Genomic DNA, 255,862 nt, shown 5'->3' with positions numbered 1-255,862 from the left:
CGTTTGAATACAACATAAGTAGTTGTGAGACTCAGTAGAGACAGCGTACTCTTCTCTTTCCTTCATTCATTCATTCACACCGGCTTGCTAGTTAGCCGCTAGCAAATGAATGGGACACACGGCTTTCTTCAGCTGACTTCAGCTACGTATGGGGTACCCACGTGGACGGTAGTCAGAAAAACGAATGTAGTTGTTTACCAAACGCCAACATATAATTGGCCAACTGACACACAGCTTTCAAAACGAAGCTAGTGTTGTGGAGACTAGCGGGTTAACTGCCGCAGTAAATGACGAAGTCGCAACTTGAGCACCTGCGACAAAGCCTTTAAAAAAAGGCAATTCTTCAATAGTATTATTATTATTATCATTATTATTGTTGACGAGCTTGGCATGAAAAATACGGACACACATACACGTTACCTTCCTGTGATGTTTATAAGTCCCGCTGATCCGCGTGCGACGTGAAGGCGAGGAGCGAAACTAACGGCACAATAAATAAGTGAGCACGCACCCATGTATGGTGTGTTCAGGGACACTCGGAAACCTCTCAACTGTGTGAAATTAGCTCAGTTTAACATCATATCACAATATTCCATCACGATGAGGCAATAACAACATTAATGTTGAATTTTCAGAGAAGTTCAAAGTGTTTGTGATGATGATATGGAATGAAACACGGTTCACAATAAAAGAAACATGTAGGATGCAAATTGAAATAAAAAATTATTAAACATAGACTGCTTGGAACTGTAACAAAAACACTATGCTCTTAAATATATACATTTCATTTTAAATATCATATACATTTAGTATTAAACGTATTAGTATTAGTATAAGTATAAACATATTGCTGACTGATCATGGCAATAAGCTAACAATTATATTTAGTGCCTAAGCACAAACACCAGTACACATTTGTGCAATATTTTTTTCCTTCAGATCATTATTATTATTATTGTTGTTGTTGTTCTGTGGCTTTCCGGTCATTTCTGAGGGGGGTACATAAAAACTATAGAAACTTGGCATGGAGGTCATGTGTGGCGAAAATAGTGCTTGCACCCATGTGTCGCAGCAGGGCTCTATAGCGTCCCCTAAAGTGAAACGTGGATGGAGCAAGCCTTTAGTTGCACCAAATTTCACGAAACAAATCAATTGTATGTTTTATAAGCAATGAAATTGGGCTTTCATACATTTGAGAAAGTTATTGTAAGCATTTTTAACCTTGTTTTGTGTGTGTGGCTCAGAAGCAGTGCCAGGGCCCAGTAGTGAGTAAGAGTATTGAGACTAAATGACCTGTGGAGTTGGGCAAAAAGAAAGACGTAGATATATCGGTATCATATATATCAGCAAAAAGTCCTATGTCATGTAAACTCAAGCATTTTCTGACCATCTGTACTACAATACATTAGACAGCAGTGAAGAGACAAATAACAGATTAATGCAGGAAACATTTTAAGCAGAAATTCAAGTCAAGTCTCATGGTGTTAATGTAAAAAAAAAATCCAAAATATTTCTTGAAGGTAAAGGGTAAAACTTGGCCTTCTTCCTTTCTTTCCTTTCTTTCTTTTTCGTCCTTTCTTCCTTTCTTCCTTTCTTCTTTTCTTCCCTTTTTTCCTTCTTCCTTTCTATTAAAAATACTGCCCTTGATTAATTTGGTATAATCAGTCACAAGACATGAACTGAAACTACTCACACAATTAATCATTTATTTGTCACACTCAGATAAATCCGTCAAACGCCGCTGTGTCACACCTGCGGGCTCCGCCTCCACGCGGAATAAAGCTCTACGCCCATTGGCTCTGCTTGTTGTCCTTCCACGGAGAATGCCGGCGTTCTGGCAAGCCATTGGTTAGTGACATGTCAATCACGTTTGCTTCTGCGATGTGATTGGCTCGCCCCACCTCGTGCTCAGCAGCAGCTAGGCACAGAACGACAGCCATTCCGTGTCATCTCCTTCTCCTCCTGACTGATGCTGCCGCTGTCTAAACCCTGTTGAACCGCAGGCTCCGTCGCGCGGCTGTCATGGTGATTTTTGCGGACATCTGCGGAAACCTTGTCCTCCTCTAAGTCACTCTCTCGAGCCTCCACGGGCAGAGGCTCGGGAGCAACGGTGGTGGTGGTGCGGCGCTGCCTCCCGTTTGAACAGCGGCAGGAGGATGGCATTGCCTCTGTGTGTGTGTGTGTGGTTGTGCTCGGTCTATGGAGATTTTAATTAGCCGCTAACACACGCTTTGACATTTACGACTGGCAAAACCGTGACGACCGAAGCACCGCGACGATTATGTAAAAGGATACAAGTAAGTCTTTTACTTATGGTTTCATTTGTCGATGTCCAGTGTTTGTTTTTGTTTTTTCAAATGTGATATCAATGTCCCTGCCTGGAGTCTGTCTACTGACGGACCCGCGAGCTTATTACTTAATAACAATTAAAAATATAAACAGGCCTCTCGAAGCCCGATTTATGTGAGTGTAATTACAGCGGAGACACGGTCAACTCATCAGCTTGTAGACTGTATTTATTGCTGTGAAACAGCAATGCTGCTGCTGCTCCTGCTGCTTCTGCTGAAGATGATGATGATGACGATGATGATGATAATTGCCATGTTTCCTTAGCGTCCTCCTCCCGTTTATAATTTTGTTACACAACCGTATTGTTATGGCAGGCATGTTATGCATTTGGAGACATGAAAACTAGTCAAATAAAATCATTATAGAACCGGAGGGGGGATGGTGTGTCATTTTGGCCACAGATGTTGAGCCATGAGTCGACTGCAGAGCATGGAGGCCTGCTGTTGAGGCATCGTCCTCAGGCCGGCTCTGACTGAGCACCATAATGACCTGTCACGTCTTCACATTTAAGTCAGTAGATATTTTTTTTCTTAAAAAAAAAAGGCCCTTCAGGTATGAGAACCGGGTCAGACATTACAATAGTCACAGTCCCATCATTGACACTATAGCTGTTTTTTTAGCAGCTGTTGATGGATGGCTGTGTGAGTTCTTGTATGGGTATCTTTTTGAGGATGGCAAAACACTTAAAAACCTAAGGAGTAAGGACATTTTGAGAAAGTGAGTATATTTTGGCTGGTCCTCGTGTTCTGTCACCCCTTAAAATGGCCTTTTGGGATGTTAAGGCTTGGATTTAGGGTTAGGGTTAGGCACTTAGTTGTGATAATTAAGGTTAGGGTAAGGGGCTAAGGAATGCAAAATCCTTAATATCCTAATCCTAATCGTTTTAGTCAGAATAACACACCTGGATGATGTGATTCATAGTCCGATTACTCCTGCATGTATAAACTTGATCAGACTGGAGTTGGACTTGGCGTTGTGCACATGCACCAAAATTTCCTCCCTGGACCCGGAAGTAGAAGGAGAAACTGCAGTATTGTTCTAATTCTTTGGACAACACAGCAACCGTAATCTAATTTGTGTCATGATTAACATGTACAGCAGGTACGAAATATACAGAACATACACGGCCAGTAAATCGATTTTCTCCTCGGTACACCCGGTCTCTCCAAGTTGTCCGATTGCCTGACCCGGTCGAGCTATGGCCTCAGTTAGACTAAGCTGTGCATGTAAATGTACTGCATTAGTGTCCTCACTATGAATGTCGGAAAAACAGGTGCAAATACAGACACATGTCCAGCTGAATATCCACATTTGTGCACTGGGGTGGGTCAGAATATCGGCGCTCTAAAGTAAATGGTCTCTGCCAGTTTCACTTGCTGGACGGCACTACTTCATGTCTCATCTTGGTGGCACTGCTCAAATGAATGAGGGACACTTGGGTGGAGGTTACCTGGCAGAAGAAGAGGGAGTTTACAGCGAAGTAATGACCCGTAATGCCTCATCCACGTTCAATACATAGACCTTATGCACTTTGTTCTCTATGTTGTGAATGAATAGAGAACTCCTGCACTTTTAACTTATCGTGGACGTTTGGTTTTCTTCAGATAGACAGATATCATGATGTATAGCGATATGATTGTCTTGCAATATATTGATTATCACAGAATCGCGGTGATATTAATTGTACCGTGAACCATGTATCATATCGTATCGTGAGGTACCCTGTGATTCCCACCACTATTGTGCATATTTTCTAAAAGCTTTACAGATATACATATACAGATGAACTACAGTTACTAATTAGGGATGAGCTGATATGCTACTTGTTATTGGTATCCGTCCGAAACTGGCTAAAATCAGTGGCTCCGCTTTTGGAAAAAGAAAAACAGAAAATCTAATATGGGCCACATCACGCAAATGTTTCTGGAAGCATAGGCGACGAGAGAGACACCCTCCACTACTGTCATGTGACGATGATGTGAGTGAATGAGGACAGCAAATGTGTCCATATCGGTACATATTCAAGGCTGTGATGTCTGTTTAGGTACCGGGCAAAATAAGTAGTTTCTGTTACTAATTATATGAATAATAATAAGTATTCAGAATATTATTACTGTTAAAGTAAAAAATTGTCCCAAGTAATGGTCTGTCACAAACAATAACTTCACTTACTGACACTTCAGCACCTCCTCCAGACTTTTGTTTATGGTCTTGGGGAAAATATGGCTGGTGACAGGAGACAGTGACCAATCACTACGATTATGCAGCATACAGCTCTCCGCGGTAGAGGGTTCGCTAGTTCATCATTGACAGTGACCTCCTACTTAGCAAAGGAACATTTTTTTAAAAAGGGGTCTAAAAGAGATATCAAATGCAAGAAAATATTTGTTTATTTCAGCGGAGAATTTCAGAGATTGAGAGATTGCCTCAGACAATCTGGCGTGTAAGAAACTATTGCATCAGTCCATGCACATCTGACAAGTAGTATTTTAATAACCTTCCTCATTGGTGTTTTAACGCAGATGGAATCTGTAATTTTGCTTCACTATCTACTTTAATCATCCTTGACTGTAACCTGTAAATGAAACTCATCAAAACACTATTTTTCTAGTAACCTACCCCCTATTGCTTTAACTAAGCAGTATTTTATTTATCCCATTGTTTTTGTTAAATCCATTCAAGGAGAGTGCAATTTTCAAAATGCTTGACCACTTCTTAAGATCAAAAAATGTACTGCTCTAAACCTTGGAGACCAATACTGAAAAACACTGATGTAACTGTGTCTGTGCTTTAAATGTAGGCCAGGCACATGTCATTTTTTTACCTCCCGAGTGGATAAAACATGGACAACAGACATAGTTTTCTGTGCTATGACGTTAAAGGATTAAAGATCCCACTGACTACTTATGAAATAAAAAAAGCCCCTACAGGAGCGGGAATTCATGTGTTTCATTGTCTTACTCTGTTGATTGTAGGTAAGGCTTAAATACCATCTGACTAAGGACATGTACTACTGAATACTGGTTTCATCTGATCTTTGTGCGAGTTACAATGAGAGTGCCTTTGGGCTTATCTCTGAAAACCGCACACCATCTCACACACTTCACTTTCAAGGAAACAAGTATCTGATTCTCGCTTCCTGCAGGTGACCTTGTTTCCAGGTGCTTCAGCCTTGGAACTTTCTTTATCCAATCCCGCAATCTCGCTCACAAACACAAAAGACTGCACACTTAATCTGTGATGTGTGAGAACAGCCCAGCTCATTCTTGCTAACCTCTTCTCCTGCTCTCACTTTTCCATGTTGTTCATCTGTGGGACACAGTAAGCTTAGCAGGTTCTGGACAGTGTCATCGGGATAAGCAGTCTGTGTGTGTGTGTGTGTGTGTGTGTATGTAGTAGTAGTATTGTAGTAGTAGTGTGTGTGTGTGTGTGTGTGTGTGTGTGTGTGTGTGTGTGTGTGTGTGTGTGTGTGTGTGTGTGTGTGTGTGTGTGTGAGCATTTTCATATGTGCATGTGTGTGCAGCCTTCCTCCTGCAAGGACAGGAGAACGGAAGAAGGGATATTATCGTAGAGCCTCTTCTTCCTGGTCTGCTGCAGTCCAGATTTATTAAAGTCTGCCATAGCATCATCGGTGTCAAACTGCAGCCACGTGTTCGTTTCACCGCAGTGGTGGACTGACTTATTTCCCTCACACCTACTAAAAGTTAGAAGTTGTCTGAATAAATGTGATACTGATTGCATTTCCTTTGCTATCTACGTGTGGCTTTTTGTCTGCATGGTGATATGTGTTGTTAGTAAATACACCTTCAACACAGTGTTGCCTGTGGTGCTGGACATCAGATTATTTGGAATATTAATGCATCTGGTATTTTGCAATTTTATCATAATGAGGGTGATTTCCTGGAGCACAGGGTGGCAATTAAGTTAAATTTACACACATTTTACACAAGTTATTGAACCTGTCGGTGTAGCTTTCACACCAGCAAGGAAATTATACTGAGCACTAGTGCCAGGTACGCATCAATCAGGAAGAGTTTGGTGACGACATGACATTGAAAATAAGCAAATATGCACAGGACCTTCCCTAAATCCTGCACATTGTCTGAAGACATCCTGAAATCTGGCCTGAAGTGGTTAATTCAATGGTAACAGTCGAAGCTCCTGAACCAAGCAAGCTCCCGTCTGTTGTTCAGTGTTTTCATTTTACCGATGAAACAGAATGACTGAGCAGCAGCTTGTCGTCTGGAGATCAGGAGGTCAGGTCATGATATTTTATGTGCTTAATTGCATTGTAATTAATGTGAATAATAAGGGTGCATCAAAATTAACCTCCGAGTTATTTGCAGTTTCACGCCACTGATGTGCAAAGGTTGTAGCGGTGTAAAACACAGTATTAATTTCACTATTATGGAAGACCGTCACAACCAGGAAATGTGCATGTTTGAGGAGGAAGAATTACTACTAAAAATGTTTAAGCCCCTGTCAAATGAGTTCCCTGTTAATTTCCTGTCCGACATCTAATCTGTTAATCAACCTGAACCAAGTCCTCAGAAGCTTTTCCTGTTCTGTGCATAACTCAAAGCTTTATCAAGTGATATGGTTGATGTTGACATTTTCCCTCAAATTGGCTTACTGTTTCACTCTATTACTAATCTGCAGATTAATTTGCCAGTTAATTATTTTGTTGTCTGGTAAACAATAATGCAAAAAGAAAAAGAAAATGGTGAATTAAGCATCATCACCATCATCCAGTGGCAGTTGCTGGTGTTTGAAACAGGGGAAGCTCATTTCAGGCCCAGTTATTTATACAAAATTCTGCAAAGGAACATCTAGAACAAGGGAATGCAATCATTTTGCAAAATGTGTATACTGTGTGTACAAACAAAAATATCACAGAGACTTCCCTCGCAAAATCCAAACATGAGGGAGAAAATGCTCCGATGTCGTTCTTTGACTAAATGACTAAAGTAGCAACATCATCCACATAAAAGGTGGACTGGACTTTTTTGAGTGGGCATGGTCTGTGCATTGCATCCCACTGCACTTCGTCTTCTTTGCTGACGCATGGAAACAGGGAGCAGCTTGATGACCTGGCTGTCGCGGTTCAAGCTCTCTGCACAGACAGCTCTCCTTCCACTCTCTTCTCTATTGTTCCTGTGTGCTGCAGATTTGTAACTGGATCCGTGTACACCACGTAGTTTTTACACTCAGTACGTTTATGTTTAGGAGAGAACAAAGTATTGTGTGTCGTGACTAAACCAGGCTTTTAAAATACTCCGGTAATATAACATTACTACTACAGTATGTGTATCCAACTTGTTCCTATGGCCCATGAGGGAACCTGTCACCTGTCACACCTAAAAAGAGATGTTATGCTAATTCCTTGTCGTCTTCTAGTAACACTAAAATTGCGCTTTTCCACTAGCGAGTTCTAGCACAGCACAGCTCGGCCTGAATATACTGTTTTTTGCTTTTCCATTAGCGATAATACCTGGTGGGGTTTTTTTTTAGTACTTGTTCTGACGAGGTTCCAAGCAAGCTGCGCTGCTACTAAAATGTGACGTCTACAGACCAGGGCTGAATAATTAATCAAAATTTTATCAAAATCTCAATACAGCCTAGTGCAATTTTCAAATCGCAGGAGGTGCAATATTTGTGAAAGGCAAAATGTGTGTCAAAATATAATTTTACGCTAATTATTGGTTTGATCTATACACATCTTATTCTACAGACTGAAGAGATAATCTCTGTTGCTCACATGTCTGCACAAATATCACACAGTAATCATGTTAAATATGTTTTTCAAATGAAAATGAGAATAATGATGTAAATGATATTACCATTCCCTCTGATATTGCAAATATTATTCCTGACAAATTGATCGCAATTACATTTTGTTTTCCAATGCTTAGCAAAGGAAATTTGTTCATTTGTTCTTTGTCATTACAAACTGCTTCTGCTTTCAGTTACTAGGATTTGTGTGATTTGTGTTACATACTTGCTGCTTTTCCGTGCTATCGGATCATTTCATCAGCAAAACCCACGCTCCAGTTACTGTTTAAAATGAAAAGAGGGAATGATTTACTGCATGGTGAAACTATGGACTTATGATCAACAACAATGACGTGTCACACAGGCATGTTATGTTGATGATGAATACTTCACACAGTTAATCTGTAGAAGTTTGTTATGTGAGCTACTGAGCCATGTACTGTGCTCTTTCTTTGTGTGTACATTATACATTATATTACAAAAGGTTTAAGCAGCACTCAAATGTGTTCGGCTTAATTCATTTACAAATGAAGTTTACTCTCTTCTTCATAGATGCCAGAATAAATAAGAGCCGCAAATCATGTTTTATATCTTGTGATTTTTCCGGTTTAAAATTGAAACTGATCCAAGCTACCACAGTTCTCTCTCTGCTAACATCCATTTCCCCTGCAGGCTTGAGGTAGTTATTAAGCCAAGCCTGAAAATAAAATGTTCTTTGTGGCCATTTCCTCTCACAGTCCTTTCTAAAGCAAACATATGTTAATAACCAGAGCAGGAGATTAACTGGCAGCTCAGCTACTATTTGTGACAGCACTGCTGATAGCATATGAAATTAAAAGATGATATAATGAGAGTAGCAGGGAAATATATGTCCATCCCAGCTTTAGCATCACATTAAACAGAGGCTGCGTTCGGATTAACAGCCACGGTGTTCAAATCCAATTCCAATCTGTTAGATTACAGTTTAGATTTGGTGGTTCATCATTATAACTAGTGTTGTGCATCTTAACCCGACTGCCCTCTCGAACGTTACCCATGCGCACATATACCTTTTTGCATTTGTCTTCAGCAATAATGGAAAGCGTCATATTTGTGAGAGCACTTGGTGCTGAAGTGGGATATGTGTAAGATGATTTGTACTTTTGTTGAGCCACCTTAGGGGAAATCCAGAAATAGTGGCTATCGCAGCAAATTTGTGAGTGTGCTTTAGCTCTAGAGGTTGACATTGTCTTTCATAGTTGTTTGGTTTTGCTGTGGTTCTGTGGAGCAGCTCGATGACAATTTAATGCTCAGCCCATTTGTACTTATGGTGGGTGCTGGTTGAAGACACCAGGTATCACAGTGGTTAGTACTGTTGCCTCACAACAAGAGGGTGCTGGGTTCCATTCCCAGTTCTGTGTGCAGACATGGGTTTCCTCCGGACTCTCCCACCATCAAAACATGAATGGTAGTGCAATTTTGGTTGTATAATGACAATAATGATGATTTCCTTTTTCTTTCCTCAGCACATGCGTGCAGGCAAAAAACTGCAAGGATTCTGCTATGACTGTTCTCATTCATGTTGCATGGCCACCTATCAGATACACAACTATCAGATACACATATACAGATTTGCTGTGTGTCCTCACACATCCCAGGCTGCTACCTGTAGCTTAGCTGGACTAACCAATCGCACAACAGCAAACTTTTTTGTGAACTTAACAGCGGACAAACGTATGAAACGTGTGGCGTCAGTCACTGGTTGTGGAATATAAAGTGCTTCTGAGTGTTGGTGGAATATTCGGCGTACATACTATGTACCAGTTAGCCGTTTAGACGCTCGCTCGAGTGTGTGTGCGTAGAGAAATCATGTTTTTCAGTCAAACTGGACAACATTTTCATTGTTATATTGATGCCGAACAGATCAGATACGTGTGAATGTTAAGATAAAGACTCGTTTTTTGTTGCATATTCTCCGTGTAGTTGTCTATGACGCGAGTGATATGGAGTCCCGTGTGATTAGCCGCTAACGCGTTTGCCGGAAGAGAAAAATAAGATGTATATATTCTGATTTAACAAATGTTTATGATTTTAATATATGCCGAATTAAGGGATTTTTGTTATCGCATTAGATGAATTGTTTAGTTTCGTCGAACAACTTACTATTCGATTGTTTGGCGATGAACGTACACGCAATATACCGGTTCGCCATTGTTGATGAGTTTGGTCGCTCGCTCAAGTCACCGAAGGCACATGACGTTTCTACCAAAGCTGCGAAAATGTTTTACTTAAAACTGAATACCGAATCGAAGTTACACGTATTACTGTTGTTCTATGTTGGACTTGTATTAGTGTTCTGATTGATTAGCCGCTAACTCGATCATAAAAACACACACTTATTTCATGAGTGCTTGAATGACTGTTCGCCGAGTAGAGGGCGTTTGAATACGTCACAGGAACACGCGTGTATTTTTCTCGTTAACACTATAGTCTCTTTGCATTAACAGCCGCAAACTTTTAAAACGTAAATGTGTCAATGGGATTCGTTTACGGTCGAGGGCGGAGTCGAGCCTAGGCTAGGCTAGGCTAGCTGCTCCCACAGTCAGGTGACCCACACACTCTTAAATCGTTGGTTTGAACTTTAACAAGTAGTTTTCTCCAAGTGTGCAGTGGTTCTTATTTTAATAATAGTGTTCTCTACAGTAAAGCACAATATTAATTAGATATTTTATATGAGAATAAACATTAAGGCAGCACAATGGAAGAGTGTTGAGGAATTTGTACACAATTCTTGGCTTTCATAACTGTGCAGTATCGTTGTGCATGTTCTGTGGCGCCTCCTGGAGGACGGAGGTGACAACAGGGAGGCGTCCGGGGTCGAGGTAACATGAGCTCACCAAGTCAAGTCTGGATTAGTTGAACTGCGGAGAGAGAGAGTGGGCTTAATCCTGAGGGAGAGGTTGTGAGTTGTGAGAAGTACGGACTTAAGTAAGCCAAACCATAAAGAGCTAGTTATAAGTGCGATGTACAAATAACTCTTTATTTTATTGTTGTCTTAGTTGAGGTAGAGTTGAAAGAGAGGTGTTTTTCGCAGGCGTTAATAACGCCTGCCGTGTCTGTGAGCCACAGACAGACAGACAGATAGACAGACAGCGTGCTGTTGTGTGAACACGGCGTATCGTCTTCCTACAGTTGGTGTCAGCTCCACCTGTGAGCTCTGTCTTCCCTCAGGCTCAGGTGTGTTTGTGTGGATTAGTCGGTTTGTTGTTGCTGCTGCAAACACCAGCAGGCTCCACCCCCTCCTTGTGTTGGTGTTACTGCAGCTCTGGGATCACTGTGAGGATCGTTACAGAGCTGGATTTGTTGATTTCTCCTCTTGTCGCTCTCTGAAGGGAAGTCTGTGATGTTTCCTGGGTCGACAGTGACTGTATTTGATTGAAAGACGTTGGTTCCTTACATCTCCTCGTCCTCAGACTCTCTGCTGGTGTCTGTGGCGGCCATGGCCGTGTACACGGGTTACGTCTTCATGCCTCAGCACATCATGGCCATCCTGCACTACTTCGAGGTCGTCCAGTGACACCATGACTCCGCCCCCGTCCGCCCAGGGTCCATCGCTGTCTTCCTGTCTGTCTGTTCCTCCTCCTCTGTTCTAACGCTGATGTGACGCCACGATGGACGGACGTTTGTCCTTTCAGGTTCGATGTCACTGGTCCGGTTTAGGTTTAAAGAGTTTTATTCAGACGCTGACGGAGGAAGTGTTTTTGTTGCCTTTTTTTGATTGTTTTCTTAAAGTGACAGTAAGCGGAACATTTCCACTCTTCATCACCACCCTCCGACCTTTCTGCAGCTCGTCTGTTAAACACACGGACGCAGAAGAATCCGTCCAACGTCCCAGGAGCTGAGACCTGCTGCAGCAACGTCACCACACAACAGAAGCAGCAGCTGCTTTAAAGGGACCTCTTTCTTTTCTGTAACGAGACTCAGTGTAAGTCTACCATGTCCACGTCTTTGTCTCGCTGTGAGACAGAATCTGAAGTTTGGAAACCACTCACTCACTCTCCCACACCAAAGTCCATAGAGAAAATCAGTGATTTTAACATCACAACAAACTTCAGTTTCCTGTTGGAAAAGTCTGTCTCACAGTGAGACAAGACGTGGACATGGTCTTAAGACGGCGTAGACTTTATTAGCAGAGTCTGTTGTCCCTGGTTACAGCCATGTCTGTAACACACTGACTCTGTCCAAGAACCTCGTTCCCTTTAATATGAGGACTTGAGCTCCTGTTGTTTTGCATTCATTCGTTCATTCATAACGTCATATTCATGTTAGCACCAGGCCTGCAATTTCCGATGACTTCCATCATTGATTGTTAATCAGTTATTTGTTGTTTTTGGAAATGTTGATCGTTGTTTTCAAACTCTGAAAATGATGTTTGTCAAAAAAGATTTCAAAGAATCTGTAAAATATTCACATTTAAGAAGCTGAAAGTGACAGAGAGTACATGTGATTATTGATGAGTGGGTTATCAGAATAATCCAGACACAAACAAGACCACTCTCACCTCTGGGTGCTGTGACCTTTGATGACCACAGGGGGCGCTCTCCTAACAGAACTGGAGGTGTTTACATGTCTAAGCTGTAGAAAATGATAACATGAGATCATGAAGTGTCACAACAGCAGCAGCAGCAGCTTTCATCATCATCATTATTATTATTGTTATTATAATAAATATTAGAATTGTTGATTATTTTATTTTGGTAAGGTTGTTAGGAAGTGGTGAATGAGTGAAAAGTGCTGCGTGGATGATGACAGTGGAACTGAAAGAATGGTTCATTTAAAGCTGCAACAGGAATATTTTCATTGATGATGAGTTTTTCGGGATTATTTTTTGTGATTCAATCGATTTTACTTTATTCTGTAAAATGTTTGCTGCTTTTGCTTTATGACTAACCTTGTGTGTGTCATGACTCCACCCCCTGCAGGGTCAGAGTGTGTGGGGGCGTGGCCTGTGTATCTGTAGCTGCTCTAACGCCTCGTTTAAAAAAATCATTCTAATCATAATCCACTCAGTTTCCTCTTTGCACATAAATATAGAATAACTTAAAAAAACAACGTAATCTTTTACGATATTTTATGATTCCTGGGAGACGTTTTGTTTCGTGTACATAAGCTTGTAAAGACATTTGTAAAGTTTTTGTAGTCGGACATGTTTGTTTGTGGCGCTGAATGCTACTCCTATCACTCATTAAAGGGATATTTCACTCTGTTTTAAAGGTATTGAGACACTGCTGGTGTTTTTTGGTTGGTGTAGTTGCTCTGTTGAGACACCAGGTGGCAGTGTTTGCATGTGTTTTTCAGCTGCAGGGTCTGGAGCGTCCACTCAGGAGGAGACAGACAGACGTCCTGCGTGTCCGACCCACACAACTCACAGGTTTCTCTTCTTCTTACACTGAGAGGCTAAACACTGCCCCCTGCAGTTCAGTCCTGAATCTGCTATGTTTGCAAACACCTGACGTGAAGTAAATGCATTTGCTGGAGAAGAATTGAGTGATTTTTTTTGATGGATTCTCCAGTCAGTATTATTTTAACTTTATTATTAATGGTTTAACAACATGTAAATCCATTCTAAAATGGTTGGTTATTCACAGCAGATTATTTTGGACATGAAATCTTACAAGAAACACAGGTCAAAGGTCAAATAAACCCAGTTAATCTTGGATACAAAGCTCCCAAATGATGTTTAGATCTTTTTTCCTCATGTCATTATAGAGTTTATTTTATGTATTTATTCTCTGCTCTTCAGCATAGTCTCATGCCTCTAAATCATCCTTTGTTTCCCGCTTGCTCACAGGGAAAGCTCCACGTGTCCTAAACACACGTGTGATTTTTGAGGATTTAACGTCAGCCGAATGCACCGCGGCGCTGGTGTCAGTTTGACACGTCACGTGACTGCGTTTAAGTTGAGGTATTTTTGAAAAACGTTCCAGTTCCATTGCAGCGGGTGTGAGTTGTGAGGGTTTGACGTGAACGTTTGTTGCACATGTCGCACTTTTTATTTTATTTGACGTTCGCTGAGAAGCCAGAGGGACGTTAAACTGTCAGTTTTCTGGAGGAGGTTTGGTGTCAAGTCAGTTCTTTTGCATTTGTCTTTGGTTTACAATAATCCAGGCTCCGCCCAACCCCGTCCAGTGATGACATCATGGCGCCACCTACTGGTGTACGTGTGCTCCACTCTGACATTAGGTCTGAGTGGCCTCTCCCTTTCTAACATGACATCTGATTTATGACATAGAGAAGCTTTAATTAGTGCTTTGTCACTGTGTCTGATGAAGACGATGATGGAGAGGATGAAGATGATGTCAGCTGACACTGCAGCTCGCACTGTGTACGTGAGGAAAGCTTCATTGTCTGAGTTCATCTGTAACGAGAGTGCGAGAGGGAGGAGGGTGTACGTGTGTGTTGTAACGCGAGTGTGTTGTAGTGAATGTGTGTTGTAGTGTGTACGTGTGTTGTAGTGTGTGTCTCTGTGTTCAGTGATAAAAATCTACACTGACTCACTTTTCTTTCTTGTTGTTTTGTTTACGTCTGCAGGAAAACAGCGACACACACACACACTCACACACCTTTTATGAGCCACAGCTGCAGAGGAAACAGGTCAGTGTTCAACGCGTGAAACTCAAAGGTCACATGTCAGCAATGTGGGCGTGGCACATTGTTTTTATTACACTTCATAAATACAGCTGTGTGAAGGCAGAAATGCCACTCACTCTCTCTCACACACACATTCACTCTCCCACACCAAAGTCGAGAGAAAATCAGTGATTTTAACATCACACACACACACAGGAGTTGTTGATCCACTGCTGCCTCCATCACTGAGTTCAAATGTCTGATTTTGTCACTTTGACTTTTGAAATCCTGTGTTCAGATTGACCTCACTGACTCAAAGTGACCACACGAGGCAGCAGAGGACCAGCAGCTCCTGTGGACTTTGGTGTGGGAGAGTGAGTTGTTTACAAACTTCAGTTTCCTGTTGGAAAAGTCTGAAAAAGAGTGAGATAAATACGTGAACATGTGACATAGATATTGTAGACATAAAGTGAGAATCTTCAAGATTTCAATTTGACACGATTCATCCTGAATTCTCTAATGTTTTCATCAAAAATACAAAAAGTAATTACAAAGTTTGCATTGTTTTTAACTTGCATAAAATCAATCAAATCAAGTTACAATACGTCTGTTTCTACAACAACATGCACATATAAGTGAGTAGGTTTTATAAAAAGCTGCTTCAACAACATTTACACTCATAAAACAGCTGAAATGACCCTTTATTATTGTTATTATCATCTGTGTGTGTGTGTGTGTGTGAGTGTGTGAGAGAGATAGAAATCGGGCTCTTCCTGGCGCGTGTTCAGGTTCACGTTCACTCTTTACTTCCGCGCGGATGCAACAGGGAGCGCGAGGACTACATGCGGCAAACGGAGCCGCCAATGGCGGCGGGCACGCCCAGCGCGCGGGTACGTAAGAGAGAGAGCTGTTGAACACCTGAAGCACCACACACACACAATCATTACAAAAAAATGTATAACGAACACACACACACACTGCAGTGTTTGTCCTTGTACTTTAAATTTATTTTTATTCACATTTCATCTTTTTTCATTTGATATTTTTGTATTTTCCTCTATTTTATAGTCGTCGTGCTTGTGTTAATATAATGAAATAATAAATGCTGTGACGTCACAGTCCTCGGAGCTAAGCCTCCTTTTCTCTGAAAAGTGTGGACATTACATCGAGCACGTCTGCCACTTTCTCCGTTTCCGGAAAAGCCCTCGATTGTCCTTTCAAAATAAAAGCTGCACTGTTTTTTTCAATTGCGGACGTGCAGTTGAACACGGAGGTGATTAAAAAACAACAACCTTCAAAAGACCTTTCTCCCTTTAACTAAACAATTCAATACAAGTAGAAAAGGTTTAGTAAATGAAAAACTTAAAGTGAGGACATATTGACGTTTGCGTATAAAAGGTTTTATTCAAACTGAATTCCTCTCAAAAACAAGTAAAACTGAAAAGGACAACAATTAAATACATGAAAAATACGGACAGGAAAATAAAAAGTGAAGGAGAGAAGGAACGTGGAAAGTTTAAAAGAGGGGAATTCCATTTTAAAAGAGTGAAAATAAGGAAAAGTAAAAAGAAATTATGTGGAAAAAAAACAAAGAAAGAACGTGGAAATTATACATAAAAAAAACAGTTTTCTGCTCTTATTTTGAAAATTCACACCGGAAGCCGTGTGTTCGTAAACGGGGTTTACTTTGACTGCGCTGTGATAAAAGCTCAGTGTCCGCGAGCGCTCACTCATAACATTGAGCGCAGAGAGTTGACTGAGTCACGTGACCGCCCCCTCTCTCCCTCTCTCTCTCTCTCCCTGTCTCTCGCGGACACCATGCCGGTCCTGGACCGCGTCTCGGACGTGCAGCTGGAGCGCTTGGTCGTGGACCGCATCGTCCCGGCTCTGCTCGCCGACGGCTTCTGCCACGTGGACGGTTTCCTCGGGGCGTCGCTCGGGGACGCGGTGCTCGGGCAGGTGAAGCAGATGCACCGCGGCGGCGCGCTGCAGGACGGCCGCCTGGCGGGCTCCGCCCCCGGCGTCCACCGGCGGACCATCCGCGGGGACAAGATCGCGTGGGTGAGCGGCAGCGAGCGCGGCTGCGAGGCGGTCAACGTCCTCCTGCACCGGCTGGACAAGCTGGTGTCCGCGTGCGCGCGCCGGATCGGCAACAAGGCGATCCGAGAGAGGTCAAAGGTAAAGTTCACGTCAATCATTTTAGCGTTTATTTTTAAAGTTTTCAATCGTTGTTGTTTTTACAATCTGACGATTGTTTTTCTCGATTAATCGAACCAAATTATGTTTTAATTTCTTGTTCAATCATCGATTAATAATTGGCTTTAAATCAACAATAACATGTGAATGTTCAAAGGAAAAACTTTTCAAAATAAAGGTCTTTAAAAACATCAACATAGTTAAACCAAGAAATGAATAAAATCCCTAAATGTATTTCCATGCAGGACGTGAAGTTTCAAAATAAAGTCACAGGATAATCCGAGAATAAAAGCATGAAATAATCAATAATGGCTTTAACAAACACAGTTGAATAAAATAATACATGCAAATAAAAGACTTTTGTAAAACACTCACTCTCCCACACCAAAGTCCACAGAGAAAACCACTGACTTCAGCTGCGGGTCCTCTACTGCCTCGTGTGGTCACTTTGTGTCACTGATTTAAGTCGAAATGAAATATTTCAAATGCCGAACTCAGTGATGGAGGCAGCAGCAGGTGTGTGTGTGTGTGTGTCTGTGTCTGTGTCTGTGTCTGTGTGTGTCTGTGTCTCTGTGTGTGTGTGTGTGTGTGTGTGTGTGTGTGTGTCTGTGTGTTTTTCCCTCGTGACCTTTTCTCACTGTCAGGTGCAGGAAACGAGTGTTGTTGTTGTTGTTGTTGTGATTGTGGGTTCAGGTGCAGCAGCACGTAGCTCAGTCATTAAACAGTCAGCAGCTGGAAAACTGCCAGACGACATCCCATAATCTTCCCCCCCGCCCTCTTCTCTTCCTTGAGGAAAAAAAACAAAGTTAAATTCAAATCAGCTGTTTTTCTCCTTTTTTACAGTGTTATTTCTTCATGGCCCCGCCCTCCTTTGTGTCATCACATACATTCATGTGTGTGTGTGTGTGTGTGTGTGTGTGTGTGTGTGTGTGTGTGTGTACGTGCCTCACTGATAGTGTGTGTAAACAAACTTGTGTGATGTGACTCCGCCCCCTTCCGGGCTGTGGGACCACTCGCTCTTTATCAGCTGTGGTTTGTTGTCATGGCGTCCGTCTCCAGAGTCACTTGCACACACAGGGGCTCGGCTTCCTCCCTGCCCCGCCCCCTCCCTCGACACTGTGTGTGTGTGAGTGAGAGTGAGAAGCACAGACATCAGGTGGAAAAATGCTGATGTCACTGATGTGGTTTGTTGTTGATGTTGCGTTCAGAGACGTGTGTGTGTGTGTGCTGCACTCACGTGGGCGTGTCCTCCTGGGATAGTGGGCGTGGTCACCTGTCTTCACACCGCACTGATTTTGACTTGTTTTCACGCGTAAGTGCAGAAACGTTCGTCACAGACGAGTTTCTCGTCGTTTGGTCAGAAAATGAAGAAGAAAAAAAATTCCTTTGTGATAAAAACCAAAGAAATCAGGAAATATTCACATTTAAGAAGCTGAAAAATGACACAAACTGGTTTAACGATTAAATAGAAACATGAAAGCAATCTTCACTGATCAGGGAATAATCAATAACTTAAAACTGAAGCTTTGAAGCTTCAAAATAAGTAAAAATCTCTTCCCAGGAAACTTTCCTCATGGTTTCATTCACATGAATCCATTCATCGATGCGTGTTTGTCAAATGTTTTTGTTTTCATGGAAGAAAGAAACGAGAAAATATTCACGTTTAAGAAGCTGAAAAATCCCAGAAACTGGTTTGAATTTAGAATGATGAATCATAATTAATGTCGTCATTAATGAATGCTTTGCAGCTCCGCTGTGTTTGGTCTGACAGTTCATTAATGTCTCTGTCTCTCTCTCTCTCCGTCTGTCTCTCTGTCTCTCTCTCTCAGGCCATGGTGGCCTGTTACCCCGGTAACGGAGCAGGTTACGTTAAACACGTTGATAACCCAAACTGTGACGGACGACGCATCACCTGCATCTACTACCTGAACAAGGACTGGGACGCTAAGGTGAGTGTTCAGTGACCTCTGACCTTTACACCTCACATGACCTCTGACCTGCTGCTCACACACACACACAGTGAACATTTTTGATTGGTTACGATCGTTTTGCAGAAGAATCAAAGCGACTGACGATCAAATAAAAACACTTGTAATTCTCCTCGTTCACGTCGTTGTTGTTGTTGTTGTTGATCATCAGGAGCACGGCGGCGTCCTCAGGATCTTCCCTGAAGGAAAACCCTACGTCGCCGACATCAAACCACTGTTTGACCGACTTCTCTTCTTCTGGTCCGACCGCAGGAATCCACACGAGGTGCAGCCGTCTTACTCCACCAGGTCAGCAATAATAATAATAATATAATTAAATATTCACATTTAAGAAGCTGAAACATTGGTTTGAGTTATTTACAGACGTCTGTCGACATCTGCTGGTTACAAGGTGTAATTACATCAGAGAACAGACGTGTTTTAATCTGACTAAATTAAAGGTGTGCACAGGAAGTGTGACTTTCAAATTAAGACTCGGAGCTTTAGTTAATGTGTGTGTGTGTGTTTCAGGTACGCCATCACAGTCTGGTATTTTGACTCCGAGGAAAGAGCTGAGGCCAAGAGACGCTTCAAGAAACTAAAAGGTAAAAGAACAACTTTAAATCACTGTAGAAAGAAATGTATCTGTAAAACTATCAAATCAATAGAGTCTGCATCGATTATCAGCGATTTAAACCAAAGTCTTTTATAAGTAAATCAATATTTTTAACAGGAAAATCTCTTTAACATCAAAGTTTCCTGTTAAATTAACAGTGAGAAAAAGACACGAACATGTTAAGATATCATAAAACTGAAGTTTATAAACAACTCGCTCTCCCACACCATTTTTGTAAAATTCTGCTTTTAAAATCCTGCGTTCAGTGACACAAAGTGACCACACGAGGCAGCAAGAGACTCCTGAGCAGCTCCTGTGGCCCCGCCAGCTAAAATCACTGCTTTTCTCTGTGGACTTTGGTGTGGGAGAGTGAGTGGTTTATAAAAGTCTGTCTCACAGTGAGATATAGACGTGAACACGTTCTTTAGACACTGTCGAATTAAAGGTAGGCGACAGTTCGGATAACTTTCACAGACAAAAAATAAATCGGGATTATCTGGTTATAATGACCGTAACTCGTCCATTTTTACACACGTGTCAAACGGCTGATATTTGATCACGTCTGTCTGTCGTGTTTTTCAGTGTCAAATGAGCAGCAGAGCAGCTGAACCCGAGGAGATGTCGCCATCTGGTGTTTGTTTCCCTGAACTGCAGGAAAAAGCTCAAAGAACCAACAGCGAGTGGAAAGCACAAACGGTTTGTGCGCTCCCACCGTCAGCCTGACTGTAGCCTGAGCTCGCAGCGCGTTCAGGTGACTGGCAGCGCGTTCAGGACTTTTCCTGCTCTACACGATGTTTACTGCCGAGGTGGAGGGAAAACGGCGGATTGCACCTTTTCACCTACACTTCACCATAAGGTCGGTTTGAGGAGGTGAAAGTGGCAAGAATTTGTTTACAAACGGACAGAAATCACTCGTCTGTGAGACAGATTTATATTTATGTGTTTGTAAAACAAACACAAACGGGACCTTCGTGGTTTTGAAACAGAGGATAAAAAAGGGGATTACTATCAGTTATATAAAAAACACTTGCACTTTGCCTTTAATGTTTACCTGTTAAATATTTTGACTGAGCTGCTGTCAACTGTTCAACAGAACCATGTGATCACCTCATTTTTAGCAGTTGACAGTTTTACAAAGTGGCCAATAGGTGCCACTGCAACCTAAGTTCTTTTTAAGTGTGTTTCTATTTTGTACAGCTATGAAATATTAAAACATGATTTAAACATGTATTTGTTTCTGTGTCAGCATAACTTTTTTCTTACATCAAGTCATTGGTTAGTATGTCGTCCAAAATCAGTCAAGGGGCGGTAACGTGTCACTTCCTGTGCTTCCACTGGTGTTCCGCTGTGTGTCTCCTGCGCTCTCTGCAGTTTTATAGTTTTATATCTACTGGAACTATCGTTTCACTGAACAAACACTCGTTTTATTACTAATACTAGTACTAAGACTAATACTTTCACCCGCTACTTTTGCGTAAACTCTATCGTTTACGTAGATCACGTACGGTGTTTCTTTCTAGCTAACTTTTCTAGGGTAAAGTTAGCTTAGCAGCGATGGCTTCTCTCTCTCCCTCTCCTTCTCCTGCTCTGTCCTGTGTTGTGTGCCACATGTTTAGTTACTCCTCTGCCTCCTTTAGTGAGAAAAGTACTTGTAAAAAATGTAGCTTGCTGGCTAGGGTGGAGGCGAGGCTTAGTGAAGTAGAAACTCGGCTCCGCACCATAGAAGCTAAATCAGTTAGCCAGTCCCCTGTAGTCGGTGCGGACCACATAGCATTAGCTCCCCCAGCAGCTCCCGTGCAGCCGGGAGACAAACAGGGCAGCTGGGTGACTGTCCGCAGTAAGAGTCCTGTCCACCACCAACCTGTTCACACCTCAAACAAGTTTTCCCCTCTCAGCACCACACACACACAGACTGAGAAACCAACTCTGGTAATTGGTGACTCCATCCTGAGGAACGTGAAAATAGCGACGCCAGCGACTACAGTCCGGTGTTTTCCCGGGGCCAGAGCGGGCGACATAGAGTCTTATCTGAAACTGCTGGCTACAGATAATCGTAAATTCAGTAAAGTTATTATTCACGTTGGCAGTAATGACACCCGATTACGCCAATCGGAGGTCACTAAAGTTAATGTTAAGTCTGTGTGTAGGTAACACAATCTATGTCTGACAACGTAATCTTCTCTGGTCCTTTGCCCAATGTAACCAGTGATGACATGTGTAGCCGCATGTCGTCATTCAATCGCTGGCTGTTGAGGTGGTGTCCAGAAAACAACATTGGGTTTTTTTGGTATCACAGGTGCTGCCCTCTGCTGGTTTAAATCATACTTATCTGATAGATTCCAGTTTGTTCACGTTAATGATAAAGCCTCACTACAAACACAAGTTAATTGTGGAGTTCCACAAGGCTCAGTGCTTGGGCCTATACTTTTTACCTTATATATGCTTCCTCTAGGGAACATTATTAGAAAGCATAACATACACTTTCATTGTTATGCAGATGACACACAGCTATATCTATCGATGAGGCCGGATGAAATAAATCAGGTTGTTCAACTCCAGGAATGTCTCAGAGACATTAAGTCCTGGATGACCTGTAACTTTCTACTTTTAAACTTTTATACTCGGCCCTAAACACCTCAGAGAAAAACTTTCTGATCACATTGTCACTTTAGATGACATCACCATGGCTTCCAGTTCCACTGTGAGGAACCTTGGAGTTACTTTTGACCAGGAAATGTCTTTTGATTCACACATAAAACTCATTTCCAGAACAGCCTTCTTCCACCTGCGGAACATTATGAAAATTAGAAACATTTTGTCTTTACAGGATGCTGAAAAACTAGTTTATGCTTTTGTTAATCTAGATTAGATTAGTGTAACTCCTTATTAGCAGGATGTTCTAACAAGTCTGTTAGAATCCTTCAGTTCATTCAAAATGCTGCAGCACGAGTTCTGACAGGAAGTAGAAAGAGAGACCATATAACTCCAGTGTTAGCTTCTCTACACTGGCTCCACCCACAGTTTAGAATTCAATTTAAAATCCTCCTCCTCACGTACAAAGCACTTAATGGTCACGCCCCTTCATACCTGAAAGACCTAGTCTTACCCTATCATCCTAATAGACCATTTAGGTCACAAAATACAGGTTTACTTGTGGTTCCCAGAGTCTGTAAGAGTAGAATGGGAGGCAGAGCCTTTAGTTACCAGGCTCCTCCTCTCCTGTGGAACCAGCTTCCAATGACAGTTCGGGAGGCGGAGCCTCTCTCTGTATTTAAAGTTAAACTTAAAACTTTCCTTTTTGAAAGCTTATAGTTAAAGCTTATAGTTAGAGCTGGTTCAGGGAAACCTAAACCATCTCTTAGTTCTGCTGCTATAGAACTAAACTGCTGGGGGATTTTCCTGTGGTACACGCACATTCACTCTCTCACACTCAGCATTTGATTATGACTTTTTATATGTCATTAACCTTGTCTCTTTCTCTCCCTAGTTTGTGTCTTTCCTTCCTTCCCTCTCTCTCTCTCTGTATTCTCATCATTGTGTGAACTGTGTTTCTCTGCTCTCTTTGATGTTGTCTATGTACAGTGCCTTGAGATCATGTATGTTATGATTTATACAAATAAAATTGAATTGAATTGAATTGAACCACTGAAACGCTGATAAATGTACGGAAGGAAAATAATACTCATTATTGGGCTAAGTAAATACAATTCATTTTATTTTATTTTTTCATTAAAAAAAATTCAGATATGATTCAGGATACGATTTAAAACGTCGTACACTACAAGTACACGTGCATAGAAACCTACTCAATCATAGTTACGTGAGTAAATGAAACTAATTACTTTCCACCGCTGCATTTTTTTGATATTATGTTTTTGTTAGCTGATTGAATTTCCCCGACACTACATATTTCTGAGTCCAGAGGACGTACGTGAACGTACCACCCGGATGTGCGCAACCTCGTCCTGCGGAAGTAAACAATCCTGAGCTGACGTGGAGCAGGAAAACTAGACCAACCTGATCCAGATCCACGGGTCTGGAGAGACGTCCGTGGTCTGTAGGTCTGTGTGACTTCATCTCAAGTGAATCTGAGTCTCTGTCGGTGTCGTTTTTGATTCCGCAGTGACCGACGCTCCGGTACGAGAAGCTTCCCCTGCGCTCTAAGATGGCGGAGGAGGCCAGCAGGCCGTTCGCCGGACTCTCCGACGTCTCCATCCCGGAGGACATCCCGGTGGAGGGAGACATCTCCGTGCCCGTCGGCGCCTCCAGGCGGGACGACGAGTACTCGACGCTGGACGAGCCGGTGAAGGAGACCATCCTGCGGGACCTGCGGGCGGTGGGGAAGAAGTTCATCCACGTCCTGTACCCGAAGCGGAGCTCGGCTCTGCTGCGGGACTGGGACCTGTGGGGCCCGCTGCTGCTCTGCGTCACCCTGGCTCTGCTGCTGCAGGGCGGCGCGGCCGACAGCGACGACCAGGGAGGACCGCAGTTCGCCGAGGTACTCAAACTCCGTATTATTGTTATTTCACTGTAATGAACGCATTTGAACATGACATTTGAAGGAGAAGTTCTGAGGGCTTAGATCTTTTTGACGTGTTGACACAAAACCTCCTTTTCAGTCAAATCTTCAGCAAATGTTGACTGAATTTGGTCAAAGTAAATCTGCATTGCAGACATGAAAAAGGCACAGTGAGTAAGAAGTAGTGACCACTAATGGTCTAACCCAAGTATGACATGAATAAAGCAGCGTGAGTAGACCTTTGATTCACTCACTGCTTTCCTGGCCTTCACTCATGGACACACACACACACACAAACATGTTGACGTCAGACTCATTAGAAACATTGTTCTGTGACGTCAGTGTGTATTTGAATAAAGGACAGGGGAACCACATGAACGTGAACTCGGGAAGATCAGGAAGTTCCAGACCAGTTCAGCTGAGCCCTCACTACTGAGGTTTAATCCACTAAACAAAGAGCTCACCTAATAAACCATGTCTGCTGCTCTTTATAGCGGTTCAAGAACCTTTACTGACAGGAAACTGGAGTTTGCATTGCTTTGAAAGCTGCTCACTCTCCCACACCAAAGTCCATAGAGAAAATCAGTGACATTTCTCCACGCTGAGTCTATCAGTACGTTTAATATTTGTTATTTTGTGTTATTTGGCATTTCAAATAACACAAAAACTTCTCAAAACTTCTTTGTTCAGATTTATCTTAGTGACACAAAGTGACCACACGAGGCAGCAGTGGACCAGCAGCTCCTGTGTCCCTGTGAGCTAAAATCACTGATTTTCTCTGTGGGCTTTCAGCTTCCTGTTGGAAAGGTCTGTCTCACAGTGAGATAAAGACGTGAACATGTTCATGTCTGACTGACCTGTGTCCTGTGATTGACCTGTGTCCTCTCTTCTCTGCTTGACTCCGCGTTAGGTCTTCGTCATCATCTGGTTCGGCTCCATCGTCATCACCCTCAACTCTAAGCTGCTGGGCGGCACCATCTCCTTCTTCCAGAGCCTCTGTGTGTTGGGATACTGCATCATGCCTCTGACCGTGGCCATGGCCGTGTGCCGGATCGTCCTGATCGGCGGCTCGGGGACGGTCAGCTTCGCCGTGCGGCTGGTGGTGGTGACGGCGTCGTTCGGCTGGTCCACCTTCGCGTCCACGGCCTTCCTCGCCGACAGCCAGCCTCCCAACCGCAAGGCACTGGTGGTGTACCCGGTGTTCCTCTTCTACTTTGTGATCGGGTGGATGATCCTGACGTTCTCGCCCTCGCAGTAGAGAACGACGCTAAAGGACCAGATTGTACTGGTTTAACTGTCAAAGAAACACCAGAATCTGCCTTTGAACGACTACTGACGTGACTGTGAGTGAACCTGAGCTTCACGGACAATAATTATTAGATGAGCTCAGATTCACACGTGTAGAGTGGAAAAGCTGTGTAAAATAAAGTCCAGATATGTGTATATAGAAATTCTCTATGAATGTTAAATGTGATGGTTTGTCTCTGCCTCCTCCTCCTGGTTTCTGGGGTTTGAACGTTTCCATTAATGCATTACATTCAGAAATATTTTAGATTTACATTTGACTGTATCTGATGATGATTTCATTATTTCAGGGGCCATTGTTTTGTTAAAATACACAAATGAAGGGTAATGTGAGGACAGAGAAAGGTGGGGATTACAGTCAGGGCCCTCTTTGGGTTTTTTTTAAAGTGATAGTTCAGGATTTATGAAGGGTGGTTGTATGAATGTCTTGCATACAGTTTATACTGCACTTTGTGCTCTTACTTTGTTGAGAAACAGCTGGAAAGGAAAGAGGAGGTTTTAGCCATTTAACAAAACGCTCATCTCCATAAAATCAGCATCAGATTAAGTCTACGACTTCACATCTTTATCTCACTGTTAGACAGACAGAAAACTGAAGTTCATAAACCACTCACTCTCCCACACCAAAGCCCATAGAGAAAATCAGTGATTTTGGCATACGGGGACACAGGAGCGGCTGATCTCATGATGCAAGTATGTTCTGAACATGTTAGACACTGAAGCTGATGTAGATTTTTCCTTTACACGGCAGCCATTTTAGGGCATGTTTAGTGTTGAAAAAGCCCAGAATGCATTGCATTGGGATTTTTTTTGCATCAGAGAATCACATGTCATCTTCAGTTTTTCTGTGTCACACGTGGAAAACAACATCCATGCTGTTCTTTTAAACCTTTGACCCCCCGCTGGTTCACCAGATAACTGTCGCTGTCTTTTAATTTATGTGTATGTATTCATTCACATGGTCGAGTGGAAGAAAGATTAAAAAGTGATGGATCTGCAGAGATTTTATTCCTGGTTTGTTGTTTTATTTTCCACTTCACCTGTAAAACCATAGAACCAGTTCAACTTTGACCATATTTTCCATTTCTCTATTTTCATGTTTTCTCATTGACTTACATTCACTAACCAAAGCATTATCTCTAACCTTAACCATAACCAGTTAATAACTTAATCAACTCAACTCTTCCTCAGAAATGAGGTTCTGCCTCATTAGGACCTGGATTTGGTCTCCATGAGGATTCTGGTCCTGTCAAGGTCTGTGTATATGACAGAACAGGTCCTAAAGAGGTGACAAATACAAGAACACACACACACACACACACACAACCTGCCCATCTACATTCTGAGATGAAGGCAGAAGTCATTTCGTGATTTAAGTAAAAATAAAACCAAACTGTTATATAATATTACACTTAAAAACATGACTGTAACAAAACATACATTTAAACATCTTTGAAAAATACTGGTTTCTTCTTTATTCTACTTTCTGATACATTCATATTCAATAAAATAAAGAAAAAAAATCAATTTCACCGTTTCTAAATAAAGTTTTTAGTGCATTTATATGTCTTAATGTGAATCTTTACACGTTTAATAAGAAGATTTAACTTCAGCAGCATGCTGATTAAAACGAACGAGCGTCCGCTTTTATTTTGAAAGGTCAAGCGCCGGAAGATACAACTTTGCTGTTGCTAGCGTAAACGCTCACAGCACCAGCGACACTAGGTGTGATGTTTACCCAAAAGTAAACACTTTATCTCAATTATATGAACACGTAGAGGGCGTGAAAGACGTACGTGTGTTTGTTTGACCACACTTGTGACCAACCGACGCGTGGAAAATGTAGTTTTTGTGGTCGGAAGTTGTCGAGGGTGTAACGACGATTTGAGTCGACCGGACTCAACCATGTTCTGAGGTGAGACACAGTTTACCGTGGAGGAGCTGTGGGCATTAATCTGAAATCTGTGTTATTGTGATAATAATCTGTGAGCATGTGTGTCATTAATCGATCATTTGGTCGACAATAATCTTTAAGTGTTATTAATGATTAATCTCTCTTTATATAACTAATCTAGTTGCACAAACCAAATAATGTTTTGAATAAGCACGTAATTAACTGTTTACAATCATCGATTAGATTATTATTGGAGTGGGGAAACCAATTAGTTTTTAATTGAATTTTCAAAACATTAAAACCATTAAATTGTGAATTTAATTAGTCTCTCATTAAATGAATATTCTCAGTATTGATCTCTATTTGTAAATCAAGAGATCAATTGACACTTGTATGTACTAAACTGAATATATGATTTGTTTTTAGATGAATTCACTTCTCACCAACAACAGTCCAAAACGTTAAGAGGTTATGTTTATATAAAACTAATGTCTGTTTATCAGTAAAGTTGTTACTCCTATCTTTTTTAAGGTTGTAAATAGTGATTGTTTTCATTAAGAGTTTGTTCGTCCATCATTTGTTTGATAATTTAATTCATAAAATATAAGACAATAAATGGATTTCACTGTTATTTCATAGATCATTATGGTACAACAGCGGCTCCTGAGGGAGTTCTCCATCCCTGCTCTGGCTGATAAACACTGATCACTGTCGAGGTAAATCCAGGTTTTCTTACTGTAAAATGCTCTCCTTGACCCTTGACCTTTGTCTCTTAAATCTCTCTCTCTCTCTCTCTCTCTGTCCCTCCCTCTCTATAGATATATATACATATATATGTGTATATATAAACATACATACATACATATAACGTTGCCTGTGCTCTCAGAGATGCCGTCTTTTGACGTGATCGACAAGGTGGAGCTGTTTCTGCGCACCAAGAAATATCCTGTGGGCGCGTCGAAAAGTTCCAAGGCGAGGATCCGAGCTGCCAGCAAACACTTCTTCTACAAAGGTGCGTTAGTGAGTGAGGGCAGGATGGGCAAGAGTTCGATGGGGGGCACATTTTGCGAGAGATCGTTTAGTGATTTATCTGTCGCATTTTTACCAACATTTGTTGCATTTCGTATCCAAACACCGTCAAAGTCAACACTGCACACACTGGTGCCCCGAGTCAGTCACCTGCCAAGTTTACAAGTGTGACAGACAGACAGACAGACAGACAGACAGACAGACTGTTCCTTGAGTTAAAAGAGAGAAAATTAAATCACAAAATCGATAATCGATCGATTTATCAATTATTACTCCATTTCTGAATTATCTTCAACTATTATTATAATTGATGTGATTGGTTTGAGTGAGTATTTTCTAGTTTCTTTGCTCCATAGAAAGTAAAATTTAGTTGCAGCCCTGAAGTTTATGTATGTGCTATTTCTATTATCGTGAATTACAAGTGGAATGTATTTTGTATTCTTTTTTTTTTTGTCTGTTCATTGCTCCAAAACTTCTAAAACTTAAGATTTATTGTCTTTTAATGGATTAATTTTGTCTTTTATGTTAGTTCATGGTATATTTTTTATTTTTGCTTGCACTTGTAATGTTTTTATCTTATTTTCATGCTTCTAAAAATTGCAACAATAATCAGTTACAACCTCGTAATTATTATCTTAATAAGTCTCTGAACCAATTGTTCCACCAGATTTTCTCTTTTCTGTGTCTTAGCTTTTAAAGTAGGTGTATTTCTTTAAAGGGAATATTCTTCAGAAATTCTCCTGTTGATTTATAAAATATATATATAGTTTTCTTCCGGTTCTGTATGGTTTATCCAGTTGAAAGATTTTATAGCGACTAAATAGGAACTTGCCTCCGTGTCTTCTGCAGACGACTGTCTGTGGCGACAGTACCGAGGGCGCCTCCTCAAGGTCGTCAGGAGCGACGAGGAAATGCGTGAGATTCTGAGCCGTTATCACAACGACAACAACCACGCCGGCCAAGTCCGGATGAAGAAGGAGATCATGGTGAGTTGAGACGTTCACACGTCCACAGAGACAGAGTCGTTCTAGAAACTCTACCATCTCCTTCCGGTTCTCCCCCCCGTCTCTGTTCAGTTGATGTATTACTGGGTTGGTGTGACGGAGGCGACCAAAACCTGGATCAAGGACTGCGCCGTGTGTCGCAGCCAAAGTGTCGCCGAGTCGTCCAAACAGCCCGTCCAGTTCTGCCTCGCCTACGGCTGCGACGCCTCCAGCTACATCTGCCCAGAGCTCGGCTTCTACAGGTCAGACCGAGTCTATGTAAAGTTCCAGGAAATGCCAGATATCTTAGTGGTTCACAAACTTCATCACTGCAGACAAATAAATAAATAAAGAGTCTTTTATGAAAGTTCAATGGGACCCAACATGGAACCCTGTGGTTCTCCGGTCTCCTGCAGGTTCCCAAAGGAGGCCGAGCAGCGGCAGAAGTGGCTGACGGTGGCTCAGAGGGACGAGGGCTCGCTCCGGTTCAACTCCTGCCTCTGCTCCCAGCACTTTGAGGCGTCGTGCTTCACGCTGAGCGAGGAGGGTCAGCTGACTCTGTCGCTGCACGCCGTACCGACCGTCACGACTGTGGCAGAGGAAGACAAGGAGGTGATTTTAGATTGTACTGCACACAGTATGCGTGTGTGTGTGTGTATATATATATATATATATATACACAGTATGTCTTTAACAAATCCTTTTTCAAATGTTGTGTTAGACTGAGAAAAACTTTAAAAGTTTAGAGGAAATTAGCAAGAACGTCATCACTATTTTACAATTACATGTAAATAATGCACATTGAGAGGAGGATTAAAGATACAATGGACAACAAGAATAGAATAGAAAAATCTATATCTGTCTTTTTATTTAAATAAAAAATCAAAGAATCATCTGTGCATTTGCTCTTTAGAGACAGATTTTTATTCTATATTAATGATATTCATACACTTGTATGTGGAAGGGCACAGAGGTTAAATAAAACTACGACTAATAATAATAATAATAATAATAATAATGATGACGACATCAGGTCTGGATCTGGATCCAGCAGCACTGGAGTCACATTTTCAGTTCCCATTTATATGTGCAACACTGAATAAGTCACAGTTTGAGGAATTCAACAACAGCAGGAGGAAAAGCTTCAAGACCAGTGATCAGGTTTTTGACTGGTTTCAGGCTCGAGTCCCGTCGGATGAGGATTTCGTTCACTCAGACAACTTGGAAGACCCGCTGTCTTTAACCGCTGCTGTTGCCGCCGCCGCCGCTGCTGCTGCTGCTCACACCACAGATGCCTCCGAGACAACTTTCACCCACAGCGACGTACCCGTGCAGCTGCAGGAGCACCAGTACTCACTCCCGGCTCCTCGCGCTCACCACAGAAACACCCAGACGCTGATGGAGGACGGGAGGAGGGAGCTCGTCGTCGAGCAAAGCTTCTCCACGTACAACCACATCGCCAGGTGAACTCATGATCCGGCATCAGCTGTAAATTTAACCAGGATACAGAGAATAACTAACTAACAAAGAATGTGGGTCCTAACAAACAATTGAAATCTTCCAATTTGTAGGAATTAAACAGATATATTGCTATATTATACTTATTATCCAGTTATTCCAATCTGTCAGTATTTGTCATTTTTATTATTATTACATCATCATTTCAATGTCTGTATTTATGTTTGATGTAAAAATAAAAAAAATAAAAAAAACGAACTGCTACTAATAATAATAAAAGCATCAGATCTGGATCCTGCAGCCCTGGATCTAAAACCAAGGCCTGAAATGGTATAAAACTAAATTAAACGGAACGACCACTAAAACAACTAATAATGATAAAAGCATCAGATCTGGATCCTGCAGCCCTGGATTTAAAAACAAGGCCTAAAATGGTTTAAGAAATTAAATCAGTCTTTCCAACAAACGGATATAGGAGGTTGTTCCTGCCACATGAGTAGTAACATGACACAGATTAGGAGAGCGGAATGATGTGGTTGAGTTAGTTTGTTTGACATGAATAAAGTCTTAAGTCTTTGTGTGCACAGGTACCTGAGCCACAGAGTTTTACCCATGCTCAGCAAGAAAAGCAGAGTTGCTCTGAAGAAGATGGCCAAGCGCTTCGACCTCGTAGGTGAGCAGATCCTCCAGTAGATCCGATTATTTTATATTTAATAAGGAGGAAGGAAACGCCTTCAGAGATGATGTTTCCTTGTGTTTCAGACGGAGTGCTGGTGTACACTCGAGTCTCTCCTCCTGCCAGAGTGCCGCGCAGCAGAGAGGAGGTAACCGTGGTGACGTTTCACTCACCCACTGATTCTGAAAAATTAATATAAAGAATCGCTTTTTACAAGAGAGGAAGGAAGAAATAAAAAGAAATGAAAGTATTGATAGAATGGTAAAGGTCATAAAATTAGATTTTAATAACACAGCAACAGCTCATTATAAGTAGTGTAGGCTAGCCATTTCTGTTTTTCCAAAATGGCCGACTTCTGGGTGGGTGGAGCTAATGGAAGTACATTGGAAATTTGTTTGGAATCATCGGAGCGACACGTGTACCAAGTTTGGTGAAAATCGGAACAACTGCGTGCAGCATAGACACGCATTTAACACAGTTTTGGGCCTGTGCAGTTACTCATACTAAATCCATGTCATTTTATAAATGTCCATCCACATGTTTACACACACACACACACACACACACACACGTGGATCTTTGTGGTTCCAGGTGAACGCGGTCCTGCAGCAGTTCCACGACAACCAGGGTCACTACGGCCACGGCATCTGCCTGCGAGACATCGCCAAGCACTTCTACTGGAGCAGCATGAGCCGGGACCTGAACGCCTGGATCTTCAGCTGCCACACGTGCGTCACCAGGACCAAGAGGAAGTGGCTGCGCTGCAGCATCCACACCTGCAACAACTGCTGCGGCCCCGTGGAGCGAGGCCTGGGACTCACCTTCCACAGGTACAAGCTCCGCCTCCTTCTAGTCCACTTACAGGTTCACAAACTGACTCAGTCAAAAAATGCCATGACTGATGGATCTACTAATATTTATGCCTCAATTATTATTTTATTATTAATATTATTAATAATAATAATAATAATAATAATAATATATATATATATATATTATTTTTTTTAAGATGTCTTTCTCATATCCTTATGCCAAATATAAATAAATTATAAATGAGAAGAAGACACAAATACAATAGGCGTAGGTCTGCAATTAACGATTATTTTCATAATTGATTAATCTGTTGATTTCTTTTCTCATTTATCAATTAATGATAAACTATTGTTTAGTTCAGAAAATGATAAATGTGTTCTCAAAATCTATTATTTCTTTGTCCACAAATGGAAATGATTTAGTTTTAATGATTTTTCTCAGAAGATTTTCACATTTAATCTGTAAACTTTAATTGTGTTGCTTAATTAGCAAAATCTAAGTAGAGAAAGCACGACTACATACTGCTCATTAAATAATCAAACACTAATTGCGATGAAAATATAAAATAATCTACTTAAATCACTAATAACTCGTCTCTATAACAAAGTCGTCTCTGTGACGTGTGGACCTCAGGTTTCCTCTGCACCGCGCCGCCCTCCTCGCTCAGTGGTTGAAGGCGGTCGGCCGCGCTCACTGGTCGCCTCGCCTGTCCTCGTCCATCTGCTCCAAACACTTCACCGACGACTGCTTCGACCGCAGCGGGGACAAAGTGGCGCTGCGTCCGGACGCCGTCCCCACGCTGTTGGTCCACAGCAGCTCGGCAGTAACAGGACCAGGAGTGAGTGAGAGGCGTTCACTGACCGTTTGTCTTTGCTGTTGTACTGGGTTTGTTCATACGTTCACTGTGTGTGTGTGTGTGTGTGTGTGTGTGTGTGTGTGTGTGTGTGTGAACAGGCCTATTTTGCCAAGTACGATGCCGTGGAGCTCTACCTGCGCACACGCACGTATCCTCCTGGACTGAGCTTCGTGGAGAAAAACACCTTCAGGAGGTTCTGCAAGAAGTTTGTCATCAAAGGTAAATGAAAAAAATAAGAACAGGATCCTTCTACAGATTTGAGTTAAAGGTCGAGGGAACTACGGTGGCCTCTGCAGACTATTCCTCAGCCCCTTTTCCACTGTGGTCCCAGCTGACCTCGCCTCGGTTTAGGTTGGTTTTCCACTACAAAATAGTAACGTGGTCATCACTGCACGAATGCATGAAACACACACACATACACACGTGGGGGACTACACTTCTTACTGATGCTGAAATGCTTGTTACTGTTGTTGGACTAAAGTCAGGCCTACGTTAAGTTTCCCTTAAGTTCTGTGTTTGTTTCCCAGACGATCAGCTGCACATGGTGAAGGGCGAGCGCGTGTGCGTGGTTCTGAGGAGCCGGCAGCAGGTGGAAGACGCTCTGAGCGACTACCACAACGACCTGAACCACCTCGACGCCAACAAGTGTCTGCGGCTGCTCAACGAGAGGTGACCGCACACACATGCACACGCACACGCACACACACACTGATTCATAGAACACTGTAATAACTCACTAAGAAAACATGATGTGAATAATGTGAAATTTACTGCAGGTTCTTCTGGAAAACTATGAGGCCTGACGTGATGCAGTGGATCAGCAGCTGCTCCGAGTGCAACAGCAAGAAGACGACAACGACAGCGACGACAGCAAAGAGACCGGGGAACTGCAGGGCGCCACACGCTGGAGACCCCGAGACACTGCTGAGGTCGTCGGAGACGCACGAGGACAGGTACAGTGTGATCACACTAATCTGACCTGTTATGAATTTTTGTTTTAAAAGAATTCAGGACAATACAGTACAGTACAGTGTACATCCTGTTTTTCTCTGTTTCTAAACAGTGGGAGGGATGATGATTATGATGACGACGATGACGATGATGATGATGGTGCAGCGAGTGCGGAAGACGAAGAGAAGCAGCCACCACCGGATTCAGAGGTCATGGATTCAATGGAATTGATGGTAAATGTCCAGGGTTCAGAAATCACAAATATGCAACTTAATATGAACATATAGTAACCAGGCATGACAGGAAGTGACATCATGGCTGCCGCCAGGGGACACCAGGACATCTACGATGTCTTAAGAACATGTTTCACGTCTTTGTCTCACTGTGAGACTGACGTTCATAAACCACTCACTCTCCCACACCAAAGCCTGGGAGAGAATCAGTGATTTTAGCTCACAGGGACACAGGAGCTGCTGGTCTACTGCTGCCTCGTGTGGCCACTTTGTGTCACTGAGGTCTCACTCTTTTATAAAAGACTTCTGCAAATATTCACTTTTATTCATTGTCTCATCTCCTCGTCCGTCAGGATGAGTCGACCCAGCCTACAACTCCCATCAACCGTCAGCCCAGAGTTCCCGTCAGCCTCCAGGGTCAGAGCAGCGCCCGTGATCAGCCTGAGCCACAGATACAGCCAGAGGACCAGGAAGTGACGGTGGAGTCTCAGGGCCGTGCCAGAACCAAGCACGGCGACAAAGTCCAGCTTGTTCCTTCACCCGGTTTCCCTGCAAAATCCCAACAACAACAACCTGCGAGTCCCAGCAGTGGACAAAAGAAACAGCACCAGAACCAGAACCATGGCGGCGACCAGAGGAGCAGAGAGCTGGAGGCAGGCTCCTTCACCTCCTCCAGCTGTGGCCTGGAGCCTGTGGTGGCTCCCAGCAATAAACCCTGGCCCGTCTTCACCATCGCCAGCTCAGTGTCACCACAGCAGGCCACACCCCCTCCAGACACAAGCAGGTACGACACCAAGAACCTGGAAACCACTCACTCTCCCACACCAAACCCCATAGTGATTTTAACCTCTCACACACACACACACACACACACACACACACACACACACACACACACACACACACACACACACACACACACACACACACACACACACACACACACACACACACAGGAGCTGTTGATCCACTGCTGCCTCCATCATTAACTTCAAATGTTGTTATTTTTTGAATTCAGCATTTGAAATCGCTTGTTCAGATTGACCTCAGTGACACAAAGTGACCACACGAGGCAGCAGAGGACCAGCAGCACCTGTGTCCCCGTGAGCTAAAATCACTGATTCTCTCTCTGGACTTTGGTGTGTGAGAGTGAGTGGTTTCCGCTCAGTCTAAATACATGATAAACATATTTTTTTTATGATTTTCATGACTTCACCCAGCAGATCAGCTGACCCTCAGAGAAGCAGCAGTCCTCGGGCTCGGACCGTCGTCCAGCTGTGCAATCACGCCAAGGTGAAGGTCAAACCAGCCGTGGACGGGGCCGACGCCCAGTGGGCCGAGGTGAGACGACGACGATGACTTTCTAATGCTTGCTACTGTTGCCCCTCAACATTTTGGAGTAAAGTGAAAGTAGAAAGTACAGATGGTTTTAAAATGACTTAAATAAATCAAGAATACACTCGTGTGTCTTCAGATCCAGGAGGGAATGGTCGTGTACGTTTGCTTCTTCCACGGAGCCACTGAAGACGTCGTGCAGGAAATGGGTAAGACGACAGTGAAGCTCTTTCTTCTTTATGTGTTCTCTAAAACTTCTTACACGTTGAAATTAGAGGGTGTGATCAGGATTTTTAAACCTAGGTGAGGGGGTTAAATGGGGTATTAGTTAATGATGAGTATTTATAGAGAAATATTGATCCTAAGTTTAAGCCTCAGAAGTCTAAATCAGAAGTACTTTCCTGTCCACAGCTTTCACGCTGATGTCCACTAAGCTTTTCCGCAAACACCTCCGGCACATGGTGTCAGTTCTCGACCTTCCTGGGAGCGTTTTATTCGTGCCTCAGGATTCCCTGCTCGGGGAGCCGGCGCCCAACAGGAGGATGCAGTACAGAGGCGGGTGTGAGAGGTGGTGGGGCGCTCAGCTCTTCTCCACCCTGGTGCTCACCTGCAGAGAGCTCATGCAGAACTCGGGGAAGAGCATGAAGGCCGGCGCGACGGTGGAGCACGGAGTCTACGGACAGAAACAAGAGATCGCCCTGAACTCTGCGGAGCCGCTGACTCACCTGCTGGAGTTCTAAAGGTACGGGTCAACGTTCCACACTTGCTTTCACTGCTCAGGAGAACTTCTGCAGATACATCACTACACTTTTACATCGGTGGATTAAAAGTAAAAACATTTGGTTTATTTTGGTTTTATTTGAGGACATCATCATTTCATGATCCATAGTGATTTTGCAGTAAAGTTGCTGGGAAAAAGAAAATCTCAATATTAAAAGTATTTTTTGTTAAGTGCATGTGTGTACAGTTTATTTATTGACTCCTTGTTTTTTCTTACAGTCAAAACGTGTTTGACAAAAGTCGTGTCGCTTTCTCTCATTTCCCCTGCATCCTTACAAACTTACTGTATTTATAGTTGCTGTTGGAAAAGGCGCTCTACACCGTGTCTCTCAGCTGTTCAGAACTCCATCAGATGTGTGTAAGGTCCGTTGGTGTCCAGTTTCAGCACTTGTCTGTTTCCGTACGTCCCGTGTTTCACCGCCGCCTCAGCTCCGCCCCCGGGTGAAGCAGCCGTTAGCTCTTTCTCGCACAGAGAAACAAAGGCGCTGTAAAGGCACAGTCCCTGCTCTTTGTCGATGTTGTTGTGGTACTGCATCGCTCTGCCCTTGGCTTTCCCGCCCAGCGTGGCCTGAGGGACGATCAGCAGGCTGCCGGGAAGCTCCAGCACCGACACCATCCTCCCTGAGTCTGACTCGCAGAGCCGCAGGTTCAGCAGAGTGGACACTGGAGAGAGGAGGAGGAGGGGGGAGGACAGAACAGTTACATCTCACCCTGAGCAAGATGGAGGTGAAACGTGTCGGTCAGATTATACAGCAGAGATGACTGACCCATCTTGGGCAGGATATCGTCTGTGGCTCCTTTAAAGAAACAGATGTAGATCACCATTCCTCTGTCGATCTGAGAGCAAAGAAGCGCGCTTCATGTCACATCTCAGAAACACTGACGTTTGAATTATTAAACTGTGAGTCTGAGTAAGAGCATTGTGTGTGCAGGACATTTTTGATCCTGAAGCTTTAACCTTCCAACGCAGGGATGTACCTAATGAAGTGGCCAGTAAATGTATTATATGCCATCCCATATTTCAAATAAATGTTAAAATGTATTTTTTTTTAAAGAAAACAATTGTATATCATTTTCCATCAAAGTAAAAGTTCACTGCTAAATATTTACAGTCTTACAGATTAATCGTCATTTATATATATTGTTTAATTAATATAAATCGATAAGTATAAAAACAATTCATGAAAATCTGTTAAATGTCAGAATTAGTTTTATGCTGAGAAACCTCCGTTGCCTCAGCTACTTGTCACTTGCCCGTACCAAGATGGCGGACGCACTGACGCATGGCTGCTGTCACGGGTTTAAAGGCAGCAGCGACACTCAAAGACCAGCTGGAGGCGCTGTGAGGTTGAGAGGACCTGAAAAAGTCTCACCTGGACAAACTGAGCCTGTGATTGGTCCTCGGCGGGTTTCACCTGCAGTGTCGCGTGCAAACACTGCTGCAGTACAGTCCGGGCAAAAACAGCACCGTCCTTCTTCTCCGTCATTTTTACTATTAATATTATGACAAGTGTGTTTGTTTTAACCGCTAATGTTCAAGAACTGAACACTTTAAAACACAAAAGAGTCCAGAATGTCGGAGTGAGACGTTCAGCGTCAACAAACCGCGATAAAATCCGGACTGAATGAAAACTTCCGGTATTTACTTCCTCTAAAGACTTTCGTGTGGCGCGTAATGCCGCCCCCTCAGGCTGGGAGCGGAACTTCAAGGCTAGAGATTTCGGTTGTGAGAGATTTCTTTTATTATTGGTTTATAGGTTGTTGTTTTTTTAATTGTTGATGTTTTGTTTTTTAATTTTACGTCTAAGAATAAACATTTTAAATTCAATAAAGGGTTTTTAACTATTAGAAATTTATAAGCTCTTAATAATACAATTTGACTGCAAAAAATGTGTTTTACATATATTTTAACTAATTGTAGATAAAACAGACACCTCCGGACATATTCTCTGCCCCATTGAATCTCCTTTAAAAGTTAAAATAATAATTAATAAATGTGTGTTAATGATTATTTCCCCTGATGTTGCAAAAAAGTACCTGTCTGTAAAAGTTCATTATTTTTGTTTTTAAAGTGGAAAATAATTCAGAGGGTTTTGTCCACAAAAGAAATTCAACTCAAGTTTAAATAGATAATTTTAATTCTTAACATATGTGAAGTAACTTCACTCACAAAAATAGATAAACCAAATATAAAGAGTTTATTTGATCCTAAAAACAAAATAATATATATTTTGAGTCGTTCACAGCTATGTGACAATGTTAAAATGTCGTGTTTTTCATTTGTCTTCCCTGCTGGACCAAACACGACGTTGCACTCGTCTCTGCGTCCGTCTCTGTGAGAACATGCAGTCAGTGGACAGAGAGAGGGACGCGGGGGGAGGGGGCTGACACTCGCCTTATAAAATCTACGTCAGCTTAAATGTACGATATCTGAAGTCTATGTTTACAGCTTTATCTCAGTGGACAGAGTTTGTAAATGGCCTGTCACTATCACAGGACAGTGCCCCCCTGTGGTGTTTCTGCAGACTGCACCAGAGCGAGAGGTTCTGGTCTTGAAGGTGGTGCCCTCTTTTGCCTCCTCCTCTTCGTTATTTTACCTTTGTACCAGTTTTTGTGAGGATCCGGTTCAGACTCGGACTCTTTTTCCGGCTTTGGCTCCTCCCCTCCCCTGTGTGCGGTCCGGTTCCACGGGCTTCCCTGCTGCCAAATGTTTGGTACCTTTTTCGTACCAGTTGTCGTGTGCATCTCTAGCTCTTCTTCTTCTTTTTTGTCTTTCCTGGGACTAAGCTGTGCGTCTCTGACAATCTTCCCCTTTGCTACCTTTGCAGGGTGCTTTAGCTCGGTGGAACATGGTTCCTTTGGGTCGTTCTGCCGCAGTGAGTCTGGTTCTGGTTCGGACTCTGGCTCTGTGTTTTCATCTGAGTCGACTTTAAAGACCCAGTCTTTGCCGTTCCTCCTCTTCTGTCTTGTATACACAGCTTTTGCAGGACACTGGGTCCTCGTGGGTTCCGGCTGCACTGGCACGTACCACTCTGTGTCGTCCACGTCTTCCAGATAATCCTGCTGAGTGAAGGTCTCGTCCTCGTCCCTCTGCTCTGTCCTTCTCCAGCGCTCCTTCACCGGTGGAGGTTTCCTCACCACCATCCTTCCGAGGATCTTCTTAAACTCTGTCAGCTGATAGGGATCGTTTTCAAAGTAGGTGGAGGGCTTCCACTCCTCCCTTGCGAGACACCCAAAACTGAGATTTTTGTCCATGATGAGATTTCATTGACCAGATGTCTCTCTCTGAGTTGTCTCTCATTGTCATTTCTCATGACGTTGTTTGGCGCTGTTTTACAGCAGTTGGCCTGTGTCACACTGCGTGTTCAGCAGCTTTCTGGGGACGCCGCCACATCAAAGTCAAAAACATGGATTTGATGACATCAAAGTCTGAGGAAAGATTATGACATGTTCTGTGAGGGAATTTCTTACCGGCTCACGAGAGGACGAGACCGAGGACATGAGAGGATGAGACTGAGAAGTTCTGAGAATTAGACTGAGGACATGAGAGGATGGGACTGAGCAGATGACAGGATGAGAAAAGGATCAGACTGAGGAGATGAGAGGATGAGACCGACTTCATAAAATGAGACCGAGGAGTTAAGAGAATTAGACTTGGGAGGTGAGAGAATGAGATTGAGGAGATGAGATGATGAGACTGAGTTCAGAAAATGAGAATAAGGACATGAGAGGATGAGGCTGAGGAGTTCAGAAGAGGATGACACAGGAGATTTAGGCTGGGTAAATGAGAGAATGAGAAGGAGATGAGACTGACATGAGAAGATGAGTACTTCTTCATTTAGCTTCTCACTGAGGTCTCAGGTATAGCACCTATACCTGAGACCTCAGTGAGAAGCCAAAAGAAGAAGATATATTCGTTAGTATATTTATTTCATATATGTGATTCACGAATGTGTAATGAGTTATATATGTGCGTATATATACTTTAAAACACGTTGGAATTAGGACTAGAAACAAGGAGCATCATTATGTCGCAAACACATGCGTAATTTTGCGCAGTGGTGATGTGCAACAACAGTCTGCGGAGCAGCTAAGGCGGAGCATGTTAACAGCCAAACATGGCTCTGTTCACTTACAGCATAATGTCTCATTTACTGAGACTTTCCGCGAATAAAGCTTCAGTTTTGCGAACAGGAACAGAGGGAAAATGTGGAGCTGCGGTTTGTTTACAATTCATACGCTGTCAGGTGAGACTAACGTCTGTTTCTGGACTCGTAAACGCGGCGAACACAGCTAACTGCTAAGCTAACTCCTAAGCTGCTGCTTGTTTTCAAGTTGAACAACGACACCGTAACGGGAAATGTCATTGTACTTTCAAAATAAAAGCAATGACGGTTCAATTAAGGCTCAAAAAACGTTTAGACTGTCCGGCTAAAGACGTATTTATTCAGTTTCTTAAATATTTCTATTTTGTACATAGTCGATGTAGAATTACGTGTTGTTTTGGGTTTTCATGTTAGGTCCCGTGCACGGCCGAATTTGTTTTGAAAATACAAACGCGGATGTGTACTTGTTTTCATGCGAGCGTGGCTCAGTGATTTAAAAATGACATTTATGTACATTGACGCTGTTACAACACATGTCAGCCTTTAACTTCATTCTTGTTTTTATTGAGTTGCTAAAACGCGACAGTAAATATTAAAACATGTGTTGAAACTTGTGCACAAAGCGTGTAATATACATTTTTATAAATGGATTTGACTCATTGTTTTTATTTCACCTGAAATGATTAATAACATGATCTACTTTTGCACTAATAATCTTAGGGTTTTTTGTCTGTACCCAGTAGGTTTGGTTTAATTTACTTTATAAAGATCCACATTTATGAACCCACACATTATTATGTAACAATACAGGTACAATATAAAGTAAAAAACAACAACCAGTTTTTCTTTAGTAAAATACAACTGTATAATTATTTTATACAAATATTCAGGTGCTGTGATGACAGATAAAATGATGCGTGTATTCATCTGTCTTCACACGTCCACAGAGGTCCGTGGACACTAAAGCCTTACAGGAGAGGCAGAAGCAGCACATGGCCAAAGGTCTGCCCAGACAGAAGCCCATCACTGGGGTCAAACAGGTCATCGTCGTGGCTTCAGGAAAAGGAGGCGTGGGAAAGTCCACCACTGCAGGTATAAATGCACATATAAAGTAACTTTTGTTTCAAGATCAATAAACAACTGTTAAAAGTTGCTTTCCATTGTGAACATTGAAACGATAGTGAACTGTAAAAAAATGTCAGAATAAACTAAAACTAGGTTTTATATTGAAATAAGATTATTACAGTTTTTCAGTCTCAGTTTTTAAAGTGATGTTTTTTTTGTCTCTGCAGTGAATTTGGCTCTGGCGTTAATGGCCAATGATTCGGTAAAGACTCCTCCCTTTTCTCATGTTATTTCTTTTGAAGAAAGAAGAAAAAAGAAAACTAAAAGTGATCAATAAGATAGACAGATAGGCAGATATTTAGATCAAATATAAATAGTGTATTGATAAATAAATCTATCTTCTCGGTATCGAGCGTTGCTAAAACTAAACTCTCGTCTCTTTCTTTCTTCCCCTCAGTCAAAGTCGGTGGGTTTGTTGGACGCTGACGTCTACGGTCCATCCATTCCCAAACTGATGAACCTGAAGGGAAACCCAGAGCTCAGTGACAGTACGACACTCATCCATATTGACTGCAGTCGTTATCAGTCAGTCAGTGTGTTGATTTATTGATGATTCTGTGAACCTGTGTCTCTTTGTTCCAGACAATCTGATGATTCCTCTCACAAACTATGGCGTACCGTGGTGAGTCTTTCTTGCCGTTAACTCCCCGCTCTCTGTCAGACTCTGTTGCTGTGACCTCTGACCTCGTCCTCTCTCTCTCAGCATGTCCATGGGTTTCCTGGTGGACGACGCGGCTCCGATCGTGTGGCGAGGCCTGATGGTGATGTCGGCGATGGAGAAGCTGCTCAGACAGGTCTCTGCTCGTCAGGTCCCACAGCTGAACGATGACGTGCTGATATTAGGAAGGAAAAGCTGAAGTGTGTGTGTGTGTTTGCAGGTGGACTGGGGCTCGTTGGACTACCTGGTCATCGACATGCCTCCAGGGACAGGAGACGTCCAGCTGTCAATCACCCAGAACATCCCAGTGGCAGGTCAGCCACCACAGCACATACACACGCACACACAGTCTGTGTTCTTTAAAAGTTTAAGAGCTGACAGAAGACTGAGTGAAACACAGCGAGCTGGAACTAAAGGTTAGAAATGCTGAACTTTACCAAACCTAAAAAGCCTCAGTTCACACTCAAAAAATGTCTCGACCATTGGACAAGAAAAGATGAAATGTGTCCGGCATTCTGTCGTCTGTAGATTAGAATCTGACAATTATTGTAAGTTTGTTTGTTTGTTTGTTGTGCAGGTGCTGTTATCGTGTCCACGCCTCAGGACATCGCTCTGCTGGACGCTCGCAGAGGAGCCGAGATGTTCAAGAAAGTCAACGTGCCGGTAATTTGTGTGTGTGTGTGTGTGTGTGTGTGAAGTCACAGGAAGAAGACACTGGTTTTTCTTGTTTGTTTATTTGTGTGTTTGTTGTTCTGGCAGATTCTCGGTCTGGTGCAGAACATGAGCGTCTTCCACTGTCCCAAGTGTCAACACCAGACACACATCTTCGGCTCTGACGGAGCCCGACAGCTCGCTCACACTCTGGGGGAGGAGTTTTTAGGTGACACAGCGTTTTTTTTACAGTGAAAAAAACATCCTCTCATATACAGCAGTTTTTTACAGTGTAAAAAATCACATCCTCTCATATATGGCGTTTTGTGAACTTTGATGAATTCTTACCCTCCAGGTGACGTTCCTCTCCACCTGAACATCAGAGAGTCGTCAGACAGAGGACAGCCAGTGGTCGTCTCCTGTCCACAAAGTCCAGAGGTTTGGTTGATTTTTTTTCTGCCATAGTCGGGACATTCATGCTATATTTCTCATTTTTCCATTCGATCTGAACTGTGGGAGGAGTTCAGAAATTGCTGACTCCGCATTCCAACTATTGAAGTTAGTGGCCTGAATTGATAAAGACGAAGAAAACAAAAGTTGACTTTAATCTTGAAAGTCTGCATTTGCTTCCTCATAATTCTGACTTGTATCTCAGAATTCTGCATTTTTCTTCAGAATCCTGAATTAAATCTCCGAATTTTGAATTATTACCCTCAGAATCCACACTTAAATCTAAAAAATCAGCATTTTCTCCCTCAGAATCCTGACTTAAGTCTCAGAATTCTGAATTATTTGCCTCAGAATTCAGACTGTATTTGTGAAATTGTCACAATTGCCATATTAAAGTAAAAGTAAAGTGTGAAATAATAATAATAAATAATGGTGTTTTTGTCTCTCAGGCACAGGCGTACAGGCAGGTGGCGTCGGCTGTTGAACGCAGACTAAAGGAGGTCAACACTTGATTGACAGTTCAGACGTGGAGTTGGCTGATCCACTGAACGCACACACACACACACACACACACACACACAGAGAGACAAAAACGGTGGTGACACTCCTGACTGTGTGAATGACACGGTTTTTTACAGTGTTACTGAATAAATATGTGATGTTATTTAATAAAAGTGAACTTGCACGTTTAATCTTCAGTGAGTTGTTTGAGTAAACTGAACATGTGGTGAGTGAACAGTAGAGGGAGCCACTTACACACTCACCACGTTCATCTGACTGCTCTTTTTAAACGTTAAAAAGCTCTACTACTTTTTTAGAAACTGTTGACCACAGCTGTGACACACACACACACACACACACACACACACACACAGATGACAGGAGTAAGTGGACAATAACTGGTCTCATCTTGGGAAATCTCTTTTGTGTGTGTGTGTGTGTGTGTGTGCGTGTGTTCTTGTATGTGTCACCTCTTTAGGACCTGCTCTGTCATAAACACTGACCTTGTCAGGACCAGCAGTCCTCATGGAGACCAAAACCTTGTCCTAATGAGGCAGAACTTCATTCTTGAGAAACTCGTTCAGGTCTTTTAGATTTTGTTATTGTGTGTGTGTGTGTGTGTATGTACTTGTATTCCTTATGTTGTGGGGACACAAAATCTGTTTCACATGATGTGGACAAAAGGACAAAAGTCCCCATCATGTAAATGACTACATTTTAAGTTGAAAACCTGTTTAAAAATTCGGCCGAGGTCAAAGGTTAAGTTAAGGTTAGGGTTAGGGTCAGGTTAAAGTTAGGCCACTAGTAATTATGGTTAAGTGGACAAGAAATGAATGTAGGTCAATGTGATGTCCTCAGAAGTCATGGAAACCAGTGTGTGTGTCATTTACTTGATTCAAAATGCAAAAATTGACAAACTCCCACTTGGGCTGGTTTGTCCATGCAGGCTGCTGTAGAAACATGGCGGCACAAGATGGCCACCTCCATATAGTAAGACCCTTCCATGTCTAATGTTTTTATTCTCTTTTTTTCATGGTCATAAATCACAGACTTTTCCTTTACTTGAATCATATTTAAGAAGGTTTAGTTTCTCTCCCTCTCTCCCCCTCTCTTTCTCTCCTCAGCCCCTCAGCGTTCCCTCGTTGCCATGGCGACGCAGCTGTACTGCTTGTGTCTGGATAAACAGCAGCAGCTGGTTCCAATTGTGCTGTGTCACTGTGTGTGTGTGTGCGATTAAGGCAGCACCCCCACACTCCTCATCAGTCATCTGTCTATTTCATTCCAGAAGAACAAGGTGAACTCTCCCACCTCTCCTCTTCCTCCTCTCCTCCTTTACTTTCCTTCTTCTCTTCCTCCTCTCCTCTCCTCTCCCCTCCTCTTTCCTTGTCCCCTCTCTGCCCTTGTTTCCTTTCCCCCTCTCCTCTCCTCTTTACTCTTACTTTTCTCCGTTCCTCTCTCCTCTGACCTTCTTTTTCATTTCCTTTCCTTGACTGACATTCAGGGGATATTGGACACCGGGGCCCCTCCCCCTCTCATTTTCCCATGATTCTTTGCACTCGACTGGTCTGAAACAGAACAAAGATGGAGGACAACACTTCTGCAGTGAAGACGGTGAAGCCTCCCTTTGTCTCTTTAAAGGTCTCTCTGTGTGTGTGTGTGTTAATAACCTCTGTGCTTCACCTGTGTGTGCGTGTGTGTGTGCATGTGTGTGCATGTGTGTGTGTTAATAACCTCTGTGCTTCACCTGTGTGTGTGTGTGTGCTTGCGGTGTGTGCATGTGTGTGTGTGTGTGTGTGTGTGGAGCCTCAGGACAGAGGGCCAGACACGTGTGTGAGTGTGTGTGAATAATTTATAGCTTTCTAGGAAACCAGTTAATTTTCTTTCTTTGTCTTCATCACAGTTTCATGTCTCAGTCTCACAGTCAACACTAATGTTGTGAAGCATGGTCACGCTTAAAGTACCACTCACTCTCCCACACCAAAGTCCACAGAGAAAACCAGTGATTTTAACATCACACACACAGGAGTTGTTGATCCACTGCTGCCTCCATCACGACAGTTCAAATGTCTGATTTTGTCAATTCGGCATTTAAAAGTCTTTGTTCAGATTGACTTCAGTGACACAAAGTGACCACACGAGGCAGCAGCAGACCAGCAGCTCCTGTGTCCCTGCAGCTAAAATCCCTGGTTTTCTCTGTGGGCTTTGGTGTGGGAGAGTGAGTGGTTTCTAAAAGTCTGTCTCACAGTGAGATAAAACACAATCATCATGGATCGTATGTGAGAGAAGACAGTGTCTGCACTGCCTCTGTACTGCAGGACGTGCTTCACCAAAAACACCAAAAAAGATTCAGTCAATCTCGTTTTTTTGACCCAGAAAACTTTGGGAAAATAATAATAAAACAAAAAACGTTGTTTGTCAAAGTGACTGTGTGTGTTTTTGTGAAGCAGATTTTAACCTGGAACATGAAGAGTGTCCTGCTGTGTGTGTGTGTGTGTGTGTGTGTGTGTGTGTGTGTGTGAGAGGAAGAGGGATGCACAATGGCCTCAGGCTTCAATTAAAAACAGGCTGAGGTTGCCATGGCGATTCAGGTGAACTTAAGTGCTTGACGAAATATTACAGACGGACAGACGGACACACGGGTGTACAACTCCAGCTGAGAACAAACTGTTCTGTGTCCACGTTAATGTTTACACTTTACTGTTTTTATGATTTCATTCTGTGTGTGTGTGTGTGTGTGTGTGCATGACGAGAGAATGTTGTGTTTTATCTTAACTTACCTTTCATTTATTTTGTCTTGACTTAACTTAATACAACTTATTTTTTCCTTATCTTACATTATCTTATCTTACCTTCATTTATCTTAATTTCTCTTATTTTAACTTATTTTATCTCAACTTATCTTAACATATGTTATCTTAATTTTGACTAATTAATTATATCTTTATTATCTGATCTTCTCTTAACTTATTTGATCCTATCTTAACTTATCTTTATTCTACCTTATCTTATCTTATCTCATGCTATCTTATCTCATGCTATCTTATCTTATCTTATCTTATCTTGTCCACATGATGGAATGGAAGATCAGGCTGACCATGTGGACGTCGCTGAAGAGACACAAATGTGGTGAGATCAGAATGAGTGGATTTCTGTTTTAGGACCACACTGAAGAAGAAATCTTTTCACAATAAAGTTGTTATATTACAAGAATAAAACTAAAATCATCCTAATATGAGAATAAAGGGCCGTTCTGAAGAAGAGAATGTGGTGTGTGAGTCACCTCAGGCTGTCAGTGTGAACGCAGCTTGATATGAAGGGAGTGGTGCAGCACTTGTTCTGTGTGTGTGTGTGTGTGTGTAATTTACAGCATCTGCCGCGTGTCACTGCTCCAACACTTTAACCTGTGAGGATGAGGCTGTGTGTGTGTGTGTGTCTCTCTGTGTGTGTGTGTCTCAGTGTGTGTGTGTCTCTGTGAGTGTGTGTGTGTGTGTGTGTCTGTAGTCTCTGTAGTGTGTGTGTGTGTGTGTCTCTCTATGAGTGTGTGTGTGTGTGTAGTCTGTGTCTCTGTAGTCTCTGTGAGTCTGTGTCACTGTGTGTGTGTGTGTGTCTCCTGTGTGTGTGTGTGTCTCTCTTGGAGTGTGTGTGTGTCTCTGTGAGGTCTGTGTGTGTGTGTGTCTCTGTGTGTGTGTGTGTGTGTCTCTGTGAGTGTGTGTGTCTCTGTGTGTCTCTCTTGAGTGTGTGTGTGTCTCTGTGAGTGTGTGTGTGTCTAGTGTGTGTGTCTCTTGAGTGTGTGTGTGTCTCTGTGAGTGTGTGTGTCTCTGTGCGTGGTGTGTGTCTCTGCGTGTGGTGGCTCCCAGCATGACAGTATCTTCTCAATCCAGCTGCTTTGCATATATGATGCCGGGGTTTTCTGATCAAAGATGAGATCATGGACGGCAAAGGGACCAGCGGCAGCAGCGGCAGAGACAAGCGGCAGCAGGACTGTGGCGGCATAGCAGCAACCGGCAGCGGGGGACTGTAGCAAGCAGCAGCAGAGACCGTGGCAGCGCTAACGGCAAGACTGTAACGGCAACGGCAGCAGCAGGGGACGTGGCGGCTGGGGCCTGTAGCAACGGCAGCAACCGGCGGACCGTGGCGGCAAGCAGGACTGTAACGGCGGAAGACCGTAGTGGGGACTTCGTAGCAACGGGGACTATTAACGGCGGGGACAAGGTAACGGCAGCAGGACTGTGGCAGCAGCGGCAACGGTAGCGGCAGCAGCGGGGACTGTGGAGTGGCAGCGGCAGCGTAGCAGGACTGTGGCGGCGGCGGCAGCGGCGGGGACTGTGGCGGCGGCGGCAGCGGGACTGTGGCGGCCGGCGGCGGGGACGTGGCGGCGGCCGGCGGAGACTGCGGCGGGCGGGACCGTGGCGACGGCAGCGGGACTGAGAGCGGCCGGCAGGGACTGTGGCGAAGCAGCGGGACTGTGGACTGCGGTAGCGGGCTGTAGCGGCGGCAGCGGCAGCGGGAGCGGCGCGGCAGCGAGCAGCAGGACTGTGGCGGCGGCAGCGGGGACTGTGGCGGCAGCAGCAGCAGTGGCAACGGCGGTGGCGGGACTGTGGCAGCGGCGACCATTAGCGGCAGGCAGGACTGTGGCAGCAGCAGCGGTAGCAGGGGACTGTAGCAGCAGCAGCGGGGACCGTAGACAGCAGCAGCTTAATGATGCTTGGCAGAGAGCTGTACAGCAGGGACTGTGGCAGCAGTAGCAGAGACTGTAGCAGCAGCAGCAGCAGCAGTAGCAGAGACTGTGTAACAACAGCAGCAGAGACTGTAGCAGAGACTGTAGCAGCAGCAGAGACTGTAGCAGCAGCAGCAGCAGCAGCAGCAGAGACTGTGGTCACCATGTCCCTCAAACACCTGCTGATGGACTCACGCTGGCGCTCACTAGTGACCCTGAGTCTTTAAAGCAGTGACATCACAAACTATCACACATTTAAAGATGAGTAAATGAACAGGAACTCTGCTTTTAATAAATCATGAATCACTTTTTCATGAGCTAAAAGAAAAAAAAAGGACTTTCTTGCATCTTTTTTTCCCACTGCAGTGTGATGGGCGGGGCTCTTTAAAGGATAATCCCAATTTTTTATTTTTCACTGCAGTAAATCCTTCTATAAGGTTGTATATAATCTTTAAGTTAAGTTAAAGGATGTTTTGCATTTAATCAAATCGAAACTTTTAGATACTTTTCAAGTCTTTATCTCACTGAGAGACAGACTTTAACAACAGGAAACTGAAGTTTGTGAATCACTCACTCTCACACACCAAAGCCCACAGAGAACATCAGTGATTTTAGCTGCAGGGACACAGGAGCTGCTGGTCTACTGCTGCCTCGTGTGGTCACTTTGTGTCACTGAGGTCAATCTGAGCAATGTATTTTAAAAAATCAGACATTTGAACTGAGTGATGGAGGCAGCAGTGTGTGTGTGTGTGTGTGTGATGTTAAAATCACTGATGTTCTCTATGGGCTTTGGTGTGGGAGAGTGAGTGATTCACAAACTTCAGTTTCCTGTTGTTAAAGTCTGTCTCACAGTGAGATAAACATGTTATTTACACAGCGCTGACTTTGTGTCAGTTTACCACACGTCAAACATGTGAAGACCGGTTTGTTCAAAATTCACATACATTTGAAATTTAAGCCAAGTTTTAGTTTCTTTTCTTTCCGCTGGTCTCACTTCCTCTAATGCTTCCTCTTTTCATTCACCACCAAAATACAAAATAATGCATTTGTGTGTCATGTCGTGTGAAGGCAGTGGCCTCGCTGAGGTGTTGCTTTCCTGTGTTTAGGATTGTTTCCGCTCTGGGTAAAGCACTAAGATGTGTTTTTAATATTTTCCAAATATTAAAGCGAGGATAAAATGATAAATAATCCTGTGTTGTGTTGTGAGGACTGTGTGAAACCCTGCTGGACTTGGCTCTGTGTGGCTGCACAGGCCACAGATATAAATACTCAGACAGCTTCCTGCTTCTCCCTGCTGGGGTTCAGTGTTACAGACGTCCCAGCTGAGCACACACACACACACACGCACACACCGGGACACAATAGACCGGACCAGGCCCGGCAGACTGAGAAAAGGCTCCTTCATAAAGGATTATCTCACACGTCGCCCTCACAGCTTCATTCAGAGCGTGACAGCACGGGAACAGAGACAAGAAAAAGAGACTCAAAGGTTTACGTTGGAAAAAGACACGAGGGAATATAATCAGCGTCCAAACAGAGGACAGAGACATTATAACAGCCCGTCCACAAGTGAAAACTGCAGCGACGACAGAGATGTGATTTATGTAGACTTTGGTTTTATTTTGACACTTCCTCTCGACCTGCCCCGCCCTGATTAGTTTCACCTGTGTCCTCATTTCCTGTTCTCTCTCTGTGCTTGTCTTTAATCTACCCATGTATTCTGGGATTACATTTACTGCATTTTTACGACTAGTGTCACTTGGACGGACTGATGGAACAGTCGGGGGCAGGCTAACAGGAGGGGGCAGTATAATGGCCAGTCTGTCGGGTTCTGATCCGTGTGGATTTCATTTTCAGAAGCTCTTCCTGCCAACATGGCGGCGTAAACAAACGGAGTCATGTGACATGTGGCTTATTGCTTTCATCACCAGACAAAACAGAGAATTCAAAGAACGAGATGTTGATCTGTGGACGTTACATTGCGAGTGTGTGAAGGAGCAGCTGCACTTTATGAGACACCAGAGGACGTGACGTCCTCCCAGACACGTCTCCCTCCAGGCCTGGACTTTCACAGTGGGACAAACTTTCAGTGAAAGACGTGTGGTCGTGTGGACATGTGGACAAACACAAACACTGCAGGCTTCAGTCAGGAAGTGAAGACAGGAAATCAGCGGAGAAATCTTTCAATCCAAGCAGGAGGCGCTGAGGACGAGGAGACAGACGGATGTAGATCTACCAGGGGTTCCCAAACACTGGTTCAACATAACAAAGTACAACATTCATGTATCTGTGCTTTGTTATTTCTGTACTTTTACTCTATATACCAAATAAAACCAGAAGAAGAAGAATGGACGTGGGCTGAAGTGTTTTTGCTCAAGGAGCCTGGAATTGAACCCCCAACCTTCCAGTTGAAAGACAACTCACTCACTTGTGATTCAGTGAGCTTTTTCTGTGTGACAGTGTCCCACTGTCAGACAGACAGCTCACTATGATGAGCTGTTTAGATGTCAGACAGGATCAGCGTGTCATCTACAGGTGAGTTTTAACATGTTTTCTTCATAATTCCACGTGTTTTGACCACATATGTCCTTTCATTTCTTTTCTACCACTTGGTAAATCTTTACATTTTAAATCCAGCCTCCACTGAGTGTGTCTGAGCTCTGAGGCTCATTAACGCAGCATTGCACTCGAGGGAATCCACTGGAACCAGCAGCACCTTATTGATCCCAGTTCAACAACTGAAATATAAATGAAGAGGATTTCTTTCCCTCCGCCATTATCTCCCAGCGTCTGCACGCTTTTCTTTCTTTTCATTACTGTCAGGACTGTGGCTGCAGCGTCGCAAAAAATGTTGCATTGACTGACTTATTAAGGAAACTCTGCAGGGAACTGGAAGATAAACACATTCACTGCTGCTTCAATAATTCATGGACTGATGAAATGTTTATTTTCTATGTTTGAAAAGTAAGAAAAGTGTCCACACTTGTGATGACTCGTCACAGCTGTGAGTGCACATAAGCTGCTGTTTAACTTGGTGCAATAAAGTTATTTATATTTATATAAGTTATTATTCTTATTGTTATGTTTATGTAAAACCAAAAACAACTGATAATAAAGTGCCATGATAGTAAAGAGCTAAATACAGGAAGACAAGTCAATTATTAGTATTAATTATAAATGTAGTCCTGCAGTATTTACGTGGTCTCCGTCTACTTCAGGGGGTCAAAGTTCAGGGAGGACGACAAGGTACGTTAGTCTGACTAAAATGGAGCTCAGTGTGTTTACTGAGACTAAGACAATAATTCAGTTGGACATTAGTCCGGACTAACGTTTAAGAAAACTGAATTATTGTCTTAGTCTCAGTAAACACTGAGGGATTTTATATATACATATAAATATATATGTATATCAAATAAATAGTTGATACATTTATAACATTTACAAAGATACATTTATTTGATTCATTGTTTGTTTGTTGACTTTTTTTTACCACAATACATTTTTATGGCCATGTGACTATGTTAAAAGTTAAAAGTTTAAATATCACTGTTGGGGATGGAGAGAGAGATAGAGAGTGACTGGAGAGAGAGGGAGTCGCCATTACTGACAGGGAGAGAGAGCGAGGGAGTGAGAGAGAAGGGGAGAGAGAGAGAAGGGGAGAGAGAGAGAGCGAGAGAGAGAGAGAGAGAGAGAAGGGGAGGGAACAGCAGAGAGAGAGGGGCAGGTTTCTGCTTACAGCTCATTCCACAGTAACACTAACACTGACACTAACCACCACCGCCTCCTAAACACACAGAAATCCACGCGCAGTGTCCCGTGCTTCTCCAGCGGAGCCTCGCTTCAACTAAAGCCGACTTTAAGGACTCTAATGGCCGCAGACTGTGGAGTGTAAAGAGACTTTTTTTTGCCTTTTAACGTGGGAAATGCTTCTCGTTCTTCCTCCTCCTCCTCCTCCTCCTCTCCCTGGTATGTGGATGTGGGAGCGACCATGTTAGCAGCAGCTGGGTAAGGGAATGTATTTTCTTACTATGGGGATTTGGGACTTCATTCGCCCTTTATAGCTAGCTCTCGTTCCGTTCCGTGGGGGAAAACACGGTGGCGGGGTCGCGCTGTGCTGGGCTAAAGGACGCCGAAGTGGCGATCCGATCCCGGGCTGTAAAATAACTCGAGTTAGGATTCCCAACCGCACTCCCTCTCTCTCCTAGCGTTAGCCCGGGCTGGCTGGTGCTAACGCTAGTTAGCCAGCTAACGAACTCTCCCTCACCCTCTCGGCATGCTAGGCTATGCCGAGCTAACCGGGATAGGAAAGGTTCTTTTTTTTCTCCCCGGGGCCGAACCAGAGCCAGACCGAGCCGGGTTTCATTTCCTTTTCCCCTCGGAGGAAAGATTTAAACCCGCCGTATCAAACCCTGTGGTCGCGGTTGTTAGCTCCGGTGTTTTGACGCATTAAATCCGCGTGTGTTCGTGTTTAAAACGGTCTTTTTTAAACTCATTAACTCTCACCGCTCGACCTTTACAACAACATAGTTTGACATTTTACACCGTGTGCTGCATTCTCACTGGATTGTGTCACATGAAATCTGCTAGAAAAGAACTTTGAACATCATTAAAATCAGCGTAACTTTAAATGTCCCACTCCACCTTTGATAATCCCCATGTTTTCAGATTAAAATCTCGATTTACAGGGTTGCCAGTTTTGAATATGGATTGGGGGGTCAGATCCAGGAGAACAGGAGCACTGACAGTATCACGGTTTACCGGCATTATACGGCTACTGTATTTGTAGAAATATTGCGATTTTTATACGATTTAAAAATTGGTAATTGTCATGGGATTAATGAGCAAAATCATGATAATTCAAAGTTTTCTGTGAACAAACTAAATCTGCTAAATGTTTTTGTTGCGTAGAAAATAATTGCAGTGTCTTTCTTTTTCTACATATCACATTGTTTGTGTGATTATGAGTGCACATAAACTGCTGTTATAACTTGGTTTAATTAATTGTGCATCTAACGAATATGTTCTTGATTAATGGATTAGTTGTTTGGCCCATAAAATGTCACAAAACCTCAAACAATTATGTTCTTAAATGTCTTGTTTTCGCCCACAAACCAGAATGAGTCAGTTTTAATGATTTCTTTATTTTATGGAGCAAAGAAACCAGAAGATATTCACATTCAAGAAGCTGAGGACCTGTTTATAATTCAATCGATGAACAAAATAGTTTGGTAAATGATGAATAATTGATCAGTTTATAAATTATTGCAGCCCTTATTAAAACTATATTAATGTGAGCAGCAGCAGCAGCAGCAGATAGGCTTCAGGTCATTGGGTTTGTGATGCTGCTGATGATGCTGCTGCTGATGCTGCTGCTGCTGCTGATGCTGCTGCTGCTGATGATGCTGCTGCAGATCTGCATGCTATTTGCATGGACTCAGGCTGCTGCAGATCATTGTGCCCCCTTTTACCCAAACTCTCTTTAAAGGGATAGCCCGCCTTTTATCCACAGGGACCGTCCTGATGTTCTTTTCCCCGCTCCAGCTCTTTGTAGTCATTTCACTGCACCTCTGGGGCTGAATAATTAATCGTTTTCAAATCAAAATCCTCCGACAAATCGCAAAGGTGGCAATTTTTTGAGCACATTTAAAAGAGGAGAGTGAAGAGGCATTTGAATAAGGAGTAATTAGTGTTTTGATGGTGTTGGGTGGTGATGCTCCATCACCTGAACTTTGACTTAAAGAACATAGATTGCAAATCAAATCATATGCAGATGTTTCAGCCCTACTTCTCCTTTTACAGTTTACTTCAACGTTGAGTTATGGTGCCTTTTTAAAAGCAGTGGTTATTATTAGTGAGACGACGTTCACGTTGGGAAAATAGCTCTCTGTGTCTTTGTAGTTTCCACTTAACGTTTGCTATGATCTTGTTTTAGTGCCTATAAATCCACAACGGCTCCCTCAGTGATCCAGTCAAGAAAAAACTGTGAGTGGATGAAACAAGACCTTTGAGAGTGCTGTCAGTTTGAGGCGTCGTCACTTTCTGACATCTCGCGAACGAAATAACTTATCAAAGTCATTACTTGCAGCAATATTATCTGTTCTGTCTGTTCATGGCTTTTACTTTAGTGATTTTAATGTTTAACACAGTCAGGCTGGTTTTTACTGGAAGGAAACCGACAAAATGTTGTTAAACATTAATTTTCCTCATTTCTATGCCGCCGGGCTCTTATCGTGGCAGGTGATAATAGCGAAATCAGACAAGTTTTGTGTGTGCATTTGCATCCAAGTCAGAGCAGACATGCACTCTGGCTTTGTGTGTATGATTATGTAGAAATGGTGGGAAATATTCAGTCATAATATCAGCCTCCCAGAAACCACACACAGCACGGCAGGGTTGATCCTGTCACTCGGCCCCTCTGCTGTCTTGTTCTTACATCATCGCCTCCTCAGGAAAAAGGAAGCGAGATGATTGACGTTGGGTGTCAGGTCTGGACCTGACTCTGCAGGCGGCTGACAGTCGTGTATTTATTTCAAATTTGAAAATGGAGGCCCCTTTTATTTTTTTTCTTTAAAGGGAACCATTTTCCAAGAAGCACCAGGCCGGTGCATGTCTGTCACATAGTTTTCACTTGAAGTAGAAAGGTGTAACTAAAGACGGACAGGCAGACAGAAGACAGACGCTCACTCTGTTAGACTTTGTTGCCGTTTATTGGTTCTCCAGAGACGCTGCAGGACGTTTGTGTGGTAACTCATTGGAGCAGCAACTAACAGTTATTTTCATACATGTTTCATACATACAATGTCAATCTTGACGTTGAAATGACGAGAACAATGTTCTCATATGTCCTATTTTGTCTACAAACCCAAAAATTCTTCAATTTTGATCATTTCTTTATGTGGAGCAAAGAAAATATTAACATTCAATGAACTCAAATGTCCAAAAACACTCATGAAATAATAATGTACACTGACTAAGTTTAGTTATACACTGTATTTGTTTAGCCATCACTTTGAAATGAGTAGCTATGTACAGATACTCCTTCCTCCGCTTTCACACCTGCTTCCTGGTTCTATGTACCATGAATATTCATGTTGTAATGTAAGTATTCAATATATTTCTTTTGCTTTGTTTATTCACTGTTAGTTTGCCTGAGGAGGTGGTTGCTCACGTTTGAGATTATGTTAGGCAAACTTCATATATTAGCAGATTAATAAGAGTCCTGTGTCCTGTGTGTGTGTGTCATGATTTATTTAGCGGCAGAGATGTTTGACGAGTCCGCTTCCCTCTTGACCCTCTCGCTGTTGTTCTGGGAGACAGTTTGGGATTTTAAGAATCTTTAAGAGTCTTTAGGTCTCCATTTACCGATGCAGGTTACAAAGCAACAACTCTAATACTGGAACACAAGCACGTGAACTTACAGGTATGAAGAGTTTCACACATGGTCACATGGCATTTTAATGGAACTGGCACAGGACATTGATGAATTGTCAACGGAACAATTTAATTGCAGGCTTTGTGGTTTGATAATGGCGACTTGTAAATGCTTAACGATTCAGCCCGAATTTTAAGTTACGATTTATGTCACTCTGGTCGCGTTTGTTTTTCTGTCCGAACCTGATATAGTTGAAGTGAACATCAACCAAACCCGACACGAGTCCGACTCAAAACCCTTAAACTCTTGTGTCATGTAGGAAGTTGTTAGCCTTAATTATCATTACAGTAATGGACAAATGTTATTAACCAGCCCAATGAACACACACACACACACACCTCATGAATTATCATCAGCACATTCTGACTCACCTTTAACAACACCTTTACTTCCACTTCTTCCTCTTTATTAACTCTTGTTGAACTGTAACCGCTGATAGTATTTACACAATCCAACCATGGTGGTTTATTTTCACCCAGCCTGTGGGTTGCGTTACTGTCCTGGCAAAATAGTTACCACTGGTTTGAAAACTTATCCTGCTTATAGCCGTTACCATCTTGAGTTTTGTTTTGCGATGCCAGATGTCCCTTTTAAAGGGGACATATTATGCAAAATCAACTTTTTAATCATTTTAATACTTGTATGTGGGACTCTGGAGGCCCTACCAGTCGCCAAAGTGTGGAAAAAGAATATTAGTCATGTTTTCGTGGTCCCCCTTAGTGTAAGTATAGTGGAGCACAGTGGAGCACAGTGTTTTACAGAGGATTTTATATATGAAGCTAATGTGCCGGATAAAGTCAGCAAACGTGTGTTCGCACCACTTCACATCAAACTGCGGCCAGCGTTCACCGTATTTAGTTAGCGACCGTATTTCACCGACGTACAAACACACATTTTTAAGAAAAGGTCAAATAGAGCTCATAACTGACCATTTTGACACGTCCTAATTAAACATATTTGTTCAGTACGTCCTCCATGACCGGAGCACAGACTCAGTCTGATACAGTCACATACAGTGCCAGTTTATGCAGCGATCAGCGGTGGATCAGTAAAGGGACCGTGCACAAAACCAAGCGTTCTGAAAGGGGCAGGTTTAGCAGGGTTATTGAACTGCTATGATGCTTCATCCTTATGGTATTTTGACCAAAGCATGTCACTGCCATGTTCATTAGGACACCAGGGAACTATTTTAATTGGGGAAATAGGGTATAATATGTCTCCTTTAAATGTGAAATTAGGACCTCCCATGCTAAGTAAATCTATTATCTGTTATCCGCTAATCCTGTGTACACAGACTAAAGACATGTTTTTCTTTTTCTCACAGTTTTGACCATTAATAAGAAATGGGCTTTTTGTGACATCATCAGTGAGCAGATTCTTCCCCAAATTTAACAGGAACATACTTCAGGGATCACCTACCAATCAAAATAATTCACATTGTTCCGTGAAGTTGTTAACAGACGGACAAATGTACAGCTGTTTACTCCGTGTTTCACTGAAACATCTTGAAATGACCGTGTGAATTTAAATGACAATGATCATGTCTGGAGTCCATGCTCTCTCCTGGGATGGATGCTGTTCTCTGCTGGAGCTTCACTTTGTGATTCTGACTGTAAAAACAGACATTAGTTGTTGTTGTTGTTGTTGTTGGTTTTGTCGGTGAATGCAGCCGCTGCAGCTCTGAAAGCTTCTCCAGCCTCGGCTCTGTGTTCGGCCGTGTTTTAGGGCTTAACAGTGTTTAGTCATCTCTAAAACCAGCTTGCCAAGTGATACCTTAATCCTCCCCGCAGCCTCTCAGTGTATAGACTAATCGTGATGCACGGGCCTACTTTTAGCTGTTAGCATGGTGTTGGGGGCTCTGAAGGTTTGCAGCAGTGAGACGGAGCGTGCAGGTGTTTACTGTACACAGTTAACAGCACTGTTCTGTTTACGTCCATGCGTCTCATCTCGTCTTCTATATTATTATTGACCACGTGAATGTTGCAAAGCAGATGTTGGGGGATTTGGGGAGAGTGGTTTGGTGTCGGGGGAGGAATGTTGGCCTGTAATGATCCGCTGGTTACTCCATCAGCGGGAAATTAATAGATTCCAGGTTTTTGTAATTGATGGTTTTAGTCGGTCTCCAAGTCAGGATTCCACATGTTTATGAGGATTTGCTCACTTTCTTGTTTTAACTCTTGTTCATCGTGGGTTGGTTGATCCAGAGTTATAAAACCAGAATTTGCATAAAGCTGTAAAAATAGTTTTACGGCGCTGTACCGCGTGAGCTCGGCGAGCTCGTGTACAGTCAAACCGTGTGCTCATGAGCTCTGATACACTGCTGTCGTCAGGTGTGTCACAGGAGCTGCTGTGGGGGCTTGTGCTTAGGCTGAGTTTAAAAACCTGAAGGACCTGCTGCTCTGTTTGTTCCCTGACGTCATCTCATGTCCTGGGTGTGTCTGAGGGGCATGAAGCTCCTGATGTAAGGTGTTCAAACCCTGGATCAGCTCACAGGACACTAAAGCTGAACACAAACAGCTCTTATACAAACAGTCGGTTTGACAATAAACTTTTTATTACTGCCGCCAAGGAGATTCTGGTGTCATGGGTTTATCTGTACGTTTGGTCTTTTATTTTGCTAAGAATCTACCCGCTGATGTCAACATGAATGTGAAATGTGCATAAAGCCACACTTATGAGACTCAGAATCTGTCTTTCATTTTATAATTCTTGCCTTTTAATTTTTTGTCTTGTTTTAAAACAAAATCTCTGTAAGAACTAATCAAAATCAGGTATGTGTGTGCAAGATCACACACTCTGCTATCAGACTAAACTTAATCCAGATCTGATCCAGATTATGGATTTGGCATCATTTTAAATGTAACCTGGTACACATGTGTATGTCTCAGTCCAGGTTCCTTTCTCGTGTTGTATTTGTTTCCTAAAGCCTGTTTCACACTGAAATCAGTGGCTATACTCTGAATTTGTGAATCTGTGTTAAGACGCGGAATAGACGATTAACACCGTTCCCTGTGCCAGTGTGGTTTTTCTGTCCCAGTGTGCCAGAAACAAAACCAGTCAGACCAAGAGGAAAGCGAGCGTATTTATGTCTTCTCTCTCTCTTTCTCTCATTTAAACACTGGGGAATTAACCATTTTAAGGTGCCACTAAATTAGATTAAGCAAAATATATCGAGCAGTGTCCCACGCTATAGAAAAGTAAGGATTGCTTATTATAAATGTCTTTGCTGTGAGGTGGAAAATGAATGTCGTCACTGTATTGTGCCAGAAATGATGCATGAATTTGCACTGCTGCCAAAAATGAAGAAGAAATTAGCATGTCTTTCACTCCCACTGAAAAAACCCCGGCTGCAACATACTATTATTTTCATTATTGATTGATCTGTTGACTATCTTTTTCAATCATTAATAAATATATTTTTGGGTCGTATGACGACATTGTCAAATGTCTTGTTTTTGTCCATAAAGCAAAAATGATTCATATGGAGCAAAGAAACCAGAAAATATTCACATTTAAATAAACACTGATTTATTTAGTCATCTGTTATTTATTGAGCAGTCGTTGCAGCCTCACATATCAGCCGCGTTGACGGCAAATTGAACGCTAGTTAAACACATTCTCACTGGTCAAAATCACGTTAGAATGTGTAATAACATTCACGTATCCTCTCTTTTTTTCAGCCGCTTCAATTTCCCCTGAGTGTTTCATGTTTGTTTCTGTAGATTGCTGTAGATAACTTGAAGGGGGGGGGAAACCTTGAGTCGGTGACATCATCACCTTGACTTGTATAAACAGTGCGGCGGGGGGAAACTCATTGGTGAGTGCGCGTGGACTGGATTCCTCCCGCAGTGCACTTTCTCAGGCTCGGCGTGCCATCATGCTGCAGTTAGCAGATCCAGCTCATGCAGGCGTCGTGGACGATTGCCATCGCACTGTAAAAACACAACAGCGAGTGCAATCTTCTCCGCGCTTATCATGTTGTTATCAGCCTCCACTCGGGTCATGCTAAGGTTCAGGCGTATTTGACTGTGACAGTTACAGATAATGCCGACAGCAAAGGTTGCACAGTCAATTACGTGGAGGCAGTTGTGACATTTTGGCTCCGTCTGTCAGCTGCCAAACGTTAAAATCTCACCCGGTTGTTCGTCTTGAAAAGGCCACCAGCAGAAATCCAGACGTTTAATCAAGTCAAAAACATCGGGGAAGGCAGGGTTATGTATTTAGCCGTAATCATGCAGTGCGAGCTTGTGCCTGTGATGATTACAAATCTGTAAACCCATTTATTTTCGCCGTTTTCTTCTCACTGCGGAGCAGATCATTTCTAGGTCAGTGGCTGTCAAAGGGGCTGCAGTTGCGTGCCATTTTTATCCTGCCTCGGCACAAATTGGTTGAAAGCACTCTTTTTTTCTCTGCGAGGGTAAAAAGTGACATTGCAGCGCCGCGGTCCCAGATTGAATTATGCTTCCTTTCTTTCATATAAGTTGTTCTGTCACACTCTGGCTTTTATTTCATCAAAAGGCCTTTCTTTTCTCAAATTAAGCCTTCACTTTTTTCCACACAAAGGAATTTGTAAAATCAGTTTTACATTATAAAGCCACGGTGAAAGTGTTGCAGGATTTGTGCACATTAATATTCCTTCATGTGAGGCATTTCAAAAGCTTTTAAACATTAAGTAGAGATTATTTTGTCCTGCATGAGTGTGATAATGTTCCTTTTGTCTTAATTCTCTCTGATACCTCCAGATTAACATGTCTGATTGGTTGTTTTCAATCACTTTTTTGCACTCGTGTCCCTGAGGGGAAACAAGAATCTAATTATATTATTTGTGATAAGGAGACTTGAGGTGCTCTGAGGACAAATCAGTGCAAATATGTTGTTGTTGTTTGCTTTGTCTTTATCTATCTTTCCTCTAATTATGAATTCCGTGTCTTGCAGGCAGGTGATGAAAGGAGAAGACGGCTGCGCTACCCCAATGTAACGAGAGAGAGACGGAGAGGAATTCACTACTGCTACTGGAAAATCAGAATGACCGTGCCTCTGCACCTCTGACCAGCACAACTGGAATGATATCTTGATCTGTTTTTTTTTCTTTTTCCTGGAAGTCACCAAGTTAGCGATGAGTGGGGGGAAATAATGGCCAAAAACAAGGATGCGCGGCCCCCGACATTCGCCGTCAGCGTGGTCGGTCTCTCGGGGACCGAGAAAGATAAGGGGAACTGTGGCGTGGGCAAGTCCTGCCTCTGCAATCGGTATGTGCGCCCCGATGCGGACAGCTACTACTCGGAGCACACCTCAGTGCTGAGCACAATAGACTTTGGTGGACGCGTGGTCAACAATGACCACTTCCTCTACTGGGGGGACGTGCCCCATCGAGGGGACGATGGGTTGGACTGTAAAATCCAAATCATAGAGCAGACGGAGTTCATCGACGACCAGACGTTTCTCCCGCACCGGAGTACAAACCTGCAGCCGTACAGCAAACGTGCGGCAGCAACGAAGCTGCAGTCGGCAGAGAAGCTTATGTACATCTGCACTGACCAGCTGGGCCTGGAGCAGGACTTTGACCAGAAGCAGATGCCCGACGGGAAGCTGAACATTGACAGTTTTGTGCTCTGCGTCGACGTCAGCAAGGGTTGCAATAGGAAGTTTGACGACCAGATGAAGTTCGTGAACAGTCTCTACTCTCAGATTGTGAAGTCGAAGAAACCCATCGTCGTCGCCGCCACCAAATGTGACGAGTGCGTGGACCAGCACCTTAGGGACCTGCAGAACTTTGTCGCCAGCAAGAAAAACCTGTTGCTCATTGAGACGTCGTCGCGCTCCAACATCAACGTGGAGCTCTGCTTCAACACTCTCATCCAGCAGCTGGATAAAGCGCGAGGGAAACCAAAAACTGTGCCATATCTAGAGGCTTATAAAGTCCAACGGCAGCTTGTTGCCTCAGTAACGGATAGATTTGACAAATTGATGTTGCACACAGTAAGAGATTACCACACCACGTGGAAAACGGTGGTCAGTAATATGAAGGGCCAACCCGACTATGATGAGTTCATCACTCTGGAGGGCTCAAGGAAAGCACGCAGCATGTTCTCAAAGCACATTGCACAACTGAAACAGGAGCACATTAGGAGGAGGAGGGAGGAGTACCTGACGACGCTGCCTAAAACCCTCAACAACATCCTCAATAACCTCGACGAGGTGGAACACCTCACCTGGCCCGAGGCGCAGAGTGTCATCCGGAACCGGCCTGATTTCCAGTACTGGTTTGTGATTCTGGAGCACACGCCCTGGGATGAGACGGACCACGTCGACAACAGCGACCGCAGGATACCCTTCGACCTCCTCGACACGTTTGACGGCGAGAGGATTTACCGCAGCCACGTCCAGCATCTGCTGTCGGAGAAGAGGAGGGTGGAGATGAAGGAGAGGTTCAAGAAGACACTGGACAGGGTCCATTTTATCAGTGCGGGGCAGCCTTGGGAGGAAGTCATGTGCTTTGTCATGGAGGACGAGGCCTACAAGTACATCACAGAATCAGATAGGAGGGATGTTTACTGCAGACATCAGCAGGAAATAGTTGAAAGGGCTAAAGAGGATTTTCAGGAAATGCTTTTTGAGCACGCCGAGCTTTTCTACGACTTGGATCTGAACGCCACCCCCAGCTGCGACAAGATGAGCGAGATTCACAGTGTGCTGAATGAGGAGCCCAGATACAGAGCCCTGCAGAAGCTTGCCCCAGATAGAGAGTCACTCCTCCTCAAACACATCGGCTTTGTTTACCATCCCACTAAGGAAACGTGCCTGAGTGGGCAGAACTGTGTCGATCTGAAAGTGGAGCAGGTGTTGGCAAACAGGCTGGTGCAGCTTGACCACGGACGCTCTAATCTCTACTACAACAGTGCCAACGTCGATAAGATCAACCTCTGCCTCCTGGGAAGGGAGGGTCTCTCACAGGAGCTAGCCAATGAGATCCGAGCTCAGTCCACAGACGACGAGTACACGCTTGATGGTAAAATTTATGAACTGGAGCTTCTACCCGTGGACGTCAACTCCACTCTGCTCTTCAGCCACACGTGGATCACCACCTTCAAGCCGCACGGCTGCTTCTGTGTCTTCAACTCCATCGAGTCGCTCAACTGTATCGGAGATTGCATAGGAAGGATCCGAGCGGAGATAGCGCAGAGTCGGAGAGATAGATTTGCTCAGCCGCTGCCGTTCATTCTCATCCTGGCAAACCAGAGGGACAGCGTTTGCAAGAACATCCCCATCCTTCGACACCAGGGGCAGCAGCTGGCAAACAAGCTGCAGTGCACCTTTGTGGACATTCCCTCTGGGGCGTTTCCACGTAAATTCACAGAGTTCCAAGTGAAGCAGGGTCTGCGAGCAGTCCTGGATGGGCTGAAGCATAATTTTGACGTCTTGGCTCCTCTGCCTTCCATCAAAGACATGTCAGAGACTGACCTCAGGATAGTCATGTGTGCCATGTGCTGGGATCCTTTCAGTGTCGACCTCATCCTCTCGCCTTTCCTGGACTCTCACTGCTGTAGCGCCGGACAGCCGGGCCAGAGCAACACCCTCATACTGGACAAGATCATTGGCGACAGCCGGAGGAGGATCCAGGTCACTGTCCTCTCTTATCACTCTGCCATCGGCGTTCGCAAAGATGAACTGGTGCACGGCTACATTCTGGTCTACTCTGCCAAGCGCAAGGCGTCCATGGCGACCCTGCGGGCGTTTTTAGCCGAGGTCCAGGACGTAATCCCCGTCCAGATGGTGGCGATCACAGACAGCCAGGCGGACTTCTTTGAAAACGACGCCATCAAGGAGCTGATGACGGAGGGCGAGCACATCGCCACAGAGATCGCCGCCAAGTTTACGGCGCTGTACTCGCTGTCGCAGTATCACCGGCAGACGGAGGTTTTCACTCCCTTCTTCAACGAAGTGCTGGAGAAGAAGCCGAGCATCGAGAGCTCCTTCCTGTTTGACAGCTCGTCGCGAGAGTGCACCACTGGCGCCAGTGAAGACGTCTTCCCCACCTCGCCTCATAGCCACTCCCCCGCCTACAACACCTACTACCCAGAGTCTGATGATGATAATGAAGCCCCGCCTCCTTACAGTCCGATAGGTGACGATGTTCAGCTTCTCCCCACACCCAGCGAGCGCGCCAAGTACCGAATCGACCTCGAGGGAAACGAGTATCCGGTCCATAGCACACCCGTGGGAGACCATGAACGCAACCACAAAGTGCCTCCGCCTGTCCGGCCCAAACCAGTTCTCCCTAAACCCAATGTAAAAAAGCTGGACCCCAACTTACTGAAAACCATCGAGGCTGGCATGCGGAGTAATCGCAGGATGGCGCGCGGCCCGACGACGCACGCGGAGGACGTGGAACCGTCGGACAACTATGCAGACCCCGTGGACACCCTGCTCAGGTCCAGAGGCTTCCACAATGAGGACATATATGCCGTGCCCGATGACGCGCACAGCCGCCTGGTCAAAATCAGAAACTCCTTCGGCGGCTTGCACGGTCTCCACGGCGTGGGAGAGGAGGAGAACGGATACGACAGGAAGACTCAGGCGGCCGGGAGGCGGCCGTCAAAATACAAACATCGCTCTAAAATCCTCTTCAGCAGGACAAAGGCCTACCAGAGACGCTTCCACTCGGACAGCGATGGGGAGGATTCTGGTCCCGCCACGCAGAAAAAGAAAAAGGGAAGAGCCCACCGGGGCAGCGAGGAGGACCCGCTGCTCTCACCTGCTGACCCCTGGAAGGGTGGCATAGACAACCCTGCCATCACCTCCGACCCTGAGCAGGAGGACAAGAAGATGAAGAAGAAGAAGACGCCCAAGACACCAAAGGAACCAAAGAAGGTGAGTCCTTTTTAAGAACTTTATGAAATGTTTGAAAGTAAAGTGTGAGTCAAAGCTTTCCTTCTTGTGAGTGACTGAAAGACGGCGCTTCACTGCATGGAATATGAGGGAGAACAGAAGACTGTGTGAGTGGGAGACAGGGTGACTGATGTGAGCCAGTTTCTGTTTTTAAAAGCCCCGGGACTTTTGGTGAGGAGAGTAAAGAAAGCATTTGATAATTGATTGATCGCGGCTTTTTTACGCCACACAGGCTGGAGGAAAGAAATAAAGTTTTATTAAAGATGCGCCATTAAAGACCGCCTGTGTAATCTAAGATTTCAGGCTGCATCTGGAATGAGATGCTTTTGTTTTAAAAAGCTCATCTGAGGCTGCTGAGCATCAGCACAGCCTTTACAGTCTCCTTTAAGAGAAAACATGATCAGATATCGCAAATAACACACAAGCAGTATACCATTAAAGGTACAGTAGGCAGGATTTATTTCTGGCATTATGGATCATCAGTAATCCCATAATAAACTTATAATAATAATAAATAAAAAACGCTGCAAAGAAACCTTAAAAAATTGTTTGTGTGGGAGAGATGTAAAGGTCAAACAATGTGGGTTTTTTGATGGTTCTTTAGAAGTCTCTCACCAGCTGATAAAATATATAAAGGTTTAAAAATAACAAATGGTACACTAAATGACAGGGCCGCAACTATTTTCCTACGCTCGAAAACCAGAAAATATTCACCTTTTTAAGAAGCTGAAAAAACAGAAAAACTTGTTTCAAATTATGAATTAAGAAATCAATTTAATAATCCGTTAATAGATTGTTGTTGTTGTTGCAGCCCTAATGATCCCAAACTGTCATTATTTGAATGTTCTGTCAATCTTACTGCAGCTTTAACATTGAACAAACTTTAACACACACACACACAAGCACGCGTGTAAAGGAAGGAAAACTATAAATATAAATAAATAAATATTCCACTCTGATACTGCGCGCTCTCGACTCGAACGTAAACACGCACGCTGAAAGAGGAATGACACAAAGCTCCGCGTTGGCGTGAAGCGCTCGGTGAAACACACCCATACATTAAATGCAATCATCCAGCAGAGAACCAAATTCCTCACAAATCACTTGCAGGTCCGACCATGTTGGACTCCACTGGGGCACAATGTGAAGTGTAATTTAAAACTCACCTCCATTTTCATTCACTTCTCTACTCAAAATGGTTTCTTCTGTATTTACGTTGTGTCAAAGTGGAGCTGCAGTTTAAAGCGACGGCGACATCTGCTCTTCATTACGACGTGTTTGCCGCCTTTACATGGACACAAAGAATCATGCAGAAAATGATGCAGGCCAACAAACACACACACACACACGTCACGCTGGCACGCTGGCACGCATCAGATAATCGTGTGTAAATCAGTGGAGAAACAGCCTGCGGTCTTAAATGAATGCAGGTCATTGTGGAAACATTGAAAGTGTCTGTGATTATCAGTGAGAGGAGAGCGAACGGAGAGCCCCGAGGTACAAAATGGAAGGTGTTTAAGTCGCCGTTCCCGGCCAATTAGACGAGCCGGAGCGCCCGCAACCGTTGTCGGCATGACAACTCTTTTGAAGAGCGGAGGAGTGTGGGAAATCAAACGCCACCTCAGCACCTCGTTACTCATCGTTCATGAATAACGGTTTTGTCGCCGTCGCCGCCTTTCTTGTTGTCTTCCCACACACGAGGCTCCCTCTGCTTGTTCCCCTCGCTCCTCCCTTACATCGCCAACTTTCCTGTCTGATCTATTCCCAAAATCTCCGCCTCCTCCTGATATGATCTGCCCCCTCATCGCCCTCCCTCCTCCTCCACCTCTGTTCTCCCTCTTGTCTTTTATCATTTTCACTCGTCTCTCTCTCTCTCTCCTCGTGCTCTTTTCTCTCTCTAAAAGTTTTATTTTTCTTCAACTTCATCAACTTCGTGTCTCCGGTCAGGACATCTGCTTTACTTTCTCTACTCCTGCGATGCTGCATTTCACTGTTCCAACTTCTCTCTTCTCCTTCTTTCAGTTTTTGAAAATCATCCTGAATGGACACAAGGGTTATTGAAAGTGCTTGGATTTTGTACTTGAAAGAAGTGAAGTTGATGTTTAGGTAAATGTCTCCCTTGTTTGTTACGACGCCACCTGCTGTTTCAGGCCCTGCGTCCGCTGTGTCTCTCTCTCTCTCTCTCTCTCTCTCTCTCTCTCTCTCTCTCTCCACTGTTCACGTGAGAGTCTGTGCAGAACAGCAAGCGAGTAAAGTTAAAAGCGAGAGAGCGAGAAATGACGATGTGATGTTGGGGAAATGAATTCTCCAAAACGTCCGTCCGTCGTCGGCACAGTTGCTCCTTGCCTGTGATACGTTTGTGTCCATGGTTCCTCTACTTCCTGTCACAGTCACTCCTGGTTATATAAACATCTCATCTCCCTCTCTTCATTCTCTCGTATCCACCTTCTCTCTCTCTTTTTTTTTTTTTAGCAGAGATCCTCGAAGCCCCCGAAGCCTCTGTACCCTCCGACCAGGAGAACCTGGGAGAGCAACTACTTTGGCGTCCCTCTGCAGAACCTGGTGACCCTGGATCGACCCATCCCACTCTTTATCGAGAAATGTGTCGACTACATCGAGCGGACGGGTGAGTCAGCGGCAGCTTCCTCCCGCCTTGTTGTTGTGTTTGTTTTTACTGCCGGGGTGTTCAGGTGCGACCGGGCTCGGTGCTGTTTTGTAAATCTTTTCATGGTACACCTGCTTTGTTTATACCTGCAAACGATTTGTGGCTGTTGGCCGTCAATAAGCCTTTCATGTCTTTCCAAATGAGTGAAGAGAAGGATGGGGTGGAGGGGTTTGGTGGGAAACGTTAGTGATTATAGCAGTAGTGGTAGGAGGAGGAGGAGGTGGAGGAGGAGGAGGCGGCACTGCTCCGTTAGCTCACTGCCAACCTGCCAGTCAGTACAAGTCAATTTTAAATCGATGACTTGTGTTGCCGCGGCGTTTGATGTGTTGCCAGAGAGAACTGCTGGAGCCACGACAGAAAAGATGCTGGGGGGGGAAAACGATCAAGATCAAAAATCTAATTAAGGAATGAAAGCTGGGAGATTAGAGCGAGTACGTGTCGTCCATTAATCAAGTGTTGACAAGAAAGGAGAAAAGAAAATGAGCCTGTCGGGCTGTGTAAGAGCACATTATAGACGGGGAAGTCTCACAGAGGGCCAGGGCACAGAGTGGATACCTGATCCAAGATCACACAGCTGCTAACAAGAGGATCCAGCTACTTCCTGTTCTGTGCTGGACTTTGTGAATATGGATCGGAACGTTTTCCCTCTTCGTTCTTTACGTTTTCCTCTCATTCTCACAGAATCACCCGAAACAACACTTGATGCCATAGTACACATGTCCGGCCTGTATGTGGCGCTGTGACAGAAATGCACCAAAAACAGTATTTGAATATAAAACTGTATTTGAGCAAGTAAACAGTCACAGAGACGGGTCCCTGAATGCTGCTTCTGATGTGGATAATAAGCGGATTCTTGTTTGAATGGACCTTTGTCATTAGTGTTGTCCGTCGACCTTTGTAAAACAATGGTTTTTAATGACATCGTCCACATGTGTGTCCACAGGTCCAGTTCACTTGTGTCTCTGTTGGACTTTGTTTGTGTTTAGATTTAGTTTGTGTCTGTGAACTTTAGTACCCCCCTCACTCACTGCCGAATTGTTGTTATAGCGTGAGAGTGTTATTGTGGCTGTAAGCACAGATAAAACCGCCTTAAGTCTTGTGTCACTTGGCGAAAGGTGTCAGTCACCTAGTGGTTCCCAAACACTGGGTCAGGACCTACAGATGGCTCATGAGAGTTTTTTATATGGGTCCCCAAAACAAATTGGTCGAATTTTCCCTGTCGTTTAGTTAAGATTTATGAGTATATGTTTAAAAAACACGCATAAAATCACATTTTATTTGATCACATGTAACTCTTTCTCTGTGACTAACTCAATATAATATCAGCTGTTGCAGATATGAAGGAAAGCTCTGCTCTTTGTGTCTTTTATTTATTTCTTTATTTGTTTATTTGTTCATGGAAGGATTGGATGGAATTTGTCACTCTAACTGCAGAGGAAGAGATTTTGAATTCACTTTTACTGCGAGGACGTCAGCGTGAGACAACAGTGTGAATACAGTTTGTTGTGGTTCAGCAACATTGGTTGCTATGGAGACGGGGACTCCCAAATACGTTATTGTGTCTTCGGTGACGGAAGACGGTTCTATAAATGCCCAGTGTGACTTAAATTACTAATTAAAGTCATTAAATTACAACAAAAAACCTGTTATTTCTAACACAGAGGCACATTTTAAGTTTTGCTTGTCAATTTCTGTTTTTCAGAAAAATTTGTTTGTTTTGTGGACAAAAGGATTAAATGGACCATAACCCAAAGTACTCGTGCTTGTATCGGACTCGCTCAGACGAATAAAGGTTTAAAATAAAGACGAGTGGCCTGTGTGGACACGTTTTACTGGTAACTGGTGACACAGGCCCTCAGTGCATGCTGGGAATGCGTTTGGCGTGCTGCCTGGCTGTCGTGAAAGAGACGGCCTCTCCCTGCGTTTGAGAAATCCCTCGGTGAGGTCATGGATTAGTTGGATAGATATTTATACTCTGTGGTGGACACTTGAGCCAGAGTGACTCTGAGTCCTGTTTATTTTTATTTTTCTGTCCTCTGCACATTCAGACATGACAAGTTTTTCCATCCATCCAACGAAGAAAATCAATATTTTAAACATAAATCAATATTTGATGAGTTTTCTGCATACATGTTCCACTTCTCTTTCCCGGGTGTCTCCATGGTTTTTTAAACCTTGTTTTGAGGACATTTGTGCCCGCGGTGTTTAAAAGAGCGCGGGAACACTGCATCTGAAGACTGAAAAATAATAATAAAAACATTCCATTCAACCGCCCAGATTCTTTCACACACCTCAGTGTAAACAACCACGACAATAAAGGAGCTGAGGAAGAAATGAAATAAATGTTTAATTAAAATACAAAACACATCAATAAAGTTGTAATTAGTAGAAATGTGTTTAGGGCTGCAGTGATTAATCAATGAAGCATTTACACGCAATTTGTTTTTTTGAATAATTCTCACCATTTTCAGATCCGTATAACAACAAAATCATTAAAGCTGAAAGTTTGTTAGTTAGTTGCAGCCCTAAAATGATGTTAACCTGCTGAAATCTAAATAAAAAAGGTTGCTCTTGACTTTCCCTCTTCCTCCTCACCCTATTTCCTGTCGTCTTACCTAAATTCAGTTTCTTAAAGGCGGCGTTTGTTCTCGTTCTGAGGGCTGTGAGTTAATTCCCTTCAGAATATGTTTTGATGTTGGGTCGAATAATCCACATGAGCTCGTTGATGACTGCCAACTAAAGTTAGGATTAATCCCAGCTCTGTGTGTGTGTGTGTGTGTGTGTGTAGACGTGCCTGCCAGCTGACAGTCGTGTATCAGAGATTTCATGGCCACGGCTGTGGAAACTGTCGAGGTCCAGACGGTCTGTTAGGTGGATTTTAAGAGCTTTTCCCCTCCCTTCTTTCTTTCTTTTTTGTGTGTGAATATAATTTCTCACCAGACGCAGAGAAACGTGTGTGTGTGTGTGCGTGCGTGCGTGTGCGTTCTCTTAAAGCCTGCTGTTGCGTAAAGTGTTTCATATCCAGGCAGCTGAAGAGTCTTTACAACTTAATGAGGCCTTTTAGGTTGTTTTCTCGTGTGTCTGTTTGCAATGATTGGGGTTTTTGTGTGGTGTGGACTGGAGTTGACTGATAATGGGTTTTTAAAAGAACAATGGCCGTGATTTCGTTATCAAAGAATTGGGAGATCAGAGAATGGTGAATGGGAGTAAAAAAAAAAGAAGACATTTAAGAAGCAAAAAAATTACATAAAGTGGTTTTAACTGGTGTGTCTCTACAAGAGGGGCGGAGCTTCTAACGAAGACGGGGTTGGCTACGGTCGTGAATCAGCTGACCTCCAGTGTCTTAATTATCTTGTTTACGGTCTAATGTGTGTGTAGGACATGTTTTGTCTCATGGTGCGGAGGTGTGAAGGTCGCGGGGGTCGTCCTGTTTCGTTGCGTAGCTTTGTCGTCTGGTGAAAAATGGGCTGGATCCTCCCGAGATCCACCCGGGTCAATGGCTGCGAAATGAATCCGCTGAAACCGATCTGGAGCCGCAGCTGTGGCTGACCTCTGACCCCTGAGCAGCGGAGCAGGACAGAGTCCCTCTCCCGTGGGAATCGTTAAAGCATCACCGCTTTATTGTGTAAGCGTTGTTTCTGCACTCCAAAGCAGACACTTGTCACGTTAATCGAGGTTAGAGTCAAAGTGTTAAAGTGCTCCTCCCCCTTTATCGCAGCCGGGAATCGCTCTGTTAACATTACCTCTTAAACTAACTGATATTATCTATTGATCTGGTGCTTTAACAGCACTATTATCACTACTTTGTTGCCCACTTGTGTACATTTTATAGACTGACCATGAAAACAGCTGCAACTAACCATGATTGTTTTCATTAACAAAGAATTGGTAGATAAAATATCACTTTTATCCTCTGTGTTTAGGGCTGATTTGTTTCAAGCATAACTTTATTAACAAAAATAAAGAGTGTTGATAAAAGGACCCGTCATTCCCACACCCTGCAAAGAACGACACCCTCAAATCTCCACAAACCACACGCACTCACTTTACGCTCACTGAGGATCAAAGAAATCCAAATTTTATTCACGTGTCAGAAGCTGAAATCACAGAAATGCACAAACTAAATCATCCACCGTCAAAATGGCCAATCATGTTTTACTGGTGTAGACTAATGGATGGAATTGATGATATTTTTGCTGCAGAATTCTCACAGTAAATGTGAACCACAGCCACAGAGAGGTGGCGCTGCGGAGACCCAGACTGCTGGTTGTTAGGGTTTAACCACATGTAATAAGCTGCTGCTGATGATGATGATGTTGAAGATGAAGATGATGGCTGTTTGTGGTGAGAGTGTGAGGAAAGAAGAAACTGTGATTTATTTTTCTTCTTCTGTCTGTTTGTGAGATGAACGTGTGAATGTGTGAGACGGAGGCAGCAAATGTGACGGAGAGAGTGGGAGATGTGAGCGCGTGACCTTTTATTTGTCGTGTGTGTGATAAGTGATAAGACTGTGTGTGTGTGTCTGTGTCGTGTGACTGGAGCGTCACCAGTCCTGGAAGCTTTAATGCACATTTAAACGGTGAAAACGTAAACACTGTTGTGAATAGGGCTGCTAAGTCAGTTCAGAGAGGCTGATCGTTGGTTGTGGACGTTTTCTGACTTAATTCTCAGAAGGTGTGGCTAAATGCTCTGAAACATAATTATTTCATTCAAAAGTTTTTTTCCTGCATTTGATATTCAGTTGTTCATTAGTTTTTATTCAAAACACTGCAGACATAAAACACAAATGGGAGAAACGGACCATAATTGTTATTAAGCCATTCAAAAAAGAAGAAATCTGCAAAATGAATCACTGAATGTGGGCTATTACCAGAGTTTGAATTGTTAAGCGTTAAAGTAATCATGACTTAAACTCTAAATGAGGACTGTCACATGAATTGAAGGTTAATAGCAGACAGGAATCTATGGAGCTGGTGCTTTAACAGCACTATTATCAATTATTGTTGTTATTTTTCAACCCATTTGTGTACATTTTATAGACGAGCTGTGAAAACAGACAGCCATGATAATGCGTTTACAGGTCTGTCGAGCCTGCTGTGTGCACAATTTCCCCCAAAATATTCATATGAAGTGCGGCTTCTCTGGAACATTTCAGTGATGCTTGAGCAGAAAACAAACAATACAAATACTGATAATAGATTTGAAAGCCAGTGTCAACAGTTACAGGCATTTAAAAGGAGAAACTCCACACACTGGCTTTTTTCCTGCTAAATGTCTCGTGCGATCAGAGTTTGTCATGATGTTCTGACCCCGTGGGAAAGTGTTCACACTGGGCCATCTGTTTCCTACGAAACCACGTCTGAGAATCTCCTTATTAAGTTTGCATTACTGTCGTTAAATGTGTTAAAGATGAGTTCAAGGATTAAATGAGATAAAGGAAGGACAATGAAGGTTTGTTCTGTTACCGTCGTTTCACTGCGTTCTCTCACAGTCGCCACGTTCTAATAATAACCCGCTCTAAGAGACGTCTCCCCGGGGCTTTTTCACGTCCTTGAAGGTTTGTGTATTTAAGGAAAATGAACCAGGTGATTTCTTCTTCTTCTCCCTTCTCGTTTCTCTGAAAGCGACATTTTTGATTCTTCACTAACCTTGATTTTTGGCGGCCAAGGTCACGCTGGCGTTTTAAGCGAAGGTCACGTACACTCACGAATACGATTCATGTGTTCACACTGACGGACCTTTTATCATAGAGTCACAAATCCATAGTTTCCCATAGATATTAATTGTGGTGTTTGTGTTATTTATGTTTTTAATAGACAGTCTTTAGCTGCTTACATGTAAATATGTTGGATTTTATTTGCTCCTCTGTGGACGTTGGTCACATTATGACCACAGTCGGTGTTTTTCAGCGTTCTCTGACTGTTTCTGCAACAAAATGACTAATAATCACCTTGTCTAGATTAAATGCTCATCATTAGTTGCAGCCTTGGATGTTTTTCCAGTCAGCCCAGTCAACAACAACAAAAACATCACCTCTCTCTCCTGGAAAGTGAATTTTTCTGACATGTTAAGTCCCAAATAATCACGACAACGTATCGGGAGAAACATCCATGAGTTAATAAAAATTACATTTTTATATTTATTTGCATTTTTGCAGAGAAACAGTCAGTGTTCATGTACCTGCTGTGGTGCATCAGAAATAAAGTGTGTGTTTTTCTTTGAAGAGCTCAGCCTGCCTCTGCCTTGGGCGCACGTGTGTGTGTGTGTGTGTGTGTGTGTGTGTGTGTGGTCTTTACAGTACATCACAGCGATAGGTCCTAACCTCACATTTCCCTTCAGAATGCAGCCGCTGGGGGATCAGGCTTTTAGACGAGCGCGGTTTTTACAAGGTCAAGCGCGAGTCTCCTCTGTGTATGTTCAACATTAAGCTCTCAGAGTTAAACACAGAGAGATCAGTGGGGGGTGAAACTCCGCTCCTACCAGCATCCAGCAATAAGAATGTGACGGGTCAGAGCTGCACACACCTGATAATACTCCTGAGAGAGAAGTGATGTGGAAAACCGCGTGAAAGCCATGAAGAGCTGAAGGAGGAGGAGAAAAGAGAAAATTGGCGACGTGAGGAACTTGTTTAAAGTTTTAAGCGAACACGCTCGCCGTGACCTTTCCTCTGTGTGAAGTGTGAACTCTGCGGCTTTTGATTAATGGCTGCTTTAGAGGAGGAAATGCAGTCTCAGGTGGCAGAGGGAGCAGCAGGAGACGGACGGCGATGTCTTCAGGAGCTGTTGAGGTCGCCCGCGTCTCCTTGTGCTTAGGAGAAATTGAGAACCCCTGGTTTGTAGAATTTTGGCATCTAAATATTTTATGGTTCAGGTGTTTTGACGTGTTCAGTGCTGACTGCATCATGTGTCCTCCTGAAGTAAAAAACAGCATATGTCAGTTTTGTCAATTATGTTCACATTTAGAGGAAAATAGACAATTAATATATATATATATATTTGTATATAATTATTAAACACACACTGAGTGGACACCAGTGTGATTATCGGCTGGTATCGTTCAGTAGGTTTGTAGGTGAAATCTCTCAATTTTAGATTTTTGAGTCTTCAACTAGTAAAAACTGATTTTACTGACAAAAGATTTGCATAATAATAACCTACACCTTAGATACATCTTAAGTCTACGATATCGCTCTATTTTTCACTTCATCTCTCTATAAAACAACTTTTTCTGACAGGAAACTAAAAAAAACAACCTCTGACACCAAAGCCCACAGAGAAAATCAGTGATTTTAACATCACACACACAGGAGTTGCTGATCCACTGCTGCCTCCATCGCTAAGTTCAAATGTCTTATTTTGTCAGTTCAACATTTGAAATCCTGATTTACATCAGTGACACAAAGTGACCACACGAGGCAGCAGCAGACCAGCAGCTCCCGTGTCCCCACAAGCTAAAATCACTGATTTTCTCTCTGGACTTTGGTGTGGGAGAGTGAGTGGTTTACAAACTTCAGTTTCTTGTTGGAAAAGTCTGTCTCACAGTGAGATAAAGATGTGATATTGTAGACTGAAGCTGGCATGGATTTTAAATATTGAATAAAAATCTAGCGTTTAAGTTAAACCTCTGATTTAACCCGGCCTCATAAAATCATTTTATGAATCTGCAGCACAGGTGAGTAATAAAGTTTTAGGTGCTCACTGATGCTGTTCACTGCGTTTTATGCCAGCATGTATTTAAATAAATAGTCAGTTATAAAAGCGCTCTTTTATTCGATCTGTTTGTCTTCCGGGTAAAAAACGCTATAAAGCGGCGAGGAAGTGAGAATAAAGTAGATTAAATGATGCACTGGCTCCCCCGTCTTCCTCCTCCCTCCTTCTTTAGTTATTCAGTTTAAAACTGATGACATCCTGGTATTTCACAGGGGCTAAAACACACACACACACACACCTCTTTCACTTTGATATGTTCTAATGTGGAAGCAGAGAAAGTCGCTGCTTGAGAAGCTTTGTTTATTTTACCTGCCAGTGAATAAATTACCAAATCGTGTCCCTGAAAATTCATTTTCGCCAAACATCTGGGCCTGAAGCCAAGAATGTGGAGAAGAGACACAATGGGACAATGGTTTGTGTCTTTTTCTTTCTTTTTCTTGTGAGCAGCAGCGTGAGCGAGGCCACACGCCTCTTTGCCACCGCCCAACTCCATTAGAGAAGTTTTATTAAATGTTTCCCGCTCTCCAGAGACATGAAATGATGTTTGGCACGAAGGTTGGAGGAGGACGGGAAGGAGAGGGAGGGAGGGAGGGAGGGAGGAGGGCAGAGCAGTGATTAAATGGCTTTTTGATGCTGATGCATTCGGAAGGCCTCATTGGTTATCTTTCCCTGCACTTAGTATCATGTGAGGATGGATGGGTGGAGTTTGTGGGTTTTTGAATCGATTACTAAATTAATTGGCAACTGTTTTAATCATCAATTCATTGGTTCGAGTGTTTTATTTAAAAAAAAAATCTTAAATGCGAATATTTTCTACTTTCTTTGCTCCAAACAACCAAGAAATCATTCAAGCAGAGTTATTTTGTGTTAGTGGACAAAAACAAGACATTTGAGAACATCATCATTTCCACGTTTGAGAGACGCTGATAAGAGAAAATCATCAACAGATTAAGTTTCAGCCCTTAATGCCACTTTTTTACGTTCAGATAATTAGTTCTTAATGAAAGATACGGATAGAGAAGCTGAATTAAAGAAAGTGTAATGATGCACAGGCAGTGTAACTTAAATATAGAGCTGTGGAACTACCATTTAACACCAGATACCATGTGGAAATATACACTCTCGATGTTTTTACAGTAGATTCATCTGTGGATTATTTTAACAAATACTTGTTTGGTCCAAAAAATGTCAGAAAATGTAAAAAATGTTGTTTATTTTATTTTGGACTTGGTTTGCTCTCAGCAAAAGGGCTGCAACTAAATGAATTGTCAAATACTTTGGTAATTGATAATTATTTTAATATAATAATAATATAATATAATTTCTTTTAATAGTTCACAATAATATAAAGACATGGTTATGATAGGTATAAATAGAACAGACAAAATCTGAAATCTAACAACTAATTAAACCACTAAACAAGTTTATATACAGTTCAATCTTGATTTAATGTAATATTATAAAAGATATTGTTCATTGTTTACGCCAACGCTGTTTTCTTTTCAAGGAAATCAAACCGAACCACACTTTAAACCAGACCGTTGTCAACATTTGTTCCACGTTTTCCTCGTACACTTAGACATTTTTTAACGACTTATTTGAGATGATTTCTCTCGTAGATGCTCGTTTTTACTGAATATTTCCGCTAAAGCTGCAGGAAAAATCCCCTGAAGAGCCGCTTCTTTCTGAGACGCTCTGAGCTGCAGAATTACCCAGCAGCCGTGTCCACCACCGCTTCATATAAAGCTGATTATTAGCTATTTCCTGCTGCCTGCTTTGAAGTCGGATCACAACTCCTGACTCTGGAGTGAAGTGCAGCGCCGAGTCAAAATGGATTCTACACAAAATAATTCATAGTTTCTCTCCAAAAAAAAACCCCCCCAAAACGAACAAACACATTTCTCGTAGCCGTTGAGAGTGCAGAGTGAAATCAGTTAAATGAGCTGTGTGTCAGCACGTCCCCCACGCTGCTGCTGCAGGAAATCAAACGGTGTGAGTTCAAGTTGAATATTGATCTCTCCTTTTCACACACACGCGCGTTGTCAGCGGAAACACGCAATGGAAACACGCACGCTGAGCTTCCTGCTCGACGCTCGGAGCGACCAGCGCTCCCCGTTTGGTCCGATGGGACCGGTCTGAGCGTCTGACCTTTGACCTCCCCGTGTTGCCGTCTGTCTGCGAGGAGTAATAAGACAGTTCTGTCAGCGCTGACGGTCTGTGAGAGTCTGAAAATCACATGACTAAACATGTTTTCATTGACTCCGCTGAATATCCCGGGATTTCAAAATAAGAGCGTTTTGTTTTGCTCTCTTAAAAGTCTTTGTCCAAATGTACAAACCTAATGGTCCTTTTGTTTCTATCACACATACTGAAGCTGAAACAGCCCTTTCTTTCTTTGCGCCACAAAACAAAGAAATCATGAACATGATGAATATTGGTTTGAGAAACACTGATCGTTTGCGCCCCCTCAGACGTCAACAGGACAAACGCTGCTTCTTATTCTTGGTTTTCATGTTTCCGTGTGGATTAGAACCTTCTCTCTTCATATTGAGTTTTTTCCTCTTCTTTTATTTTCACTTCTTCTTCTTGCGAGTGTTTGTGCACTGGAGCGCGAGGTGAAGTCAGCGAGTGTAAAGCCTCGACCTTTTGCAATTACACGTGGGTCACTGGTGAATTACATTTCCTCACTCCAACGCGTTCACAGGGAAACTCTGGAGTTGGTGCGACGTTAGCGCCGGCAGGTGTGTGTGTGTGTGGGTGTGGGTGTGGGTGTGGGCGGGCACAGTCTGCACTGATGAAACAATCCACTCCTCCCCTCCAATTGGTTCCTGCTCCTGTGTGACCTTTGACCTTCTCACACACGAGTCACTCGCTGGTGTTTTCCCTGTTAGAGCGAGGAAGTGGAGGATGAGTGAGTGACGGGCGGGCAGGTGGGCGGCGGCCACTTTTAAGCACATGTGATAAACTACCTGCTGAGAGGCTTTTCACGCTGCTTGTGTGTGTGTGTGTGTGTAGCTTTATGAGGCCATATAAACCACAGGCGTTTATTGATTTAACAGGAATAAAACTCAGTGATCAGATTAGATTTTAGTTGACTATACTTGTGTTTTGTGATGGTTGGAAGGTCAGAGGTTCTGTTTGGTTTTGTAAAGAACTTAAAGGACTTTATATCAGTAAAAATCCTGGAAGGGCATAATGGACAAAATCACATCAGCCTTCTTCATTCACCCTTTTTCCATAGAGAGAGAGAGAGAGAGAATAAATAACTAGCAAGGGCCAAAGACAGTTGTGAAATGCTGTTGTTTGTAAAGGAAATGTGCCTTTCTGGTCAGGACAGGGGGACAACACACTCACATATGCTGTTAAAACAATAGAATATGTATATTTTGTACCGTGCTCTATAAACTCAGACATATTTTCAATACAATTAATAAAACAGAGATGATTCTGCCTCCAAGTCATTGAAAAATACTTTAAAGAATTCCAATATGACAGTTTTGTGGCATGTTCCTGGAAGATTGAGTGTATTTAAACATTTGAAATGTAATATTGGACCCTCTGGTGTGCCATACATTTGACACCTGCGTGTGTTTGTCGCCTCTCTTTCTGCAAAGACCTGTCATCCTCATAGAGACCAAAACCTGGACCTAATGAGGCAGAACCTCATTTTTCGCAGAAGTGGTTGTAAATTTAAGCCGACGATTTGAGTTTTCAATGATTTTAATGTTTTAATGCTTACGATTAAGGTTGTTTTAGTTTAGTCTGTCTGAGCAAATGAATGAAAGTCAATGCAGAGTCCTGAGAAGAGTAGCTGCACAAACCTGTGTGTGTGTGTGTGTGTGAGACAGGATGTATTTGCGGTAAGTGTGGTCACACTGAGGCGGCTGTCGCGGTTGTTCTGGTAGTTAGAGAAGCGCCTGTGAACACACACACACACACACACACACACACACACACACACACACACACACACACACACACACAGAGTCAGAGAGAACATTACATCCTGCTCTTTAACCTCTCGTCTCAAACTCTTCCCTGTGGACTTCTTGGTCACAGAGACACCAGGAGATACTTTACTCTGTGTGTGTGTGTGTGTGTGTGTGTTGCCTGTGGCTGAACATTAGTCGTTAGCCCCCTCCTCCTCCTCCTCCTCCTCTTCCTCCTCCTTCTTCCATCAGTGTCTGTCATTCTCTTTTTTTGTCCTAGTCGATGAAGCAGGAACTCAAACATCTCTCCTCCACATGGCCCCTCCCTCTGAGCAAACTCTGCTCTTTGTCCCTCGTGCACGCACACACGCACGCATGCACACACACACACACGTATATCTGCTGGTGTGTTTGTTCTGGCTGTGTGCAGATCATCCCCACAGAGAGCAGGAAAGAGGAGGAGGAGGAGGAGAGTGAGAGAGAGGATGGTGTGAGAAACGGTCACACGGTGTCTTATTTTTTTACATTTTTATTAGTTTGCCTCAGCAGTTTTTCCAAATCACTCTCTGACAACTCGCCCACTAAAAAGTGTATTTGTGTGAGTGTGTGTGAGTGTGTGTGAGGAGGGTTTTGAAAGTGACCTCTGGATGACTTGTGCTTGGTGTTTCCGGTGAATGTGTGGAAGTTTAACGCATCAACTCTGAAACCTCATCATTCCCACGTCTGACAGACTGTGATCAGTGTTCTCTGACAGTCATGGAGCAAACGGCTGATCCGTCCATCCATGGATTGACTGAGACTACGCGTGACGTGGAGATCGATGTCGTTGATTTGATGACGCACTTTAAAATCACTGATGTGTAAAACTGACACACAAGTTATTTAAATCATTTAAAGACACAGGACTGAGATTACACACTGTGTGTGTGTCTCTGTGTCTCTGTTCTGTCAAATAGCAACTAACCTGAAGGCGAGGGACGGACAGACGAGGACAGTTTGAATCGGGCCAGGGGGCAACAACTCTCTTTTGACAGTGTGTGTGTGTGTGTGTGTAAAATGAATTACCATGACACAAACTGTGTGTGTGTGTGGGTGTGTGTGTCTTGGGGCAGGTTCTGCAAAGAGTGAAAAGGGTGAGAGAGGCTAGTGCTCAGCCACCTGGCTCCAAGGCAGTCATCTGGTCTAATAGTGTGTGTGTGTGTGTGTGGTGTGTGTGTGTGCGTGTGTGTGTGTGTGTGTCCTGTGGCTGTATTTGAGCAGTCCACTCTTCCATGAGTTTGCCTTGAAAAGCCCTGATGTCGCCCTTCCCGCTCTTCTCTTTTATCTCTCCCCGTGTTCTCGGGACGCCGCCAGGCGCACACGTGCGTCTGAGTGAGCGAGCGACGGCGACATTTATAACAAACCAGAATGTGATTGGTTTAAAAATAAATAAAAAAAACCCAGCAGCCATGAAACATGTGAAACAATGTTCCTTCCATCTGTTCACTCAGTGTTGTTCTAACACCTGAAGCTACACATGAACACGGAATCATAACAATAACATCTTTATTTACATCTCACTCCTGCTTCACAAGTGAAAAGAGTAGTGATGTCATGAAAGTGTCAAACGTTGGCATTTAAAGGTGCAGTGTGTGTAATAGTATGTCTAGTTTGTCCTTTGTGGGCTCCTGTAAAAACCCTGCTCCTCATGTGAATATAAACGTCTCATTCTGGCAAAATGGAAATCAGTAATGATAGAAAATCAAGTATAATTATCTTCATTTGCTGCCAACTGAGAATAATCTCACCTAGATTATGAATTATGGAGCCAGAAGAAAAAAGAAAAGAAACCTGGAGCTCCCTGTATTATTGATTATATAAGATAAGATCCTCCTTTATTGGCTTCACAATAGGAGGGTAGCAAAGGTGATAAAAGTACAAGATTAATGGTAATAATTAAGATTTAAAATAAATGGAACAATGAAAAATACAGGTTTATAGGACAAAATAACGTTCAGCTGTAAGTAAATTCAAATAAATAAATGGTCATATACATAAGAATGGTTTGGAATTAGACTCTAATGTGTGTGTGTGTGTGTTAATGAGACGTCCTGTATCACGGGCGTCCTCTGCTGCGTCTCGTGGCCTCGTCTTTAGCTTTGAGTGCTCGTCTCATCCATCAGTGTCGTGTTGAACGCTGTGAACGACTGTTTCCTCCAGCTCCAGTTAAACAACAGCAGCTCGACTCTCTCTCTCCGTCTGTCTGTCTGTGTGTGTCTGTGTGTGTGTGTGTGTGTGACTGGAGTTTCTTCTCTTTCACGTTTGTGAAAGAGAAGTATAATATTCAGTGTCATGTTAAACACCTGGTCCACAGTTGAACAGCAGAAATCACTACGACCTTGAACTCAAGAAATCTCTGCCGTTTGTTGCATTTTTCAAATTCCTGTTTTAGTCTCACTCCAGTTGCAGACTTTTAAACACGGTGGAAAAACTCAAAATCAGTGGTTTACGTTTTTCTCTTAGTCGATTCTGAGGGAATATCAATTATGGGCTGCACTGATTTCCATAAATGAATACCATTTAACCCTTTATCTGATAAAATACAAAAGTTTAATGATAAGAAATAAATGACATTACAACATAATAAATGACTTATCTTATATAGATATTTACGAACTAAGACTTATGCTCAAATTTGCATTTGATGCTTTTTTAAACTAGAAAGTGTCAAAATAATCAAACTTTCTAACCTTCAAACATCGTCGATTATTGAAAAAACAGACAATTAATCGGTGTGAATGGTTCATTGGTCAAAATATAAACTTAGTAGAAGTGAAGTTATTTCTGAAAAGTTTTCAATGTTTGTATTTCATCTTTTTGGAATGGAAACTTGTGGCCTTTGGGATTTGTTTTAATTATAATTATATATATTATAATAATAATAATGATGTACATGTCTGAGTGAATCATGACGTTAAAAACAAAGGGGAGTCCTTTAACAATAGTCCTTTAACAGCTGACATGAGGGACATTTCTGTCCTTCTGAGAGACGCTGACCTCACTGCAGCACACACACACACACACACACAGTGATGATGTTGAAGGTCTCTGGAGGACGTTTAGTCGGCCATGTTGTTGAACAACATGAGGTGCTGACTCTGTCCTCTCTCTTTCCTTGTCCTCTTCATCCTCTCCTCCCTTCATCTCTATGTCCCCCTTTTTCTCCTGCCTCTCAATCCTCTCCTTAATCCCATCTTCCTCAGTCATGCCTCATCTTCATCTCCCGTCCTCTATTTATCATTCTCTCTCTCTCTCTCTCTCTCTCTCTCTCTCTCTCTACCACCATCAACCTCTCATCTTCCTCCCTCTTCTCCCCCTTTCATCCTGTCTTCCTCTCCAGCTGGTCATTTCCTCCTCTCATCTCCTCCTCCCTCGTGTCATCACTTAGAGAACCAAAAATAAAGTCTCTGTGTAAATGTGACTCATTCTCTCACACTGTGTGTGTGTGTGTTGTAAAGGGTTTTGTCTCTCTTAAACAGAAAGAAAATGTTGTTTTTGTTCTCAAATGAATAAGTGAATGTCTTTATTTGGGTTCCGTTCATATAAAAAGTAAAGATGAAGTGGATTATTTTTGTCTTTCCCGTAAAATACAAGGAAAAACCCCAGAGAATCAGGTAAATGGAGACAAAATACAAGAAACATCACACTTAACATTATAGAACTCACATCGTAAACTGTAGTTATTTTACATTTCAAACTGTTTTTGAACCCTAAACATGTTGTATGTATGTATGTATCTCTTTATTTCATTATATTTGTTGTCACTGTGAGCGTTTCAAACACAAATAATCCTCGTAAGGTTTTTATTCACCACACGAAAAATGATCTCTAGTGTTTTCTTTAAGTTTAACAGATCAGATGAGAAAGTGATATCTAACATTACTAATTATTACTAACTCGTTTGTTTTGTAAGTGTTTCCTCAGATTTGGACACATAAGGTTTTTCAAGTGAATAGGACAATAACCTGAGGCTGCAACATGTCATCTGTTAGGCCTGGAACCGTCTCCTCTCCTCTCCTTTCATATTATATATATATATATATGAATATGAAAATCAGGTGGACTAAATGTAAATGAGACATTTACATGGTGAACCATCTCTGTCCCTTATCGTCTTTAACCTTTTCTAACCTGCACTCTTCTTCCCTCTGGCTCGCTGCTTCTCTGTCCTCCTGCTCTCGCTGCTGCAGGATTTTATTATTTTTTCACATCTGTTAATCTTTAACTTTTTTATGAAGTGACGGTGAATGGATGAATCCTTTATTATCCCCCTCGTCATGACTGAGTCATGCGTGTGTGTTTGTGTGTGAAGATAAAACATGACTCAGCAGTTTTAATCACAGACTCAGGGTTTAGTGATTAACGATGACGATGACATCATCACTGTCCAGGAACGCCTACCAAGGCTTTGTCTTAACAAGTTCAAATATAGACGATGTGTTTGAGGCTGATGTCCACGACTGTGTGTCTGGCTCACCACGGACCTGAGGACATTTTGTCTGCTCCTCAAAACTTTAAAGGGTATGTGGGGGGTTTAAGACCTGGTTTAGAATTTGAGGTTAGAGCAAAGGGACTAGAGAATGCATGTGTGTGTGTGTGTGTGTGTGTGTGTGTGTGTGTGTGTGTGTGTGTGTGTGTGTGTGTGTGTGTGTGTGTGTGTGTGTGTGTGTGTGTGTGTGTGTGTGTGTGTGTGTGTGTGTGTGTGTGTGTGTGTATCTCATTACCCAAGGTACCCGCATATTAAATCATACTCTCTCTCCCTCTCTCTCTGTCTCTCTATCTCTGGCCTTTGTATTGATTTATATTGACTCATTGTTGTGTGAGGGTCACTCATTAAATTAACACACACACTCACTCACTCACTCAGGGAAACTGATGACTCCACCAGACCACAGTGTGTGTGTGTGAAGACAAAGAAGGTGCTCACCTTAGGTCATTAACCCCATACACATAAAGCTGTGCTCTCACACACACACACACACACACACACACACACACACACACAGAGGCAGAACAACTTCCAGACCTGAAAGCTCAGCTCGTTCCTCACGCTGAGGATTGTGGGAGAAAAAAAAGCTACACTGGGAGTAAAAAAAAAGAAAGAAAGGAAGAAAAAAAACAACAACCTCCAGCTGCTTTCACCTGCACATTCATCATGTTCCTCATATGCATGAGTCAGTGTGTGTGTTAGCGTGCTAGCGTATCACATGACACGTATCATGAGCGGGAAAGAACCCACTGTCCTGGATTTGTGAAAGTGGAACATGAGAGCTGGAGTCTGCTGCTGCTGCTGCTGCTGCTGCTGCTGCTGCTGCTGCTGCTGCTTCTAACAGTAACATTTACATACAAATGCACTGTTTTATAGAAATGTAATATTCATTGTTTAAATGGAAATGTAACCACATGTAAGCCGTGCAGTAGTGATAAAAAAGAAAAAGAAAAATTGCCTTTTGTTCCACATCTGGAGTAAAATAACACAATATGAGAGGAGTGCTACGGTTTCAAAGCTTTCAACGATGGATGGAAGTTCATGTAAAGAGTATTTAAAGGACATTAAACATTTAAAAACACTAAATGTATAAACTGGACTCTGGATTGCCGTCGTAATTCACTTCTGTCTTCCCGATCGTCTTCTGTGATCCGGTCAAATGTTCTTCCATTCTCCGGTTTCGTAATTCTGACTCACAATCTACCCACGTCTTCTCTTTTTATCAAAAGTTTTGCAGTTAAAAATGTCGTTGGACGTGACGAGTGTCACTTCCTGCCTAAATGGCATCGTTTCAGGCTGTGTGATGTCAGTGACCAGCGCTCCACGTTGAGTCTCATCTCCAGGTTCTTAAAGAACGTATTTTGTGACAGAGTTTCTGAGAGCTTCCAGTTGAACTGTGGTGTTCCACTAGGCTCAACTTTAGGCCCCACACCTTTTCAAACAACACTCTTCTTTGACCCAGTTTATTTGTTTCAGTTGTCTTTGTAGTGATGTTGAAGTGTTGCGGTTTAGTGGAACAGCCAATGGGAGGCGCTCTCTCTCACTCTGTGATTGGTCAGCGTCTCTAATCACAGAGCGGTGTAAATAACAGTGTAGAGGATATGAACGTACTAATGTATCACAAAAGCATCGGGTATAAAAACGCCACTTTCATAGTCTGAATTAGAGCAAATCCAACTCTGTTATGATATGATCAATCGTCAGAAGTCAGAACATCAGATTCCTTTGATCGCGTCTTTAAATCCCACAAGTTCACACACACGTGTTACCAATATATAACTTCGATGTGTGTGTTCCACATGGTTCACACACTCAACTGTTTATGTTTTTACAACCTTAAACTTTAACATATTTCACAATTTACAACAGGTTTTTCACGTCATGGATTATTTCTCTGTGCACACACTCCACTTTATTACCTGATTATTATTCGAAAACTGCCAAAAATGTCATTTCTGCACTTTTGTGTTCAAAAAACACACCAAACATGTCGGAAAATGGACTGAAAACTCTCCCAGCGCTGACTTTCAGTCAATAGATGAAGTAAAAACAAGGATTTGTGTTGCTACAAGTCTATTTTTTCAGTTTCAGTCGACAGCAGCAGCCGCAGCAGCAGCAGCAGCAGCAGCAGTGATGTCTCAGGTTCAGGGTTAATGCATCACGTGTGTGTGTGTGTGTGTGTGTGTGTGTGTGTGTGTGTGTGTGTCTGGCTGGCTGGTTAAAATAAGAGTTAAAAATAGCCGTTGATTGACTTTCACTTATTGAACTGGCTTCCTGTCCCCTCCCACAGCAGATGGTTGCTACGGCAATAATAAAACTGCGGCACACGGGCAGTGAATGGAGAGAGACAGACAGAGAGACAGACAGATGTGTAGAAGGACGAGAGTGACGTGTGATACACTCACTGTGTGTGTGTGTGTGTCAGGATATTAGATCATATCACAGCAGGACGAGTCTTATCAGATCCCAACATGCAAACATGAGCTGCACTGCTAACTTCCTTCCCCTCGGGTTCACTGTGTGTGTGTGTGTGTGTGTGTGTGTGTGTGAGCATCCTGTTGAGAATCAAATATCCTCACAGAGACACAGCGACGTTTCAGGGTGGTGACTTTCAGTCGGAGGTCGTCTGACGTTCAGGGCGGCGGGTGAATGAGTGAATTCAGTGAAGTAAGCGTTCACAAACGTGACGTAGATTACAATACGCGCTGCTACAGAGACACAGAGGTCACACAAACGTCTGCGTGCGTTCGTGAACTGTGTCGCGGAAGAAACTGAACAAGAAAAAACAAATGTAAATGTCAAAATAATGCATTATAGAAAAAAAGACAAGAAACGGTACAAAATCCACTTCCTTCCTTCGTATCAGACAACAACCCAACAGAAAGACATTTATCAGTCATTATCGAACAACACACACACGCAAAAGAGTCGCATCATTGCAAACAAAGTGTGTTTTTGAATCATCGTCAATCAAACCATATGTCCGCTCTTTTGTCTCGGGTTGGTCGTCCTGGTTTGTACTTTTGTCACGTGACCTAAACTGTGACATCATCACTTTGTAAACAGTCCAGGAAACAGGCTGTAAACAGTCGAGCTTGATTGTGTTTGTTGTTGACTGTTATCGGCTGATTTTTGTTTTTTTGAGTCCAAAGCTTTGAAGATAAAAAGTAACATAAACTTCCTCCAGGTCAGTGTGAGGTCAGTGTGAGGTCAACACAGAACTTCTGTTTACGATTTAACTTTGTCGATATGTCCTTAGAATTTAGGCCGAAACGGCTGCTGAAACTTGGTGAGATGATGTTTTAGACCAAGACGAACAAAAGTGTCCACCGTAACCATGGCCTCGACTCAGGAAGTCAGCCGACTGAATCTTGGTGATTTGTAACCTACGTTAATGACTGATGTCATGACTGTGTGCACTGAAACTAAAGATCTGTCTCAGCAGATTCAAAAGAAACAACTTTATTATTCCACTCACGCAGACTCGCTCTGTTTCTCCTGAGATAAAAATAAAACAAAGAAACATTCCAGTACAAGCTGTGGGCGAGCTCTTAATTTATTTGTCATAATAAGACGTGTGTAAAAAATGAATTATGAATGCGTGACAGGATGAATTAAAATGTGGCGTGTCGCCACGGTCGAGCTAATTAATGGAAAGCGCTGCGTTCAAGTGCAGCACAGTGTCGGAGAAAGGAAAACACTCATGTTATCACAATTTAAACATTTGATGTCTTGATTTTCTCTTCACTGTCTTCATGATAAACACATTTATAGTTCATTTCATCTGTTCTTTAGTTGTGTAAATGTAGTAAATGACACGGTAAAAACAGTCGTTGATTGTGTGTGTGTGTGTGTGTGTGAGACGACCGGGATCAGGAATGAGCAGCCGCGCGGCAGATGAGTCACGTGACCACAAATAAACCCCGAGGCTTCAAACGACTCAATGTTTGAGCAAGGCGTCGCTTCACGGCGTCATTTATCTGATGTCACATAGTGCTGGGCAATAAACGTATGGTTATTACGTCTTCATAGTTCCTCTTCATCGTGATAAAGTGTCTGTGACGACGCCTGTTGATAATCATCGTATTTATGACGTTTGATACAGTCACTGAATAACACGTCTTTCATTTTAAACCTGATTATTAGTGTTAGAGCAGAGTTTGACCATGTTTATAGTCAATGTCATTGTTTCTAACACACGTGAAATCCTTCATTTACACATTCAAAAACCAAAGAAATGATACAGGTCGAGCAGCTATCAGTAGATGTGTTGTTTTAGTGTGTATCCACAGTGTATTTTCACTCTCACTCTTTGAGAAGCACAAACATTTCCACATAAATCTCATATATCAGTATTTAAACTCCACATATACACACAAATCACACAGCCCTGCAGAAATATTGATTTGACTCATACTGTGATCGATATATCGATGTATATTATGTAAAAAAGTATATCACAGATGATTGTTTCCCCCAGTTTTCCATCCCCTACGTCAGAGGCAACAACACACACACTCAAACACACACGCACATGCACACACACTTCACTGGCTTACGCTTACTCTGGATTTACTTGAATCCATTATAGCTGAATTTGCATTTGCTCTACTTCTGCTTAACTGCCTCTGCAGACACGCACACACTCACACACACACGCCGCACACACACACACACACGCGCACACGCGCACACACAGCTGAACCAGGTGAGAGTCTGAAAAATAGTCTCCAAAGGTAGAGACACAAACAGACACACACACACACTGCAGTGTGAATGACCTTGTAAATAGCCTTTATGGATTGTGTGTGTGTTTTGTGTTTGTCCCTGCAGCAGAACACACACACACACACACACACACGCATCATGGCTCTAATTAAGAGCTTCTGTCTCGACACACACACACACACACAGAGAGACTGCACTGGTGTGAGATCAGCTGTCAGCTGGCTGTGACGCTCACACAGATGTTGCTCTCAGACCTGCTGAAGACGGAAAGAGCAAATAAATCAAGTGTTGAGTCATTTAATATAAATATAAAGATGTTTGTGTGATGTACTTGGGTCATAGTCGAGGTTTTGGGAAGTGTGTTTGCATGAGGTACTGGCACATGGTCAGAGCTGACTGGGCTGTGAGCGCCCCCTGCTGCTGGGAACCAGCCTGAGCCAAGTCTGCCATATTGACGTCACATGATCGCGTCTTTGTCTCACTGTGAGACAGAAAGTGAAGTTTGTAAACCACTCACTCTCCCACACCAAAGCCCATAGAGGAAATCGTCCATGTCATTCATTTAGTTGCTTAGTGTCATTCTTGTAATAATCTAAAAACACATACTGGAGATGGTGTCAAGTATATGAGGCACATTCTGTTGATGTGTCTATGTCATTTTTTAATTTGTAATGTGGTTACGAGGTTGCCCACCAATAACCCCAGAACTCCACCCATATGATGTTTGATTGCACTGGTTGCACATGCACAGGAAACTATATATAGTCAAGCACTTTTAAGTGAGGCTTTTAAAACCATGAAAGCGAAAGTCCTGAAAGAAAGAATGAAGAGAAAAACAACCGTGCTACTGGATTGAGAAAACCACATGAGACAGAATTTATGACCCTGCTTCTGTTGCCTGGTTGAACAGTTTTTCTGCTTAAATTCCTCCTGAATGAGTCAGTGAGTGAGTGAGTGAGTGAGGGCTGTTACTGATGCTGTGTGCTGGCGTTTGTGTTCACAGGTCTGACGACGGAAGGCTTGTACCGCGTCAGCGGGAACAAGACGGACCAGGACAACATCCAGAAACAGTTTGATCAAGGTAAACACACACACACACACACACCCACAACCACACACCTGAGAGGAGGAGCTTCAGGGATTTCTTCCTGGCAGAAAAGCCTTTTTTTCTTTCTTCTTCCTCCATATGTCCTTGAATGTGTCCTTTCTTTCTTCATTATGTGTCCTTGTCTCCTCCTATTGTCCTATTTTCTGTCACTTGTTCACTTCCTTCACCGCCTCTCCTCCCGTCTTTGCACTTCCTTGAGTGTTTCTGGACGACTCTGTGTGTGTCTGTGTGTGTGTGTGTGATTCAGTGTGACAGCTGTCCCGTTACCTCGGGGCTCTGTCCTCCTCTTTCGCCTCCTTTTCTGTCGTCACCCGGTCGTTACGTCGTCACGCCCTAACGGGGAGCGTTACATATTTCTTCCTCCTCCTCCATCTTCTTTTCTATAAGCACTTGTTCAGTGAGGTTGTTGGCACCAGTGTGACGTGTGAGGAGTTATAGATTCCCTCCTCCACGCTGAAGTGATGACCCCTGCTGCTGCTGCTGCTGCTGCTGCTGCTGCTGCTGCTGCTGCTGCTGCTGCTGCTGCTGCTGCTGCTGCTGCTGCTGCTTCTGCTTGATTAACTCACTTTAGCAAAAGCAGAACTACAACAGTGATGGAGCAGAAGCAGTGACATAGAAAGACTCCTCAGCGTTATGATCCGGTCTCTCTGAACACGTAATGAGTGAACACGACCACGCCGTCCGGCTTCTTTTCCGTGTCGTCTCACTGGCTCCGTGTGTGCGTCCATGCTTATGTCTTGATTTAAAATGATTATTTGTATACATTTACTACATAAATTGTGGATTATGACACATGGGTTGATGTGTTGAAGTCACCGCTCAGGAAAAGTGTCAGATTCTCTGGAGACAACGACAAACGTCAAGGAACTTTATACATGTTTTACTTCTCGGAAACACACAAGGTCGGACTGGGTTTCTACAACTTATATTCTAAAAGAAAAAGACTTATTTTTACCTAAAATGTTCACATTCATGAGCAATTACCCCCAATTGTGCACATGTTTAATAGAAAATCTGGTAAATAAGCTATTGATTACATTAAAAACAGAAGGAAGTGTGAGGTTGGGTTTGAGCAGGGACGAACAGAAACTGAGGTGTTGTGCGCGACCATGGCAACTGCGTCGTGTCTCTGTGTGTACAGTTCTGCCGTTCAAAAACATCAAATTAAATTTAAAGTTTACAAAAATTGGGGGGGGGGATTAGGTGGATTGGACACTCTAAATTGACCGTAGGAGTGAGTGTGAGGGTGAATGTTTGTCTCTATCTGTGTGTGTGTGTGGCCCTGCGATGGACTGGCCTACTGTCCAGGATGATGACTGACTGACTGACTGACAAAAAGTGCGAAGAATGTGGTTTTTGTCGTCACTGCTCCTTTAAACGTATTCAAAAGCCGTCGTTAGCGTCTCACAGTTACAGCTGTTGTGAATACAAACACAGACGACTGCCCCCTGCGGATCGGGAGGGTTACTGCGTGAGGAGATGTGATCCAGTCCCAGTTCACGCTGGTGAGTCCTGGTCTTAACTCGGATCAGAGAGGATCTGGATTTCCTCTCACATCCCAGCAGCGACCCGGTCAAGCTCAGTGTGACTCGTGTCTGGATCAACGTGGATTAATGGGACAAAAGATCTGAGCCTCGCTCGCTCTCTCACTTGAGCTTAGCATGGATGTGGAACAAGGTGGCGCTGAGGAGACGCCTCTCTCTCTGTGTGTGTGTGTGTGTGTGTGTGTGTGTACACATGCGATCATCTCTTCCTCTCTGTGTTTCTCTGCAGATCACGGCATCGACTTTGTGGCGATGGACGTGGCGGTGAACGCTGCCGCTGGAGCTCTGAAGGCGTTCTTCGCTGACCTGCCTGAACCTCTGATCCCCTACAGCTTTCATCCTGAACTGGTGGAAGCAGCGAGTAAGAAGATAAACTCACACACACACACACACACACACACACACACAGTGTTCAGGAAACAGTGGAGCCTTTGATTTCCCTAATCTGAGAACAGAGTCTTTGATCTTTTGAAAGGAGAAGGTATCACAGACGTCGTTTTAACGTCTCCATCAGTTTCCATTTTTAACGCAGTGGTGAACGTTTTCTTTTGCCTCGTGGACTTCACTGGTTCAGATGTTCAGTTTCACACATGCACCAAACAAGTGCTGCCACCTGCTGGTTCAGTTAGGGACAGATACAGTAAATACTGAAGAGACAAATACAGTTTGTCAGTTCTCTGCGTCTCTTTGTGGTGAAAGAGTTCCTTTGTTTGTTTGTGTTGTCGTTGTTGTTGTAATGGAGCACACACACAGATGTTTGTACGTTCAGATTCACAGGTGAGGCCTTTTATCGTTTTCTTTGTCTTAATATTTAATCCACATTCATCCTTTTTGTGGAGTTACGGCGCGCGGCGTTCCCCTCCGTTAGATCAAAGGTTTCAGTGCTGAACCTTTTCTCCTCGTCATATTTCTCTGTGATGTTGAACGACCTCTGACCTCTGTAACAGCCGTTAAAAACCTGTGCCGGCGTCTCGTTAAGACGATCGATGGCGCGGAGGATGAAGAATCTCGAGAGTAAAAGTATAAAGTGATTCCTGCTGTTTCTGGAATGTGTGGAATATCCTGGAGAGGTTTTTTTTTCTATCTTTGTCTCTTTGTTTGATTGTAGCTCGTATTTCTAACTCTGTAAATATTTCATAAGTGAGTGGGAGCGAGGGAAAAGTGACAGTTTCTCTGGAGACGACGAGGAACTTCATCCATGTTTTACGTCTCACAGACACTCAAGGTCGTCTTGGTCCTTTTCTGTCTCTACAACTTGAATTTTTGAAATTCTACTCCAATGTACTAATGTTTTATACTATATTCTAAAATGGGGAGGAATTTTTAAATATTTTAAAGTCTTCTAATGTTTTTAACAGTTGAGATGCAGGAGAGGAGACTCTTATTTTGAAAAGTGTGAGGTTGCATTTCAGTGTGGACGAACACAAACTGAGAATTTTTATTTTGAAAACTGAAGGGTGGTGCTTTATTGTGGACTGAAAGTCACCTGGAAAACTGGGCTGTGTTTCTGTGTGTACAAACAGAAGCTGAGGCCTTTATTTTGAAAACCGTGAGGTTGTTTAATCGTGGACAAACAGACGAATATTTTACCTGAAAACTGAGACTTTTATTTTGAGGAAGTAGGTTGTCTTTTTGCATGGATGAACAGAAACTGGGACTTTTATTTTGAAAAGTAGGTTGTCTTTTTGCATGGATGAACAGAAACTGGGACTTTTATTTTGAAAAGTAGGTTGTCTTTTTGCATGGATGAACAGAAACTGGGACTTTTAGCTTTAAAAAAAATGCAGGTTTGTGTTTTAGCACAGACAAACAGAAACAGAGACCTTTACTTTGAAAATGGGCTTGTTTTACAGCATGGATGAATAGATAACCCAGGCTTTTATTTTGTTTGTCTGTGAAATTTTAAGACGGTGTTTTCTTATGTTTTGTTGCCCTTAACCTTGAGTTTGTGTTGCTGTTGACAGTTTTATCTGGGTCATGTGATCATAACTGAACAATACAACCTTTTTATGACCAGACGCTCGTAAAAAAAAAATAAACGTGATGCAGTGAAAACCAGCTGTTTATGAAAATCTGAACAGAAAAATAAGAATCTGTTTATTTTTATATGCAGAAGAAAAAAAACCTGACCTTCATAGTTTTTAACACGAGTAAGAGAGAGTACAGTTTCTGTGTGTGTGTGTGTGTGTGTGTGTGTGTGTGTGTGTGTGTGTGTGTGTGTGTGTGTGCGCGCGTGTGTGTGTGCGCGTGTGTGTGCGTGTGTGTGTGCGCGTGTGTGCGTGTGCGTGTACGCGTGTGTGTGTGCGCGCAGAGCGTGGGAGCTGCTCTTGGCAGAATCACAGCCTTTTGTTTTCCAGAGCGTATAATTTCCGTTCCCAAGAGAGTGTGTAGAATGTAAAACGCTTCTTGTCTTCTCTCCTGTGTGTGTGTGTGTGTGTGTGTGTCACAGAAATCGTGGACTACATGGAGCGTCTGCAGGTGCTGAGAGAAATCGTGAAGAAGTTTCCCTCTGTGAACTACCAGGTCTTCAAGTACATCATCACACACCTCAACAGGTAAAATACACACACACACACACACACACACACAGTTTTAATCAATGTTTCACTCTCCCACACCAAACCCCACAGAGAAAATCATTGATTTTAGCTGGCGGGGACACAGGAGCTGCTGGTCCTCTGCTGCCTCGTGTGGTCACTTTGTGTCACTGAGGTCAATCAAATGCCTAAATGACATAATAACTCATCTGAACTTAGCGATGGAGGCAGCAGTGGATCAACAACTCCTGTGTGTGTGTGTGTGTGTGTGTGTGTGTGTGTGTGATGTTCAATTCAGTGATTTTCTCTGTGGGAGAGTGAGTGGTTTACAAAGTCTGTGTCACAGTGAGATGAAGACATCATAGACTTCATTAGTTGTAACACTTGTCTTCTTTTACCTCTGCAGGGTGAGTCAGCACAGTAAGCTGACGCTGATGACGGCCGACAACCTCTCCATCTGCTTCTGGCCCACGCTGATGCGGCCCGACTTCGAGAACAAGGACACGCTCTCCACCACCAAGCTGAACCAGGCCGTCATCGAGTCCTTCATCGTGCAGAGCGACTACTTCTTCCACGGCGGCGAGGTCGCCGAGAGCTCCAGCAGCGAGGGCACGCCGCCGCCGCACTGCCATAACATGGTGGAGGCGCTGCTGCCGCTGCAGCTGCCGCCGCCGCTGCAGCCGCAGCAGATCCAGCACGCGCTGCACCCCGACCCGCTCATTTAAGAGCCACGGGAGCAGGATGGGGGGAGGGCGGAGGGGGCGGAGCACGTCTGTCTCGGATGTTCTAACTTAAAAAACAAAAAATAAACGTCTGGTTGGTGATTTTCCCTCTGTCAGGATTCAGCAGCTGTTTGTCAAATCAGAGCTAATCTGTGACATCTGCTCATAAATCCCCGGATTAGAGAATTACAATCCCACATCACCCTTTTTTGGAACTAACATTCGGACGTAACCTCCTCCTCCTCCTCCTCCTCTTCTTCACTACACAGAGACTGGCTTTGATTTGGCACATAGAGACAACACTCGTCGTCTAGCAGGGTTGCATCTAAGACTCCGGGGATTCTGGGATACATTTTTTGGGGGTCTTAAATGAAGAGTATACTCCCCTCTGTCTTACCTGATGGAATAGCACACTCCTCCTCCTCCTCCTCCTCCGTTAAAGGGAAGTTAGCGTAGAGAGAAAGTCCCTGTGACTGCAACGACTGCACCGTTTTCTTTGACTGGATTAATTCCCAGGATGCTTTGCGGGAACTTCACCAAGTCTTCCTGCAGATTTCCTCACAGGAAAACCACTTCTTCTTCTTCTTCTTCTTCTTCTTCTTCTTCTTCTTCTTCTTTTGTTGTCTGTGTTTTTTTTCAAGCACTCGTGAATCCACGAGAAGAAAACATGGATTATTTTGTTTGTTTTCGGGGTGAGGGGAGGAGATGAGGCGGAGGGTGGGAGGAGACTATTTTGAAACACTAAAAGACAGCATCAATGTGATCCCCCTCCCCCTGACATGACCTTTGACCCCAGTTAAGGACAGCACACGCACGATCTGTGTCCTTAAGTTCCTCGTGCCAGTTTCTCGTCTGTTTTAGTTTCTGTTTTTTATCATTTTGAAAAATGCTTTTCTTTCTTTTTTTTATATATTTTTTGTAACGTCAGATTGTGTGTGTGTGAGATAAAGATGTTGATGATGATGATGATGATGATGATGATGGTGGTGTGTGTGTGTGTGTGTGTGTGTGTGAAGCCAGTTTTTTTTTCTACCTTCTCCTCGGAGAGAAGGAACGGATTCAGGAGGGAAATTTTAAAAAAAGTGGAGGACTTTTCTCGGAGAATCCGACCTCATGTTCTTCACTGAGAATCTTCAGCTGACACCTCTTTAACTCTCGATGCAATGACTGACCACGCCCACTTTCCCCCCACTCCCTTCAATGCAACGGCACATGAGCGGATATAAAAAAAAAGAAAGAAAAAAAGAAAGAAGAAAAAAACCCACTATCTGCCGTTTCTAACGTTTCTCTGTTTGTTTGGAATCCGATAAAACTTGCATGTCTCTTGTTTTTCTTTTCTTTTTTTGCCACTTAGTGATGAGGAGGAAAAAAAAAGAACTTTGAAGCTTAAACAACAAGAAAAAAAGAAAATGAAACGAAACGAAAACACAGTGAAACTTTCATGTTTTTGACGAGCGAGGAAAGACGGGTTTTCATTCTCTGCTTTTCTTTGTCTTAATATCATATTTTTTGGTTCTATGTCAAATAGATTTCCCTTAAATAGAGGAAAGAAATATATATAAGTATAAATATATATATATATATAAATATATATATATATATATATAAATGTATCGGCAGCAGAAGGTGCTGATTTAGTGAAATACGACGGGGTACTGGACTCTCATCTGTCTGTGTGTTTTCTGATGGTTTCACTCAACCGTCGCTTTGTACGAGTGTGTATGTGTGTACGAGTGTGTGTGTGCGCGTGTGCATGTGTGCGTGTGCGTTCACGCGCAACAACAGCTGGGAAAGTTAAAAAGTTTGAATTCCTTTGAGAGACGAAATCAAATCCCTCGTCGCTTTCACGGCCACAGACACTTCCGTCGTCACACTCAGTTTTCACCCCGCGTAAAACGTAACGTCGGCGTCGATTTTAAATCCCCGACGATGATAACGACGCTCCGCAGAAACATTTCTCACAGTTTTTGTTTTGTTACAATATTTTCTGTCCACATCAGAACAGACGGGTGTGTCATTTTATTTTTTTCATTTTATTTGACACTTTATCACTTTTTACACCGTCTTGTTTCGATCCACAGTTAAAGGTTTGGACAAACTGGTCACATGTTTCATGTCCACAGCAAATCACTAACATCACATTCTTCTTGATTTGTTGTTGTTGTTTTTTAAATGATTACTGGTTTAACCTGCGCCCAAACCTCTTGACTTGCATTTATTTAACCCAAAACCCTCAGTTTGACGCCTGTCAGATGAACTGTTGGACAGATATGTAAATAATTCACATTTCTACTGATGTCTCGTGCAGTTTCTCGTCCAAATAAATAACCTCCAGAGTGGTCACTGGTGCCCTCAGGCAGTTACCTGGTAAATGAAAATAACATGGACGTGGTTCATCTCTGCATGAGAAGCACAAACGGACGAGACGTTTATTCATATTTGTAGATAGAAACAGTTTCTGGTACTGAAGTGTCATAATTAATATTCTAGTGAAATGAAATGAAAACCACTGCTCTGCTCATTTCAAACACGTTTCTAAATCCACGTTTTACGGTTTAACGAATTTGAGGGCAGAAAAAAATAGACGTATAAAGTTTCTTCTTCTTCTGTAAATTCTCTAAAAACAAAAAAAAGACCCTGAAAAGTGTGATGGTCGATGAAAGCGATGACGGAAGAAATTAAAGTAAAATCGTGACGCAAAGCTCCGCCCCCGTTTCAGACACGTCGCTCAAATCCCCTCAGTGTTGTTTGTTTTTTATTTAGCACCGAAACCATGAAATCATCGGCAGAGACGTGTCAGGAACATTTTAAAACAGTCAACTGTTAACGAGACTCTCTGGAAGTTAATCTGAGAGAGAGAGAGAGCGACTCAGCAGAAATGTAAAGGTCACATTGGAGAAAGGGCGACACGTGTCTGGAACGGGACGAGCTGCCATCAAATGAGAGAGAGAGAGGATGTTTGCTTTGGGATGTGAATGAGGAGCGTAAAGTGTGTGTCGAAGGGGATAAAATATTCCGAATGGGACGTAGCCAGAAGCTCATTTTAAGGTTTTTTATGATGTTGGGACGGGAAGAGGAGGAGGAGGAGGAGGAGAGGAGGGCGCTGAAGGTCGTGAAACGGGGGAAGTGGAACAGAGCCAAGAGCATCCTGACCAACAGGCTGGAGTTTAGTGAGGGAGGGGGAGGGGAGGGGAGGGAGGTGAGGGTTCAGCAGCTGCTAGATAAAAGATTTAAGCTTTTCATCTGTAGTTTCCATCAAACTTGTTCTTTCTTTCTTTTCTTTTCTCATTATTCCTAATTTTGTTGATAAGTTGATCTGTTGTCCTCCAGTCACACCGGTGTACAAACCACCTGACTCTTAACGTCTCCGCTGTGTATTATAGTAAATAAAAATGATTTTCAGAAATGAAAAACTCTAAAACAAGTTGCTTTGGTTTTGTCTTTCTTTCTTTTTGTCTTCTTCTCGCTATAATGTTTCCAAATCAAACGTCTTCTTTCCAAAGACGCTGTGACGAGTCCATTCATAATTAAAGCAATTAATATTCACACCTCTGATTCCAAAGCTTTTAATCTTATGACCATCTTAGAAAAACTGCAAATGTTTCAGGTTTGGGCCATTTAACCACTTAAATATTAGATTATGATTTAAAAGTAGTAGACAGACATTTGACTTTATTCCTGAAAATGATTGTTAAATTAGTCTGTATTAAAATACAGTACCTGAATAAATGCATTTTATCATTTAATTACATCACATTCTTAATAATTACAGTTGGAGATGAACCATAAACTCAAATCTGCACCCACTGAGATGATGAGTAGGCGAAGTGCGCCACCTGCTGGTCAGTCAGCAGCCGTCAACCTGGATCTTACAGGTAAATGAAACACAACATTTAAATGTAAGTTTGAGTTTTATTGAACATTTATTTACTCCGAATTCATCAGAACAGGCTGGAATTTTGGAAACTTTCAAAATGTCAACTTAAACTGTAAATGTATCTGTCAAAGATCCAGGTTACAGATATAAAGGATGAGTTTGGTGAGGCCATTGATCAAAAGTGTCTAAAGATATCAGTTTTAATAACATATAACATTATCATGATGCTTTATACTATACTGTGGATGTCAGCTTGTGACTTTCCGTGGTTTCTGTAGCTGCTAAATGTTTGTTTAAAGCTGCTAAAGTGGTTATGACGTAACTGTTCCGTGTCGTTGTGGCGATCTGAAATCTCATTGGTCGCCTCAAATACCTCCTGGTACGTGATTGGTCAAGTTCACCGTCAACCTAATTGACTGACTCAGAATTAGGTCGCCATTTTATGACGGACCACACTGACGCAGCAAAAATCCAGTTTTTACAAAAGTTGACTGGAAATATCTTTTTGGTTCACTGTTGTAAATGTAAATGCTTGACGACGACAGGTGGCGCTGGCGTCAGGTTTGTTTATTCACTTTTATTCACATTTATTTTGTGTACACGAAACTTAAATTAGCATCGGTTAGCGCTCGCTAAACAGTGCTACCTGGCTAACAGTGCTAACGCAGCAGTTAGTTTAGGTTTTTAAATTTAAATGACAGACTTTCTCACACTTATATTATCAGTAGGCCTTTTTAAAAGTGCATTTGTGTATTCACTTTTATTCACATTTATTTTGTGTACACGAAACTTCAATTAGCATCGGTTAGCGCTCGCTAAATGCTGGCTAACAGTGCTACCTGGCTAACAGTGCTAACGTAGCAGTTAGTTTAGGTTTTTAAATTTAAATGACAGACTTTCTCACACTTATATTATCAGTAGGCCTTTTTAAAAGTGCATTTGTGTGCATTAAACTCATTAGTGTGTTAAAATCCGTGATTTTGAGTCAAAATTCTTATAATTGGTAATAAATTAACATGGAAACATCATAATTGATCATTAGGGACATATTTCAAAGTCAGGGAAATTATAAATAATAACAACATTAACTAAATGCTCATTAAAACTCTTATGTGTATCCTCAACAAGGGTAGCAGCAATTAAAACACATTGTAAACAATTTTTGTAAACACATTTATTGTAAAAGTTCAGATGAAAATATGTGTTTTGGTTTTTAGAATTACGTGACTGAACAGTGCAAAAATATAGTATTCACATATTCACTTTTGATTTGCAACAATTTTAGCAGGCGTCTCTGTTTTTGTTCTTTTGAATGTTTTACATGATTACACAGAAAGTACTGAACTGATTTGCAGCAAACTATATGGAGGGATGTGTCCTGATTTTTGGAAAAATAAGGTAAATTCAGGTTAAAAGAGCTGACTGGGAAGAATTTTTCACACTTTAAGTAAATTTGTATCAGTTTCTGTATCTGGTGTAAAATAGCAAATGCATTTGTGATATTTGCTTATTTCTGAGGGTTTCAGGCGTTTTTCTTTTATACATTTTTATTATACATTTTATAAAGCAGTGTGTCTCTCGGAAACTGTCAAATGTTTGTTTATAATACAAACGTGACATCATTTCACAGTCACAGGGAACATTTTTCTACAAAACTGTCAGCAGATGGCGCTGCACATCAGTTTCAGGAGAGACGTTTGTGTGTCTGTTTTGACTACCTGTTAAAATTCCTGCATATTGATCCTGTTAGTTATGACAAAGTGAACAAAAATGTGAATGGCTTATATGAGCTGGTGCTTTTTTTTTTGCTGTGTGTGTCTGTATGTAGGTTTTACTTATGTTACTTACTTGTCTTGCATTTCCAGGACTCGCCAGTCAGGGGGCGCCGATGGCATCCTGTCGTCTATGTGCAGCCTTTTCTCCTCCAGCAGAGCGAGAGAGAGGGAGAGCGGTGGCCTCTCTCGCCCCAGCCTCTGCCCTGTCATCCTCACCCTCCTCCTCCCTCCCTCCAGAGAGGGAAGCACCACGCCCTATCAGCCAATCGGAGCTCGACTCCACCTTCTCCATCACATCATCTCAGTTTCCAGGGTAACAGCCCCCCCCCTCTCTCCCCCTCTCTCTCTTTCCCTCTGTTTCCATACTGAAAGGTGCAGCATCATCACCGTCACCATCCGTCTGTCCCACACTGAGAGCTGGTGGGCTAGTTTAGCTTTAGCCTCCTCTCTCTTTTAGCTTCATCTCTCTCTCTCTCTCTCTCTCTCTCTGTCTCTGCAGTGGGACTGCTACAGCATCACAGGCACCTCCCTCCCCCTCTCTTTCTCTCCCCCTCCCTCACCCACCTCCCTTCTCTCTGCAACATCCAACATAAGAGAGGAAGAGAAGGAAATGAGAAGTGGAGGAGAGAGGTACGTACTCTGTCACCTCCCATACTCTTTAACCCTCTGTGTGTGTGTGTGTGTGTGTGTGTGTGTGTGTGTGTGTGTGTGTGTGTGTGTGTAATCCTTCATGGAACGCTGATTCAATGAGCTGTCATTTAATTCCAGAATGATATGTGGAGAAGATAAAGAGAGGGAGAGAGAGAGAGAGGCAGGGAGGTGATCCCCAGCCTCTCTCTCTCTGTCCGTGTGCTTTTGTTATGGAGGCCTGCTCTGCAGAAGAGCTTGCTCTGCTGCATACAGAAACAGAAACAGGGCCAACACCTCACTCTGCTGCTCCGCTCGTGTCTTCTCTGATTCTCTTCATTAAAGGACAGCATTTCCGCTCTGTGGTCAGTGTTCACCGGCCACTGTTTGTCCATTTGTGACTTCAGCTTTGTTGTTGTGGTTCAAAGTTCAGACTTTAACAATGACTGAATTAGTTTTACAAAGCTAGTTTTTGTGGAGCTCGATGTTACACATTTTCTCGCGCTTTAAAGATGAGCAATTTAACTTTTTTATCCTTTAAAATGTTTAAAAACAACCTGACGTGCGTTTGATTTGCTCACCTGTCGGTGGCAGGATCGTTTACCGTAATCTGTGAGCGTTTTGTGTTTGTTAGGGACACATTACAGAGCTAGCTCTGTGGGGCGTGATGCTTTTCTCGTGGTTGTAAGATGAGAAATGTAACTTTGAACACGCTTTACGCATCTGTTAGTGGCAGGATCATTCACCATAATCTGTCAGTGTTGTTAGTTTGCTGTTCCCTTTCCTGTATTATTTCTGCTATATGAGGGACAACAAACGCAGCCAATATTTGTGTGTTTGTGACCTCAGCTTTGTTGTTGTTCAAATTTCATACGTAAAGAACGAGTGAATGAGTTTCTCAAAGCTAATTTTGTGGCACGTGATTGTCTAAAGGTTGTAAGGTTGTTTCATTCACTCACCTGCCAGTGTGCAGTCTCATTTGTCGTAATCTGTCATCGTCAGCGTTGTCTGTTTCCGTTATACAGTCAGTGTTAGTGACCTCAGTGTCGTTAAGGGTGCGACTTTTGCCACATTGACATGTTGAAAAACATCTTTGTGAGTTGGGTTGTGTGTTTCATTTCTTATCGGTGTCATATGTCGTAATCTGTAATCTGAGGGAAACTCAGCCAGTGTTTGTGTATTTGTGACCTCAGCTTTGTTGCTGTTGTTGCTGTTTTTGTTATTCAAACTTCAGAGGTGAAGACATAAACCTGTAGACAGCGTCGCCTAAAGGTTTAAGGGTTGTAAAATTAAACTTGTCGTTGTTATGTTTACCTGCTCTTTTGCCTTTAACATACTTAATAATTATGCTAAAGAATGACTTCTCATGAAACAGTCGAGTTTGTTTAAAAAGGACTCTGTGTGTGTTGGCAGTGCGTTTCATTTGCTCACCTGTCAGTTGTTTCCATTATATGAAGGAAACACAGCCAGTATTTGTGCCCTGAGCTTTTTGTTGTTGTTTTTTTGTCCAAAGTTCAGACTTCAGGGATGAGTGATGTCGTCGTACATGATGATGTTGTACATTTTTTTAAAGTTTCAAGATGCGGAAACTAACTTTTCTCACAGTAAAACATCTAAAAACAGTCGGAAGTGGGTTTTGGGTGTGTTTCATTTGTTTGCCTGTCAGTGTTGCATTTATTTGCTAGTCCCTTCAAAACGCTGCTCTGTGATCCGTGTTAACTCATCTGTATTTGTGACTTTAGCTTTGTTCTTGTTTTTACAATAAACACCTCAGGGATTAAGTGACAACAGTGTTTTAATGTGCACAATTGAACCTTTCCTTTTTTTTGTACTTCAAAATGTCTTTAAAACAACTTGGAGTGAGTTGAGGGTGCGCTTCATTTGCTCATCTGAGACAACTGCTGCTCACTAGATATTTTCTCTTATTCAGAATATTCTCTGTAAAAACACGAGTGATGACTGTGTGTAAATAATCCCAGTGGATTAAGATATTTGCATTAGCTGTACCTATTTAAGTGGCTGTGAGTGAGTGGGTATATTTGTATCTTTGAGTCGGTCTCGTCCTGACGCATCTCGCCCATGTCCAGATTCTTCTTTTACTCAATTTGCTGAGTCACTGCTGCTACAAGAAGCCACGTGGTCATTATTCATCTATTTCCTGTACGTTCACCGACGTCAGTGCTTCGTGTTTATAATAATGTACAGGATGATATATGTCCACACCTGAACCCAAATATGAACCAGTCTCTTCATTTATGCTCTCAGGTTTTCCTCAGGCTCGTCTTCCTCTGTAACGACTCTGCTTAGTGTCAGACGTCTCTGTCTGTCGTTGATCTGTAGCTCAAGTAATTCATCTCTTCGTCACCCTTCCTTGAGTTTGAGTTCAGGCGATTGAGGACAGAGAAAGATAAAAGTCTAAGGCGTTAATATTGACAAAAATCAAACAACTAGAGCTGAAATAAACTGCAGAATAATCCTTTAATTCTCTATATTCCATGTTCTTTAATCGTGACTGTGATTTCTGACCGGACAGTTTTTGTGGTTGTTTGCTTGTTCAGAATAATACGGAAGGAGTTGAGTTTTTAACGATCATGTTTTGTATTTGGACTGAGCTGATGAGTCCTGCTGATGTTTCCTTGTCACCTTGAGGAGGCGAGGAAGGGTAATGAGGATGGAGAGAAAGAGGAGGACGTCATTAAGAAGAGATTTGAAGGATCTGTGTGTGTCTGTTACTGATGACACGACTCTTTCACAGCCAAACAATAATCCTGAGGACTAAAGCAGGGGGATCTTTCATGTCGGAGTGTGTCATTGGTGATGTGAGTGTCGCTCGTGTGTTTTCTACTCCAGAGGATGTGATGTAATGACTTTCTTCTCCGGGCTGTGAAACTGTTGGATGAAAAGACGTAGAAGGTTAAAGAGTTTCTCCTCTTACTGATATTTTACGACTGAGACAACAGCACAGGGTTTATTCCACTGACTCAGTGAGAGGTTAATTCCTCTCACCTTGTTAAAGTCCCTGCAAAACAAATACAGATTTTCCTCTTCACACGTTAATAATGTGTTAGAAAACAGTGGCTGAGAACATGTGAAAAACAAACAACAACAGTGGAGTAAAGAATTAACACAGATTCTCTTCTGAATCGTAACAATATAAAAACCCTCAGTGGGTTTTATCAACAGTTAACTGTCTTTACCGTGATGTAAAAACACACAGAGACTTTATGTAAAATTCGTAAAGATGACATTCAACTAGAGCTCAGTGATATGTTTATTTATTTATTACTTTATTTGATATCGATATCAGGCTATAAATGTAATCAATATTTCTGTAAGGCTGGGCGATATGTCTTTATAAATGATATCTGGATATATTACAAGATTTATGTGCATGTAAAGCTGCACACAGCTGACTAAGTATAATCTACTGTTTTATGTATTATTACCTGTCATTTCAGATAAAACCTGCTTTATTTCTTTAAATAAATGATATTCACGTCTGTTAGATACAATGACATTGCCTATAAATATGGTCAAAGTCTGCTGGAACCCAAATAATTAGGTTTAAAAAGTAATAACATGACATTAATGACATAAGCACCCAAACTTATGACATGAGGATCCGCTTTTTAAAGATGGCAAACTGTCGTGACCCAAGTCACAAACTCAGACATGACGTGAGCAAAGCTGTCAAACCTAATATCAGAGTTGGTAAACAAACAATTTCCAATTTCAACTTGATTTTATTCAGAATATTTCCACATAAAACTCAACTAAAAGGTGGCGGAAAATCTGCAAATTTGTTTGGGGGGCTCTGCCATGAACCATTTGTGGGTCCAGACCCAGGGTTTGGGAATCGGTGACACAGTCACACTCATAAATAGAACAATTAAACAATCAATTGACAAGAATTAATCTGCCATTTTGCAAATTCTTTCATTTGCTGGATTTCCCCGTTTGAAAACAATTGTTTTGATGTCGTTGTCGGTCTAATATTATCTTAAACTAAACAAACACACGTGATGTTACTGAATGTAGATTTGAACGTTTTTATCTGCAAATGAAAATGTCGACGTATGGATGCAGCCATGGAATTTAAACTCAGTGTGACATGAAGCTTTCAATATGAGAGGCCCCACAACCTCCTTCAACACTATACAATAGTGCTGTGTATGTGTGTGTGTGCGTGTGTGCGTACCCCCACCCCTCCTGAACAGATCACCCACACTGTGTGTGTGTGTGTGTGTGTGTGATGAGGATCAGGGTTCAGGGTCACTCTGCTCCTCCCTGGGGACGGGAGCTCGGTATCCACACCCTCTCACACACACAATCTTTGTTTTTATGTCTTAGTGAGGACACATCAAGGACCTAATGCGTTCCCTAACCCTTTACCTTACCCTTAACTTAACCATCACACCTAAAGTACCTAAAAAAAAAAAAGAGAGTAAAGTCGTAACATTATTTTACAAACAAAACTGAAGTTATGTGGATGAAGCGTGTTGGAGTGTCCGTTTCTCTCTGTCTTTTCACATTTGTCTCACATTTTCTCCTCTTGACTTTTCCTCCACTCCAGAGTCATGCGTCCTCTCCTCTCCTCTCCTCTGTGTCCTCTGCTCTTGTCTCCTAACACCCTGCTCTTGTATCCTCCTGCTCCTCTTTCTTCCTCTCGTCTTCATGTCTCGTATCATCCTCTCCTCTCTTTCCACTCCCTCCTCTCTTCTTGTTTCCTGACTGATGACTCTCCTGATCCTCTTCCTCGTCCTCCTTCTCCTCTTCTTCGTCTCTGTGTATCGATAACATCTTCTCAGACTTCGGGGTGTGGCAGTGAACGTTCAGTGCTCGCCACATTTGCTTGGATTTAAATTCAAACTAATATTGTCTCAAGAGTGTTTTTATTTTATTCCCACACACAGAGACAATAGACAGAAGCTGCTTTGACTTTGTGTCTGTACGACCTTGTGTGATATATCTTTTATATTCTTAACTTTACACCTCTGTTAGTGTTGTATCACTGAACATTTAAACTAAACAAAGGCACACATTATTATTGAGATTATTGACCGTATGTGTGAGTATAAGACAAAGTTTTTTCTCCATTATCGTGAAACCAAAAGCCCATTTTTCAAAGACTTTGTTTTCAGCCCTTTTATACGACACAAAGTTCACTTCTTTGCTGTAATGCAGTGTTAGCTATCGGTGAAATTGTTCTTTTAAACATGTCATTTTTAACAGGGAAAAGTAAATTAAATCCCTAAATCACTGTCTTGGAGAAAGTTATGAATCTTATGTCATGTAAAATCCAACATTGGGAAGCACTTTGCTTTTATCATGTTATGTTACAAAACTAATTATAATATTATCAGGTAATATTATTATTACTAATTCACTGTAAACATTTATGTATATTTGATAATATTTTATTGAGAGGTAGACAGATTCCTCTGTTGGGTCGATTATTCTGACCGATATTACACTTTTTTTTTACGTACACTCACAAATGTTGTTATTGTTATCATAAAATTGTATTATTATGTGTATGTATATTATATAGAAAATAGGCTAAATATACGGGCCAAGAATATCCTCATCAATGCCCTGATTTATGAAAAATGGCCTCTGATTTGAAATAATCTGAAATATAATGTCTTTGTTTATTAAAGATATTTGGGGATGAAGTAAATTCATATTATTTACACTGCTATTATTTTCACAATTGATTAATCTGTTGATTACTTGAGTTGTTTGGTCCATAAAATGTAGAAAAATCAGTCAATCAGTGTCTCTGAAACGACGATAAAATGATTCAGTTGTAATGATTTATTTTTAATATGGAGCAAAGAAACCAGGAAATATTCACATTTAAGAAGCTGGCTGTTTAATCATTGATGGAAACTGTTGTCACAGACGGTTATCAGAAGTTATCACAGTAAATGTGTCCACACAGCTTATATGAGTCATCGTTGGTTTGACCTCTTTCTTTTCTCTCTCTCTCTCTCTCTGTTCTGTATGAATTCTTTCCATCAGCTCATTCACTCACAGTCGGGAACATTTATTGAACATTTCCTGAACAAAGTGGTGACTGTATTTAAAAACAGATTTTTGTCAAGTCACTCACGTCAGTCCTCTGTAAGCAAATACTGTCATATACTGTAATATTACCCATGATTCCTGGCACGCCATCCACACTAATGCTTTGTTCTGGTTCCAGTGGGAATCCTCTCTAAAATCGTTAATGACACAGCAGGAAAGTTCACAGGAATGTCATGAAATACTCTGAATATTATTTAAAGCTGTAAAAATTCCTGAACATTTTAAGAATGTTATTTAAAAGATTTATGCTCATGCTCATCTTCTGCATTATTGTTGTATTTGTGTGGCAGCGTTATAGTACCACATACAGGCCTGGAACATGTACTCATGACCCTAAATCACAGTATCAGTCGTGACGAGAGTAAATTTTACTTCAAGATCATTTTAAATTGGTAACCGAATCATTTCCATGACATGCTTATAGTAAATTAAATAGAACTTTACATAAATCTTATCCAAAGGCAGCGTTTGGAGTCGTTTGATGTGTATGAACACTTAATAAGAACAAAAAAAAAAGGAGGTTCAGTTTCTGTGTGGATAAGGCTGTAGATTTCCTGCTGCTGCTGCTTCAGTAACCTCTCCTAGAAAACCACTTAAGGTTTTGCGTGACATCAGAGCAGGACTGATTGTGTTTCAATTTAATTATCAGGTCACTCTCTCACTTATCGTTGACTCCGACCTGCTTCCTGTTGCTTTTTGTGGTTCCGTGTTTTATCCCTTAGTTTCTGCTGATACAGAGAGAGCAAGTTTTTTTGTTTTTTTGTTTTAAATCTTTTCCTACATCTGCATCTGCAGAACTATGACATGGATGAATGAGAATCTGCGCAGACACAGTCAGACACGGTCAGACATGGTCAGACACAGTCAGAGAGAGGAGAGATTAACGACCAGGAACCAAAGCTCCTCAGATCAGACACCTCGTCTTCTTCTTCTTCTTCTCCTCCTCCTGTGTTACATTATTCATACTGAGGCTGGGCTGGAGGGCTCGTGGGACACACACACACACACACACACACACGCCCTGTTGTACCTCTGCGACTGCAGTCCGTCTCATGCTTGTCTTTTTTCGATCTCTCCCTGTTTACTTCACGTCTCTTCAGTCTCTCGCTCTCTCTTTCTCTCTATTTTACTGTAACGTTCAGGATGAGGTGGTTTGTGTGTGTGTAAATGATTTAAAACACATTCAGTAATTCAGCCTCACCTCCTGTGTCTGTGGGCGTGGCCTGCCGCTGACGGCCAGTGGGTTGCAGCAGTCTTTATAACACACAGTTTTGGATCATCTGTGATCCAGACGCTTTAATGTACAGATTAAATTAAACTCATGATTCATTTCATAATAGATGGCGATTAATCGCATAGATGTTTGGTCCATAAATGGTCAGAAAATGTTGATGTGTCTCCCGAACCTGGTTTTCAAATGTCCTTGTTTGTCCACAAACCAAAAATGATTCGGTTTTAATGAAGGAACTTGTTCTGAAGTTGACGAATGTCCACTCAGGGTGAATTGAAGTCAAGGTCTCCGATCACGTGGCCTTGACGTTAGATTCTGAGCAGCATGGCATGGATTTTGGAGTTTGAAAGTTGAATTTTGTGTGGATGTACTTTGTGGCTTCAGGAAGACGTGAGTTTGACGAATGGTTTCTGTTGTGAATTCAGGATTCATGTTGTTGTTGATCTTGTGAGACAAAAGTGTGTATTGACACCGTTGGTGAAAAGCAAATGTTATGCAATCTGAAGAAAGTTAATGTTCCTTGTCCTGAGCTCACATTGAAGACACACAAAGAGTTAATGCTGTACATGACTATAGTGTGTGTGTGTGTGTGTGTGTGTCCGTCCCATATAGCTGTGTGTGTGTGTGTGTGTGTGTGTGTGTGAGCTTCTCCCTGTTGGCATCTCTGCATGAAAATGACCTCTTTACTGTTCTGTCTAATTAAGTCATTAACACATGACTGACCTGTGTCAATATGGTATGTGTGTGTGTGTGTGTGTGTGTGTGTGTGTGTGTGATGTCATAATCATGATTTCCCAACTTCTAAACCATTATTATTCAGTTATTTTTGACATTCAACATTGGCTGATTATTATTTATTAGGTTGTCAGTAATTACATATTACACATTTTTTTTCTTGTAAATTGTTCCCAGTATTACGATGACCTATTTCATGTATTTAATACTTAATTTATACATCATTTTTATTTTATTCTAAATTGCAATGGAGTGAAGATTATTTGTTGTATATTTTATCAAATAGAGGACAAACAAGAAAGTTGGTTTAATACGTATATGGCTCAAAAAACCTTTCTGTTGTAGCACCCCCTGAAGTCGTAATTCAAAGTCATCTGCTTGCTCAATCACAATTCAGGATGGCTGCTCTGAGCATTTTTGTTTTTTTCTTTCGCACCTGTGTCTTTGTTATACTGTTTTTTTTAGAGACTAGATTTTAGCTCGCAGGTTAGCCACTGAATCATCTGAGGAGATGAGAGGATGGAATGAAAATGATGTGTAGTGAGGAGTGTCTTACGCCATCTAACTCTGTTCTGTATAAAGTGGAACAAATTTAACTCAGGTGTGACCTCAATCTCACTCCCAAATTATGACTTTTGCCTTCATAATCATTGGAACACTGGATTTATCCCGATTTATCAAATAAGGCAAACTCCAGTTAAATTACACAGATGTATGTTATCGTAAGTAGGTGATTGTCTGAGGTTAAATAATGATGATGATAATAATAATAATAATAATAATAATTATAATAATAAATTCAGTTATCGTCAGTATCTTTACTGATCGGAAAGACAATTGGTCTGAGTCATGTGATCATCACAGTCCCTCCCTCCCTCTCCTCCTCTCTTCTCTCTGTGGTCACATGACGGATGAGGTAATTCATTGTGGTCCTCTCATCTAATTCCCACCCGATGACCTCATCACACACAGAAAGTGATTTTGTTGAGTAAGAGAAGGGATATTTGGAGCTTCAAGGAAAAGAGAAAAGCAGGAATTTAAAGGATACATTTAATTAGTGTAATGGCAACATTTCTGCTCCATCTGTTTTAAAACTATAACGCAGTAAATATTGGTTCAAACCAATGTTCTACAAAGGAGAGTTTTAGGGGAAACTTTCAATGACAACCAAGGGCAGGCCTTCAGGCAACGTTCCCACAACTAAAAGCTGACGTTCCCAGAACGTTCTGGGAACCAGAAATTTTAAACTGAGTTAAGATAAGATAGTCCCACAGTGGGGAAATTTGCATTGTCACAGCAGCAAAAGACAGTAAAGATAAAGGTAATAAATAATAAACATTCTTTTCCATATAATATGAAAGCACAATATAGAAAAATATTAACAATAAGACTATAAAAAGTTTGAATTTTATTATAAAAAAGGTAAAATAGAATGTAAACTTATTCCTGAAGAAAAATCGCAATTGCCTCCTTTACAAAAATCATTCAGCCATTCAGAATCATGATTTTGTAATTTGACTTTGACTTTCATCTACATGTGTTTCTTTTTATTTGTTTTAAATTTAAATTTAAATTTAATCCATCTAATCACTAATATTCAGCTCTTTCATTATGTTAATATTAAAACTCATTAATATTTTATATTGAAAACAGCTCTAATGTACTTACTGTGTTTTTTGAGAAACAAAACACAAAGTAGGAGTTTAATTCAGCTTGTTGATGATACTTTCAGCTACATTTTTATGTAGTAGTTCACGTTAGTTTAATACAATTTTACTTATATTTACAAATATAATACAACTCCATTTATTCTGTCTCTCTGTAAACGTCAGTGTTAACATCAGACTGAACCTGCAGGTGAGTTTGTGTGCTGTGTTTTCATCTGAGAAAATACAACATGAATAAATGACTTTATTTGTCTTCTCACTGTGTTCTTGTTCTGCCTGAAACCATTTGAAACCACAGCTGAGCTGGTGGGAGGGACACATATGGACTGTGTTTGTGTGTGTGTGTCTGTGTGTGTGTGTGTCAAACATTAACATAAATGAAACAATAAAAAGTGGGTGAGACACTTTTTATTGTGTCTCACCCATTTTTGTGTCTAATTTCTCAAGGTTGAAATGACACACTGTCTTTATGAAAACGTCTACTAACGTCTACTAAACCAAAATCTGAAGAAAAATGTCAGTGAAATCATTTTTATACATGTAAAAACACAACAAACTCTAAAAGGAGAGAAGAACGAGTGAAAAGTGTCAAAAGAGGTGAAGTTTAAGAGGTCCAGTTCTCTGAACTGTCCCTTTAACAAACCAACCCCTTTGTCACTCAAACCTTCACTGGTAACATCTTCACTGGGTGATGATCGTCACCAATGTCAATGTATGGAAACATGGAGTGTGTGAAAGTGTGTGTGTGTGTGAGTATGTGTGTGTTAGTATCAGGATCGGAGAAGGACAGTCGTCTTCTGTCCCAGTCCAGACTCACTCTGATCTTCTGGATCTTCTTCAGTTGGAGGACAGAGTTTTTACCTGGTGACCGTTCGTAGTATTTATCTTTATGGAGCCTTATCGCCCATAATCCAGACAGTACGTCTTTTCCTTTCCTCTGGACAGACTCTAAAACTCCCACTGTCCACCATTTATTGTCTCCAACCTGGACGTCCCAGCTGTGAGTTCCTGAGTTCAAACCCTCAGAGCTCAGGACACTGATGAAATAATCAAACCTCTCTGGATTATCAGGAACCTTCTGTCTGTCTTCTCGTCTCACACTGGTCAGATCTTCAGACAGGATGAGGAGTGGATGAGCAGTGTTTGGGTCCAGAACCACAGGACTGTAGGAGACCACGTCCTTCATCTTGTTCCAGATGTTGAAGTCCAGGTTGCCCAGGTGTTTGGCCTCGTCTATCAGAGCTCCTGAGTGCAGCTGTGGAGGCCCCAGCAGGGGGCGCTGCTGCTCTCTGTAGTTGAGGAGGAAGGAGACGTCTTCAGCTCTCAGCTGGTCCTCTGTGGCTCTGACTGTATCTGATAGAGCTTCTATCTCTCTGCTCAGAGCCTCCATCTTCTCCTTCAATATGTGACTCTTCTGCTGCTCTTCCTCCCTCAGTGCAGCCATCCTGGTCTCCTCTTCCTCTTGTAGAAACTGATGAAGCTTCTTAAACTGCTCCTTCATCCGTGTCCCTGTGCGTTGGGCCTGGACTTTAATGTGTTCTGCTGTTTGATCAAGCTTCACCTGAACTTCTTCCAGACTCTCTAAGTTCTTCTTGAAGGTCTCCAGAGTTTCCTGAAGTTGCTTCTTGTGTTGTTGTGCAGCTTCATCGATGGGTCTGAACTTGTGGCCGATGTGTTTTTCTGAATCTCTGCAGACGAGACACACTGGCTGCTGATGGTCCAGACAGAAGAGTCTGAGTTTCTTAGAGTGCTGACTGCAGAGAACCTCTGAAGACCTCTGACCTCTCTCCTGTAAAAAGGTCTCACACAAGTTCTTTAAAGCCAGGCTACATGGTGGTTGTTCTTTTGAAGACCTTCTCTTACAAACAGGACAGTCTCGTGTTGGTCTGTCTCTCCACCATGTCTTCACACAGTCTTTACAGAAGCTGTGGCTACAGGACAGAAGGACAGGATCTTTGAAGACCTCCTGACAGACGGGACAGCAGAGATCCTCCTCTGATGTGGAGGCCATTTTGTCTGTGAGAGAGGCTGAAAACAGAGCAGACAGAGGCTGTTTCTCAATATCCATACTTGCGCGTACTTGTGTGTACTTGTGTACTCCCGTACTTGTGAAAACGTCATCAGCCTCAGTCCAAGTGCTGTTCAAATTCTCAAGTAAGCGAACAGCGAGGACGGTTCTCAAACCTGGAAGTGTTCTCGCTCCCCCCATTTTTACCAAGTATGCATTGGAGGTGACTTAAGCGTACTTGGGATGGCCATGTATCCCAGAATACATTTCGGCGGAGCATAGCAGCAGATAATGGAAATATAAATCTGAAATAAATATTTTTTTGTGTCCCGGAACAAAGTTTTAACTTCATTTGAGGCGAGAAATGAGTCATTTAGAATTTAAACATGTGGTTTGTGTATTAAGATCTGAGGTATTTATAGTTTGGCAGCGACGTTTGTCGGAGGTGATAAGCTCCGCCTCTGCGGACGCTCGGCGCTCACTGTGCCCGGCACAGAGCAGTGTTACCTCGGCCTGTCCTGATGAAATGATCCGCTGGCTCAGACGTCGCTGTCATTAGATGCTCGTGTGATCCATAGATTTGTTGTTGACGTGTTGTTTTGTTTTTAATGGAAACGTTTTGACCTGTCAGTTTGAAAGTTTGTATATTATTAATGTTGTATTTATTTTAACCTGGAATTTTAGATTTATATTAAAGTCGCACAATCATTGTATCTGTATTTAAATACATAATATGTTAATATTAGATATGTAGAGTAGTATATATTTGTACACATTATATATTCATAGAGTAGTATATATGTATACACATATATATACTACTCTACAATGCTGTAATATATCTATTTTCCACATTGTATTATTTGTATTGTATATTTTAATAGAAATAAATTAATAAATGAAGTGAAATATTTACAATGTGAAAATAATAACAACATATATATGCGTTTATTAAAAGTATTTCATATGTTCATTTATCAACACTATAGGTGGCGCTAATGAGGCTGCAGCACTTGGCGCCAGCCACCATTCAAACAGCAGAACAATACATACATACTTGCTTACTTGAGTATTGAGAAACAGCCACATACTTGTGTACTCCCGTACTTGTCAAGTATATACTCCCAGCGTACTTGTCAAGTATATACTTCCCACTTGTACATACTTGCTTACTTGAGTATTGAGAAACGGCCATAGAAAGGTCAGTCACATGATCAGTCAGGACTCCCTCTTCCTCCTCTGACTTTACTGAAGTTCACTTTGAGTGCAAGTTTGTGTCAAACTCACCTTCAGTGTGTGGACACGTGGACGAAGCAGCGTCTCGTCTTTTGCAGCTGGACTCAGTCAGAGACAGAGTCTGACCTTCAGTCTGCGTCTCTTCACTCACCGACGGCGACTGACTGTTTCCTGGTGTGTATCAGGTGAGTCAGGTAAAGGGGGTGGAGCCTGGGACACAAGTTGAAGAAACAGGACAAAGTACACGTACACATGCTGTAAATCTTATGGTGTCAAAGTCCAAGTGCAGCAGTGATTCTGACGTCATTTATTAATGTGAACGTCTGTGTCCCCAGATCCACAAAGACACAGTGCAGCTCCTTCTGGAGAAACAGAGAAGGTCAGGAGACATTGCAGGACTTGTATGAGGACAGTGGTGAGGTGTGCAATTGAAGGTGGAGGTGGGTTTACGTCAGGGATCAGCTCTGAGGCCCGCTTGTTTGCAGTGGTGATGGACAGGTGGACAGACAGACGTCTCTGTGGACTGTGTTGTTTGCAGATGATGGAGTCATGTGTAGTGAGAGTAGGGGACAGGAGAGCCTGGAGAGATGGGCCAAAATGGCCGTTCTCTATGTGCACTAATCGAGTGACTGCCAAATAATGATATTGTGTGTACTGTATGTGTGAGCGCGTGTGTGTGTGTGTGAGAGAAACAGTGTGTGTGTGTAGTACCATGCTGTGACAGGGTGTGAAAAAAGAGGAATCTCCACATATGGAACAGTCTGGATCGTTCCATCTTGTTTTAAAATATAGTGGATGAATGAATATCAGCTGACGCCTTTTTTAATTTCTTTTTTCATATTCTGTATTTTGCAGGAAACAGAATGTTTGTTTGTTTGAATTATAGTTAAATATTGAGCCTCTACAGTCTGGTTTGGATTCAGTAGATGGGGACCATCTGTTATTATCATTTATTTTGTTAAAGTTAAATGTTTATTTAAATTATTGTGTAATCATTACATATTTGGCATTCAGTGTGAGAAAACTCCTTATGAATGAAATAAAACTCTATATTGTGGGGGAAAAATGCACTAAATTGGGTGAAATTGCCAATAGAGTCATTTTAATCTAGTTAAATACTGTAAAAACACTTAAGAGACTAAAATAACTCAAACATTTTTTGTAAATTCTATTCTTTTAGGACTGAACATATCCATATTAAATAATTAAACAAAATAAATAAAACACTTTGTCAAAATGTCAATAATTGTTTCTAATTTAACCAGACACTACCTCACCTAACCATGTGTAACATTATGTGCAATATTCCCTCCCTGATAAATGTGCAATGTCAGAAATGTGCAATACACCCCATAATCTGCTGTATAACTGTATATTTCTTTATTTTTATTTCCCCACATCTTCAACATTTTTTTTTATTATTACTTTTATACTTATATTTATATTTATCCTTAAGTGTGTTTATGTTTCGTACTACTGACTCGTAGAACCCGCACAAGATTTCCAATGTGCCTGGACTTTCTGTTTAAGCACAAATGGCAAATAAAAACCTTGAACCTTGAACCTTGAACCTAATTTGTCATCAGGTCGAGTTAAACATTGTAAAACCTCTAACTATGTATTAATAATAATAATAATAATAATAATAATAATAATAATAATAATACATTTAATTTAAAAGCGCCTTTCAGGTCACTCAAGGACACTTTACAACACGATAAAATTAAAATCACACAATTTCAAAAAAAAAAAACACATAAAATCAACACAATAACTTAGGGGAAGTGGTGATAGCAGGGGAGGTTAGAGGGAGTAGGCGGTCCGGAACAGGTGAGTTTTCAGTTGTGATTTAAAGAGGTGGAGAGAGTCGCAGTTATGGAGGTCAGGTGGTAGTGAGTTCCAGAGCTGGGGAGCAGAGTGGCTGAAGGCTCTGCCCCCCATAGTGCTGAGGCGGGCAGGGGGCACAGAGAGGTGGATGGAGGAGGAGGATCTGAGGGAACGAGTGGGGATGATGATGTGCAGGAGATCAGACAGGTAGGGAGGGGCAAGGTTGTGGATGGCCATGTATGTGTACAGGAGGAGTTTGTAGTTGATGTGGTGTTTGACAGGGAGCCAGTGGAGGTGCTGGAGGACGGGGGTGATGTGGTGGTGTGAGGGGGTCTTTGTTTTCATCATCATCATCATCATCATCAGCAGCAGCAGCAGCAGCTCTGTCTCCTGCTGTCCATTGATTTCCAGCTCGTCTTTCCTTCAGTCCACATAATGGACTCTTAAGATACACACGTTTATTTATATTTCTACACTTGTGATGACCTGTGTTTTGTCCTCTGCGGCCCATTTCCTTCACATTAACTGTCACTGCTTCATGTCTGAACTCCTCCTGTACTTCCTGTCCTGTCACTGTTACCATATCTCTATCAGCAAATGTAAAAAGAACAGAACATGATGTGAAATAAAAAAAAATACCTTAGGTTATTTAAAAAGCGGGAAAAAATCCCCCCCCATCCCCAACTGGTGAACAAAAAACATTAAAAAAGGTATTTTTATATTTATATTTTTCTAAATATTTTTAAGGTAAATAAGTTGCTTCACTCTGATCTGTCCTTCCTTATTTCCTTGCCGCCTCCCTTCCTCTCCTTCATTTATTTCCTTGAATCATTTTTTGTATTTACTGACCTCAACACATCTCTCTCTCTCTCCCTCTCCCTAGTTCACTCCAATGACGCTTGCCAGCCCACATTAGGACTCCCGCACACCCACCACCTCTCGCACCATGAGTGTCGTAGCTCTCTCACCCATGGCTCCCGAGCCACCGTCCCCCATGCTCACCTCCGTCACGCCCGTCACACCGACCCTGGAGTTAACCGGCACCTCCGTAAGCCCCGCCCCTCACAGCCAGGATCTGGATCATCGTCAGTCCCAGGATGGAGCCTCCTCACCGGGCTCCAGCACAGGCTTCATCCCTGGAGCCGGAGATTCCACCAGGAGGTAAACAGTCACATGATGATTACAATGACAAATGTGAATTAAAGTCATTAAAAACAAAAAATCAGAAAGAAAAGAAAGAAAATCAGACCCCAAAGACACACATACTTAGACCATTTAACAAATCAACCTGATAAAATCTACGCGAGCTAAAGTCGACGATATCTTAAGAATGTCTTTACGTCTTTATTTCACTGTGAGACAGACTTTTCCAACAGGAAACTGAAGTTTGTAAACCACTCACTCTCCCACACCAAACCCCATAGAGAAAATCAGTGATTTTAACTAAGTTCAAATGTCTTATTTTATCAATCTCCTTTTAGATTGACCTCAGTGACACAAAGTGACCCCACGAGGCAGCAGTAGACAGCTCCTGTGTCCCTGCCAGCTAAAATCACTGATTTTCTCTATGGACTTTGGTGTGGGAGAGTGAGTAGTTCACAAACTCACTTATGTGTCTTCAGTGAGAGGAAGACACATGTTCTTAAGATATCGTAGACTTAAACTGACCTAGATTTCTAGTGGCTAAAATCTGTTTGTCGACTGCAGGTCAAAGAAACCTCCACCCCTCCACACGGGCGCTGACTGGAAGGTTGTCCTCCACCTGCCCGAGATAGAGACGTGGCTGCGGGTGACCAGCGACCGAGTCACGCAGCTCACGCACTCTGTGGGACAAGACGGGGGCAACAGACACGTGGACGTCCACCTGGTGCAGCTCAAGGTAAACATGCTGACACTGACACTGCAGCTGTTACACTGTCCAGTTAGTAATGACTCTTCTTAAATGTGAATATGTTCTGGTGTCTTTGCTCCATATAACAAACAAATAGTTAAAAGTGAATCATTTTACTGTGTGTGTGTGTGTATCTCAGTAAAACATGGCTGCAACCACACAGATAGCAAAGAGAGAGAAACAAAACCGTGTGTGTGTGTGTGTCTCAAAATTACAACGACAGCATTGTGAGTGTGTGAGTGATGTCATTCTGACTCTGTCTGTGTCCATTTGTTTTATCAGCTAATGCTTTTTGTTGCCATACACACTGGTTTCCATGACTTCAGAGGACTTTACATTGACTTTCATTAATTTCCTGGAGACTTACTCTCACTTTAACCATAATTAATACTGACCTAATCCTAACCTCTGACCTCAGCTTAACTTTAGAACACGTCTTCACCGTAAAATGTAGTCATGTACATTTTGGGGACTTGATTTTTTGTCCCCATAAGGAAGACAAGACATAATATCACTGTGTAAACAGATTTATGTCCCCACAACATAAGGAATACTTGGTACACATACGTGTATATTCCTCATTATGCAGGGTACTCTTTAAAAACAGGCAATACGCTGAAGTGTGTGTGTGTTTGACACTAAATGAAGTTGTGGAGAGAGTTGTACATCCAAGATTTTTTTTTATTTCACATAAAAAAAACAAAGAAAGAATCAAATGTGCATTTGAGGTGAAGAGATTTGTCTAAGAGGGTTTAGTCAATGTCAGCTGAACAACCTAAACACTGCTGTTTTTGATGTTAAGTCACTTTGAAAGCAGTGCAGCGATTGTTGGCGCCCTCTAGTGGTGAGAAAATAATCAGAGGAAAGTCACAGACATTTGTTTCTCCTGCATGTTCAATCTTTACAACCTGTCTCTTTTATATAAAAATGGAAAAAGACAATAAACAACACATTTTTTTATACTTAAGTATCTGCAGGATTTGTAGAAACTTCATCTTCCACCGTCTTTATGACGACAATAATCATCTTCTGTTCTCCGTCTGTTGAGATTTGGCAGCTCGTTTACTTCTGCGCTTCAGATGACGAAAGAGAAAAGAATAAATCTTTATTTTTCGGAATTAATGAGATACTTAAAAAGCTGCTGTTTACTTTTATTTTGTATGTGGTTTGAGACACAGAGATTCTCCTTTATTTATATAATATTTATGGTATTTGAGATTAGTTTATCGACTTTGTGTGGGCACGTCAGGAGAACGAACATTCACATCTACTCGAATACTGCAAAGATCGCTTGGATAAATGTGGCATCCTGCATGAATATTAAATGATGCACCTGGAATTCATCTCATTAATTAAGAAAAAAACAGCCTAAACAATAAATAAATAGATAAATGAATGCAATTAAATCAGGGAAAATTATCTCATAACCTCAGAAATACAAAGCCAAAAATATTCTTCTATTCAAGAAATATTAACTGTTCAATAAATAAAAACAGAGACACATTGTAGCCATGAGAGCATCACAGACCAGATTATCACTCCTTGATTGACAGCACCATCATGTGGTGAAAGTGTGATATTACAACTCCGAGGAAACGTTAGTATCATCTGCATTTTGAATTCTTACCTAATAATTGCAGTTAAAAGAATATTTAAAAAATATAAAATTTTACTAACATATATACAGTTGGCCTGCAACTAACAATTATTTTTAAAGTGTCATGTTTTGTCCACAAACTAAAAATAATGACGTTTAATGATTGAGAGCAAAGAAACCACAAAACATTCACATTTAAGAAGATGAAGAATCCCAAAAAAATACTCTAAAACCGATTTATTGAGAATCAAAATAGTTCATAATTCAGGCATATTCATCTTCAAGCTTCTGGAGATTAATCCTAAACATCGTCATATGTGAAGTTATTAATAATCCTGACTAAAAAGCATGTTTATCGTTGTCTAATTTCACATTTAATTCTAAATATGACCAGGTGGAGCCGTCTGTCCACAAATCTCATGTCCATCTGGTCCAGCCTCCAGAATCCTGAGCTTTAATGTGACATAATAGCGGGCGTGGTGTTGGGCAGCTGGGAGCAGACAGATCACCAGACTGCCGTTTGAAATCGTATTCACGCCTGCGGTGATCTGCCTCCGTCTCCGCCCCAGTCTCTTTTTCTTCATCCTGTCCTCGCTGCTCTTTCCCTGCTTTTGTGTCTGTCTTTTATCCTCGTCCTCTTCCTCACTCTGTCATATTTATAATGCATTTGCCTGCAGGGCATTTTTTCTGTAACCTGACCTTGCCACAGAGCCACTGTAGGACACGATTATAGTGATGCAACTGCTGTTACTGTGTACATTAGTCTGTGTGTGTGTGTGTGTGTTTATGTGTGTGTGTGTGTGTGTGCGTGCGCGTGTGTGTGTGTGTGTGTAACAGCTGCATGGAAAATGTCCTGGGCTGTTCTGAGAGGGAGAGGCTACACACACACACACACTCTGTTCATTTGCAGCCACATTCTGTACATTTTGGTAAATAACCATTAAAACACTTTAAAATTATGTCAGTCAAACAACGTGGGAGGGGCTGTTACAGTTTTGAGTCGTAGAATTGGATGCTGGATGCACACACACACACCCTTTCTCTTAAAGGGCTAGTCAAGTGAGGTTGCATGAGTTACTGATTGAGGATGCAAATTATTATGATCGTGATATTGGCTTTAAAATCCCAGTTTCCACTTTCACAGATTAGTAAAGTATTCTGATTCTGATTAAAATGACTAAAATAGTGGACCGAAATAAGCTGCTACCTCCTTGACTTCTATGCCAGCGCCCTCTACAGCCGTTACCGAGAACCTCACTCTCTTAACACAAGACTTGTGTAATAAAATCTACTCATCAGTTTAAGTCTATGACATCTTAAGAACGTGTTCACGTCTTTATGTCACTGTGAGACAGACTTTTCCTACAGGAAACTGAAGTTTGTGAATCACTCACTCTCCCACACCAAACCCCATTGAGAAAATCAGTGATTTTAGCTCACGGGGTCTACTGCTGCCTCGTGTGGTCACTTTGTGTCACTGAGGTAAAACTGAACAAAGGATTTTAAATGTTTAGTGATGGAGGCAGCAGTGGATCAACAACTCCTGTGTGCTGTGATGTTAAAATCACTGATTTTCTCTATGGGCTTTGGTGTGGTAAAACTTCAAGTTCCCTGTTTTGTCTTCATGCGCTGTTTTTGTGTTTTTATGCTCTAATTCCTTGAGGTTTTTAGAGTAAGCATGATCCGCGTGTCCTGCTAATCTTTATTTAAACACAGTGGAGGAGCTGCAGCGTCCGTCTGCCGTGGTATTTCTGTCTGCTGATGTCACCGCTGCAGCTGCGCCTGCAGGAATCCGGGGAGCTGCTCTCCATGTCACAGCCTTACAGTAGATATTAAAGTAGGAGGAAAGTGAAGAGAAGAAAAGAAAGGAAGGAAGGGAAAAAAAGGAAAAGGAAGTCACTGAGTTAAGCCGATTCTTCCAAAAATAAAATAAAAAATCTGTGACTCCACCCTGGAGCTGGACTTGATGTCCTGTTCAGATTAAAACAAAATTAAAAAGAGTTAAGGGAAAGAGTTGGTCAGGTTTCACTTTACTTTTACTTTATTTTCCTGATGTAACACCTTTTCTTTTCCAGGAAATAGTTTCAACCTTGACCTCTTTCTCTCTCTTTGTCCTTCTCACAGCTGACACAGTCAACAGCTGCTGCACTGCCGACGTGTGTGTGTGTGTGAGAGAGAGAGAGACACAGAGAGAGAATATTTTCTAGTTTCTGTGATTTTTCAGCTTCTTAAATGTGAATTTTTTCTAGTTTCTGTGATTTTTCAGCTTCTTAAATGTGAATCTTTTCTAGTTTCTGTCGTTTTTCAGCTGGAAATGGAAAAAGGGGCAAAATTATCATTTGGAGTTGAACCTATATGTCACACAGTTGTTATTATTATTGTTATTTTTATTATAACTTTTTGATGACAGCAAGCCTGTCTTAAACATGTGTCAGCAAACATGACACATAATACAGCAATGATGCAACACAGGGTCAGTCACGCACAGAAACACAGACACACACACACACACACACACACACACGGTGTCAGTCGAGTCCACAGTGACTGGGACCAGGGTAGTATAATAATTATACACAGAATATTATGTATAGTATATGTCAGATTTGTCTTAAAATGTATATATAAAATACATCATGTGATGTGCAGGTCATAGAAAATGTGCCCTGATTTGTTTACTTGCATGGTTTTTGTTTTGTTTTGTCATTTGTTAGTCTTTTTATTGAGATACATAATATATGTAGATAGAAAATGTACAAAATACATATGTAATACAAAATACTGGAAAGAAAGTACACTTCACCCGATAAAAATACTATGATAACACTATAATATTCTAAAATGTGCTATGAAATAATGGAGAAATACTACAAGACACTTAATTAGTGGTTTGCTGTATTATTTTCATTGTTGATTGATCTGTCTAGTGTTTTCTCAATTACTCCATTTGTTATCTGGTCCAAAATATGTTTCATTATTTAAAAAAGACAATCAAAGTGATGATTGATTTTCAAAATAGTTGATGACTGATAGTGAAAGTAAGTAAACTGTGAGAGAGAGGGAGAGAGTTTGTGTGTGTGTGTAAGAGAGTGTCTGGCTAAGTGAGAGGGCAGTGGGTGAGGTTGGTCCCAAAATAGCCTCCCCAACTGTTGTCACCCCTCCTCTCCCCAACACCCCTTTCAAGAAGCAGGTCAACACACACACACACACGCACACATACACACACCCACACAGTGGGTCACATTTCCCACATGGAGAGAAACAGTAATGGTGTGTGTGTGTTCTGCTCTGGACTGACGACTCACTCGCTAATGTAACTGCAGACAAACTGTAACTTTCTTTCTTACTTTTAATTTCTCGTTTGGGTGGGAGGAACTTTTATAACTTTTTATCCTGAGCAGCAGATTCACATTTTGTCATTTGGGAAAAGTCCTAAACTTAAATTGATGTGAAAGAGGAAAAAAAGAGGACAGACTGTGTGAAAGGTAAGAGATAGTTTCTGCTGAATGAAACACCATCTTCACACTTTCAGTCTTTGTCCTAAACCCTCACCTTGTTTCTCACATGTTTGTCAGTCGACCATGGATTGTAGAAAATCAACCACAGATAAATGTCAGTTGTCAAGTCACTGTTCAGAAAGTTGAACGTCAGTGTGAATCTGATGTTTGACGATGCACATGGAGGAAATCTGTCAGGGGCATTTGAGCGTCAGAATATTCTGATTTTTGATTTAAAGGGAGGATGTTTGATTTGTGAACCTTTGACAGTGTTTTTGCTTCTGCAGTTTGGACCACACGTTATCATTTTCATCAGTGAATGATTTTCACTGCATTTTTATCAAAGGAAATTGTTGTAATTTCATACCAAAAAACGAACAAAACTGTCAAATAATTAGTAGTTTTAACAGAGGACAGACGCAGAATGTAGAGGGAGCATGACACTCGTGCACCGGCTTCTTCTTCCTGCTGGAGTGTTTCCCTCCAGTTTTCCAGGATTTGAACGCATCCGTTTCAGTAAACCTGTACAAATTGAAGTTTCCCTGTTCAACAAACCAAACGGATTGACGGTTCACATCTTCACTTATCTCTCACTTTGCTCTGTGGTTCCAAACAGGGATGCAACTAACGATTTTCATCATCTGTTAATCCGTCAGTTATTTTGTTGATGAGTTTGTTTGCTTCAGAAAATGTCAGGAAATGTTTCCCAAACCTGGAAATGATGACGATATTCTCAAATGTATTGTTTTGTACACATACCAAAGTGATTCTATGAAGAAACTAGAAAATATTCACATTTTAGAAGCTGAAAAATTTAGTTTATTCACATAAACACAAAGAAAAAACACACACTCATCAATTTTATCAATTATCAAAATAGTAAAATAGTAATTGTCCAGTCGTGTTTCATTGTCCTCTGTGTCTATGAACCACACTTTCAATCCAACCTGACATTAATAAGTGAGTTTGGAGGCAAACGCTGCTGCTTTGAGGGAGAGAAAAAAGAAAAGTCGTTGTATCACAGCAGCAATAACAGCAGCAGAAGCAGTAAAAATAGCAGCAGCACAAACAGCAGCAGTAACAGTAGCAGCAGCACAAACAGCACAAACAGCAGCAGTAACAGTGTCAGCAGCACAAACAGCAGCAGTAACAGTGTCAGCTGCACAAACAGCAGCAGTAACAGTAGCAGCAGCAGTAACAGTGTCAGCAGCACAAACAGCAGCATGAATAGCAGCAGAAGCAGTGTCAACAGTCACAGTGTCAGCAGCAGCACAAACAGCAGCAGTAACAGTGTCAGCAGCAGTAAGAGTAACCGCAGCAGTAACAGCAGCAGCACAAACAGCAGCAGTAACAATGTCAGCAGCAGCATAAATAACCGCAGCAAACAGCAGCAGCACAAACAGCAGCAGTAACAATGTCAGCAGCAGCACAAACAGAAGCAGTAACAGTAACAGTAACAGTGTCAGCAGCAGCACAAACAGCAGCAGTAAGAGTAACAGCAGCAGCAGTAAGAGTAACAGCAGCACAAACAGCAGCGCAGCAGCACAAACAGCAGCAGTAACAGTGTCAACAGCAGCAGTAAGAGTAGCAGCAGCAGCATCACAAACAGCAGCAGTAACAGCAGCAGCAGCAGCACTGGGCCTGGTCCTCTTTGAAGCTGTAAATTTGAATAGTCCAGTGGGAGCAGGAACACAGGAGTATTTGATCTCTAAGGTAAAAAGCCGTGGTGCTGATGGGCTGAGGTGGAGGAGGTGGAGGAGGTGAAGGTTATTAGAGGGAATGGGTGCGGACGAGGCCCAGCTGTCGTCGGCGGTTTGAACGCGGCTGCGCTGAAGAGCTTGATGTTTGCGGTGATGAGGGTGAGACGCGATTGGACCTGAAGCCTGAGTCGATGTGTTTCACATGGACTTAAGGCAATTAGAAAGCCCTGCTGGATGTATGGACTCTGTGATTGACAGCTCATGTCTTCACTGTACGTGAGCGGGCTGTGAAAACGTGTATGTGTGTGTGTGTGTATGTGTGTATGTGTGTGCGGGAGAGAGAGAGAGAGAGAGTGTATTATTTACAAGTAAATTAAATATTTAATATTTAATTCATTCAGTCAAATCTCTACAAACATGCAGCAAAATCGGGTCAAAAAAACGCTAATTCAGGAAAAGAATCTCACACACACACACACACACAGCGGGGGTCTCATTAGCTCCCAACACTCTGACTGGACCGAAGATCTTCTAACAAATGACTTCAGATAGAAACGACACACTTGGTGTTAATTTAATCTGATGGGGTCTCTGTAAAGTGTGTGTGAGTGTGTACTCTGCGTGTGTGTGTGTGTGTGTGTGTGTATTAGCATTTGAAAGCTGTGTGTGAATTATTGAAGCGCCTGAAAGACACGGTGACATTTTCACCACTGTTTTAGAATCACATGACACTGCTTTGATGATGAAACTGTGTGTGTGTGTGTGAGAGAGAGAGAGAGAGTTAACTATGAGTTCAAGTTCACTTTGTGTAGATTTTATATCAACATGAGACAGACTTTTGCCACAGGAAACTGAAACTTTGTGTCCAACCACTCACTCTCCCACACCAAACCCCATAGAGAAAACCAGTGATTTTAACATCACAGCAAACAGGAGTTGTTGATCCTCTGCTGCCTCCATCACTAAGGTCGAATGTTGTTATTTTGTCAATTCTGCATTAAAAATCTTTTGCTCAGATTGACCTCAGTGAGACAAAGTGACCACACGAGGCAGCAGTAGACCAGCAGCTCCTGTGTCCCTGCGAGCTAAAATCACTCATTTTCTCTATGGGGTTTGGTGTGGGAGAGTGAGTGGTTTACAAACGTTATTATGCTATAATCTGTTTCACCTTTAAAAGGCTATAATCTGTTTCACCTTTGGTAGCCGCTGTATGTCTTCCATTTCTCAGCAGCGGGGGGCGCTCACACCGCACAGTCACCTCTGAGTTTGTGTCAGTACCTCATACAACCACGCTGAACTATCTCTAAAATTCTACACCTGTTTTGACTTTTCTGCAGGTGGCATTGTTGACATGGTAACATGTCGCTCTCTAATGTCCACATGTTAGCACCATGTGCACACCTTGTTCCAGCAGTTCTGGCTGCAGCCTCCTCTTACAGTAGTGATGAATTTATTTTGGAACGTTCCGCAGCAGGTCACTGTTGGCCAAGCCAGTGTGAGCCAAGCTGGCAGTGTGTGTGACCTACATTCTCACATGCCAGGCAGGCAGGCTGGTGGAGAGGCGGGCGGTTGGGTGGTCAGCTTTTACCTCCAGAGCAGTGGGAGGTGTTGTGTTGTTCAGGCAGGTCACCATGGAGCAACATGGTGACTCAGCCACAGGAGGTGGATGTAAAGTATCTCATTAGAGGTCGAAGCCAGGTCACCCGCTCTTTCAAAGGTCGTATCATTTTAATTTGAATCTGTTTCATTTATTTTCAAAGCAAAAACATGTGTCGTTTTATTATAACAAATTCATAAAATATGTTAATGTAAGTCTCATTGAAGTTCTGCTTAGTATCGTTTGCAGATAAAATCCATTTTTATGTCATTTAAAATTCTCAGCGTTCTCAGCATTTAACGTTAGCCGTGTTTTTCAGTTACATATTTAAAGGAATAGTTCATGTTTTCTTTAATGTGTGGTTGTGTGAAGCGCTGCCAACGCAAACAACCCGAGACTCCGTCTGAAACACACACACCAAAGCCCATAGAGAAAATCAGTGATTTTAACATCACAGCACACAGGAGTTGTTGATCCACTGCTGCCTCCATCTCTAAGTTCACATGTGTTATTTTGTATTTTTTGGCATTTAAAATCCTTTGTTCAGGTTGACCTCAGTGACACAAAGTGACCACACGAGGCATCAGCAGACCAGCAGCTCGTGTGTCCCTGTGAGCTAAAATCACTGATTTTCTCTATGGGCTTTGGTGTGGGAGAGTGAGTGGTTTACAAACTGCAGTGAGATAAAGACGTGAACACATTCTTAAGCTATCATAGACTTACACTGATGGAGGTTTTATTATACTCGTGTTTTGTTAAGTGGCTAAAATCTATATTTTATTTTATTTCCCCGCTGGCAGCCATGTTTTCAGGGAAGACGAGTCAGCGCGGCTGCAGTTAATTTGGTTCAGAGCTGCTCTGCTGGAGTCTGTCTGTCTGTCTGTCTGTGCAGCATCTGAATTTAGTATAATGTTATCAGTCCGTCCTACTGTCATTTTATAAGGAGCTGTTTTCTACATATATACGTGGAACTGGTCCCACATGAACCTGACTCATGTTTAAAACTGGAACTTCTGCTTTTACTGTTGGTCGACTGGGTTTTTATTCCTCACACCACTCATGAGTGTGTGTGTTTTATTGTAGGACATCTGTGAGGACATCTCAGACCATGTGGAGCAGATCCATGCTCTACTGGAGACGGAGTTCTCCCTGAAACTCTTGTCCTACTCTGTCAACATTATCGTCGACATCAGGTTAGTGCAGTCCTCGTCTTTCATGTTTTATTTTTGTTCTTGTTACACTTTGATCTCGAATGAGGACATTTTAATTGAAAGAATAGAAAATGCTCTTATAGACTCTTCATAGTTTCATAAAAATGTTCATGCTCTTCTCTCCCTGCGGTTCCAACAGTAAAAATGCACATCAGTTATTTTTATTATTTTATTTATAATCAAGTGTCACATTGCTTTCCAGAAAGAGCCATGGGTTATTGGATGAATATATATACAGCCACAATAATACATATCCATTCATGGACACATTAAAAAACACAAAACCAGTGACAAAGGAAGTTTCATTTTCCTGGAGACACCAGAGTCAGAGTTTAACATAAATAAATCTTTCACCTGCAGTTGCTGCACTGCTGACTCCAGTCAGTTTCGGTGTTTTATGATTGTGTCTCTGTTGTGGTTGTGGTTCAGGACGGTGCAGCTGCTCTGGCACCAGCTCAGAGTCTCCGTCCTCGTCCTGAAGGAGCGTCTGCTGCAGGGTCTGCAGGACTCCAACGGAAACTTTACCAGGCAGACGGACATCCTGCAGGCCTTCAGCCAGGACCAGCACCAGGTATTTGTTTTATTGTACCTTCTCAAACCTCCTCCTCATCCTGTCACCGGGTGAATCCCCAGCACATGTTAACATGGTGAGTTCTTGTCGCGCAGACCCGCCTAGACGCTCTGACGGAGGTGGACGACTGCGGTCAGCTGACCATCCGCTGCAGCCAGGACTACTTCTCTTTAGACTGCGGCATCACCGCCTTTGAGCTGAGCGACTACAGTCCAGGCGACGAGCCAGAGGCGCGGGGAGGAGAGCCCGGCGACTGCGACGCTTCCCAGGAGGAGGAGGAGCCCGATCCAACCGAAGATTCCCGCCCTGAACCCGAAGGCCGCTCCCCCTCCAACCAGGACCTTTATAGCAGTTTACCTGAACTCGCCACACCCAGTGACGATCTCACAAACCACAACCATTCTCCGCCGCAGTTGCCCACAATGCAGTCCGGTCCGCCCGTCCACAGTGAAGGCGCGAAGCGGCCGCTGTACGGCGTGAGCCACAGCACCGAGGTGTCGCCCACGCAGCCGTCGCTCCCCAAGAGAGCCGCTCTGTACTCCAGTGACGGAAGAACCAGGAGGGAGGAGTCGCAGGGAGGTTTGAGGAGAGTCAACCCGCTCTGTGGACTCCAGGTCCAGGCTGAGCTCAGCCAGAGCTCCCCCTCTCTCGTGGATCCTCCGGATCGCTCCAAGTTTTGGTTGGAGCTAGAATCAGTTTATCCAGAGAATGTGTCGCAATCCTACGAAAGTCTGCAGGTTTGTATCCTTCTTTTATTAAGACGCGTCTTTACTGGCTAAATCACAAATGTCCCTTCAGGTTTTCTACAGTCATTAAAACCTAGAAATGTTATGTCATTTGAAAAATGCCATTTCCAAGAACATAGAACGTTGTGGAAATGATATCCCATTTTTTACCCACCATCATCCAATAGCAATTAAGAAGACAATTCAAGATGATTGACCATCTTTTCATGAGCTGACACTGACAGTAGAAAGTCACTGATTCTTCTACATTTGAAATAGTTTCCTATTTGGTGCATTTAAGCTGCATAGTTAGTCATGTTTTAATACTATTTCAATCAAAATATAGTGTCTTACATGCTTGTTTTCAAGAGTAATAGACATTACAGAGAGTATATGGTTGTGAAAATGTGTCTCAAAGTTGTGGAAATGTATTGGTAAAAACTAGTTTGAACCTCTCTTTTAATAACTTGTTTATTGTTTTCTCAGTTTCCCAATAGTGTCCACAACCATGGCTGCTAATCTTCCCTCATAAAATACAAATTAAATAAAATTTTCAAGTGAATATTTACAATGCATTCCCGTCCACAGCCACTTCATATAACAACAGGATCAAAACCATCATGAACTGTCTTTTAAACTATATTAAACTAAAGTGACAAAGTCAGCAAACAGGAGTTCATATATCGCTTATCTTTGTTGAGGATGAATATAAACTCTTGTTGTGTTTGATGTGAGTGGGTAAACTGTCAATGAAAGCTTGTTTCCTGTTCAGTGCGATGATGGAGTTGCTGTGTGAGTTTGTTTTGTCGTGTTTTCCTGTAAAAATATGTGGAGTTGGGATTTTTATCCTTTGTTTCTAAGCTGTGTTCACTTTAACTCGTCAGGTCATGAATGGGCGAAACCTGCAGAGAAACCATGTGACCTCCAGACCCGGCATACACTCAGAGGGGCGTGTGCAGCGAGCGCCGGCCGACCAGAGGGGCTCGTCTGCGGCCACGCCAACCACCACGACTGCCGACGCCGCGGCGTCTCAGGATGGAACATCACAACAAATGGAGAGGACGCAGGAGGAGACACACGCTCACAGTGAGGGGGAGTCCGACTCCTCGTTGCCCTCCCCCATGAGGGAGCAGCTCTTCTCCTCAGACCTGGAGGCGTCCGGAGAGGAGTCGGACCCCCGACCACCGCCCGGCAAGGCGGCAGTTTGGATCGTGAAGCGTCAGGAGCAGAAGGTGAAGGTTAACACGTAACAAGAGCTGGGGTTGTTTTTGAACATGCTGTTATATCAAATGGAGACAGATTGATTGTGATGATATGATATAAAATGACAGAAGAGAAGTTTCCACACGAAAGTTATTTTCTTTTCTAATTTGAACTCCAGAAATTCTTCTATTTTTAATCTGAAGTTTTGGTTTGTTCAAGTTTCTCTTGAAGGAATTCAGTGCTTAGCTTTTATAAAAGTTAGTCTTTTTGTTATCCAGAATATTTGAAAGACCATACAATATTTTTTCAAAATAAAATAAATTAAAACCAATTTAATTTATTTCAGACACATTTGAAACACAGCAAAAGAAGCAGAAAGAAACATTTGGTGCATTTTCGTGGGAAGTGTGAATGTGATATCAACCATTTCAAAGTGTGTTTTTATTCAATATAGTGCATTAAATACATAACTTTTGGAATTATAGTTCATTATTCTACAAACTTCAACCAAAATAACCTTTTGTCTTCATTTTAATCAGTAATAGATTAAAATAAAGTGTGAAATGATTCACATTTGGCTTTGAATTATACAAATCTAACCAATGAGTTAAGTTTTATTTTATCTGTTAATCGTCTGTGAATTGTGTGTGTCATCCTCCAGCAGGGGGCCCCGGTTTCACAAAGAGCCAGTCCAGACCGGGAACACTGGTACGGGTCGGAGGAGTTCTTGGCTCTTCCCGCTCAGCTGCGTAAGACGGAGATGCTCGCCATGAAGCTGGAGAGTCTGGCTCAGTCCCTCCCGCTGGTTTGTGCACACGTTTAATCAACATCCTAATAAAAGATTGAAGGTTTTTTTTAACATGTGTTTGTGAAGATGTTGCTGGGTTAAATGTTCTCCTGCAGAGACCCGGAGACTCAGACCCGGAAGCTCTGCAGGACGTGGACGACTGGGATTTGACGGAGCTCAACCCGGACTGGGACGTAGGGGACGGCGTGAGCTGCGTCGCAGAGAGTGGGGACGATAATTCTTCTCCTCTGCCTCCACTGGTACGTCTTATACTCTCACACACACACATGTTGATCCAGAACCTGCCTCCCATCACGTCCTCTCTCTGTCCTCCCCGCAGCTTCCTTACAGAAGACACCTGGTCAGCCGGTTTAGCCCCACCTCCTCCAGTGACATTGCGCCCTCGGTCGGGGAAAGCATCGAGTCCGGCCCGCTGAGTGATCTGCAGTCTGAAGAGGATGAGGGCCGGGAGTCTGCGGAACGCCACTTGCAGGTGAATGGACGTGGACGTGTGTCACTGGTGCAGGAGCTGCTGCAGGACATTCACAGTCAGGACAAAGACCCTGACATCTGGAGGAAGATTGAGGTAAGGACTGTGCGAAGGTTTTTAACACACATTTATTTCTGAGCTCCTGAAGACTTTAAAACAAAAAAGAAAAATCTCCTTTCTTTAATATTCTCTGGTGTTTACTCCACATTTTCTCTTATTTAAAGGTCCAACGTTTACTGAGGTTTATTGGCTGAAATCGAATATACTACGCAATACCTATGATTGTATAGCTGCTTCGATGTGTTAAAAGTTGCATTAAAATTAAATTAATTAAATTGCAATATGACAAGAAAGAGCAGTTATTTGATAGAAATGTGCGCACAAACAGCGTCGTCATCATCATCAGAAAATGTGTTCATTTTGTTGACGGAGAAAAATATGCGATGACATCGACATCTACCTGTTGTTTAAAAAATAGAATTTAAAGGGTTAGAACACTAAATATGACCATTTTATTTTAAATAATCAGGCTTCATGTCATTTAAAAGAAACAAAAAACAAACAAATTGAAAGTGAACATTTTTTCTTTCTATTTTTTTAAGGAGGGGAAAAACTTCTTCTGACAAGTTCTGACAACAATCTGAATCAAAATCAATCAACTTTTACCATTTTTTTCTTGTCGTTGTCACTGTAGTTGCTGTCATGGGCTGGAGGTCTTGTATCAGATTGTCCCATGGCCTTTGTTAAATCATGATCTCACCTCTTAAAGTGATTTAAAAATAATAATAAATTATATGGTGTGTAATGGCAATATAGGGACGGTACTTCTTTGTTTATCTGTACCTAGCATTAGCATTAGTATTAGCATGTCTCTGCGTCCGGACCAGAGCAAACTTGAGTTCCAACAACAAAGTGAAACCCAAAATGACTTAAACTCTTTATTTTCTTACTTTTGCCCTCGTCTCCGCGTCTCTAGCCGCTGTGATGGATTGGAGGTCTGGTATCGGATCGTCCCGTGGCCTCCGTTAATTCATCATCCCACTTCTAAAGGTCACGTTTGATTGGCAGGCGGATTATTGATGAGGCCGCCCCGTTGAACTAATCAGTCATATCTGTCGTATTGAATATGGTGAAATGTCAATAGCTCTGGGGATTTATTCTCCTCACCCCGCTGCTCGTTTAATTATCGCAGTAAAGAACCTCCGCTGCCTCTAATATCTTTTTTTTTATAGTTTCACTCTTTTCAGATTATTTCATTCCATCTCTTTACGGTGTCATTACATTTTACTTTAATGCTGCGACGTCGCACGCTTCCCTCGGGGTTCGGTCAAGTTTGCGTCTTATCTGGTGTCGGCCGGATCCGTCCGGAGCCCGAGGACGGAATTAGACCAGCGGTAATAAGATTATCAGCCAGTATGGTCAGAATATTTTAGGATAATTACGAGTATTTAAAGGCCGTGTCTGTGTAAGAGGGAACGCTGGGTCAGTGACCCCGGACATGTCGCGGGGTGACGTCAGTCCCGCCTCATCGAACCGCGTCCTTCATATTCCTGAAGTCAAATGAGATTCCCCCGCATTGATATTCAGAATGATGATGATTTGACGGATGAAATGTCGAAGCTGTCCCCCGCTCTGCTCCGGTCTCCGTCGCTGTCGTGCGGTTGATTTTGGGAACAGTTTGACAAGCAGCAGTCCGTGTCTGGAATGGGAGCTCCGTATTTTCTGAGCGAGGAGAAATTTATTTTCCCTTCCCGAGGTTAATTTACTCAAGTTGATCAAATCATGAGATCATTTAAAAGATATTTCTTTAATGATGCATAGATAATGAAAGTCGAGGCCAATACTGATGTCAAACCCTCCACCACTACTTCATTATTAAATACAGTCGCCCACAGCGGCGGAGGAGAGGACAAAGAAATGCAAACAAAAAATAGTTTCTTTAAAAAGTCACTTTTGTCACTGAGGTAAATCTGAACAAATTGACAAAATAAGACATTTGAACTTAGCGATGAAGGGCAGCAGTGGATCAACAACTCCTGTGTGCTGTGATGTTAAAATCACTGATTTTCTCTCTTAATTTTTAACTTAATGTTTTTGTTTTTAAGTGAGAGCTCCCGCTGGTTTTCAGTCACCGTGAGTGACTGTTCGTAAATCTAGGAAAAGTGATGCACTTTAGAAAAAACTTGAGTCCAAAAAAAGACAAACACACATTAGGAGTCATGCTCTGCTTTCTTATACACACTCAGACACACTCGCTCGCTCCTCTCCTCTCTGCTCCTGGGTAATTAGCTGATTAGCTGCTTAATTAGCAGCATGTAATCATGGCGATGGATGAGCTGCCTAATTGAGGAAGTGAAGAGAGGAGTGGAAGTTGTCTCGGTGTGGAGGATGACATTCTGAGAGTCTCCGCTGAATACACACAGAAAGACAGACAGAGAGAGAGAGAGAAATCATCCGTCCAGGGACAAGCGATCACTGCTGGAGCAGAAATGAATCAAATCCAGGAGCAGAACAGAAAAATAATCCGTCTACCAAGTCTCGTCTCCTCTGAGAGAGCGAGGGAGAGGGAAGGAGAGGGTGGTGGAGGTGCAGGGCTGTGTTTGTTGTCGGAGTTGAGTAGATTTGATTAGAGTTGAGATGAACAGAGTAGAAAGAAACAGAATCTCATGTCTGAACTCGTCCCTTTTATGGCAGATGAAATCAGTTGCGTTCCCCGTCAGTGGGATATTTCATTTTCCTCCCAGGTTCATTTTTTTCTGCTGGGGAAACAAAATGAAGAAGAAGCCAAAGTAGATTCAGCTGCTCCACTCAATCGCTGTCTGCTCGTGATGGAGCCGTTCCATCTTAAAGTGTAAATTCCTTTTTCTTTTTTCTTTCAAATTAATTTCCATGTATCTGTTAAATTTGATTTGCTAATGTAAAAGTTCAGAGTTGTAAAAGTGTGTCAACACTTGCTGAACTTCACTTGAGTTTGAGTGTGAGGTGAGAACATCAACCGTAAAATCGTGCCATATGAGCTTCTCATAAACATCGGCACTATTTATATTATAAAAACAAATCAAATCCTTTATTTCTCTGAAGAAAAACATTTATATTGTCATTATTTGTGATTTTTTTATGGTTGCGATTATGATTCGTGCATTTCATTTATAGTTATTAGTCATGTTTATTTTAATTTAACCTTTATTTAACCAGGAAAATCCCATTAAGATTAAGAAACCTCGTTTTCAAGGGAGTTCTGGGTAAAATAGGCAGCAGCAAAAGACAAATAAAAAGAAAACGGATTCAATTTAAAGGCAGATTATGTAAAACAAATGCATGTTCCATACATAAGGTGCAGAATTTTTAAAAAACAGTAAAATATTAAACCCCTATATTTACCTCTTTGTCATAATGGTTCGACAACTACATCTGTGTAATCAGATAGATTGTTTCCCTGAATTTAATTGATCGAAAATTCCCTTTAAAACCCATGTACTACTTACTAAAGCAACAAGATGAAAGATTTTCAGCACGAATATATGCCAGAATAATATTTTATATGACTTTTGACCCATAACAATACATTTCTTTGATATAAATGTGAATAAAACACATTTTCCTACATTTTCTTCATAGTTTCATCGTTATAAACCGCTGACTTCTTTATACAAAGTTTGCATTTACTTTCATATATAAATATATACTATAGATATTATACACAAATGCTTTGTCTTTCTGTTGCCGTCCTCCTGCTGTCTCTGCTGTTGGACATGAATATTTTACTCCAGACTTTGTTGTTTTTTTTATATTTTCATCCTCGCCCTTTGACCCCCGCAGACGCTGCTGTCTCGACCTTGACCGCCTCGTCATTCATTTTGTAACGCAGCGGCCGTCGTTTGCGTCCACGTCACGTAAATGTGCGGCTCGTTCCGTGAAAGCTTATGAGGAAATATACATATATATACACACACGCACACACGCGCTCCTGTAATGATGCTGCTGCACTGCAGAAAAGAAAAGAGAAGACGTAGACAGAGGGAGAGAGAGAGAGAGAGAGAGGGTCCAACAGTTAGATAAGTGTCCTGCAGGTCATGTGATCACATGATTGTGTGTGAGTGTATGGCATCAGCGTCCTCAGTGTGAGGTGTCTGTGTTTGGCGGCGCTGCGGCGCGTCGGCCTATCTGCGAGCAGTGGGGGACAGACAGACAACAGACTCACATCAACACTCGTCTGATTGGCCCGGCGGGAGGGCGGGGCCACCAACCGACACGAGAGGCGAGAGGAAAATAAGAGAGAGAGAGACGGAGGAGGGTGTGTGTTTATTTATTTATTTATTTTCTTTTGTTGTTTCTATAGATAAACAGGTTGAAGAGGAGGTAAAGGTAAAGCAAAAGCAAAAAGAGTGAGTGAGAGAGAGAGGAGAGGAGGAGAAAGTTTGTGAAGTTGAATCTAAACTGTGTGAGTCACTGGTTTTCATCTGAGGAAGTTCAACATAAGATAAGAGAGTCCTTTATTAGTCATTTACATTGTAAATGTAAATCAAGATCATTATTAAAAATAAACAAGCATTTCCACATTTGGTACAATTCCTCTAAACCTTAAATATCACATAAATCCCGGGTTCTCAAACTGTGGTGCGTGCAAGCTTCCTTTGCAGCTGAGCCTCACTCACTAGTTAACTCACAGGTTTACTAGTGAGTGTTACTGCTGTGCTTTTTAATTTGAAAAACTTGAGAACTGATGTAAGGATGACCTCACAACATTTTATCCTGTGAGCTGTAAAATAATTTCGCAGTTTTCTAATCCACATTTATTAGCAATAAATATTAATGTTGAGTTAAGTAATCTAATGTAATCTGGCCTTGAGTTTCAATGAAATGGTGGGATTACGAACATGAGCGTGAGCAGAGTGTCTCTCTCTCTTGTCCTCGCGTTCCGTCCTCGTCTCGTGCCACGGACACACAGGAATGTAACATGTGAGCGGCGGAGGACGACGCTCGGCATGCTGGGAGTTTGAGTCCACGTCGCTCAGCGATTATTTCAGTGAACGGCGATGTGGGCGAAGTTCTCAGCTCCCAGCAGGCCGCCACCCTGTTTCCCAGGAGCCTCGGCGGATTACAGTCATGAAAGCAGCTGTAAGCAGCCCCAGTGCATGCTGGTCCATCAAATCTATGAACTTCTGGTCTTATCTTCTCTCTGTTTCCGTTACACCACCATCCTTTACTTTCACTCTGCCTGATCGCCTCATTCCTTTTCTTTCCTTTCTTTCTTCATTTCCTCTTTCCTCTCCTCCTTCCCTCACTTCCTCTTATCCTTCCTTCCTCTCCTCCTCCTCCTTTCTTCCTCATCTGTGACCCCATCAATACTTTTGATTTCCATCTCTCCTTCATAACGAGCAGCAGCAGCAGTAGCAGCAGAGATTGACAGAATCATATCAATATATATATTTATATATGTATATATTTGTTTAGGGTCATGGTTGTAATTAACATACTGACGCTCAATCGGTCAAGGTTTGTGTCACACACACACATACACACACACACACACACTGGTATCATCACAGAAACTCGTCTTCACACACGAGGACAGACTCGCACAGATTCGATGCAGTGATTTGTAGACGAGGTGAAAACACAGACTCCAGTCATTTCCATCACATTTACCTTCACACCGTCCTCCTCCTCCTCCTCCTCCTCTGCTCTGTCATTAGTTTTTCTGAGTCCCTCTCAGATACAGATATGGAAACCAAGCTGGATGCTGAGAATATGAGAATTGTCTGTGTTACACTTGTTATTCAGCGGCGGATGTTTGAGGTCGGACTGGAAACAATGAATTTCAGGCGTCACGTTAGTGAACGTCCTCAGTTTTATGTAAATGACTTCTCCATTTCCTCAGTGTGTGTGTGTGTGTGTTTATCTCGCTGGGTTGTTTCCATATAAGATTCAGTCTGCAGCCTCACGTCGACCTCTGTGTGCGTTTGTGTGTTGTGGGCGCTCGTCTCTGCCTGCAGCCGTCCACCTGAAGACGCACTTAACTGTCCTCTTAAACATGAGACAATTACGGCCGATTACCTGAAATGATTACCAATTTTTGCTCGGTTATGAAAGAGATTTTCACAGAACTAATAAATCTCTAACCTGGTGCGTCATTAAAAATATTCATTTGCTTGAATAAATGTTGTTTAAATGCAAAATATTAATCCTACGATGACTATTGGACATTTAGCTGACAGCCGATAGTCATGTGAAATTATCCTGGTCACGTTTTCTACGCTACGTTAAAAAATGCAACATTTCGTGATTTATTTAAAAGTGCCACAAGGGGGAGCTGCATCTTTTCAGTTATTCCAGGATGTCATGATTTTTACTCACCATTCTTGTTGTTCACTCTAAAATATTAATGAAAAGTAACATGTTTTTGTTTGTTTTAACCAAAAGTCCCATTTGTGACATTATATTATATATAGTGAAAATTGTTTCATAATCCATCAATCTACGTACTCATATTTAAGAGGCTGAAGAGAATCCCAGAAACACTCAAACGTATTCAAAATAGTTGTTTGTTAATTTAATAATCCATTACTAACATCTTTATGGACAGAAAAAACATTTTAAACAGAAACATTTCACACGTCTGAGTCAAACCGCTGTCCACAAACAAAAGATCTTCACCTTTCTTCCTCACGATAAGAAAATTGTTCTTATTACATTACATGTCATTTAGCAGACGCTTTTATCCAAAGCGATTTACAATGGAATTGAGTACAATCATCCAGGGGTGGAGTCGAACTTGCGACCATGATGTCTTTCGCACACAGGGTACTGGTCTTAACCACTGAGCCACTCCACCCCCATGTTAATAAACAACAACATTTGTAGAAATGAATTAATTCATGATGGAGAACTACAGATACACACGCTGTGCCCTCACAGGGTTTAATTAAATGAATCCACATGTAATCGATGAGTTTGTTTAAGTGTTTTTTTTATTCATCTATGATTTTTCAGCTTCTTAAATGTGAATATTTTCTGGTTTCTTTGCTCCACATAACGAAGAAATCATTAAAACTTGATAAATGGAGAAAACAACCGACAGTTTCAGTTTGTTCACGTTTTTCCTCTTTGTGTCGTGACTCACACAGAGCACACGTTCCTGTGCTTTTATTTTGACACAGTGAGAAAGTTTGTGATCCTGACGTCTCTGACTGAAGCTCCCTCGTCTCGTTTCGTGTGCGTGAAAATCCATTGAAACGTGAACTGTAAGCGTCTCCTCGTCTCGCGCTCCTCTCTTCAGAGCGGAGGTTTAAACTCTTCACGTCTGTTGTGACTGCAGCTCTCGTCGTCGCCTCCGAATCCTCTTCAGCAGTGAAGTGGATTTAAACGGCACAGATCTGTACCGGATCAGATACGACTTCGACTCGTTGTCCTCCCGCTATTTCTTCACATTTTATTCCGGGAAAAAAAAAAGTTTTAAAATAAAAAATATTTTAAAATAATTCTATTTAATTGATTTATTCTTAATTCAGTTTCATGTTTTCATTCTTCAGTGTCTTCATGAATCCTCATGTTGGCCAGTAGATGGCAGTAACTCTCCACCAGGCAACGAGCGCTGCTTCTCTTCTTCTTCTTCTCCCTCTGTTGTTTTCCCCTCTCTTCATCAGTCCACCTATGTGTGTGTTATCTCTTTCATTTTCACTTCTTTTTCCTGTTTTTCTTTTTTCCACCCCTGTTGATTTTTCTTGTTTTCCTCCACTTTTCTTTTTTCCAGCACTGTGTTTTTCTTTCTTCTCTCTCTAAATTGTTTGTTTCAAGCGTCCTCGCTGCATCATTTTCGTGCCGTAACTACCTCTCATTTTCATTTCATCCACTTCTCAGTCTCCTCTCGTTTCGTTCTCGCCCTCCACACTCTCATTCCGTCCTCGCTCTTTTCTTCATTTAACCATTTTCTCTCCTCACTCCTCCCTCTGTCTGTGTTTTTAATCCTAATCTGTGTTTACCTGTTACATCCGGCAGCTCTTTCGTCTCTTTCTGTCCTTGAATTTCTCCTCTCCTCTCCTCTCCTCTCCTCTTGTTTCCTCCCCTCTTCTCCTGTTTCCTCTGCCCTCCACTTGTTGGTCACCTGCCTGTCTTCTCTTTATCGCTCTCTTCTTTCTTCCAGAGTATCTTCTCTTCTGGTCCTCATCCTCTCATCTCTGCTGCAGTGTTTTTGTTGAGTGCTGTGTTGTGTTGTGTTGATGTGAGTCCAGCAGATTCTGGACAGAACCTCACAGATTTTTTTTACATGTTATGACTGTTTTAAATCTCTCTCTCTCTCTCTCTCTCTCTCTCTGTTTGTCCCCAGTGTTTCGTGCAGCAGTTGGACGGCTTCATCTCGTGGCTGCAGGAGGCGCTGGACAGCACGGAGAACTGGACACAGCCCAGACAGGAGCTGGACAGCCTGAGGGTTTACCTGGACACACACCTGGTCAGAGCACTAACACACACACTCACACGCTGTGTTTTTATCACTGCATCTGCGAGGACACGCTCTGCTGCTGCACACACACACACACACACACACAGTCGCTCCAGCAGCAGAGACTCAGCATGGTGCCACTCTGTGTGAATGAAGTGTCAGAAAAGGAGCCGGTGCTTTGAGACGAGCTGAAAACACAACCTGCTGCTCGTTCTCTCTTCACACTCACCTGACGTGAAACAGCTGATCAACAGCTGATGATCAGCTGATCAACAGCTCATCATCACGGTCACACAAACGGGCACTGGTGCTTTTTTACTTTGCCATGGTTACGGTTTGATGTGGTTTGTGTCTCCACTGTGGATCACAGGTTTTTCTGGGACTGATGCTGATTTGTCTTTTCTTTTTACCTCCATCTGATGAAAGAAAACTCTTTAATGTTCAAAAAAATAACACATAAAATGCACAACTTCAGTAACCTAACCACACACACACACACACAATTCACACATGGGTTTATGATCCCACATTTGCATGTTTTCATTTACATACATGCATATAAATGTGACACACACACACGCACTGGTTTCCATGACTTCAGAGGACATTACATTGACTTACATTCATTCACCTTAACCATCATTACTGCTGACCTAATCCTAATCCTGACCAGCCTAACTTTAAAACAGGTCATCGCCTTAAAATGAAGTCAGTTACTTGATTTTTGTCCCCATCATGTGACAGTGTAAACAGATTTAGGTCCCTACAACATAAGGAATAACAGGTACACACACACACAAACACACAGGTTTGAAACCTTTCAAATCGTAGTCCTAAACCTATAACTCGTTTCTCAGAAATGAGGTTCTGCCTCAGGACCAGGTTTTGGTCTCCATGAGGACGACTGGTCCTGACAAGGTCAGTCTTTATGACAAAAGGACCTAAGGAGGTGGAGAATACAAGAACCACCGCACCACTACAGGCAGCATAGCAGATAATGTAGAACATGAAAACCGACTTTCTGTCCAAACTTTAGCTTCTTGCTGAAAGTGTTGTCTTGCTTTGAGCGTGCGATGTTCTTTTCTGGCGACATTTAACAGCTCTAAAGTCTCCCTGACTTCAGCGTCTTTCAGTCCAAACGCTGTACACTGTGTTTGTTGTTGTACATCGCCGTGTTTACACGTCAACAACTTCATCAATGACCTTTGGAGAGGTGAGAGGGCAGCGTACGCAGCTTTTAACTCAGACACTGTCAAGTATTATATTGTATTATATGTCGAGATGACTCAGTGTCAGATTTGACACGGTGAAAATGTATTTACCAGCGAGCCACAACAAGCCATTTTAAAAACACAAGTTCAGGTCACATGATACATGTCGCCTTGTCTGCTTTACTTGGTTTCTTTTAAAATAATAACAATAAAAAAATAATCTCTAAATCAAAAAAAGCATCAGTGCATCTCTATTTCCACCGTTTGACACGAGGGAGGGATCTGCTAGAGGTCATAAGGTCAGGAGTTTGGCGTCGCCTGTAAAGTGCAGAGGGACGATGTGAGCGACGGGAAAATAAATAACACGGAACAGACTCTCATTTCATCCTCACCGCCTTTATCCACATTCCTCTCTTTTTGTTCCAATTTGTTTTCACCTGCAGCTCTTTGTTTTCTTGCACACACACACACACACACACACACACACACCATCTGCCCTTTCCTTTCTCCCTTTTTCCCTGCCTCTTTGTCTCTTTTTATGTCTCCTTCAATCTCACTGTGTTCGCTTTTGTTGTTTTACCAAACAGATTAAAAAAAGGCAATGTGTTTTTCTAATTTGCACACACACACACACACACACACACACACACACACACACACACACACACACACATACGGGCAGAGAGGGAGAAACAAACTGAAGTATTTGCATATAAGCGTGCAATGTAAATGCATACACACAACAGTAGACATGTCTCCGAGCTGCACACACACACACACACACACACACACAGGTGCCATTTGCATACATTTGCATGTTCCTAGACAGATTTCTAAATCAACATATCTGTCCCTGCAGAACAGCATCTCCCTCTCTCACACACACACTAACTTGTCTTATCTCGTTATTTATTTCAGCTGTGTGTGTATATATGTGTGTGTGTGTGTGTGTTTGTTTTTGGGGTTTGTTTACACGTGTCGTGCGTCGACTTTGTTGTGGGTGCCAGCAGCGCTAACGTTAGCGGCGGTTAGCTTCAATTAGAATTGCCGGCTCTTAATTGGCGCGTCTCGTTAAATAAAGCAGGGAGAGGATGAAAAAGCATCGCTAATAGGACTTTGAACTGCTGCACTGTTGATAGCGCGCTCGCTAACTGACTGTGTGTGTGTGTGTGTGTGGCTGCGTCGATAGTCACACTTGCACTTTGTAGTTATTAGTGAGTATTTGTGTGGATATTTGTTTGATGACTGCAGCAGAGCCAGGTTTCTGTGAATCAGACAGTGATGTGTCTCTTCACTGCAGTCAACACAGAGAGAGGACAGGACACAGGGACAGACGGGGGTGTACATGTCCTGCGTCTCATGTCGAGGCTGTGGTTGAGGTCGGGGCGCTTGACTTTGTCGCGTCCTGACTGAGACTCAGTGCAGATAAGAAACAGGAAGGGACGTAACCTGACCTTTTATGTCTGTCTGAGTTTTCAAAGTACGACTACATCCATACAACCGCGTGGAGACGAGCATTTAATCTGCGTATCAGAGATAACGTGCAGCCGCACTGACGGATTCTTTTCTCTGTCGCTGTTTGTTTGTCTGAAGAAAACATCAGAGCTGAGGCTTCTGTTATGAGACGTGAGTGGAGGTGAAACCGAGAGTAACCCCTCGTGTTCCTTCTCTGTTGCGGCACAGGAAGTCATTTGCATCCACTTTAGTTAATGTGTCGACGTCACTTACGCAGAGAATAGGCAAGAGTTCTATTTTATCCAGACGACAGACCACAGCGCTTCAATTCAGCAGAACCAAGCGTCCAACACCGATACAACGTTACAGCGCCCGGTGTCTTTACTCAAATCCAGTATTCTCTTCTTGTTCTCCGGTCAGTTGGGGAAATATCTGCTTAGTTGTACCCCATTTCGCGACGCCAGCTTTCCTGCCCACAAAAAAACTCAACTCTCCTTGTACGAAGTTTTCTGTAAACACGACAGACTCTTGACACTGTAGTACACATACCAGCCCTGTATGTGGCACTGTGACACTGCCAAAAGAAATACACCCAAAAAATGGAGTAGACGACATGAAGCTTGCACACTGTACAAACAACAAGATCATCGTTTTCCCAAAGTAACATATTGGGTTCATACCTGAAAACACAAGGAGAACGTTTTGAGATATTTTTCACTCCGAGTGAACTGAGAACTGAAACGATACCAAACTTGTGCGAATTCTCCTGAACGCTAGTTCTAGTTTGCTCTGACTTTTTTGACTTTTCAGACTTCTATGAAAACACTGTCTTAATGTGCACGGCAGCCTTGATGCAGGTGCAGAATTTACCACAATTTAAAAGAAAAGGACAACGCTCCAGAAGCCTGGTCAGTGTGGATGTAGCCTCGGTAGTGTCTTCACGTCCTCGTCTTAATCTTCTTCTTCTGGTCCCCCTGGAACTTTTAAAATGTCACAAATATATTTCAGTTGTTTTTTTGCGAAAGCTGCTGCTCATTGGCATTTTTATCAATGAGGAGGAACTGGTGAATTTGCAGGGGACTATTTTCAGCTATTTTGGATCGATACATTGATGTTTTTCCTCTCTCTCTTGACAATAGGAAACACAAATATAACGTCCTTTAGTCTCGCTGCAGTCATGCACGGTGATTTATATGAATGTCGTGTTCAGGGAACACACTTTGTCTATGTTTAATTTTCTCCCTCTACCTCACTCACTCTCTTGTTTGTGATTTTCTATTTCTTTGTCACACACACACACACACACACACACACACACAAACTCTCATTCCCTTTCCTACTTTCTCTCTCTCTCTCTCTATATATATATATATATATATATATATATATATATATATATATTGCTTTTTGTCACACACACACAAACACGTAAACACACACGCAAAAACACACAGCTCCAGGGCAGCAGTGGGCGGAGTGGATGTGCTTTCCCAGCTGAATATTTGGTCCAGCTGGTGTGTGTGTGTGTGTGTGTGTTTTAGGACGCGTGGAGCAAATAAGCACAGGTCTTTCCGGAACCCCGGGGAGATCAGTGAGGCAAGAGGACGCTTACACTCTCACACACAAACACACACAAATTGGTTCATCTATCCTTGTCAGGACTTTGCATGGACGTCCATTCATTGTGTGTGGGGTGTGGGGGGGGCAAGTTACGGCCTTAACCATAACCAAACCTAATCCTAACCTCACGTTCAAGCCTTGACCTCTAACCTCAACCAGGACCTTTAAAACATTACATTTTACCGCATTAGGATCAGAGTTTGGTCCCAACAAGGTCAGTGTTTATTGTAGAGACACACACACACACACACACACACACTCGCTCACATACACACACACAGGCTGCTCTTTGTAAGGCACTGAGAGATGGCGGCCAATGAAAGGCCTATTGATTTGGTCTGATGGGTGATCCAGGCCTTTGAATCCCATTACCAGCAGCAGCAAAACACTACTGGTGGCAACATGAGAGGAGGAGGAGGGAGGGAGGGAGGGAGGGAGCGAGGGAGGGAGTGAGTGGGGGGGAGTAAAGAGGTGTGAGAGGGAGGTGGAGAGGTCCAGCAACAGCTTCACAGCAAAATCTGAGAACATTGATTATGTGGAGATACGGGTATATGAACCAAAATGTCTGCCTGAAACATGTGACCGGAGGATTCGCTTCGTGTCTGCGTTTCTGTCGTCACACAGTGTGTGTGTGTGTGTTTTCTGGGTGTCGTCCAAGAAATTAAAACAGTCGCAAATGACTTTCTCATGAGTAATTGCAAAATAAATGTAATATCTTTCTCATTTAGCGACAAGTATGGAGTCGTTTTAATTTTGTTTTTGAAAACTACCCGCACAGGACGACGGCTTCTAATTAGACCTCGACAATTCATCAGTTTGAAACAAAAGAAAATATCGCAATTTAAAAACGACGCAATTAGAGAATCGCAAAGGTTGGCAGTTGGATCGTGCGTGATCATCTTTGCTTCTGCGCCAATTCAATGGCTCAATATTGAAGTCAGGCTTAACTTCAAAGGTGACATCACAAATCACTTTATTGTGAAAAAAGATTTTACTGAAATTGTTTAGTGCTCGTTCCAATGCTGCCGAAATCCACATGCATATTTTTCATAAATGATGCTTCATAGGTAATGTTTTTGTCCTCAGTTTACTGCTCTGCTGCGCCCTCTAGGCTCCAAAAAGTATAACTGACACTTGATTTACAATAAGTGTTCCTTTCTTTGGAACAATAGTGTGTTGTTTTTTTTTACTTTATACTTTATTGAGACATTTTTCATGGAAAGAATGTTGAAACCACGATCTTTACACAACCACATGCTTTTTTTGTGCCCAAACCTTTTCACGTTCATTCATTTATTCATTCATTGACATGGGCATCTGTTGATACTTAAATACAACATTTCCTCTGACGGAAGCAGAATAACTGTGACTGCACTTTGGCAGGAGCTTCATTTTTCAGAGACAAGGTTGAGTTTGTTCTTACAGTATATTTTTAGATTTGTGCTGGTTTTATTGTGCCCATAAAGACAGAGTCATGTGGACGAGAGGAGTGAAAGACATGAGGAGGAACAGGAGAGGAAGGGATGCTAGAGAGAGAGAAAAGAGGGATAAAATCAGAGAAGGAGTGAGGTAGAGGGATGAGAGAAGGGAGGGAAGGATGATGTGAAAACATGAAGGAGACACCGAAAATTGCTCCATGCTTTTATTAGTTAATATAAAAAAACAGGAAAATAGAGAGCAGAGGAGCGAGAGGACACTCACACACACACACACACACACACACACACACACACACCACCCTGAGGGAATACCACTGTACTGCAGTAGCTTCTCTCTGCTCTGTCTGAATGGAGACAATTTGATCATCATTATTACAAAGACTCTTTGATCAGATCATGTCTCATCAACCTGAGCCTGGCTGCTCTGTGTGTGTGTGTGTGTGTGTGTGTACGATCTCAATGTCAAACCTCAATGTCATCTGCGCATCAGCGTCACTGAACCTCTTAGCGTCTCGCTAATGTCCCAGTGCTAAAACATTAGGTAGGCTTCTGATGCCATCCTACCCCAGTGCTCCGGGCTAATATGCTAATGCTAACAGGTAATCTGATTCACTCGCTTTTTGCTTTGAAGCCGCTTGTCTCCCAGCCCACTGTGTGTGTGTGTGTGTGTGTATGCTAATTAGAGCAGGGAGCTGTGCCTCTTTAGGGCAGTACTGACTGTCCTCAAATCCACCTGCTGCCTTCAACATGCAACAGTTTCACCTTAAAATGAGACGAGGCTCATCTGTCACTATAACTGCACTTCATACAGAGTTTGACCTCATATGTCTTTCTGAGGCTCACTCTCCCACACCAAAGTTCAGAGAGAAAATCAGTGATTTTAGCTCACGGGGGACACAGGAGCTGCTGGTCTACTGCTGCCTCATGTGGTCACTTTGTGTCACTGAGGTCAATCAGAATGAAGGATTGTTAATACAAAATAAGACATTTGAATTTAGTGATGGAGGCACCAGTGGATCAACAACTCCTGTATGCTGTAAAAATCACTGATTTTCTCTATGGGCTTTGGTGTGGGAGAGTGAGTGGTTTATGAACTTCAGTTTCCTGTTGGAAAAGTCCGTTTAACAAAAGACTGGGACAATAAAATCTATGTCAGTTAAAGTCTACGATATCTATGTCACATGTTCACGTCTTTATCTCACTGTGAGACAGACTTTTCCAACAGGAAACTAAAGTTCATAAACCACTCACTCTCCCACACCAAATCCCATAGAGAAAATCAGTGATTTTAACATCACAGCACACATGAGTTGTTGATCCACTGCTGCCTCCATCACTAAGTTCTAATGTCTTATTTTGTATTATTGAAAACTTTTATGATGCACAAATTCATATACTGTATGTAAAAGGTTTAGAGAACACTGGCTTTATAAAGATGCACCAAACAGCTGTAAAGGGCCATCCATCATTTTAATAACGATAACAATAATATCTTTTATTTATATAGTGCCTTTAACTTATGCAAAAGACACTTTACACCAATGTGAGACACTAAAAAAATACACAACAGACAGATATTAAAATAGAAAAGCAGACACAGTAGTAATGGAGTAATCTGTCATAACCCGTAATCTCAGTCACTGAGTTAATCTTGCTGATTGAAGTGCTTGAAATGTCCTCAAAAACATCCATAACAATGAGTTTTCTTTAAAGGAGACGCCACACAGTCTTTTCTACTCTGCCTGATTGTCTCTATTTCCCTCTCACACACCTCTCTCTGTGTCTCTCTCTCGGTGTGTGAGTGTCTCTCTCTCCGTCTCTCTGCGTCTCACAGACACATAAATACATAAACACAGCCCTGTTGTCTGACGCGCATAAAAGCAGAGCTGCTCTGCATGCCTTATCGCCACCGTGATTGATGGCTGGCTGTTCTACTCTTATCGATTCTGTGCTCTTCATATATTAAACGGAGGAAACGGAGGCGAATCGCTGGTGGAAAACGAGGCGCTGAAATACGATCGCTCGCTGCGATAGCCCGGCTAATCTGCGCCACCTAATTCATTCCTAACATGGGCCGGGCCTCCTCCGGCTGAGGCGCAGGCAGTCACGCCGTGTTTTCCTCCGCCGCTGATAGATGTACTTTATGTTTATTAGCTGTGAGGTATTTCACCAGCTTATCTGGGAATTACGTGGGGCACCGCGGCCTCCGAGTCTGTAAAATTACTCAATCAGCCGTGAGATTTGGAGTAATTTACGAGGTTCGCGAGGCGGTAATGATGGCAGAATGCACACAGTCATGTTTTATTTGGAGAATGTTGATGTATGGAGGTGGTGGTGGTGGTGGGGTTTTCTGAAGAGGTGTAGCTACTGGTTTGGATTTCAGAGTGATATTTTATTGTTTATCTGTGAAATGTAACGTGTAAGGCGCACAGTGTCACTGCTATCTGCTCACATCCTGTAAAGCTGCTTCTCAACAACACAGTCCTTAACTCTTTAATCAAAAATGTAATCTGTTACATATTTTAACAAGTATAGACAACACGTGATGCACGACCTGCGATAAAGATCCTATCACAACACAGTCATTCTGTGATATTCAGTATATTACAAGACACCATAGAACCAATACATCTGTGTAACTCAAGAATAGAAAATGCAGATATAATCATAAATTGTCCTGCTCAACTTCACAATATGTGTTGTTCTTTTGTTGCCTTTGATGTCGCCGCTTTATCTCACTGTGAGACAGACTTTTCCAACAGGAAACTGAAGTTTGTAAACCACTCACTCTCCCACACCAAGTCAAAGAAAACTGTAACTTTGGCGTCACTGCATTCATAATTTATTTGTCATACATGAAGATTCTTTTGCTGTTTATATAAAGCATACATTTTGACCAATTAAATTTTTTCCTCTGCTTTTAAGTATTTTTCTTATATTTAAGAGGGAAAAAAAAAAAATCAATAATGGCATTAATCATTGCTTACAGACGGTATTTTTATCCCCGAATCGCTGCCGTGGCTGCAGACCCTCAGTGTGTGTGGGGGGGGGCTTCTGTGTGTGTGTGTGTGTGAGGGATTAAAATGCGTCGTCCCATCCGTCTCCACAGTGTGTATCCTGCTCCATAAATATTGGTATATTGGTGGTGTGGAGGTCTGACCTTGTCATGTGTTGACTGATGCTCATGTGACCCTCAGCTCAGCTCAGCGCAGACAGACGAGTGTCTGAGACACGAGTCGACCCGGAGCCGAGTCTCAGAGGAAAAACGTGTCGGACAAAAAGTATCTTCTTCTTCTTCTTCACGTCATCACAAACGAGAACTTTGAGTTTGTGCGAGAGAATCATACAAATCAACCACAAATTGTCCTTGTTTATGAATAATGAAGCGATTCCAACGGTTATTTTGTAGGTGAAAATGTACGAAAAACTTTTCTGAACGTTTTATTTAACTCAAGCTGCAGCTAACGATTATTTTCTCGTTCAATAGATGGGGTTAGGGATTGGTCCAGAAAATGTCTTAAAAAACGTAATTTAAGAAGCTGTAAAATGACAGAAACTAGAAAATATTTACATTTAAGAAGCTGAAAAATGACAGAAACTAGAAAGCATTCACATTTAAGAAGGAAATGCTATTGCAAAACTAGAAAAGCATTCAGACATTTTACAAAGTTGTAAAATGACAGAAAAGTAGAAAAATATTTACATTTAAGAAGCTAAAAATGACAGAAACCAGAAAGTATTCACATTTCATGTTTAGACAGAAACTAGAAAAGAAGTCGATTAATAAAGCTTGGAAAAATTAATATGAAAACTTGTATTCAGGCATTTAAGAAGTTGAAAATGAAGCAGAAACTAGAAAAGTATTCACATTTAAGAAGCTGAAAAACGACAGAAACCAGAAAGTATCTAAGCATTTAAGAAGCTGAAAAACAGAAAACTGTAAAATATTCACATTTGGGTGAAGCTGTAAACAGACAATAGAAACTAGAAAATATCTGTATTTAAGTAGTTGAAAAAACAGTAAACTAGGTCTGCTACATTGGTGCTGAAAATTGCAGAAAATATTCACATTTGGAAGCTTGAAAAATGATAGAAACTAGAAATATTCATATTTAAGAAGCTGAAAATGACAGAAACTAGGAAAATACCTAATGAAAGAAGCTGAAAAATGACAGAAAACCAGAAAATATTCACATTTAAGAAGCTGAAAAAAACAGAAACTAGAAAATATTCACATTTAAGAAGCTGAAAAATGACAGAAACTAGAAAATATTAAAAAAAACACAGACCAGTTTAAATGGTTAGTAATTGATTAATAAATGATAAATTTTAGCGTACAAACATGAAAATAACGTTCCCTGGTCAGGAAATATTCAATAACGTGTTGAATTTCTTCAATAAAACTGTCTTTGAAACTTCAAAATATCTAAAATTCTGTTAGTAATACTTTAATTTTCCACCTAAAAACTTTCCTCGTCATTTCATTTGTCTTTATAACTTTATGTCCACTATTTTCTCCATTAATCGATTAGTCGTGTGCTTCAAAAAATGTCAGAAAATACGGAAAAATATTGTCCACCTGTAATACCTCCACCGACCACCTGGGAAATGACGATGCTGGGAAAGACGAGAATATTATTTTTATTTTCTGTATGTTTTTTAAATTCAAATATTTAAAAGTGAATTCACAGGCACACAATGTGGGAGCAGACGTACACACACGAGACACTCTACACACACACACACACACAATACACACACACACACACACACACACACACACACACACGCCCCTTGATAGGAATACCAGTCTCGTGTGTGTGTAAGACAATGTGTGTGCAGCTTGTCCCACAGCAGTACTGGAAAAGTAGGATGTTGTGAAGTGGAGCTAAGTCTTTGGTGCTTGGCACCCTTGAGCCATGGCACACACACACACACACACACACACCACACCCACACACACCCACTAACACACACACATAGAGAAAGAGAGAGAGAGAGAGAGAGAGCGCCAGATCAGAAAGGGCTGTAATGATGTTCAGAGATCTGACTGGAGTGTTTGCCCAACATCGCCTCAGGGTCATTCATCCATTCATCCATCCACCCATCCACACATATTACTAGTATGTACTGCTACCCAGTATATGTCCAAAAATGTCCTGTATATCAACCATATGTTTAAAAAATGTTGAATGGTTTGATGATTGTGACGATTGATGTGTTTCAGAGTTTCAAGCTGAACGTGGACGGTCACAGCGCTCTGAAGGAGAACATCGTGGAGGAAGGACGAGCGCTGCTCACCGTCATCACCTGCCACCAGTCAGGTACACGCACACACACACACACACACACAGACACTGGTGGCCATCATAACCCAGCCTCAACTCTGTTCCATTCATTATTAATATTAGGATTAACAGAGTGACCTTCAGTGAGGAGAACTCATATGAACGTCTGCGAGAGAGAGAGAGATGAAGATAAAGAGAGAGAGAGAGAGAGAGCAGGAAGGAAAGCCAGTGGGCAAAAACATTCAATAAAACTTAATATTTTCTCAAATTTTTGAGCGAGAGTGGGAAGTGGGACTGCCGTGATTCCTCGAATATTAGTCGACTACTAAATGAATCACCGACGTTGTTTTTTTAAATAATTAAAGCCAGTTTGAGTGATGTTCCATAAAACAAAGAAATCATTCAAACCACTTTGACGGTGCTTTTAATCCAAATCTGACAAACATGAATCTCGGCGGTCTCATCGCCAACGTGAAGGCCCGTCTCCCTGTTTTTATGTCGCTGTGCCTTTAACTCTGTGAAGCACTTGGTTTTTTTACTTTTAGTTTGTGGACAAAAACAAAACGCTTGAGAACCTCATTATTTCCAGGGTTGACAAACACTGATCAACATTTTCTGAACCAATCAACTCATCGATTAATGGACATAAACTTATAAAGACAATGTCTGCTAGTAAAAGAACGACGAGACGTTTTTAAGTGGAAAATAAAAGTATTTCCTTAGAGACTTTTTTGATATTTTGAAGCCTCAACAACACCTTTTATTGAAGAAAATCAACATTTTATTGATCAGTTATTTATAAATGACTACATCTTTATAACAGTTAAAACCACTTTGTGTGATTTTTCAGCTTCTTAAATGTGAATATTTTCTGCTTTCTATGCTCCATAAAACAAAGAAATCCTTATAAAACTGATTTGTTTTAGTTTGTGCACAAAATCAAGACAAAGTTTGACACCGACACTGATCAACATTTTACGAACCAAAGAAATCATCGATTAATGGAGAAAATAGTGGACAGAATCTACTGGGTTAGAAGAAGAAACAAAGAAGAAGAGGAAGTCAAAAGAGATAAATGGGATTATGGCATCATTGTTTACCTTTACTCGTACACGGCCTCATGTGTGCGATAGTTGGTTATCTTAAAGCACAATTTTGGTTGTTTATAGCATAAATACCACCCTTCATTGACATAAAAGGAGTGAAACAATCATTTTGAGATGCTGGAAAAGCTTGAAGATGGACAATAAAAGTGATTTGACCTTGGAAAAGGTTTTATTCTCTTAAAATTCAGTGAGCTTTTTCTTCACTTCCTGTTTGCTTTGCTACTTTCCTCAGGACTCTGCTGAGATCCGCGTTGGTTTGTCTGTAGATAAATAAACCTTCATATTGTGATGAAAGTGCGTCTGAGGATGAGCAGTGAAAACCTGTGAAACCACGTGAATAACAATAATAACAACGAGGTCCGTGTCGTCCGTGTGTTTGTGGCCCCGCAGGTCTGAAGGAAATCCTCCAGATGGTTTCCAGTCAGTGGGATCAGCTTCAGCGGCAGATCCGGCGCCAACATGGCTGGATGCTCCGCGCCCTCCGCTGCATTCAGTCACGCCTCCTCTACACCGGCCAATCACAGGAGCTCTTTGTGGCGCCCGCCGAGCCGCCGGCCGCCCGGCAGCCTCCGTGCACCGCGGACGACCTCAAGGTAAGAAAATGTTTTTATTTCTCTGTGTTTCTCTTCATCTGGTTTTTAAGTTCTGATCCAATCATTTCCTGACATATGACTCAGGTTATCTTACACACACACACACACATGCCATGCATTGACTTCCATTCATTTTCAGCAGCCTAGTTTCTATTGGCTCTCAATTAACTTCCTGATTGGATTTTCATTTCTTATTGGCTGCTGGTTAATTAGCTTGACTTTGGAAAATGAGATGTCATCTCTCTCTCTCTCTCTCTCTCTCTCTCTCCCTCTCAAACTTTCTCTCTTCTGCTTGTTTTCATTGTTGCTCTGTTCATTTCCTCACTGATTTGAATTCAGTCTGCACTCTACGTTATTGTTTTCTAAAATCATCGACTGTATCTTTTCCTCATCTCAAATATGCCACCAGGGGTCCCTCTCTTTCTCTCTCTCAGTTTGGGATCATGAGCTTCAGTGACTGATCCTCGCTCGCTTTGTTTTCCATTTTTTGAGTTAAAATTCATCGCATCAGCTGATTATTTTTATTTATTATTATCAGCTGATTTTAAAAGTGTGACTCCACCTCCCTCTCTCTATCTCTCTGTCTCTTGCGTGATCAGACATCTCAGTGAATTTACTCTTGTGGCCTGTGGGTGTCGTTATAACAGCCGTCCCGTTACAAAAAAATGCAAACTTTTATTGTGAATAAGTAAGTCCTTCTTATCTGTTGCCACTGACGCAGGTGGTGTGTGTGTGTGAGTGTGTGTGTGTGTGTGTGTGAGAGCACTGCTATAAGCTGCTAATGAATTCTTCTCTTGTTGAGATCAATAAATACATTTGTCTGCATCTGAAAACTGACCTTAAACCTTAAACCAAAAGAACAAAGAAAGACATAAGGCTGCACTTTTTTTTTTAATACAAATATAAATTGTAGCACAAAGTGCGTTTCACAATAAAATCAAGCCCCGCCCCCTCACATACACACTTACAGAGCTTTGTGTTGCCATGGAGTCATCTGTGATGATATTTCACATCATTTTAAATACAAATGAATTTTAAAACTCAGACATTTGGAGATGTCTGCGGTCACAGTGACTGAGGATTTCCTCACATCCTTCACTTCCCCCCTTTGACAACACAGTTCAGTTCCTCTTCCATCCTTCCTCACATCCATCCTTGACTCCTTTTTATGGTTCCTTATCCTCCATTCTACCTCCTTTTTGAATCTTGTCTCCTTTCAAACCCTCTTTTAACCTGGTCTCCTCCTCTTCCTCTTCACCTTCTCTTCCGCTCCCTCGTCTCCCTTCTCTTCTTCTCTTCTCCTTTTCTCCTTCCTCCTCCTCCTCCTCCACAGGACTTGACTCTGGTAGTTTTCAGATTGTTTAGTTGCAATTAGAGCTGCAGCAGCTTGATCACTGTGATCAGTCAACAGCATGCCACACCATTAACCACCTGTGTGTGTACTGCAGTGTGTGTGTGTGTGTGTGTGTGTCTGTGTGTGTGTGTGTGTGTGTGTCTGTGCAGGCGCTGCTGCAGGTGTGTGTGTGTGGTGTCTGTGGTGTGCTGTGTGTGTGTGTGTGTGCGGTGTCTGTGTGTGTGTGTGGGTGTCTGTGTGTGTCTGTGTATGTCTGTGTATGTGTGTGTGTGTGTCTGTCCATTAGCTGCCTGGCCACAGCACATTAACAGTCCATTCATTATCCGTGTGAATCTCCCTCTGCACTTAAAGCTTTGATCCGTAAAACCTCCAAACAACAACCTGAGGTGTGAAGCTGCTGAATTATTACACACACACACACACATACACATGCTTCATATACTTCTGTGAAGGTGTGAATTATTTAGTTCATGTCTGTTCTCAACAACAGAAGAACTTCCTCAAGTTACCTGACATGTTTTTAAAGGCACAGGAAGTCATTATTTGCCACCAGGGGGCGCTCACTTGTACTCTGACTCTGATCCCAGTGTATTTCAACAAAGAACAGCTTTACACATGTATTCCACTAACCCTGTGTGAAGTGATGAATGGTTTAAGAGTCATTTGTCTTCCTTAATAATGTAAAACACACAAATGAATGCAGGAATAAACCAGGTATAAATTGTAAAATTGTAAAAATTAGATATTTAAAGTATTTTAAAGTGATTTAAATCACAACTTTGGATTAAACTTACGTTCCTAACGTTAAAAATAAACATAAACAACAACTGCAGAGTCCTCTCCTCTCCTCTCCTTTCCTCTCCTCTCCTTTCCTCTCGCCTCTGACCGTTTGCACTTAACAGCGTTTTAACCGCGACACGACTCTGCCGTGTTTTGGACGATGGAGTCGTGAGACGCGCCGATGATTTTATGGAGGAAATAAACAATAAGTTCTGCAGTAAAAAAGAAAAAAAATCCCAGAACGTGGCTTTACTGTGTGTTCATTATCTGCTAGTGCTCTTTAATGACAATCAGATGCATGGACTAATTACTGTGTGTGTGTGTGTGTGTGACTGCAAGGTCAGCGAAGGGCATCATGTTTATGTGTGTGTTTATGGAGCTGCGTTTAAAAAAAGGAGATGAAATTACAGATACGCTGCACTCGCTCTGTATGTGTGTGTGTGTGTGTGTGTGTGTGTGCGCGCGTGTGCGTTACAATGAACGTAACCTTGACTAAAGGGCAAAATAAAGGGCAAATTGGAATAAATTTATCAAATTATAAAGCCTCGTGCAATATTTATCACCAGCGGATCCACCATTCATTACAAAAGATTAAATACCAACTTGTATCAATAATTCATCCTCTTAATCTTCATTTTTAGTGCAATTAAGAGCAGAGGCAAATGACATATTTCACACCCGACTCCAAGGCGCTCAGTAATTATTCCACTGGATGAGGTGTCGCGGCTCCGCCAACGCCAGCAAACGCTCAAACCTTAACGTGTTTGGACACATTTATCTGACTCCATTATCGCTCTGTGCTTAATGACGGTGACACTGATCAAATTACTTCACTTTATATCACACAACGGGAGCCCAGATGAATGCATTACTGTCCCACGACGTTCAAGAAGAATTAGGATGAGGGAAAATATCAAATTGCAAAAATCAAAGTCAAAAATTTGTTCTATATATTCACTGAATTATAGATTAAAAACATGATGGCGTAGCAACACATCAGATACTACATACATATATATCTCATGTATATTTACTTTTCCACGTCAGTTTAAGTCTGCGACGTCTTTATCTCACTGTGAGACAGACGTTTCCAACAGGAAACTGAAGTCTGTAAACCACTCACTCTCCCACACCAAAGCCCACAGAGAAAATCAGTGATTTTAACATCACACACACAGGAGTTGTTGATCCACTGCTGCTATCACTAAGTTCAAATGTTGTTATTTTGTCAATTCGGCATTTGAAATCCTTTGTTCAGCTTGACCTCAGTGACACAAAGTGACCACACGAGGCAGCAGTAGACCAGCAGCTCCTGTGTCCCCGCCAGCTAAAATCAGTGATTTTCTCTATGGGCTTTGGTTTGGGAGAGTGAGTGGTTTACAGAGATCAGTTCCTGTCTCACAGTGAGATAAAGACGTGATCATGTTCTTAAAGTCATTGTAGACTTAAACAGGCGTTCATTTTTATTCAAAGTCTTATGTGTTAAAACCCTGAACTGTCCCTTTAAAAAGTGAACACTCGTTAATTGAAGCTCATGTTGACCTTGTTTTATATTTTTTATGATTTTGAATTCATGTCATTGTTTCTAGAACAATGTTAGTCTCTTACCTTCTATTAATTAATAGCTGGCATGGTCGTCGTAGCAACAACAGGTGTGGTGTGAGGTCATTGCCTTAACGAGTCTCTGCAGGGTAATACAGTGTGTGTGTGTGTGTGTGTGTGTGTGTGTGTGTGTGTGTGTGTGTGTCTCCTGGTGCCAATAAGAGCTTGTTGTTATTAGTGTGAACATATGTTGTCACTCTGACGAGGTCCAACACTCCTCTCCGTCTCTCCTCCTCTCTCCTCCATCTCATCCCTCTGTAATGTGACATTCACTCGTCCTTCTCTTCTTTCTCTCTCTCTCTCTCTTTCCACCTCTCGGTGAACGGCGAGTGAAAAAAAAAAAGAAAAGTATAAATGAACGACGTTAAAAGATGAGTGGAGAGACGGACGTATCCATCAGCCTCCTCTCATCCTGCATCCATCCATCTGACTCCTCTCTCACTCACCACCCATCCATCACTCTCACTTTCTCTTTCTTTCTTTCTTAGCCTTACTTTCTTTTTATTTCTGTTTGTCTTTCTCTCTATCTTTCAGTTTTCTCTGCACTTCACCTCATCCTCTCTTCACTTCCTCCCTGTTTCCTCTCTTTCTCTCTCTCTCATTCTACATCATCCCTCCTTTCCCTTCTCTGTCTTTTCAGAGAAGTTCCAGTTTCTCCTTCCCACATCCGTCTTAAACTCATCCTCATCCCTCTATTCCTGAGGTTTTCCCCACACTCTTCCTCTTTTTCCCTTCTTCTTCTTCATCGTCTTTTCCACTCATCCGTCCACGTCTGTTCTTTCACTCTTCAGTTTAAAGCCTCGCAGACCTTTACGTCTCTTCATTCATCCCCCATTTCTCTCTCTCTCTCTCTCTCTCTCTCTCTCCTCCAAGCTCCCATCGCCTCCTTCCTTCCCTCCCTCCCTCCTCTCCTTCCCTCCTTCCCTCTCTGGAGCGGCGATTCATGTAAATGTCAGGAAATATCAGAGGAGAGGTTCTGGGATTAGGCAGCGAGGAGGAGATACAGTGATACCAGCAAATATATAACACTCTGACAAGACGGGGGATTAGGACACACACGCGCGCACACACACACACACACACACTGAGAGGGTAGATTATTGTGTGCCGCTGCATTTTAAAGATTTGTTGTGCATGTGTGAAGATTTTCAAGTGACATCTGTCGTGTTTTGTTGCATATTAAAGATGAAGGAAAGGTTGAGTGTGTGTGTGTGTGTGTGTGCAGGTGTGCGTGTGTGCGCGCGTGTGTGCGCTCAGGGCGAGTGAACACAGACAGAGAGGGAGTGAGGAGGAGTCGAGGTGGAAAGGTGTTTAATACGAGTGTGAAAGCAGTGTAATATTTAACAGCTTAGTGGGATTTGTCTGTCACATTACAGGGGATTGGACTGGTCTGGTAACACACACACACACACACGCGCAGTGACGGCTCCTGAATCTGAATGTTTCCGTGGAGTTTCATCACTCAGATGTTATAAAAGTGTCATCATGTTTGGACAGACGATATATTACCCCCACGTGAAGGAGAGTTGAAGACAGAAATGTGTCTCACAGCAAAGATGAAATTTTTAAATGAAGTTTCTCCCCCCCCCCCACCGAGAGAGAATCTGTGTTTTACTCCAAACAGATCAATCTGATACAAATCTGATTCACGACAACAAGTTTCTCTCTCTGAAAAAGAAAAAAACAGGCTGGGCTTTGTCTGTGTGTATATCTCATATTAGATTAATGTTATTTAAACAGATTAAACTCAGATTAATGACAAAGACAACAACTAAAAAGCCCACACAGGCTCAGCGTTCACACAGAATCACTGAAATCTAACAAAATAATCTTCTATATTCTTCTAAAACACAATAATAATGCTTAAAAAAAGCATTATTTCCTCATGTAATCACTTAAAATGTTAATTTAATGAATTTAACTATTACACAGAGATATTTGATACATTTGATACATTTTCTCTCACGTCTTTATCTGCTGCAGGTGACTTTGATTCACTGTAACACACACACACTTACTGTACATTTCTTATTTATTATTTTTTCTTTTCAAGAATTGGGGAAGACTGGAGTGTACCACTTTCCCTCAGGGTGTGGGGGTGGGGGGTTGTTGTGGAGGAAAAAGGTGACGGGTCGAGATTAGAACGTGTTCTTTTGGACACGGGGACATAAATCCTGTTAGAGAGCTGAAACACACACACACACACACACACACACACACACACACAGGTGTATATATATTGAATACACACTTAAAGGCACATACAGCAAAACTACTGACACACACAGAGTGTGTGTGTGTGTGAATTTCTCAGGCAGGAAGTGATAAGTGACCTCAGATGTGGCTCTTCTCACAGTCTGAGTTGAGTTAAATAATGTTTAGTGTGTGTGTGTGTGTGTGTGTGTCTTATCAGTGTAGCTGGTGGAGACAGCTTGTTGGCCTCAGGCTTCTATTTCACCCCATGGACCACACAGACAAGGAAGGGGGGAGGAGAGAGTGGGGTGAGGTGGTGAGACGAGGATTGTGGGTAAAAAGAGAGAGAGAGAGCAGAGGAGAGTAAGGATGGAGAGCAGGTGAGAATGATGGAGGAGCATAAACACGATGCGTTCACTGACACTGACGGAATTTACAAAAACTTTTCCTGCGTCGCGGCATGTCTCGACTCTACGCGGTTTGGTTGGTTTTCGGTTACTATAAAGCTCCCCCTCAATGTGGGCGGAGTCATCACATCACCGTTAACCGAAGGGCTGTTGCATTCTTCTCGTCTTCCACTCGTCGTGGAAACGTCTACAGAGAAGAAAGCGTCGTCTTGTTTCACCTTTAAATTGGAGAGCTCCGCGTGGAGCTCGTCATGCCAAAGATTTTTCCTAAATAAGGTGTTTTTATATTTACTAATAAAGGGCTAGTATGCGACTTATATGCATGTTAGTAAGCACCTAGTTAATGGTGAATACGTGTTCCCTTATAAAAAGTCTGACTGAATATTTAATCTAATTACTAAATATATTCGATTTTTTGAGTAATTGTTCAGCCATAATGACAATAATATTTGTTCAAGAGTTTACATAGAGTTTACAATAATAGTGATCTTTGTAAATAAGCCACACGCAGCGAGTTTGACACCACTGACATCGGTCTTGCTCGTGGGTGGAGCTAAACAATTTAATCGCGACTATTCTGTGACTTTGATTCACAAACACACTTTTGTCGTAAAACCAAGAAGTTGAGTTCAACGTTGCACACATTTATGACACATTTATGAGTTTTATTTTTCTTTATTTCTTTATTTTTATAAAAACAAACAAACTTGTATTTTTCAAATAAAAAAGTATTAATTCAGTTCTTTTATTGAGGTGAAGGTGAATCAGACTCTGATATCAGCAAATGATGAGTGAGTAGAATTCTGAGTGTCAAAGTAATGGAAATGAGAGGAGGATGAAATGAGGATAAGAAAGAGAAAGGGATGCAGTGGAGGAGGAGGAGGAGTAGTGAGGTTTGATGGAGATGCAGGTTTGTGGAGATTGAAGCATCCTGAACACGCAGAGCGACTCGTCTCTCCCCCTCTGAGTGATTTAAATATTGACCTCAGGTTATTACCGGGTTTTTAAAATCAAATTACCGAGTGTTGGACTCCTGCCTGATTCCTGATAGAGCCAATCAGACGCCGCGGCACACTGCACTTTACATAAATTAAGATTAAAGTTGTTGGAAGTTCCTTTTTTTTTTTTTTGGAGTGAGTTTAAACCGTCACTTTATCAAGATGGTTTTAAGAAAAAGGAGAAAATCTATCTGAGAGTCGGTGTTAATCCTGGTTTAAGATCCACCCAGCTGCATTTTCAGGTCAGTGTGTGTGTGTGACATAAAAGCCCTGCGGCTTCACACACACACACACACACACACACACACACACACACACTGCAACAACACTGTCGGCAGCCGAGTATTTAAAGATGAAAGTTTGCAGCATCAGGGATTCATTTATGCACAATATTTACATATTTCAACATATTCAACATTCATGTCTATATGCTATAAAAATTAATCTCATTTTTACTTTTACAAACACAGGGAAGTCTGATTCAGTCACAACACGTCACGTAGGGATTCTTACACCAGTGGAACTCCAATCTGCAACAGATGAGAATACTTTATTGTTGTATTTATATTATAACTGACACATTTTGAACTAATCATTTTTGTCGATATTTTTTGGAGGGATGGGTTTGAATGATTTCTTTGTTTTGTGGAGCAAAGAAACTGGAAAATCTGTTTAATTCATAAAAAAAACTCCACCAAAACTGATTAATCAATGATCAATGAAGCTAAGTATTTGTGTATTTGGACGTGTGCTTTTTGCTTTAAAAGGATGATACCGTTTCAAGTTTCCACCAGCAACAGCTGGGTTTTAAATCCCTTTATTAAATTTTTAATGAAGTAAAAATGCTTTAAAACAATTAATGACTATTTATAAAACTACAAAATATGAATCAGTAAAAGTAGAAACTGTGTACTCTAGGACAGAATGATACTGAACATTAAAATGGATTATTAATTGTTATTAAAACGGCAGAGACACACCCTGCACAGATCGCCGGTCCATAGTTTTTGGATTTTCTCGGAGTAACGGTAATGAGACGCACACATGTCAAATCACAGAAGGGTTCAACGCAGTCTCGTTATGAAGATAATTCACAGTAAAATCTCACTAAACCAACTGCATTAAATGTCACAAAAACAACGTGAAGCTTGTTTGTTGGGAAGGAACTGTTTGTGTTAAAAAGTCTGAAACACAGTCAAAGTGACGACTAACGCAGTTAATTATGTGGAAATGAGTGAAATCTGGAGAAACCAACGCTCCTGCAGACGCACGCGCTCAGTGAAGACACACATTATTTTACGTGGAAGTTGTCGAGAGTGAAAAGTGTCTCCCTCCCTCCCGCGTGCGTGCGTCTCCTCCCTCCCACCTGCAACATCTATAACGGCTAAATGAAATATGCAAATATGCGCCGCCGTCGATCCCAATAAGAAATAATTAACGCTGTCTGCTCTCCGTGGCGGCAGGTATTAGCATGCCAATGCACTCCAAAACGTAATTTATAAAGTCAGTTAAAAAACATCAAGCTCTTTCTGTGTCTTTGCCGTCGGCAATCTGACGTTTGTAATGCACTGACAGAGAGGGGGAGGAAATTGATAGTGGTGGCGCTTCTTCTTCTTCTTCTTCTTCTTTTAATTTTCCCTTCCTGATATTTTTCAAATATTTAATTACGTGGTTGGTTTTGAAGCCACAGATGGTTTGTGTTGTATTTCCTTGTTAAACATGGGTACAGCAGCCGCGCTCCTGATTACACCTACAACTATTTGAGTTTGATGAAAGTTTCCAGGGAAAGTTGCTGTGTCTGTTAACGAGAAAACGCCTGCAGAGACGAGAAATGAATTTGTTTCCTTCAGTTCCACATGTTCACACTTCAGTTTGAGATGTCTGTGAGTTTTACCCTCAAAGTTTTTCAAGAAAGTGTTTGGAAAATGAAGGAAGGAGGAGCCAGGGTTTGATTGACAGCCTGTTCTGCCTCAGTCCTGTGTGGATTTAGTGATGAAGTTTGTCAACCATATGTTTACTGTGTGATTTACTGCTAGATTTAATGCTAGTGTACCAGTTTTGTTATTAGTTTTAATGGTAGTTTAGTAGTAGTTGTAGTAGTTTTGGTAGTTTTTTTAGTGGTCATTTATTAGTTGTTTTAGTGGTAGTGTTAGTATTTGTTTTGGTCGTAGTTTTAGTGGTAGTGTAGTAGTTTTGTTAATAGTTTTAGTGGTAGTTTTCTGCCTAAAGTCTGTAGTCACGTTTGTCAATAAAACACTATCATTATCACATTTCCTTGTTGTTTGTTTTGTAGATTTGATGCATAAATAAGTGAATGATCTTCCTTACTGTGATGTAAGTTTCCTGCAGTGACTCAACTTTTTTTTCCATTTCATAAATCCTTATTTTTTACGACACAAATTAGTAGGAGGGATAACAAAGAAAAAAATATGTAAATGAGCAGCAGGAAGAGTGATGGTGAAGGGGGTTTATTTCAAAATAAAAGCATTGTCGCCGCTGATGGAAGAGCTGTTCTGAAACAGTGGAGACTATTTATTTTTCATTAAGGGAGAGTGGTGAAGGAATTCAGCTTTGACAAGACACACACACACACACGCACACATATCCTATATACACCCAGACTGCCACAGACATATGGACTGACACATGAATATAAATGAATGCATCTATGCAAGGACAAAGAATAAACACTGACAACACTCATGAGCTGACTGACACACACACACACACACTCTCTGTCCTCCTGGTGACTTAACCCCCATCTCTGCGCTCTCACTCAAAGCCACACAATCAAAACCACATTTTGATATAATTTCACTCATTTGCATTTATACATTATAACGCATGCGCACACACACACACACACACACACACATGCCCACATGCATGGGCTCTGATCAGAGATTCTCCATCTTGTTCTTAAATAAAAGGCAACATGACCACTGTAGGCTGTAATTACCACCAGAGAGGCTGCTGTGTGTGTGTGTGTGTGTGTGTGATACCACTCTAGTCTTGCTGTCAGTTTGTGTGTCTTGTCATTTTTCTATCTTTACTTGTGATATTTTTTTTGTCAAGAGAAATAATGAATGAGAACAACAACAAAGTGTGTGTGTGAGTGTGTGTGTGATGTACACTAACACCGAAGTGTTTATCCGTGTTTGTCCCCGTTTGTCTCGAGCGCCTTAAAAATCACCGTCACATCCTCGTTGTCGTGTTTACGCAGACGAGGACGCCGAGAGTGAAGGCAGCGGGAGAAGTAATAACGGATGGAACAGAAGGAAAGGAGAGAGAGGGAGGGAGGAGGGAGGGGAGGAAAAGAAGTGAGTGAGGAATGTGAGAAAGCACAGTTGAAAAATGAAAAGCACGGACAAATGGAAGGAAGGAGATGCGAGGACAGCGTGAATGGATGGAGGAAAGATGGAACAAGGAGATGACGGGGACAAATGAAGGAAGGAAGGATAGAGCACAGGACGGGAGGATAGGGAGGAGGGATGGAGAGATAGAAGTCCAGAGATGACGAGGAAAGAACCAGAAGAGCGGAGGATTAGAAAGCGATAAAGGTGAAGAGGGGGGTGTGAAGGAAAGGCGGGAAATAAAAAAGAGGAGTGGACAGAAAGACGGATGGATTGTTTTCATAATCCATTAAACCGTCGACTATTTCCTCACTTAATCAATTCATCAGTTTGGTCCATAAAATGTCAGAGAAACCTGGAAATGACGACGTTCTTAAAATCAATCCCTTTTTAATGATGTCTTTGTTTTACACGGAGCAAAATAAACAGAAATTATTCACATTTAAGAAGCTGAAAAATCTCACAAACTGGTTCTAATTGTTTTAAGAATTTAGTTATTTATGAACCATCGATTTATTTGTTGCTATTTGTCTCAAAATAAGGAAATCATCAATAACACGTGAATTTACTTTAATAAAAGTGATGTGGAAGCTTCAAAATATCTTTTATTTTGACCTAAAAACTGTTTCTGTCATTATTAATTGATTAATTGTCACTATTACAGGATTTCCTTGCGAGGTGGCGCAAAATAAACTGAAAATATTCACATTTAAGAAGCTGAAAAATCATTTAATTGATTATTTAAATAGTTGCAGATGAGGATGGAGGGATGACACTGAGGTCGCAGAGATGGACAGAATAAAATTGGGAAAAAATATGAATGAAGATGTGGAGACACAAAAAGAACAAAAGATGAGCAGAAAGGAGGAGGAGGAGGACCGAGCGTGTGTGTGTGGGAGGGGTGCGGGGTGTATGAGGAGGATGGAGGGATGGATAGATGGATGTGACGGAGGTGTGGAGGCTGTTTTTGTCTCTCTACCTGTGAGGCACAGTAAATCAGAAGCAGATAAGGTAATTCTGCGAGTCGTACATCATCGGGCTGCAGACACTTTTATGGCCAGCAGATTGGCTGTAAGGGCTGCTGATTACAATGAGAGAGAGAGAGAGAGAGAGAGAAAAGAGTGAGAGAAAAGAGAGCAAGGCTCTGTACGTCTGACAGATGTGTGAGGTCAGTCCTGTGACATGAAATCCCACGTTTCACCTCGTGATCCGCGTCTACTCTGTGTTCTCTTTGCAGTTTTCTATCTAAAAGTCTAAGAAATAAGAAAGAGAAACAGCAGTTTTTGTAGATCTCATCCTGATTAATGAAAAACAGCTGCTGCAGATGTTCATTTTCAATTTTCTAGGGGGCGCTGTGGAGCCAGTTTGCCACACACAGTCCTGTGATCCACATCAGACCCTTCTAACCTCTACTAACACACAACGTTCACAGAACATTAGCCTCTGTTTCTCCTCAGGTTATCTATATTACATCTTACTTTTTTTACAGAGGATTATATTTATTGTTATTATTCCATTAGTCATGTAATAAATATACGTTGTGCCACTGTTGACGACTTTGTCAATTTTCATGTCTATTTGAGTGTCCTTTGCACTGTTAGGTCCAGTTTCCTGGTTTTTGTACGGTTGCCATGGTTTCCCATAAACCACACAGAATCAACAATGTGTTTTTTAGTGATTTCGCCCATTTTGAGCTGGATACGGTAATCCCTGTGAGCACAGCGCATGGACATGTAGATGTATATGGTATTTCCTGTTGCCACCGAGTGGCCCCAAAATGTGTTGGGTTTGGGTCATGAATCTGTGTTACTCTTTATTTTCGTCTTGAAACCATCTGTGTTTCACAAACTGTCAGTGTGTGTGTGTGTGTGTGTGTGTGTGTGTGTGTGTGTGTGTAGTTGGACAGCCTCAGGGCCTGTGGGCCTCGGTGCTGAAGCTGACGTCAGGTCAGATGTTCAGCTTCTCTGGTCGACCGTTCTCTGAATATTTAAAACTTTTCTACACACTCGTGAAAATCTGCACCGCTTTTAAAATTACAAACGCCGTGGTTAATTACAATTTCATGACGTTCTACAGTAAAGACCAGTGGAGCTGTGGGGTGGGGGGTGGGGGCATGTGGGGTGGTGTAGGGGCGAGAAGGAAACAAAATGGCTGCTGAGAAATGTGGAGTTACTGTATATGTGGAGCCAGAGCAGAGCAGAGGGTGTTTATTTAGTATTTATTCTGCACTTCATCATCTCCTCCTCCACTAATCCAGCGGCTGAGGCACGCACCACTGACCACGCTGTATCACTAACCTCTGCCTGGATCACAGACACAGACACAGAGAGAGAGGATGTCTATCCCTCCATCTGAAACCTTGTTAAATATTCATTGACAATTATTCCGCTTTGACCGAGGAGTTAGAAGATGCTACTGCAGAGAGAGAGAGAGAGAGAGAGAGAGAGTGTGTGTGTGAGAGAGAGAGAGAGAGAGAGAGATGAAGGAGAAGAATAATAGAAGATGGGCTTGGTATTATGATACATCACTTGTGTGTAAAAATCAGTAAATGACCTGCGGATAAACACACACACACACACACACACACACAGTCAGAGGTGTGAGCATGATTAGGTGAATGTATTAAATATTAAATATCACATTGTGCCTTTGGTGGATTCATCTGAGAGTGAATGACTGAATGACTGAATGGTCCACAGTCGACTGAGGTTCAGCTTCTTAAAGAAGTCGGAAACAATGTGTTAAAACTGGAAAAATCAAACATTTGAATGCAGTTTTTTTATGATCAGATTTGACTTTAATCAGCTGTTTGCTCGTCACTTCCCTCCTTCCTCAACTTTCTTTCTTTACTCACATTTTCCCTCCATCCATCCTTCCTTTCTTTCTTCCTCATTTATTTCTTTCTTTACTGACGTTTCCGTCCGTCCTTCCTTCCTTCCTTCGTTCCTTGAATATTCAGGGGCGATTTTCTCTGTTTTTTTGATTCTCTTTTCCGACAAAGAGACAAACTTTTACTGACATGAAACAGTTAAACATGAACACAAGTTAAACCGTTTTGTTAAAATGTCACGAAAGATAAAACATGACAAAAATGAGCCAAACTTGTGTGTGTGTGTGTGTGTGTGCTGATGCTCTGCCGCTAACATTTAACACCAGATTATTTCCTCTATAAAGTTCTCCGTGTGACATGTGACCATTGAGGGGATTCATTCATTCATAAATGAAAGTGAATTGTGACAGATTGACAGACTCCTAGTTACAGTTTATACGTTTGACGTCTTTGTCCACTGCAGCTCGCGAGGACGTCCTCTGTCGCCGCGGCGAGGACGTGGCGGTGTTCCGCGGGTCGCCACGGAGACGAGCGCTCCCTCAGGTGTCGTTGGAGCAGCTGCTCGTCTCTGACTGGTCGATCTGGTTTTACTCTTCCTCGACTAACGAGGCCGTAAAAAGATCGGAGTCTGTTCCCGGCGGAGACGCCGTGTTAACGGCCTCTGTTTGTTATTTTAGCTTTTTTAATTCCCCACTGATTTGGCTTGTGTGTGTGTGTGGGGGGGGGGGCACTGTTGCCGTGGAAACCGTGTTAATTCAGTGACAAAGACCCTCGAGGGCGACGGTGGCACAAAGTGACAGATGCCAACAGCTGTAAAACATCTTCTCTTTTCTTTTTCTTTCTTGTTTTCTTTTTTTACAGTTTCACTCCTCCTTCTCTTTTTCCATCCTTCCTTCCTCCCTTCCTTCCTTCTCTCTTTTCTTCCTTCCTTCCTCACTTTTCTTCCTTTGTTTCTTCCTTCTTTCCTCACAACTTTCTCTCTTTTCTCCCTGTTATCCTTTATCATCCTTCTTTCTTGTCTTCCTCCCTTCCCTCCCCCTCTCCCTCTCCGTCTCTCTCTCTCTCACTTTCAGGAGATAATCTGGTTCATTATATGGTAACAGAATAATCTCTTTTATCTGGTCTTTTCATTCTGACGTGTTTGTTTGTTTGTTGTAATTGTTTTATTTAAATTCTTGAAACAACTCAATTAGTTTTCAGAGAGATGAGGCTGCACAGACAGACAGAAAGTCTCCCTCACTCCTCTTCCTCTGTGTGTGTCTGTGTGTGTGTGTGTGTGTGTGTGTGTGTGTGTCAGTGCAGGGTGAGGTTTGTAGCCGCTGTGTCACACCTCATGATTTATGTTCCATCTTTGGTATTGAAAATAACTGGAACAGCGTCCTTGAGCAGAGTAGAAATCCCCAGGAAGAGGAGGAGGTGAACGCGGGGAGAAGCAGTGAGATAAATAAAAGACGATGACCACGTCGTCGCTCTCCTCCCTGCGTCGCGTCACTCATTACTTTCAGACTTCCAGATGCTCGTCGTCAAATCACGATCTAATAAGCAGGAATTACACAGAATGGACCTTAATTACCCGTAATTTACCCCCCAAAAATCCTAATTCCCTTCTGCCACCCGCCACGTAAATAAACGCCACTTTTAATTAGCTTGTTTCGGAGGCCGCGGTGTCCGTGCTGATGGATATGAGGAGCCTTTGAGGCGGCTGAAGGTAATTTGATTGTGGAGAAGCCTGCTGCATTTTTAATGCTCTCAACTCAGTCAGGCCTGACGTGATGTTTTCTTTACTTCTTCTTCTTCTTCTTCTTCCATTCACACGTGTCACCTCTGTGTGTGTGTGTGTGTGTGTGTGTGTGTGATGCATAGGTGAAGCCGTTGGTGGTCGTGCTCCAGCAGCGTCTGCTTTCCTCAAACTAACTTCACTGGAGGGAGAAAAATAAACGTTCATTTTGCCGTCAAACCTGTGCTGCAACAACGTAACAATGACATTTTACATTCAAACAAACTGTGGTGCATGAGAGCGAGTGAGAGTAACACGCGTCCACAGAGCCCCGAGATGCATTCATGGACCCTCCTAACTTCCATCACTTCACAGCATGTTTAGCTAAGAGGGAATCTCTATAAGAGATTCAGGGAATCTCGTAAATATCATCGCTTATATGTGATGGCACAACGGTAGCTCAGTGGTGGTGTGAGTCGTCTTTCAACTTGAAGGTTGTGGGTTTGACCTCCGTGGGATGCACAGTATAACGAGCTTAGAGGAGCAGCTAAAAGATGCATTCAAGGAACCACATAAACGCCATCACCTCTGTGGGGTCGTCCACAGCATGTTCAGATGCGTTCAAGGACCCTTGTGAATTTCATAAATTCTCCGGGGTTCACAGCATGTTCAACTTAGAGGAGAAGTTACACGATGCATTCAAGGACCCCTGTTGATGATGCTGTTTGTTATTTTCAGTCTTTATTTTCCACTTATACTGAACCTGAATAATTAAGTAGATGTTTCCTAAAATGTCTTCTTCCTAAATATGTGACCTTATCCACTTTAAAGAGCAGTCACAGTAGCCAATCACAGAGCAGGGATGTGTTTACCTTTGCCCTCCTGAACCACAACAACTCCTCACTGTGTTTGTTTTCAAACAGACGTGTGTGTGTGTGTGTGTTTTCCTTCAAATCATATTTGATTTCATGCATAATTAGCTCGACCATGCTGGGTGTTTACACACTGACACACACACACACAGACTGGATATTCTCACACTGCTCGGAGAATTCACAACATTTCTACCTTATTAACAGCTTTGAAGATACACTACATACCTGTGTGTGTGTGTGTGTGTGTGTGTGTGTGTGTGTGTGTGTGTGTGTGTGTAGCCTGCAGGCAACATCCAATTTGCTGATAGAGTGAGGTGAGGTGGGAGAGAGAGAGTGTGTGTGTGTGTGTCGTCTTTGCTTTGCTGGAGACTCACTCGCAGTCGGATTAAAAACTTAATTATGTTTTAAAATGATATTTTAATTAAATATGGAGGGAAGCAGAAATGGACTGGCACCAAAATAATTATTCAAACATCAAACTGCGTCTTTCTGCTTGGGCCAGCAGAAAATAAAGTCAGCAGGTCTTTATTCTGTTTAATCCTCTGTTTTCTCTCTCACACACACACACACACACACTCCCACAATGCAACACTGACTTACACAGGTGATTCATTATTAATTATTTAATTTCTAATTATTGATCGGTGTGTCGGTGGTTGATGTGCAGTCTCTGACGTCTCATGTCGGGAGAATTCCTGAGCTGCTGTCGTTTCTGGTGAAAGTTCATTTGTTTTTTCTTCTTAAACGAAGTTGGTTCATTTATTTGCTCAGCGATTGGAACGATATTAATAATCATTTTAATGTCCTCACACGCCATCATTGTGATACTAAGATACTGTTGTGATGATTGTTCAAAAAATAATCAGCTTTAAACTCTTAAATATGGCGTCGTGTTTTTGTCGTTGGTGTCTCTGGGATGTGTGAGCTCTCAGTCTGTCAGACGACGTCTCAGATGCGTCAGAGTAATCTGGTTGACCTTGTCAGGTGACCTTTGACATGTGACCTGAGATGATACAGCGTGACAAAATCACTGAATGTCCTCACTTTATGTAAATATCACCACTTTCTTAAATTTCCACACTTTAATTCAACGTCCTCTTTTCCCATTAATGTCCTCACTTTCCTTAAATGTCCTGTAGTCGACCATGTCAGGTGACCTTTGACACTTGACCTGAGTTGATACGATGCGTTAAAAATGGACACATTTGAACTTGAATGCAGTTGTGTGTTTCAGGCTGTAGGCGGCAGCACATTTAAACTGTTGACCACGACGTTTGTGTTATTGTGACATTAAAACCATCAGCAGTGATGTCACGACTTTAATAAAAGTCATTTTATACTTATATAATATATATATAAAGTCAACATTTGTTAGTGTTTGTTAACATGCAAAGATTTTTCTCTGTTTGTGTTTGGGCGTGATGATGGAGGGATGAGTGGATGAATGCAGAGGGAGAGATGATGGAGGGATGAGTGGATGAATGCAGAGAGAGATGATGGAGGGATGAGTGGATGAATGCAGAGAGAGAGGGAGATGATGGAGGCAATCAATATTTCTCGCATTCTAATTAAAGCCTCACAGTGGAATAAATCCATGTAATTATCAGTAAATGAAATACAAGGTCACTTTACCTGATGGAGGGATGGACAGACCAGGAGGACGGAGGGAGGGAGGGGATGGACAGAGAGGGATGGAGGGATGAAGGAGGAGGAAACAACAGGAGGACAGTTTGTGGACAGTGTGTTTAGTTTGTGCTGACGCAGGATTTCATTTTTTATTCTTTGATTAGTTCAGTGGACTTTAAAGTAGTCTTTAAACTTTAAAATGTCCTCACTTTACTTAAATGTCCTCACTTTACTTAAATGTCCTCACTTTACTTAAATGTCCTCTCTGTAGATTTACTCTTTTTTCCTCACCTTGTAAATCAAGACCTTACTGTTTTAAGAATGTCTTCACTTTCCAAAATATGTTCTGGGCTTCTTCATAGTGAACACAGTGTGTGTGTGTGTGTGTGTGTGTGTAAACTTTAAAGGGATATTCCACCTTCTCTGAAGTGGCAGATGAGTTAACAGAGATGAAGACAAACACTAAATAAGTGACTGAAGTCACTGCTGGAGACTTTAGATGTTTCCTGTCCTCCTTCTGTCTCCATCCTTCTTCTCATGCATGCATGTGTGTGTGTGTGTATGTGTAATGAACTGATAAATAGACACACATAATGACCTTGTGTGTCATTCAGTGTCTCTGAGCCAATGGAAGACGCTGCTGCCTTCATGCTGCTGTGTCTTTAACCAATAACCCGCAGTCTGGTGTATGTGTGTGTGTGTGTGTGTGTGTGTGTGTGTGTGTGTATAAGCAGGGACTGGAGAAGTGTTATTGATTTTTCAGGTGATCATCATTTTCTCTCTCTTCTCTCTCTCTCTGGGCTGCTTGACTTTTTTTAATGGTGTTTTAGGTCTGCATCACTAGAGCATGCTGGGAGATCAGCTCATTTGGCTCAGAGACGTGTGTGTGTGTGTGTGTGTGTGTGTGCTGTCTCCTCTAATACGACTTGTTTGCAGTGAAAATCAACATTTGTAGAAGCAGAAAGAGTGAACTGTGTTTCTCTGCCTTTGATCACACATATTTCCAGCAGCGACACTTTGGCAGCTGATCAATACCAATATTGGTGATCAATACTAATATTAATGACCTCTGTTTAAAGAACATAGTCATAATGCACAAATTTCTCTGGACAAATTTAAAATGATGTTGTCTTTTTATGCATCCAAGCGACACAGTCATTTATCTGAGCAGCAGCGCCACCTGTAGGCACAGTTGGTCTTTTTGTGCACTTGAGCTGTTATCATCAACAGGGAGAATATAAAAACTAAAGTAATGTAGAAAACTGCTGAGTCATGATCAGTCAGATGGTTCAGGTGGTTCTGGTTCAGGTTCAGGTTCAGGTGGTTCTGGATCAGGTTCAGGTGGTTGAGCCCAGCACTGGGGGCAGGTGTTAATACAGCAGCTCACATTAACACAGCTAATTAACACTCGCCTCTGTACTAATTAACACGCAAACTAATGAGGAAATAATTAACCAGCGTGAAAATAAAAGATGTGATCTTGATGAGGACGAGGACGAGGGGACATCGCAGACAGAGACAGCTGACGACCTCACGGGGGAATCCAGCAGGTTTTTATTATAGTCTGTCAAATCTGACTGTGGTAAATCTACACTTTAAACATCTATAGGAATTATAATAACATCTACGTCAGTTTAATTCTGCGATATCTACGTCAAATGTTCACGTCTTTATCTCACTGTGGGACAGACTTTACCAACAGGAAACTGAAGTTTGTAAACCACTCACTCTCCCACACCAAAGCCCATAGAGAAAATCAGTGATTTAAGCTGCAGGGACGCAGGAGCTGCTGGTCCTCTGCTGCCTCGTGTGGTCACTCTGTGTCACCGTGGTTAATCTGAACAAAGACTTTTAAAAGCTGAAGTGACAAAATAAGACATTTGAACTTAGTGATGGAGGCAGCAGTGGATCAACAACTCCTGTGTGTGTGATGTTAAAATCACTGATTTTCTCTTTGGGGTTTGGTCCAGAGAGAGAGTCACAGGTAGCACAGGAAGAGAGAGAGAGAGAGTATGGCCATAACTTCTTTTTGTGTCTTTCCTTTTGCAGAGAAATAACAATCATTTTAATGACTGTGTGTGTGTGTGTGTGTATTGCCGGCAATTATTTATTCTCCTCTCAAAGATGAAAGCTGAGGATTCATTCAGCCGCTTCACACAAATCAAACTGTATTACTGTATCGACATGCACAGGTGTGTGTGTGTGTGTGTGTGTGTGTCTCTCACTGAATGCAGCCATCTCATATCCATTATTGATCCTGTATCATTACCCACTGCTCCGCTCTATCAAGACAAAAACACCCTGTTATTGGAATATCTCACCTCCAGTATCGACCCGTGAACACACACACACACACACACTTAGATGTTGCTGGAAATTAACATCCAAAGACAAACAGAAAAAAGACTCACTTATTAAAAAAAACAATAGTCCTTTTTTCTTTCTTTCTTTCTTTTATCGCCTCATTAACGTTTTTTGTTTTAAAAGCAAAAACTGCTCATAATCAACTCATCAATTATTAACTGATTACTAAAAGAGTGTGAGTGTGGAGTGTTTTCTGTGATTCTCCAGCTTATTAAACATGTTTTATATTGAATATGAAAGTGAAGAACTTTCAGAAGTCACCAGACTCTCCAAGGGCAGGAGAAGTGACTCCTCACTCCACAGGCGACAGACTCTGTTTGTGGTTCTGAAACTGATACAGTTGTGATTAGTTGATTGAGTCGTCTATCGAGTGATCAGGTAGAGTTTTAGTGTTTGCTGCTGCTGCTGTTACTGATGCTGCTGCTGCTGCTGCTGCTGCTGCTGCTGCTGCTGCTACTGTTACTATTGCTGCTGCTGCTCCACTCTCAGTCCCGACTCTGCTGTTTGATTGGCAGTTATAGCCTTGGGAAAACCCTGGGAATCAAACACACATGTACACGATCAGACACACTAATATAAGCGTGCAAGCACACGCACACACACACACACACACACACACACACACACGTAGTATTTAAACAAACATAAATGCACATAAGCAGTACAAAACAACCTCTGTGTGTGCATGCGTGTGTGTGTAGGTGTCTGTGTGTGTGTGTGTGTGTGTGGGTGGGTGCGCGTGTGTGTGTACAATGTGCTGAATCAAGTCATTTCGGGGCTTGTTGCTTACATGTCAGGGCCAATTTACCCAGCATCCCTGGAAACCCTCACAAGAACATCTCCCTTGAGGTGTATGTGTGTGTGTGTGTTCATTCATGTTTACACCCATGTATGTGTGTGTTGAGCAAGCACACATGTTTTTTTTCCACTGCTGTAAAAATGTGTCTTGATTCCCGACACGTGTGTGTGTGTGTGTGTGTGTGTATGTGTGTGTGTGTGTGTGTGTGTGTGTGTGTGTGTGTGTGTGTGTGTGTGTGTCAGAGGCTCCAGCGTCTTCATATTCATCAAATGAGTCAGATTGTTATTGATTGATAGTTTCTGTTAACAGACTGGAACCACTGCATTCAGCTTTTACAGACGTTACAGACGTACATGTGAATGACCACATGAGGACACTCAGCCTGTCACTCTGTTCATCTGAGCAGTTTTCACACATTCACACATCTTTCACACGCACTCACATGCTGCAACATGGGCTCAATTGTAGACGAGCAGAGCCGGGAATTGAACCCACAATACTTTTACTTTTACCTCCAGAACTTAAATACATTTTATATCATAATATATTTTATATCAAGTGATACTTACTTCAACTTCTACTAAATTTTCTGGTCACATACTTGCCTTTAAGGTACTTTATGTGAAGACTGCCTGTTTATAATCCACATATGTATATTTTATGGTTAAAAACGGATCCAGAGTTTTTCTCTCCGCTGTTTTGATGAGCAACTTTTGTAAAGAGAAGAAACACAACTGTAACCATCTGATGAACAACTTGACTGATTTACTGACTCACTGTCAAACTAACCAGGCAGCAAACACAACACACACACACACACACACACACACACACACAGAGGAGCAGAGATGAATGAAAGTGGAGAGAGATTACGACAAAGTGAGAAACATTTTCTCTGAGAGCTTCTGCTGCGTCTCTGCGACACACACACACACACACACACGCGGAGCTGTTGATTGTGTATTGCCGGTTTGTTTATTAGTTCTCTGATTGAGCGACTCTGCCGTACACAGATTGGATGACCTTTCTAGATCTTTCCGCCGAGTCCGCTAAGTAGCTCGGATGGCGACCGCGACGCCGGCACGCTTTATTCAGATTGTTGCGGAACGAGGGAGAGAAACCGGGGGCGGCCATATGTGTGTGTGTGTGTGTGTGTGTGTGTATGTGTGTGTATGTGTGTTTGTACACACACTCACTCTGCCTTCATTGGTTCAATTGAAGCCTCATCTCCATATGGTTTGTATGCAATTACATGTGAGCGGCGCTGAGTGCTTCTGTGTGATTGTGTCTGGATCTGACATAGGTGTGTGTGTGTGTGTGTGTGTGTGATCATTTGAGGAAAGCTAAATGTGTATGTGTGTGGCTAATTTATGGTAGCGTGATGTGTTGTGAACATACATTTGTATGCACATACATGTACATATGGATATGCAGGTGTGTGTGTGTGTGTGAGCTGAGATGAGAGTGCAGGATAAGCCTGAAGTGTGTGTTTCTAGTGGCTTGTTGGCCGCTCCTGGGCTTTAAAGGGCACGTCCGTCAAAACGCGCCACGGCCGAACCTCATTCAGCGCCGATAAACAACTAATCACACTCACACAACGATGATCTCTCTCTATATATATCACTCTCTCTCTGTCACACACACACACACACACACACACACAGGTTTGTGCAGCTATTCTTCTCAGGACTCTGAACTGACTTTTATTCATTTGAACAGACTCAACAAAGTCTCATCACTAACCTTAACCAAAACCAGTTAATGGTTAGAAAATCATCAGAAAAGTGGAGACGTTTGAGAAAATTTGAGACATTTTAGGAAAGTTGGTACATTTTCAGCTCTGATATTAGCTCCTCCCTCTTTTCCGTGTCCAGTTTCCAATCAAATTTTAAGACGCCCATTCACTCATCACTTTTCGCCTCCATGAGGACGACTGGTCCTGACAAGGTCAGTGTTTATGAAAAATGTCCTAAAGAGGCAACAAATACAAGAACACACAGTGATGCTTTCATCTGTGGTTTCAGATGAGATTTGTGAGACGGGACACATCGGAGATGCTGAGGCAGGATTTGAACCCACAACCCGTTCCACCACTACTGAGCCACCCTCCAACAGTTGGAAGTCATGTGATTAAATCCCATGTCTTTTTTTTTTTAAATTCCAGGCCGAGTTGATGTCCAGTCAGCATGAAGCCCAGAGAGCCGCGCTGGAGCAGATGGTCGTCAAACTGAGCACGCTGCGTTACCCGTCAGCCACCAGCAGGAGGCAGTATAGCCAGCTGCCCAGGAACAACAACAGGTAAATACTCCTCACTCACATGGAGGGTGCAGGTTATATGACCAGCCACCAGGGGGCGATCTAGATGTCCTGGACCACTGTGAACCTTCATGAACCTGACCTGGACCTTTTCATCATTTAAAACCCGGGATCTGGACCCAAATGTGGTCTGGAGACCCAGACATCTGATTTAACAAGTTAAAGAATGTCTTCACAATATGCTCATGACTTTTCCTACAGGAACGTGAAGTTTGTAAACCACTCACTCTCTCACACCAAAGCCCATAGAGAAAATCAGTGATTTTAACATCACACACACACACACACTGCTGCCTCCATCACTAAGTTCAAATGTCTGATTTTGTCAATTCAGCATTTAAAATCCTCCATTCAGCTGTACGTCAGTGACACAAAGTGACCACACGAGGCAGCAGAGGACCAGCAGCTCCTGTGTCCCCGCGAGCTAAAATCACTGGTTTTCTCTATGGGCTCTTTGGTGTGTGAGAGTGAGCGGTTTACAAACGTCTGTCTCACAGTGAGATAAAGACGTGAAACATGTTCTTAAAGATGTCGTAGTCTAAATCTGAGTGTGATGAATATAATCCCTCACACGGATTGAAACAGCCAAACATGATTTTGGATTAAACGTCAGGTTATTATTGTCACCATGATGGATGACCAAACATGACATGACTTACCGACAAAGCTTTACAGTTTTGTTTGCAGTATGACAGAGAAAATGTAGACTAATAATTATCAGAAGCTACAGTTTTAGAAAAAGTCTGCGTTTGTTTTCAGAATTATGAAGAAAATAAAAAAAGGATGGTAATCCAAAAGCACAACAGCAGAAACACTGTGATTATATTCTCTGTCAGGAAAGAAGAGAACGAAGCAGGAAAGGAACGAGACACAGGCTATCACACTGTGTGTGTGTGTGTGTGTGTGTGTCACCAGCAGTAATGCGGTGTGGTCGGCGAGCAGCGTCTTTGGTCACGCTGCCTTTTTGGTGTTTCATCCTCAGCTTTGAGGAGCCTCCTTCTGTGGTTATCACACACACACAGGACACACACACACACACCAAGTCGTGTGTATGCAAATGAATGTTAAATTGGTCACTGCGAGTCTGGAGTGTGTTGTGTTTGTTCAGAGTTTATGGAAGTTGTCAGCGTGTCATCACTGTGACTTTCATGAAGGAGACACACACGCACACACATTCCCATACAGCAGCCATTGTGAGGACACTTGCCCTTAACTTAAACCCTTAAACTGAGTCTTAACATATAAACAGCCATTTTAAGTGGAGACTGAGCCTGAGGACAAAATAACAAAATGTCCCCACTTTGTGTGGTTTATTCAGTTTGTTTATTTGGTCCTCACAAAGATTTATGTACAAGTACACACACACACACACACACACACACACACACACACACACCATGCTCTATTTGATTTGGACAAAAGAAATAGAAGTTGTTTACATTTACAGAGAGAAAACACACACACACACATATGTAAATGTGTGTGTTCTCCTGTGGCTGCAGTCTTATGTTTCTTATGTTTCAGTAATTTGCTTCGGACGCATCGGATACTAATTGTTTATTCATGTATTAGCTGCGTGTGTGTGTGGTGCAGTAGTTTGTGTGTGTGTGTGTGTGGTGCAGTGGTTTGTGCGTGTGTGTGTGGTGCAGTGGTTTGTGCGTGTGTGTGTGTGTGTGTGTGGGGCGCAGTAGTGTGTGTGTGGTGCAGTGGTGTGTGTGATGACTTTGGTATGAAGTAAATCTCACATGTTTTGGTTCGGTTGTAAAGAAAATGAAGGTCAGACTGAATGTTTTTTTAAAAAAGATTTCATTTTAAATGAACATTAAAAGATTTTTGTTCATTTATCTTTGAATATTCACTCATTCAAAAGTGTGTGTCAATGAAAAAGTAAATAAAAGAACATTTAAATCTTAAACTGTGACATTTACAGGCTCCTGAAGTGTATTTAAAAGAATCATTCATTCATTTATTCATTCATTCATTCATTCATTCAGTGAGTGAGTGAGGCAAAGTAAGAAATCATGATTTTACTCATAAAAAAACAACTGATGACTGAATGAGTGTGTGAGTTAGTGAATGAATGTCTTGATGATGATGATGAATGGGTGAACAGCAGTTAGATAAATGACTACCTGTGTGGACAGATGAAGGAATGAATAACAAACTACTACTGAGTTTTTATTCATGAGTGATTCAACACCTGCATGGAGTGAGTGAGTGAGTGAGTGAGTGAGTCAGTCAGTCAATCAGTGCGTGAGTGTTTAGATGAATGAGTGAGTATTCAGATGAATGTGGATGTGAAAGTGTGAGTATTTCAATGAATGAATGAGTGTTTAGATGAATGTGAATGAATGAGTATTTAGATAAAGTAAAGTTTGGATGAATGAGTATTTACACAAATTACTCCTCTGTGGCCTCCTACTCTGTCGTCTCCTCTGCTGCCTCCTCTCCTCTATGGCCTCCTCTGTGACCTCCTCTCCTCTGTGGCCTCCTCTCCCTCTGGCTGCCTCCTCTGTCGCCTCCTCTCTCTGCCTCCTCTCCCTCTGTGGCTGCCTCCCTCTGTCGCCTCCCTCTCTCCCTCTCCTCTGTGGCCTCCTCTCCTCTGTGGTTGATGAACAGACAGTGAAAGTGAATGACAGACTGATGTGGTTTGAGTTTCCTGGTGTGGTTTAACGGCGTGACACTCCCACGCGCTCCATCAGCGCCGCGTCACACAAACACGAGCTGACACTTCAAAACAGACCCTCGCAGCGCTCAGCGTCCCGGCCCTGCAGCGCTGCACCACCGCGCGTCGGTAGAGAGAGAGAGAGAGAAGCGTGTTTTACAAAGTGTTGAGTTAACGTTGGTGTGAGAGTGAGATGGAGGAGGAGGAGGAGGAGGAGGAGAGAACGACGACAAGAGAAAACAATCTGAGCCACTGTTGTATCTCCTTCATCTGTCTGAGTCAGTAAAAGGCCGCGTAACGAGGAGCGACGCCTCAGGGGAAGGAAGCTGCGCTTACTGCCTCCTCCTCCTCCTCCTCCTCCTCCTCTTCTGTTTAGTGTTGATTTCATCAGTGACAGTGGAGGAGATACAGAGAGAGAGAGTTCATGTTCATATATATTCATATTTTGTAGTCACGTTTATTCACGTGAGTTTCTGCGAGGAGTGTGAGAGTGTGTGGTCCTGGTTTAAAACAAGACTTTTTGATTAAATTAAATCTTGAACCTGTTCCCTGACGTGAAGCCTCGTCTAACTTTAATAACAGACACAGACTCAGGGAACCACGCTCAGAAACTCCACTGAAAACCAAACACACCAATACACCAGCAGGTGCAGAAGACACCGTTTAACAGTGTCAACGTTGGTAAATGTCAGCGTCGTCATGGCAACAACAGTCACAGTTTTATCACTTAAGCACAGCCACAGAGTAACAGGAAAAACAAGCACACATGCTCTCTTACCTTTGCTGTTTAAGACCAGGCAAGTTTGTTTTCTATCTCCTGATAATAATTTATGAAAATGACAACGTCCAAGAGGGAAAACTTTCAAAAAATATGGCCACTTTTTCTTTGTTTTGCTTTGAGAATAAAGACATGTTTCCAGGTGGAGGTCAGGTGAGGTCAAAAAAAAAGTGTGGTCATTTGATCAAAGCATACAATCCAACTTTATTTATAAAGCACTTTAAAAACAACAGCAACAGAAACAAAGTGCTGTACGTCAGAGATGAATCAAATCAGTAAAACATTGAAAAATTCTCCCTTAAAGACCTAAAACAACAAACAATAAAACCATAAAATACTGTAGAGAATATATCTACTGTATGTATCACAGGTGGTTCCTCCCTGCAACACACACACACATAACCAGGCTCCTCATTTAGCTCTTACACATATGTATACTGTAAACATCAAGTCCATACTGTGTATATCCTACAAACTGTCTATAATGTACATTCTATTTTAACTGGTTTTTAATAGTCTAAATTATATTGTCATTTTATTTTGGTAATGCATGTTTCTTATCTCAGCTTATATATATATGTACAGTAATGATGATACGTTTGGAAAGTGGTGAAAGAATTGCAAATGTAATATTATTGGAGAATATTTTATGAAAACTCAAACGTCTAAGAGTGAAAACTTTTTATAAAACTGAGGCCACTTTTTCTCCTTTTACCTCTTAAGAGTAAACATACATATATATATATGTATACATGTTTCCAGGTGGAGGTCAGATGAGGTCAAATAGACTTTTTGAATTAACATTTTTGTTGCATTTCAGTGTGAATCAAAGTGTTTATTGCTCTGTTTTCTTGTGTGTGTAATTTCATTCATAGTTGACTTTGTTCCCTCTGACGCCTCCTTTGTGTGTGTGTGTTCACTGTTTAACGTGGGTGGGCATTGCATTCTGGGTAACCGTGTTATTATCAGTCGCTGTTTGTTGTTTTGTGTTTTCAGGGAATGGCATTGTGTGTGTGTGTGTGTGTGTGTAAGTGAATCGTCGTGGAAACGCTGCGCAGCCCTGACAGAGCTGTCAAACTGTCGTCGTTGGCGACCGGAGAATTCCAAGCAATTTCACCGCTAATGTTGAGAAACATGTTGGCGATCCCCGCCGAGACCCCGAACCACCGCATATATAAATAATAAACACACACACACACACCTTAACAAAACGGCTGACAGTAATGTGTGTGTTTGAGCAATCGGCCGCTTTTCCTGCTGCATAAATATTTGATGTGATCTGTGTCGGCGACGAAGAGGAGGAGGAGGAGGAGAGAGAGAGAGAAACCAAACAGGAAGTTAAATGATAAAATAATGAAAGTTTAAAAAAATGGGAAAAAAACTGCTAAATATTAAGACAATTAAAGCTCCAGTCTGTAACTTCTGTCACATCAAATCATGTTTCAGAGAACCGGGGTCAGATCCTTAACCTAAAGTTTTCGTTCATCATTCACCTGGCTCATGTTTCAGAGAACCGGGGTCAGATCCTTAACCTAAAGTTTTCATTCATCATTCACCTGGCTCGTGTTTCAGAGAACCGGGGTCAGATCCTTAACCTAAAGTTTTCGTTCATCATTCACCTGGCTCATGTTTCAGAGAACCGGGGTCAGATCCTTAACCTAAAGTTTTCATTCATCATTCACCTGGCTCGTGTTTCAGAGAACCGGGGTCAGATCCTTAACCCTTGAGTTCACCACTGTCTTCCTTTGACTCGTGTACCTTTCCTCCGTCAGTCGTGACGTATAACGAGTCACTATGTGTCTCCACAGACACAGAAAACAAACTACTCTCTCTCTGTCTCTGAGTCTGCCTTTATCTCTGTGTCTCTCTCTCACTTCAAGTTCAAGTCATTTAAGTCCTCACTGCCGCAGAAATAAACCATACGACCAGAAACGTCAGAGGAAACTGAAGATATGAAAAATAAAATCTCTCTCTCCCTCTCTCTCTCTGTGCCTTCAGTCTGCAGGACTTTGAGGTCGAGTACCAGGAGCTCTGGGATTGGCTGATGGACATGGACGCCATGGTGGTGGACAGTCACCAGCTGATGATGTCAGAGGAGCAGAGACATCACCTGTTCAAGGTAAGATGACCTTTGAGATGACTTCTCACACCACACTGTAAACTCTACTCATTTTCGAGTGTTTTTGTTAAACACAATGCAGGTTTAAATAGTTTGTTTTTAACCCAGTCTGACAAATGTATGTGTGTGCTACATGTTCATACACGCACACACGTCAGGGCCTGTCTGAATTAACAACAAAACACAGAAACAGCTGGCAGTAAATGATGCTCCTGCATATTCATTCATTCATTCATCCATCAGTGAGTCTGTCTCCTCCCACACACACACACACATCCTCACCAAGGAGAATGGGATTACATGAGCGACACTCCCTCATAACCATATCATAGAGGTGTGTGCGTGTGCGTGTGTGTGCTCGTGTGTGCGTGTGTGTGTGTGTGTGTGTGTGTGTTTGATGACTTCACTGCAGTCAAATGAGTCAGACAGAGGAACAGCGTGTGTGTTACGATGAGAGATCTGAGTCATCCTCATCTGTCCTTCACTCAGGACTCTGCATTGACATCCATTCATTTAAACGGTCTAAACCAAAGGCTCATCACTAACCTTAACCTTAACTTTAACCTTAACCACAATTCAAATCTTAGTCCTAAACTTTAAGCAGTTCATCAGAAATGAGGTTCTGCCTCATGTGGACCAGGTTTTGGCCTTCTCTCACCACAAAGCATTCAAAACTCTTTATACTTTCTGTCCCATTGCCTTGTTTTCGTCATCATATGCTTTTAAATACTAAATAGTATTTTCTTCATATAGACTATGTTGTGTGTATGACCTCCTGTGAAAAGAGCCATGTTGTGTTTTAAACTCTGCGGCGACTACACGTGTAAACACACACCTAACATAACCTTAAACTAACCGGAGCAAAACATAAATGTATTCATACAGTTGCTCTGCTGACGACTCAGTCTGTGCTTACCCAGCAGGCACTGCTGCGGAGCAACACACACACACACACACACACACGGAGCTCTGTGTTGTTTGTGTTGTGTCTGTCTCTTTTCTGAAGTTTTTCTTTCTTTGTGTGTGTGTGTGTGTGTGTGTGTGTTTTCACTCTACTGTCTCAATCAAATGAAGCTCAAGAAGTAAAAAAAAAAAGAAGTTTAGTTCATGTGTTTATGTGTGAGGGTCACAGTGAGAGTGTGTGTGTGTGTGTGTGCAGACATGATTAATTCAGCAGCTGATGACACTCACCTGGCCTGCGAATTATTGATAAGTGTAAAGATGAACCTAATTTCTCCATAGGAGTTTCACTTAAATATTCATCTCTGTATGAATATTCATGATGGTGATGATGCGCACATGAATTTTAGATGACGCTGGAATCACTGGCCATTCCCCTCTCTCTCTCTCTCTCTCTCTGTCTCTCTCTCTCTCTCTGTCTCTGTCTCTCTGTCTTTCTGTCTTTTTCTTTTTTTTGATGTGTCAACTCTCCTGTTAAAATATTGATGTGCAGCTCGACGGCGTCTCCTTGCCTCTGCCAAGGTCGCTCTCTCTCTCTCTCACACTGTTTCTCTCACTCAGACATGGCTGCAGGCCTGTGTACACACACACACACACACACACTATTCTCACCATATATATATATATATATATATATATATATATATATACACACAGTATACTGTATATACATGCATGTGAAACCACTTTGGAAAAACACTCTTTACTTAGGCGCCAACTTCAGGTATTGTTTTATCAATCAATCAAAACATCTCTTTATATAAACATATATATGTGTGAGAGAGGAAAGAACATGTGTATGTGTATAAATAAAGACCTAAAATCTGAACATACTGCATGTAAATGACACATGGTCATAAAAACAGACACAGCAGCAAATCCATGAGTCAGAAAATGCTGGAAAATGTTTAGCTTTGTTGTCGTAAAAGGAACAAAGGAACCTTTTTCAGCTTTTCATTGGTCAATTTTTGTAAACTGATGAGCGGAGTGATTAGTTATTTATGTAACTTTACACACTTCTGCTTTTTAGAAATGTTGCTGAATCACTTTGTCTTTATTCTTTCATTCATTTTGTAATTGTTGTATTTAATTTGACCCATCTTTCTCATTATTAAACTGTTATACAGTATTTTATCCACTGGTCTAAAATGTAAAAGAAAATCAGTCAAACAAAATATTTAGTTTTTGTAAAAATGGAGCAAAGAATTTTGAGGTCAATCTGATCACAATCTGATTTTTGTAAACAAATTTGACCAATTTTTGTTCACTGATGAGCCGAGTGTGACTTATTTATGTAACTTTACATATTTTAGTTTTTTACAAACTTAACAGATGCTGCTGAATCACTTTATCTTTATTTTTACATTCAAAAATGTATAGAATATAATCTACACACACGCACACACACCGTTCTGTGACGTTAATCAGAATTAAAGGTTGAATATGTAACTTTCAGTGTGTGCTGGTGCACTCTGTGTTAAAATGTTAAAATTGTTGATTTATCGTGTTCATGTCCCTCCATGTGAGCGTTAAAGAACCTCACTGTGCTCCACTGACATGCCGAGGGGACTCGACTCTGTAACCATAGCAACGCCAGGGCCCAACAAAAGTTGTTCTTTTTGGAACGTGTGTGTGTGTGTGTGTGTGTGTGTGTGTGTCCTCCGGAAAAGGAAAGCTGGCCTGACAGTTGTTTGTGTTTGGCAGCCGAGCCTCTACTGTTTATTGTGTTGTTAGACGGAGGCACTTATCAACCCTGGAAACCAGGGAGGAGAGATGAGAGGAGGGTGTGTGTGTGTGTGTGTTGATATGGATATGTGTGTGTGTGTGTGTGCGTGTGTGTGTGTGTGTGTGTGTGTGTGTGTGTACACGTGCGTGCGTGCGTGAAGTCAGAGTGTTGCTGCGCTGCATTCACGGCATCATTTGAAGCCCCGGTCGCTCGATATCTTTTGATAGTTGTGTCTCAGGTTTCAGCCGTCTCCATGGTAACCAACCACACGCTCCTCTCCTGTCCACTCGTTTATTTACATGTTTTAATCTGTGTGTGTGAGTGTGTGTGGATTTGACGAAGTTTTGAGTTCACTGTGAACAACAGGAATGTGACAAATGGAGGCGGAGCAACAGTGAGGAGACATTTTTGGTCCAAGTGTCCACATGAAGACAGTGCCAACCAATCTCTTCTTTTTTTCTTCTCGTTCTTATTGTTCTTGTCCTTATTCTTCATCTTGTTCTTGTTGTTCTTCTTTGGGCTCCTAATGACACGTGTCAGGACTCTCTCAGTTCCGACCTCCAACCTCTGATGTAAATGGACGACATTTGTCAACCTCTGACACACACACACACACACACACGCACACACAGATCTTCTTGTTTTTACTCTCTAAAAATGTTCAAAGTTTGAGGAAAATTCCTGGGATTTCCTACTGAATGTCGTGGGAACGTTTTGTTGCTCTGAGAAAACGGGAGTTCTGAGTGTCTTCCTCTGATATTTGGAGGCTGAAAAGTTTGGGAATCCCTCGTTTAAATGAGGAGCGAGTGTGTGTGTGTGTGTGTGTGTGTGTGTGTGTGTGTGTGTGTGTCCGTCCACAGGGACGTGTAACAAGCCTCAGACCTTGTAGCTGCTGTCAACCAATCACACGTCAAGGCTCCTGTAGTTCAGCCAATAGATGATCAAGGTTCTGACCCCTGGAGTCCCAGAGGAGGTGGTGGTGCATTCACTGACCGTGGTAATATTATGACTGACAGGCAGGCGGATAAACACACACACACACACACTCACATAAACAGGGATGTGTTTAAGTCTGGACGTTATACAGTGAGTAGACGCTCATACATATTTGAATTTTCTTTCTTTCTTTTTTTTATCGTAAAGAAATAATTTGTTTTCAGTGAAACTTTAAATGACAAAAACAAAAACAGCCACGGGAGGAGAAATCACAGTGGAGGAAAACAAGAGAGTGAAGAGACTGTGAGTTTGTAAAGTATTGATCAGAATGAATCTGTATGTTAATCAGTGACATTTAAAACGTCTTCATCATCATCATCATCATCATCATGCTCTTTGTTTATTTAATCCCAGTGTTGTAATGAAACAAAGTACAAATACTTTGTTACTGTACTCAAGTACAACATTCACATATCTGTGCTTTACTTTGTTATTTATAATTCTATCAGCTTTTACTTTTACTCCACTACATTTTCAAGAGTTGGTATTATGGTCTGTATTTATATAGAGCTTTTATGATCTTGATGAGCTACAATTTTCACCCATTCACACGCTGCAACATGGGGTTCGATGTCTTTGCTCAAGGACACAGAGCCAGGAATGGAACTCACAACCTTCCAGTTGAAAGACAACTCACTTACTCAGTCACATTCACACACATAGATGAGCAGAGCCAGGAATTGAACCCTAACCCCACCAGTAGAAAAACACCTGGCCCTACCATCAACCCACCATTGCTCAATCCTAACTCCTCCCATTTTTAATGCTGTTACTTGTAAAAGTAGAGATTAGATTCTATTTCATAAGTGAGACTTAAGTCCAGTGAATGTCATAAACCTTAAGACTTTTACTTAAATCAGATTATAAAAAAGTGTACGTTAATGTCAGATTGTTAGTCCTGGAGGGACGGTGAAGTCAGTGGACGTCAACACGTGGTCACATGACACAGCTCCAGATCAGCTGATTGTTACTTAGCGACATGTGTTTTTTTACCTCTGTGGTTTCAAGTCAATCAAAGTTTCTTTCCAAGGTTTGATTTGAAAAATTTGAAATTTCCCTGCATTAAGTCATCACACACACACACACACTGAAGCGTCTTCCTCTCTCACTCCCACTCGCTTGCTCACTCTCTCCCTGTGGCGAGTTCCAGTCGAGTCCAACTAATTACAGTGGCTATCAGGAGTGTGTGTGTGTGTGTGTGTGTGTAGCTCTCTCTGTTGCTAAATTCTCATTTCAAATAGCCCATGGTGTTCTGATGGAATGCTGGGCTACACACACACACACACACACACACACACCTGCTCATTAACTGTGTTCCAAAACCAATCAGTGTTGGAGCGACAGAGGAGCTCTGTCTAAAGCTACACACACACACACACACACACACACACACACACACACACACACACACACACACACACACATACACTGTGTTTTCAGTGGTCGTCTGGTTATCTATAGTCCAAACCAGAAGGACAGACATTGAACTGATTAACACAATCACACACACACACACACACACACGGAAGACAACTTTATTTCATCAAATAAACCAGTTTAACCCTATGAACCTGATAAATTAGGTTTCTATTTGACTAATTTGCAACAACAAATATGTTCTGAAGGAAACATAATTACAAGCAGATTCATTTCTATTAACATAATGAGGATATGTTTATTAATTTACTTCACATCTAAAACACACTGATACTTTTTTTTGTCCAAAATACATTAAAGTAGAGTCAGTCAGTGGTTCAGTGCAGACACACTGATAGTTTACTTTGTTTTGTGTAAACCACTCACGCTCCCACACCAAACCCCATAGAGCAGGGGTCTCGGGGGCCACATGTTTGAGACCTCATGCGGCCCTCCAAACAATATCAAGTTGTAACAAGTCATATCTATATGTTTTTATTTTTAAATGAATAGATTCATTTTGCATCATAAATATGTTTTTTTATTGTTGCATATTAAAACAAGCACTTGTATTTTGAAATGATCCAATCCAACTTTATTTGTAAAGCACTATAAAACAAACACAGTGGATCAAAGTGCTGTACAGAATAATGGATAAAAGACAGAAAAGCTCACACGAGGCAAGAGTACATATGAAAAAAGGAATTAATACGGCATATTGATATGTCATTTTGAGCTCATAGCGTCCACCGCAACTGTTGCTTTTCCCAAAAAACTTGGGCTTTTTACTTGACTGGCCCCCGACTGACCAGACGAGACAGTCAGTGGCCCTCAGGTCATTTGAGTTTGAGACCCCTGCCGTAGAGAAAATCAGTGATTTTAACGTCACAGCACACAGGAGTTGTTGATCCACTGCTGCCTCCATCACTAAGTTCACAGGTCTTATTTTGTCACTTCGGCATTTGACCTCAGTGACACAAAGTGACCACACGAGGCAGCAGCAGACCAGCAGCTCCTGTGTCCCCGAGAGCTAAAATCACTGATTTTCTCTATGGGCTTTGGTGTGGGAGAGTGAGTGGTTTACAGACTTCAGTTTCCCGTTGGAAAAGTCTGTCTCACAGTGAGACAAAGACGTGAACGTATTATTCTTAACATATTGTGTGGACTTAAGCTGCACAGAGGGGGCGCTCACAGCACTGATTAATATATCAACAATCGCGCTTCACAATAAACCCCGAATTATCCCTTTAAGTTAAAATGACTGATGTGGAGAAGATCAGTGCACAGAGACACGAGGTGGAAACAGAGAGAAATGAAAAACAACATACAGTCGACTCTCAGCCTCTGCAGCTTAAACCCTGAGGGCAACAGTGAGACACACACACACACACACACACACACAGTGAGTGAGTGAGTGAGTGAGTGAGTGAGGGTTATACTCCAGCAGAGAGTCATGCCTGAGAAACACACCGACGGCTTAAGTCGTCGATCCTCTGAGCTCTGACTGAAAAACCTCTCTCCTTCTTCTCCTCATGATGCCTTCACTGTCCTCACGTGAATTCTCACTTTCATTTCTGTGAGTGAAGCGATGCAGACCAGCGAGGTTAACTCGGAATAAGATTTAAAAAATGTGTACATGAATGTCACAAATGCACGTTATTCAGCTCAATGCAACCTTTTACGCCGCAGATTTTCAAAATAAAACACAGCTCTTAAAACGTATGTGATATTAAAAACAACCTTAGTTTATAATTGAATAAAATATTCTCCGTTTCTCAGCACATGCTGCATTCAAGTGCTGCTGCAGAAGTGCGGCACGTGAGCTTTGAGTGTAAAAACACACACATTTGAACCAAATCTTATTAAATCAAATAGAGTAAATAATAAAGATTGTGTTTTTAAATAATATTTATGTTAAGTAGGCAGCAGTCTGGATTTTGGCCTGAGGAAAGAAGAAACTTTTTTTATTTTTTTTTATAAAATATGACATGAAAAATTAAAAAAAAAACAACTAAACTTTATGAGCAGCAGAAAATAATATCTGACAAATATGAGAAAAAAGTAGATGCAAATAGAAACGTGAGAAAATAAAAGACACAGAGATGAAGCAGAGATTTCACAGGAAGACGTGAAAAAAATAAAAGGAAATCATTTGTTTAACCTGTTAAAACCCATGACCTCTGCTGAATTAGGTTTTAAACGCACACCCCCAAAAAGAGAGGGAGAGGGAGAGAGAGTCAATGGAGATGAATATTAACCCGAAAAAAGAGAACGAGGGAGAGAGAGAATCTTTAATTAGAGACAGATGACTGTGCCACGCCTCAGAAGGCTGGAATTACACTGCAGGCTATGAGGCGAGGCTAATTTCACATGTAATTGTTGCTGCAATCCTCGCTGTGCTGTTAACGCTTCCATCCTCCCTCCCTCCTCCCTCCCTCCCTCCATCCAGAGAGAGAGAAATAAGGAAGAGGAAGAAAAAAATGATTGGAAGAAAAGAAGGAAAGTAATTTGTTGCAGCAAACGCTGTTTTCTCTGGAAACAGCTGAGCAACTTTCAGCTCGATTTTCTACACTCGAACCTGGAGGAGAGGAAGAAAGAAGGAAGGGATGAGAAATGAAAGACAAGACGGATTTGGAGAGGAGAGGGCGGCAGGAATGTTGGGATGTAAGAAGTGAAACGGGAGGAAAATGAAGACAAAGAAAAAAAACAGCCACAAATTCAGCAGAAGTGAAATGTCCCATGTTTTTACCCAGGCCTCGAACGCAGCATGAAGGGATTTCTACACACAGATTTAAAATGATTGACAGGTATCATGTGATCACTTTTAAACAACCAGTAAAAAACAGAAAGAAAGAAAAAAAAAAACCACTTGATCGCTGGAGATTTTCAAAATAAAGTTGGAAGAACAACAAAAACCTCGATACTATCATGATCTTCATATAATGACATTTCATCAAATATCATTACATTTATGACTTAGTAAAAATAAAATGACTGGTCTTCAGTTCTCGCTCAGTTCTCGTGTTTTTGCAGAAATGTCTCTGTTTTTTCAAACATGGAATTATCATTTATTGTTAGAAAAAGGAAACAAATATACAGCAGATTCCGTGTGAATCTCGTGTTACAGCGCCACATACAGGCTTGGCATTTACACTGCAGCGTTTAGAGTCGTTTAAACGTGTGTATATATATATACATATATATATATATATATCTATAGATAAATAGATAGATAGATATCTCTCTGAGACAGCAGGAGAGAGAGGATGTGAATCTGAGGAAGAGAGAGTTAAAAAAAAAATCACTCGCTAAACGTAAGAAAGAGAGAGTGAAAAAAAAACACTTGGAAACGGCAAAAATCTCTTCGTTATCCTTCAAAAGAAACTTCCTGCAGCTCAGGAGAATCTGATCCAGGTTTCTGCTCTCCAGAGACTCACACTGCTCTGTTACTCTGTGTGTGTGTGTGTGTGTGTGTGTGTGTGTGTGACTGTGTGTAAGTATGAGTGTGTGTGCAGAACATTTCCTGGGTCAGACGTCCTGATGTTCTGTTTTGTCGTTTGTCGCTGTTTGTTACGCGAGCAGAGAACTGAGCTCCACTGGGACTGTGTGTGTGTGTGTGTGTGTGTGTTCACTCACTCAGTTGTTATGGTGACAATATTTATTTATTTATGTGTGATTTACTTCATGTGTTTCCACGTGTGTGTGTGTGTGTGTTTCCCATCATGCATTTCATTTCACTCCTCTTGTTTGAACACACACACACACACACCTGATTTCAGATTAGAATTCATCTGATTTTGTAACTTTAGTTGAAAAGATTCACAACTGGAGAGAAATGGTCATGAAAGTAAAGTAGTTTCAAACTCACTCTCCCACACCAAAGCCCATAGAGAAAATCAGTGATTTTAACATCACACACACACACACACAGGAGTTGTTGATCCACTGCTGCCTGGTGTTTGAAGGCCTTTGTTCGGATTGACCTCAGTGACACAAAGTGACCACACGAGGCAGCAGAGGAGCAGCAGCTCCTGTGTCCCTGCAGCTAAAATCACTGATGTTCTCTATGAGGTTTGGTGTGGGAGAGTGAGTGGTTTACAAACTTCAGTTTCCTGTTGGAGAAGTCAGTCTCACAGTGAGATAAAGTCGTGAAACATGTTATTCTCAAACACTGAAGGTTATGATTCACCTTTAATGGTGGTAAAGCTCAGTCATGATGAAATATGAGACATTTACAGTGTTTTCTCCGTCTTTACTGAAGGAAAAACTTCACCAGACAACAAACGTCTTATTTCTGGTCTCTGTTCTTTATTTTCTGTGACTCCTGTTGTTTCAGTGAGATCATGAAAACTCAGTGAACCACGATGTATAAATGATTTAACAAGTTCACAGAGGCAGTGACCTGCTGTGTGTGTGTGTGTGTGTGTGTGCGTGCACTTACACCTCAAAACATGTTCTTTTGTTGTTTTCTTACAAAACATGACGGAAAATTCCCAATGTCAAACCTGATTACAATAAAAACATCACTTCTTTTCATTTTCTTTTTCTCTCACTTTTGTTTTCTTTTCCATTTGATTTTTGATTTTTTCCTATTTCTTTTCTTCTTTTGTTTCCTTTCCTCTTCACTTTTTTCAAGTAATTTTCCATTTTCTCCTCTTTTTCCTGTTTTTTTTCTTCTCTCTTTTTCCTTTACTTTTCTGTTGTTTCTATTTTCCATTTTCTCCTCTTTTCTCTCTCGTTCTTCGTTCTCTTCTTATCCCTGGTTGGAAATTGTCACATGTCGTTTTTGTTTTCTGTGTCATCACAAATGTTTGTGTTTGTCTGTCATGACCGAGTGTATGTGTGTGTGTGTGTGTGTGTGTGCACACTGGTTTTTATGTGTGTGTGTTTCACTGCTTCTCTGATCTGTGTGTGTGTGTGTGTGTGTGGATTATGTGTCCTGTGGGAGGCTGTTTCCTGTGCGTTTGTTCTGTCAGTCTTGATAAAGTCGGGGATATATCTGCTTTAGAACAAAGAGACACGACTCAGCAGCATCTCACCAACTTTCCCCTCTCCCTCTCACCCTCTCTCTCTCTCTCTGTATCTCCTCGTCTCTCCTGAGACTCCCTCCTCGTCTTCCTCGTTCGTCTTCCCAGGAACGCCGTCTGATGACTGAAACCTGACACTAACACGTTCAGAAACGAGCGGGAATCTCACACAGGACGTGGAAGTAGTTCTTAGTGTTTGAGCGTCGTCAAACTAAAAGTCACACAAGGTCGACTGTAAACACACACACGAGCCACAAACCGCTCAGACAAGCTCCACCCACCGCGACCCTCACAGTGATGTCACCATGCACACATGAGAGTCACGTGACTGTCAGTGATTAAAGAAAATAAAGAAATAATTAAAAACACACTCTCAACTAAATGCCTAATCCTAACCATTAATCTCACTTTAACCTGGATTAACACTTAGCCTTAAAGCAAGTCCTAACCCTTACATGTCCACTTTAAGGTGAGACAGAATGTCCTCACAAAGACGCACGTACACACACTGCAGTTTTTTTTTTTGTTTTACCTGCAAACAGATTTTATTTCCTCTGACGTTTGTTTAAGTGTTTGTCGTGAGAATAATGTTTAATGTCACCTCAAGGGGAGAACACTCCTCTGTGTGTGTGTGTGTCTTCCCCATTCATCACCCCACTCTCTGTTTGACCTTGGCACCCTCTTCATTAGAATAAAGATTGTCTGTCATTTAGGCGACACACTCGCTCTGGCTGGACACACACACACACACACACACATTACATTTATGTCATAGTAGTGGAACAGACAAAGAAAAGAATAGGAGGAAGAAACATATAAAAATGATGATGATCGAATTGTCTTTAAAAGTGTGTGTGTGTGTGTGTGTGTGTGTGTGTGTGTGTGTGTGTGTGTGTGTGTGTGTGTGTGTCAGTCAAACCACCACCGCTATGTTAAATAACAACGTGAATTCTGACTTTGTTTATTCAGAAATTCCAGCTTTACTTAACAAATGAATCTTCCCGTTCTTCTTCTCTCGATACAAGTTCCTGCGTTGTTGCTACTTTATTTATTCATGTATTTATGACTTCATGTCTTCATTGTCACTCTCTGAAAATCGGAATGAATAAATAACACAAATATTGTTAGATTAACGTCACGTGAGGTTAACAGTGTTTATAATTTAAAGGAGCAGCTTGGAGATGCATTCAAGGAACCTTGTACATTTTAAAACTTCTGCAAATGCACACAAGCGTCCTCTAAATAAACACCTGCTGCTGATGCATTCATGGAACCCTATAATTGTCAATGCTTTTGTGGGGTCCACGGCAGCTGTGAGATGCATTCAAGGAACCTTGCTACTGCATTCGGTTAAATTTTAAAACACACCAAATAAAGTTTTCTCTAATATCTCTCTCTCTCTCGATACATGTATGTATAAATATATATATATATTACACTTTATCTATAGTAATAAATACATGATATATTTATCTTTAAATTCACTGATAATCATGAGAATGGAAGTGAAAGACACACACACACACACACACATCCATACATTCAAGCACATTCTCTCTCTGTATAAAAGACTGTCTTTGTTCACACAGTGAATAGTGGGAGTCAGTCCAGCTTCCTATGGACTCACACACACACACACACACACACTCATTCACTCGCCCCCTGACCCTCACATCTCTCTCTCTCTCTTCTCTTACACTACAGAGGTCACGTGACTTCTCTGTAAAGGTTTGAAATGTACACAATGCAAACACATGAGACTCAGACATGATAAACCGTGAGTCTTCCCTCCTTCCTTCCCTCCTTCCTTCCTTCCTAACAACATTTACTCAAAGCAAAACAACAGTTTGATAAAGTGTGTGTGTGTGTGTGTGTGTGCTCATTTTTTTCTCCCCCTCATTGTTTTACTCATGCCACGAGAGAATATTCCCAGGGTTCTTAGAGGGTCAGAGGTCACCTGACATCAGCGGCACACGGCGTTCCAAGAGCTCCTGCGACTCCATCGCAAACTTTTCTCTTTTTCTTTTTGTTTTTTTTTTGTTTTTGGTCTTTCTCGAAAATTTCACCATCTTACTTTGTGCTAATGACCACACACACACACACACACATGTGACTCGCTGTGAGGCTGAATAGTGATCCGTCTCTACTGGCCAGTCAAAACCACTCATTCATCTGGTTTCCACGACAACAATTAAAACGTGTTGCCGGGTCTTTTGTTGCCGCCTCGTTTAGAGAGAGAGAGAGACAGACAGACAGAGAGACAGACAGAAAGAGAGTCTCAAACAGAAGGAAAACACTCAGGAAACATAGAAAAGTATGACACGAGAACATCTGAAAGTTACATAGAAACACATACACACGTGTACATGCAATGTAAAAGTGTTGCCATAGAAACATCAGTGCAAACACACACAGGTTGAAGTGTGTATCGGTATAAATGGGGTCGCAGTGAGCAACTTCCTGCTCTTTCAGAACGAGTGAACATCCATCTCAGCCGGAGACACACACACACACACACACACACACACGTAAGCAAGAATACAAGACTGTTCCTTTCTCTCTCGCTCTTCCCCTGTGTGTGTGTGTGTGTGTGTGTGTGTGTGTGTGTGTGTGTTGGTTATGTAAGTGGATGTGAAGATTTGATCCACTTTCACAAAAGACTTGCATAATAAAATCTCCCTCAGTTTAAGTCCACGTTCACGTCTTTATCTCACTGTTATCTCAGGAAACTGAAGTTTGTAAACCACTCACTCTCCCACACCAAAGCCCACAGAGAAAATCAGTGATTTTAACATCACACACACAGGAGTTGTTGATCCACTGCTGCCTCCATCACGACAGTTCAAATGTCTGATTTTGTCTCTTAATCTTTTAAAATCCTAAACTCAGGCTTGTTTCAGTGACACAGAGTGACCACACGAGGCAGCAGTAGACCAGCAGCTGCTGTTTCCCTGCGAGCTAAAATCACTGATTTTCTCTGTGGGCTTTGGTGTGGGAGAGTGAGTGGTTTACAAACTTGAGTTTCCGTCTCACAGTGAGATAAAGACCTTCAGACTTAAACCAACACAGATTTTTATTACATTGTGTCTTTTGCCATTAGTAGTTTAGTCAGAATAATACGGTTTAAAGAACGAAGTGTTGGGATTAAAAAGCACAACAAGAGGAGATGAAGGTTGAATGATGATGAGGATGAAGATGGCGTCTTATCTCTCCCCTCAACTTTAGTTTCCGCGACGACAAAATCGTTCCGTTACGCAGCCTCCGACAAACTTCTCTCATTTGTCGGATAAGATGAATCTGCGAGAACGAGGGAGCGGAAAAAAAACTAATGTTCAAAATGCATTAAATGTTTTTCATGTATGAGTGCATTTTTGCTGACATTTCAGCTCCGTGCTCATTAATATGGAGACCAAATTAAACTTGTGATTGCTTGTTGATTTTCTCCTCCTCCTCCTCTCTCTCCTCCCCTCCCCCTCTTTCCCTCTCATCGGTTTTTCCAAGCGTTTATTCCTCTTTTTTGAAAGCGCTGGCATTTCCGTCCGTGTTGTGTCTCCTCCTGTGATTTATACGATGATGTGACTGCGTACAGGTTTATTTATTTGTGTCTGACACGCGAGTATTTCACATTCTTTCACGGAAACAAGCGACGCGCTCCAGATATTTTCAGTCAAAAGTGTGGAAAACATCTCAAAATGTTTCTTGTTATTTTTAATTTTGGATTGAAAAAATGAAAATACAAGGATTTATCGTCATATTTTGTCAATTCTCCATTATTTATGCTTTCATTGTATACATATATATAGTCAATTCATTTACGTCACATTTGTTGAACTGAGGATTCAAACCTTCAGTCAAAATGAGTCCAAATTGATTTTCGTTGATTGGACAACAAAGAAGTGGAAGGTCAAAGGTCACACCTGTTAACCCTGACCAGGAAAAATAGAAAGTGATGAGTGAAGGAAGTAAAGACATGAAAATCAAATGTGACCCGTGGAGGTTTTTAGGGATCCATCTGAACTGTAAACCAGGACCTGTAATGGTCTGAGAGTCCACGTGTGGTCCTGTAGACCAGAGAGGTCAAAACTTCATTCAGGTTCTTTTTCAAACTTTCTTCTCCTCGTTCTTCTCCTCGTTCTTCTCCTTGTTCTTCTCCTTGTTCTTCTCCTTGTTCTTCTCCTTGTTCTTCTTCTGTCTTGTAACCTGGTGTTTCGTGAGACTGAGTCGTAGTGGGCGGAGCCTGTGTGTTTGTGTCGAGGCCTCGTGTCACTGTTGTATTTGATTCCGCCAGGATCTGAGTCTGAGCGTCAGTTCCTCTGTCCATCCTTTACCTCCTCCTCCTGCCTTTGTCTCTCTCTCTGTCCTCAGGCTTGTGTGTCTCTGTCCATCCTTGCATGTAGATTGACTTGAGGCGTGAATACATCACAGCTAGTCATCCATGTACCCCTCCTCCTCCTCCTCCTCCTCCTCTAAGATCCCTCTCTCAGCACTTATCTGAAAGTTGGGATCTCATGCATTTTAATCGGCGTGTCTATCTTTCTGTTCTCCCCCCTCTTTTCTTTGACTTTGGATCAGTGGCATCCTTCAAACAAACAACAACAACAACAACAACAACACAACCTCCTCCTCCTCCCCCCGTCCCCTCTCTAAATCAATATTTGCCATCAGCGAATAAATCGTATAATTTCCTGACTGTTAGACGAGTGCGACGCCGACATATTTACCTTCCACTCGTCTCTTTTTTTCCCCCGGCCGTCCATCCCTCGTTCTCGCGGCGCGGCTATTAGCTAAGTGAAGGGGATGGATGGCCGTGAAGCGCCGAGCGATAGCATCTCCATCAGAATCGCCGACATTGAAAAATGGCTGCCGCCTCTCTGATGACAGCACAGCAAAAACACACACACACACACACACAGAGTCAGAGAAGAGACATTTAAATATTCAAATGGGGGCGGGCGGTAATGATAAACGACAAGGGAAAAGCAGAATCAAGTAGCTATCGATGCAGAAAATGAAAAGAGGAGAAAGAGAAAAGAGGAGGAGGAGGAGGGAAATTAGGCAAAAAAAAGAGAGAGAGGACGGAGGCGTCGGAGGAGAGTTACGCTAACAGATGAAAAGAAGGAAGACGTAGATGGAAAGTGACACAGAAAGAGACGGATGGATTAAGCGGGGGGAACACGGGGGGAGGGGGCGTGATACAGTAAAGGAAATAAAGACGGGGAAGGGATGAGACAAAAATGGAGGGAAAGTTGTAAATAAAGTGACAAGGACAAAAGGAGAGGGAGGGAGATGAAGGGATTCACAGAATACACAAGGAACCTGGACCCGTACAGGTCTAAGAGTCCAGGTCGGGTCTGCAAGGTTTGACCCCAAAGGTCAAGTCAACTTTAAGAAGTGACGAGCTCATTTAAAAACAAGTGCTTTACAGAGTTAAAGGCACAGCGACGTTAAAGATAGAACAGATCAAATCAAAAATCTTCCTGTAGGACTCACGGAAAAAGTCCTCATTGACTGTTTGGACTGTCCTGACGTGATTAACACGTGTACGTGAAACATTAAAAAAAAAAATCACCTAATAGATAAAAGCGTTTTTTTCATGTTCGTTAGCCACTCCCACTTCCAATTTCCCGCGCTTTTTCGCTAAATGACTTTTAGACTTAAATTTACACCAAGATTAATGCAGTCACAAAAATACTCTTTCTCCACAGTTTCTTTAAAACGGAGAACTCCTCTGTGTTTCCCTCACACGACTCACACACAAGCATACGCTGCTGCTGCTGCTGCTGCTGCTGTTTGATTCCTGAGAGTGTGTGGAACTGCGACGCTTTCACCTCTCGTTTAATGTGGTCAAAGAAGAACGAGAGCGGGAAAAACATCACCCGGAACATTTCATCATGAGACGAGCTGAAGAAAAACAACGATTAAAGAGAAAAGAAAAAAGGAAAACAGATCGGCTTCTGTTTCAAACTGCAAAACAAAAACTCAACACCTGTGGACTTTCAAATAAACGTATGCAATCACATCAGTGGAAATTATCAGAAGAAGAAGACGATGAGGACGACTTTGATCTGTGTGGAAGAACTTTGAGCTGGAATTACAGGTTTTTGAGATGTAATGTAAGTCTGGACTGTAGAGGGCAGCGTTACAGGAAGTTATTAGAAGAAAAAGAACTAGAAAACAAAACCACACCAGCGTGAGAACATGAGGAGAATGAACTCATGAGGGAAGAAGTGTGGGGAGTCATGTGACCACACAGAAATAACCGACTAAAAACACAATGTTTCACGTGTCCTTCATGGATGCACAGCTGTCACAAAAGTCGTAAAGTGCATAGATTTGTGTGTTTGACGTGTGTGTGTCTCCGTGTGTCTCCGTGTGTCTCCAGAGCAGCCACACTGAGCTGATGATGATGGAGAGTAAGAAGACCAGTCTGCTGGGCCGCGCCGAGTCCCTGAAGAGGAGCGGAGCCGAGCTGCCGGGAAACTTCCACTGCAACATACACAACCTGACACACACGTGGAACCAACTGCAGGTAACACACACACACACATACACAGACACACTAACATACACAACCTGACACACACGGAACCAACTGCAGGTAACACACACACACACACACACACACATACACAGACACACTAACATACACAACCTGACACACACGTGGAACCAACTGCATGTAACACACACACACATACCTGACACACACGGAACCAGCTGCAGGTAACACACACACACACATACACAGACACACTAACATACACAACCTGACACACACGTGGAACCAACTGCAGGTAACACACACACACACACAGACACACTAACATACACAACCTGACACACACGTGGAACCAACTGCAGGTAACACACACACACACACATACACAGACACACACACTAACATACACAACCTGACACACACGTGGAACCAACTGCAGGTAACACACACACACACACACACATACATACACTAACATACACAACCTGACACACGTGGAACCAGCTGCAGGTAACACACACACACACACACACACACACACATACACAACCTGACACACGTGGAACCAGCTGCATGTAACACACACACACACATACACAGACACACTAACACACAACCTGACACACACGTGGAACCAACTGCAGGTACACACACACACACATACACAGACACACTAACATACACAACCTGACACACATGTGGAACCAACTGCAGGTAACACACACACACAGACACACACACTAACATACACAACCTGACACACACGTGGAACCAACTGCAGGTACACACACACACACACACACATACACAGACACACACACTATATACACAACCTGACAGAACCAACTGACACACACACACACACATACACAAATACACAACCTGGGAACCAGCTGCAGGTAACACACACACACACACACACACACACACACATACACAACCTGACACACACGTGGAACCAGCTGCATGTAACACACACACACACATACACAGACACACTAACACACACAACCTGACACACACGTGGAACCAACTGCAGGTAACACACACACACACACATACACACACACACAAACATACACAACCTGACACACACGTGGAACCAGTTTTAGTTTTAGCTCAGGAGTGAGAGAAGCACCGTGACACTGTGTGTGTGTGTGTGTGTAACGTTAGTCTAATCAGCACTGATCTGATACAGAACATGAGGACGATAATTAGTTTTAGCTCAGTGAAGAAATGAAGCTGCTGCTGTGGAGAGAGAGAGAGACAGAGAGCGATGGACAGAAAGGTGGACGGACAGACAGATAGACGTAACATGTTTCCATATCATGAAATCACGTATGGTATCTTTAATTGCTCCTAATTATGCATTGCACGTATATATATGTATATGTAGACATACATGATATCTATGTGTGTGTATAACTTAACATAAGTATTTTTGAGTTACTGACATGTTGTTTTACCCTCTGCTCTACAGTTGAAAAATAATGTGAATACCTCCACGAGGAGAAACTTCTCTTCCCGCGCTCGCTCGCCATCATGCCACGCCCTGACCTGTCCAGTCCTCTTCATGGCGCGTGTTTGATTACGTGTGCGACGCTAGAGGGCGACAAGTGCTTTGTTTTTTACTTCAATGAAACTTTATTGATGGTTAAAATATTATGGGAACTGTGTGGCGTTGTAAAACTTCACGGAAAGGAAACAAAAAACGTTACATTATTAGTTACTGAATAAAGTAACGGCGTTACGACCCAACACTGATTAGAAGTACTGTGACTCCTCCCTCCTGAAAAGCATCATGGGAGTTCTAGTGGAGTCTTCGTCGTCCTCCTTTGTTTTTCAATCAAAGACGTCCTCTGTCTGATGTCTGTCCACGTCCAACCCCGCAGCTGTCCGTCGTCCAACATTGTTCAGGAGGAAATTGACTTTTGTGAGTGTTTGAAAGACTTCCCAGACGGCGTGGCGCGCGGTGGTCGTTGGCTGTGCCGGCGGTCACGTCGGCAGCAGTTGTTTGTCTTTAGCCGGGCGTGATGATTAATTCCAGCGTTGCGGCGCCGCTGACAGCTGGCGACGGCGATGGCGTCTCGACAAGAGGTGACGCTGCCACTTTGTTCCTGCGAAGAAACAAACTCCAATCGACGAGCTGCGTTCACTCACACGAGCAGATATCTGACGACGAGCAAACACCATCTGTGTGTGTGTGTGATCATAGATGACACACACACACACACACATTATCATTTCACACACACATACAAAGCTATTGGAGGTTTACACGTGTGTGTGTGTGTGTGTGTGTGTGTGTGTGTGTTTCCACCACAGTAACCAGACTGTGATTAAACTTCTATCACTCACACACACACACACACACACTCACACACACACACACACACAGAGGTTTGTGCCACTATTCTTCTCAGGGCTCTGCATTGACTAAACAAAGTGTCATCACTAACCTTAACCACTAACTTTAACCTTAATCTTAGTCCTAAACTTTAACCAGTTCCTCAGAAATGAGGTTCTGCCTCATTAGGACCAGGTTTTTGGTCTCCCATCTATTTTTTTTTGCCATCATTGCTAAGAAACCACTTGTTGCTGTCACTTTCCTTCTTCATCTCGTTTATAAGAAGGTATTATGGCGTGTTTCCTCTAGTGCCTCTCTCTCTCCCCCTCCCTCTCTCTCTCCCCCTCCCTCTCTCCCACATTAACGGACAGATCAGTGCTGGCATCGGCATCTGCTGCTCTGACACAAATTGGGAGTTAACATGAATTGATGTCCTGAGCCTCGACTCTGAACTGTGGCGTCCTTATGAACACACACACACACACACACGTTATCTCTTTGATCTCTCGTGATGTGTGTGTGAGTGACCGGACAGACAGCATGTAAATAAAGCCTGCACATACAAACGTCATGTACACATATGTGTTAAACAGAGCTTAGTTAAGTTGTAGCAGGAAAAACAAACACATGATTGATCTCTAATCACGGAGAATAAAACGCTCCATATCTGACTGATAAAAGTGCAAAAACATGAAATAACCATGGATTAACTGGAAGCTGATGTGTTTGTTTCACATCTCTTTTTTATCTTTTCGTTTAAAAACAAAGGAGTCACATGACTCACGAGCAGGTGACTGTGTCCACCTGCAGAGAGAGAGAGAGAGAGAGAGAACAATCCTGATAACTCCCTCTCTCTCTCCCTCTGTTTCACTTTGCTCTCCTCGTTGCTTCATCTCTATTATTTGCTAATTTTCTTTTTTTTCTTCTTCACTTGCTCCCACTGGATCTTTTTCATTTGTTTCCTCCATTTTCCACGTTTTCTCATTTTATGCTCCTTCGCTGTCTCTGCACACACGCACGCTGATTTCATCGCAAAATAAAACTCATTACTGCAAAGTAAACTCAGACAGTTCAGTGTAAGGAGCGGCTGAAACTGAATCAAGAGTCTTTATCTCAACTTTAACTTTAAAGAAATGGCAAAAACTCATTCCATAGTTGAGATTTCTTTTTCCTTTACTGACTCTACTGTGTGTGTGTGTGTGTGTCAGTGTGCGTGTGCGTGTGCGTGTGCGTGTGCGCGCCCTCGATACCCGGAAACTGAAGTTTGTAATCCACTCACTCTCCCACACCAAAGCCCACAGAGAAAATCAGTGATTTTAGCTCACAGGGACACAGGAGCTTCTGGTCTACTGCTGCCCCGTGTGGTCACTTTGTGTCACTTAGGTCAATCTGAACAAAGTTTGTCAAATGCCCACGTGACAAAATCAGACATTTCCACTGCTGCCTCCATCACTAAGTTCAAATGTCTTATTTTACATAATTCGGCATTTAAAATCCCACGCTCAGACTTACTTCAGTGACTCAAAGTGACCACACGAGGCAGCAGTGGACCGACAACTCCTGTGTCCCTGTGAGCTAAAATCACTGATTTTCTCTATGAGTTTTTAATGTTAGTGTCTGACTGTCACGTACAACTTTAAAGACAGGTTCATTAATCATTTTATTTAAAATGTCTGCGATGTAAACAACCACCTGTAGAGAAAGTCGTATTTTTGTTACCTTTGTTTATGAAAAATGTTTCAGTCTTTTTTTAAATTGCGTCTCTGATGACGCCTCATATGCATTCACATACACTTTATTTCTTTATCCTTCTCTCTGTGTCTCTGCCAAACACTCGTAATCGCCGTCGCTTCTTCTTCGGAGAACAAAGCTAACGGAACATTTCAGCGATCAGGGGTCCTATTATCGTCCATCTTCGTCGCCTAATGGGCTGGTTTTACCTGCCACAGTTCAGCTAAAATAGTGTTTCCACTCAGGAGGGAGAGTCGCTGCTGCTGCTGCTGCTGCTGCTGCTGCTGCTGCTGCTGCTGCTGCTCAGCCAACGACTCGCTGCCTTTTGTACAAACACATACATATGTAAATGAGCAGCAGGGACTCACGCAGGGCTCGTTCAGGAGCTCAGTGTTCACAGTGCCTCGTGTTCAAGTTGTAGAAAAAGCTGCGACGGGTTTGATCCTTGAAAGTGTTCAGAGACGCCAAGATGTGACGGCAGACTGAGGTGAAGTGGAGCTGCTGTGGTTTGTGAAATGGAAACAAACTTCCCTGTCGTGTAGCTAAGTATCGATGTCAGTGGACAAAACCCCCCCAAAACAGATCAGTTTGAAAACACACGCTGATCAAAGTCACACAGATTTAAACTTGAACAGCAGCAGCAAAACTCATCTGCTCGTAGTTTGACATGAAAACATCTTCACATAAATAAATAAATGTACATCAGCCATTGTTTCATAAAAGGCGCTAATGCTATTATTGTGTTTCTGAAAGTCTTTATGTTGTACTATCTTAATTAGCCTGTTGTTGCTAAAGCTGTTACGGCGCATCTGAATTAGCTCAATGTTGCTAATGCTGATACTGTACCTCTGAATTAGCTCCATGTTGCTAATTCGGCTGGTGTACCTCTGAATTAGCTGGCTCGACATTGCTAATGCTGTTATTGTTCCCCTGAATTAGCTCAATGTTGCTAACGCTGTTATCGCACCTCTGAATTAGCAGGACGTTGCTAATGCTATTGTTGCCACCTGTTAGCGCCGTTTTAACGAGACGTGTGTTGGTGAACAAAGCTCAGATTCTTCACCAGGTGCACACAAACACAGCAGCTGCTGCTAAACCACACACACACACACACACACACACACACACACAAGAGAGAGAAACTGAGCAATCACTGTTTCAAACAAGAGCCATGACTGCAAGTGTGCGTGTGTGTGTGTGAGTGAGATGAGCTCTGCAGAGTCATTTTCTAACCCCTGTTGATCACACAGTCAGACACAGTGAGCAGCAGAGAGAAAGTATTCCCCACTCAGAATTAGATGAGTGTGTGTTTGTGTTTTCATCAGTACAGAACAAACACACTTGTAATGTTGTTTGCTGAGACCCTTCAGTTTTACACTGTATGAACAGCACTTCTTCACTCACTCTCCCAAACCAAAGCCCACAGAGAAAGTCAGTGATTTTAACATCACACACACACACACACAGGAGTTGTTGATCCACTGCTGCCTCCATCACTAACTTCAAGTGTCTGATTTTGTCACATCGGCATTTGACAAACTTTGTTCAGATTGACCTCAGTGACACAAAGTGACCACTCGAAGCGGCAGTAGAGCTAAAATCACAGATTTTCTCTGTGGGCTTTGGTGTGGGAGAGTGAGTGGTTAACAAAAGTCTGTGTCACAGTGAGATAAAGATGTGTTTAAGTGACAAATGGGGTTTTCTGGAAAAGTTCATTAAAATAATTGTAATATGTTGTTGTTTTACATGAGAATCAGAACATATGAATCACACACACACACACACAGTAATGATCATCCTCACTGTGACATCTTCAGCAGCAGCACTTTAGCAACATTAACGTTCACTCTTTACCAATAAATACACGACATCCCTCTTATTGATCCGCACATTTCTGAGTGTAAATGATTAATGGCTGTGTTTGTATTGATTGATATGCTGCTTTGCATGATGGGATATCGACACAACAAGGATTCCTCACGCGACTTTTTTTGTTTTTTTCTTCTCTTCTCTCCTGCAGAAAATCCTCTCTGAGCATCCAGAACCCGCCTCCCTGCAGCAGAACTGCTCAACGAACGTGAACGCTCTGCTGGTCGGCGGCCGTGACGACGCTGCCGCCGCTGCCGCCGCCGCAGAGAACCGGCGCTCGGCTCTCTCTCCGCTCACCAACTCTCTCCTGGAGCAGCTGGAGACGCGGATCAAGGAGCTGAAGGCGTGGCTGCGAGACACCGAGCTCCTCATCTTCAACTCCTGCCTCAGGAACGACAAGGACGCCAACGACCAGCTGCACAGCTTCAAGGTAGGAAGAGACGCCATTTTGTCTGCTGTCACGTCAGCTGCACGAGCTGCAGGAAGTTCAGAGTCTGACTTCCTGTTTTAGTGTTGCACTTCCTGTATTTGTTTCTCTCACATATCTGTGAACAGAGAGAGTTTTCTTTCTTGATATAATCGATTATTCAGTCTTCTTCATTATCAAATCAAGTGTCTCTGATTTTTCACCTTCTTAAACGGGAATATTTCCTCTTTTCTTTGCTCCATAAAACAAAGAAATCATTTTGAACATCATCATCTCCAGATTTGACAAACACTGATCAATATTTTACCTTTGAACATTTTATGAACCAAAGAACTCGTCTATTAATGTAGAAAACACTGGACAGAAACTTATAAAGACAAATATCTGTTAATGAAACAATGAGGAAAGTGTTTAGTTTGGAAAACAGAGTTTTCTTGTACAATTTCTCAGTAAATGTGAGTTATTTTGAAGCTTCAAAGACAATTTTATTCAAGAAAATCTCCATGTTATTGATTATTTCCTGATCAGTGAAGGTTGCTTTCATGTTTCTACTCTAAAATGTATCAATTATTAATCAATTACTAATCATTTTTATGAATTGAAACCAACTTGTGTGAGTTTTCAGCTTCTTAAATATAAATATTTTATATATTTTCTTCAAAATAATTGTTATGAAGTGAGAGGACGTGACCTCTTATAACCATATTTTTTATCATATGTGCTCGACGTGGACGTTTGAATGGATGAATGAATGAATGAAGTTAAATAATGAAGTAATAAGTGTGCAGTGCCAACTTTGACATTGTTTGGATTAGAAATCAGTTCAATATCTGTATTTATGTTAACTTTTGTAATGTTAATGAGACAGTGACCATTAACACACACACACACACGGCTTCCTTTCACATGAGTCATTTAAGATTCTAAACATTTACCCTGAATTGTTTCTCATTAATTCTCACATTTAAGCTTCGTTCTTATTCAGGACATTATTCAGGACACCAAAAAAAATCACCCAAAATGTTCACACTGTGGACGGAAGTGGAAAACTTCAACTGAGACAGGTTTACACCCAAGTTTACACTGGTTTTTGTTGTTTCGTTGACGTTCCTCAGGTGTGCAGCAGAGTTGTATCAACCATAGACTGAGGCTAGTTAGTGACTGTTTGTGACACAATGCTGTCAAAGGCTGTGTACGAGCAGATGACGAGCAGATGACGAGCAGGTGGGAACTGTCGTGTCTGCTGTCACACCGACACGTTCACAGCTGCAGCCAAACTAAGACACGTCGGTTAAGTAGGTGTAAAATAATCTCAACAGCAGCAGAGGTCGTGTATTTATGCTAAAGTTTTGTTAAAGGTGACTGATCCTGAACGTCTGTCATCTAAAGACACACAGTCATCTTCATGTACACACTGTGTTGAACTGTCTTCTGCTGACTGACTCTTCAAAACATGTCTTTTTGTGTCTGTGCTCTTTGCTTTTGTGTCGTGTACTTACACAAAAGACAAGAACTGTTCACTTAGGCTCAAGGTCTGTATCCACTTCAGCACCATGGACAGCAGGACACACAAAGGTGTGTTATCTCTGTCAGAGACACACAGACACACACAGAGACACAGAGACAAACACAGACAACCGCGATGGTTAAAGGTTAAACACTTGACGTTTTATTGGACGCTGATATTTAAAGAATTCACAGTCACTAAACTTTCCTCTAACTCTTGTTCTGTAAGTGACAAAGATTTGGCCAATCAACAATTAACACTGTGTGTGTGTGTGTGTGTGTGTCGCTGCTAAGTATAGTCATACATCGTCTTAATGAGGCCTCATGAAAGCAGCGCTGCAGCGTGGATGTATGGAGGAAACAGCAGTTAGCCTTAAAAGCCACGGGACGCTATCAGGATATTAATCAGCGTCTTACATCACACCGTGAACAGCTAGCTGCGCTGATTAGCCTAGCCCCGCCGTGTGACTGACACCCACACACACACAGTGTAGAAATACATACACGTTAAAGTGCATTCATTTATGTATTCATGCATTAACACTGATGAACACACACACACACACACACTGATTTTAAGAAATATGTAAATGAGTCTCACACACACACACACACACACACACATATTAATTAAGACACAGTTTAAAGTTTAACGATTGTTTTTAAGAAGACTTTTCCAGACTGTAAGAGAATCTAACAACAATAATAGTCACAATTATTGATTATTAAGACACCGCACCACTTTTATTAACTTTGTTTATCTAATTGTCTTTGGTTCATTTCATCTTTAAATATAATATAATATAATATAAACGGGAACTCGCCTGTGACCATCGCTCGTGCTCCGACAGGCTGAGACGTCACGATTGACAGCTGACTCCTGACTCCTGATTGGTCAGCCTGTGGGGGTGGGGGGGTGAGGTTAACGAGGGGAAAAAAAACAGCAAAATGGACACCAGGCGAGCTCAAGATGGCAGCGTCCCACATGTGAGATGTTTGGCTTTGTTTGTGTAGTTGAAGCTTCTGCGGTTATTAACTCGATAAGTCAATGAACACACACACACACACACACGCACACGCGCGCAGAGAGAGAGTCTCTCTAAATGATGAAAGTGTGTAGAAAGCAGAGTTTATCTGAAGAAAGTGAGTCGAGCAGCTCGTACTTTTGATCCTTGTCACTGCTCTCAGTGGGAAGCCATTGATTTCTGGCAGAAAGAGGCTGTGAGCTTCTGGAGAAATGAAGATTGGAAATATTGATAGCAGCTATTTGTATGGAGAGAGAGAGGGGGAGAGAGGGAGGCTAAATGGTGAGGGGGGGGGACTCCATTTTAAGAGAAGTCGACTCCATTTCAGCCATCATTTGTCTGTTTTTGGCGTTTGGACTCGTAAATGGCTTCGATTTCTGTGCTGCAGCTTATTACTGTAAGACTGGATGAGAAAGCAGCATGGGTCAACAGAGGGGACACACACACACACACGCTCATTCAAAGGTTCATAATTTTACTTTTTAGGCAATTTTTTTTTCATCTAAATCCCAAAATCACGTCGTTCTAATCTGCCAACTTCATCATCATCATCGTCACTGTTACTTTGGTTCCTCGTTCAAATTGTGGACACAAAACGCATCTGCTGCAACCCAGCTGTGGGTCCCAACCCGGTGTTTTGGAACCACCGCAGGAGACAACAAATGCAAAAAAAATAAACACGTTCATAATAAAAGAAATAAAAGACAATAAGATATGCTGTGATCATATATAAAAATCTACATTTTACAGCTTATAATCTGTCTGCTCTGTCCTCTCTCACACCTCCTCCTCCTCCTCCTCCTCCTCCTCCACCTGCCTGCTCTTAATTGAATTAGCGTTCTTTAAAGATACGACGTGGGCCAAACCTTCCTGCAGCAGGCCCCGGGCCTCTGATGACTCTCTATTGTAGTGGAGACGCTGTGGGGGCCTGACACACAGAGTTTTAATGGAATGAGCCCGACACACACACACACACACACACACACACTCTAACGTCTCCCTCTGGAAGGTTAAACTCTGTCTCTGGTTTTTCATGCGTCTTATTCTCTGAGCTAAATCTCATCACCATCCTTTTAACAAATCAAAGACATGTTTGTTTGTTGTACCCTAACTTTAAACCTAAAAATATAACCTTATGTTACTTTGTAAACCACTCACTCTCCCACACCAAAGCCCACAGAGAGAATCAGTGATTTTAACATCACACACACAGGAGTTGTTGATCCACTGCTGCCTCCGTCACTAAGTTCAAATGTCTTATTTTGTAAATCCTGCGTTCAGTTTGACGTCAGTGACACAAAGTGACCACGCTTTGGTGTGGGAGAGTGAGTGGTAATATTGAATGTTTTAATATCACTTTAGTGATGTCAATGACACACACACACACACAAAGTGTTCCTCATCAGGACCAGGTTTTGGTCTCCATGAGGACTACTGGTCCTGAAGCGGACAATCCTCATTCCTTTTTGGTTTTTTATTTCCCTCCTTTTTTCTGACTGTCCTCTCCCTCTCTCTCTTTCTCTCTCTCTCTCCCTCTCTCTCTCTCTCCTGCTGTTAAAGGTAGATGAGCTCGCCTCCCCCCCACTGTTTGTTACCCCTCCTCCCCCTCTACCTCCTCATCCCTTCATTCCTGCTCTTTGCCCTCCAGCCCTCGTCATCACTCTGTAACACATGACCCCTCCCCCTTCTTTCGGTCAGTCCCCTGACACACACACACACACACCTGCGCGTGACCCCGCCCACCTCTCTCCGCAGTTCTTTAATTGATTTGTGAGCTCAGAAAAAATCACCTGTCGTTATAATTATTGACTTTTGTGGAGCAACAGACTGTGAATGTCTTTGAAGAATAAAACAGACTTTCAAAATAAGAGCTCCTGACTAATAGGCAGAAAATGCACTCGGGAGAGCTGAGGACTCTCGCTGAGTGTGTGTGTGTGTGAGTGACATCACCGCCCGCCTCCCTGCCGTTTATGGCCCCGCCCCCTCGTCATCTCTCTGGCGGCAAGGCTCAGACATCGATACCTGCTTCATGATGAGGATTAAAGATCCAGCAACACACCACACGTGTGTGCGTGTGTTTTTTGAAGAGGTGTTTTCTCGTTAAGGGTCGCTCGTTAAGGCTCGCAGGCGAGTAAACAGGTGAGAGGTTTCCACGGCAACAGCATCAACACGGCAGATGGGGAGCTTTTATCTTCATCTGCTCGGGAGAAGAAGAAAACACTTGTCTCTTTCATCTGCTGAAGGAGGGAAAAAAGTGAGAATGAAGAATCAAATCTCAGAGAGAGAGAGGGAGAGGCGATGAGGAGAGGAGAGGAGGAGAGGCCAGGAGAGGTGAGGGAAGAAAAGAGAAAACGTTTAAATGATCTGAAGAAGAAATAAGAATGTCCTGTCACATCCTGTTTCTCTTCTTCTTCTGTCATGTGTTCTTCTCATTACTGCGAAAATTCAAACACTACCAAGAAATAGAGCTCTGCGCTGTATTCCTGTCACTACGGTAACCCAGAGAACACAGAGAACGTTCTCTGTTGGTTCCCAGAACTTCTCCGTAACCACTATTGTGAACAACGTGTGGAAACTACAGGAGAATGGTTCAGTTTTTGGTTCCTCCTTAACCCTGAGAACGTTAGGCTCCTCCCTAACCCTGAGGGAATGTTAGGATCCCCCCCCCTTTAGGCTCCTCCCTAACCCTGAGGGAATGTTAGGATCCCCCCCTTACCCTGAGGGAACGTTAGGCTCCTCCCTAATTCTGAGGGAACGTTAGGCTCCTCCCTAATTCTGAGGGAACGTTAGGCTCCTCCCTAACTCTGAGGGAACATTAGGCTCCTCCCTAACCCTGAGGGAATGTTCTCTAAATGTTATTTTTTTGGTTTGGTTGTAAACAAACCTCAGGAGAACCATGGGCTAACGTTCTTTGAACGTTGCGTGTTAGTCGGGGGAGTTTAACTTTCATTTCTGCGGCGACGATTTCTGATTTTAGAAACTGAACCCGTTCTCGCGGAGACGTCGCGGAGACAGAGGACAGGAGCGGTGTCGTCTGCAGTAACACGCAGAGATAAAAGAAGGGACAGAGACGAGGTGATAAATGAAGAGCGGAGTGAGAGAGTGATGAGGGCGGGGAAAAAGCTGAGGAGGCGGTGAGAGGGCGAGAACGGCGTGTGAGGTGAGGAGGAGGAGCAGTGGATGAAGATGACGGATGATAGAAAGGGTTGAAAAGACGAATGTGCAGAGAGACGCCGACGGACAGAGGGAGATGGAGTTTTATTGATGGCAGCGTTTTAAGCGTCCGCGGCGTCTTTGCCGCGCTGCATTAGCCGCAACAGTAAATGCTTTCACTCACAATAACTTCATATATCCTCGATATTTGTTTACTGCTGCTGAATATTTGAACAGCAGAGAGCTTAAGAGGAACCCACTGTGACGAGGACGCTTGTCTTTTAATGGAGTTTTCATTTTAAGTCTTTAAATCCCTTTTTTTTATAATTTACTCAATTATTTGTTTTGTTCAAAAAACAAAAATGGTAAAATAAATATAACACTCAGCCAATAAAATCTACGATATCTTAAGAACATGTTCACGTCTTTAACTCACTGTGAGACAGACTTTTAAAAACCACTCACTCTCCCACACCAAAGCCCACAGAGATAATCACTGATTTTAACATCACACACACACACACACACACACACACACACACTGCTGCCTCCATCACTAAGTTCAAATGTCTGATTTTGTCACTTCAGCTTCAGCAATCCTTCTCCTGGATTGACCTCAGTGACACAAGTGACCACACGAGGCAGCAGCAGCAGACCAGCAGCTCCTGTGTCCCTGCAGCTAAAATCACTGATTTTCTCTGTGGGCTTTGGTGTGGGAGAGTGAGTGATTTACAAACTTCACTTTCCTGTTGGAAAAGTCTGTCTCACAGTGAGATAAAGACGTGAAACATGTTCTCTAGATATCGTAGATTTTATTACACTGAGAGTGTGTGTCTGTTGTAGGTAGGTTCTCTGGGTAGGGGGCGCTCACAGCACACTCAACAATTATACAACATACAATGACAGAAGTTTGACGAGCATCATCTTTTATATAAGACATGACACCTGTTTTTTTCCTGTTCAAAACAACATTTGAACAGCTTTTGTTTTAGTTTGAAACCCTTGGACGTCACACACACACACACACCTCGTCCCTCTGTCCCTCGAGGCCTCCACTTGTCCTCTGTCTCTTTGTCCTTTAGGCGTCTAATTGGGCGCCTGTTTATAAAAGGAAAGGTGTGAAGTAGAGGGAATTCCCATAATGCTCTTTTACTGGGAGAGTGGACAATGGCTGCTAATTGGTTCCTATTAGCGGAGAGAGGTGAGAGAGAGGGGGACACTTAAGACATTTAAAGAGAAGAGGGGCATTATGGGTAGACAGTGTGAGCAGTGTGGAATGTTGAAATGACTAAACAACATGTGAGTGTTTTTGTATTTGTTGTGTTACCGTGGGAATGAGTGAAACAAGCTCTGACTCACATCAACAACAAACAACTGCAATGATGTGTGGGATTGACTCATTTGTTTACTGGGTTTTTTTTAGGGACAGAGGGACGACGTGTGTGTCTGTTTGTAGCCTGGTTCAGCATGATGTAAACCACTCACTCTCCCACACCAAAGCCCATAGAGAAAACCAGTGATGGAGGCAGCAGTGGATCAACAACTCCTGTGTGTGTGTGTGTGTGTGAGATATTAAAATCACTGATTTTCTCTATGGGCTTTGGTGTGGGAGAGTGAGTGGTTTACAAACTTCCGTCTCCTGTTGGAAAAGTCTGAAAAACAGTGAGATAAAGACGTTCTTTGTAGACTTAAACTGCCGTAGAGTTTTTTTGGTGCACATGGATCTCTGAGGAAAAACCCCAACATTAGAGGAAATCCTTATAGGATTTTGTGAGAAGTAAAATCTCTTCAGGTTCATGATTTAACTGTTGCCGCTTCTAAGCAGCTTCATTCATTCATTCATCCTGGTTAAAAGAAAAGGTTTAAATAGCATCATCTAAGCACAGGTGTGGTCCTGGATCATCCTCTCACTTCACTCTGCTTCTCCCTTCTCCTCGTACTTTACTTGTTCCCCAAAAAAGTTTCACTCTCTAACAAGACTCTTAGGACGATGAGGAGGAGGACGAGGAGGAGGAGGAGGTTGTGGGTTTAGTGTGCAGCCTTGTTTCATCGGACCTGGAGTCTGAGTGAAGGACCCTGGACGTGTCTCCAGATCCCAGTGTGGGAATCCCAGGCCTTGACTTTAGAGGACAAGGTTGTAGAAAAGTGAAGGATTTCTCAGAGAAAAGGAACTCACTGTAGAAGAGACTTCTGTCAACAAACCTCTGCGGCAGGAAGTGCTCCACAACTGTGGGCCGAGAGAGAGAGGGTGAGACAAACGAGAGAGAGAAGATGGAGGGAGGGAGGAAGGTGAGAGAGGAGTTAGTGTAGCTGTAGGCACAGGCGTGTGTGTGTGTGTGTGTGTGTAAACTGTCAACAGGAATTCATTAGGCTCGTCGTGTGATAACGAGTGCTTGTGGTTTTAATTGACTTAATCAACAAATAGAATTAATCAGAGATTTCTAATAAATGGTAATTGATTGAAATATCCACCGGGTCACCGTGAACATTCACGTCCTCTCGTTTCCTCCTCCCTCGCCGTCCTTCCTCTCATTTGTCTTTCAGGTCTCGACGTTTTATATGAACACGTGCACCACGTCTGGTTCATGTACGTTTAACTTAAACTTTGGCTCCAGGTGACAATCAATCAAGTTTTTAGCCCCTCCCACTTCCAATTTCCTCCACCCATTCACTGAAACACTTTCAGACGTTCATTTTCACCAGGTCACTAAAAGACTTGAGTTAAAAACATCATTTATTTATTAATAATAATAATAATAATAATAATTGAATCCAGTTTGTTTATGTAAAGGTCAAATAAAAGACAAATAAAACTCAGTTAAACCTCATAAACCCCTCTGTTCTTACGTCTGATTACTTTTTAAAATTGATCGTAAACGTTACACGGTTATTTAAAGCTTAATTAAAGAAGCAGAAAATAAAAAAGTGTTTTCATTTCTTTAATTTTAATGAGCGTTCTCCGCCCTCGTCTCTGTGAACAAACTGTGACGTGAAAGTCACTTGTCACTTCTTTTGACGTATGAATGTGATTTTGTTATCACATGATTATGTTCCCACTCAGTAGACTCCGCCCACTGATGACGTCAGAGATCCCTCTTTATTAGGTTTTTAACGGGGTCAGAACACAGGTTTTTCATGCGTGGAAAACGTTGAACGATGTTGAACGCGTGTCTCCTCCTCGTACCTCACAAAGAGATCAGTCTGATTGGATCTCTCACTATTGTTCCTCTCTTCTGATTGGTGTAGATCAGCCCCACCTCTGATTGGTTCTCTCCATCCGTGTTTGTATCTGTTGACGAAAGTGTCGGTTGTTTGTTTTTCACATCAACTTTAGTTTTATTTAATTAACGTCTGGATAGCGAAGTGACATTGACTAATATTTATTAGTTATAATTTTAGTCAAACACTCAGCCCCGCCCCCTTTAGATGCTCATTTGTCTCCAGGTCATTTGAGTTTGAAAATAAAACTGTAGCTGAAGACAAACCACCTCGTCTCTCTTCCGTCATTTCCTTCCATCCTTCCCCCTCTCTCCCTCTCTCCCTCTCTCCCTCTCTCTCTTCACAGCAGGTCTCTGTAATTAGATTGTGGAGATGAGGAGGTGGAGGAGAGTTAAGAGGATTTTGTTTTTAAGGAGAAGGAGACTTAAGAAAAGAGAGAGAGATAGAGGTGAAGAGGGAATTAGAGGAAGGGAAGAGCAGATCCTCTTGTTTTTCTTTGTTTATCCTGATTCAGTCCCACTCACTGGAAGAGGCTTGAGTGACAGGAAAACCTGGAGAGAAAATGAAGAGATAAATTCACTGCTTCTTCACATTTGTCCTTCCTGTCGCTCGACCTTGAACACACACACACACACACACACACACACACACATGGTCAGCTTGTTTTTGTTGGTCTCCAGTGACAGAGAAGAAGAAGAAGAAGAAGAAGAAGGAGAGAATGAGGTGCTGAGTGTATAAAGAACCTGTGAGTGCTCCTTGAGTAATTGAAAGACTCTTTTCATTATAATCTGAAGTAAAAGATGGAGGATTGAGCCATGATGGCTTTCATCTGGAAGGTTGGGGTTGGAAGGGTTCAATTCCTGGCTCTGCTCGTCTACATGTGTCCTTGAGCAAAGACACTGAAGCCCATGTTGCAGCGTGTGAATAAGTGAGTGAAAGACGTGTGAATGGGTGAAAACTGGAGTGTAAAGCATGTGTCTTTCTTCTCCTTCATTAATCCCTGTGTGGGACTTGGTTCTTGCTCATGGGCGCCTCTACCCTTCAAACCATGACTCCCTGTCCATGTGTCCTCTGGCTGCAGATCCAAACACTGACATGTTCTGAGTAAGTTCTACATGGATCAGAGCTTTCAAATTCTGCTGACTCAGCGTCGTCACAGGTCAATTTTTTCATTTCCTGTCTGTGGTCTTTGTCCGTTTCTTTCTTTCTTCCTCTTTTTCTCTTTAATCTTGTCTCTGTCTGCTCCTCTGTTCCTCCGCTCTGACCTTACAGTAGCTCACTTTACTTTGTCTCTGCAGCCGCTCCAACACTTTCCATGTGTTTGGGAAGAAAAGCTTTTCTGCAAATATTTGTCCGACTGTGTCTGTAGAGCCTTCTGAGTCAATACCAGCCCAGCCAGGCTCAACCAGCCGCAGACACACACACACACACACACACACACAGAGGGATCAGTGCATAAAAACCAGCGGTGCAGAAACAATAGAGACTTAGGATTCTCCGTTTCTCCTCTCTGACTAAAAATAAACTCTGGGAGGAAAAAGTGAAGCTCCTCCAAACCTCAGTCTGTAAGTTTATACACTCATGTTCATTTAGTGATTTATGGTTATACACATTTACAAACACATCCAACACTAAAGTTCAGGGTAAGTCAGAGATAAGAGGGACTGCATTAGTGATGAAAAGTGATCACATGTAGAAATGATGCACTTTATTTGAAGTATCATGTTGGGAAAATCCGACATAAAGACAGAATATGTATATATGTATATTTATGTATATATATATGTATAAACATATATACATATTTTTTATTTTTATGAGCTTCAAACATACATCTTTGCCTTCTTCACAAGTAAACCAAACCATCACAGTGTATTGACAACATTTACCATCATGAACCAAATCACAACATAAACCCTGATACACTGTTTATTTAATGAATTAAAACTTTTTAGAAAAACCTATTCACATAAATCTCAACTCAAATGTTGGCAAAGTTCTGCCAAATTCATTTTGTCTCCAGTGACCCATCCGTGGGCCTGGACCCAGTGTTTGGGAGTCCTTTTTTGACACAATTGCACGGCGGTGTGTTTGGACCTGTGTGCGACGAGGAAATCGGAGTCAGACTTTGAGATTCAGTGAAGTTAAACTCGTGTGTGTGTGTGTGCGTGTGCGTGTGTGTGTGTGTGTGTGTGTCTGCTGCACTTGTTTGTCGCACACAGACAGAATCACTCAGTCGTTTTGTTGTTGTTTAGAGTCTGAGCTCTCAGTGTAATACACACCTCCTCCTCCTCCTGTGTGGAATAAATTCATCTGCACACAGACACACACAGACACACACACTGAGCGGGGCTTGTCCTCTTGATCCTGTCTGCTGTATTCTGCATCTCCATCTCCTGTTTAGACAACAAGACGCGCCACAAATATGCTAAACTGAAGAGAGCGAGCGAGACGAGATGAAAGACAGAGGGAGACGAGTGTGTGTGTGTGTGTGTGTGTGTGTGAGAGAAGTTAGAGAGAGAGACAGAGAAAGTCCCATTCCATTGTAATAGTGTTAAATATTTATTGGAAAAATGTAAAGAAAATGTAAAGGAAGTGCTTTTCGGCGAGCTCGCAGGATTAACATAAATAGTTTGGGGCTTGGACGTGTTTGGACGCCACCACAGAGGAGTGAGGACGCTGTCCTCTGTCACACACACGCACACACCCAGAGGGAGAGAGACACAAACACAGAGACACACAGAGAGAGAGAGAGACAGACACACACACACACACATGCATATGTAAACATTCCAACACACACACACAGAGGCTGACCTTTGCGTGTGCAGCTCATCAGCATATAGAGGTTTATAATGGGCTCTGCCAGTCGTGCTGTGTCTTTGTGTTTTGCATGTGTTAGACAGGAGCAGAATCAGCTGTTGTCACTGATGTTGCTGCTGATGAACGGAGGATCTGTGAGCTCAGACTCACTTTATGCTAATGAGACGCTCGCCACCGCCACAATTTAACTCAAGTCAACTGAGAGTGCCGGAATAAATGAATAAGAACAAACTTGGGCAGTGTTTTTATGATAAAAGATGAGGGAGAGATTAACAGTCAAGTGTGTTGGTCATGTGACGCTTCACTGCTTCCTGTCAAAACATCTGTGTTTTGACACACAAACACGCAACACTCTCATGTCTCCCACTGGTGTCTGAAAGTATGAGGTACTGACTGATGAGGTGCTGTGAGCGCCCCCTGCTGCTGAGAACCAGCCTGACACTCGCTCTCCCACACCAAAGTCCACAGAGAAAATCAGTGATTTTAACATCGCACACACACACACACACACACACACAGGAGTTGTTGATCCACTGCTGCCTCCATCACGAAAGTTCTAATGTTTGATTTTGACAATTTGACTTTAGAAATTCTTCATTCTGATTAAAATCAGTGACACAAAGTGACCACACGAGGCAGCAGTAGACCAGCAGCTCCTGTGTCCCCGCCATTTTGGGTTTGGTGTGGGAGAGTGAGTGGTTTACAGACAGTGATGCAGATTTTGTATCAGCTGAGTCTTTTGTTAATATCACTCCTTGTCCAATAACATGTCGATGTCACCTCAGTGTTGTTATTTCAGTGATGATTTTAGGACACTGTTGTTCACACTGTTGTCGTGTTTCTTTCAGTCTCTGTGTGCAGAAGTGCGAGCTCGACGTCGAGGAGTTTCCTCCGTCCTGAAGCTCTGCCAGAAGCTGCTGCAGCAAAGCCAGGTGGGTAAAAAAAACACTACCTCACTGGACTGAGACACTAAAGCTGGGGTAGGCAACACATGTTTGTCGTTACTGATCAGTAAAAACCTGTGATCATAAATAATCGCTCTGTTTTTATGATTTTGACCAATCAATAAGAGTGAGGGCGCCTCCTACTGGCTGTTTTACTAAGCAGCCCCACATACACACACTCCTTCAGTCGCTAACGGTGGTCATTCCATGATTGGTACCAACTGCCTACACTGCAAAGAAACCACCAAAAAAATAAAAATGAATAGACTTTAAACTAGAAATGAAAAAGTGTGGGACCTAGAATTGAACCTTGTGGAACACCGTAATACAATTCACAGTTTTTGACTTGAACATCTATCTATCTATTCAGAGATGAAGGGATTCATTTGTGTGTTGTTTTAAACGTGTTTGTCTGGTGGGAGGAGTTTAGGATGGAGGACATTAGTATTTCACCTAGAGGAGATGAGATTAAAACAATCAATGCGCTCTCTCTCTTTCTCTCTCTCTCTCTCTCTCTCTCTCTCCCTCCCTCCCTCTCTCTTTCTCTCTCTCTCTCCCTTCATTGATCTTGCCTACCGCAGCTTTAATTATATGATTAATCGACCATTTTGCATTTAATTCTGATCAAACTTAACTCCCCATCCCCACGATCCGGGAACAGTCGGGCCCCATGGCGGAGGTGGGCCCTGAGGCGGAGCAGCACCGGGAGGCCCTGCAGCTGCTGTCAATCAACCTGGAGCGGAGGTGGGAGGCGATCGTGATGCAGGCGCTGCAGTGGCAGAACCGACTGAAGAGGGAGCTGGGAGAGCAGCAGGTTAGAGCCGCCTGACACTTCCTGTGCACGGCCGTCACTCAGCCGCGCACCGCGGGGCCGTCAGCTGACACGCGCCGCCGTCACACTTGCCGAGCGTGTCGCCGTGTTTGATTTGATGCTAAGATCCGCCGTGAAAGACAGATGGCGCCGTAATTGAAGCCGCTCTGTTTTGGTTTTTTTACGAGACGAGGCTGAAAATAAACATCAACACAAAGTCAGTCAGGTTTGATCAGGAGGAGATTAGATTCCTCAACACACACACGCACACACATGCACATGCACATGCACATGCACATGCACATGCACACACACACACACACACACATGCACATGCATGCACACACCACACACATGCATACCCACACATGCACACACACACACATACACACCATGCTGCCCACCACACACGCGCACACACACACACACATGCACACACACACATACACACCACACACACATGCACACACACACACACACACACACGCACACACACACACATGCACGCACACACACACACACACATACACAGGTTTCCATGAGAGGACATCACATTGACTGACATTCATTTCCCGAGGATTTACTCTAATCTTAACCATCATTAGTACTGGCCTAATCCTAATCCTAAACTCAGACTAACTTTCAAACATTATTGGGACTTGATTTTTGTCCCCATACTGTGACTGTGTACAAGTTACTGTGACTATATAAGTATATAAGTACACAGTAAAGCACACATATCAGTAACAATGTAACAAAGTACAACGCTACAACACTGGTGCTTATTAGAAAAATGTGTCACGTTCAACGTCTGAGACACACACACACACACACACACACACACAGAGGTGAGTGCTTCATTCAGTTGATGTAACGTGAAAGCACAGAGCTGCAGCTCCGTGGATTCTTAATAGTGATGAATATGGTTCTGTGTACACTCACACACACACACACACACACACACACACACACACACACACATATGGATGAGCATAAAACACTGTTATAGACCAACACTCACACACACACACACAGGACGGCGACGCTGACGTTCACACACTCTTCTTCTTCGTCTTCTTCTTCAGAAACTACATTAACTGATGGATCGTGACGTGTTAAGAGCCTGAGGGTGAGAGGGTGAGGGGGAGGGGAAACTTAGTTTCCTGTGGAGTGGAGTGAAGCAGAAAGTGATGATGTCATCATCATCATCATCATCATCATCACATGGCATCTCAGCACATTTTTATCACAGCAAACAACAATTAAAAACACACACACACACGTTACATTTATCTCTTCTTTTTTTAATGAAGTTATTTTTATTTTTTATTTATCTAAACCGTCAGTTATTGAAATCTTTATTACTGTTAATATTTGACGTTTTGAGTCCATTTCTCTTTCTTTTGTAAGTGTTTAATGATAACAAATAATACAACACACATTTATGTATGAAGTACAGAAACAAAGTGTTTGTACTTCATACATAAATGTGTGCGTTAATATGAAATAATAATCGAGGGAATCATCACAAATACCAATGTATAATAGAGATTTTTGAAGAGTCGCCATGACAACGTCACCTTTATCACAAAAACATGACCCTTTAAAGGACTAATGCAACAAAAATCATCACATGAACAAAGAAGAAAGATTTAAAGGCTCATCCGTGAATTTAATACCCTGATAATAGAAATCTTCGCTCTCTCTCTCTCTCTCTCTCTCTCTCTCTCTGCCTGGGCTGTACATTCACACACACACACACACACACACACACACACATATATATATTGTAGAGGAGGAGAAGACAAATAACAGAGGCCAGACTCTCTGACCTCGCTGCCTGGCTGGAGAGTAATTTCACTTCTACTGGAGATGAGAGAGGAATAAAGAGAAAGAGAGAGAGAAATAGAGGGGCATAGATCTGGGTGGTTTAGTTTATAGAAAAACACTTCTGCTGAGTGATAAAACGATTGTCCTCTCACACACACACACACACACACACGCTCTCTGTGTGCCTGTTGTTTGTTATCATTTGTTTCTGCAGGTATGAAAACAACATGAGCGTGTTATACTGTGTGTGTGTGTGTGTGTGTGTGACTCACTGTAATCACATTACTGCAGATAGAATCACTCTGACTCACTTTTTTATTTTTCAGTGACAGCAGCCGCTCAGACCATGACTCAGCACTTTCCTGCACTTTCTGCTGTGTCACGGTTGAATTCAGAATGACTGTTTATTTTATTTCTACTTTTCTGAATCAAACGACCGATCAATTCATGGGGAAAATAGTCTGCTAATGAAACGACGAGGACTGAAAATCAACGTCATGTTATTGATTATTTCCTTATTTTGAGACTAGAACTACCACAAATAATCGATTATTTATAAATGACTATATTTTAAAACGATTAGAAGCATTTTCTGTGATTTTTCAGCTTCTTAAATGTGAATAATTCCTGTTTTCTTTTGCTCCATAAAACAAAGAAATCATTTTGTGTTTGTGGACAAAAACAAGACATTAGAGAACGTCATCATATCTAGGTTTGATCAGTGTAACGATTCATCAGTGAACCTGAGAACATAACTGCGAGTTGATCTGACGTCCACAATCATAAAATAGTCATAGGATTAGAGTTGCACGGTACCCACAGTACCCACAGTACCCACAGTACCCACAGTACCCACAGAATCCACAGAACCCACAGTAGTACCCACAGTACCCAGAACCCACAGTACCCACAGCACCCACAGTACCCACAGAACCCACAGTACCCACAGTACCCACAGTTCACAGAATCCACAGAACCCACAGTACCAACAGTACCCACAGTACCTACAGAACCCACAGTACCCACAGTACCCATACAGTACCACAGAACCCACAGTACCCACGGTACCCACAGTACCCACAGTACCCACAGTACCCACAGTACCCACAGAACCCACAGTACCCACAGTACCCCGCGGTGCCAGATCGTGACGGTTCCTACTATACTAGGCTGAGGAATGAAGAGTTAAAGGATGTCAAAGTATAAAGCACATTAACATGTAGTTTTCACAGGGAATCACTTCCTGTTTATTGTGTTTTGTTCTCTATGGTTTATTATGTTGGAAAAGAAGCATTATTGTCAAATAGATTTTTTAAAAAGACAGTGGATTTGTTAGCCTAAGTTGATTATTTGTATTAGTTAATGTGCAAACTGAATGATTATATATAATATATATATACTACCCGGAACCGTGATACGTTGTCTGCTATAGTATCGTGGTTACTCATTTTGGTATCGTGACAACTCTACATAGGATTATAATGACTTAAATATAAATATTGATAACAGCTGTTTGTCCAGAAGCTCATTGATTCTTTGGTACAAACGTGGCTGTGGTTCAGCAGCAGCAGCAGCAGCAGCAGCAGCTCTTAATATCCAGCCTGACGTGTGAGCTGAATGTACCGCTGTAGTTTATAGAAGCCGCGTTCTCCTCCACTTTCCTCTGGATCGTCGGGGAATATTTCAGAGCAGCGCGCACACACACACTCACACACACACACACACACACACACTCACACAGGTTTCCTTTCAGCGTTTGTAATTACATTCAAAGCTTTTCTGTCTGCTGCTCCACTCTGCATGGAGACGTGATTTATCTGCCAGCTCGTGTTGGTTTGTGACGCCGGGTTCCCTGAGCGCGCTGACGACAGATACAGGTACAGAAGAGGCAGCAGCAGCAGCAGCAGCAGCAGCAGCAGCAGAGACTGTAGCAGCAGCAGCAGCAGCAGCAGCAGCAGCAACAGAAACAGCAGCTCAGCCACATGAATAATCACCCAGATGCTGTGAGATAGCTGTGCTCTCCTTGGGCCTTCAGATGCTATGCTAACAAATGGGAGCAGTCAAACCAGAGCTAATAGGAAAAAAAAAGTTTCCGTTTCAGCCCAAACACACACACACACACACACACACAAACACACTCTCTTGACTCAGTTTATTTGAACTCTTCCGTAGAAACGAGTCAGTTTTTTTTTTAAAACACAGTTGTGTGAACATACTGGCCTTTAAAGGGTTAAAATTTCCAAAAATATTATTACTATTTGATAAGTGTATTTTAGGCTGAAGAAGTTTTAAAAGATTGACTCATTTAAAGTGGAAAACAATATGAATATATAACATTTTTACAGCGCTTTTTGGGAAGGTGACATTTTCTGCCACTAGGAACAAATTAATAATTTTTTTTTATTTTGAACACTGATTTTATTGCATTGCTTATTTTAACTCTTCTCTTCTTCAGTTTCAAGGACAAAAAGAAGTCAACTAAAAATATCTGGGTCTGTTTAAGTCTATGATATCTTTAAGACCATGTTCACGTCTTTATCTCACTGTGAGACAGACTTTTATAAACCACTCACTCTCCCACACCAAAGCCCATAGAGAAAATCACTGATTTTAGCTCGCGGGGACACAGGAGCTGCTGGTCTACTGCTGCCTCGTGTGGTCACTTTGTGTCACTGAAGTTAATTTGAATGCAGAATGACAAAATAAGACATTTGAACTTAGTGATGGATCAACAACTCCTGTGTGTGTGTGTGTGTGTGATGTTAAAATCACTGATTTTTTTCTTGTTCTCAGCAGCAGGGGGCGGGGAAATGGGGGCGGGGCTACGCTGTGACATCCTGACAAGAAATTGGAGCGTTACACGAGGAAAATGTGTGAAACATGTCAGGAACATGTGTGAAACATGTCAGGAACATGTGTGAAACATGTCAGGAACATGTGTGAAACATGTCAGGAACATGTGGACCAACAGCAGTATCTGCTGTAGGAATCTGAGCGGGGAAACGACGGCGGCTGTTTGACGAACACCTCGTCGTCTGAAAGTGCTGAAGCCTCTCTGTCTCTGCTTTGTTTGCATAAAAACAGCCAGCGTTCACCCACAAACTGTTCCAAAATTACACAAACAAGACGAATTACACATATAAATGATACACTGGGTTTTTCACAGGTCATCAAATCGCTGCATTTTGATTGGATTAAGCTGATTGATGGACTCTCAGTGCTCCAGTGTGTGTGTGTGTGTGTGTGTGTGTGTGTGTGTGTTACATGTCTGCAGCAGCAAAACCCAATTCAGTTTTTACAAGCATCTCCCTTATCAGCACGAGGGGAATAAACACAAATCTAATATAAATTCATTACACACACACACACAGAGAAAGAGAGAGAAAGCCAACTAGTTTATTAGATTAATAGGCTATGAATGGCTAATACGAATTACCCCCCTCTCTTGTTAATGAGACGCGGAGCAATTTGTATAATTATGTCTGTGGAAGAGAAGAATTCCGGTGTCTAAGCATATTTTCAGACAGCGCGGCGTTCTGAAGGATTCTGATTACGTATTTACTTTGGGGTTTTCAGCTCCGTGCTCTTCCTCTCAGAAGTCCTCTCTGAATTATTCATCGCTTTGTTCCAGAGCGGAATAATTTGTGTTGAGATTTATGAGCAATTGCTTTGGGAGGGAGGGAGGGAGGGAGGGGGTGATTCCACTCCTCTTTTTTCTTCCTTAAATGATCACAGAACATGTTTCTGTCAGTGTGTGTCTCTCAAACAGAGTCGGGGCCGCGTGTCTTTTTGCATCGGGGATAAATAACAACCTACGAGCAAATAAGACATTTGTCGCACAAAGAAAAACTTCCTTTCTTTATTAACGTCACTCTGAGGAATAAACATTCTGAAGATGTTCACATTTCTACAGAAACTGAAGTTTGTGAAACACTCACTCTCCCACACCAAAGCCCATAGAGAAAAACACTGATTTTAGCTGACACAGGAGCTGCTGGTCCTCTGCTGCCTCCTGTGGTCACTTTGTGTCACTGAGGTCAACCCGAACAAAGATTTTCAAAAGCCGAAGTGACAAAATCAGACATTTGAAGTTAGTGATGGAGGCAGCAGTGTGTGTGTGTGTGTGTGTGTGTGTGATGTTAAAATCACTGACTTTCTCTATGGGCTTTGGTGCAGAACATTATAAAATGAAGTACAGATCCACGATGGTGAAGAGAAGACGCTTGTGTTTAAAGCAAAATATGACAAATAACGAATGAAAAAATGTCACTAATATGATAATGAACATGAAGACAAAGTAACAATAAGATGATAAATGTTTGCATTGAAAATAAACAATTCTGATGATGACGAGTTATCACAGGTTTGTTTTACTCTCTCTCTTACTTGTTTTTAAATACTCCTTCTTCTCCTTCTTCTCCTTCTTCAGGTTCCCGGGAACTTTCTTGAACCAGGTCTCGTGGACCTCCACCACATCAGCCCAGTCCCAGCCGGTCCCGCGGCACCGGCGCTGGACGACTTCTGGGAATGGGACGAAACCGATATGACGATCACTGAGGCGGAGCCACAAGAAGTCCCAGAACCTGATCTCCCCACAGAACCAGGTCTGCCTCCAGTCAGTGTCACATCCAACCAGAGTGGAACCGGTGGTCCTAGTCCAAGAGGGTCTTCAACAGAAACTGATGTTCCAAACAACAATCACATCTACCAGGTTTACAGCCTTCATCGTGTGGAGTTGTACCATCAACCGCAGTTTCCTCTCTCTTCTTCTTCTCTACACAAAACCAAAGCAGGAAAACAGAAACAGCGCCTCCTGCTGAAGAGTCTGAGCAAAGACTCCTCCTTCTCCTCCATTGAATCGCTCCCAGACCTCCTGGGAGGTTTGACGTCCAACGCTCGAGGAGGAGACGAGATGTTTGGACACGTGGGCGGAGAGAGCGAGAGGGGAGGCGGCAGGGGCAGTGGCCAGTCTGCGACCAGCCGCCGCTCTGAGTGCGAGAGCGGGATCGTGAGCGACACGGGAGACACGGAGACGCCGGCGACGACCTCCGAACTCCAGGGAGAGCAAAAGGACGAGGACTGTGTGAGGAGCGAGGGGGACAAGAAGGAGAGAGGATGGAGGAGGGACGAAAACAGGAGGAACAGAGAGGAGGAGAAGAGGAGGAGGCACAGGAGAGGAGGAGAGGCCGTGGAGATACTCATCGACGGGCGTGGCATCCTGACGCCGGCCGACTCTGACTCTGACTTTGAGGTGGGAGGAGTTTGTGTCGGTTCCTCTGAGGTGTTTGCGTCTCGCAGTGACATCACAGGAGGTCAGGACAGTCTGGAGACTCCGGCTCCGAGCCGCCGAGCATCCACTCCGGGTTTATCGCAGAGTTCGTCTCTGGAGTCTCTGCTGGCGCCCGGCGTGGAGCTGTTTCCCTCCAAAGACGTCGTGTTGCAGCGCAGCGCGTCGCTGGAGAGCTGCCTGGCTCCGTGTCGCAGCAGTATGTCCAGCCTCGCCGAGCTAGACGCCACGCAGGGCGGAGCTGAACAGGCGAACAAGGAGGAGATCGCAGAAAATGTTCACGGTGAAGCGTCGTCCGGGGAACTTAGTCGCAGGACTCTGGATCTTCTCAAACGTCTGGAGAACATCCAGAGTCCTCTGACGCCACAGATGACCCGCAGCGTTTCTGACATGACGCTTCGCAGCAGCCGCCCAATCCCCGCCTCTCCGTCGCTCGGCGGTCGTCACGTGCCGCTTTACGGGATTTCAGGATGTTCGCGGAGAGGCCCGCCATCGCTGATCAACGAGAGCTCAGCGACGGCGTCGCTCACAGAGCTGAGCAGCACCGAGGACTCGTCTCTGGCCTCCGAGGATTTGGCCGGATGTCGTCAGCTCCTGGACCCCGCCGCGCCGGCCAACGCAAACTCAGGCTGTCACGGGAAACGTTGTCATGGAAACAGCCAAGCAGGTCACGGGATGGAGGAAGCCGACGCGGCGAGCCTGAGCATGGTGGTGAACGTGTCGGCATGCACGGACGAAGACGAGGACGACAGCGACCTCCTGTCCTCCTCCACGCTCACGCTCACTGAGGAGGAGCTCGGCGTGCGGGACGGAGAGGACGACGAGGACGAGGAGAGGCTGAGCGGCGTCTCCTCAGGCGACGAGGACGACGAGGACGAGATGGAGGGCTCCTACGTACTGGGACTGGAGGACATTCGGAGCGAGCTGCAGAGCTGGATCCGAACCCCTCGCACCTCCTCTAAAACTGAGTTGGGTCTGCGCGACGAGCTCCAGTGTGGAACCCACCTGACCTCCACCTTCACCTGCTCCTCCGGGAACAAGCAGCACAACTGTTTCCTCAACCGCTCCCCCAAAGAGAGAGAGAGCAAAAAAACAAAGAGAGGAGGTGAAGGAGAGGAGGAGGAGAACAGGAGGAACAGACGCTACATGAGCCAGTTTGTGGACGACGTGGAGAACGGGAACGTGGACCAGATCTGTCTGAGAGGGAAAGACGAGGACGACGAGCTCCTCCGAGAAGAGTCCAGCGTGTTCACCAAGAAAGGAGAGTCGCAGAGGGAATCGTACGTGTTTGCTAAGAAAGGAGAGTCAGGTCAGGAGGTGAGAGGAGGTGAGGCTTTGAAACCAGAGCCAAACTCGGCCAAGCAGCTTCTGTCCTCCCCGACCAGGGAGGTCTTCCCTTTTCCACCCACACGTGCTTCGTCTTTGGTGGGACAGCTGCAGGGAGAGCTGCCTTGCCACAGCTCTGCCCTCCCCTCGCCCCCCTCCCTCTCACCTGTCGACGACTGCAGACCCCGTGATGCCTTGCACAACGGCAGGTCGGAGGGCGGCGGGAGGAAGGCCATCACCATTCAGGAGAAATTCAAATTCTCGTCGTTTGTGACGGAGGAGACGAAGAGGGAGGTCCGAGACAAAGAAACATCCCCGCGTCCTAAGAAACAGAGAGGCTGTCACGCCTCCTGCCCCGCCCACCTCCACTCCTCCTCCTCCTCCTCCTCCTCCTCTGCCCATGATCCACGCAGCACAGACGAGAGCAAAGAGGAGAGCGTTCACGACTTTGTGATGGAGATCATCGACATGACGTCGCTGGTGCTGAAGAGCAAAGAGAGTCCGGCTGAAGACAGGAACCGGGCTGAGAGCGGCGGCTCGGACCCGGAACACGGCCCGGCATCACTCGCTCACATCAGAGACAAGGTAGAGTTTCACACACACACACAACACAGTCACAAACATCAACAAAAGTAAAAACAACATAAAAAGAATTGATGAAATAAAATGAGCTCAGACACTGAACTTTTAATCTTTAGTGACTTTTTATTGTCCTAAATGGACGTAAAATGGCTGCAGAGGTCGCTCAGCAGCAGATGTAATGGTGGAGCGTCTGTGAAGACGAGGCGTTCAAAGTCCTCACTGACATTTTTATTTCATTTCGTTCGTTTAGAGATAAATTGAAACTCAAAGTAGCAAAAGTTATCTCCACTGATTTGTTCACCGAGTGGCAGTAATTCAATAAATCGCATCACAGATCATAACTTTGTGGATGTGATGACTAATTTCTTCAGAATCCACCGCGAGTAAAGTCGTCTGAAAGCTCATCAGTTTCCAGAGAGAGAAAAAGAAATCAGGCAGAAAACTCTCCTAGTATTATTATTACACCAAAATATGATCACTGAGCTTTTACCTGCAGACAACACAACAACAATGATGATGATGATGGCTTTATTAATGCTTTGTAGGGTAGTTCTAGTGTAGTTCTAGTGTAGTTCTGGTGTGTTCTAGTGTAGTTCTGGTGTGTTCTAGTGTAGTGTTAGTGTGTTCTAGTGTAGTTCTGGTGTGTTCTAGTGTAGTGTTAGTGTGTTCTAGTGTAGTTCTGGTGTGTTCTAGTGTAGTGTTAGTGTGTTCTGTAGTGTTAGTGTGTTCAGTAGTGTTAGTGTGTTCTAGTATAGTGTGAGTCTGTTCTAGTGTAGTTCTGGTGTGTTCTAGTGAGTATTGGTGTGTTGTAGTGGTGTTAGTGTGTTCTAGTGTAGTGTTAGTGTGTCTAGTGTAGTTCTGGTGTGTTCTAGTGTAGTGTTAGTGTGTTGTAGTGTAGTGTTAGTGTGTTCTAGTGTAGTGTTAGTGTGTTCTAGTGTAGTTCTGGTGTGTTGTAGTGTAGTGTTAGTGTGTTCTAGTGTAGTTGTATTTATTAAAATCTTTAAATCTCTGTGTCACACAGAAACACTGTATCATCAGCGTAGCGTGAGAGGAAACTGGTTCACTTGTATTTGCCTCCTCCTCCCTCAGGTGTTGGAACACTCCCACCGCCCTCTTCACCTCCGTAAAGGAGACTTCTACGCGTACCTGTCCCTCTCGTCCCACGACAGCGACTGTGGCGAGGTCAGCCAGTGCTCCGAGGACAAGAGCTCCACCCCGGCGCCGTACAGCATCCCCGCGTACGCGTCGCCGACGCAGGGCCTGCACAGCCCCGCCTCTGAGATGTTCACCAGCACCAGACAGAAGGTCGCCGCCTCCTCCTCTGAACGCTCCTCCCCTCACCTCGATTTCACCGCATCGACCAGCCCGTCACCGTCGCTCCCCCCGAGCCCCGACATCCGGGACGAGGAGACGCTGTTCGCCGCCTGCACGGAGGAAGTCTACCTGGGCCCGCCCCTCTGCTACAGCATGGCACTCACCAGGAAACAGCGGATACTCCTGCTGAAGGAGTCACGTTCCAAACCAGGAGCGTCTCCTTCAGAGGAGTCTGTGCTGGACCAGGAGCTTCTGTATTTCCAAGGGTCCAGTCCCACGCAGAACTCCTCGCCTCCTCTCCTGGATCCTTGTCACGGCTCGTTTTCCTCCTCCTCTTCCTCCTCCCAGCAGACGTCCAGAAAGCCTCCTCCTCCTCCTGCAGGTGAGGACCTGCACCTTCTGTGTGATGTCGCTGGAGGAGAAGTGGCAGCTGCAGCGAGTGTCAGTAATGAGGGGCCTCCTTATCTTAATCCCCGGGCTCGTGTCTCCCCGGCAGACTCCCCTGCAGACCAGTGTTTGGCAGATACTAAAACGCTTGAATCCAATATGGACGCCGTAATGACCGAGATAAGTGTCCGCGGCTCCGCTACAAATCCCTCAAAAGAGCCGACTGCCACGCGTATTAATCCCAAAATTAACTGCTCGCCGATGAGAGAGACAGATACGAAGGAGAGGAGGAGAGGAGGAGGAGAGGGGGACGCTCAGCAGGTGACGCAGGAAGAGAAGGGGAGGAGAGGGCGGAGCAACTCGCAGAGGGAAGTGAAGACGATGACAATGAAGCAGGTGAGTGAACATGAACCCTCTGCACCCTGTCCTCTCCTCCTCCCATCTTCTCTGTCTTCTTCTTCTTCCTCTCATCCCCTCGTCCTCCTCCCATCTTCTCTGTCTTCTTCTTCTTCCTCTCATCCCCTCGTCCTCCTCCCTCAGGTGTGTTAATGGATGGCAGAGTTCTGCAGACTTCTCACTTTCTCAGGTCCACAGAACAACATCAGCATAATTACCATCAGTCAGGTTTTATTAAGATTCATCAGCTGAGAGTTTTCTCTTCCTGCTCTGATCCTCCACTTCATTTCATTGCTGAATTTGTGCTCTTTTTCCTCCTCTTTCTATTTCCTCATGTAAATCAGTCTCTCTCTTCCTCCCTCCCTCCCTCCCTCTGCTGCTGTTTATCGACTGTAAACTCTGTTAAAGACGTTTTGATGTGTTTCACTCAGTGAATGTTAATAAAGGAAACATCACACAAGACCATGTAACGGGATTCAAACCCAGAACCCTCTTGCTGTGAGGCACCAGTGTGTGTGTGTGTGTGTGTTAAATTCTTCTCAGTCTGATGCTCGTTATTCTAATTTCCAACTTTACGTCAGTTTTGGCTCAAAGATGAAGAAGAAGAAATAAAGAAAGAGTCGATTAGGAAACTGTTATTTATTCTTCTCCTCCGTCTCTTGTTTGTCTTCCTCCGTTCCTCGTCGTCCATCACGTCTCCGTCTTCTACTGTTTAAACAAAAACAGATGAAGCTGCTTTTCTTTCTCTCTTTTATTTCATGTTTTCTTTTTCAAATCAACTCGTCATTTATTTCATGTTTTTGTTACTTTATTAGCAGAAGCATGAAGTGTGATACAAATACATGATTTTTCTTCTCTGTCTCTCAGGTGAGCTCTCCGTCAGCTGTCAATCATGTCACCAGAGCAGCACAGGGGCGGAGCCAGACCTCAGTGAGACACACCCCCTCCAGGCCGGCACCGCTTAGAGTAAGTGAAAAAACGACATGGAAATGAAAACATTCTGAAGCAGTGTCTCCCACAGTGTGGGCCGCTACCCCCTGGTGGACCTCGGAGGTACTGCAGCTGTGCCTCACACACGTATAAGAAACCTTTAAAATTCGGATTCACTGTGATTTAAAAACTCAGATCCAGTGAAATTATCCGGGTTCTTGTCGTCTCTGTCCTGTCGTAAACACGTCACATGACTCGCTGAATCACTGTATGAAAAAAAAACAGATCATTTACAACGTTTTCTATTTTTAATTTACTTTGTAAACTCAAACAAAGAGTGTGTGTGTGTGTGTGTGTGTGTGTGTGTGTGTGTGTGAGAGGGATGTGGCAGCCCTGTGGGTGCCTCCAGGGCTCAGCAAAACCTATTGCCCTCGTACTACATACACACACACACAAACACACACTCACAGAGACGCATAGACACAGACACACACCCCTGAGGGCAGGGCATAAAAGTCCAGGTAGACGCTCTGACAACCCAACAGCTGCAGGTTAGACAGACATGATGTTCACACACACACACACACACACACACACACACACACAGAGGACAAACCTGCATACACACCTCATATGCAAAGACATACACACATCAAGGTACAAAATCAAGCTCAGTACACACACACACACACACAGACACAGAGAGACACAGAGAGAGCACACACACACACACACACACACACACACATGTAAACCCATGACAAAAGACATACACACACACACACACACACATCATATCAGTGATGTGTACAGCTGGTCCTGACCCCCATGGCGTGCCCCAGTCTAGCCCACCTGTTCACACACACACACACACACTCACATACACACACACAGGTGCAATTAAAGCAATCGTAAATGCGGCTCATGATGTGCTCTGTGACCCAGACAGCAGAAGGTCTGTGTGTGTGTGTGTGTGTGTGTGTGTGTGTGTGTGAGTGTGTGTGTGTGTGACGACAGATTCAGCTGCAGTCGAATGTTCAAGTCGACGAATCAAAGTCAACGAGAAACTAAATAAAATGGTTAAAACAAAAAAAGAAACAAATAAAGTTGAAAATATTGACATTAACGTTAAAATAAAAAAATAACGCTGCCACCTACTGTGGCATGACTGCAGCGTCAGATTTGTCAGTGGCTCCGCCCCCTTTACTGTTTCATTATGACCGATAATCTCACTAAAAAGTTGTGTGTAATAAAGTGACAGAAACTTGTTGGCATCACTTTTGAGACACCAAGTATAATATTAGATATCATGGTAATATCGTGACTTAAATATCGTGATAATATTGTATCGTGACTTGAATATCGTGGTAATATTGTGACTTAAATATCGTGACTGAAATATAGTGACTGAAATATTGTGACTTAAATATCATGACTTAAATATCGTGACTGAAATATCATGACTGAAATATTGTGACTGAAGTATTGTAAATGTGACTGAAATATACTGTGACTGAAATATCGTGACTTAAATATCGTGACTGAAATATTGTGACTGAAGTATTGTGACTGAAATATCGTGACTTAAATATCGTGACTTAAATATTGTGACTGAAATATCGTGACTGAAATATCTTGACTTAAATGTTGTGACTTAAATATCGTAATAATAGTGTGTCTCTGGTGATCCCCACCCCGGCTGTCGACACTGTTAAAGTATCTTGTTTTTTTCAGTCAGTTCATCACGCAGCTGAAAAATCGCAGGTTTGTTAACGATAAACGTAAAAGAAACGTGGAAGTCGCTGAAGAAACGTCACGTTGTTTGCATCTGCTCATTTATGTCGTCCGGCCACTGTGTGTGTGTGTTACTTCTCATGTCTCTCTCTTTGTCCGTCCTCTCAGAGACTCCCTGTCCTCGGAGCAGGAGCCTCCAGGATCCACCTGTAGGGGGAGCTCTCTGCTGACCTGATCTGTCCTATGGGTTTCATCTCTCCTCCTCCTCTTCCTCCTCCTGCTCTTCCTCTTCTGCTTCTGGATCTCCTCCACGTTGTGACGTTGAACAGAAAAGACGATGATTTTGATTTGAAAAAAAAGTAAAGGTTTAAGAGTTAGCAACACAAACACATAATTTAACTGAGATTATCTGCTGGATTATTAGAAATCAAAGTGGAACAGAGCAGCACACACACACTGACTGAACTATTACTAACTTTACTTTTTAACCTGTTGAACCACACACACATTTATGTCCTCATCGTCCACACTAACATGTTTGATGTCCACGTGGTGTCCGCAAGAGACACAAGTGTGAGTGTGACCACGACGATGATGATGTCACTTCCTGTAAATACACAGGAGTTCTTTGCTGCGTTTTCTATGACGCATCTCTGTTTGTTTCCACGTCAGAGGAGAGATCACGTGAGATCACCTGAGGTCACCTGAGGTCACGTGAAGTTATGTGAGATAACGGCAGTTCACATGTGGTCATGTGACCTGACGTGATCAGCCATTTTGTTCACATCTGTGAAGATTCTCCTCTCGTATTTATTAAAAAACCCGTACGAATTTTAAAACTCCTGTCGTCTAAGTTTGCATATTTACATTTTATTTGTTAAACGAGACTGAGTAAATAATGGAGATCGCTAACCCCTGACCTTTGACGAACCAAACAAAGCAAACATAGACGCGTATTTAGTAAGTGCAAACGCTCCTGTGACCAAAGTCACACGATTGACGCAGGAAAACACAACCTACGAACTTTCACCTCTTCTAGAAAATGTCCTTTTTTTGGTAAAGAGAACGGATTAGCTTTAACGACGTTGGATTACGAGAATTTTTCCTCCTCAGATAAAAAAATAAATAAAATACAAGTAATACAAAGTAAAAGCATCATTTTCAACTTGTGTTAAAATACTCACTTATATATTCACCTTTAAAGTGACCACTTAAAGAAAGATAAGAAATATCGCAATGACAAACAGACAGAAGGTTTAAGCTTGTTCTTAAAAGTCATAAATAAAACGTAAAACTAAAACATTACCACAATTAAAAGAACTTCCTATTTGTCGCTTTATTTAGTTTCTGCTGGACAAAAAATTAATAAAGATTTTTCTTTTGTTCAGGTTTTACGTGAAAGATTAATCGCAAGTTTTCCTTTAGCTAACAATAGCGATAACAATCCGAAATGTTCTCAGCTGATTTTAACACTGTGTTCACGCCGGACACGACGCAAGATTACACAAGGTCACGTGAGATCACGTGAGGTTACGTGTGACGAGATCGGCCATTTTGTTCACGTCTGTGAAAATTCTCCTCTCGTATCTGAAAAAAAACAAAAACACAAAACAAAAAAGTACGAATTTAAGTATGTTTACATTCAGAGTCAACGCACAGGAGCGAGACTCGCGGCGGCCGAGCCGAGACGCGCATCAACATCGCACAAATCACATCTGGCCCGTGGGTTGGAATAGATCATTCAACTTTTGCGAAAAATCGCGATGTCGTAGCGGCGGTTTCTTCTCTGCAGACGTTTCTACAACAGTTTTGTTTGATGGTGAAAAGAAATGATCGCTCACTCTGCTCTGAATCTGCTGACCGCCACTCACGTTTCCCTGAAACAGAGACACTGAGGGGTCAGCGGAGGACGACACCATGAAGTGTCCACGTCAGGAGGGACACGGCGCCGAAGGTCGTACCTTCAGAGCTCTGCTGCTGATGGCGATGTGTTTAAAATACGCCCACTTGAGGCTAGAGCTCCAATCGCGAGTGGCGCAGAGCAACGCGACAAATCGTGTCCAGTGTGACGACACCGGACACGGTGCGGATTCACATTTACAAAGTCAAAGCACAGACGTGGTACTTGCGTCGGCCCGGGCCAGTGACCGGACTCCGCGTGGGGAAACAGATTATTTTTGTGTGCGGACCAATCGCGTTTGGTGTGAACACAGCACGGAACTTAAAATGGAAGAAAAACGCCTGAAATGTCGGATAAAACTGCGCAGAAACAAACGCGCACAAACCTCGATGAACGGAAAACGATTCAAAAAGTCTGGTTTGTTGTCGTTAAAATCCTGATCGACGTGCGAGACGTCGCATCTCCTCTTCTTTACTCAATGAAACTGTAGAATTAAGATTTCATCTATGCAACACGACCAAAGTTAGTGAGCGCTGACGACTGTCGGCGAGGACGCGTGTTGTTGTTACATAAAAAAACACTTTACAGTTACTTTCTTCTTCTTTTGTCGGCGATGATTGGCGGCGACGCTGAGGGTTAGAGGTCGGCGTTGAGACGCGTCTGCGCGCGTGTGTGAGTAGAACAAAGTTAGGGTTTGAAATCTTTACGATATTTATAATTGTGTGCCTTGCTCTTCTGTCGTTTACTTTTTGTTAATGAAAAATAAAACACGGCTTCTTGAGTTTGGCGAGGATAAAAAAACAAAGACGCGGCGCGAGTTTGACGTTGACTTTGTGTAAATATGTAAAAGTGTAAAAGCAGACGATGATGGGATGCTTGGTCTGTGTGTTTCTTTACGTTTGTGGCCTGTGATGTGAAATATCTTTATTATTAGACATAAAAGAGCTCGACTGCATGGATCTGTCAAACTACACCAAACCAACCGTCCACAAATAAACTTAATTTATTGGAAAAACATCATTTTGTTTGGTGTATTTTTCGTGAAACTTGTCTTCTGTTGTCTTTTTCAAACTGGCTCCACAGCGCCCCTGCAGGCAAACGTCGGACTAACACGGAAACTTAGTGCAGAGTGCATTAGCAGCTTCTCATGAACTCCACCGCCCCCTACTGTCTGTTAGAGGAAAACAGCACCACGGTGAGTTTTTACACCAGTGACAGACAGACTGTAGGGGGCGCTCCAGATTCATTCATTCATTCATTCATTCATTCATTCATTCATTCATTCATTTTCTACCACTTTATCCTCCACAAGGGCGGAGTCAATCCCAGCTGACGGAGAGAAACTAAACCTCGTTCTGCCACTTTCACACTTGGAAGCCTGTAGGGGGCAGTAGCTGAGAGTCAGAGACAGATTTACATAAAATTCTTTTCATGTTTGATGTAAAAAGATTTTCACTGATGGAGGACGGAGTGTGTGTGTGTGTGTGTGTGTGTGTGTGTGTGTGTGTGTGTCTCTCTCTCTGACCTTCCTGTGATGGAGTCAGCGTTACTCTCCGGTCACTAATATTCCTAAAGTGTGTGTTTATCATCAGCTCGTTCTTCTCGTGGTCGGGTGTTAAATGTTTCACGTGTGTGGAATGAAGTCAGACACATGGTTAAATAAAAAGAAAGAAAAGAAAGAAAGCACAGGTCTAATTAAAGGGCAGAAAAATACATCTTTGGAAGATCAAAAAGAACAACAAACAGCAAAGTTAACGATGTGTTTGTGATGATTGAGGTTCTGACATCATCAGGTTCTGATTTAAAATGAACTGCTGAAGAAAACACATGTGTAAAGGGATAGTTGAGGTTTTTAGACAAATAATCATCACAACGATACATTTTCAAACTGATGTCACACATGGTTCCTACCATGCTATAAAAGTTCGTACAAATGCGATCTTTCCCAGTTCTTTACAATGTTGACATGATAGAAAGGCGGTGTTTGAACACCAGCTACATACAATTATGTTAAAACTGCAGTCTGTAAACCACTCACTCTCCCACACCAGTGATTTTAGCTGCAGGGACACAGGAGCTGCTGGTCCTCTGCTGCCTCGTGTGGTCACTTTGTGTCACTGAAGTCAATCTGACCAAAGGATTTCAAATGCTGAATTGACAAAATAAGACATTAGAAGTTAGTGATGGAGGCAGCAGAGGATCAACAACTCCTGTGTGTGTGGTGTTAAAATCACTGGTTTTCTCTGTGGGCTTTGGTGTGGGAGAGTGAGTGGTTTACAAACTTCACTTTCTGTCTCACAGTGAGATGAAGACGTGAACATGTTCTTAAAGACATCGGAGACTAAGTTAAGTCTTTAATTTAGTGGCTAAAATCAGTTTGTCCTGGTGTCAGTGAAGAAGGTTTAAAGGATAATTCTGTCTTTTTCCCCATTAAAATACTGAAGCGCCGGTGTGTGTGTGTGTGTGTGTGTGATGGTGCTTCACTGTGACGTCTCTGTGTGACTGTTGACTGTCGACCGCGGCTCATTGTTGAGCTGTGATGTTGATCGTGTCTGAAGGAGCGGTCACATGACTGATAAACACTGATGAATGGAAATGGAAATGACTTCAGAGGGGAAATCTAATATAGAGGAAGCAGCAGGAAGAGTGTGTGTGTGTGTGTGTGTGTGTGGGGTGGGGATATTTGCCTTTTGCAATTAACAAGATATGTTCTTTTTTTGTGGTCAGAAAAATGGAAATGGCTTTTAAGGTCGAAAAGGTCGAGCGCATCGAAGCATGGTGGCTCTGCAATTACTCCTCACACACAGGGACAGGAGTGTGTGTGTCTGCGTGTGTGTGTGTCTGCGTGTGTGAGTGTGTGTGTGTGTGTCAGAGATCTCTTAAATGAATGAGTCAGCCGTCAGCCTGTTGAAAAGATCACACATGATTACAGAACATCACACAGACAGAAAGAAGGAATTATCTCTGCAGTCACAGACGGACGCTTCAGTTCAACACTTTCTGCTCAGAGGGCGGAGCCAAACCAAACACCTCACCTCGTGACCCTTTTCCACGATACAGTTCTTCTGCTGCTGAAGTTCTACCAAACAAGACCACGACCAAACTATGACGTAGTAAATCACTTACTGTCAACACTCTGGTCCAGTCTAGTGTCCTCAGTCTGGTCCAGGTTAGTGTCCTCAGTCTGGTGCAGGTTAGTGTCCTCAGTCTGGTGCAGGTTAGTGTCCTCAGTCTGGTCAGGTTAGTGTCCTCAGTCTGGTGCAGGTTAGTGTCCTCAGTCTGGTGTAGGTTAGTGTCCTCAGTCTGGGTGCAGGTTAGTGTCCTCAGTCTGGTCAGGTTAGTGTCCTCAGTCTGGTTTCGTGTCCTCAGTCTGGTGCAGGTTAGTGTCCTCAGTCTGGTGCAGGTTAGTGTCCTCAGTCTGGTCCAGGTTAGTGTCCTCAGTCTGGTGTAGGTTAGTGTCCTCAGTCTGGTGTGGGTTAGTGTCCTCAGTCTGGTCAGTCTAGTGTCCTGTCTGGTGTAGTTAGTGTCCTCAGTCTGGGTGTAGGTTAGTGTCCTCAGTCTGGTCCAGGTTAGTGTCCTCAGTCTGGTCCTCAGTCAGGTTAGTGTCCTCAGTCTGGTGCAGGTTAGTGTCCTCAGTCTGGTGCAGGTTAGTGTCCTCAGTCTGGGTGCAGGTTAGTGTCCTCAGTCTGGTCAGTGTTCAGTCTGGTGGTAAGGTTATTGTCCTCAGTCTGGTGCAGGTGTCCTCAGTCTGGACCAGGTCTAGTGTCCTCAGTCTGGCAGGTTAGTGTCCTCAGTCTGGTGTAGGTTAGTGTCCTCAGTCTGGTGCAGGTTAGTGTCAGGCAGGTAGTGTCCTCAGGTTAGTGTCCTCAGTCTGGTGCCTCAGTCTGGTGCAGGTTAGTGTCCTCAGTCTGGTGCAGGTTAGTGTCCTCAGTCTGGTGCAGGTTAGTGTCCTCAGTCAGGTTAGTGTCCTCAGTCTGGTGCAGGTTAGTGTCCTCAGTCAGTCTGGTACAGTGTTAGTGTCCTCAGTCTGGTGCAGGTTAGGTTCAGTGAAGTGGTTAGCCTCAGTCCAGGTTAGTGTCCTCAGTCTGGTCCAGGTTAGTGTCCTCAGTCTGAGGTTAGTGTCCTCCTTAGTGTCTCAGTCTGGTCCAGGTTAGTGTCCTCAGTCTGGTCAGGTTAGTGTCCTCAGTCTGGTCAGGTCAGGTTAGTGTCCTCAGTCTGGTGCAGGTTAGTGTCCTCAGTCTGGTCCTAGTCTGTCCTCAGTCTGGTCCAGTCTAGTGTCCTTAGTCTGGTGCCAGTCTAGTGTGTCCTCAGTCTGGTGCAGGTTAGTGTCCCAGTCTGGTGTAGGTGTCCTCAGTCTGGTCAGGTCCAGTCTGGTCCAGTAGGGTGCAGGTTAGTGTCCTCAGTCTGGTGCAGGTTAGTGTCCTCAGTCTGGTGTAGGTTAGTGTCCTCAGTCTGGTCCAGTCTAGTGTCTAGTCTGTCCTCAGTCTGGTGCAGGTTAGTGTCCCTCAGTCTGGTGCAGGTTAGTGTCCTAGGTTCCTCAGTCTGGTAGGTTAGTGTCCTCAGTCTGGTCAGGTTAGTGTCCTCAGTCTGGTGCTAGTTAGTGTCCTCAGTCTGGTCAGGTTAGTGTCCTCAGTCTGGTGCAGGTTAGTGTCCTCAGTCTGGTCAGGTTAGTGTCCTCAGTCTGGGTCCAGGTTAGTGTCCTCAGTCTGGTTAGGTTAGTGTCCTCAGTCTGGTGCAGGTTAGTGTCCTCAGTCTGGTGCAGGTTAGTGTCCTCAGTCTGGTGCAGGTTAGTGTCCTCAGTCTGGTGTAGGTTAGTGGTGTCCTCAGTCTGGGTGCAGGTTAGTGTCCTCAGTCTGGTGTTAGGGTTAGTGTCCTCAGTCTGGTACAGGCAGTGTCCTCAGTCTGGTGCAGGTTAGTGTCCTCAGTCTGGTGGAGGTTAGTGTCCTCAGTCTGGTCAGGTTAGTGTCTCAGTCTGGTCCAGGTTAGTGTCCTCAGGCAGGTTAGTGTCCTCAGTCTGGTGTAGTTAGTGTCCTCAGTCTGGTCCAGTCTAGTGTCCTTAGTCTGGTGTAGGTTAGTGTCCTCAGTCTGGTCAGTTAGTGTCCTCAGTCTGCAGTTGAGTGTCCTCAGTCTGGTGTAGGTTAGTGTCCTCAGTCTGGTCAGGTTAGTGTCCTCAGTCTGGTCAGGTTAGTGTCCTCAGTCTGGTCCAGGTTAGTGTCCTCAGTCTGGTCTTAGTGTCCTCCAGTCTGGTCAAGGTCTTAGTGTCTCAGGGTCCAGGTTAGTGTCCTCAGTCTGGTCCCAGAGGTCCTCAGTCTGGGTGCAGGTTAGTGTCCTCAGTGGTGCAGGTTAGTGTCCTCAGTCTGGTGTAGGTTAGTGTCCTCAGTCTGGTCCAGTCTAGTGTCCTTAGTCTGGTGTCCTCAGTCTGGTGCAGGTTAGTGTCCTCAGTCTGGGTCAGGTTAGTGTCCTCAGTCTGGTGCAGGTTAGTGTTCAGTCAGGTCTCAGTCTGGTGTGAGTTAGTGTCCTCAGTCTGGTCCTAGTCCTTAGTCTGGTGTAGGTTAGTGTCCTCAGTCAGTCCTCAGTCTGGTGCAGGTTAGTGTCCTCAGTCTGGTCCTCAGTCTGGTCCAGGTCAGGTCAGGTCCTCAGTCTGGTGCAGGTTAGTGTCCTCCAGTCTGGTCCAGGTTGTGTCCTCAGTCTGGTCCAGGGTCCAGGTTAGTGTCCTCAGTCTGGTCAGTGTAGGTTAGTGTCCTCAGTCTGGTGTAGGTTAGTGTCCTCAGTCTGGTGGAGGTTAGTGTCCTCAGTCTGGTCCAGGTTCGTGTCCTCAGTCTGGTCCAGTCTAGTGTCCTCACTAGACCTGGTCCAGGTTAGTTATGTTGAATATTTTTCTTTCTAATTTCTGTTTCTTTGCTGAAGGTTTTTTTTTTCTTCCTGAAAATAAAGAGTTTCAACGTTAAATTGTCACAAACGTTAAAGTTTCAAAACTGTTTGTATTTGCTTGTTTTTATTCCTCCGCACCAGCAGGGGGAGCACAGTGAAGGTCACAGCAGCAGAAACAAAATGTGCTCAAGGTTATCCGATTGTTTTTGTCCTACGCTTTAATCTCACTGTGAGACAGACTGAAGCAGTAGAACAGTGAGCTAAAGTCACTGGTTTCCTCTCTGGACTTTGGTGTGGGAGAGTGAGTGGTTTACAAACTTCAGTGTTAGCAGTGAAGCTCTTCTCCTCATCTACAGCACGTCGAGCCGTCGATGGATCACAAACCCTTGATGACTTGTGCGTCTCATATACATCCCATAATGTAGGATCAGCTTACCAACAAATCTGTTTTCAATCTACGCTTCCATTCCCCTGCTCGTCCACATCACAGTGCAGCTGGTGATGAGAGGACGCTGCGCTCATCAGGGAGGAGCGAGGAGGAGAATGAAGGACGGATCACGGAGGCTTTCTCCTCAGCGCGACTCCAACATCATTACTGACTTATAAAAGGAGAAGGTGCTTCTGTGTGTGTGTGTGTGTGTGTGTGTCTCATTCCCATTCAACTCCCACACGAGTGGTTTAAAACACAGCAGCACCTTGAAGGATTCTAATCAAACAAACACTTTTTAAATGGAACTTTGATTCAGTGTTTCACTGAGCTGTGATTACATCCTGACTGTGTGTGTGTGTGTGTGTGTTTGTGTGTTTCACTCACCTGTCTGCACACGAGAACATCACAACATCTTCATTTTTTTTCCCCTTAAAATCAAAACTCAAAAAGTCAAGGCATGTTATCTAGGACTTTATAATAAATAAAAAAACAACATAATACGACTAGTAATAATAATAATAGAGCAAATTCAAATACAACAACTTACTCTTTCAAAAATCATAGCCACGCCCCTTTAACAGAAGCACAGTTCAACAAAATGGACAATGAACAACAGACTTGTGGAATCAAGTTCACGTCTTTAGCTTCACTGTGAGACAGACTCTGAAGTCTGTAAAGCACTCACTCTCCCACACCAAAGTCCACAGAGAAAATCAGTGATTTCAGCTGCAGGTCCTCTGCTGCCTCGTGTGGTCACTTTGTGTCACTGAGGTCAATCTGAACCAAGATTCTCAAATGCTGGTGGTTTACAAACTTCAGTTCAGCTGTCACTTCATACTCCGGTCAGATGGTGGCAGTAGTGTGACAGTAAACTGGTTTCCCAGCGGCCATTTCCCATGAAAGAGTATAATTAGGAGCTTTGATTGTTTGCACCTGTTTGAAAAAAAAAAAAAAAGAGTGCGAGGAGGACGTTGTCACCTGTGTCTGTGACACACTTTTATTTCTCTTTTCAGTTTTTGTTTTTCTCTTTTCTCTTAACGTGAAAACATGGAAAGTGACGTCATGAAGGTGGAGTTTTCTCTGGAGTTCAGACTCAGCACCTGTGAAACAGGTAAACGTGACACTCAGACTGTGTGTGTGTGTGTGAGAGAGACACATTCATGTTCATCATCCATTCATCTGTTCACTTTATAATGACACCATTTAAACATGTTCAACACATTATTTGTAGTTTTATTTTATTCATTCATTAACAGTTAGCTTACTTGTGCTAGTGTTTAAGCTAGCAGTTAGCATACTTGTGTTGTGCATTAAACAAACATTAAAGTTAATGCTATCCAGTTGCTAACTAACATGTTAGTGTTCAAACTAACATTTAACTAAGTTACATGTTAGCGTTCATGCTAACACTGAGCGCAGCATGTTCTGTTGTTTATCAGACTAAACTTAATCTGAATCTTAATTCAGCACTGATTCTCTGTGAATTTACCAAACAGTTTCAGAGGAATTGTTTTCTGATTTTATCTGATTGTATTTTTCAACAACTTCTGCGTCTGTTGTCTTTCAGTCTCAGCTCTGAGTTGATAATCTAATCCTAATCTTCTTGTATGAAACGGGGAGAAAGTGTGTTTTTCCTTTCTCTTCTTTTTTCTTCCTCTGTTTCAATGACTGTTTGTGGAGTTTTTGGACAGATGTTGACGATTGATCACGTCTGAGCAATAAAACACATTTAGTTCAGGACAAATATTCAAAGATAAACTTTTATTTCTGTCCAGTGAGCGTTGTAAATTAAAAGTGACCTCATTAAAAATGAAAGGAATCTGATGATTGTGTTTGAGACGGGGATTAAATATGGATTCATTCACTTTTAGCCACATAACGTTTTCACGTCGGTCGTCAAAATGTATTTAAAAACCAATTTGATAAAAGACGACGAGGAGCTGATGATGTCAGCGTCAGACTGTGATCAATCAATCAATGATATACGTGAAGAAGTCTGACTTTGTGTCCACACGAGGACGACCACGACATCTGTGTGTGTGTGTGTGTGTGTGTGTCCTCGTGTTTGGTGTGTCTGTCCTCCTGTATGTGTCTTTCCTTGTGTGTGTCTCTGTGTGAGTGTGTCACTCCCCATGTGTGCGTCTCTCCCCGTGTGTGTGTCCTCAGAAGTGTCCGTCTGTAATTCCTCGTAGCAGTTAATTCATCATCTGTGTGGAGACGCCGCGGCGTCCTCAGACGTTTAGGACAAACACTTCAGTTTCCATTACAGTAGCAGATCACAGAGCCCAGGCTCCGCTGTGACCTTTGACCTGAGCCAGCCTGACCTCATCCATCATCAACACACACACACACACACACACAGAATATGAAGAGGCGAACATTATTAGTCAGATTAAAAGGAGAGCGATTTAACTGTGACAGGGAGGACGACAGCTGTCTCTGTCTGTCCACCCGTCTGTGTATCTGTGTGAAAACGGTGAGGACAACTTAAAATGAGTCTTTTGGGATTAAGACCTGGTGTTAGGATTAGATTTAGTTCAGTTTAAGGGCTTTTTCAATCACTAAAATAAGGTTTCTTTCTGATTTTTCAGCTTCTTATATGTGAATAATTCCAGAGATGATTTTGCTTTGTTTGACAAACAAAATAATCCTTATTTCCAGCTCCAGCTCTAGTGAGAGTTAGGATTATGTTCGTCTTAGGTTAAGGGTCAGTTAGCAGTGATGGTTAAGGTTAAGGTAAGGGATTTCTGGGATTGTGCTGTCTGTGAGTGTCCTCAGTAAGAATACTGGACCAGAGTGAGTGTGTGTGTGTGTCCTGAGGGATAACAGCAGGTTGACTGTCCTGATTCTGTCTGTTGTGTTTTACCTGGTCACAGCTCACTAACACACACGTGCACACACACACGTGCACACACTCTGCAGACTTAAATGCATCAAATGTATAATGCATGTACACATGAGTGTGTAGTCATGTGGTCAAACATGGAGAACACACACACACACACACACACACACACACACGCCAGAGACGCAGAGTTGAGTCCTAATTCCATAAGGGAGTCCAGCATGTCTCCCCTGAAACCTCAGTCCAATTCATTTGATTTCATTACAGGGAGAGAGAGAGAGGGAGAGGGAAGGGTAGAGCGAGGCCCGGTGCATTGTGGGTGAGTGAGGCTGTGGTTTTCATTAGGCGCTGCTGGTTAGAGCTGCGATTGAATTTAGCGAGCAGGCTGAGGCGAGCGCGCCGTGTTTTTATTGCTCTTTAATCAGCTCAGTGGGGACGTTTTATTAGCACCGCCGCTGTTTGTGAACAAGTGCAGGTTATTAGCGGCTGCTCAAAGTGAGGCCCGCAGCCTCTGCTGGGGTCCTGTGGGGGCTCTGCACTCAGCTCAGTATTGAACGTGTGTGTGTGTGTGTGTGTGTGTGTAAAAGCTGCCAGAGGTTAGGGTTCGATTCCTTGTGCTGTGAGTGGTGATGTTTTAAACTGTTTCACTCACATTTAATGATTTAACAGAGTTCAGGCTTTTTTCCTCACTTCACCCAAAAATATAGTAATAGTAAATAGTAATCATTTCCAGAGGTTGTTGAAATGACTTCTGTTCACGTCTTTATAAACCACTCACTCTCCCACACCAAAGTCCACAGAGAAAATCAGTGATTTTAGCTGCAGGGACACAGGAGCTGCTGGTCCTCTGCTGCCTCGTGTGGTCACTTTGTGTCACTGACGTAAATCTGAAGGAAGGATTTCAAATGCTGAATTCATGAAATAAGACATTTGAACTTAGTGATGGATGCAGCAGTGGATCAACAACGTGTGTGTGTGTGTGAGAGAGAGTGTGTGGTTTATAAAAACAGTGAGAAAGACGTGAACATGTTCTCAAGATGTCGTAGACTTACACTGACGTACATTTTATTAGTTTACAGCTTTTGTTTCGTGCCTAAAATCCCTTGAAACTGAAGTTTGTAAAGCACTCACTCTCCCACACCAAAGTCTGTAGAGAAAACATTTCATAGCAGAAAAAACAATTTATAACCAAAAGTCATGTTTCCACTTTCTGACAAACATTCTTTTTATTGTATGTAAGTGACTGGATATTAGATTCAGAGAAAGGGAGGAGGAGGAGGAGGAGGAGAGAGAGAGGGTGAGAGGGAGAGCGTGCATTAGAGAGAGAAGGGGGAGGAGTCCGAGTGAGAGAATATGACTTTATTCTGGAGTCAGATCACACACACGGCGAGAGAAGTGGAGAGAAGAGCAGCGCAGAGAGGAAGAGGAAACACTGTTACACACTTTATCATCCACATGAAAACTGTGTGTGTGCTCGTGCGTGTGTCTCCTCCTCCTCCTCTTCATGTATTAACAACAGACTGTTGCGTTCATGTGTTCACTTAAAGTTAAAAGAAACTGCGCGTGAAAAAGTGACAAAAGAGCCACGACACGTTTACTCCTCACTTTAAAACACGCGTGATTACAGTCCACGTGTTTCCACACACACACACACACAGAATAAAGCGATGTTTGCGTTCGTGCGCGCGGACTGAGGTCAGAGGAGACGTCCTTCTGCTGCTGAGCAAACACCGCTATCACTCAATCTGCACGAGCGCGCGCGCGTGTGTGTGTGTGGCACAGAGGACAGCGCGCGCACACACTCTCACACTCACAGACATACCGACACACACTTCTCCTCCTCCTCCTCCTCCTCCTCCTCCTGCTGCTGCTGTTTCACAGTATCAGTGTTTCTGTGACTCCGCTGTGACCGCGGAGCTGCAGCTCATCACAACTCACTGAGCCTCCGTCTGCACCGGACACGCACGAGGACAGCGCGAGGACACCCCGGGACCCGATGCCTTTCTCGGAGGGAGAGCCGGCGGCGGCGGTGCCCGCCTGAGACCGAGGGGAGGAGGAGGAGGAGTGAGGGGGAGTGTGGAGCTCCAGCACCGGGAGACGACAGCTCAGACGCGGCTCAGCGTCCGTCTTTGAACGGGTGAAATCATCATCCCTCTGATCCACTCATCCATCGATCGTCGGGAGCAGCGGGAGACGGAGGGAGCACGCGCCCGGAGCGGAGACACCGGAGACAGCGGCGCGGACCATGAGGACGCGGATGATCCGGAGCCGGACTGTGTTTTTCTCTGCGGGATAAAGAACCCAGATCACCGGAGAGGAAGAAAACAAAGAAACTAAGAAGAGAAGAAGAAGAAGAAGAAAAACAGGTTGTTTTCACTCATCGATCGTCTTCACTTATTGATCCAGTGATCGGTCACTGATGGGTTTTACGCACCGGGACCAGGATCCGGATTATCCTCAGAGTTCCATGAGAAGAAAAGGAGAATAATAAAAATATAAAACAACAACAAAAAGAAGAAGACTTTTTTCCTTTTTCTAATTATTTCTAATTATTATTTTGTCTTCTGTTGCTGAATCAATATCTGTATCGATCCCACTGATCAGTGACTGCCGCGGACGCACAGCCCGGACCATGATCAGGATCTTCCCGGATTTCAGCGTCCAGGTGACGGCCTCAGCTGCCGGAGGAGCCGGAGGAGGCGGCGGCGGCGGCGGCGGCGGCGGGATGGTGACCGGTCCCCCGGTGGGCCGGGTGCCGGTGCCTGGAGCCACGAACGGAAGCCCGCAGAGCGTGCAGGGTCTCAGCGGCTACCAGCAAAGGTGAGAGACGACCTGTGGCTCTGTCTGTCTGTCTGTCTGTCTCACTGCTTGTAGGACCTTATTCTGTGGGACATTTTTATGTCCAGGCACAGTTGGACATCTTTAACTCAGTGGAAATTAATTTTATTTATTTATGATCATTTATTCTCAGATTGTGATCAGTTTCACTTTTGAAATGACCTTTAACCTCAGACAGAAAGATTTCAAAAACTGCTCAGTGTGAGTTTGGAGACAATGTCACAAAAATGTGTCCTGTCTTCTGATCTTTCTCCGGTTGACGAAGACGACATTTGATTCTTCTCATTTCGCTCCAACTTTTTTTTTTGTGTAAAATCTCAGTGAAAAGAGGAAGTGAAAGAGTGAGAGGGTGAATGTTGGGCGAGTGAATGGTGGAGGTGACGCTGCTGTAAAATTCAGAGGAAAGAGAGCATGATGTGACGACGCAGTGTTTCCAGTTCACCCTGTTCTCTGAGATTCATCCATTCATCCTCATGCGCCCACAACTGTTGTTTTCTAATAATCATCTGGAGCTGTGTGTGTGTGTGTGTGTGTGTGTGTGTGTGTGTGTGTGTGTATTATATTCATATTGTATCATATTGTGTTATTTAAAGCAGTGCTCACACACACACACACACACACACACACACACAATCAAAGGATGTGTGTTTGTGAACGTATGAAGTGACAGTTTTTGACAGATGCTACGTCACGTGACCGCTGAAGTGACTCAGCAGAAACTTCCAAAACCTCTTTAAAGTCCACCTGAGTGTCTCTGAGTCTGGCCTTCGTCTTCCAGGACTCTCCGTCCCGTCACAGCGTCGCCGTCTTCGCCGTCTTCGCCGTCTTCGTCGTCTTCTTCCTCTCGACGCCTGGTGTTTCCTGCAGCAAACAGCTGGCAGCTAATATGTTTATACATTACGCTCCATTATCCACGTCGCCTCTGTTTGACTGCTCTCAGTAACTGAGCAGCGCGCGCCGACACACACACACACACACACACACACGTCCTCATATAATACCTCTGTAGACGTCACGTGCTGGAGGTCAAACCTGTGACCTTTACACTTTGCCTCGGAACTCTCGTTCTACTTTTAAGCTCAGATGAAAAAAAACAAAATTTAAATTTAAAATAAAATGTCTTTTTTTAGTTGTATTTGTCTCTGCGGGGACATGAAGACGTCGCCGCAGCAGCAGGACGACAGAGACACAAACAGAAATCAGAAATATACAGAGACGTTAATGTTTAATGTTTTATACGATTTAAAACACCAGGACGACGACGACGTTATGGAGACAAAAGACGGCGTCGAATATTAAAAGTCTTTGAACAAACGTGCAGGACAGAGTCTCAAATATAAACACAATAAGATTTAAATGTAAAATAACAGATGTCAAAAATGAGCAGCAGCAGCAGATGATGGACATAAAACACAGCGTCACAACGTAATTTCCTTTAATCCTCACAAATGTCATGTTTTAAAGGTGCAGGTCAGAAAGTGAAGATAGAAACTCTCTGATATTTAAATATAAAATCACTGTGTGATGTCATATATGAAACATGAGCAGCAGTCGTTTACCACATTATGGAAATACAGCGCAGCATGAAGTTATAAAGAACATCAGCTCCGGACCAGTGATGGTGAACGTGTGAATGTGTCGTTTATTTCCCTAAACTCTTTTTTTTTATGTGACCAGAGATTTTCAGCCGTAAATCACTGAATCTGATTATGTGTAATCTGGACATTAATGTTTCACTCCAAAAACAACGTCAGAACCTGGAGGTCAAACCTGTGACCTTTGTGACGTGGTCACGTGACCACAAATCAATGGTTACGCCTTGTTTTTTTTTTTAAAATTTCTTCCCACTCAGAATCTTAATCTAAAATGTTGACATAACTTTTATTAGACGTAAAAGTCAGTGAATGAACAGCAGCAGCGGCTCCAAACTCGCTTTACCAACATTTGAAAAAACGTGACTCACAGGCGAACAATTCATCGTTTTCAAATCACGGTTCAGGCGGGAAAGTCATCGCAAACGCTGCGATTTATCCATTTGTTCCACGTTTTTCGCTAATTTAAAAACAAGGCGTGGAAAAGAGCGAGCGTTCTAAGTTCTCGTCTTCACCAGAGCGTGAAAGTTGCAGTTTGACATTTTTCCACGAAAGATTCTTTCCTCACACTCAAACATAAAAGTTACAAAGAACTTGATTTGCTTCAGTCGCTCCAGAAATGTGCGTTTAACGTTTAAACCCGAGATCAAACCTGCGACTTTGACTCCTGACCTTGAATAAATTCATAAATTCTTATTTTTCTCCACCGACAAAGAAAACTCAGTGCGATCAACTTCAAACTCGGTGACAACAGTCTGGACACGGTTGCGAATAAAAGTTACCAAAAGCTTCACTCAGTGTCACGCGGTGCGGACACTAGGGGGCGACAAAGTTTTGGCCAGTTCTGATGTGTCAGCAAAAAACAAAGAAGACCCAGAAACACAAAGTGTTGTAACTCCTGTGTTCAACGTCTGATCAGAACCAAACGTGCGAGGATCGGTAATCGTCCCGCCCTGAAGACGTCCACGTGGAAACATTCAGTTTTGAACACAGCGCCCCCTCGTGGCAACACTAAACATTACATTTTACATTACAGCCAAACAGGAAATTGGTTACGGAAAAATGGAAACGGGAATACTCGCAGGGAATTGACGCAAATGTGCACAGCTCTACAGCGCCCCCTGGTTTCACGCACATGCGTGGAATTTGGGACAAAATCTACGAAAGAAAATGTACTCGTAAATCGCGGCGTCGTCTGTTAAACTGAACACCGCAGATTCAACCTTTATTTTCACCCGGAAACAAACGACTTCATCATCATCGTCATCAGTGTCATCAGCTGCAAGTGGAAGTTCCCTCCTCCCTGAACCTCCCCCGCCACAACCGCGACGTTAACCCCCGTGTTTGTGCGGAGAAAATACCCAGCATGCCTTTGACCTTGACAGGTCATTGGTGTAGACAGAGCGACACAGAGTGTGTGTTAGTGTGTGTGTGTGTGAGTGTGTGTGTGTGTGTGTGTGTGTGAGTGAGTGAGTGAGTGAGAGCTGCAGCTTCACTTTAATCATCAGGTTACAATAAATGATACATTTTTAAAAAAGAAATACATTTAAATAAACTGAAGCATGAGGAGGAGCTGATGATGTCACTGACGTCCAATAACTGTCCTGAAACATGAAAACAAACAGCTTTTAAATGTCTTTTTATTCAGATTATTCAGATTATTCAGATGCAGATAAAGTCAGTGTTGTGTTTTCATGGAGAGTGTGTGAGTCTGAATGTGAAGTGAAGACATTTACTGTGATGTGTTTATTATGACACTGAAGGATGTGTGTGTGTGCGCGCGTGCGTGCGTGCGTGAGCGAGCGTGTATGAGAGATTTACAGCCAAATAAATCACCCATCAGCCCTTGCGCACGTTGGCTACATGATTGTTGGTGTTTTGTTTGTGTGACGGTTCAAAAAATGTGGTTCCAATATTTCCCGCGGAGGTGCGACCTGCTGTAGAGAGGGAGATTTAAATAACACACACACACACACGCGCGCGCGCGCACACACACACACTGCATCTGAGTGGCGGTGTTGCTGCGCTGGAGCAAACAGCGGAGATGTGTGGTGTCAGCTGCGGACAAGCGGAGACACTTTGTCCGCTGACAGACGCTCCGTGGCGGGGATCGTTCACCGGAAGCTTCACCGGGATGTAGGCGCTGCAGCGGCGGCGGGAATGTAACGATCTGACGCGCCTGTTGTTGTTAGTGTGCGTGTGTGTGTGTGCGCGCGCGCGTGTGTGTGTTTTTTTTTTTCTTCTCCCTCCGGAGCGCATGCAGGAAATTCCTGTGAACATCCAGAGACAGCGAGGATCACAGAGGCTTCGTGCCCGGGCTCCCCCTCACTCTGCTCGGCATGGCTCAGCTGCTGCAGCCCGCTGTCTGCCGCCTGCCGCTCCAGCACCGCCCGTTGTTTCCACGCTGCTGCTGCTGAGCGGCGGCGGCGGAAGACGCGCGCACGGCACCGCGCACACACACACACACACACACACACACATAGTCCTCACGTTCCCACACACACACACACAAGCGGACACGGACATGGCTTTGTCTTAACACACCGACCATGACGCATTGCTGTCAGGGCGCAGCGCACCGCGGCCGCGGCGGCACCGCGTCCGAGTAACCGCGCGGAGCGACAGAGAGGCGGCGAGGAGAGAAAGTCAGGAATCAGAGATAATTGTTGCAGGAAGATGGCGCCCACCAAACCCAGCATCCAGCAGCAGGACCCGACACGGAGAGAACGGTAACCGGGGCTCGGACTGGTGCACACACACACACACACACGCACACACACGCATACACTGCTCCTCCTCCTGCTTGTTCACAGCCGCACCGCGCAGCGTCCAGGTCTGGTGTTTGGTGTTTTTAGTCTGGAGGTGTCACCCTGTGTGTGTGTGTGTAACAGGTCTCTGGTCTCAGTGTTTTGTGGAAAAACACCTCGTGTTTTCTCTCTTCTCTGATCGTTAGTGTGCGCGTGTACGTGTACACGACGCGCACGTGCACGTCTGGACTGTGTTGATGCTTCAGTTCCTGTGGAGGGAAAAAAAAACCATGTGGCTATTGTTGGTGTGTGTGTGAGTGAGTGAGTGAGAGTGAGTGTGTGCAGGTCATGACCTCAAAACTGGTTCACTCTGCTCTCATCATTATTGAGGTGTTGAGTTCACATTGTTTTTCTGCTCAAACTGAATCAACTAGTGGATTCTGTTCTACATGACACACACACACACACACACACACACAGGTTTCCAGGACTTCAGAGGACATGACTGTATTTAAATGACTTCACTTCATTTCCTTAGAAACCTTCACTCTGACCTTTACCATAAACTACTGCCTGACCTAATCCTAATCCTATTTTTAAAACACAGTAATCTACTTTGTTGGGACAGGTCCCTCTCACATGAGTGTGTGTGTGTGTGTGTACGAACACATTTATGTCCCCACAACATCAGGAAAACCAGGTTTCACCTGTTGATTCTCTACCTTTTTATATTTCTGTCCTAAAAATGACATTTAGTCTCTGTCTCCCTGTGTCTCTCTCTCTGTTTGTCGTTGTCGTTGTTGTTGTCGTCGTCGTCGTGTCTGTGCGTTTACGTCACTTCTCTTGGTGCGTCTCATGCTGTAGCTTTGTCTTATTTTGGTAGAATCACATTTGCAGTGGATTCTCTTCTGTTGTCTTTTTACACCTGTTGATTGTTCAGTGATTTCAAATTCACACTGAATTCAGTTCGTCACACGTTGCAGATTTGACGTGCACAGATCGCTGAGTCACTTTTACTGCGTTAACGTCGTGAGACAGGAAGTAGAATTCAGTCTGTGCCGTGAACATCCACGAGAGACTTTAGATGATGATGATGATGATGATGATGATGATGATGAAGATTATCAGCAGCTCATTTGCATAAACTGTCAGACAGGTCATAGTTCACCAAAACTAGAATTAAAAACAACCACAACTGAGCGTTAATTGTGTGTTTTATAAAACTAAACTAGTTTTCCTCTTTATAGATGAATTTCATACACGAATAATCATTTTGGCTTCTTTTGAAGGGTTTTATTTGAGAGACAATATCTAGGATTATTTTCATAATCCATTAATCCGTCCATTATTTTGTCATCGTTTGGTTCAATAAATGTCAGAAAAGGCTGATCAGTGTTTGTCAAACATGGACATGACCATGTCCTCTAACGTCTGAATGATGTCTTTGTTTTTATGCAGCAAAGAAACAAAACACTCATTTTAAAAAGAAAAAATCGAAACGATCAGAAGCTCAGTTGTGTGTGTGTGTGTGTGTGTGTGTGTGTGTGTGTGCGTGTGTGTGTGTCGCTTTATAACAGAATCACGGTGTCGTGATATCGTTGGTATCAAATCCACGCAACATCAGACCGTTTTAAACCTGCAGAGAGAAAATAAAAGCAGGTGATTAAAGGTTGTGATGGTGATGGATGGAGTGTGTGTGTGTGTGTGTGTATTCTCTCACACACACACACACACACACACACACACACACACACTCAGGCAGGTGAATCAATCTGAAAAGTGATGGTTTGTTTAGGCAATAAAATAATGTACATGTGTGTAGGTGATCCATCTATTAATGTCCTTCATTATCCATCCGTCTTCTCCTCCTACCAGCCCTCCATTCTCCCACCATTTACTCCCACATCCATCCATCCATCCATCCATCTCCCTCTCTCCTCTCTCTCTCTCTCTGTGTGTGTGTGTGTGTGTGTGTGTGTGTTTTTGGCTGAGCTGCTGTTTGTGGATCTATTTCTGGGGGCATTTCAGCGCCGATAGGCATCAGGAGGAGACCAAATTAATTTCCAGCAGTCGAGGGAGGGAAGAGAGAGGAGGACAGACTTCATAGCCGACTGCACAAGTGCTTCCACTATCAGTACACTACACCCCGAGTGGAGGGGGAGGGAGGGAGGGAGGGAGGGAGGATGATGGAGAGATGATGGAGAGGACGACTGGACAAGAGACTCAGACTCAGAGAGAGAGAGGGGGTGAGATGGGGCGAGGGAGAAGAGACGAGGATTAAAAGGACGAAGAAGAGCAATGACATGGTGAAAAAGGAAGGAGGAATAAAGTAAAGATAGATTATTGTCATAATTACAGCTGACACACACCAGAAAATCTACTTTTTCTATCATGTAGACAAATGTGTGTAGATTTAGATCCTGATCTGGGAGATACATGTGGATATGAACTCATGAACCATGTGAAACTAAAAGAACATAATGATCCGAACATTTAATACATAACTTATTATCTTTTACTAAGTGATATTTACACGACATTGATTATAAATATGGTTTACATTCAGCTGTAACACAAATAATTAGCCTGTTAACGAGTAACCTTTTTAATCGATATATGTAATATTTGTGTTTCACAAATGTATTCAATTATTATTAGTATTATTATTATCAGTATTGTTATTATCATCAGTATTATTGTTATTATTTTCATCAGTATTATTAATAATAATAATCATGATAATAATAATGCAGCAGCTTTTAAAAGCAAGAAAAAGTCATCACCGATATCGTCGTACTCACGATATGACGATATCTAAACTCTAAGACCAGATCTGGTTTAATAATGTTTTTGTCCACAAACACAAAATAATTCACTTTGAATGATTTCTTTGTTTTGAACATATTCACATTTAAGAAGCTGAGTAGTAGTAACAACATGTTTGCAGCAGCTGAGAAATGCTCCTCCTCCTGCTCCTCCTCCTCCTCTGCTGCACTGAGACATTTACATTTGTCTTCTTTACTCTGTGTGTGTGTGTGTGTGTGTGTGTGTGTGTGTGTGTGTGTGTGTGTGTGTGTGTGTGTGTGTGTGTGTGTGTGTGTGTGTGTGTGTGTGTGTGTGTGTGTGTGTGTGTGTGTGTGTGTCAGAGAGTTTACACATTGTTATTTGCTAACACAGAACAAACTGTTGCTGTTTCTGAGGCCGCAGACGTTTTCCATGCATTTTTTACTCCAAGAACAAAATATAAATTCACTCAAAAAAAAGAGGAAGCAATTCTGAGTGGACTGTGATAACTGTGTTTATGTTCAGGTCACACAAAACCAATCTGCACAGAAAACTACAACAACACAACTTTTATTCTGTTTTCACACATTTCTTAACAACGTGTCAGCGTGTGGTCGACCTCTGACCCTGAAACAACTGAAACAGCCGTGCGTCTCTGAACCGACATGTCAACCCTGAGCGTCGTCTCTGAACTCTGAACATTGAACTGAACGCCGCGTCTCTCGACGTCGCCTTTGGAACATTGTCTGAACATTGTCCATGAACGAACTGAACCGCCTTCTGAACGCCGCCGCTTGAACATTGTCCATGAACGCCGCTTTTGAACGTGCCGCTTTCTGAACACGCCGTTTCGAACGCCGCGTGTCCATGAACGTCGTCTCTGAGCGTCTTCTCTGTTAAACGATTTTTGAATGTCATCTCTGAACATTGTTCTCTGAACATTGTCCATTCGTCTATGAACGCTGCCTCTGAACGCTTTCAATATTTCCATGAACGTCGTGTCTCGGAACGCTTCGAACAGTTCCGAACGCTCTGAACATCGCTAACGTCAGAACATTTAAGCCCATGCTGAACGCTGAACATTGTCCATGAACGTCCATGAACGCCGCGCTTTGAACATCGCTTTTGAATGTCCATCTGAACATTGTCCATGAACGTCGTTCCTGAACATTGTTCCATGAATCACGTCTGAACGTTGTTTCTGAATATTGTCTGTTTTGAACGCGCCTTGAACGCTCTCGGATATCGTTCCACAGAACGCCTTCAACACGTGTCGCTCTCTGAACATTGTCCCGTCAGTTTCGGAACGCGTGAACGTTGTCTAGCGAACTCTTGATATCTATGAACGCTGCTCTCTGAACATTGTCCATGATCGACGCGAACCGCCTCTCAGAACGCCGCGAACGTCGTTCGAACATTGTCCATGAACGTCGTTCCTGTGCCATGAGCGTCCATGGCTGCCTCTGAACGCTTCGGAACAGTCCATGAACGCCGCCTCTGAACATCGCTTTTTGAATGTCGCTCGAATATTGTCCATGAACGCCGCTCTCGAACGCCTTCTCTGGAACATTGTCCATGAACGCCGCCTCTGAACGCCTTCTCTGAACATTGTCCGTGGAACGCCTCTGAACGCCGCTTCTCTGAACATTGTCCGTCGTCTCTGAGCCGCCATTTTGAACGTCGCTTTGAACGCCGCTCCTGAACGCCGCTTTGACCGCCGCTCTGAAACATGAACGCGTGTCTCTGAACATTGTCTGAACGCCTCTCTCTGAACATTGTCCATGAACGCTCGAACTCTCTGAACATTGCCATGAGCGTCGTGCTCTGAACACATTGTCCATGAATGCCGCCTCTGAACATCGTTTTTGAATGTCGTCTCTGAACATTGTCCATGAACGTCGTCTCTGAACGTCTTCTCTGAACATTGTCCATGAACGCTCGCCGCTTTGAACGCTTCTGAACTATGAACGCTGCCTCTGAACATCAAAGTTTTTGAATGTCATCTCTGAACATTGTCCATGAACGCCGCCTCTGAACATTGTCCATGAACATTGGGTCCACATCTGAACGCCTTCTCTGAACATTGTCCATGAACGTCGTCTCTGAACGTCTTCTCTGAACATTGTCCATGAACGTCGTCTCTGAACATCGTCTTTTGAATGTCGTCTTCTGAACATTGTCCATGAAGCGCGCCGTCTGTGAGCGCCGCTCTGAACATTGTCCAGCGTCTCTGAACGTCTTCTCTGAACGCGAACGTCGTCTCTGAACGTTGTTCTGAACGCCGCTCAGAACGCCGCTTTTGAACGCCGCCTCGTGAACGCTTCGCTCAGAACGCGCTTTGAACGCCAGTTTCTGAACGTCCAGCGAACGCCGCTCTCTGAACGCTTCGGAACATTGTCCATGAACGTCTCGAACATCATTGTCCATGAACGCCGCTCTGAACATCGCTTTGAATGTCTGAACATTGTCCAGAACGCCGCCCTGAACGCCTTCTGAACACTAGAGCGTCGTCTCTGAATTGTCCATGAACGTCCGCTCTCTGAACGCCTTCTGAACATTGTCCATCGTCTCTGAACGTGATCCATGAGCGTCTCTGAGCGTCTTCTCTGAACCGCCTCTGAACATCGCTTTGAATGTCACTTCTGAACATTGTCCATGAACGCCGCTCTGAACATTGTCCATGAACGCCGCTCTCTGAACGCCTTTCTGAACATTGTCCATGAACGCCGCTCTCTGAACGCCTTCTGAACATTGTCCATGAACGCCGCTCTCTGAACATCGCTTTTTGAATAATGCTCTGAATATTGTCCATGAACGCCGCTCCTGAACGCCGCTCCCTGAACGCTGAGCGTCCATGAACGCCTCTCTGAACATTGTCCATGAACGCCGCCCCGAACATTCTCTGAACGTTGTCTCCTGAACTCTGAACGGCCGCTTCCCTGTGAACGCTCGCTTTTGAACGCGCCGTCTGTGAACGTCGTTTTTGAACGTCGTCTGTGAACGTCGTTTTTGAACGTCGTCTCTGAACGTCGCCTCACTGTTCTTTTCGCAGGTGACTGAAACACTTTAATGTTTCCTGACAGAATAATCTCATTTTTATTTCTTATGAACTTCAGATCTGTTTTGTTACATTAACGTCTTTTTCTGTCTTTAGTCGTCTGTTACTTTCAAAACATTTTTCTCTCTTGTGGAGGAGAACTTCCTCCTCCTCTTCCTCCTCCTCTTCCTCTCACAGACAGAGGATGTAATCACCTCACACCTGCTGACTCAGCAGTTTCTCACCTCAGGACCAATATCCACCTGTCCTTGAAAACACACACTTCAATTATACCACACTTTAGATTAAACACACACACACACACACACACACACACGCGCTTTATTACTCCGCCTCTCTTTCAAATTCTTTCTCTGCTCAGGTTGAAGTTAATGGCCTTGTGGTGGATGAATGAGTGGATGAATGGATGAGTGTTGGTAGAAATCAGTGAGCTGTGCTGCAGGTGTGTCACCTGAGGTCAAAGGTCGTGAAGGTGAATATTTTCTGCCTTCTTTGCTCCATGAAACAAAGAAAAGGTTCAAACTCGTCGACAGTTTTCAACATTAAATGGAACAAAATTATCACTCGACAAATAATGTTTTGATCACAATATCAATATAGTTGTATTTAAATACAGACCATAATACCAAGGCTCTTATTTGGTAGTAACAAAGACAGTTTGAGGAAATGTAGTGGAATAAAATACACTATTTATTTATGTTATTATGTAACATAACATGTAGATGAAGCAGCTGCTTCAACCCCACGAGACATGAACGTCACTATCACATTCAATGTCACACATGAATGTGGGTGGAGTGGCTCAGTGGTTAAGACCGGTACCCTGTGTGCGAAAGACATCATGGTCGCAAGTTCGATTTCACCCCTGGCTGATTGTACTCGATTCCATTGTAAGTCGCTTTGGATAAACGCGTCTGCTAAA

The 255,862-nt window shown here is 42.8% G+C and overlaps 8 protein-coding genes and 1 long non-coding RNA gene across 15 annotated transcripts; 7 read left to right on the top strand and 2 right to left on the bottom strand.

The window, feature by feature from the left end:
- Window positions 1-16,372: 16,372 nt before the first annotated feature.
- LOC122783252 (prolyl hydroxylase EGLN3-like) lies at window positions 16,373-20,781 on the top strand. The gene is made up of 5 exons (XM_044047962.1): window positions 16,373-16,908; window positions 18,756-18,875; window positions 19,066-19,202; window positions 19,425-19,498; window positions 20,092-20,781. The coding sequence occupies exons 1-5, from the start codon at window positions 16,549-16,551 to the stop codon at window positions 20,115-20,117; spliced, it is 717 nt and encodes a 238-aa protein (XP_043903897.1). The 5' UTR covers window positions 16,373-16,548; the 3' UTR covers window positions 20,118-20,781.
- Window positions 20,782-23,197: 2,416 nt separating this feature from the next.
- yipf6 (Yip1 domain family, member 6) lies at window positions 23,198-26,336 on the top strand. Its single transcript, XM_044047963.1, has 2 exons — window positions 23,198-24,007; window positions 24,939-26,336. The coding sequence occupies exons 1-2, from the start codon at window positions 23,675-23,677 to the stop codon at window positions 25,284-25,286; spliced, it is 681 nt and encodes a 226-aa protein (XP_043903898.1). The 5' UTR covers window positions 23,198-23,674; the 3' UTR covers window positions 25,287-26,336.
- A 676-nt stretch (window positions 26,337-27,012) lies between these two features.
- LOC122783164 lies at window positions 27,013-36,515 on the top strand. 3 transcript variants are annotated; one of them, XM_044047808.1, is made up of 20 exons: window positions 27,013-27,248; window positions 27,867-27,943; window positions 28,114-28,239; window positions 29,106-29,242; window positions 29,333-29,502; window positions 29,656-29,851; window positions 30,419-30,493; window positions 30,530-30,702; window positions 31,285-31,370; window positions 31,460-31,521; window positions 31,965-32,203; window positions 32,820-33,024; window positions 33,141-33,261; window positions 33,570-33,711; window positions 33,819-33,995; window positions 34,106-34,226; window positions 34,580-35,010; window positions 35,447-35,567; window positions 35,701-35,770; window positions 35,973-36,515. In XM_044047808.1, exons 3-20 carry the CDS (start codon window positions 28,116-28,118, stop codon window positions 36,299-36,301), a joined length of 2,979 nt encoding a protein of 992 aa, XP_043903743.1. In that variant the 5' UTR covers window positions 27,013-27,248; window positions 27,867-27,943; window positions 28,114-28,115; the 3' UTR covers window positions 36,302-36,515. The 3 variants fall into 3 exon arrangements, with proteins under 3 accessions (XP_043903743.1, XP_043903741.1, XP_043903740.1); XM_044047806.1 differs by having other exon boundaries at window positions 30,419-30,702; window positions 35,450-35,567; XM_044047805.1 differs by having other exon boundaries at window positions 30,419-30,702.
- dtd2 (D-aminoacyl-tRNA deacylase 2) lies at window positions 36,171-37,973 on the bottom strand. Of its 2 annotated transcripts, XR_006362004.1 has the most exons (4): window positions 37,715-37,973; window positions 37,109-37,178; window positions 36,626-37,004; window positions 36,171-36,234 (listed from the first exon to the last, which is right to left on the bottom strand). XR_006362004.1 is itself a non-coding variant. In XM_044047809.1 (3 exons), the coding sequence occupies exons 1-3, from the start codon at window positions 37,826-37,828 to the stop codon at window positions 36,679-36,681; spliced, it is 510 nt and encodes a 169-aa protein (XP_043903744.1). In that variant the 5' UTR covers window positions 37,829-37,973; the 3' UTR covers window positions 36,400-36,678. The 2 variants fall into 2 exon arrangements, 1 of the variants encoding a protein (XP_043903744.1); XM_044047809.1 differs by lacking the exon at window positions 36,171-36,234 and having other exon boundaries at window positions 36,400-37,004.
- A 2,455-nt stretch (window positions 37,974-40,428) lies between these two features.
- On the top strand, window positions 40,429-44,023 carry nubpl (nucleotide binding protein-like). Its single transcript, XM_044046964.1, has 11 exons — window positions 40,429-40,588; window positions 41,395-41,539; window positions 41,740-41,774; window positions 41,970-42,060; window positions 42,155-42,194; window positions 42,276-42,366; window positions 42,451-42,544; window positions 42,808-42,893; window positions 42,990-43,110; window positions 43,237-43,319; window positions 43,781-44,023. The coding sequence occupies exons 1-11, from the start codon at window positions 40,460-40,462 to the stop codon at window positions 43,841-43,843; spliced, it is 978 nt and encodes a 325-aa protein (XP_043902899.1). The 5' UTR covers window positions 40,429-40,459; the 3' UTR covers window positions 43,844-44,023.
- A 6,173-nt stretch (window positions 44,024-50,196) lies between these two features.
- LOC122783187 lies at window positions 50,197-51,607 on the top strand. Its single transcript, XR_006362006.1, has 2 exons — window positions 50,197-51,084; window positions 51,187-51,607. It is a non-coding gene; the product is annotated as an uncharacterized LOC122783187 (long non-coding RNA).
- Window positions 51,608-52,267: 660 nt separating this feature from the next.
- Window positions 52,268-94,831, top strand: arhgap5 (Rho GTPase activating protein 5). 2 transcript variants are annotated; one of them, XM_044047307.1, is made up of 7 exons: window positions 52,268-52,554; window positions 60,917-64,852; window positions 67,343-67,496; window positions 89,433-89,510; window positions 91,311-91,442; window positions 93,531-93,636; window positions 94,025-94,831. In XM_044047307.1, the coding sequence occupies exons 2-7, from the start codon at window positions 61,115-61,117 to the stop codon at window positions 94,341-94,343; spliced, it is 4,527 nt and encodes a 1,508-aa protein (XP_043903242.1). In that variant the 5' UTR covers window positions 52,268-52,554; window positions 60,917-61,114; the 3' UTR covers window positions 94,344-94,831. The 2 variants fall into 2 exon arrangements, with proteins under 2 accessions (XP_043903242.1, XP_043903243.1); XM_044047308.1 differs by having other exon boundaries at window positions 52,269-52,554; window positions 67,346-67,496.
- Window positions 94,832-99,736: 4,905 nt separating this feature from the next.
- On the top strand, window positions 99,737-233,792 carry akap6 (A kinase (PRKA) anchor protein 6). 3 transcript variants are annotated; one of them, XM_044046748.1, is made up of 23 exons: window positions 99,737-100,622; window positions 116,297-116,574; window positions 117,121-117,292; window positions 126,779-126,888; window positions 127,336-127,477; window positions 127,573-128,214; window positions 129,087-129,434; window positions 130,070-130,210; window positions 130,309-130,452; window positions 130,533-130,778; window positions 139,009-139,131; window positions 150,075-150,171; window positions 151,632-151,834; window positions 174,897-175,030; window positions 180,490-180,610; window positions 197,118-197,264; window positions 203,333-203,611; window positions 216,183-216,266; window positions 216,940-217,092; window positions 223,349-226,117; window positions 227,204-228,211; window positions 229,079-229,177; window positions 231,044-233,792. In XM_044046748.1, exons 2-23 carry the CDS (start codon window positions 116,360-116,362, stop codon window positions 231,086-231,088), a joined length of 7,422 nt encoding a protein of 2,473 aa, XP_043902683.1. In that variant the 5' UTR covers window positions 99,737-100,622; window positions 116,297-116,359; the 3' UTR covers window positions 231,089-233,792. The 3 variants fall into 3 exon arrangements, with proteins under 3 accessions (XP_043902683.1, XP_043902681.1, XP_043902682.1); XM_044046746.1 differs by having other exon boundaries at window positions 130,067-130,210; XM_044046747.1 differs by lacking the exon at window positions 99,737-100,622 and adding an exon at window positions 116,107-116,123 and having other exon boundaries at window positions 130,067-130,210.
- On the bottom strand, window positions 110,569-113,747 carry LOC122782432 (zinc-binding protein A33-like). Its single transcript, XM_044046749.1, has 2 exons — window positions 113,638-113,747; window positions 110,569-112,370 (listed from the first exon to the last, which is right to left on the bottom strand). Exon 2 carries the CDS (start codon window positions 112,351-112,353, stop codon window positions 111,001-111,003), a length of 1,353 nt encoding a protein of 450 aa, XP_043902684.1. The 5' UTR covers window positions 112,354-112,370; window positions 113,638-113,747; the 3' UTR covers window positions 110,569-111,000.
- Window positions 233,793-255,862: the final 22,070 nt, after the last annotated feature.

The sequence above is a fragment of the Solea senegalensis genome, linkage group LG16 (assembly GCF_019176455.1).
Source record: "Solea senegalensis isolate Sse05_10M linkage group LG16, IFAPA_SoseM_1, whole genome shotgun sequence".
Taxonomy (NCBI): domain Eukaryota; kingdom Metazoa; phylum Chordata; class Actinopteri; order Pleuronectiformes; family Soleidae; genus Solea; species Solea senegalensis.
The sequence above is the reverse complement of the archived record's forward strand: the minus strand, read 5'-3'. Positions and strand labels throughout refer to the sequence as shown.

Excerpts from the sequence above, each read along its gene's own strand:
- LOC122783164 (XM_044047805.1), top strand. The coding sequence starts at position 28,116 with ATGCCGTCTTTTGACGTGATCGACAAGGTGGAGCTGTTTCTGCGCACC. Across the intron at positions 29,243-29,332 it reads GGATGAAGAAGGAGATCATG|TTGATGTATTACTGGGTTGG; the intron begins GTGAGTTGAGAC and ends GTCTCTGTTCAG. Across the intron at positions 31,522-31,964 it reads TGCCGCGCAGCAGAGAGGAG|GTGAACGCGGTCCTGCAGCA; the intron begins GTAACCGTGGTG and ends TTGTGGTTCCAG.
- nubpl (XM_044046964.1), top strand. The coding sequence starts at position 40,460 with ATGGCTCTGTTCACTTACAGCATAATGTCTCATTTACTGAGACTTTCC. Across the intron at positions 42,061-42,154 it reads AAACCCAGAGCTCAGTGACA|ACAATCTGATGATTCCTCTC; the intron begins GTACGACACTCA and ends TCTTTGTTCCAG. Across the intron at positions 43,320-43,780 it reads CCTGTCCACAAAGTCCAGAG|GCACAGGCGTACAGGCAGGT; the intron begins GTTTGGTTGATT and ends TTTGTCTCTCAG.
- arhgap5 (XM_044047307.1), top strand. The coding sequence starts at position 61,115 with ATGGCCAAAAACAAGGATGCGCGGCCCCCGACATTCGCCGTCAGCGTG. Across the intron at positions 67,497-89,432 it reads CGACTACATCGAGCGGACGG|GTCTGACGACGGAAGGCTTG; the intron begins GTGAGTCAGCGG and ends TTGTGTTCACAG. Across the intron at positions 89,511-91,310 it reads CCAGAAACAGTTTGATCAAG|ATCACGGCATCGACTTTGTG; the intron begins GTAAACACACAC and ends GTTTCTCTGCAG.
- LOC122782432 (XM_044046749.1), bottom strand. The coding sequence starts at position 112,353 with ATGGCCTCCACATCAGAGGAGGATCTCTGCTGTCCCGTCTGTCAGGAG.
- akap6 (XM_044046746.1), top strand. The coding sequence starts at position 116,360 with ATGAGTGTCGTAGCTCTCTCACCCATGGCTCCCGAGCCACCGTCCCCC. Across the intron at positions 117,293-126,778 it reads TCCACCTGGTGCAGCTCAAG|GACATCTGTGAGGACATCTC; the intron begins GTAAACATGCTG and ends GTTTTATTGTAG. Across the intron at positions 175,031-180,489 it reads CTGCCCAGGAACAACAACAG|TCTGCAGGACTTTGAGGTCG; the intron begins GTAAATACTCCT and ends CTGTGCCTTCAG.
- yipf6 (XM_044047963.1), top strand. The coding sequence starts at position 23,675 with ATGGCGGAGGAGGCCAGCAGGCCGTTCGCCGGACTCTCCGACGTCTCC. Across the intron at positions 24,008-24,938 it reads GAGGACCGCAGTTCGCCGAG|GTCTTCGTCATCATCTGGTT; the intron begins GTACTCAAACTC and ends ACTCCGCGTTAG.
- LOC122783252 (XM_044047962.1), top strand. The coding sequence starts at position 16,549 with ATGCCGGTCCTGGACCGCGTCTCGGACGTGCAGCTGGAGCGCTTGGTC. Across the intron at positions 18,876-19,065 it reads ACAAGGACTGGGACGCTAAG|GAGCACGGCGGCGTCCTCAG; the intron begins GTGAGTGTTCAG and ends GTTGATCATCAG. Across the intron at positions 19,499-20,091 it reads ACGCTTCAAGAAACTAAAAG|TGTCAAATGAGCAGCAGAGC; the intron begins GTAAAAGAACAA and ends CGTGTTTTTCAG.
- dtd2 (XM_044047809.1), bottom strand. The coding sequence starts at position 37,828 with ATGACGGAGAAGAAGGACGGTGCTGTTTTTGCCCGGACTGTACTGCAG. Across the intron at positions 37,179-37,714 it reads CACAGGCTCAGTTTGTCCAG|ATCGACAGAGGAATGGTGAT; the intron begins GTGAGACTTTTT and ends CTTTGCTCTCAG. Across the intron at positions 37,005-37,108 it reads CGATATCCTGCCCAAGATGG|TGTCCACTCTGCTGAACCTG; the intron begins GTCAGTCATCTC and ends TCCTCTCTCCAG.